Below are 288,358 nucleotides of genomic sequence, written 5' to 3'. Positions count from 1 at the left end.
ATCTAGAATTTTGGAACATTTTGTTTTCAATTCTTTTAAATGTTTGACCCAAGTAAGACGGCTATCAAAAAATAAACCTAAAAACTTGACGTAAGTAGAGATAGTAATAGTCTCACCGTTCAGAAAAATTTTCGAAATAGAAGGGTTTCGTAGCCGAGAAAAAACTACACATTTTGTTTTTTCGCATGAAAATGTGAAACCAGTAATCCTGGACCAAGCTTCAAGGTGAGATATAGTGTTCTGCAGTAGTCTCTCTGCTGTAGGTGCCGAACGGCTTGCAATGTAGATAGCAAAGTCGTCAGCAAATAGAGAGCATGAGACAGGAGCCTGAACACATTTGGTAATATCGTTTATGGCTACAGAAAATAAGGTGGCACTTAATACACTACCTTGGGGCACTCCATTCTCCAAGATGACACTATCCGAGAGCGAATCATCCACACGAACACGAGCCGTTCGGTGATTTAAGAATCCCCGGATAAAAGCAAGCATATTGCCCTTGATTCCCCATTTTTTGAGAGTGTTAAGAATACCACGTCGCCAGGCTGTGTCATACGCCTTTTTTATATCAAAGAAGATAGCGACGAGGTGTTGCCGATTTAGGAAAGCGTTTTGTATGGCTGTTTCCAGTGACACTAAATGGTCAATAGAAGATCGTCCTTGTCGAAAACCACATTGTTCTGGAGATAGAAAGCCATGTTTCTCCAAGTACCATGTAAGTCTGCGGTTTACCATTCTCTCCATTATTTTACACAAACGCTTGTTAATGAAATAGGGCGGTAGCATGAGGGGTTTGTTTGGTCTTTACCAGGTTTTAGTACTTGTATAATAAATGCTTCAGACCAGCCGGGTGGGAAGACTTGTTCGGAGAATAAACCGTTGAAAATATTGAAAAGTTGTTGTAGTGCCGAATTAGGACGGTGTGAAAGCATTGAAAGGCGAATGTTGTCCGGTCCAGGGGAAGTGTCCCGTGAATGTTTAAGTGCATGTAACAATTCTTTAAATACGAATGGAGTGTTTAATTCACCAACCGAATCACCAATGTTTAACGATAATACTTCTATTTGTATCTTGTACCGTTGAAAATCGTTATTATATGATGAGGTGAGAGACACCGAGCGGAAAGATTTTGCTAGACTATTTGCCACTTCCAAGGATGATGAAAGGAGTTCTCTTTCATCAATAAGACCGAGAATAGATTGTTTCGGTGATCCGAAAATTGCACGATTTTCTTTCATACAGTAGACGTGGGAGTAGTGCGTGAGATAGTGCTCACGTATTTCGTCCATGAATTTTTCTTAGCGTCCAAGAATACTCGACGGCACACCGCTCTAGCCCTGCGGTATAAATTTAGATGTTCTGTTGTAGGCCTACGATTAAATTTACGTAGTGCCTGTCGTCGATTCCTAATAGCATATTTGCAATCATCGTTCCACCATGGAATGAAAGGACGTCTAGGATTACCCGATGTTTGTGGGATATAACTGTTGGCATTCTCAAGTATCATGGACATAAAAGAAGAATATTGGTCGAGGATGTTCGCTTCATCGTCATACTGAGATTGGAATGCTTTATGGTATCCGTTCCAATCTGCCTTTTCAACAATCCATCTCCGTGGCCTTCTTTTAATCTCGCAGTCTACACCGAAACCAATAATAATTGGTCTATGATCACTGCCGTGAAAGTCATCACAAACAGACCAATTAAAATGAGGGAGCACATTCGGTGAGCATATGGTAACATCAAGATTAGATACAGTACCAGTTGATAAGGACATGAATGTGTGTGATCCATCATTCAGTAGGCAAAGGTCAAAGTCTTGTCTCAATCTGTTTATCATATTTCCTCGAGTGGAGCAGAAGGTTGAGCCCCAGGAAATATGATGGGCACTGAAGTCTCCTACTATTAACGATGGAGATGGTATTTGTGTGAGGAGATTTGAGACATCTAAAGCACTGATCTCAGTGTTCGGTGAGAGATACAGATTGCAGATATGCAATTTGAAGGGAATAGAGACCTTTACTGCAATAGCAGGAATGACAGTGGTTAGTTGAATTCTTGTAGCTGACACCCCACACTTCAGGAAAATCGCTACTCCACCACTCTCCCTACTGTCTACTAGGCAGTCGTATCTCTCACAGAAGTATCCTCTGAGTGTAATTGGGTCATGTTGTGGAAGGTGAGTTTCTTGGAAACACATGATTAGTGGATCATGTGCGTGCGCTAGTACTCTAATATCTTCAATGCGGGACCGAATACCTCTAACATTCCACTGAATAATGTTCATAAGTGTAAAAAAATAAATAAAAAAATTAAGTTTCGGAAATTACATAAAAATTAGTTGTAGGCGATTCGGTTTTTCTTTTTTGTATTTTTTATTTTAAAGAACTCCGATGCCCTAGGGTCGGGTGGTTCTTCAACCATATCCTCCAGTAAATGAGGTGATGGTGGAGGAGATTTATTTGAATGGGATGCTGCAGTTAACATCCCAGAGGTGGTGGTTATGTGGGTTCCCTTTACGGGGAGTTTATTAGGTGGCTTACTGCCAGCTGTGATAGTCGCTACTCGTGCCGGTACGACTTTAGGAGCAGGAACTTTCGTGTGTATCACACTGTTGGATTCACCAACTACGAAGAAAGACGTTTTCTTCATCTTTGTCAGCTCTGAGATAGTGGCTGTAAGTGAAGCTACTTGATCAGAAAGCATCTGAACAAGTTTTTTTAAGCTCATTGCAGGATCCGCACTGCTGATTATTGACATTTGTAGGAATTTGTTTAGATGTAGCGGTGGCAAAAGATACATCTGGTTTAACCAGGTTCCGTGAATTATTTAACTTTTTGTATTCTCTTCGTGCGGCCGGGAAAGATAGCTTTTGCTCCGTACAGATTTTGAGAATTGCCTTTTCTTCTTTAAAGATTGGGCAATCTCGGGAGCGGGCTGTATGTGGACCACTGCAGTTTGCGCATTTTTCACTTTCTTCGCAATTAGTGTCATTGTGACCTTCTTTAGCACATCGAGCACAGATCTCAGTTTTTGTACAAGACGTTGTAGTGTGACCAAAACCTTGGCATCTGAAACATCGCCGTGGGTTGGGTATGAATGGTCGTACCCGAACCGAGAGGTAACCCACTTTAATCTTTTATGGTGGAACAGGGAGATTAAATGTTAATATAAGTGATGGTGTCGGTTCTTCTGTTCCGTTCTGCCGTTTCGTAATACGTTTCACTTCAACAACATCTTGGTGGCAGAGCTCGTCAACTATTTGATTGATATGTACATCTAAAAGGTCTCGACAAAAAATTACACTCCTGCTCGTATATAAAGTTTTGTGGCTTTCAGCACTTATATTTATGCCACCCATATTACGGAGACGTAAGATTGATCGACTCTGTTCGTCGTTGAATGTTTCAACCAGAATCGATCCGTCGCGTAATTTCCTGATATTCTTCGGGGAGCCACTTGCACCTGTTACAGTTTTATTTATTAGGAAAGGTGAAACCTTTTGGAGGGAGCCACCTTCCTGACTGTTTCGGAGAACAACGAATCGAATATTTTTAGTGTTCAAGTCTAAAGATTTGTAGTTCTCTTCCATAGGACTTTTATCCTCGTCAGACAAAGCTGACCGAGGTCTCTTCGCAAGACTTAGTTTGGTGGTTTTTTCAGATGGACCACCAACCATCTTGGGATTAATTAGAGGATCAGAAATTTTGGTCCCACGAGTACCGGCGAAAACATGACACTGATATGGTTGGAACAATAAATCGTAGATGCAGAGGAAATCCCAAAACTGTTATCGATACAAAATTATACAAAGAAGTTTATGCCCAACAAAGTAATAATAAAGTAGTAGTTCTTATTGGAAGGATAAACGCGAATTGCATATGATGTCAACAAAACATGATAATGTAGTTGAAGTAAGTGCCAAAGGTGCTGTAGTCAAGAAACCCACCATGGTCGTACATTACAATAATGGTAAAGCATTCATTGATCGTAGTGATCAAATGGGTTCATATTTGAATCCTTTGCGACGTTCGTTGAAGTGGTATTGAATAATAGCTTTCAACTTACTTTTATCAGTATCTACTGTAAATGCTTTCTTTTATTCCAAACTGTTACAGGAAAGGCAATAACCATGACTTATAAGGAAAATATCTTGAAAATGTTTGTATTCAAACAATCTATTGAAGCACCTAGAATTCCAACGTTTAAGAATACTTCTGATAACATTCTAGTGAAATTTAAAAGAGGAAGATGTACTGCATGCTATAAAAAAATGGTTGAAACAGAAGGATGTAACATCGCACAGAGTAAATGCCCCAAGCCAAATACAAAGTGCACCAAATGCAATTTGAATTACTGTATGTTTTTTTTAAATGTCACAGTGCAAAATGAAATTATTTGTAAAACTTTTCAGTGTCGTGTTTTTTTTTCAGTAATTAAGTTCATTGTAGGTTAATGTGCTTTTTAGTAAACCACGTAAGATCAACGTAGTTATTGTAATAACTATAGTTATAACTAGTTAGGTTAGTTTTTGAAATGATAAGTGTATTGTGCCATAAGTGTAGTTACAAAACTTTTATTAGTGATAAGAAAGTTATTTGTAGAACCTTTTGATGTCAAATAAAGGTATGCCAAATGAGGTACAAATAAGTTACTCAACAGTTCATTTAGTAAAAACAGTATTTAAATTTGCTTGTCAACTCTTGAGACAGATATGTCCCATGCTTATGCATTGAAAAATTACTTTTATTTTACAATTACAGATATTTCACAATGTAAGATATAGCAGAAAGTACAAATTACAAAAACCTCAGAAAGTGGTTTAAAGTTCATTAGGCAAAACTTGTGACTTACAACAGAGACCGAGTGCATTCCAAGTTCACTAGTACCCTAAAGTGGGGGACTAATGTGACCCTCATGGTCATCAACCTGTTAAAAGGCAAAGTTTATTTTAAGGTTTATAACAATGAGAAACCCATAAAATGGGGGATAAAAATCTTTGTAATTTCAGATTCAAAAAATGGCTATATTTGTGGCCTAGATCCTTACTTAGGCAAGCATACAACAGAAAGCCTGACAAGACCAGATTTACTTGTAACAAGCAGAATCGTTTTACACTTAGTAAAAAAATTTGAAGACAATTACAGTAGTGTAGAAGGCTTTCATGCCTTTACAAACCATTTTTATACTAGCGCTGAATTAGCATCTGCCTTATATGACATGAAAGTGCACCTAACGAGTACAATTATGCGGAATCGAAAAGGCTTACCCATCCAAGTTAGGCCTGTAAAAAATAACCAAAAAAGTAAAAAACCCAAAGAAACAAGTTCCAACAATTAAACTAAAAAAAGGAAGAGACAAAGGCATTTTGAAAGTGTGATAAATTTTGTCTTGTCCTTTGGAAAGATAGCAATGAAGTTACAATGCTTACCTCATTGTACGATGCTTCAATGCAAACAGTTAGACGAGTCAAGAATGGGGGTCGTAGAAAGTATAAAGACACCTACTTCATTTTGCAAACACAAGTCAAAGGGGGGTGATCTATCAGATCAGTACACAACTTCCTACGCATTTATCCGAAAACCTATAAAATGGTGGAGAAAATTGGTTATTAGAAACTGCTACAGTAGATTCCTATATTTTGTTTACCATCAACAATCCGCAAATTGCAAGTCACACGAGTTTTTAAGAAACAGCTAGTTAAGCAATTAGTGGGAGACATAATAAATTATAACAAATGACGTAGCCAAATCAATATTGAACTGGAACAATGCTTAGATGGCAAACTACACTTACTGCTTCCCCTGGAAAACAGAGAATTAAACATGCTGTGTGCAGTGACCAACATAAAGGTGAATCAAGAAAACGAAGTAAATTTATATGCAATACCTGCGACAGTAAGCAAGGACTTTGCTTTAAAAAAATATCATACAGAAAATTTTTAAAAACTAGTTTGTGTTTAAAAAAATAACAAAAAAAAAATGTTTTGTACCGTGAAATTTTATTTCCTTTTTCGTTATCAATACTTATATTTTATAATTTCCCAAATAAAATCAAATAATTAAACAAGTAGATACCATATGTTATTAAACAAATTATAGAAATGGTATTTAAATTCCATTCAGGCGTTTTATTTATTAAAAACCCACACTAACTCACTATTGCAATAAATAAGCATAAGTAGATTCCAATCTCGCGTGGCAGAGTGGGTAGTTTGTATGACGAGTTGGCAGACGCAGCCATGGTCACCAGTGATGGCCGTTTTGACCTTGCAGGACAAATAGATTAGTATAATGACCAATCTGCTGCAGAAACAGCTTTGGGCAGCAGTGGTGGCCCATCCGACCTGAGAGGACAATCCTTAAAACACCCATCAGAGGGCAAAGGGTTAAGAACAAAGTGTTTTGGTTTGATTGTGTGTCTATTAGACACAACTGTAATACAGTTACAATCAAACCATAATAAGGAGGAAGAGGAATAAATAAGAATAGGATTATATAAATATATTTCTTTCATAGGATTATGAAATAACAAAATATTAGACGATTACCCGGAGTAGGAAAATAAGGGACTACTTCCCTCGGATATACCCACATGAACATGGTATGATATTCCACCTCCGAGCACTTTAGTCTGTTATTTTTCTACTCCACTCCTCCGACTAATATAAATACAAGATGAAATGCCATATGCAACCAGTGTTAGAGAAATGATCAACAGTGAAGTACTAGACTGTATCTACACGGCGATTGTGAACACGAGGAAAGAAGCTGTAATTGTATATATTGTGGCAATCAAGAGCAACAGTGTATAGGGTGGTTAACCAAAGTATCAGAAGATTATAAAAGGGCTTACATAGAAAACTTCTGGAAATCTGGAAAGAACAATTCATACGACGAATTCAACAACAGTCAATACAACAAATTCAAAGAAGAGCTGGAGGAACTGGACAGGCAAAGACTTTCAGAACAAAGTGGAGGAAATAATAGACGATGGACAGACTGACAGAACTAAATAAACCATGGGCATGGCCGAATCAAATGACAGAAAAAACACAATACCCTACGATTCAAAACAAATTGGGAACAATTGATCTATATTGCATGGAGACATTACGTGACACATCTGGAACTACAAAAAGGGCAACAGACGATGACGAACAAACAACTAAACGACATAAAACAGATAATAACGAACACCCACACATACATTTGCTCCAGATCCGCTGAACGAATTGGATTCCATTTTCCAACTGTTTGTAGCAGAGAATGGGAAAGGAATCTACTTGCTATTAGTGAATACGAGCTCTCAGACTATACGAAAGACGATATGGTCCAGCATATTAACAATATTAGATGCAAATTACAGACCAACGATGACATGGGTACAACAGGGACACAAGGGAGCAGAAATATTATGCTTCAAGACAACAACGGAAGACAAAACGATAACGGCGATAACAAAATCCAAGACTGAAACAATACAAACACTATAGACGGACAATGTGCCTCCACCATGGAGGTTCATATATAAAAAAATAATTACACATGTAATGACGAACAAGGACGAGGCAGTCCAACCGCCGGGCTGTTAGGTATTAGCAAAAAAAAAAGGAACTAAACGCAAGACAAAAAACAACTTTCTAAGTCTACTAACATACCTTCTGATGGTTTTGTGTCAACTATTATGCACTGGATTTTGATTTGGAATGGAAAGTTTGCCCCAGAAATAATGAAAGAAAGAATGGATTAAATATATTTACTAAGCACCATAGCATTTTACAATCAATTCATAACAAACCCCTCTATCTTCATTTTAAAAAGAAAATGTTTTTTATCGAGGTTACTTCCTCTAGATCCACTACATTCTGTTTCAAACAGGATCACCTCAAGTAGGATATGATTACTCATATGTAGTGGTCTTAGGAAATTGGATTTCTTCACATTCATTGTTTAGAACAACCAATTTTATAATGATACAAGAATTTTCAGTTCTTGTTTATCATTATCCCTGGAAGTATAAACCTCCTGGATCCCACAGAAACCTGAAATAAGAAATCATACATTTTTTTTAAAACTGAATTCAAACCACAAATAAACACCTTCATAGTAATTAGTCACTGGTAATCTGAAAACTGTAATTATCAAAACAGTAACCATCAAAGACTATGTTACGCGTAAACAGACATTCATAAAATTTAAAAATATAAAACAACTTATTCCAGTAGGGAAACATAATAAAGGACTCGGATTATGTTATTAATTACGAAAATTAATGTTTTATTTACAATTAATACTGTCTTGGTATGTAATAAAGGTTTAAATTATTAAAATAAAACATAAAAATACATTGAACAGCATGAAAAAATACGATTTTAATTTAAAAGTATAAGTTTATTTTTAAATTGCATAAAATTTTTTCTTTCAAGAGATTATTTATTATGAAATTCTTCCTCAGTACCACTTTCACTCCTTTAAGAGAGATTTTACAATCTGTCTGTTTTTCGAGGTTAATTGTTTAAAGCATTATTTCTACATTGGGTACAAATTTTTTGTCTTTTAATTTATTGACCTTTTAAATTTTCAAAAAAAAAATTCTTAATTACTTAAAACTTAAACCTAAACTTAAATACAAAACTCTTAGCTATTCTATCAAAAAATGAATTTTCTCGTTCATAACCAAATATACAATTTTATGAAAAAAAATAATTTAAAAATAATACATACATATATAGAAGGTAATTCACAAAGTTTGTAAAAGACTTTCAGGACATTTTACTGATGAAAATAATGAAAAACATTCATAATAGACATAAGTTCGGAGATCCTTCATAAAGTGTTGGCTGGCAAAAGATTTTGCCCTGACTTCTGCACCTTCAATAAAAATTAAGCCAGATTGTAATTCTTAGACCCAAATTAAGGGTTAAATTTAATGGTTTAACGTGATATCTGACCTGAAAAAAGATAGTTCCCAGAAATGTATTTTTACAAGTTATCAAGAAATCTGGGGGAAAAGACAAAAGACAAGTCAAAAATACAATATTATATATCTGGCGTAAAATAACTTTGTTAAATGAATAATAAACACATTAAACAAACCTTGTAGGGAATGAGATTCTGAGCAAAATTGTATTAATAAAGTACACAGAAACTAAATACAAATGTAAGAATTTGAAATTATTTAAAATAAAATGTGGTAATTTCAACTAGGTATTAAACTATCAAAATTTTAAGTATTAAAAAACAAAAAAAATATTTTAGAAAAATAAACTTTAATTTTTTTATATATATATATATATATATATATATATATATAATTTTTTTTCCAAATAATTTTTTATTAACTATAAATAAAATATCACTTACTGCTTATTCTTTTTGGTACTTAACGATTATATGGGACCCAATTAATACTGAAACCCAATTGTTTTCTGTTTTACTTGTTCTAGTAAATTTGCATCATTTATCTATTAGTTTATTATTTATGATATGAATTTAGAAGTATAAGATAATTAGACATACCTTTGGATGCAACTCAACAAATAAGTTATATATGTTTAACTTATTGTATATAATCTTTATTTTTAACGCTAATCAGACGTGGTTAAAAAGCAAAGAAAGCGTAGGTTATGTTTGATTAGATTATGATTTCTGTGTACTGACAAATCGACATATATCAACATAACCTACGCTCACTTCACTCGCTAACCTCGTCTAATTAACATTAAATATATAAATTATATATATTTTAGCTATTTAGGTGGCCAGTAGACACGAATTTCATGTAAGAATGCCTCAAAAGTATCAGTCCCACTTACATCACTATGTTGCCTCCATAAAAATCCCACTAGATACGTCTCCAAATGGTGTCTTGCCATATCCCTATGTTTCTTATTTTGCCACTTCTCTGAGCCCCATAACCACTCAATATTTTGCGTTTGGGTTCCATCTGTAGGATTTACAAAGTTGTATGTAAAAATGACGGTTTGGTGACCGAAACCTACTACAGCAAGCTGTTCTGTATTGTAAGCTCTCCAGCAGTCTGAATAAATTGTAAACCCAGGCTTAGAATAGTATTTGATTGCCTTAATCAGTGTTTTGATTGCACTTGAACAATGAATGCCACCTTCGTTTCTCTACATATTTCCCCCCAAATACCCACTGGTGCAGAAGCACACGGCCAACACTGTTCTTATATTTAGTGAATACTGTCTCGTCTGCCTCTACTATTTTATCAAGACAGCCAATTCTTTTATTCCATGGCTGATATACATATTTCTCAACAATACATTCACCTGTCAACCATAGTTTCATTACTCATATCGAGATGTTGTTGGCACAATTTCAAACTGGTCATCTGTTCCGTCCAACAATACAAAAAACAAAATGCTGTTAGGAACAGAAGGCAAATACCCTGAAACCATGTTCCGACTTGTGCAGATATTTTTTTGTCAATTTTTAATTGTGCACCTACTGTACACGTATGGTTCAAAATGCAAGTTACACTTGTGTTGGTTTTCCCATAATTTCACTCCCAGTAATAGGCCTTGTGATTCAAAAAATTGCACTGCTTGCTCAAAATACAGTAATTCCCAAATTTTCACTTTTATAGTGAAATTAATTTAAATTAATTAAAATAAATTTATTTTATAGTGTGCACAGCACACTATAAAATGATAAACTAAATCAATTGGTCCAGAAGCAAATATATATTGATATCAATATTGGGAATGTTGTGTCTAGATATAAACATGTCTAATTGTGTAAAAAGGTTGTGTAATATCTTATACTTCTAAATTTATATCATAAATAATAAACTAATAGATAAATTATGCAAATTTACTATAACAAGTAAAACGCAAAAATAATTTGACTTCAGTAGGGGTCCCAACAAGTACTGGTAAGTCAGTATAACTGATAAGTACCCCTTTTTTAAAAATTCACATTACCGCTTTGGCGATGCACACCACTACAAAATAAAAAAAGCTTGGAATTTTTTTTAACATGGCTAAGATGAGATAACATCCTTCTTTTTTGAATTTTTAAAGACTTTTAATACATCTGATGAAGCAGTGTGCAACACAAGTGCTAATGTGATTTTTTTTTTTAAAAGAACTAGCAGTAAATGATATCTTTATTTAATTTATTATTGATAATAATTATTATATGCTGCTAGGATGCCAAACTACAAATCCAAATTACATTTTACACACACACACAAACACATTATTTTTCTAAAATCAATCCTTTCAAGACCCATATCACCTCTACACTAATAATACAAATTTTTAAATAATTCAACCTAATCCACCCTAGTACAGATATAAGACCTTATTTGCATTTGTATAATTTTTTACGAAAGTAATTTTGTGGAATCCCACATCAACAGTAGTGTATAATATCTATAAAATTACATATTAAACATGAAGTTAAAGGATTAAAAAGTTAAAATTGCAGTTACATATACAAGAATATATGATGTCATCAATTAAATGAAATAAAACCAAACATTTAATAACATGTATACGACTAGCCAAATACTACGGTACTATACTACTTAAATAAACATTTTATGTAATATCTATGAAAGTGCTGCTATCTATTGCAGCTTTTATGAATGTGTCTCCTTCAAAATCTTTCTGCAAGTGGAATCTTGATTTATATTTATATATTTAATGCTTTCCTAAAATATCTAGATTTTTATTTGTTTTTTTTTTTTTTTTAATTTCTAGTATTTCTAAATTAGTATTAACATCAAAAATGCAATCTTTATTGTTTATAAGGTGAACCGCAACATTAGAGAACCCCAATTTATTTTTATAATGTCTAAAATGTTCATAAAATCTAGGTTTAAATGATCTATTGGTTTTACCTGTATAAATACCCACAATCACTACACTTTATCATATAAACCAAACATAAATCAGCATTTTTACTGTTTTTTAAATATTTCATTATGTGGTTGTTAAGTTTAAATTCAAACTTGTCCTACACTTTGATTACATTTTCAACAATACTGTTAGTGTATGAATATTTTAAGTAAATTTTATCAATCTTCTGTGTGTTGCGTATTGGTTTTAAAGTTATTGTACTATTAAGTTTCAATGTTTGTTTTTTACACATATCAATTAATAAAGCACTATATCCACTTTGAATTGCAATTTGTTTTATGATATTTATTTCTATATTTAATTTTTCTTTATTATTTTGTGTATAGTATATATTGCTCTAGTATCATATTTGTATATATATTAATTTTATGAGACCAAGGATGATTTGATTTTCTATAATTTGTTATTTTATTGGCTATAGGTTTCCTGTATACCGAACCTATAACTACTAGCTATGAATTACTCTAATTTGTTACATGAAATTTAATACTAGTTTGTTTTGAATAATTGAACTTTATTTTAGCTTATTCCTACAATAAAAATTGTGGATGAAATGACAGTTTTTTGTTATATTTGCTAACTATCTTTAAAAAAATATATATAAAACAAGGAAAATATACTTACATTTTTCCCACAAAGATTGTTGCAACTACCAGCAACTGAAGAAAACAAATTTAGTTTTATTCTATTACACGGTAACACTACAATCTTCAGTACTTCATATCACTACTGTGTAACAATTAAATGAATATTTGGTACTTGCCATGTACTAAAGAACCCACAACCTACAGTGTTGTGTTTTTCTTTAGAAAGAAAAATCTGGAAATAATCACATGATTTTGTTTAAAAATGAAGGCATCAATGGTGCAGCAATAAGTGAACATACCATACTGTTAATAGCATGCACATTGGTAACTGATTTAAGCAGTTCTAAACTTCTTGGATGATTGATTCATTTCATTTATTCATGGGCATATGATGACAAGCTTGAAATAGTGTGAGAAGAAAATTACTGACTAAATGTACTATTATAATTGGAATAATTATTTATAGGACGTGTTTATTACTTTCACTGAAGCAGAGGTAAACTAGGAAACAGACTGAATCAATAGAATTGTAGTTGATGAGATCTGTTTTTCAAGGAATAAGTCACACACTTACTACTCCATAACAATGGATACCCAGTGAAGTCTGCCAAGAAACAAACAAGTTTTAATGAACAAGTTCTAGACAGGTCGTTTCCTACTCTGCTGCAGGCTATAAAAAAAAAGTAGAATTAGTAATTACATTTATTATAATAGTTATAGAAATAGTTAACAGATAAAATTTATTTCTCTCAACATATTAAATCAAAATCTATTTAAAGTGAATTTCTTACAATACTTTCATAGTTACTTTGAAAGATCGCTGCATGTTTCAATGTTTTGTAATAATCCACTCCAAAGATATTAAAATTTATGCTAACATCTGCAAAGTCCAAAATTATGTGCTAATTAAGAATGACTGATACTCATTCTTTGAATCAATTATTTATAGGACGTGTTTATTACTTTCACTGAAGCAGAGGTAAACTAGGAAACAGACTGAATCAATAGAATTGTAGTTGATGAGATCTGTTTTTCAAGGAATAAGTCACACACTTACTACTCCATAACAATGGATACCCAGTGAAGTCTGCCAAGAAACAAACAAGTTTTAATGAACAAGTTCTAGACAGGTCGTTTCCTACTCTGCTGCAGGCTATAAAAAAAAAGTAGAATTAGTAATTACATTTATTATAATAGTTATAGAAATAGTTAACAGATAAAATTTATTTCTCTCAACATATTAAATCAAAATCTATTTAAAGTGAATTTCTTACAATACTTTCATAGTTACTTTGAAAGATCGCTGCATGTTTCAATGTTTTGTAATAATCCACTCCAAAGATATTAAAATTTATGCTAACATCTGCAAAGTCCAAAATTATGTGCTAATTAAGAATGACTGATACTCATTCTTTGAATCAATTATTTATAGGACGTGTTTATTACTTTCACTGAAACAGAGGTAAACTAGGAAACAGACTGAATCAATAGAATTGTAGTTGATGAGATCTGTTTTTCAAGGAATAAGTCACACACTTACTACTCCATAACAATGGATACCCAGTGAAGTCTGCCAAGAAACAAACAAGTTTTAATGAACAAGTTCTAGACAGGTCGTTTCCTACTCTGCTGCAGGCTATAAAAAAAAAGTAGAATTAGTAATTACATTTATTATAATAGTTATAGAAATAGTTAACAGATAAAATTTATTTCTCTCAACATATTAAATCAAAATCTATTTAAAGTGAATTTCTTACAATACTTTCATAGTTACTTTGAAAGATCGCTGCATGTTTCAATGTTTTGTAATAATCCACTCCAAAGATATTAAAATTTATGCTAACATCTGCAAAGTCCAAAATTATGTGCTAATTAAGAATGACTGATACTCACAACTGGACTGGAATAAAAATAAAAAAAAGACTTAATTTGGACAGCCAACCCATATATGGGAATAACATTAAAGTAAAACCAAAAATGATCAAGCAACCCTCATTCATATGGATTGACTTTTAAGCAGAAAAAATGTATCAAAGTGATGAATCTTCCCTTTCATACAGAAAAATTTGGTTTAAATCTTGATCAGGCTTCATATTTTTCATAATTATTAAATTCAAACTTAATAAAAATAATAAATTAAATGTAGTTGGATGAATATTATTAGTAAAAAGAAAGTACACACTGGTATAAATAAGATGATTTTTGGTAATTCTGAGCCATTACTCGATCAGCTTCAATTTAGTTCATAATTTAATATACCGTAGTAGATATGCTTAGAAACAGAAAGACACCAGATTTAAACGTCGGAAAGCAGGTTTGGACAGTGGATGACCACTAAGCAAGGTTATAGTTTGCACTACATTACCAGTTTTCTAGGCAATTCTTACCAGTTTTGTAAGTTATTGAGATCTGTTCAGATTGTTAATCCATACTGTAAAGAGAAATTATTATGATTAAGGTTAAAGTTAGATTTTTGTAAAGAGGAGATAGGGATAAACTAGTAGGATACTTGGCTAAATTTATGTTTTAACTGAAATATAGACACTATAGACTATACCACATCTTCCATGCTATTAGTCACGTGTATGACAATCACCTAACAAAGAGCACCATCAGTCAACTTCAACAGCAGACTCAAGAGTGGCAATTAAATTTAGTTTATGGTTTATTCCTTCCTCCAAAAAATTATAATCTTAACTCTAAATCTAATTCTAACCTTACAGCTAATCTCCCTCCATACAACAGATTAGCTGGTGAACAAGTCGCCGTAACTCACAAAACTGACTGCAAATTGAAAACAATACTAAAAACATGGCACTGATTTTAACCTTGCAGAGGTCACCTGCTGTCCAAACATGCTTCCTGAGATTTAAATCTTGTTTTTCCTAAATCTACTTACATCTGTGCTGGGGAACTACTTAGGATTTTTTTTGTAGAAATCATAAGCATTTCTGCTATGAAAACTTTAAGTAACTGCTCGGAAATTTTTTTAAAGATTTTCCTAAAAATCACAACTTTATAGTTCTTACATCTTAATTCTTCAAGAAAAAAATTAAACCCCACCAAAACAAACAATTTAAAGATTAACTAACAAACACCATTAAGCTAATTCTTAAAATCATGAAGCCTATTTTCAACAAGCAGTTTCTTCCATAAGCGATTCAATAACCAGTTTCAATAAACGGTTTCCAGTTTTGTTTAGTGGAAATTTATTTTATATTTATCTAGTTTATGAATCCGCAATTTCTTGAAAGTAATCAAATGAAATTACACTAAATCAAAAATTTAAAAACATTAACTTTCAGAAGATAAGTAAAAAGTGCTATTACAAATTGTACGCCAATCTTCTTGAACAGCACGAGTTCGTTTTGTTTAGATTATATTAAACGACTCGCTTTCAAAATATTGTAGCTTATTTTTTCACCGAATCTAATTTTAGCAGCAGACTTATTTCATTTAAAAAATCCTACAGATTAAAAGTTTTTCATATCATGAAAGCAATAAGTTTAATATTTTACCTGTTTTCTTCGTTGACGTTCCCTATATCCTAACACAAACTAGAAAAAATATTAAAATGCTTAAGCAATATACTTCCTTGCTATCCAAGAAATAAGAAAACATGTATACTACATTTGTTAACTCTAAATTATATTTAACAATACCTGCGTAGCTAACAACAGCACAAGTTCCACGTCATACAGTGTAATTAAATAGTAATAGAACACTGATGCCAAATCTTTTTCGGATTTTCTTCGTTTTCCTTAGTTTAAACTTTTAAGTTAACATGAAATCACCAAAACAGTATGTAAAAAATCCTTACTTAATAATAAAAAAATTAAATATACTTTAATAATCACATTTTTTCTCCTAATATTTATAATTAGTAATTATAATACTTTAAATTTGAAAGATATTCTCTGAAAGAAATTTTTTTTGAAATTAGAAGCAAGAAAAAACCTGTACTGTAACTTTCAAATCATAAAAATTTACAATTAAATTTCAAATTGGATGAGTACTCCAGTGCCTTAAGTGAAAAAGTTCATCAATGGACTGCTGTACATTGGCAACAACGCCACACGAATAACAAAATATATTAAAATAATATTACAAAAATGTTTAAAAATTTGCTTTATACTTTTTAATCATAATTTAATCAAATTATTATCATACATTTTATTAGTTAATTAATACGTTAATTTGGAGTTAAAAAGATTTTTTACACCCTCACTTTTAATTTCCCCCGTACGGGGGGATGTTTGCAAAAATAATGGTGCAATATTGTATTATCACCGGACCTTAGTAACTGCAAAATCTCATCAATAGGCAATGCCATGAAGTATGTTATTTGATTTGAGGGCAAACGTGAAAAAATTCCCTTCCGGCGGAGGGAGACGTAGGGGATGAAAAATATTTCCACCTTAAAGTTAAGAAAAACTTTAATTTACTCAAAACGACAACGGTTGCATGTGAAAAAAGTTTCACATGTTTAGCATACAAGCCCCATCTTCTTACAATTCCAGCAACATTTTGGTCATCCCTTGCCGTAAGGGTTGGTCATATAAAAAATTGTTTCAGGACAAAAGTTTTAGGTAATGTTTAGAGTACTAACGACCACTTTAAACCGATTCGATACTGTGTCTATTAATGGAGGTATTATTTTTTGTCTTCAAAACCCCATTTTTTCCACCCCCTAGCCCAACGATTGGGGTGATATCAAAAAACTTTACTTACACAAGTTTTATGCCCTTATCCAAACAACAGTAGGAGCCTTAAATGAATTAGATATTTTACTCAATAAGAAAGTTATAGCGATATTTTGTTTTTTTCAAAACAGCCCCCCACGGTCCGATTTTGGCCGTCAACGAACTCGACCGAGATTTTGGGACGAGTTATTTTTAAGAAACAATTGAAAGTGATTAGCGCAAAATTACAGCAGTTATTATGTGCACAAGAAAGTGAAATATATATATATATACAAACTTTTGAACTGTTTTTGGGGTCTGGGGGATGTGAAAAAAGAAGATACGTCAAAATTTTCTGGAAGTTGAATCATGGTACCCATTACAATAGGTAGCTTTCTTATGAAATTTACCTAACATTGGGAATTAAAATAAAGCAAGTAAAGAAGAATTAAAATGATTGTTTCTTACTGGGTCATTGTTAATTACTACTTTTCAACAAAATAATATTTGTATGCACACTTATTGTTATATAATGCCATACAGTACATTTAAAGGATATGTGTTCCTTAACATGCACAAACTTAAGATATTCTAACCACAAAACTAGACAATTTATTGCCACACACTACAGAAATAAATTCTTTTTATTACCAGTGAATAGATGCTGAAATAATAAAAATGACTAGGATTCATACACAGGAATGAGTCTTATATGTTGAATTGGAAAATTAAAAGATTTAGACATGTATGTTACTGTCAGAGTTAAATTCTTTAAGGAAAAAAGGACTTTGACCTCCTTTGAACTGAACTGACTCCAATGCTGTTGTTTATTCACCAATAATCATGAAATTTACAAACAATAAATTTGACAAAATCAAAACAAAACACTTGAAATATACTATTTGACCACAAACTAAACAGGTTGCCTGGACACTTAAGGGAAATGGCTTATAATGTAATGCAGTTGTTGCAACAACTGCATTACATTATCAACATTTTTATTATTACATTTCAACTGCAGATGAAATTATGATAGAAGACTGAAAAAAATTGGTCAATGTATGAAAAGCTAATAGGCAAAGATTTAAGAAATCAGTGATATATGATTAAAAACAATAATTATTCATTTTTTTCCAGGTAAGGAAGCAAAAGACTTTGACAATGATTAATGCAGTGTTTTAATTTAAGATGTGTAAGTTTAAAGAACCTAAAAGCTCTTACTTAGCACTGAATCTATAGAATTCAGTATTTTAACTCATATTTGGTTCCTGCCGAAAAATAATGTCATCAGCAAATTTTAACATCTCTATTTTTTCTCCTTAAATAGTTCTCTGCTCTCAAACCTTTCCTTCTAATAATGTGCTGCTTCTTCTATGTAAAATTTGACAAACAGTGAGTACAGACTCCATCCTAGTCACACTTCTTTCTCAATCAGAGTTCATCTTTCTTCATCTTCTACCTACATAACTGTTAAGTTGTAGAGGGAGTATGGACTCTATTTTGAAATGATGGTTGAGATGATGAAATGAGTTAAAACATATTCTTCTTGGTTAATCTGTCACATTAGACATTTTTTGAATATTGAGAAATATATGTCACATTAGAGTGATGAATAAATGACACATTAGTCAGCATAATACCATTGAACATTATCAATAAAAACTATAAGCCACATTAGACTTTAAACTACTAAATAAAACTAGTCACATTAGACTATGAATCAAATGTTACATTAAACAAATCATGATCACACTGAGAGGGATCCAGCTCTTAAATGGTCATATAAGACTAACTCGCCACCCAGCGCTAGTAGATGCTAGAGTGCAGCACCAACCGGCTCAACATGGAACAAAACAATAACTAATATTTGATTCTTGAAAAATTATAAATAACATTTCCCTCCCTTCATTTAATTCTGAATTTTTTTTAAATCTTGAAATTTTTTCTAAAACTCTACAAGTATAATGAAACAGGTGGCTTTATACTTTTTGGTCTTACAAATGAGTAGTTTTAGTTTTTTTTAAATGAATCTGAGGACCAAAATTCCTTCTCTTGTATTCATACAATTTCTGAAACTGAACTAGTCTGTTAATACAACTTTTATTCACCTGTATAGTATCCTACCAAGTATTTTTGGTGAACAGTACATTAAAGTAATAATAGTAAATGCAGTATGTAATTAATTTACATTTATACAAGAAATATCTTTCCTGACAGTTATAAATAAAAAATAATTTTTTTCTTTATTTTGACATGTAGAATGTCTTAAATGTGTTCATTTCATCATGGGACAACATAATTTTTTTTTTGTTTTTATTAAAGTAATTATATTTTCAAAGTTTAATTAAACAAATTTGAGAAAATATATTACATCTTAATAGTAAATTTGAGCCCAGCGATTGTACATTTTTCTTATAAAATCTGCAATGTGAGGGCTGTTTGCTGTCAAGTGTTTCGGTATGGTAAACGGAAATCATGATTGAATTATATAGATACAATTTCCTGGACTCCATCATCAGTTGCATGGAGAAAAGTTCAGGCCATATGCGGATCGGGACAATGTTCATTGCTAATTGGACTGAAAACAAACGGCAACTCCATCACTGCACCACTTGATGTAGCAAATATGTATGGAAACTTGTTTGTAAATAGCATGAATTCTGATACTACAGATGACATTAGACACAATAATTATGCTGGTTGTTCTTTTGTGGTTGGCAACAGAACATACATGTTGGCTTTCCCGGCATTGCTAGTGTTTTCGTCGCAGAGTTGTATGCTATCAACAAGGCCTTAAATATATTTAGCCCAACATTCCGAGATGTTCTTGTTTGTTCAGATTCAATGAGCAAGTGTCTTGCAGGCAATTAGTGACATGTACTCTAGACACCCCCCTTTTTCCTGTTTAGCCTCCAGTAATTACTATCTGGTATTATTTCAGAGGATGATATGTGTCATCCCCAGCCAATATGTTGAAACCCAGCCAACAAAGAACACCGGTATCCACAATCTAGTATTCAAATCCGCATAAAAGTAACTGTCCTTACTAGGACGAACACTGGAACTCTTGACTTCTGAATCAGCTGATTTAGAAGTCGAGAGTTCCTACCCTGTTGTCCATGAAGCACACACTGTTATCTCTGAAATGACTCAGTATAATACAAGTGTGAGCTTCTGCTAGATCCCCAACCACATTGGAATTTCAGGCAATGAGCGCGTTGATAGTGTGGGGTAAAGAGGTTTGTTTGCAACCTCCTTTTTCTAATTGTGTTGTTTCAGATGATCTTGTCTGTTGTCTGAAGAGGGTGGTTTATGATGAGTAGCAAAATGAATGGAATGCTACTATTGACAATAAACTTTGTCTAGTAAAGAACACTTTATCACCATGAGGCTCTTCATCCAGGAATTGCCGTTGAAAGTAGGTTATTATTTGCCTTTTGTGAATGCGCCACACTAGACTCACTCATGACTCAAACCATTGCACCTCAATGTTCGAGGTGCAACAAAATCGCAAGTATGTTTGCTGCGACAGCCATCTTATGTACACTACGTACTTGTAGATTGTATCTGTCACACGGCAGCCTTGGAAATTTAAATTAGGGACTAAAATCTGTAATATATTAGGGAAAAATAAGGTGATGTTATACAACATCTTGTTGTTTCTTAAGGCCATGCATCTAAATTCACATATTTGATTATTCTTATAATATGTTTTGCTCATATTTTGCGCATAATATGTTATGCGTGTTTTAATCAGTTTAGTTTTTAAGATAAATGTTAATTGTTAATTATTTACTATTGCAACTTTGTGTCCAGACCCTGATAATCACACCTTGTGCGCACAGGAAAAATATTTATACCTCTCTCCTGCTCTTCAGTATAAACATTTTATTTTTTAAAATTATTTTGTTCTGATACAGATAACAGGATTCTTGACAGTGTGATTAATTGAACCCAATATCAAAGTATACTGGTTTTAGAGACCATGATTTACAAGACAGTTTTGGCAATAATTATGTTCTGTAAGGTCTGCAATTTAAATGTGAACAATATAATCATCACTTGTGTTCCAGATGTAATGAAATACATTTGTCATTTATGCAAGTTAGTATACCATTCAAGAAAAATGTATTTTATAAAAGCAATCGGAACTCATAAACTGGCAATAAACAATCTTTTATTAATGTTAATATTTTTTTAATTAATCCATTAAACCGTAAAAATTTCATTTTTTCTTCCTTAAAAGTTTTGTTTCTTCATCCCTTCCTGAATAATATTTATTTAAATGCATACAAATGTTTTTCTAAAATTATGTATATACAGATATCATGGAGTTCGTTAGAACTTCGTTGCTAAAAGGCAACGAAGTCAATGAACTACGTTTACAACGCTAAACATGACCCAACCTAACAGTAAAATGAAAATAGTAAAAAAAAAAAATAAGCGTAAAAACATTATATTTCAGTTCAATTAGATTAGTAATAAAGAATATTTTCCAAAAATACCTTGAATTTTGTTAGACAATTTTTTTTTCATTTGATGAACTGCGGGACTCGAATGTCATTTTATTCATTTTTTATGGTGACTTTACGAATTGTGCCGCTAGATGGCAGTATTTGATAGCACTAGGTAATGCACAAAAAGCTGATAATATACTTCAATAAAATTTAAAAGAATTATTCTTTTTAAAAGACATTCTTTTAAATTTTCCTAAAAATGCTTCATTTGCAAGTTACAGCTAGTGAAAGATTTTGCTTGGATTTCAGCTACCCTGGTGAAGTAAGATTGTACTGAAATTTTTATAGTGTTAATTAAATGGCAAAATTCATGATTTCTTATGGTTTTTGACCTGAAAAATGAAATAATATAGGTTCCACCATATCTGCAGTAGTTTTGATAAATCCAAGGTGTAAACCAATAAACTGGGGTAAAAAACACTCTGTATTTTATGTTTGATACATAATAACTTGGTTAAATGGGTAATAAACACATAAAAATTTTAAACAAAACATGTAGAGAATTTATCTCTTAATGAAATTTTATAAGGTAAGTTAAATAATAAAAAGAAAAGTTTGAAAATTTTAAATTTTATTTAGAAATCGTACACATTACTATATTTGTCAGAAAAGTTTATTTAACGTAAAACAAAAACCAAATTCTTTTTTGGTGATGTGAAAAATTTGTTAAAAGAAAACTACCGTTAAAAAATTAAAAAACTGGGAATTAGACAATTGCAAAATAAAAATAAATAAATAAAGATTGCTTATATAATTTTTTTATTAGTGGCAGAAATACAATAATTTAAAAATTATTTTAAAATCGTCAATAAAGTAATTGCTTAACAATGTGCAATACTACATTAGTGTTTAAATCATTCATCAAGTATATCAGGTACTGTGAACTGTGCTGTCATTAAAAATTTTTTTCAAGAAAATGTACACAGTTTCTGTGAATTTTGGTTTGAATGTGGTCGATTTGCCATTGAAGTAATGCCATACTTATTTACATCAAAGGAATATATGGTATTCATATTATTACTTATTTGATATGGCATTCATTTCGGGTGTGTATAATGTAAATGATACAGCTACTGCAGTAGAATATGAAATATGTTTTCTGAATCACAGGATTCCAGATTCCAAAACAATCAGCGTGACGTTTTACAATCTTTGGGAAACAGGTTCACAACCTAGAATTTGTACAATCTATAAATGATTTACCCAATACACCTTTGTTGTTGATAAAATTATTATCGATGCAGTTCAGAGCAGTCCAGGCATAGGTACACGATGTCTTTCTAAGCAGATTGGAGTTTTGCATTCGATGGTTTGAAGAACTCTTAAATAAATAGGTTTTATTCTTATCATAAACAGGCACTTCCAACATCTACACCCAGGAATATATATATATATTGTGAACTGTCTGTCTGGAAGCAGACAGAGTCCACTTCGCTTGGAGTACTGCAACTGGTGGAATACAAATCAACAATTCAAAGTATGTTTTGTTTACAGACAATACGAATTTCACTTGAGATGGCGTCAAAAACTTACGCAATGAGTATACACGGGCAGAAGTAAATCCTCATCAAATGGTGGAAGGCAATTTTCAGCATCGATTTACTGTCAATGTATGGTGGAACCTTCTTTACAATCAGCTGTTTGGACTGTTCATATTACCTGGCTGCTTAAATGCTGAGATCTGCTTGCACTTTCTCCAAGAATTTCCATAGCTGCTTGAAGATGTTCCTCTAGCTCCGTAATGCAAATATATTTTCAGCACAATGGTGCCTTCCCTCTTCTCTTGTGCTGTTTCCACTCACTTAAATTATTATTTCCCTGAGCAATGGATTGTTCTTGGAGGTCTATATTCCTAGCCACCAAGATTGCCTGATGTAACACCTTAAGATTTTTGCGTCTGGGATGATGAAAAAATATTGTACAAAAAACATAATACATTATTGTGAGGAATTAATTATCTACATTATGGATGTGGCTTAGCAACTTAAAGATAGGCCTGAAGAACTAAAAATTACAACAGAAGCGTGCCAAAAACTGTTTTGAAAATGCAAGGCTCTTTTTTGAACATTTATTACAAAGTGGTACATATAATGCACTTTGGTTTAGTGTACGTTTCTAAATAAATTTCAAATTTTTCTAAATTTTCTGTTTTATTCAACTTACCTTGCACCTTTTTGCTCAGAATTAAATTTTATACAAGTTTTGTTTAAAAGTTCTATGTTTTTGTAACCCATTTAATAAAGTTAATGTACATCAAACATCATAAAAACACTGTTTTTACTCCAATTTATTGGTTTTCACTCTGGTTCTATTTTATTCAATTTTCAGGTCAAACCCCATAAGAAATCACTAATTCTGTCTCTAAATTAATGTCTTAAAAATCTCAGTATGACCTCATTTCGCCGGGATAGCTGAAATCCAAGCAATCTTTGACTAGCTCTAATTCGCAATTGAAGCATTTTAGGACATATATTTACATGTACTTTTCCAGTTATTTTCATGAGTACAGTCAGTTATAAAAGTCCTGGGAGAACCTCGCGATACACTCTGCATAATGTAAATATTAATATATTTATTTATTAAAATATTGCTAATAGTACATATTTTTTCAACTTAGTTTATACTTTTGATCTGTGGGGTTATTGCTTGTTTTGCCAATAGTTTTGTAATTAAAAATTATAATTTTATATATAAATCATGAATAAATAAATATTTTACAAATGTTTTAAATGTTAAAGATTATATGTCCAGTCATATAATCAACTTATGTGCAAATTAGTTTAAATTATAACATAGAGGATAATAATTCAAGAAAACTTGAATTAGAATTGAAATTTTATAAATAGTAATTAATTAAAGGTTACGCTTTTTACGTATACTTATTTTTAGTCTGAATTCTAATACACCATTATACTTTTATGTTCCTATTTTATTATTGACTAATTTAAATATTATAAATCTAAATATAATCAGTAGTAAAAAATAACATTTAAAATCATTTTTTGCCAAGCTGGATTTAAATTTGAATAATTACATAAATTGAAATGGTTAAATTTTTTGAAAAGAATGTATTTGTTGAATAGGTTTTATTTTTCAATAAAGATAAATAAATATTGATTGATTACTATACTTTTATTTGTAATAAAAATATCAAATATTTATAATATTAATATTTGTCAGATTTATTTATTATTTTTTTTATACAGTACTGTGTTAAATAAGTTGTTGCAGATGCATCATGAAAATATTTTGGACATCAGAATGATTTCAGGCTCTATATATATAATTATGCACATCAGTGCTGGATTATGTAATAATAGAAAAACATTATATATAAAAATAAAATAAAATCTCAAATGTTTATCTGAAAGGAACTTACTATGAAACTATCACAAGAACTTCCTCAATAAACTGAAAAAAGGGTCATCAAGATAAAATTGATCCACTTAGTGAAGAGTAAGAATTGAGAACCTCCCCCTTTTTTCACATCTGCTGAAAATATAAGAAATGTCAGAAACAAGAGATAAATATTAAAAAATATGACTGCCAAAATAAAACATTGCTCTTTAATGTAGGAAGGATAATTACTTCTACAGAATAATTAAACAGCATGTGGATGACAATGTTGTATACAGTGTTTGTATATAGTATAATTGTTTAAATTTATTTAAACATATACATATATATATTAATTATTATATATTATATATATAATATATATATATATATGTATTATATTATATAATATAATATTATATAATTATATATATAATATATATATTATATATATATTATATATTAATATAGCCTATAACACTCCCAGTAATGTAAGGATTCCAATGTGGGGTCATACATCTAAATCGGTTCAGCTGAGCTGCTATGATGGAAAAAACATACATCCTAAATACAATTACACTCCTTTTTGAGCACTCATGTAAAAATAAGCTCTTTTAGAAATTGAAGTTGGTAATAATGCATTGGGAGAAAAAGAATGCGCATTTAATAACTTTCATGCAAACTTTGTAAACCGGGTTAACACATGACTGTTAAAAAATCACACTTTTAAAATGAATACAATACCATAAAATAAATTTTTAAATTATTTTATTCTTGAACACAACAAAATACATATTATTTACTGTCATTCACAAATTTGATATTCTACATGTATACATGATAATTAGTATAAAATAACTTCAAATTATAATACAACTTTTAAACTGTACAGTTTTAAATTAAAAACTGTAAACAAAAGGCACAAATTTCATTCATCAAGACAATGCACATTAAAACACAGAAAAATGTTGAAAACTGTAAATACTCCATAAAAAAATGTGTTCATATAACACTTAGAATAATTATATGAATACACATAATATTCTCATAATACTGTGATGATTAAAATTTAAGGCACACAGTGTACTACATCTTCCAGTGACATACAACTAAGATAAACATAACACTGATATTAAAATACAAAAACTAAGTGTTCATAAACAATTGTTTGATATATATATAAATATTTATCCTTACATAAATATATATATATATATATATATATATATATATATATTTATGTGTGTGTGTGTATTATATATATTTATTTACAAAGCAAGGAATAATCTTTTATTTCTTTTAAATTATTTTGGTCTTATTATCTATCATACAAAGCAAATCTCCTTAAAGCAAAAACTTACAAAAAATGTTTAAGTAACTTAATGCAAAATTTGAAAATTTTATATAATTTTCTTTTCAAATAAGCTGTAATAGAATATAATTGTAAATAAAATCTGATAAATTGCTATAAATTACTAGCAGATGACGTATCATATAACACAATTAACAACTTACCACAAACATATAATACAACCATTTAAACAAATATTACCTTCAACAATAATGGAATTTTTTTTTAAACATGTAGTTTATAGTTAAAAAAAATTCGAGCTTAAAAAATATGTGGGTAAAAGCATGACCAAAGTAATACATAAAACAGTATAAAAAATTGGTAATTATGTTTCACAAAAATATAAAAATTATAACATAAATATACACTGCAATGTATAGTAATTACAGTTTATTAATAAAATAACTAGCAGGTGGAAGAGGTGTGAAACAGATTTAAAAATTTAAAAGTTAAACCTTCAGCAGACCTTAAATGTTATCTGCAATTAAGTAGTCTCATGTAAATTATTATAAATCTCTTATAAATTATTAACACAAAAACTTACAAATAAAATGAAAGGCACTTTACAAAAACATTACAATAAATTAATAATACTTAACTTTCTTCCATTACTAATTTAAATTATTTCTACTATTCATTACTTTACTTAGTCATTGACTAAGAAGAAAATGTTAATTTTAATATTCCACACTACATTTATAGAAGTTTCATTATAAATTTTTAATTTCAAAATTATTCATTTCTGCACTATTTTGTAAGTTTTTACTTGTCTGATTTTAAAAACATTATTTCTGTTGAATAGCTTAATTGTGACAAATAATAGCTAAATAAGCTTATATAAGCTATATAAGCTTAGCTAAAACTTCACTAATTTATCATGTAGAAAAATGTATACTTTTTATTACAGTAATGAAAATAACAATAATACGCACAAAAATAATATTAAGGCTCTTGCATAACAATATCTTCAAAAATTAATTAATTCCTTAGATAAAATTATTTTCTTTTATGTTTATTTCCAACAAAAGGCACAAGTAAATAAATAAAGCACATGCATTAGAAATGATTATTGTACTAAAAAGGCACACTGCAAAAATAACTGTGAAGCAGAAAACACATATGGATTTTATATATTATTAGTAATTAGCCTGTCTATGCAAAAATAGGATTGTTCATTTCATGTTTCTACAAGACACATACAGGAGTATTTCTATAAAAAGAAATTTTCCCACTAAGAAAAGTTTCTTATTGTGTTAATTTAAACAATAAAGTTTATTTATTTTTTAACACAAGGATATGTATGTGTTTCACTATACATTTTCGATCAAATCCTCTACCAACAATATGACCGAATTTTAGAATTTTTGCAAAGGATATGTTTCAATTCAATATGCGATGTCTCCTTAATCTAATTTTACAAAATAATTTGTGAATGATGCTATCAAAATACTTACAAAATGTCTTGTAAATAATTATATATCATTCACAAGTTATTTATTTATACATATTCTGGGCAACCAGACTTAACAAATGATTGCACGTGTAATTATTTCTTCAAATTCAATTTGATTATACTTATACCGATTTTAAGAATTCTAACTGATAAAATATGTTCTATCTGTTAATATGTTTTATCTTTACAGGAAGAAATGAAGAATGTTAAGAATCAGAATGAATGATCTCCGATTTCATTTATTGGATAAAAGCACATAGTTAAAACCTACAGGCATTTATGAACATGTAATATTAGAAACCAAATTCATGTTTCTTCTGAAAGTATTTTTTCATGACCTTCATTAGAAGCATAAGAAAACTGAACAAAATTTGACTTTCAAAAACAAAAAAAGCTTTAACACTGTTGTTTAAACAGATTTATTATACCTTTACGGCAAAAAAAATAAATAAAACTAAAAATAACATAAGAATTTATTCTTAGGTAAGTTAACAGAACTTTGGCCAAAATACATGAAAAACAGGAAAGCAATTAAGGAAAAGATAGGTACTTTTAAAAAGTGATGTGATAAGAGAATATTAAAAATTTGGATAAATAACTTTGAAGTACAAGGCTTAATTTTTCTATTTCAAGAACAAATTAAAAACAGTAAATTATCTCTAAACAGCTAAAAAAAGGAAAAGAAAATGTTTAAAACAAATGGGAAAAATCTTGAAAAATTAAAACTGGGTTGGTAGGCCACATACATCATAGGCTACTGAATGCAGCTTGAGAGGCAAGTAAAGCCGGTTAATCAAAAGGAAAGCAAAACATCAAGGATCTTTAAATGAATAAAAATTTCTTATTAAATGTTTGCAATGAAATGATCAATACAAAATGGAAAATTACTACAAAACAGATTTACTATTGTTGTAGACAACAATAGTAGATCATTGTAACAACTCAAGGAAAAGATTACTTGTATTCAGGTAATAAAAGAGATGAGAAAAAACAATTAACTGACCTTACTTAAAAATTAATTTAGCCAAAAATTATTTCAACAGGGAAAACAATCATACACAAAGTAAGGTATAAAGACAATTTAACACTGCACACCATTAAGTGGTAAAAGTCTTTCTCATTTTTAGATCAAAATTTTACAAGAGCAGTTGTGAATTCTAACTGAATATACTATAGTTATTAAAAATAACACAAAAGTCACTCAAAAAAATAAATACACCTACAAGTAGGTACTCAAGAAGTAAGGTTGCAGCATTGTTAAATATTAATTTATTCATGATCATAACTACAATCCAAAGTGATATAGTTGTTTTTGGATAAGAAGTATTTTGTAAGTGCCTATTGAAATAGAAAACTATGATTAATTCACCAACATAAAAATCTGAATAGAATATACATCAAGGCAAAAGTTAGTTGGAGTTTTTTTTTCTACAGTTTTCTGTTTTTGTTTGTTGAATTGAGAGTAAAAATCTTATATAACTGACAACAAAATGTGTTAAATTTTTATAGTGGAAAACATACAAAAATATGTTAAAATATTATCAGTACCAAAACAGAAGAATTTTTATATTATGCACATTTTCTATTTCCTGAGATGTACTTACACCAATCACCTAAAATTTACTAGTTTTTATTATTATTATTATTATTAGAAACTAATTTATTAACTGAACTGTAAGCTAGTCTTTTAGTTTTATTCCATGAATTTTTTTCTAGTAAGAACAACCAGTCAGACTGCTTTCTAGCTTAAAAAATAGAAAGCAATAGAATACCACTGTTTCTTAAATTATGAAAACCTTTCACAAAAGGATTTTTTTTGGAAAATACAAGATGTAATAAAAAAAATATTTGAAATTCATTATTAAAAAAATTAAAAACCACACAAATGAGAGAATTTCTGAATGTTATATGAACATAAAAGTAATTTTTATTTTCTGATTCCTTTCTATTTTGCTGAAAAATATTCTTCAGATTTAAAACTGTTTTATAACAGATCTGTAAAATAAATATGACACATCTTTTTCAAAAATCAAAAGAAAAATTCAAAAAAGAAAGAATCTGGTGGGTCAGATCTGCACCGAAAGTATAGGTAAATTCAATAAATTATCAAAAGGTATATAACTGACAAAAAGAGAAATTAAATGTTTTGACAATTTTTCTTTTCAAGAGTTTTATTTAAAACCAACAGTGACTGCGCCAATGATAACATAAATGTGAGCATAACCATGTTCCTAAATTAACAATGAAATCAAATAATATCAGAAATAATAAACAAATAACATAAGGAATGTTCATTTCCATCCTGCGTCTGTTGGTTGATGAAACTGAAGGGTATCCAGTTGCAGAGATATTCTGATCCCTTCTTTCCTAATCCATAAAAGCCAGACAAATGGGTATCAATTACAAAAAAGGTCTAGCTAACTATGTCAAAGAAATAAAACTCTCAAATACTGAAACAATCTAAAAAAAAATTAATTAAATATTAAATTTTGATTTACTGGTGATAAATTTCAAAAGGAATTTAGAACATTCCTTTATACTAACAATGCAAGCAGAATTTTTTAGGCCAGTACCTAATTCCTGATTTTCATTTATTCATGGAGAAAATCTTAAGACCAAAATAAAGGCAAACAAATTGATACCTGGGCTGCAATTAATTACATTGATTCCTAAAGAGCATTACAACAAAATGAACAGTAGTGGTTACTAGTGATTTCATCTGTAACTCGAATACAGAAACTGGCATTCCATTACCATAAACACTGTAATAATGAGGTTATATTAACAACATATGAAGTATGTGCTCTGACATAAATAAAACTTTTAAAAAATTTAATTACAAAATACCAAAAGCAATATGACAGTTCCTTTCCTTTTCTCATTTTATCTCATTCTGAATTAATAAATCCACAAAATAACTAACAATTTTAGGAAAAAATAGTTTAATACTAGAACCATTTTTAAAATAATACTATCCACTGATGACTGAGAATTGTATAGAAAAACTCTTAGGTCTATATTCACCATTTAAATATCTTCTTATATTTCTTGAAGGTTTACTACTTTAAAATTATAAATAGCTTCACTTCCAATAAATATTTCTTTAAGCAAGTTTTGAAAATCAAATCATTCCTTTATTTTATTAAAAAAAAGGTTTATTAATATTTCCTAAGATACATAAGTTACAACAATGCTAACAGTTTTGAGGATCATTTAAGACCCTTATTTTTAAAATATTATCATCTTCTGAGATTCCAGTAAATGTTAAACATTTAGGAAAATTTCTAAAAGACTGATTATCAATTGTTGAATTCTAGCTACTGCTATATATATTTAGTGACAGAAAAAAAAAACAAAATAAAAATGTGAACATAATACAAAACTGTTCCCTTCTTGATCTCTTCTATGATGATACTAATAATTTCCATTTGTAATAACACTTGCTATTTATAGAAAAATATCTATCGTAACAAATTATAATACTCAGTAGTAATAATGCGAGGGACGTTCAATAATTAACGTGACAAATTGATGTAGAGAAAAAATGGTTCATTCAATGACAATAAAACTTTTTGAGGGTCAAGTTGGCAACCTTGGGAACCTATTTAATCAGCTGTTTGATCATAATCAATCTAAATATAACCTTTTTTATTGATTTCAGAATGTCAGCTTTGCTTGAAACATGTACATTGGAAGAACAATGTGTTTAGTGATAAGATTTTTCCTATCAAAAGGTGTGAAACTGGCGGAAATTTACTCAAGAATGTTGAAACAGTATGGTGAAAAGTGTTTAAACCACAGTAATGTATAAGTGGGTGGAACAGTTTAATTCAAGCAGAACAAGTGTGACTGATCTCCATCGCTCTGGAAGAATGGTTGAAGTTTCTACTACTTCACTGCAAAATTGCACAAATGATCTTATTTGCACAGACAGGCAAGTCAAAACTTCCTAAATTGCTAGTTTATGTAATAATAGTGCTGAAACCATGCATTCAATCATTGATGACTTGCTGAATTATCACAACATGTGTTCAAGATGGGTTCCAAGACAGTTGAATCAAGCCCATAAAAACACCCGGATTAACATTTGTTCTGAGCTCAAGAACGGTTTGAAGCGGAAGGTAGATAATGACTTTCTAGAGCATATAATAACCTGTGATGAAATGTGGATATATCATTTTGAGCCCAAATCCAAATGGCAGTCTTGAGTGGAAACATATGGCCACCAAAAAAAATTCAAAACTCACGCATCAGCCAGTAAAGTGATATGAACAATCATCTGGGACTCACAAGACCCAACTGTTGATGACTATTTTGAAGAACATAACATGAATGTGAGTACTATTCCAACATGCTCCAACAGAAAGTGAGTCCTGTGATAAGGCGAAAACATCAGGGTCCCCTCTCAAAAGGTGTAATGCTCTTGCAGGTGTGAGGGCAACCTGTGCCCCCACATCCTTCAGAGACTGGAAGAAACACTCGAGAAGTTGGGTTGGGAGGTGTTGTCACATCCTCCTTACAGCCCATACTGTCCAATTTTCATTTGTTCGGCCCCTCAAAGACTTTTTACACAGCAAGTTTGACGACAATGAAAGTCAAAAAACTGCACGAATGATACAAACAGCAAGGTGAAGACTTCTACACTGCACTAGTAAGCTCACAAAATGGTGGACAAGTGTCTAAATATTGCCGGAAATTATTTTGAAAAGTATTGTAAGTTTCATTGTCATTGAATACATAGTTTTTCTCTACATCAATTTGTCTCATTAATTATTGAACGTCCCTCATAATTTGTAAAATCCTACAGAGATAAACAGTAAAGAAAAAATAAAAACAAGTTACAGAAAATTATGTATGATTTTTACTAAAATAAACAACAAAAAAAAAGATTCATTACACATTTTACAAAATAAAACATAATACAAATTTAAAAATTAAAACATTTCAATTTGCAAATGTAAACATAAAAGTATAACTGAGACTACCAGTATCAAAGTTGGCTATCTCCAATACTTTTCCAAATTGAGTTGTTTATATGAGAATTTTAATTATAAAAATCTCTGAATGTCAGCAAGTGGATTCAAACATGAATAAAACCTTATTAAATTGTAATTTAAAAATCAGTGTTCAGAACAAAGTCGGCTATGGACTCTATGGACTTTTGTACTCTCCAGTGGTGGAGACCAGTTTCAAACATGGCCACCTCCAAAACAGCCAATGAGTGAGCATTCTGAGGACATTTGACAACAACAGCTGAATGAGAACAGCTGGAATGTTGTTTTGTAGGGTTATGTTTTTTTTTGTTGTGAAGTTGGCTCAGAAAATATGTCTTCTGTTTTGATTAAAGCTTATAGTTTATTTTAAAGCTATTTGAATTGTAATATGAAAAAATCAGTAACAGCAGTTTCTCCAAAGAAAGCAGTAAGAGAATTCGTCAACCTGAGAAGTGGAAGAGAAATGTGGGAATGAGGTTAGCTAGGCTGTTATTTAATTTTTGTAAGTCTAATACTTCAAAAGTCACCATTGAGATGCAATTTTTAATTTTTTCCAATGGTCAAAATAAGCTGTGTTTATACAAAATGGCTTGATATACCATAAATAGGCCTTATTTTCTTTTTCTTTACAGGTACTCACCAGCATTCTTGCCTCTGTATCAGACGTGTAAACATGGAACCAATGCGTTCAAGTGTTCTAATTTAATTTTAAGTGTTCAACTGTTCTACTTTAATTTTATCATTTCATAACCGTTTTTATAGCAGTAAAGTAAAGACACATCAGAAAATTTGTTTAGTTAAATGTATTTGTCCACAAGGTGTTAAAAGGAGGGCAAAATACTTATCCTGGTTCCCTAAAAGTCTACAGTTGAAATTTTGTCAGAACGGTGAACAAAAAGCACATCCCTGTGTGCAAACCTACATTTCTTAATGTTGTCCAAATTACACGGGCTAGGATCGATTATGTTGCTAAAACATTTGTTGCAACGAGCAATATGGCCTCAGAAAAATGTGGAAATGATAGAAAAACAGCCATATATCGATCTAAAAGGGATGCCATTAAAAAGTTTATTGAGTCCCATTATTGCTGATGATGATCTGTAAGGAAATATTTATCATCAGATCTGAACACACACAAACTTTTTAAAATGTACATTGCGCAAGTATCTGAAGATTTAAAGACAACTTGACTTGTGCTTATTTTAGACACATATTTAATAGATGTTTTAAAGTCCCAGGTCTGATGTGTGTTCAACTTGTATTGTGCTCACTGAGCAAATGAAGATGGAAAAAGAGCCTAAGAAGCAAGAATTTATTATTACTAAAAGAGTCCATAAGCTTAGAGCCAAGACCTTTCACAATCTACTAAAGGATACTGATTGTGACCTTCTTATCTTGTGACCTACAAAAGAATCTTTGCCTCCCTAAAGTACTGGACCATCGTGTCAACTTTACCTTCACAATTTTATGATTGTGCAAGGTCATTCAAAAAGTGAATTAAATCCTGAAAATTGTACAAGCTATTGTTGTGTTGGATGGAGATATTTTAGCAAAAGGTTCAAACCAGATTGCATCTGTAGTATTTCAAAAACTAAAATCTATAGATATTAGTCCATACAAGCAAATAAGACTAGTAGCAGATACATGAGAGGGGAAGAACAAGAATCTGATAATTTTGTGTACGTGCTTCAAATGGCTTCATAATGCTCCACATTACACAGAAAATATTGAAACTGTTTTTCCTGTCAGGGGTCATTCATTTCTTCCCCTGTCTGCGTTCTTGGTAAAATTGAAAAAGAAATTAAAAAGAAGTAATTGATTCTCCATAGCAATATGAAAATATAATTGGCATTTTTTCTTCCCTTCAAAAGTTTGGTAAATTATATAGTAAATGACTGGAAGAGTGAGGCTGTACAAGTATTCAAGAACACTAGTTCGTGGCATTTTAAGATTTCCTTATGTAAATGATTTTTTCTGAAAAGGTCAAAGGTTTCATGTACAGTTTTATAACATACCATGTGGTCGGTACAAATTCAGACTTGTCAACTGATAATATTCAGCTTAATGAAATAACTATAGGAAATTTAGAGAACATAAAACCTGCAAAGATCAGACGTGAAGAATCTGTTGGAGATGCAGTACAGGGAAAATTGGGGAGAAATCGAAACACTTCAGTTCTATGTTGATGTTGAAAAATATTATCTACCTCCACAGGTCGACCCTCCTCCAGAACTGTGTGAATTGTATAATGAAGATGATGAATTAAATTGCCTTTTATGTTTAGATTCTTTACAATTAATTATCTCTCTTCCAGTATTAAGTTTTACGATTAGTTAGTTTCTTGGTTTGCTTTGAATAAAATAAAATGAATCTCTTGAATAAGTTGTTCCTGGTTTATTTTCTTGTGGTTTTATTTGACAATAATTCACACATTACAGAAAGTGGTGTAAATTGTTTTACTAGTTTTACTTTTTTGTTTTTAAACAAATTTACTTTTTCAAAGTAATAAATTTGATGAACAAACATTGATAAGGTATACTGATACTACATTTTGTTTTGTGAAGTATTTAGCGGCTGTTCTGGAGAATTTTTTCTACATTCCAAGAAAATAGCTGTTAAACTAATGAAATTAAGAAAAAACTCTTTATTTTGACCTTATGTAATATTTTACAACATATTTACTAAGTAAAGAATTAGTGTTGTTGAAGCCATATGATTGGAACAAAATTCAGATCAAACATGTTCATGAGTGAGAATCAAACATGACTATCTCCATAATTTAATCTGTATTCCTACAATAACCTTTCAATAATGCAGATGTAGGTGATATGATATCAGAGACCATAGGAAAAACTATGGATAAAATTTCATTGTTTTATATCACCTGCTTAATAGCTAAACAGTTTTCATGCTCTCGTGAAAAATTCACTTGGTTGGCAATAGCCAAGTTTGATACTAGAAGTCTCAACTAAAAATTATTATACTCCAAAATTAAAAAAAATAAAATAATTCAATTAATATTTATTATATACATCTTTAATAAGAGTTGAAAAATTATAAAAATGAATCCATTAAATGAAAAAAAAAAACAAAAAACATTTAAAATATAAAAAGAAAAACAATTTATAAAAGATTTGAAAATAGCTACTTTTACCAGAGATTAATGTGAATTCATTTATTAGAAACTAAAAATTATTTTAGTAGGAGGTATTTATTATAAATTAAACTAAAATAAATTTACCAGAAATCTCTGTTATCAAAAATATTATATTATTTACTTTTGTAAGCAAGATTACTTATTTTCTGTTTAAATATCATATTTATTCGTGTATTATCTGCATGTTATTTCCATTTGTTTGAAATTAAAATAATTGTGTTGACACAATTTTAACCTACAAATCATTATAATTGGAGTTTGTTAACGCAATGAATTTACATATTTGGTGTTAGAAAGAAACTGAAGATGAAGAAAATGGAGGGAGTCCAAAGAACACGGATAATCACTTTATATTAGTATCATGTAGATTTAGCCCACCGCTTAAAATATTAGTTTAGTTACAAATGTAGATACTGTACAACACCCTATCATTCCTTTCTACTACTCACGGTTATTTTAAGAAGATCTTTGAATAAATGTGTGACCAAACTTAACTAGTTTTTATTTTTTTTAATAGTTTATTTTAAAAACTGTGAAATGTAAATTGAGGTATAAAATGAGTGTTATTTTCTTTTTTAAATGGAAAAAGAATTTTTATTATTTATACTTTATTTTGCAATAGTATTCTGAAAGTTAATCGTTTACCCTCTAATTATGAAATCAAGTAATAACATTGGGTCTCCATTTTTTGATCACTAGTTCCCATCAGCTACTAATTAAATTTATGGATGGTTACCTTATGTATATGGTAAAATTGCTTATATCAAAAGAATTATATACAAAAACATTCATTTAATAAAAAAATAGGGCTTACACGTCAATTACAATAATTTAGGAAAAATTTAAGTCATTTGATAGATTCCACAATGGCTGAGAAACAGCACGAACATTAGGAGTAGGACTACCTTGGGGTTTATCTATTTTATCATCACTACCTTCAGTTTCACTATAATTGTCCAAGATAGCATTTTCTTGATTATTTTCTTCAAAATTATAATCAGCATATTCATTATTATTATCATTAAACTCATTTTCAATATCTGAATCGGTTAAAAAACTATGAGAACGACTGGTAGATCCCATGCCGACTAACGGAATACATAATCTCACATAAAGAACGTAATTAAGTGTACAATGATCTATTTTCAATTCTATAAATATTGAATGTCAATATCACATAGGTTTTACATCTTACAAACAGATGTCAGTTTGTTTCTGAATCTCTGTGCATAGCTAATGGTTAGTTTAAAAATGTCGAGCTATACTCAACAAAGGTGCTACGTGTAAATTTCATTGTCAATTTATACTCTACAAAGGAGTGGTACTGTTAAATTATGTGAAACTGTATAGGACAAAAGAGTTCAAAAAGTTAAGTTTGCAAAGTGAAGTAATTTAATAAAAATTAGGAAATGTAATAATTAAACGATATAATTCAAATTTATTCATGTGGTAAAAGAAAAGGCTAAGATTTGAAATCTTTTGGGCAGGAGTATATTTGTTGTGATTACGGATAACATTACTTTAACACGTACATTATCCATACTCCAATGAAATATTGTTTATTACTAGGATATAGTTTTTAAATTGATTAAAAAAAGGTCAGGCTGTGAACATTAAACAAGCAAATAAGTGTAGTAATACACAAATCAATTTTTAAACATATTATTTCACAATATCAAAATCTATTAGTATTTTAATTTTAAAATGAAGTTTAATATACACTGCCAGGACTATCATAACAGCATTTTTATGGCAAAATTGTCATATTGTGATCTTGACAGTTTTTCTTACTATAACTCTAATATATACTAGATTAATAAACCTAAAATAAATTTGTTCCCTTTTCTGAAAGTTATTGTAAACAATAAATATTTATTAATATATAATATTTTGCTGATAAAGTACAGAAATCATTAACTAAAAAAGTATTAATATATTATGCAATATTTTTTTTTAATAATCATAGTATAAATGAATTCAACAATTTCAATAAAAATCTTAAGAAATGTTCAAATGAAGTAATAACTACTGAATAAGGGGAATGAAAATGTTAGATGCACAATTCAAATACAATAAAAATGATTTTTTATTTTAGATAATAATAAATATATTTTCTTTTTGCATTATGAGATGGTTTTTTTTTTATTTTTAAGATTCGTTTTGTAATTGAATTTTTACATCTAATGACTCTGTAAGCATTTTTGGCAATACAATTCAAATCACAAGAGACCAAACTTCAATCATTAACTGTGTGGTAACAAAACATTTCTTTTATAATTTTAATTAATTATTGACTAGCACTTGATTTGTATACAAGCAAAGAAATTGAACGAATTTTCTTCAAAACATGAAAAATAATATTTTATATCCAAATCAGAAGTTAAAGAACAGTCACACACAAAAATTTATCTCACCTTTTAAATAATCTGACGTGAAGTCAAACAATTAATTTTGCTTTCTTTAAAAGATAATTGTACTCTACAACTTGAGCAAATGTAATTAACTGTATACAAATAAATCTTATTTTATATATATATATATATAAAATTGTGGTAACAAGAGATTTTAGGATACATCAATATCCAACTGTTACTATGAGAATGAATAAAAATAAAATAAACATGTAAATAAATACTGCAACTTAAGCTAACATTCTAATAAATACTGGAAATTTATTCAGGATAGTTTTTTACAATCCCAGAATTTATTTTGATTTTTAACATCGTTAACTGAATAAGTTTTCTGTTAACACCATACACAAGCTTGCACATTAATATACCTGGGCATGAATTTCTCTACAGAAAATTATTCATGATTGAGAATCTAAAAAAAAAATCCCTACTTAACACAAGAGTAATTTACACAAATATTTATTTTAAAATTTCATAAAAATGTATACGATAGACTGTAATTTCTTTGAAACATCTTGTTTCACAGTATGGATGAAGTAACAAAAATCTACAAAAAATTTGTTGTTTTATTTTTTCAACAGTACTTCAACATGGCAAGAATGTATTGAGAAATCCAGGTACTACAGACACAAAAATTTAAAAGTAATCTTAAAATGTATCGCTCTCTTATTAAGTTCAACAAATAAAATAATCTACTATAATTTATTGAGTTATTTAATTTCTAACTATCAGTTTTAAGGAATGTAATCTACAAAGAGTAGATATATTGTGATCGCATGTATACACATTGCTTCTTGCATGCATACAGGCTTTTTTATACCTAAAGTAAAACTGAAGTAAAATTGACAGGATGAACTTTTTAGCTTAATGCAAAATTCTAATCCATAAAGTAAGCATTATTGCTATGAATAAGCCTTTAAACCTTAGAAATTAATCTTACCATCGGTTGACAAAATTCTGACAACTTTCAGACTAATAAGTATTAATAAGAACAACACAAATCACTATATTAAAAGAAAATTCATTTTTGTAATTAATCTGAATTGAAGGTAATCATTTCTTTGAAATAGAACAAAATGTAGTACTCTAGTGGCATGGAAACAAAGAAGTTGGGTTACAATGATGTTGGACTTGGCTTTGAATTAAAATTTACATTAAGTTCTACTCGATAAGAATGTAACTGCAACACAGATATAGTTTAAAAAAAAAAGGTTATCGCTAACTCATTCATAAAAATTATCGACTGAAGAACAATTTTTTTTTTATCTTGTCCATTTCGGGCTGACCAGTTTTGAGACATTCTGTTAATTGCCAAGACCAACGTATACTTTTAAACCAGTCTTTTAGTTAAATTTTAATGGTTTTGAACCAGGTTTTCTGCAGCAACCCAAAACAGTTGTAGCAACAATTGTTGGTGACAATTCTATCCACGCATCCTAACAAGTGATTACAAACTTCTGCTATAATTATATAGCCTAGAACAAGAGAAACTGATAAATAATTTAATTTGTTTACTTAAAAAATACTGTTCAATGCTAAAAGGATTCGTTACGATTTTAAAACTGGTCTACACTAACTTAAACAGAAGATAGAAATATTATTTGCTGTTTTTTCAATTTTTTTTTTAATATATTACAAAACAAATAAGCTTCAAAGATGGGCAATGCAAAAACGAGTAATATAAATTTTTTAACATTAAATGAATAAATATTTACAATTATATTATATCACATTAAAAGTAAACATTATATAACTAATTACTGATCTTATAATATTAACATATACTGAGTAATATATCGAAATTTAAGTACTTGCTCCGATACACAAAACTTACAATTATTATTATCATCATCATTATCACCACCACCACCACACACCACTCCTTTTAAAAATAAGTGTTTATCTTTTTCATTGCAGTAAATACACCTAAACCACAACAGTTAAAAAAAAATGTATTTAGTAATTCATTTTATATATATATAAAACATCATTTATTAAGTAATTTAGTAAAAATTTAAAGATAAATTATTATCTGGTATAAATTATGTGAATAAACAAAACTAAATTATAATTTTAAATACTAGTAGTTATTTCACACACTTTTTAATTATACAGTATATAACCTTTGTACTAAGTCAGTCTTTATTAATGTATATGTAAATGTATGTGTATGTGAAAGTGTATAAATGTATGTAAATTAGTAAAATATAATAGAAATGTGATTAATGAGAATGAGTTAAAACGTGTCCTCTTTTAAGATACAAGTAATTTCTGTATGTAAATCCACTTTTAAAGCATGAATTGACTGAAACCACTCCTTGAATATGTAATGTGATAAATGTCAACATTACTCTTACAGTAAAAGAAATGAATTTGAAGTTCTTTCAATTTTTTCTACTTTTATTGCATAACACTTAGTGTAACGCACTGACAATAGTTGGTGAATGTAATCTACAACATTTAGAAAGTTTAAATCATCAAAAGCTGCAAAAGAAATGATTAACAGAGAAATGTTAAAATGTGTATCTGCTTAGATTAGGATTCGGGACTTACAAGAGAAAGAGAAAGAAAAAATACACTAGAAATGAGTTAAATTGAAATTTGCATAAAATCTGGAGATCACAATTAACATTCAAGTCCAAATGCATAAGGGCATCCATTACCAGAATCTCACGTAACTGTCAAAAATTACAGTGAAAACTATTTTAAGTCGCTGTCAAAATTTCTCTGATTATTTTGTTAATGATTATGAATGGATTAATTTGCAAACACAAAAATGTATATACTGTTGTCAAGAACTTGAATACTTATTTACTTTATATCTTATAATAATATTCTTTATAGAATAAGGAAATGATTTTCCTCATAAATAATAATGACTAATGATAAATTTTATAATTATTAACCGATCAACAGTTACGTACGTTGTTACCAATGTGACAAAAAAAATCACAAGATTGCATTTAAAAACTTTAAGGTCGATTAGTTACAAATATTAGCAAATTTATTGTGTAAGTTTAATTTTACAACAAATACTGCAATACTGCTTTATATCATAAAAAGCACAAGTACATAAACTTACCGGTCTATTGCATGAGAACTTTATCGAATCCATGGATTTATAGTCGCTTACAAAATACTGTTCCAGATGATGCACAACCATTCTTACATGTAAAAAAAGATTGTTATCATGATGAACTGAATTAAATATCGATTATAATTAAGCTACCTATAAAACAGATGTTTGTGTTTACCAGCTAATGGTAGTAAATCATTACCTGATGTAATATTTTATAATTGATGATAAATCTATGAATTCAAAAAAATTGTTATATACATCGGTAAGTTTATAATATGGAGGTATTTATTTTCTTATCTATGTACTATCTATTTTGTATATTTATTTAACAAAATTCACCTAAAATTTTGTTAATTAGATGCAACACAAAAAATATGTTTATTAAAAATATACACTATTGTATATACACAAATGTGTATATATTAAACTCTGTGTTCAAGATAGCCTGGTTTTGTATCTAATAAAATTTGAAATATAATAACAATAATAACTCTCGATGTGATATAATAAACAGAAATTTTAAGTCTAAGCTAGATAAAAGTATGTACTAGACATATAAATTTAACTTATATGTATATATACATACACTTTGAAACACAGCAGTAAATTTAGTGGTACTGGCCAAAATAATGGATTGCTTAACATAAATTAACAAACCAACACCATTTTCTAATAATAAAAACATAACATTGATAACAATAAAAATAAAAAATGAAAACAACAAAAAATTAATTGAACTTAAATAATGAACATAAACTAATAATAAACATTATTACAATACCAACATATCATATGTCAAAGTTCTGCAGAATAATTCCAGTGTAACTTAAAATATCAAATACAATCCAAACGTAATGATAAACTTTATTTTTAATATATATATAAATATATATAAAATAGAAAAATATATTTATTTATACAATACTAGGTTAACATCTTTAAAAAAAGTTTTATTAACTGTATCTAACACTCAACTCTCACTCTAAAGATGATTATAATTTTTGAATTGTTACTTATGCTGTTAATGTGAAGAAATACAAAATAGTTATGAAACTTTCAATTAACTAATTAATAAATTAGCACCATGAAAATATTCATAAATATTTAACAAATTTCAAGAATTTTTTTAGGTAACTAAAAATATAAAAAAGTGCTAATACAACAAACTTATTTAACAAAACCTGTTAAATAATAAAAAAATTACCAAAATGGACAATAAAATATGATGTTTCAATCCACTACTTGTGAGAGGGGCTAATGGACCTTCACTAGTGCAAAGATAATTAGATGATATTTAATATTTTCAACATCCACACGGTAATACTGCTGAGTGAACATCTGGCTAACTTGGATGTCATTATCCAACTTTGGTATTGCATAAACAATGATCTGAACGTAAAAAAAATGAATTTGTTACATCTGATGATTGAAGACCAAGAAATTGGTACAATCTGGAAATGTCAAACTCAATGTGATAAGAACAATGCTGGTCTAATAGTGAATGCTCCATTTGTTGTTGGATAACATTAATGTGTTTTACCTACAAATTATGTTCAGCTATTTCTGCTAATAAAACTTATAAATTAGACAGTAGTCAGAGAGATAATTTATCAATTCAGTATTTTTAAGCATCAATTATGTACAGTAATTGTAGGTGTTTTACTTCTACTGAAGTATTGTAAAAATTAATTACATGAAGAAATTTTTGAGAAATGTACACTAACAGGACAGGATTTAATGCTAATGTTAAATACCTCAGCAACAATGACACCAGGAGATGACAATAACTAAAATGTTTTTAAACATGATAATGAATTCTAAGAGAATAAATTTTATCTGGCTTAACACATTCACTGCTGGCTTTTCTTCAGTGTATTACATTGATAAAAAGCTTAATTATTTCAGTTTTTAAATCCTCCATGCTTAATTATTTTTTGTTTTGAACTCGCTTAGGTATACTACAGGTCAACATTTATATTCTTGGAATATAAAACATTTGAAAACCCAACTGTGCAAGAGCGCGTGGTGTGCACGGGAGATGTCTCTCCAGTAAGCACTGTATACTGTCTGCTGAACACTTACTCACTTGGTAGAGTGTATTTGTAAACTTTTTAATTGTTCATGCTGGCAATTTATGTTAACTAATTTTCTGATCTTTAATTAGCTAAAAATAATTTTTTTCTTCATTTTATGAATAAAGGAAGACCTCAGTTTGTGAATTTTATTTTTAATAAAGTCTGTGTTAAATTTATGAGCAATAAATTCTCAATATATTTCATATAACAGTAATTGATTTAGAGTTTTTTATTTTACTTTTGTATCTGTTAGATTAATTTACAGTTTATTTTCATCTGATTGCATGTATCATCTGATTTATATACGCCTGAAAATTATTTTTTATGTAAATTTCTTTGAACGTTTTAGAATAGATCTGATAAACAAGTAAAGTATCCATACTGTTTATGTTCTGAACACATAATGAAATAATACGTTATACAATAATATTTTAATTTAAAAAATAATAATAAAATGAAAAATATCAGAAATATATTTATTTCTGATAATAATTAAATATATTTAATAATTAAAATTAAAAATATGTATATGTACATTTTATTATAAAGAATGTAAGTTATCACCAAAAAGTATTAATTTAAAATGAAAATAATATTATCCACATATAATTATAAAAGTAAAACATAATTTTCTAATCAATATTAACAGAAATATAAGTAATTTATAAAATAAATCTATCCTATTTCAAGTGATGACTTCATGTAAATTTAAAATTTCAACAAAAAAGGCCAGTTCAATGCAACTATGAACAAACTGCTCAGAAATATATAATCCTTTATGATGCACTAAGTATGATATTAAGTCAAAAGTAACATGCTGACCCCCAACAGTAGAAATAGAAAAGTCACTGCACTTCCATATTAATGTTCATGGTCAGCAAGTTGCATGTATGCACAGACCACGCGCCTGCAAGTGCTAAGCACTGAATGATGTCTTAATATAATATTAGTGATAAAGAGTTCAGTTCTATTACTGAACTGACTAGTATCAAACAATTTCAAGAGTGCAAAACACAAAGGTTACGAATATTTTAAGCATTTTCTGTTCCTTCTATTGTATTCAGTTTATGATAAATATGTAAAAAAAAGCGTATTATTAAAATTTTTTTAACCTTTTAAGGACTAACATAATTTAAATTCTAGTTCATGCTCAGACTAGGTTATTTCAATAAAGTATCTCATCTTTATGTAATCATTCTCTGTGTGATTTACCACTTCACAATCACTAGGAATGAATATTATTTTAATTCATTTAAAATTTAAAACTATTTTTTTTCTAAACAAATTTTAAAACTATTTTTTGAAAAGGAACCAATTTGAGTCTTTTTTCAATTTATCTAATAATTCTTGAATTTGAAGGTGGAAGCCGGGAGGTTGATCTTTATTATTGGCAAAATGAAGCACACTAAGAACGTTCAAATATCTGTCTCTAGCCATTGTTTCAGAAAATATTGGGAAATGTAATAGCATATCTGTTGACCACTACTTTTTACAGAATTTTTTCTTATTTCTTGGCATAAGCAAGGTCCAACTCAAAAATGTATACAGTTCATCTATGTCAGTTGGTTTCCATTGTTTTAAATTTGAATGAGCAAGATCAGTTTTAGAGGCTTGGGTAAAATATGTTTGTTTCATTAATTGAAACAAATGTTTAATAATTTTGGGCGTTATTAGAGCTTTAAAGAGAAGAAATAAATCCTGGAAATGAATGCAACAAATTGGACATGATTACTAAGAGAGTTCAACAAAAGTTAGTTTTAGAACGTTGGTAATATGATTCTATTCTCTCTATTTCCAGCTGGTAGCTGCAACCTTTCAATAGTGCAAATAGTTCATTTTAAAGCCAATAATGTCAGTCACATAAATGCGATGCCTCTCCCAAAAAGGTTAAAGTGATCAGATTTAAAAAGGATTTAACTATTTTCTCAAGAGTCAAATTTAACTCCCTCAAAAATGAACATTATCATTCTATCAAGTCAGCAATTTTCATTCACTGAATCTACTAAAAAAGAAATTAAAAGCAGAAAATCTAGCAAAATTTTCATTACTAATATCCTCCTCAAACTGAATATAATGTGTTTTTGAGACTACAACAAAATTCATGTCTGCAAAGTTTTGAACTCACTAATTTTCTTTTAAAGTAATTTTTATTAGTAGGCTGAAAGTTCCATAACTTAATTTTCATGTAAATTAGAATAAAACTGTTATTATGTACAATTCATTGCTTACAACTCACAGCTGTCCAGCCAAGAAATTTATTTTAAAAAATATGGAAAAAAGAAAAGAATATCCAAAACTATACAAAATAATACTATTACCTATAATCAATACTGTCTCATTTTAATCATTATCTGATAATGTTGAGGTTAAATGATTACAAATTTTGTAGACAGAAAAAAGAAAAAGATACAGATCATCATTTCATAATACTAGATTATAATACTTTACAGCATAGTATTTTTATACATAATAACTAGTATAATGCTTAATAAAAATCATAATAATAATACACTGCAACTAATTACATGATTTTTAAAAAATATTGTTATCAGGATGTTACTTGACATTATCCAAATGTAAACGATAAATGAAATGATATTAATATAATACATTTCAAGTTAAGATTTTTATTTATTATTTAGTATCATCATCTTTTTTCATAAAGTTAACAACAAAAACATTCATATTTGAACATTACTTGTAACAGATAAATGTGGACAATTGTATGTCTGCTTATACATATTACTTCTGTTTAACTTCTTTTAACTGTTAAATTTTTAAATAAATTAACACTTTATATACATATGTTATATCAAAGTATGAATTCTGTTATTTCACAGAATAATGGAAACAATTCTACTAAAATGTTATGATGTCCAACACTAAACAATTTAACTAAATCTGGCAGTTTTATAACCGCAAATTTCACCTGTTTTTAAATATACTCCATGATATCTTGAGTAAATTTAAATATTCTTAATCATACTTTTTTTGGAATATTTCATCATTTTTATTTGTGCAGGCTATAATTCTGCTTTTCTCAGTCTGGCAAGTAAAATATAAAGAATCTTTTGTCTGTCGGGCATAATTAGTTGTACTATAGAATACCACCATTATTCCATGAAAAACACAATAATTAAATATTTTAATGGCAACACAAACTATTAATATAAATGATATCAGTAGAAACAGAAAAAATTAATAATAAAATAAATAAATATACAATTATTACGAAATAATGATGACAAAAGTATTGAGAAAAATAATTTTTACAAATTTCATCTTATGTTACAAGCATTTATCTAAACATTTTGCAATATATATATAAACACCTACATAAAAGCATATATTTACAAGTGGTGAATGACTAAACTTAATCAAAAGTACTTAAAGACAATCTACACTATTAGTAAAAATTATGCTGAAATAAGTAAAAAAAAAATGAATGAAAAATAAAAACGGTAAATAAAATATAAAATAATAACATTACGAAATAAATAAATAAATACTTTGGTCCCAGCAATATAAATATATACTAAAATTATCTAAAAACAAATCTCTGGGAATTTTTACAATTTTGTACCATAACTCAATACAATATACACTATTGCATAAAAATTATCCAACAGAATAAACTTCAATAAAATCAACAACAACAACAACAACAACAATAACAACATGATAATAATAATACTAATAATTTAGTACACTAGTAAAGTAATAATATTACCAAAAAGAAGAAGAAAAAGAAATACGTTGAGCGAAATTTCAATCTTTGGTCCTCGTGCCAGGAACTAGGAATATTATAATAAAATAAATACATATGCTTCAAAGTTAGAAAAAATAAACATATTATACTGTTCACTTAATGAAATAACATTTTACTAATATTTCACTGGCTATTAACCTTTGAAGTCTATGAAGATGATGAGTTTAAGGCATGTAGTGATGAGTCACACTAACGTATTTTCAATCGACATTCGTCATTTAAAAATAATCGATCTCCTTAAAAGTCTTAATAATAAATTAATGACTAAATTTCTTCCAGTGCAGATTAAAGTAAATTATGCTTGGGAAAACTTAAAAAACACAGAGTTGTTTCAACTTCCATCATCACTTTTACTATGGCTATATGATGTATTTGAAATCGCATCAGGAGTTGATGATGATGAAGGACGGTTCATCAAAGCAGGTGATGATGGTGGTGATGAAGACGATGAGGCAGAAGTAGGAGACAAACGTTCATTGTTAATTTTACTTTTCATCCCCCAAGGATTTTCCTGAAAAAATATTACCATTAACAATGGTTATTTTCATTCTAAAATAATTATAATTTAAATTAAATATTTAATGTTCAAAAACGTATTGCTAAATCTAGACAATTTATCATCTATGCTTGATCAATCTGTTACAATAAAAAAGTTTTATTTTGACTGCTTTTTAACATGGGCAAACAAACATTATCATCATAAAAATTGGCAATCACAATTGGCAACTACAATGCAAAGTAAATTTAAAAAAAAGAAGAATTTAACAAATGTAACGAAAGAACAAATCAATTTTTTTTAAGTGAAAAATGATTTCGCATTGTCATTGCTCGGGTCAAAATAATAACAAGAGCCTCCTTCTTGGATATTAAAATATTAGTAAAATAGTATTAAAACTATGATAAAAACTAAGATAATAATGGAAATAAGATTGAGATAGTAAAAGAAATGGAACAATTAGGATAATATATATAACATGAATGACAAAATAATATAAAAATGTATGACGGGTTAAATCTTATTAAATATATTAATTCTTCTTAAGAAGTAACAACACCTGGTCTAGTACATTCTTGTTATTTTCTAGAATATACTATTTGTCCCTCGGCAATTTAAATTTGTGACATAAGGCTGCATAACATATACAGTGGTGTGCTCTCCACTGACATCAGGTATCAGCGAGTAGCTCCAGTATGTCCTAATCACAATCAGCACAGGACCATTTCCTCTCGGTGAATCTTTCTGCATGAAGGGTCCTATGGTAACACTGTATCTTTGATGTGTCAGAGTTTATTATCTGCTGTAGCAGTCCAATCACTTTGCCACCTTGTTCGAAGTGTATGTTTAATGGAATTAATAAAATCAGTAGCTGTACTTGTATCAGTAATTGGTGAAAGATGGTTGGCTACATGCATCTTTAGCAGCAGAATCCACATGTTCATTACCCAGGATTCCCACATGGCTACGGATCCAGCAAAAATTCATCTGTGTTGTGACGATTTAATTCAGCAACTGTATTATTTATTTCAGTGACAATAAGATCTCTGGAATACAAATTCTTTAAAGCTTGGACAGTACTATATGAATCGCTACAGATAAGGATGTGACAATATTTTGGTTTAATGATATTAAAGGACATTTTGATGGCACAAAGTTCAGTATTGTAGGCACTTGTAATACCAGGTAGACCAAACACATAAGTTCTGTCATTTACAACAAATGTGCATCTAACAGTATGATTCTGCTTTGACCCATCTGTGTATACTACTGCATCTGGGTTTGTCTGTGTAGAAAATGGTGAAATGTTTGCTGGAAGATGACAGGAGTTGTTAATTTTTTATAATATTTTATGCAACATATATAAAATCCATAACATAATGGTAAAATGTTTGCTGAAAGATGACAGGAGTTGTTAATTTTTTATAATATTTTATGCAACTTATATAAAATCCAAAACATAATTTAGGGTCATAAATTCCCTCCCCCACAAAGGACATGTTTAAAGGAGTAGTACGGGGAGTCCATAAAGTCTTTCCATGATTACAAAAAAAACTATTGCAGTTACAGCTGTGCGGTTTATGGCAAAAGAAAAAAAAAATTATGAAGTTTTTTTATACTGGTTTGTTGCAGTGTACAATTACTGTTACTGTGTACAATTTTCATAAAATGGCGTCCATCCAAGAGAAAGCACAATGGTATCACAAGTAGAAATCACCGATTATTGTCCAGCAAAATTTTAGAAGGGAATAAAGATGGCCAGCTCCTGAGAGTAAGAGTATTGTTGCCTGGTAAGCAAAGTCTAAGAAAGTGGAAGTGTAGTCGACCTTCTGCAAACAGGATGGCCATCTGTTAGTAAGAGAAGGTTGAGGTTGTGCAGCAAGCATTTCTACATAGCCCTTCCAATTCTAACCGTTGTGTATCTTGTGAACTAGGGATTCCCTGGTCAAAAGTGCAAGAGTTTACACAAGAAACTAAGGTTGCATGCGTATAAAATTCAGATATTGCAACATCTACAGTCAGATGACTGCCCTCGTCATGCTGCCTTTGCATCCAAGATTTTGCAAAGGACAGATAACGACAATGAATACCTACAACATGTGTTTTTTCAGACTTTCCACACCTCAGGGAAAGTAAACAGGCATATGAGAACATGGGGCTCAGAAAAAAGTACTTTACCAGGGAAAAAATTAGGGAAGTGAATATGTGGTGCAGTTTGATGCACAACAGAATTGTTGAGCCCTTCTTTTTCATAGAGCAATCAATAACAGCAAACATTTATCTGGATATGCTGCAACACATTACTATACCTCAACTAAATGACTTGCAACCTAGGGTGGTTTTCCAGTAGGATGGCGCACCACACCACATTGGGGATTACTGGTTTGAGATTTTCTGAATGAATCATTTCATGGTAGATGGATTGGGTGTGATGGTTCCACACCCTGACCACCACGATCACCAGACATAATTCCCTTAGAGTTATTCCTCTGGGTTATGTTAAGGACAGAGTCTATGCAACACCTGTACCTGGTCTGGACATTGAGATGGAGAATAACTGTGGCTGTTGCTAAGTGTTACTAAAGAAACGTTGACCAACACATGGCGTGAAGTTTATTACTGGTAGGACATTCTACAAGTGACAAAAGAGGCACATTTTGAAGTTTATTGACATAATTATTAATAGATTAGAAGGAATCTCTAATTTTTAAGAAAAATATTTTTAATAGAAACAAGAGGTGATGCGCTCTTAGTAATTAGAGTAAATATTAGTAATACTGGCTTTAAAAAAAAAAAGTGGCTCAAGATGTAGGATACTTCATACAACAATTCATAAAAATTATCTAAATGATGAACTCTTAAAAGCTGTGAATGAAACAACTGACATCATTTCTTAGAAAGTGCTCACAATATGAATGCAGCAAAAGAAAAATGAAATGCTCAATTCAAAAGTTCCACAGTTATTAAAGCAATCGATTGCATTCATGTGAAAGTACAAGAATTAGGTGACTGTTACATAAACAAAAAAAAGAATATGTTAGCAATATCAATAACAAAAGCTGGTAAGGTTGGTATTAGTCTGTGCCTGTTTGCCTTTTTTAAATCCACTAAGAATAAAGGATAAATATTTAATACACAACATGCCAAAGAATAATTAAATTTTTGGTCAGTTGAAGAAAAAAATTTCTAATTTTGCACTAAAAAATTTAACATACACCAAATAACATAAACATATAAAATCGAAGAGCACTGCAAAAGTGGCTACTGAATAGTGGCTTCCTGTAAAAAATTGGAAGAATATTAAAAGAAAACTATTCTGATTTTATAATGACAGTTACCTTACTGATGACAGTAAATCGCTGTTAATGAGATTGAAAATGAAGCCACAGAACATATATTATAAAGAAAGATGACAAAAGTTCCATAAATTGAGCTAATTCTTGCATATACGGGTCTTTTAGCGACAATTAGTAGAAATAAGTTTTACATCTTAAATAAGACAAAGAAACAGTTGTTTATAATATTTATAAATGAATAAATTTTTATATAAATAATAAAATAAATGGAAAAATAAGTAATAAAAGTTAATTAGAATCTGAACATACCAGTATGACACAATGACACAATCTTTGTTTGATGTTGGACTAAGGACAGTGAATGCTATTCTAAAACAATTTAAAAATATTGGGTTCCTTTTCACATCAAAGGAAAGGCAAATGTGGCCGTAAAAGAAAAACTACTACAAAACAGGATCAGTTATTAGTGAGAAAAAGTAAATGTTATCCAAATTTATCTGCTGAGGACTTAAATTGAGAATTAGCAGCCAGCGGAACAAATTTAGTTAGGGCAACTGCTAGACGCCGACTTCTTGCAGCTGAACAGAAAAGCTCACCGGACAGCTAAAAAGCACCTTTTAACACCAGCAAAAAAATCTTGTGGACCAAAGCACATACTAACTAGACTAAGAAGAGAGGAAAATGTGAAGTTTTCCAACTTGTCATTTTTATGTTCTGGGGCAAAGGTTTCCGTACAAAAAAGCACCATATGAAAATATATCACCAGCTCATATCCAACAATCATCCCTAGAAAAAAATGTTTGGGGTTGTTTTACATCTGAAGATGTTTGTTCATTACTTCCAGTAGATGGTTTGTTAAAAAGTGATGAATATATCAAGATTCTGAAGGAAAGGGTTATGATACAAACTCAAAACAGATTCTCCCAAGATAACAGAATGTGATAAGATTTGGTGCAATGCAGTACTGCCAAAAAAATGGAAAAATATTTCAAAGAACAAAACATTTTTTAAAGTGTTTCTGTGATCAGGCAACTCACCATATTTAAACCCAATTGAAAATCATTGGGCAATAGTCAAAAAACGACTCACAAACTTGAGTTGTATCACAAAAATTACCCCATTAAACCAGTAATATTGGTATGGTTTTATGATGAAGAAAACAAAAAAATGTGTGGGCACTTGAATCAATGCCAAACTGTGTATGTGAAGTAATTAATAATAGAATACATATTAATTACTAGATATTAACAATTTTTACAGGAATAATTTGTTTTTCTAAATAAATTTATTATTATTTCTTAAATATCCGAACATCTGTGTTTGGATTAATTTGCATACTACTCTATTATATTAAATATAATATGACAATAAATAAAAATAAAATAAAATAAATAAATATAATAGAACAAACAATGAATCCCGGTCAGGCATGGCATTTTTCAAATACTAAAAATTTTCATTTTTATATGGCAAAATGATCAAAGCAGTCAATGCCCATCTCACCCCCCCCCCCAAAAAAAAATCTCGAGTTGTAAAACACTAATATTAAAATATAACATCGATAGTATGAAAAATATAGCTGTATGGATCAAAAGGACAGCATTTTGTTTAAACCATGTAATGTATAAACAAAAGGATATAGATCTATGACTAATCACTCTCACAAGTATATCAACTGTAGTGCATACTGCATGCTCATTTTATTAAATGAAAACAGTTTGTTACATTTCACTTCTGGTACACATATCACATGAAGTAGCATCAGATTATGCTTCTCACATTCCTGCATTTATGAATAAATTTAACATTATAAATTTTTTTATTTAAATTTAACATTCCCAATATGTTGAAAAATGTATACACATTTACATTCGAGTGAAACATTAATTACCTTCTAAATCTATACTGGCAATGCGATAATGAGGGTTATGTTAATCGCTATCATTAATGATTTTAATAATTAAATGGTAATTAATGATCACAATCATTATTTCTGCAGTTAGACAGCTTTAAAGGGGGTTCACACATTCTGAGAAAGTTTTGCATTTAAAGATTCCTAACTGGGTTTTAATCATATCAGGTGTACACAAGGAACCTTTACGACATATGTGGGTCATAAATGACCCACACACCATAAATATGGAAACTTACCCTGAGAACTCTCAGAAAGTCACCTCTTTCAAATTGAATACAGATGCTGCAGGAGCCTATAAATACCAGCAAGAACTGACGATACTCCTATCAATGGTACAGTTCTTAATGCAGCTCAAAAGGGGACGGTTAGAGAGCAAAACAATGCAAGGCCTCATCAGAACAAACTTGTATTAACCTCACCCAGTTCAGATGTAAATCAGAATGGGGATCGGCATCTAAATGTATTAAACATAAGGGAAAGATCATAAAAGAATTTGGTGCAGATAACATTTTGTAAAGCAAGTGCTTTGTATATAATGTATGTGTATAGTGTGGGCGGGACCTTAGCCTGTGCATAGCTTGAAGAAGGGTTGCAATTAGCTTGGATAAGCGGGGGCAACTGCTCCCCATACTTGAAAGATGAGTCTCTAAGCGGGGTTTGATTTAAAAAAACAAGCAAAGGTTTGTTTACTCCTAAAAAAAGTATTCTTAGCTGAAACATACAACATAATTAGCCAAAAATACAAAAATATTTCTGATAAGAGGCTATTAAAGCAGAGGAAGTATCAATCCAGAAGTGCCAGAGCTATAGCAATCTTCCCTTAAATTACACACATGTGGCAGTCACACTCCCATTATAGACCTTTGCTGCGTGCAGAACACTACTATTTTCATAACATTAATGTACTACTACACCGAACATTTTACTGTATTTATTCACATATACATAAGTAACCAAAGGAAAAATATACATACTGCAAGTACACACACATATAAAATTATATTAGATTAAAAAAAAAAACGGAAAATAACCTGTAAAGCCAACTGTAACGGTGAAGGATGATGGTAAAAATGAATGCAACCAGGCTGATTTGGTCTCCAGTCAAATGATTTTAATTCAGCTGGTGTCAATGGATACAGTCGTGGGCAGTCTCGGCCAGTGAAGTACCTATGCATGGCATGTATGGTACACCTTTGTAAAAGTTCAAGACGACGATGACTTCGACTCTGTATATGCATCGTATGCCTTGTTAAGGAAGAGAAACTACGCTGACATAACATGCAATGATGTAATTCTTGATGTGTCGGATGCAATGTGGCCTGATGATTTATAACTTCCTCCTTAACAAAAAGAAACATTAATTATTTGAATATACCTCAAACACAAATAACAGAAAAGATAAGTCATAAAGAACAGGAAGAAAAACAACACCATCCGATAATGACTAAATTGTTTTGTGATTTTATATTTTTACAATATAAAACTATATAATCCAAATGAGGTAAAAGAGTGAACAAAAAAAAAAAAAGTTACAACATTTACTAAAGCAGCATACAATTTTATTTGAATTAAAAGCACAAAAATAAATTACCTTAAATACAAATGAAATTTTTGAAAGAAAATGCTCATGATGACAAGCAGACACAGTAAAGTCACATAAAGGGACAAAAACTGTTCCTGTCACTTTGAAAAGTACTAAATTATTGCAGGATTTATAGATAAATACAAGTGTTTAAGTTTTTTTTTATTCATAAGCAGAAAAAAATCACTCATCATAATATGAAACTGGTAATAAAAAAAAAACGATGTTTACAGTTCATAAGTATTGTATATATAAATAAATAACTGAAACAATATATCTTTGGACTGAATTCAAATACTAGTCCTTTAAAAAAAAAAGAAAAGTTTGAGTTATTTTTTAAATTAAAACATCACCAGTATTGCACGCTACTTTTAAATAATAGAAATATACAGTGTAATAACTATGTATGTTAAACACCACAATTTTACCAATCATAGGTATAAAGAAACAGTAGCTACATCTACTTTTGAGGATATCACACTGAGGAAAGCAATATAAATTTTGATTCTTTGATTAGTAATATGTTGTAATGCATACTAGAGAACAATATGATGCTGTGCTGCTTCAAACTATGAAAAGTTTTAATAAAATTTTGAGGAAAGGCTGAAGGATACAAATAGCCCAAAAAATTCACAAAATATAATAAACAAACAACCTAAATTTTAAATACATAAGAATAATAAACCAGAGACACTCACACACATTTATCAAGAATAGTGCACTTTCAATAATGCAAGAGTTAAAAATAGACCTCTGGTAATAAGAAACTTTTAAAGCTAAAATCTAAATCTCTCACAAACTAAACAGCACTAGCATTTCTTTTGCGACTCATTAAACACAAATTAAATAATGAAATGAAATAAAAATAAAAACGTTTAATTAAAAAAATCTAATAATAATTAAGAGCAGCCTAATTCATAGAAATATAAAAATTTATATAAAGAACAATAATAGTTAGGACTAGTTTACATTATGAATGAAACTGATAGGTTTTTTGAAGGATGAAGAACGAAAAGATAGGGCCATCATATTCTGAGAATCATATAGTAAAAGGAGAAAAATAATTTAAAACTAAATACATTTATAATATACACACATCTTTGTGTTTCTGTAAGGATTTTATTTTTTAAGTTTATGATTCTAAATGTTACAAAATTAAACCAAATAATCTTTCATTAGTAACACAGATAGATCGTCACTAAAATGGAAAAAAGAAAACTGACAATTATAAATACTTACTTTTAATAAAATATTATTTTTAAACATAAAAAAACAAAATAATTTTTACAGTTGTGGGTAAAAATATAAACTGAACAAAGGGCAAGAGATCCCACTAAAAACAACAATAATAAAAGTTATAAAAAGTTGTAATGAGAAATCATATTTGATAATATACATAAGATTTAATAATCTAAATTAAAAAAAGATGTATCTCATTAAACAAGGTATTTCCAGTAAATAACAAAGAAAATTAAAATATAAATAAATCTATTGATAAAGAAATATAAAGATCATACCAAGCACATAAAAAGGGACCTGCCCTTTATACATAATAAAAATCATTCTTTAAGAAGAATTCAGATATTAGTAAAGAGATACAATACTTTGTTTTTAATTTTAGAGTATAAAAGATGAAATTGGAGTTACTTTATTTTTTTTAGTATTTAGAAATTTAATCAGTGAAAAAACCAAGAACCCAAAACCGAGAATGGAGGGGTAAAGGTAAAGATTAATCGAATCAGGTATTATAATATTTGATTATATTTTGTAGAAATCTAACAAAAAACAGAACTTTTCAAGCAGTAATATACAACAACAGAAAAAATATGCATTTAAGAGTCTAAAAGAGACTCCATCAAAAACTTAAAAAAAAAAGACAATTAGTTTAAAATGGATATAACAAATACAATTACGAGAAAGGTAATGTCTAATTATTAATAGACAAGGGTAAAATTGAAAGTGAGAACATATAGTACTTAAAATAAATAATTAATCTATGAACGTACAGCGCAACATTATCAAGGTAGGAAAGTAAAGGACCCTGGACCCCTGAATCGAAGAAAAATTGAAATTCAGTTGGCAACCAGTTTTCATAAATGCAAACATTTTATTTATTTTGACTACTCATTATCTAATATAAAATTAACTCCATGAACTCATTTGAATTTTTACTGTCATACAACATATAGAATCAAACATGTGATGTACTGTTAAACAATACTTTAAAATTATCACTAAAAACATCAACCAAAGTGATTTATTCAGTTGAAGATATTTATCATAAACAGATAAGGTTTTACATAAAATTTAGGTATAGCATCTATTATCATAACTTTAAAAAGCATCCAGTGTAATAGCCAACCATTCAGTGAGTTGATTATCATACTGGCTTCACGACTGACTAGTCATAGCTTTGACTCCTAACCATAGTTTTTTTTTTACTCTTCCTCTTATCATTGTTGTTAATGTCACTATAATTAGTACATACACAATTAATATAACAGGAAGAGACCTCCAACAATAATATATTACATCAATACAAAAATTTCAATATCATGTACAGATTAGATAAATGTTCATATAATGCATAGAAAACAATCATGTATCCTATATCATTAAAAAAAAAAAAAACACCCATACATCTATCTCCCTCTTTTATATAAACAATAACAAGGATTTTTAACTGTCATCGTAATAAAGAATTGTTCTACCAGGAAGTTAAGAAATCAAATGAAAAAAAATTTTTTTAAATTAAAATCCATTTTTTAATTTCAAATTTTGACACTGAAATTGAATTGGATTAAATACCAGTAAAAATTTTAAAGCAGTTTAGTAAATAACAATAACTAATAAAAATAAATAATTAAGCAACCTAATCTGAGATTGCCAAAATACTATTTGTGAATTAACACTATTTTGTAAATTTTGTTTAAATTTCAATCAGAATTTAAAAATAAAAGAATTAATATAAATGCTTGCATATATTTTTAAAACTAACAGCCATTTTTTCATAAAATTAAAAAAACATTTTTAGTAACAAAGTTATTTTAGAAATGTTAAGTTTTCATATTGATACATCAAAGTAGGGTTCTTAATACAAAATTCAGTAAAAACAATTCATTATAAGAAAAAAATTAACTGAATTGATCAAAAAATATTTATTGTAGAGTATTTATCCAAACTTATCGATACTGATTTACCCTAACAGTTTAAATGTATGAGGCTAAAGGCCTAATGAAAGAATTTTTCCAAATTGAACATTGGATTTTAAAATATTTTGTAGCAAACTTAATACACAAATCAATTAGCATTAATTAACTGTAGAGAACAAGCTATACAATTTAAAAAAAAATCTATAGCATCATGTTTAATCCAATCTTTATCAACATTCCCTAAATAATGATGTCAATGCGATATCAAATTGATCTCTTTAATGTAAATCATTGTCTAATTTTTGTATATATTATATACAAAAAAGAATACTTAAATTAAATCAACCGAACTCTGGGATGGAGTGGTAATGTTTCTACCTTTCATCTGAAGTTCCAGGATCAAGTCCAAGTCAGGCATATCACTTTAAACATGAAATTCATTATCATCCATCATAATAACTTACTGGGCACTGGATTATTGATACTAATGAATGAATTAATAAATATTTTTCATTTTTTAACATACCAATTAAGAAAACATCTATTCCAAACATACTCTATTCATCTTAAAAAAATTATTAAATAATCAATAACTAAAACAATTAAAACAAACTGAATTATTAACTCGGCCTTAGAGGAGTTTGTGCTCAAAGGCTGTTAGAGAGCCCACCTTTCACCACTTCTTCAAAAATTATTTTAATTGCACCTAATAATTAAAAACCTCCTCTTAATTATGGTTTCTGTTTTACTTCTTTTTTTTATACTGTTATCTTGACCATAAACAAGGGGTCAAATAATCATAACCATACTGATTTCTATTGAAAACAAACAATAGTTATGAAAAACTGAAATAACTGTAACAAATTTAAAAAAAAAGTCAACCATACTGATTTCTATTGAACACAAATAATAGTTATGAAAAACTGAAACACCTGTTAAAGATTTTTAAAAAAATTCCAAATGTTCTTTTGCAGATTTTTTGTCAATTGAAATAATGAAGAAAACTATTACTGTATAGTGCATTTCTATATGCATTATAGTCTACTTTTATATAGATAAAAATTTTAATTTAAGACATTTTTTCAGGTACTTAATAAAAATGTTTATAAATAAACTTGATTTTTTTTATAACACATAAGACATAAATCTTAAATTAATTTATTTCTTTAAAGGTTGATGGCCAATCAAGGATGGTGGAACAAAACAAACACAAAACTAACCTATGGATGGAGCTATCTTAGGTCGATTCAGAATTTTTCACTTTCAGTATCTAATATGACCCACGTTTAATTATGTGAAAGATATCTCAATAATAATTAAAAGACTTTTAAAACAGTTATGAATTTTTATATAAAAAAAAATATTATTATATGGAGTGACAGACTAGAAAATCAAAATGCCATCTCTCCAAACCTAGTGTTCAAGGCAAATTGATTTGCTAATTAATAAATACGAAAAAATATAAAATCAGAAATGATTTATTTTTTAATGATAAACAACCAGGAAGGTTGTCAATGTACCTAAAAAATGAGACTAATGCTCCACAGATTAAAGAACGAAATGTTTCATTTTTTAAAACAAATAACAGCTGTAATGGTATGAAAATTATTTTACAGCATCAGCATTTGAGAAACAACAATGTGTTAAAAAAAACTCCATGACAATAAAAGAAAAGATAGCAAAAGTGGTATAAATAAACCATTACTCAAACTACACAAATAAGAAATTCTCTTAAAGTTAATTTTATTAAGGTAATATGTAATTAAAAGTTAGAATATAATCAAAAATAGAAAAAAATTAATGGTAAAATTAAAAAAAAATGAATATACAATAATTTACTATATAAATGTATTAAAACTCAAGACAAAAGCCCAACTGACTTCAAAAATTTACAGTTTATCAATCTCAGTACATTATCATCAATTCTGTGTCATACTTTAAGAAGTATCAAGAATGTGACTCACCGTTAAACAATAGTAATCCAACATACACATAGTGTACATATTGAATGATCAAAAAATGACACGAGGTAACCATATTTTCCTGACTTGCCGTGACACACCAGGAGAGTATGTCTAATACAAGACTTCCATAACAATCCATTAACTTTAAAATGAAGCAGTAAACAACAATCAAACTGCCCATTTTGCCACGATGTCTGTAGTCAACTTATTAAAAAAAAATGAATAATCAGAATTGATAACATAATCCATTAAAAAAGGTGTAGAATTGTTGTAATTAACAAAAACATAGGCAATTTTTCAGGAAAATTAGTAAGTGTTACTGCATTGTTAAAATTATAGGCATTATTAAATGTAGCTATGTTAAAATTACTGTAGTCAAACATAAATTGATTACTAATGTAATTCTGTAATTTTAAAGTTTGGACTTATGGATCTTTATGCAGTACAGTATAAAAATTGAATAACACAAATCACAAAGAATACTAAACTTAGAAAATGTATTGAGATGTTCAAAAGATATATTTTAAAAAAATACACATACTATAATCAGTATATTCTTAAAAAGTTTAATTTAAAAAATTACAAATATTTTGTGTTTCAGTTTTGATAAGCGCTTCCCAGCTACATGATCTTGTTAACACTTTTAATGTTAAACAATTGTTTGATGATATGTCTTATTGTCTCTCAAAGTAGGTAACTAACTACTCCAACATTTCCACAACTTCAGAATAGTTTGTTCTACAATTTCAGCATCCGAGCAATCAATTTGGCTGATCTGCAAGGACGATGCCAAGCAAACCACCACCATAATTACTCAAGATCTCATGACCAATGTTATTATCGCACGTTATCCATGGAACAATGTCTTCATCTTTACTGCTGAACAGCTGTCCAGTTTTAAAATAACTGAACAAAGTTATAGTCAGTGTCACTGTCTTTATCGATGAAATTCGATGCAGAGTGATCCCTCCATTGGGACACCTACTAAAATACCTTTCCAGCTTTTAATTAGGGTCATCTTATCAACTTCATCCCAAGCTGTGACGCGCAAAAATAATTAAATTTTCTTACATTGATTGTTTTAGGAATTTCTAAAAGATTTATATGTTCTTCAGCAATCTCTTGTTCAAATACTGAGTTAATTTTTTTTTTCTATATTGCTTCTTCAAGCTTCTAAATAACTCCTTGATTGGGTGATTGTATGAGAGAATTTACATTTGCAGGCAGAAATTTGACAAAGACATTACCAGATCTCAGCTGTTCTGCTATATGACATCAAGTACTGTCAATGAACAAAACTGCCATTCCTCTAATCCTTTTTCTATCAAATACTTTATAACTAAGGGAACAAATGTGTTATGAAACCAATTTTTAAAAATATCTAAACTTATCCAAGCTGAATTTTGTTAATGCACTTAGCTGGAATAGCATTCATATTAGTGGGCGTGGTCTAGACTTCCTGATAAGTAACAATAGTAAATTTAATCTTCCCGGTGCATTAATGCAGAGCATTTGGTACTCTCCTTTACTAGATTTACAGCCTTTAGCAGAAGATTCAAGTTTTGAGGCCATTGTTTTTGTTGGTAACATTCTAAAAAATAAACTAGCCTCATCTGAGTTAAATATGTGATGCAGTTAAATTTTCTGCAGCAATTTTTTTAAACTCTTCTTTAGTTACACTGCCACTAGAAAAAGACTTTCACCACAGATTTTTAATAGATTTATAGAATGTTGTTTTAAGCACTTTCTTATCCAACTATCACTAATGGTAAATGATTCACCTCCTAATTCTTTATTGAGACTTACGATCTTTTGACTGTAGAACTGTCGCAGAGATTGGAACCCCTTCATCATGTTCCTGATTCCTGACAAAACCACACACACAAATCCTCATCAAAGTGCTCGTGTTTGGTAAAGATGAAAGTATGAAATCCATTTTATAAAAAGTTCACTATATTTACTTGCATTTTAAGAAACAATGATGAAAATTCAGTGTTTTTTTTTTTTAGTAAAAATGGATTATTTTTTTGTACTAATTAATTACATTTTTTCTTTACAGAAACTTTTACAAATAAATTTTAGGTAGTAAAATAATGTAATAGATTATAATCATCATAAGCTTTAAAATAATTATTAAGGAAAAAAAAGATCTTTTTACTGTAAAATAAAATTTATATTAATTTACAGTTATAATACTTTATTAAATGTTATTTTCTGTATTAATTTTTATTGTAAAGATTAGATTTAACCAAAGAGAAAGATAAAATTAAAATGAGCAACAATTAAAAAATATCATATGTTACAAATCAGTGAAACAAATCTTAGTAAAAAATTCATTCAAACTTCATGTGAATGGAACACATTAAAATATTTAATAATTTTTTAAGAAGCAGGATTGAAAATAAACTAATAATTTACACAAAAATCAGATAGATTTACTAACAAATTAGAAATGGTAAGACAACGCATAGACTAGCGAGGCAATGTTACAGTTTATTCTTACTAATTTAAAGTTACCTAATTTGAAGTTGGGAGGTTATCCTTTAATTTGAACAAATAAAACAGATTTGAGATCAAACAGAAGTAATCATCCAATAAAAACTTAAAGATTTGCCAATGATTATGACTTTTTTCTTTTTTGGCTGATATAATTCAGAAGAAATAGAAAATGTAAGAGAAATTCAATCTGTAAAACAAAAATAAAACAGAAGTAATGAAATATAACAAAAGAGTTAAAGATGAAAAGTACTTTAAGATAGAGAGAAAAATATACTATAAGCTTCTATTTAGCTCATAAAATTACAATGTGTGAACTTTAGAAAACATCAGAATGAAGTAACACAAATAATGGCAGTTTTTCTGCAGAAAACCATAATATTCCTAACACATAATGTGAACAAGATATAATTTGTTAAAAGAATAATTTTTCTTCTTTGAGTGAACAATGAAAATCAGGAAACAAGCTATAAGTATGAAACCGTGTTTATCAGTAATTACAATAACTTACATATAATACAATCAATAAGAGAATTAAATAAAAATTTAAAAAAATTATTTACAATTAAGCCTAATCAAAATTAATACATATTTTGACATCCTATTATTCTATTATAGTATTAAATTCTAAAACAAAACAAAAATAAAATACATTTTTATAATAATTAAAAATAGTAGAAAAAAATGGTTATTTATAAACAATGATAAGAGTTTTGTGTGTACTCTGTTTATTGTATTGCTTCTAGAACATTTTCAATTGGTTTTCTTAATACTGAAAAAGAGTTGCTAAACCACCAATTTGCTTCTTATCATCATCAATCATGTATGCAACTTATTCTTATTTCACTTCTCAATCTTCTTTTGTTAGTGTGATTTTAAACTCCTCAGTTCACGAACAATTTTGAAGATTGAATTCTTCATCTTTTGGTTTTTTGAATACATAATCTGCTAGATAAAATATCTTCTAGCAGCTTCTTTTTCTTATTTTGTTGATCTCCTCTCATCACCTGCTTCACTGCTTCTAGTTTCAATTTCAGAATAACCTGCTATGCTATTTTCTGGATAGTCCTGAGTTCAAGCATCCAACTGAAACAAAGTATTATTGTAAATCATGTTGCAACTATAATATAAATTTTCAAGTACATATCATATTAGTTTTAAATCCTAACATTTTACATCATTATTTATTACTTACAATACAAAATATCACTCGGTTCAGACAGAAAATATGTACGGTAAAAATACATTGCTTACTGTCAAATCCTTGCTTTTACTTGAATGAAGTAAATAATAACTACTAAAAATGAAAAAATAATTTGTGAAATTTGGATACCTCTACGTGAAATAAATTTATCAACACTGAAAAAGAAGTAATACTTCTTATTTGTACATTTAATCATACTATATTTTCAAAGCATATATTACTTCCTTGAAATGTAACTTATTTAAAATGTCTATTTTCTTATATCTGAAATTTAAGTTTGTGTTTAAGATGGAATTTATGATTTTTATAAGATTTCTTTGTAGTCAAACATAATCATATAAAATGTAGTAATAAAAATAAAAACCAACATACACTACACAATTATATAGATGTGTGATGGTAAAAATAACAATACATTAGGGAATAGTGAGCTCCTCCAACTGCACATGTGCAAATTTACAGATTTATTCCTGTTAGCCCACTGACAAGTTTTAAATTTATTCAATTATTTCAGGTATTAAATATTACGTTTTAATGTATTCTTAATTAAATAAACATTATACAAAGTGTATCATAAAGTTCTCTCTGGACTTTCATAGACTATTCTACTCGTGAAAATAATAGAAAAAGTTCATATAAACATATATCCTAAAATGCTTCGTTTGGGAGTAAGACTAGTGAAAGATTTCAGCTACTCCGGTGGAAAGTAGCTGAGGTTGTACTGAAATTTTTAGGATGTTAATGAAGAGGCAGAACAATTAGTGACTTATGGTTTTTGACTTGAAAAATAAAATAAAATAAGTCTCAGAACTATACCTGCAGTAGTTTTTGAGAAATCTGGGGTGAAAACCAATAAATTGAGGGGAAAACCCCTCAATCTTTGATGAAAAATCTTTTTCTTTATCTTTGATGTAAAATAACTTTGTTAAATGGATAATAAACACATAAAACTTTTAAACAAAACTTGTACAGAATTTAATTCTAAACAAAATGGTGTAAGGCAAGTTGAATAAAATAAAGAACAGTTAGAATTTTGTTTAGAAACAGTACATTACTACAGTTGTCAGAAAAGTACTTATTTAATGTAAACAAAAACCAGATTCTTATTTTGGTGATGTGAAAAATTTGTAAAAAAAACAACTGTTGTGTAATTGTAAAATAAAAATTACTTAGATAATAATTTTTTTATTAATGACAAAAATGCAATAAATTATTTACAGATAACAATTGAGAAACTATTACAATACAGACATAGTCACTTAGAATTAAAAACTTTAACTTTTGACAAATTTTAACAATATGATTATCAACTGTTATATTATATATATATATATATATATATATGTAAGATTACAGTTTTATATATGTTAATCATAATTCTCTTGAATATGGCAGAATAGCTGAAAGCACTCGAGGAAATCAAATTGAAATTTAGTAAGCCGTTTTAAAATGATATATAATAATAAATTATTTGAAAAATTATTACTTCAATGTAAAATAACAACAGCTGATCAACAGTGCATAATATTGTATTAGTATTTAAATAATTCTGTAAGGTATAATAAGTACATCAGATTCTGTGAATTTTAGTTTGAACGTCAATGGTTTGCACTGAATACTGTACTTACTTAAAACAGAGGAATACGTTGATAACATATTCATTTTGGGTGAGTGTAATAATGCTATGGTAGAATATGAAATATTCTACTTTCATTGATTGATTCAATTTATGAATCAAATGAATGCTCCCGACTGTTTAAACTATACACATATTTACAAAGCTTCTACTGAAATAATGGCAACCTGTGTATTTTTTTAATATAAATAAGTCTGTGTCATAATCAATATTTTGAGAAGAAAAAATGGTATGGAAACCATTCTGATGGGGGATATTTCAAAATTGTTACTTATATAAAGTTCCCTACATTTAAAGATTGATGAAACCAGACATTTTAAGACGTATCCTTTTCAGACTGAAATGAATAAAATTTTCAACTGCAAGTTGAGTAAGTATTGTTGCTATAATTGAAAATTATTTATTATCCTTCAGAACAAGTTCAGAGTTTCTCAAAAAAACCATAGAGTTACAGCAAGTTAAGATAACATACAATGTTCTATCAATCTGTAAACTGCACAACTTTTGAATTTGTATGGTAACAGCAATATTTATATAAGTTTATTTATCTACTTTTCATGTGAATTGTGAACATGAAGATTTACTTGTTTCTATTCTCTAGTTAAGCACACCAATGATGTGTTTATGTAAAATATAGGCAAAATAAAATTAAACATGAAATAAAATAACATCTTACCTGATTTTTGTAGGTTGTGAAGTTTCCTTTGAATTTCTTCTGAGATGGACTGGAAAATGTGACCAATTCCATTCTCTATTCTGATAATCTGAAAGACTGGTTTGCCTCAGCACTTTGTTTTTTCATATTTTAACATTAATAGCAAAACTTCATTGTCGTCCAACCTTTTTGCTCCATTATAATAAAAAGAATTTTATAAAAGACAAAACAAGAAAAAAATTATAAGTGATTTTGTGGTTATCAAAAATATAAATTTATAACCCCACCTGCATGGTACTGAAGGTAGCAGATGAGAGAAGCAATATAACTATTGAAAACGTGCAACTGCACAAAATTGAATGGAATCCCAAGAGTGACTATCTTTTTTTTTTGGTTTTATCTGGGTGAAAAACACTTTGGTGTTATCATCACTCAGATATGACACATTTGTTGCAATAAACAAACAGATATTATATTTTACATCTTAGTTCGAATAATAAAAATTCCAACTGCTACATACCAATTAGCATGAAGAACAAATACACACTACAGTAAGTTAAATATTTGAGCATAAATGGATGGTCTTAAAAAATAACAACACCCAGTCCAAAATTTCCTTATCGCTGCCCAGGATTCATCAAATGTTTCTGGACAATTTATATTTAAGACCCCTGGCCACCCTAATTTACACAATCTATAAGGATGTGGCGCATAGTCAAGTGTGACTATGCTGACATTAAAAAACTCACAAGCCCCAGTGGAAATCGGCAGAGGACACCTCCTCTCAGCGAACTTTTCTACATGAGGTGTTCCATAGCAACACAGTATCTTTGATAAATTGAAGTTTATCAACTGTAGCAGTCCAGTCAGTCACCTTCCCGCTTTGCATGAATAGTGTGTTTTACACATTTAATAAAGTCAGGTATAGTAATACGGGTGGTGAAGACTGGTTGACTACATGCATCTTTAGCAGCGGAATCTGCATATTCAATATCTGGAATTCCCATGTGCTAGGGATCCAGTAGAATCTCACTGTGTATTGCAGTGATTGTATTCTAGAAAATTCAGTGATTGTATTATAAATCTTGGTAATGAGAGGCTGTTTAGAATACAAATCTTCTAAAGCTTGGCGAGCACTGCAAATAAGGATAAGGCAGTATTGTGAGTTAAAGATATGTAAAGCCTTATTGATAGCATGCACTTCAGGTGACACTTCAAGTGTACATACAACAAGATTATATATTGCACATAATCATGATTGCTTTCACTAAACTAGAATTATAAATATATTATGCAGTACACCTCTTTATGTGAACTAAATCTTTTTGGAAAGTCCACGTTACATGAGTAAAAAACTTATAAGTAAATTGTTGAATATTTCAAAGAAAAATGCTAATATTTTTCTAAAACATTAGAAAAATATTTTTTTAAAATTAATAATCCACAACACTATTCTGTGAAAGAATTAATGGAGAAATACCTGGCTGTTTACAAAGCAGAATTTATTTAAATTTCGGTACAATTAAATACATTTAGATACATTTTATAAAATTTTACAAACTACATCAATTTTAAAGATTAATAGTTTTATTTTATACTTACTTTTTAGTTATATGTTTAAATGTGTAGTTTCAATGCAAATACAGTGTACTATTTCATTGTTTACTTGTGAACATAATCAGGCAAGGCAACAAATAATAATCATAAAATATATATATATTTTTTAAATTACCCACTTTGGATCAATTATTTTTTTGATATATTTAATTTTTTTACAATTATCTTTAAATAAAGGTTTTTATTGTATGTTAATTTTATTTCATTATTTTGAAATTTTGGGCCTAATAGTTCCATATTATTATTTTCTTTCTTTTTTAAGTTATCTAGAGTTGTTTTATTACTCAACATTAAGGTTTAAGCTGTGCATAGAGCTTCTGGTTTTATTACCATTTTACAGTGTCTAATAATCTTGCTTGAGTTCCATGATAGTGACTTGTGATATGTGCCCATTTGGATAATGTACTCCAGTTTATATGTTCTAGATTCTATTGTTTTCTTTCCTAATGCATTCCACCTGATTCATTCACCTGGATATTTAAAGTTTTCTACTCCTTTGATTTTTTTATTATTAATTTCCAAGTTTTTGGATAAGTTATTAATATATATTATTACGTATTTTTTTCTGAAAGAAATTGAGTCCAATTTTGTAATTCATTAATTCTTTAATATTATATTTCTTAAATTTGTATTTCTGCCTTCAATCAATCTTTAGTTACAATTGAGCAATATCATTTGCAAATGCTAGACAGTTACATTTTAGTTTTTTTATCTATTTTAATCCCATTATTTTCTTTAGGATTTGATTCCATTTTGTTTACTTTTTCTGGTGTGCAACTGAATAAAAGTGGTGATAATCCACCACTCTACCAAAACTCTTTTAGAGTTTTGGTTGGATTAGAAATGGTTCTGGTAATTCTCCCGTAAATTTTACTTTAGAATATTAGCCTATTAAGTAGACTTGATTATATTTGCAGTTTTGTTTTCTAGCCCAATTCTTTTAGTGTTGATAATTAGAGAAGTTCTATCGATGGAGTCATACGCTTTTTGAAAGTCAATGAATCCTATATTTTAAAGTTAATGAATGTTACACGTTTTATCTGTGAGTTTATAATTAAAAATTTTTTTTAAGGGTAATAAAAATCTGTTCAACAAATGATCAACTTTTTCTAAAACTACCTCGATATTCTCTAAGTTACGGATCTAGTTGTGGTTCTAGTCAATGTAGTAATGCTTATGAAAGTGAAGATTTTACGATGTGTGTTCAAAAAGTAACAAGAATTTTGAAATTTCACAGTTTATATTGGTCCGATTCTCAGGATTTTTTTGTTGTATTGGTAAACATGTCTGAAAAGTATCTGTACATTTTTAGCCGTACTGGATGTTTAGTCTGTTGTCATCTGTCAAAAGGATAACATGTGTTTTGGTATGACTGGCGATTTTTTATTTGTATAAATAATGGATCAGAGAATTAGTATTAAATTTCACAATAAGAATGTAATAAAGTGTAGCAATGTTTTAAAAATGTTAAATATTGCTTTTGGTGAGTCTGCTATGAGTAAAGCAAGGGTTTATGAATGGTATAAGCATTTCCAAGAAAGTTGTGAAGACGTTGGAAGATGACGAGTCACAGCACATCAACAATTGAAGAAAACATGAAAAAAGTAAAAGAAATGATTATGAATGATTGCTGAATCACAATTAGAGAAGTAGCTAATGATGTTGGGATATCAACTGGCTCATGCCGTGAAATTTTTAAGGATGTTTTGGGTATGAAACATGCGACAGAAAAATTTGTTCCAAAATTGTTGAATTTCAAACAAAAACAGTGGCAAATGTAAGTTGCTCAGGAGTCACTAAATGAAGTCAACAACGATGCAGAACTACTGATGTGTCATAACAGGGTTATGACACATTTCATAACTCACATTTCATTTTTTTGTGATGAAACATGGGTTTACAGATTGATGTCAAAACTAAGGCTCAATTGTCCCAGTGGAGGCATTCTGGATCACAAAGACTAAAAAAATATCAGTAAGTACGATCAAATGTGAAGGTTATGCTCACCGTGTTCTTTGATTTTAACAGCATAGTGCTTCATGAGTTCTTGCCACAAGGTCAAATGATCAATAAGGAGTATTACCTAAAAGTTCAATGCCATTTGTGTGAAGCAATCTGAAAATAACGCCTGGATTTATGATGAAACAATTCATGGCTTTTGCACCATGATAATGCGCCTGCTCACACTTCATTGCTTGTTTGTCAATTTTTGGTCAAAAACAACACTGTAATGATACCCCAGCTGCCACATTCGCCAGATATGAACCCACGTGACTTTTTTGTATTCCCAAAAATAAAGAGAACCTTACAGGGCCGTCGTTTTACAAGCATAGATGAGATTAAAAACGAATAGCTGAAAGAGCTAAACTCTATTTCAAAGTTCTAGTTCCAGAAGTGTTTTGGGGATTGGAAAAAGCACTGATGTAAGTGTATAATATCTAATGGGACTATTTTGAAGGGGCTAACATTAATGTACACGAATAAATAAAATTCTTTTCAAAAAACAAAAATTCTTGTTATGTTTTGAACACACCTTGTATAGGTTACGTTTAGCAGATAATTCTCAAAAAATTATTTGGGTCTGTTTTTTTTTTTTGGGAAGTGAATGTATTAAAGTTGTTTTCCAATCTGATGGTATATCTTCTTTTTCCAATATTTCTTTGAAAATATTAATTAGTGAATGATTAGCAATGAAGATGGCTTTTCTCCAAAGCTACTATTCTATTCTGTAAGTATTACATTTTCATCTGAAGCCTTATTTTTCTTTAAGTTCTGAAATTGGTGCTTGAATTTCTTTAATATCAGGTGGTGAATCTTCTTTGCCAGTATTGTTGATTTTGAACATAAGACTATCTTTGGATTCTTCACAATTCAGAAATTTTACATAATATTTGGCTTAATATTTTAAATTGTCAGTATTAATGTAAGCTAACAGTTGGGTGGGAAGTCCCTTTACACTATTCATTAAATTATTAGGATAGGTGCCAGCTTACCTTTTATAGATCTAAAACGTTTGTGTGGGTTCCATCATGTTCAAAGCATAGCTGTATGTGCCTTCATGTTCAATTGTTCATCCACAATAGCATATCAGGGGTAATAATTTCAAATGCTGACCAAACAGCGTCTTGACGCTGTTCGTTGTTACCATATCTGCACTTTCGGATCTCTTCTATTACAAAGCTCTAGAGTGCACTGTCAGGTGTGGTGAGGTCAGGGCTTCTTGCTGGTCAAGGCATTAGAGCCAGTAATTCTTCTGACCCATGTCCAATCCAGCAATTTAGAAAAATTTCATTGAGATGACTGCGAACATTCAAAGCAAAATGCACTGGAGCATCGTCTTGCTGAAACCTAATGATGTCAATGATCCCTTTTGTCGTTAATTCTGGAAGCAACCACTCATCGACCATTCTCAGATAACTGTGTTGATTAATTGCGCCATCAAAAAAATAAGGGCCAAGGAGATGTTCAGCTGAAATTCCAGCCCAGATCGTAACATGACACATAGTGTTTGAATAAATATTTTGGTTATGAAAACTTTGATAAATTGCACACTCATCTGAGAGCATGACATTCTTTTCATTGTTTATTCTCAGAGTGTTCAAGCAATAACTAACATGCATAAACATCGTGATTAAGGTCATTGTCTCTAAACTCACTAACTGTGGCTGAACGAAAAAAATAACTTTTCAAGTCCTTCCGCATATGGTCTCACACTGTCAATCTTGGAGTACCTATCTCTGCATAACGTTTGTGCATTGATTTCATTGGTGATCACTGAATCGATATCTCCACAGCAGCACACGTCTCATTTTGCGTGCTTGGCGCATCAAGAATTCTTCCTATTGCAAAAGCCTTCTTCTCTCGACAGTAACATTTGCCATGATGGCGATGATTTCCCAAAACACACAAAGAAGCATCCATAATGTTTTACCAGTGTTTGGACATTTTTGGACCCCACGCACAAGCTAACTTACATTCTGATATGAGTGAATGCACTCGTATTCGCCATCATTCAGCATTAGAAATGGTCACCATTAATATGCTAACTGCGAATGAATAACTGGACAGGAAGCGCATACAGCTGTACTTTGAACATGATAGAACCAACACAGACTTTTAAATCCACAGAAGATAAGCGGCATCTATCCTAATAATTTCACAACTAGCGTAAAGGGACTTCACACCCACCCTGTACTTTACAATCTTCATCACAGGTGAAGGACTTGAGGGATTATATTTTGTTAAAACATTTGAAGAAATATCTTGAATTACTTTTATTAAATTCTTGGTTTATCTGAGTTTATTTTTTTTGTTAACTTCTGGATTTGGTTGTTTTCTACATTTCTACCTGGCTTTTTATCTTTTGTGAATTTGCCACATTCATCATATCCCTATATATATTTTCTGATTTTCTTGAGTAAAGCAATATTTTCAGCTCTGTAAACAAATTCACTTTTAATCTTTTCACAATTTTTAAATAGATGAGAATTCATCTGAATTCTGAATTTTTTCCATGCCTAATCTTTTTGATTTTAGATTATTTTTTCTTCTTATTCATTTAGCAATTATTTTAAATTTTACTTTGCTTAAATAGTGGTCCGAATTTAGAATGGTACATTTTCACACTTTTACATTTTGAATTTCTTTGTGATACATTTTCTTTATGGCCACATGATCAAATTGAAATTCACCTGAGTTTGGATCGGGGGATTCCCACTCATTTACATGGTCATTTTTTGAAGGAGGTTGATCTTAATATTAAAGTGTGTGCTTTACATATTTTTATTAATCTTTGTTTTTATTTCTCCTTTTGTGAACTAGATAATTTCCTGCTATCTGTTAGTACTTTTTCTTTTCCTATTTGAGCATTAAAGATCCTACTAAGATAGTATTAGTTTACCTAGAATTCTTTTGAAGGATATCATCTAATCTAATTTTTCCCAAAATATTTCTACTATTTTCTTATTTCTTTTATTATTTTTGTTTACAGGGCATGTGAGTTTAATATTGTGTATATCATATTAATACTTTCAAAAGTTAAGAGTTATTAGTCATTCATTTGGGGACTTTAGACAATGACTGAGTCAAGCACATTTTTATTTATTATAAAGCCTGTTTGTAAGTATTGAATTCCATTCATTATTCTTTATTAAAAATTATTCTCTTCACAAAAATATCATTATTAATTTTATGAAGCAAATCTCAATAGCACGCAAACAGTATCTGGACATGGAGAAATTACCACACCACACTATATTGGTACCTGTGAGAAACAATATTAGTGAGGAATATGGATAGGAACAATGTCTTTTTTTTAAGACATTTTTTAAAAATAGCTTTTAATATACAACTGGAAATTTATTATATATATTTCAATAAATATAACAAAAAATTTAAATATCCACTGAAGAATTTCTTTCTGATGCCAATCATATGTTAAGAAGTAATAGGATTAGGTAAAGATTAGTTTAAATAACTTAACTCACCCTTTCCTCAAAACTGAGTTATCAGAAAATAGTATCAAATAAAAGTTGAAAGATAGTATACAATGATATTTATAAAGAACTTGCAAAAAATCAGAAAGAATATTATTTTCATGTAATGAAAATGTCATCTTTTTCATTTTTTTTTTCAAATTTGAATAAAGTGAAAATAAACAAAATAAAAATTAACAGCCAATTAAAATTTTAATGTTTTACATTATTCTTGCAGATAGATAGTCTATTTGCAAGAATAATCAAGTATTTTCTCTTATTTTTTATTAAATCAGTTTTGCAATTGTACAAAAAAAAAAAACAGCAAGTATCAATTTTTGGAAGTATCAAAAAATCTAGTTTGTAAATACCAAGATTTGGTATAAAACATAAGTATCACTGCTTTTTTGTATGTTATAGTACAACTATTCATGGCATTTTCAGAGAACGTAGACACTGTAAATAGCAAGGAATTACAGTATATAATTTAAATTTACTGATGGCATGCTTTCTATTTATTTTGTTGTTTCTGAAAAAGTATTATTTGAAACGATAATCTACAATTACTAAATAATTATCTATAATTTAGCTGTCTTTAACAGTAAATTATAATCTGAAACAGTATGCATAAATGGCACATTCTCTATAAGAATATAACACCATCCAATGTGGAGGAAAAACACAAAATTTCATTCAACAACGTTCATTATTTCCAAATATTAAAAAATTTTAGAACTATCCAAAAACAAAATAACACTAGGGAAGAAAAATATTTTTTTTTGTCTCAGGAAGAAAAATATGTGATTCTGATATTTTTTCTCCTGAATTCAAATATGATATCAGTTTTTCCTCATCAGGAAGGTTTCTGAGAGACAGGTATTTATAATTTCAAACATTTTAATACTTTCTTAACTACACAATATTCAAACATCTGACTCACCTAGAAAGTAAGAAATGACGATTTTCTGCAATGTTTAACCTGTGCAGCAACCCTCTTTATGGTCCAACAATAATCGACTAGCATATTAGAATTACATTTGCTGATGCCTCTTTCCTATAGTTCAAATCTCCTGATGAAAGTGTTTCCCATGCTCATCACTAAGTGCATCATGATTTTCCGGGAAGAAATCTAGGTGTGAGTGCAGGAAGTGTACTTTTAAGGACATATTACAACCCAAATTTTTATAAGATGTTATAAGGTCATTGACAATATCATGGTAATTTTCCGCCGTTCGATTTCCCAAAAATACTCATTAAATATATCATTTTTTAATGCTTGCCAAGCTGCTTCCTCCAGTGGATTCAATAGTTCCTCAATTTTTTCATCATGCATTAGTGATCGTATTTGTGGACCCACAAATATTCCTTCTTTAATTTTTGCATCACTAATTTTAGGAAACTTCTGTTTTAAGTACATGAAACCAGGATTATTGTCCATGGCCTTGACAAAACTCTTCATTACTCCTAGTTTGATACGTGACGGAAATAGATACACATTTTAGGATACACATCCTAAAATAGATCCACATCCTTTTAGGATTACACAATGGGTGGTTTCAATTTTTCTGTTTAGGAATGAGTGATTCACAATTAGGCTATTCTTTTCTAATGAAATTATTTTTTTCTGTCTCTACTAGCCCATCCACACAAAAAACAGAAGTACTTTGTGTAACCAGCTACAGACCAAGAGTAAGTGCTATTACCTTCAAATCACCACAAATATTCCTTTCATACACTGCACATTGAAGCGTTTCCAATATAAGTTTAAAGTTTTCATATGATTCTTTCATACTAGAAGAGTGAGTCACAAGTACTAATGGGAATTTATTGCCATTATGCAGAAGCACAGCTTTTAAACTAACTTTAGAGGAATCACTGAACAAGCACCATTGGGTTATGTTCATTACAAAGTGTCTCCATTATAGAAGAAATGTCATTACAAAACACTAAGTCATTTTCTTCAGAAAAATAGTCTTTAAATTCAGACTGACGATTATGATAAGTAAATATTTTTGTATTATTTTGAAGAAAGGAAGCCTTTTAGCTGCAATGCAAACATTTTAGACTGCTTTTTGGATAACTTTAAATCTCGTATGAGATCGTTAAGATTTTCTTGAGTCAGTAAATGAGGCTTACATGAACTGCTTTGTTAAAAGTAATATCAATAGAATCTGTTTCTTTTTCTTCCTTACTTCCATCACACTCCGAGCTCTCTTTATCTAATGTCACATGTTCTGGAGGATTTTATATGGGCACTTCTTTACAGTGTGGAACTGGTCTCATAGCAGATTACAAGTTAGGGTACACCACTGTATGTTTTAATTTTGACATAATCCCTTTAATGTTTGTTAAGCAGAAATAACAGTCAGACAAGTGATCTTTGGGTTCCCTTCAAATCCTAGGGATAGCAAATGGCATATGGTGTGTGCTATTTTTCCATGCAGTGAGAAGTCTACAACATGATAAACAACAGACATGTGGGGCCCAGGCCCTTGTTTGGTTCACGACTTTACACTCAAAATAAAGTTCATAACACTTTTTTACTAATGGAGTAAGGTTTCGCCTTTGGGACTTGAGCATCACTTCACCACATACATAACAAAAATTGATAGGATGATTAAACAAACAAAGCTCTCGGCAATTTGTAACTAACGACTAATTAAAAGAAATAAAGTTGTAAATAAGTAATACACAATAATTCAGACACACAAACCACTCACAACGATGTGTTTACTGGTTCACTACTATCTCACAGTTGGCACTGTTCTGATGAGTATGTGCTACACTAGATCACGTTTGTACATGTCTTTACATGTCTGAACCTGCACAACAGTAGCACAATGCTACCCTTTCTGTTAGCTTATTTGGTTCCATTATATTTACCAATGCTCTTGGAGCTTTTACTTGACAATGAACAAATGGACGAAAAAATACTTAAAAAATTAAAATAACAAAATAATTGTGGGTGATGGAGAAATTATGAATACATATTTGAAAACAGGATAAAAAACTGCATTTACACCTATTGGTACTCATGAGACAAAAATCATGTTGACTAGTTTAATCTTTATAGACAAAAGTTAAGTAATCTGTAATGTAATAAAAGATTTTTTTTCTTCTTTAATCAGACATGATACAACAATTAAACTGCCTGAAGAGTGCCTAAAAAATAGAGATTAAAATACTTTCTCAATAACAAAATAAAAATTTTTTAAATATTTTAATTAATGTTAGAATTTTTATTAGGAGGAACTAGATGAGCGATTTGAATAACTGAACTTTGTTTTAAGCATTAACAATTGTTAACAATATGAAACCATAAACAATGTTAAAAAATTTTCAAAATCATGATTAAGCAGAATAATTTTTTTTTCTTGTACATAAATATTTATCCTCTTAAACACTAAAAACTACATGAAGTATAATTTTTACGACATTCCAAACATACATGATTGTACACAAACAACAGCATATACAAATAAACACTCACATGCTACTAATGTAGTGGCTTACTACTGTTAAACGATATAAATAAAATAAATTCATACCTTGTTATTGAATACGAGCAAGCATCTTTGGCAATGGAACATGTAGTTGGAAACATTCTTAGATGTACGTTTTTTAGCCGATGAATTAATTCCAGATACTGATTGATCTGAATGTCGTTTGGTACCACGGCTGCTTACTCTGCCATTTCCTTTAACAGTTTCATCAACAGAATTATTACTAATGGAATAACTACTTAACGAATCACTTTCTTTCTTCTGAGAATTTATTCTTTCAACCTCACTGTCAAATTCATTACAGTTTATCATCAAATCCTGAGTATCATAATGTTTATTGATAGGATTTTCATAAATATTATTATTTTCTAACTTATTATCACAGGTACGGAATGTAGATTGTGATGGAGACTGAGATCGTGGAGTAGGTGAATATTTGTAAAAAAAATTGTCCCCTGATTTTATATTACAACTAGAAACTGAACCGTTTGTACCACTACAACTACCGTTATTACACTTGTTGTTATCACTAACATTCTTAAGTTTATTAAAACTATTTTCATTTGCAGTTAAATCAGAAATTTTTTTAGATTCTGTAGAATTCTCATGAATGTTTTCGATTGATTTGGATTGTTTCTGTTTGCTTTTCCTAAAACTCTCATTCATTATTTCGATATCATTTTTATTACATAGACTAATACTAGTTTTATTTTTTAAGGCAAGATCGTCGATTAAATTACACCTAATTAACTTAACTATTGGTTCATTAAATTTAAGCGGTAATTTTAAAAAACTTTTATATTCTGACTGCTTCATTTTTTTAATTAACACTTTAGGTACAGTTGTACTTTTACTGTGTTCAGACGATGATGCACATGATTTTTCCTCACACGATAATGTACAAGATTTTTCCTCATTTTTACCATCACTATTGTCTTCATCTGAACTAGAAATCAAAGATTCTTTGGAGGAGCTCACACTATCTTCAGAATAACTAGTTAATTCTGGATCTCGTTGTAAAATAAGTCGTTTTACCTTAACTACTGGAGATATACACTTATTTACAGTAACAGGTGAATTATCACCAATAACTTTCCACACAGCTTCTCCAGAAGATTTCTCAGTTCCACTTGCACCCATTCTGAGTTCTATTTTGGCAGGTCCCAATTCAATCCCATTCAACAGATTATTGCTAGTATTAGTTTTTCGTAAAACTTTTCGCTTTTTGCTGTGAGAAATGTTAAATACACGTTCCCAAGGTAAACTACACTTAATTATGGGCTTAGAAGAATCAGCATCATGTAATTGTGTGTTGTGATCATCGTCATTTATAGTAGGTGAAATACTTATAACATCAAAGTGTCTTTCATTTTCATTAGAGAATTTAAGCGCGCTTTCATCATTATTAATATTATTATTGTTATCGTTGTCTCCATTACAATTAAATATATTTTCACTTGTTGCAGCATCATTAACTGGCTTAAAAGTGACTGATGTATCTGTTTTACCCCCTTCTACAGCAACAGTTTCTAAAATGAATTCATTTCTACCTGGACTAGAATTACAGTTACTATTATTACCATCATCATCATAATCGATGCTATTTTCATTACCACCACCACTAATATAATCTTCACAATAAACAGATCTCTGCTGTTTAACACCATCACATAAATGATGATCATCATAGTAATCATCATCATCATCATTATCGGTATCATCACAGGCAATATCATTTTTTTTATTACAACCATTATTACTGTTAACATCACAAGGTTCATGTAAGCCTTGTTCCATGTCATTATTCTGGTAATTTATTCCAACTTCACCATTATAACCAACTTCAATTTCAGCAACAGAAAAATCATCCAATACAGTAGTAATGAACTGATTTTCTTCATCATTATGCACTTCATTACTTTTAAGCAATTTCTCATTAGAATTTTTACTGAAGCTAACAATCGTTTGCTCTTCACATTCTAGATTGTTACTGATCTGTCCTGGAGATTTATCTTTGCAATTGTTTTCATTACTGTCAGGTTTATCTTCTAAATTTAAATCAACTTTATCCTGTGAATTACACAATTCTTCAATAATGATAACAATTCTACTGGAATTATCCACATTAATAACAGGCATTTTACTATTATCATCATCATCATCATCATCGGTTACTTTGATATCATTACAGCTATTTTCACACTTCTCATTCATTATTATTAAATTATTACTCTTCATCTCGCTACTGTAATCTAAATATTCTGTTACCTCTGTGGATTCAGTTTCATTTAAATTTTTATTTTTTTCATCACAAGAAATTCTTTTCACACAAAAAGCTTCTTTATTGATTTCAATATTTTCTGATTTATTAACTACGTTTTGGTTATCTTTTAAAAATTCAACCTCATCTGTAGTTGTACTTATATTGTCATCGATCTCATCCGTGTTTTCAACATTATTACTTTTTATTCTTACACTGCTACTATTAGTGGATTCATTATTCAGCATTTCAAAACATGGCCGTTTAGCAACACTGTCTGTATAATTACTATTTGATGGATAACTATTTCTAAATGAAAAACTTTCCCGAGAAAAGAGTTCTGAATCGATTTCAGTACTTGAAGTGACATTATTATTCAGTTCTGAGACTTCTTCATAATGGTTAGTAAAACGTTGTATGAAATCTTGATTTTTTTTATCATTTTCATCCGATGTAATTAAACAAAGACGCTTATTAATACTTGATGCATATCTAACAGTATTTTCACATGTAGAGCAGTTGGTGTGGCTCACATGTTCTTCTGTTAATAGATTTTTACAAATAATACTTTCAATTTTTCCCTCTAATGATTCACTGACCTCTTGGTTAACCTGTGATGATTTATTTCCAATAATTAGGTCATTAAAATTAACAATTTTCTTATTATTCTGTTTTAAAAAATGTTTACTAAACTTTTTAAATTTTTTATTTGAGTCACGTTTTTCTGAATTCATTATTAGAGACCGTTTGTCACCATCATCATACTTTCTCTTTTTAGAAAATTCCCTTTTTACAACACAATTATCATCCATATTCTTAATCTGATTTTCTATTATAAAATTTTCATCACAGTTCCTTTCACTTGAATTGACAATATTGTCAATGTCTTCTACTTCATTTAAATCTGACTTAGATTCACTTATTTCATTTGACTGTAAAATCATTTTTTCAGAAACTGACAAAGAGGATTCATCTAAATTTAAACAATCATTTGATAAAGCAACATCGGTGGAATCATCCTTTTTTTCTTCATACAATTCTTTGATTGAGTCATCAAGAGAACTTTGTGTTATATGATTTCTGCTATTAAATTTTTCTGCAATATTGTTTGATTTAACACTGGATTCTATAATATTTACATTGCCAAATTTGTACAACTTTTTAAAAACTGTTTTTCTTTTTTTATTATTTTTAATAAATTTTAATTCTTGAGAAGATGAATTACACTGAGGAGCATTTTTCTTATGAAGTTTTCTCTTTACTAAAAATTTTTTATTAATTTTAGACTTTATTAAATTATTTTTATAACCTTTAACAAATACTTTATTGCAAGAATTTCTTAAACGAATTTTGTTTTTGTAAAACAAATGTTTTTTAAATAAAAATATTTTTGAATTTCTGCAGAATTTGATGCTTTCATCACTATTACTTTTGGATTTACGTGACTTTGTACATTTCAATGTATGATCAATGACAGCAGCACACTTCATTTGTGAACAATGCGATTCAAAAGAATCAGTGTTTACAGAGTTTATTTCAGACATCTCTTCGTTTACATCACCAAATTTTGTACAATTGCCACAGTCCAGTTTTGATGAATTAATATTTTCTGAAGAATATACTTTTTTTAATTCGTTTTGAAGTGTATTAACTTCATTAAAATCATCCTTCTCATTAATATCACAACTATTGTTTTTTTCAGTGACCTGTAAATTTTTTTCTTTGTCTACAATACTGTGATCATTACTCAAATATAACGTCTGTTCTTCTGATTCTAAAATATCAGAAGATTTTTTATTTTGATTAACTGTTTCATCAAGTGCTAATAAATTATCTTCTAAAATAGCTTCACAGCACCTCTGTGGAGAATTCAAAGAAGGGCTTTTTCTACTTTCTTCAGAAATTTTAATTTCTGTTGAATGTGGCTCATCATTTACATCTCTGATATCACAATCACTTTTATTATTTAATGTGATAGGTTTTAAAAAATCAAATTCCTCACTCTTTGGATTATTATTTTCATTGAAAATTTTACAATTATTATCTCTCAGATTCTTTTCAACATTTGCCTCTGTATTTTTATTATTAGTGTTAATCTTTTCATCGTCTAACTTATAAAAAATTAATTTTTTCTGATTTTCTGAAGTGTTTACTGACTCTTGTTCTCTGCATGTAACACTGTCTTTGATACAATGGTCAACAGTTTGATCAGATTTATTATTGTCTGTGTCTATGTATTGTGCCATATTTTTCATATTTCTGGTTTCAGGGTCGTCAAAATCTAATGTAGATTCAATTGGAGTAAATTCACACTGCACTCTAATTTCTGTAATATTCGGTGAAATCACCACACTATCACTTGTACAGGTGGTTGTTTTTAAAATATTTAAATCCTTACTGGTAGCAGGCTTTACCATATTTACATTATCATCATCAATCGATTCATCACCTTTCTTAATCACTTCAACAGACCCATCACATTCATTACTAGTAAATTTTTTATCATTATCAACAGAATCAGCTTGAAGTTTAGTATTACCTACTTCTTCGCTGTTAACTGTAAATGAGCTGCACAAAACAATTGATGAATCATTTTTTTCATTTTGTGCTACAGTCACTTCATTCTTAAGGCAAGTATTTTCTAATGTTAATGAGTCATCATTTTTAGATTTCAAACAGGTAATTTTATCATTACTTGTTTCCAATTTATTTCTGTCTACTAACTCCCTATTCATATCATGGCCTGCATCTATAGAATTACAAACTTCTGTTACCTTATCATCAACACAACAATCAATAACTTTGAATTTTGTTTTTGATAAATCACTATCATTTTTCACGTTATTATCACTTTGATTCATTTGTATAATCCCACGATTTAATTCATCACAGTTCATTTCTTCCCCGTTTTCACAGACTTCAGTACAAAATTCATGGTCTCTTTTGTTGACATTTTTAATAAAAGAATTGCTATTACTACAGTTATAAATCTTATTATCAAAAACTTTACCAGAATTAAAGCTCGATTTATCGCATTTACTTTGACAAGATTCATTAAAATTTATACACGCTTCAACTGAACTATTGCAATTATTTTTAACATGCTTAAAGTTCTCTGTCTTCAGTTCACTGAGAGAATTATTCTGACAACTCTTACTGTTTATGATTTCAGTTGCATCAGGATCTGTAGTGCTACTATCGATAATAACTGGAGCGTTTTCACACGTTTTATTTTCAATAGAGTGTCCGCATTCAATTTGGTTTTTATCTTCACTTTTATCAATGCAATGGATGCTGTTATCAAAGCTTTGCTTTTCAGAATCAGGATCGCCTGAACTATCTCTAATTATCTCACTACAAACATTTTCATCATTAGCAATGATAAGAGAGCAGTTATCATCAATAGCTTTTTCATCTTCAAGTTCTTTAGGTTTTATACCTACACTGCACATTTTATACAAAGTATCACAACATGGTTTTTCTGTAGTTTTGACTTTATGATTATCATTTTTGAGATTTAATAATTTTTCACTCTGGTCTAAAGTTAAAGTTTTATCATCAACATCGAAAGAGCTGCAGCTATCCTTAAGACTATCTTCGGCTGTTTTTGTAAAAGTTGATGGACTATTTACGCTAAAAGATTCATTACTACTTCTTATTTCTGTATTAAGGTATGGGTTATATTCATTACTTGTAATGCAAATGTTATTAGGCGATTCATCATGAATAACAGACTTTCTTGTTGTCGATTCAAAATCATTAACATTATCTTCATTACTTTTCAGTTTTTCTTCACAGATGTTTTTTAAACTTTTTGTTTTAGTATCAATTTTGGACAATTCAAAATTTTTCATTGTCTTATCCTCAATAGTTTCTACATCATTATTAGAAGATTTTACTGTTTCACATTCAACCAAACTGATATTTTTATTTAAATTTTCTCTCGATTCATGATTACTTGATAATTTTTCACAGATATCACTAATAAAATGATTTTGCTGGTCTTCTTTCATAGATTCCAATTTGACTTCTCTACTTTCAAAATTATCACAGTCACGTACTGAGCTACAAATATTGTTTTTATAAAGATCATTAATTTCATCACTAAACTTCAACAATTTGGTATCTGATTCTGGGGTAATTAATGAAGAATTTTTAACTTCATCAAGTTTTTTAACAGAAGTTTGTTTTAACTCTTTCTCTGCATCATAAAACTGTACAACTTTATCATTTCTTTCCTCTTTGTCTGTGGAGTAATCAATGGCCGAATGGCATCCTTTATAAACGACCGGGGATGAATTACTTTGATTAGCATCATAACTCAATGCAGAAGATTCTATTTTACATTTATCACACTGTGAACCTGATTCAGTATTTATTATATCACTCTTTACATCTTTTTCATTCCCAACAGTAATTGTTATATCATCAACTAAACTTGTTTGTTCTAACTGTTCTATTTCAGTTGTGTTTAATTCTTCATTTGCAATGTCTTCACTGGTTGTAACTGTAGCGCACTTAGTTTTATCATCAGAGTTATCATTATTTTTAAATCTACTTTCTTCATTCACTACTGGCTGTTTTCCTTCTTTACACATCTCACCCACAATATTTACACTACATGAAATATCATTAGATAAATTTATAGCTGTATTTAAATCATTCATGACAGTTTCTGGTTTTGCATTGGGCAAATCTTTTGAAAATTCAGTAGAAACATTAAAGGTATTGTCAGATAGAACCTTTTTTAAAGGTGATGTTTCTCTGGATAGATCAACTATGTTCTTCAAATTATCTGTAACTATTGACTGACAATCTGATGAAACATTTGAATAAATTACTTTATCATTACTATCAGTAAAACTTCTGCAGTTTTCATTGCAGTGAGATGAAGTTAAATTGTTTATATCACATAAATTTTCCATATATAAGTTATTTTCAATATTACAACGGTCTGATTCCACTGAATGTTTTACTATATTAGATGATTGAAAATTAAACTCTGTCTCTTTAGGGACACTCTCATTAACATTGGAAGATAATTTTAAATTTTGATTTTCATGGGCAATTAATGCATTAATGGTACTGTCTGATGCAGAGTCACTACAACTGTGTTTGCCAAAAACAATACCATCATCGCCAAGATTACTCTCAGCTGGTTTACTGATGTTTCCCTCATCAAAAGACACAGCTTTACCTGCAGTCAATAAATCTGGCTCGACTTCATCCTCATTAAATTGTGATGAACAGCTAACAGAATCATGAGCATTTGTACTGCAACACTGATGGTAAGAAAAAGTATCATTGCTACCATTATTATTATTATGAAGTTTTTCATTATTATGAGGCACCTGATGATGATGATTATGATGACTGTTATCATTTGATTTTGCTGAAGTACTTTTGATAACACTTTCTTGCTTATTTTTAATTAAACAATCGCTTTCAGTTAAATTGGGTTTAGACTGAAAATCCTCACTAACTAACTTTTCATTATTGGTATCAATTTTTAATTCAGAAGCAAAGTTAGATTTATTTAAATTATCAAGAGTAGTTTTATTAATATCTTCAAACAACTCTTCAACATTTGGAGACCCAGGTGTACATTCAACTGAAGATATCAATCGCTCTTCATCATAATCACAAACATCATCATCCTGATGATGATCTTTAAATGATTCATTACCACTTAATTTAAAATAAGCCATCGAGGGTGACTTACTGAACGGTATACTGCCAAGTCGTTCACCAAAACTTGAGCAGTGATATTCAGATGTAGAGTGATCACTACTGTTGTTAATCAGCACATGATCAACTGAGATTCTGGAATTAATATTCAATTTATTTGTTATTCTCACATCTAATGAACTAACAGATCCATTAACATTGTTATTATTATGGCAAGTATCTAATGAATTTTCTATACTGCTGACAATATTCAAATTGTCCTGTAAATCGCTAACACAATTCACATCATCTTCTTTACATGCCTTTTCAATTTCATTATGATTTTCAAGTACTTTCTTGCTTCTTTCATCATCGACAGTAGTTTGTTTTGTCAATGAATGAGTAAACTGCAAAACAGACAGAACATTAATATCTGAACCGGTATGAACATGATTAAGTTTGGTCTTTCTTTCATAAATCTCTTGGTTTAAAAGTTCTTTATGTTTTTCCATGGTATTAAAGTAACTTTTTCCATTACTGTCATTAATATCATTATCACTGTGTCTTGAATCACTTTGCACTGAAATCAGCTCTTCAATTTCATTATCTATTTCAGTATTACAATGATTACTTCCAAGAGAATTAGGACTGTCATCCAATGAAGGCATACTTAATACTCCAGTCATTTGCTTCTTTTCCTGAGATGTTAAATTTGTATCGATGTCAACACTACAACCGGATGAAACCTGGAGAGGCGATGGAGTTATAATGTTCCGGTTCTCCTTTTCTGTAAGAAAACTACCTTCTATATTAACATCAATTTTATACTCATTTCCTGATACGTAATTAATATTATTATTGTTTTTAGAATTAACTGCAGATGCGATTTTAACCCAATCCCTACTGTTTGGTACTCTTTTTAATTTTAAACTAGGTGTTAACTTTTTTTTAAGTCTTTTATTTAATTTCATTTTTATTATGCGGCTATTACTGTCTTTACATGTTATAGTAGGAGCAGGAGTAATAATAGGATTAGCACTACTAGTAGTAGAAGCAGTAGTAATAGCAGTTGCAGTAGCAGTTGTGATATTAGTGGAGATCGATGTTATACTTTCATTTAATCTATTATCAAGGTTGCCACTTTCCTTATTTCCATTTTTACAAAACATCTTTAGGTGGTTTTCATCAATATTTTCAGCAGAATTTGACTTCAGAATTTTATTTTCAAGTGACTGCTGCATATTTGAATACTGCTGGTCATATGGTGTGTATTTATTAACATCAAGGGGAGAGATATTCAGATCAGAAAAATTTTCACTAGCAGAATGCAATGTAATAGTTTCATCATTATTTTCATCTGTCTGATTGGTTTGCCCAGCACGATGATTATCTGACGTGTAAGTATTTAGAAGCGATTCATCATTTGAATGATTTCTATCGATAAAATACAAGGAGGCTGGATTTTTATTTACTTCCTCACTGCTGCCACCAGTACTATTCACTTTATCAATGGAAATCGGAGATGGAGTTGTCGCTGCCGAATCAACACTTCTCACAACCGGTTCAACAATATCTGGGCAACCATTCAAATTGTATTTGTTGCAAGTGTTAATTAAATTTACAGCAGCATTGTCTGACATGTGATCTTTATTTTTAAAATCCAGGCTTAAATTTTCAAGTGTATTATTTGATACAACATCTATATAATTACTAGTATCTGAATTTTTATTAGGAGCATGAATATTTTCATTTTTATCATTATTACTGATATTACTACTGGTAGTATCTCCAAAAGCATTTTCAAAATCTGTTCCAGATGGAATCAATGAGCTATTTTTTAATTCACTGCTTGAATCCAAATTTATTTCGACTTCATTACTCGGCCCTACAGTACTTTTTGAAATAAGTTCTTCTGATCGGTCTAACACAATATTATCATCAGTCTTTAAATTTGAGTTTATTAAGCATTTAGATGAATTATTGTTTTCACAAATAACGCCAGTTTGGCAGTTAAGATATGATCTCTCTTGGTCTGACTGTTGAGAATTACTTTTAATGACATCTCCAGTGGATGTGTAATCATTAACAGTATCTCTTTTAGTATTAGTTAAATCTATAAAACTACACGAATTATTGATAACAGACCTTTGCTGTATGTTTGCGATTGATGAATTGCTGTAAAAAGGTACTAAAGATTCACTGAGAGCAGGGAAGTGCTTTTTCCTGATGTCCATACTCTGATCACTTTGGAATATTGAAGTATTCCTAGCTGGAATAATGGGTTCAACAATATTAACATTACTTTTTTTCTCAAAGCAATCCTTCTGAACACCAGACATTATGGTGTTTGCCACACTCACAGAAGGTATGCGCAAATGATTATTGCAGTTATTGCTATGGTTAATATGATCCCAAGATGTGTAATTTTGTCTAATCGCATTGTAAGGGTGCTGAGACGTTGGTTCAGAGTATGGATTGTAAAATGCAGAAGCATTTTCTATGATGGATGCATCACTTTTCAATTTATCATCTCTCATCCTCCAATCACTGAAATTATTATAGAATGAAAAATGAGGTTTTTCTATCGGATGCACTCTATTTTCTAGAGACACTTTTTCTCCACCTTCAACTTTAGAAGCATCTTGAACAAAACTATTGACATAAGATACATGAGTTTTATCACCGTTCTGCAAATACGGCTTGGGTAAAAATGTTGGCTCATTGATATTACTGCTATCGTTTTTACTGTAACTATTTTCATTAAATATGATGTGATTGTTATTACTGCAATTACTGGTTACAGTAGCATCCATACTTACTGCTGCATCATTTTTAGACATCGACTGTTGGGTTGCATGTAAAAAACTATCATTATTCCAAGTGCTGCTTTTATCAACATTACCATTACTTTTATTATTAGTATCATTTGGTGTAGCTGTTGCAGTATGCCGTTCTTCATCACAATTACTTTTACTACGTTCAGCAGAAACATTTGTTGCCCCACCATTTTGTGACTCAGACAGCCTGGTATTATCTTCATCAGCATCATTCCAAGTAACCAGGAACTGTCTTACATCTAAATCAGGAGCTTTCTTTGTTCTGATTTGTTGGGAGCAATCATCATTACTGACACTCAATCGCTCGGTTGGAGGTGTGCAGTTATTCTGAGTATTTTGAAAAGATTTCAAATTAGCTTTTCTAGCTGAATTATTATAGATTTCATTACTAGTTATAGAATAATTAATGGGGTTACAATTTACAGTTTCATTTATCACAAAATTGCTATTATGTGGAGTAGAAGTCAACACATTAATACAATGAGTAGGTGATGCATTATTCTGTCCATTGATATCAGCACTGGCTATATCTAATTGCAGTTCAGATTGAACTATTTGTTGTTTATCACCACTCACTATTCGATAAGGAAGAGTATTCATCTGCGAATGAGATGGTGGTGTAGCAGGTAGGGGTGTGGTGATATTATTAATCGTTATTTTATTAGTGGAATTGTGAACGATTGGTGGATAACCAGAATTTATGAAAGATGTACCTAATTCAAAACAATCTGATCCGATTACAGATTTTTTTTGATGATAATCATTAACAGTTTTACTAACATTTCCTAAGATGTTACTACTATTATTGTTGTTATTACTATTACTACTACTACTGTTAATACTACTGACATTAGTGCTATTATTTGGTCCATTCATAATCACTCCTTTGCGTTCCTGATTTATATTCGGTGCAGTTGATATGTTGTGATCGATAGCTTGAAATGCTGTCGGACAATGCACAGAAGTCGTATCATGTTTCGTTTTGTACTGTGCCAACTTTACGGCTTGATGATATGTGGGTGGAGGTGGTATCCATCCTCTTGAAGCCCAATAAGAATTAAATCCTGGATAAACAGAGTAATGTGATTCTAAAGCAACAGGTTTTGTCGGTTGTTTCAACTCGTTTTGCCTGCTGCTGTTGGACTGATGCTGATGGTGATGGTGATGATGATGGTGATGACCATATTTTGGTAAAGAATGGAAATCGGAATGCACTGAAGAAAAACCTGAGTTTGATGATGTTGCAGATGAATTGGATTTATTCTTTTTATTTGCACATAAATACTGTTTTGCTGTAAAACCATTCGAGGAGGTGTGATGGTAATCACTGTATCTAGGTGGTTGCATATGATGCGGTGGGAACGATGGATGAAATGCTGTTGGATTTAGGTGCGAATACCTCGGAGGATCAGATAAATGTTGACAACATACTTCACTACATTTTACTGGTATCGGATGATGTATAGTACCACTGGTGTACTGTGCAGTATAATGATAATCTGGATGTATAGGATGGGGAGAAGGATGATATTTACTAGGATTAGATTTGTACTGATCAACCGTCGTATAAACTGACTGATGGTGGTTGCCTGTTGAATAACAGCTGTTCAAAAATCCATCTAATTGATGGGGTGTACCATAAGGTCCCCATGTTGGTGGTGCCGTAAGGTGAGCAGTGGCTGCAGCAGCAGGTGGCTGTTTAGATGTTTGCATCGAGTCGATAGTTTGAACGGCAGGCCGTTGAGGTAACACGGCAGCAGGCTCTTTGCTACTACTGTTATCTTGCACATTATTGTTACAATTTTTGTTACCATTATATGCTGTTGTAACTGTCTCACTAAAATTATTTAACATCATTGGGACATTCCACTATAGATATAATAATCACCTGGAAAAAAAAAAGAAAAAAATGTTAATTCTAAGTTAGATTAATAAAATAAAAAAACAGTGAGTGCATTTACTTGAATCACTGGATTATTAATGATTAAATCCTCAACCCCAAAGGCATTAACTAAATACAAAATATTCGGTAATTTGAATCAAATTCTACACACTCTGAATACTGTTTAATTTCTTAACTATTTCAAAGCTGTTTTTTAACTAATTTTCATTTAATAGGATAACCCTTTATTTATCTTTCGGTAACATAAAGTGATAACTAGTTAGTGAAAAATCACACATTTTCACAGATTAACAATTTTTTTCAAAATTAACAATTAATTCCTGTGGTATTATTGCTTATTACTAACAGGATTATAAGGAGCAGCAAGACTTTTTTCAAATGTATAAACTTTACAGTAAAGAAATGGGATTAAATTAAGTAATTTCATATCTCTGTTTTGTTTTCCGCAAAGCTGAAAATTGCAAATAACTTCATAATGGGTAGTATATTATAACAAGAAGACTAAAATCTTTTATTTCATCTGATCGACATTTTCAAAATTTATATAGCAAATATTTTTAGAAAAAAGAATTTTAAGATATAATTTTTCTTGTACGTATGATTACATACTCATAATACTTTAAAATTTCTAACTTTAATGTTTCAGTAGAATACGCTCAAAAAAATTAAACTACACTAATCTGCAGAAAGAGTTAATGAGAAGTGCTTGATTGTGAAAATAAATCTTTTTATAGTATTAATGATACTACTTATCATTAATATTTAAAATTATTTTTCAAGATGGCTGAATAATAATAATACATAACTCAGTTTTTTTTTTAAATGGTGTTGCGTTCATGACTTAAATAAAACTCCTCAAAATTCAGAATTGTCTATCCTATTATACAACATAAATGAAATTTAACGCTCTTTATTGTGCTCTCCCACAAACTGCCAAAATGATAAGTGGGCGGTATAAATGACCATTGTATGTCTTGTTTAATTATGTCAGATTTAAATTTATCTTATTTAAAGAGTTGATATAGATCGTACAGGATATTTCTAGCTCAGTGGAAGTTAGACACACTGTCAGAAAAAATTTGAGCAGGAATACATCTACAAGATATAAATCTCTTTAAGGCTGCAGTAAATGCTTGTGATATGAAATCAGTCACCAGTTCTAAGTGTATGGGCTTAGTAGCAAGGCAAATTAAAAGAGCGATATATGCCTTACCCAAGGACTTAGATCTCTGCTCGCCATAACATATTATAATTGGACCGCTATAATCTACTGCACAAACAAACAAAGGTCAACAGGGAGTCATTCTATAAGGTGATAGCTGACCAAGTTGTTGAATTTGTGTTGATGCAATAAACTTAAAGCTAAGGATATATTGTCGCGGACAATATAAAAAATATAATATAATTAAATACGTAAAAAGCAAAACAAGAACATTAAACAATCATTTAAAAAATGAATCAGTGCTGTTTATTTAACACAAAGATTACGTACGTGGATTACAGTATTTAGAATAGTGGGAATAATCGCAGATGCTATTTAACTCACACATTTGTGAACATCCTTTTACTTGTATAAAAAATATATACCAAAGAAAGTATTGTGTCTGTTATTAAATCAGATTTATACACTTTGACAGATTTCAAAATAGGGATTGCAGATTTCAAAGGAAGATGGTTTTCAGAAAAAGTTAATTCAACCTGCCGATTTTTGTCAACAGATTTGGCTGCCAACAAAGAAATGTAGAGTGAATGAAGTAAATATTATATAAAGTTTCAGTACTGATCATTACTTCACGTCAATTTCTTATAAGACAAGATTCAAATAAGCAGCATCAAATGTAAACAAAAATAATTTTTTTTTAATATAAAATAGTTCCATACTGATCAAGATTTTATCCACAAACAAAACAATTATAGTAAACTAGTAGTAATTTAAATGTTTCATTCAAATTATGTTGTACTCTAATGACTTGAAATCACAATTCTTAAATAATAAAAATAATAATTATTGGTTACAATATGATAATATGTTAAGCATACAAGATTCACAAAGAACACATGAACCGCTCCTCCACCCTACAAACACATAATACATGAACAGTGTGTTAATTTGCTAACTTCAGAAGTATTAAACTAATGTTAAAATATGTATCTTAAGTATAAGGGAGTTTTAAATGAAGATCTAATAGTAAGTAATGAGTACAAATTAAAAACTATATATTATTTATTTACAGTTATAAATAACTTTCAAAGCCTACTATAATTATTATTCAGAAGCAAATTTAGCATTGTAATGACCAACGAACAACAATTTACACCTCAATGTGAACAGTTATATAAACAGTATTTGTTTTAAAACAACTTTAACATAACTGTTATGACACCACAACAAATTTTGTTTAAAATTACTCTCAGATATAAATTGGTGCAAATTTATTTTTATGAGGGTTGCTCCCAAAACCAACTAAAAATGATGTACTAGCTTTGAAGATAGAAAATTTTATTCGTTGTAATTTTATAATTGTGATAATAATGAATGCCTTTTGCATCGTCGTTGGTGGCAGAGTACCAAATTGGGTTTAAAAGAAATAGATCAACCATCAATAAGTTGTTAATAGTCAAGCAACTACTTGAGAAAAGGATTGAAAATTGAAAGAAATCTCATTTATTGTTCATAGATTTTATGAAAGCATGTAACAGCTTGCAAAGAAATAAAACTATTAGGGTGTTGATTGGACTGAGAATTTCTGGTAAGTTAGTCAGGATGATTGGTGTGTGCCTGGTTGATACTGAAAACATAGTGAAGGTTGGAGATGAGCTAATGGAAAGTTTCAAGACTTGTACAGGTGTGAGACAGGGGGGGATAGCAGATCCCTCTTGATTTTTAATCCGGTATTGGAATGGGTTTACAGGAAGATGTGATGGAGAGAAACTGAATTGCTTGGAAGGAGATTGCACCCGCTGGCAGATGCTAATGATGTAGTGTGAACTGATGAAAACAAAATAGAGTTGCAGGAGATGTTGATAGTTTTTTGAGGAAAATGCAAAAGCAATGGGCCTAATATAAATGAGGGGAAGATGATGCACATGGTGATTACAAGTGGCAGAGAGGTTGGAGAGGATATGGTTGCATTTGGTCAGAAGGATAAATGAAGTGACTGAGATACTTGTCAGGTAAAACAATATTACTTCCACTCAATCTAAACCTAATCATGTATCTTATAAATGACAAACATTAGTCAAAATATATATTCCACATCAGAGGAGAAAACTGATAAAGATATTCAAAATATACTAATTTCACTTTCCATTTGACATAAATTAAAAATTTTCCTCCTATAGTTCAATAATATAGCTCAATAATAGATACTGTTTTATTTATTTTACTTCAAAAGATAGGAGAAAATTAGACAATTACTGACCATCTTCAATTAAACAAAAAAGTATTTAATATCTTAAATAAAGAAAATAAATTAAAAATTTTTTCTTTTAAAACTTTTTCTATTTTTCCTTAAATTTAAAATATTTCAGCACATACTGATCCTATACATAATAAATCTATGGTTCTTTTTTACTACCCAAAACAGATAACTCTTCAGACTCCAATCTTATAACACTTAGATTTAAGCAGGATAGAAGTTAACACTTATTCAAACTTATAACATTTTTAAAAAAAACCTGGTATTTTTAAAATTAGAATAAAATTCACTTTTCTTTAAAAGAAAAAAAGGAAAATCCCACTTTTAATTTCTAATAAGACACTTTACTACTATATTAATTCTAATCTCACTGTTCAGAAGTTTTAGCCTTTAACAGAGTGATTCAAGCCATTACAATATAATGCCCCAAATGCTCAGGTGCTTATTCTCTGTTAACATTAAGATTTTAGTACCCTGGATCTAATTTTTATAATAATGTGGTCCACTGTTGATTACTTTGCTACATGAAAGTAAAGTTAGTTTTTTAAAAAGTTTCTTTGATAATTTTATTTATTCTTTTCTATTATTATTATTATTACTACGTTTATTTTTGCTATTATTATTATTATTTATTCTTTTCTCCTACAACAACTTTTACTTATCTCTGTTTGATGTACAATATAATGTGAGTTAATTCAAACCATCAAAAATCCTGTTCAGCAGCTAGGCATAGAATATATATTTGCAGTTCATGTGCATTACAAACTAATAGGTTTCAAGATTTAAAGAAAGAAAAAAATAAATGAAATAAAAGAAGTTAATGTTTCATTCACAAAACACAAAAAAAAAGAAGAAATTATGATTGTTTTATGAATAAACTAATAATACTTCCTAACCGTTTATTTTGTTTAATAATTTACAAAATGCATAGAAAATATTGTGGCCTTTTTGCAGAGGAAACCCAAAGAAAAACTTATTGAAGGTGATCAGGTGCAAATATTTAATGAAATGATTAATCTCTTTAATTCAATTTCTAGATTTGAATATTGTAATGATGAAGATGTGAAAGAATGGTTAAAAGATTAAACTTACACAACAGGAATACCACCTTAAACACAGGAAAAAGTTGCAAATTTCATAAAATTAACTTATGCTAGTAGAAATGATTATAACAGAGTCAATAAGGCATATGGCACATCAATACTGAATCTACTTATGCTGAAGCTTTTTCTGCATTATAGAGTTCACAGAGCTTTTTAGGCCTGATCATTTTTACTACAAGAAAGTTGAAAAATTTTGTGGACATGAAGCTTTGTTCAAAAGCAGTGTAAAATAATTTATAATTTTCATTTTCATTTGCTTCAAAGAGATGAGACGCTCTTTTTTCATTAAAAAAAAATATCACACTTTAAAACATTTTTTTTTAGCCTACTGTACAGATTTTTCTAAACAATTTTACAAATTATTAGGAAATAGAACATAAGCTATATGGTCTTTTCTATCTAATAATAATGAAGTACAATTCTGTATATTTACTACTTTAATACAATTTTGATGTTTTATTACTTATTTTAATTGTGTATGTTAAAAAATGCAAACAAATAAAAATTTTAACTGATCAGGTCCCAATCAGTTTGAATTACTGACAATCAAATAAACAAATATATGTACACTGTGAATATTTATGTGCATAAGTATGTATTTTACACCTGAACGTGTATTTCACTCTTTGCAATATCTCCTCCTTTTTTTCTTCTATCAATGTTTTTCAGTTCTTTGTTTTAATTTTAGATTTCTTTAAATCTGTACCATTATTACTTATTTTTATAATGTAATAGTTAAAACAATTCAATAAAAAATAATCATATGAGTCTCATACATAAAAAAAATATAGTGCAGAATTAAAGGTTTGTAGTTTCTATAACAGGTTCAAAGAGGTTTAAATAATTTGTAAACACAGCATAGTACCCAACCCTACAGAAGATAGAAAGAAAAACAACATGACTGTGTGTTACAATACCTGTGACAGGAACAAACAATATGTTTTACTTAATTAGTTCCCATTTACACAAGCATCTTGGAACAAACATATATTTGTAAGGAGGCATTAAGAGGATGTTTTACTTGAGCAGCTCAGCACCAGTTGAATTTTTACACAACTGAATAGAAATCAATCCCATCTCACTGAGCACAAAAATAAAAAGACTGTAGTAACCAAAATATGTTGTGTGACACATCAGCATCCAGTGGGTTTCTAGGTAAATCTCACAGTATATTAGTGGCAAGCACAAGCGAAAGGTGTGAGACATCCAAAGAAGTGCTTCCAGGTTCTCTTCCATCTTCCAGTGACCAACTAGACTAAATGACTTATATTTCAATTCAATACTTTCACATCTCTGACTATAGGCAAGAAGATCCCTTCAGGAAGCCTGAGCTTTATAAGAAAGAGGAAGGGCATAGAGAAAGGGCAACTAAAGAAATTACATTATTAACTAAAAATGTCTCAGTTAAAGTGACTTTTAAAAGCGTTTTATAATTTTATTAGTCTCTATAAAGTTTTTGTATTAATCTGATGTGACATGATCACATCTCTGATCACATCACATCTCATGGTCACATCTCTGATGTGACATGGTCTTTCAGAATAAAGTTGTCTGTGCTATTTGAAGAGAATTTGCCATTTTTCTTTTTATATTGTGATCATGGAGATCTTTATTTAAAATACTTATAAAATGCTATAAAACTAGAATCTCTCTGATAGAATAAAAATTGCTGCTGAACAAAAATGTACAAAGTATCATTTTAAGCAATTAAAATTGAAAACATATTCACCTTATAATACAACCTATTAAATAGTGTACTTCTTAAAATACTTAACTATTCAGCAAATATATCAGTAAAAATTGCTAATTTTTTCTACAACTACATTATTTATTTATATATTCACATAGTTGCAGGACTACTCTTTTTAATTCACAAATTTTCTTCTTTGTAATAGTAATCTAATTAAGGTTTTCTATTGGATAAATGCTGGAGTTGTTTTTTTGCCAGTGGAATACCCCATCTACCATTACTAATTAATCCATATAACAAACAATTGTATTTGAATAAAGTATTTATTTATTTTTTTGTTACAACCTTACTAGTTAATAATTTTGTAATTCTGCAATATCACAAAAAAAAAAATTAATAGAAAATTATGTGAAAAAAATAATAAGTCGTACAACTTCAGTAATATCATTGTAAATTTAAAATTGTGCATTCAGTATGGCTATTAAAAATAAAAATCACAAAAAACATTTTATAATTGTATAAATATTGTAAATTAGTAGTTTTTTAAATTAAAAATATTTATAAAATCAGAATTGTGAAATTCAAAATGACATAACCTATATGGTAGGCTAAAACATAAAAATCATGCATAATTTAGTTTAACGAAAGTCTCTTGTAATCTGCATGTAAAGTCAAACAAATAAAACGAATAAATAATAAAGTATAGAATATATGCATACAAAGTGACTTCATGAGACTTTTTATTAATGACTTACAAATTAAAAGGAAAATTAATGTATATTATATAAAATATTAATTATGATTTAAGGAGAATTAATCAATATGCTCTGATCTGCAGCCAAAACAGAACCGGTAGTGACTTTCAGAACCACAGTACGGTTGTGCAACAGTACAGCAAAAAATCTGGTATTTTTTCATCTCATCTACCTTTCACATATGTCTGTATTTACAAAAATCATTCAGCATAATGTTTCATTGTACGGTATTATTCATTGATCAAAATTTCAAAACTTTATGTCAAAAAATTAACCTAACTCAAGCAGATGCAATAAAATAGATGTAATTTAATATTTTAACAAATTGACAAAAACATGACAAGTACAAGAAAACTTCTTATCACTGGTTTTGAAAGAGCAGAGTTTTAGTTAGAAGTTTTGGAAAATCTTAAAAAAATTTCTTAATACAGAAATATTTTCAGATTGTTTAGAGACAATTTAAAAGTAAATATTTGAAGCTTTAAAATTCGCACATAAAAATATCAATACCTTTTTTCCCCATCTTTTTGGACTGCATAGAATCACTTTAGTCAGTTCATTATGCAAGTCTCTTTGAAAGGACTGTTCGGGCCTTGTGGTCCACCCAGTACTTTTTCATACGTTCCAATCTCCATGCTCTTTCTGGGGTTCAAAATGTTCATGTGAGTTGTTTCTTTGTTGTGAGTGTGAAGCGAGTGTTTTTGTCCTTGATTTTTTCATTTAATTTTATCTTGTCTGTAGTGTCATCTGATGTAGGGCCAATTTCTTTCAGATCCTCTCTTACTTCTCTAATCATCTGCATCCTGTCTTGGTGTTTTTAGAGTTGATATTGTACTATATCAGCTATTTCAGAAGTCTTGCATCTTGCATACTCATGATGTATTCAAAGAATTCTAGTCTCCGAATGTACTTTAAAACCATACAAAATTTATTTTGTTACTCAAAAAAGGTTGACGAGTAATGAAGCCATCAATCCGCTAAAAACACTGTTCCTTCTAACCATGAACAATGTATCCAAAAAATACACAGCATGTATTTTTTCATAATAATGTAGGCATACTATACAAAATATTTTGATATGTCTATGATGAGATAGCTTATATTTAATTTGTTACTTTAAAGTATGACTCATACACACAAACTCATGTTTAAACATGAAAGTGAATAGACATGCATGAACATGAATGTTTGCATAATACTGAATGTAAACATTGTAGAAGGCTCAGTTACTGTTTTGATCTAAAATTGTATGTTGTATTGTTGCTAGTGTTAATACTGTGTGGTTAGGTGATGTACAGTTGTTTATAATTTTATTAGCGCAGTGAACTTCTCTTTTATGTGATAGCTTTTATTTTTAATTTTATTAATTAGAGAAGCTGGGGTAAGACAAAGTGAGGTGCAATTAGTATTTTTATAATTTATATTAACTATATTGTTAATGCAAGAACAAATTATAAAAACAAATATGGATTTAATAAAAACAAATTTGCATTTTATAAAAACAAATTATGGAGAGTTCAACTGGCATTCACAATGAAACAGTATCTCACAAATTGACTTACAATAAATCTTCAGTATTGCATGATATTTTAGAGTTTACTGAACAGCAAATAACACAGATATCTTTAAGAAGTGGATGTACTGAAAAAAAAAATCTGTACTTTTCATGAAACCAAATATTTAGATAAATATTTTCATATTAATGGGAAAAGTTGCTCTGACCCATTTAGTTGTCACAGTAAACCAATTAAGAAATCTCTTTAAGAAATATCTTGACACTTTCAACAAGCTATCCATACTTAAAATTAATTCCAGGCAGAGCACTGTGTACAAAAAGCTTAAACAAAATACAAAAACCATGATACAGAAAGCGAATCAGAATGTCAAGGTATATTTAAGCTTGATCAGCACTTCGCATTTCCTCCATTAAGGTTCAAAAATTACTGACAGTGCAAAGGAACCAATTTAAAAAAATCAAGTTACAAAAATAGCTGAGTCGGTTACCAGTAGTAAGTAAATTAAACGATTCCTTTAATTTAAATATTTCTACAGAAGAAACCAGTTTAGTACCATAAAATTATGCTAATTTAGGTAGGGAACATGAAGAATTAATCATTAAAATAAAGGATAAAATGAAAACGGTTACATCAACCCAGGAAAAAATTACTATTTTAAGTTTATTACCAAGCAGCTGGAACATTTAAAAACTGTAAAATCAGTTTTTAGTGTTAGTCAGTATTAAGCCCAATTCAAACAATTAGTTAAAACAAGTGGAATTTTGCCACAAATTGGCAAAAAGAAACCCAGTCACGTAATTGATGAAAATTATATTAAATTTGTCCAAGATTTTTATCAGAATGATTAGCACAGCTGAATGATGCCAAGCAGGAAGGATTGTGTTTCTGTAAGACAAGCTGACAATAAGAAAATTAATATTCAAAAAAAGGCTATATTAAGTAACTGAAAATAATTATACACAACCTTCAAAGAAAAACACAATTTTAAAATTGGATTTTCAAAATTGTCTGATTTAAGACCTAAATTTTGTGTTCTGGCTGGTGGGTCAGGTACTCACACACACACACACCTCTCTCTCTCTCTGTGTGTGTGTGTGTGTGTGTATGCGCGCAGACCACCACCAAAATGTAAAACTCATGTTATCTGCTCTAAAAATGAAATATAAAATTCTTTCAACCATGGTATGTAATATAGAAAATGAAATGTGGATGCTGTCACAGTGTGAAAAATGTCCAGGCACTAATGAAGAGCTCAGATTACTGCAAGAGAGCTGGGATGATGCTGATTCTGAATACATCTCAAACAGTGGGTGTCTGTTAACTGTTGTGAACTAACTAATTAAATTCTTCCACTTTAAGAGTACTTCGATAAACTTACTGAAAATTTAAATAATCTAAAAAGGCATCATTCTGTTGTAAAAAAACAAGCTAATTTCCTCAACATTAAAAAGGAAAACATGTTGGACAGTGAATGTATTGTAATGGGAGACTTCTCTTAAAATTTCCATTTTGAGATACAGAATGAAGTCCAGTCATATCACTGGTCAAAAACATATGCCACAGCACATCCATTACTCATATATTTTAAAAAATAAGGAAAATTACAAAGCCAAAGGTACTGTGTGATTACTAAGTACTTGAAACAGAATACTACATCGTTCTTCTGCTTCCAAAAGAGAATTAATTATAAATTTAATTATAAATAAAGTAAAAACACTGTTACCACAAGTTAAACAATTTTTTTTTCTGATGGCTCCTCAACCTAGAACAACATAAAAACAAAAAAACAATTTCATAAATTTATGTTAAAATTACGATTTTGAAATTGCCGCTGAATGGAATTTTTTGCCTCATACCATGGAAAAGGACCATGTGATGGTATTGATGGAACTGTAACAAGGACTGACTAAAACAAGCCTTCAAAGGACAGTCAACAATCAAATTGTTACACCTTCTAAAGTGTACAATTATTGCAAAGACAATATTAAAAATATAACATTTATTTTCTACTCTAATAAAGATGTTTATGTTCTGTCTAATAAAGATGAGAATAGGTCTGTTCTCATTATCAGGTAATCACAACAGTCCCAGAAACAAGAACCTTTCACAAGGACCAACAAGTCAGAAATGTATTCTGAAAGTCTGGGAGACCTCTGAATCAGAAACATTTATGTTAGTATCAGTATACAAGGAGATTAGTGTTTCTGATCGCTTTATAGATTTACCAAAACCAAAATGTAAAAATTATGTCTGCTGCGTATATGATGGCAAATGGTGGTTAGGCGAAGTCATTGGAGTCAAAATACATGAAAATGAAGAGGAATACATTGGTCTGGTCTTCATTCAAGAAATCATTGAGGGATAATCAAACATGGGTTCAACTGGAAAATATTTTAAAGATTCTCACACCTTCAGAGCTTTTTCTATCAACTACTAGATGAGGACACAACATTACACCAAAGATGAGTGAAGACTTATCAGTTCTATTCAATAAAAAAATGGCAGGAGCACTAAGTTATGTTAGTCAAGTTTGCTATCAAAAAGTGCAAGATTTATTCATAACTTTCATTAGCAGGACTAAAATACGGTAAAAGTGAATTGAAAAACTTGTTAATATATTTGAATTGTTTATCATTTTGTAATTATTATTTGTCATTCTGTAATTGACTGTTTATCATTTTGTAACTGATTATTTATTAATTTTTTTTTTGTCTTCAGTCATTTGACTGGTTTGATGCAGCTCTCCAAGATTCCTTATCTAGTGATTATTTATTAATTATCAATTTATTCATTCTAATGAGTTTAGTTGTAATTTTTATAATCAGAAGAAAATACATATCATTAGTATTTTTAGATACGTTAATTACGGTTAGAAGGAACAGTGTTTTTTAGCAGATGGATGGCTTCATTACTCGTCAACCTCTTAGAGTAACAAAATAAATTTTATATGGTTTTAAAGTAGATAAAAGGTACTTTAAAACCATATACAATTTATGTTTACTGCTGTAAACATTTCAGATTTTTGCCACTTGTCCCACATGAGGTTTTTGGGCCCCAAAATTGAGACATTTTCAAAATCTTATGATTTGGCGGCCATTTTTTTAATGAAGGACACTCAGTTAGTAACAGTTCAATTTTTTTTTATAAGTACTATTAGTTAAAAAGTAAAAAAACAGGCCTGTTACCCTAAGCGCTTCATTATTTATTTTGGGCCCAAATTTGAAAAAACAACAGTTTCTAAGCATAACTTCAGTAAACATTACAAGATTTGGTTATATAACAAAATGAATTTTGAGTACACTAAAATGAAGTTCCATCTTTACTCTTTCCAAAAAGCCCTTTTTAAACCTCTGTACGATGTAAAATAAGAATGCTACATCTCATGGAAAAGTGATGAAAATGACTGTTTTTGCCTGTTGGTGAATTAGAAAATAGTTTATTACTAAAGAAATTTTTTTTTTAAATATAAAAAAATATTTTTTGGCCACTACAAGGTGGAGTTACCATAAATGCCAAATATCACCAAAATTAAAAATAGTGATGCACTGATCATTTGTTGACTTAAAATGGAATACCCCAATTTAGAAGTTTATTGAAATATTTAAGTAGGATTTCCGCACTTGTCTTAACAATAAATACCAAAATGATGAAGGTTTGTAGTAGTCTCTCGACTGCGTTTTGTTGAATTCTTCTATTGATTTCATTGTGACTTTATGGTGATGTCTTTTTATTTTCCTAGGATTCAAGGGGTTTCTTTTCTTTTTTTTTCTAGATTTTGGAAGAAAGTTTCTGATTTTTGGAGTTTGTGTTAACCATGCTTGATGTCTCTTCTCCATTGTTTTGTTGCATTCAATGTTACACTATTGATACTTTTTTTTGAGGTTTTATTGGGGCCAAAATCTTCTGTAATTTGATTAAGGTTGTTGACTAGGTCTTCAAGTTTATCCGTGATTGTTATTTTTTCGATTACTTTTTGGTAATTTTCATTACCAAAAAGTAATTTTGGTAATCAAAATTTTTTGATTAGTTGGGTAGGGTCTGTTTTTGTTTTACTTTTAAGGGATTAGTTTTGTTGCTTCCTTTGGGGAGTGAATTTAGTTTTAATTTTAACTACGTAATGATCTCAAAGGCCTTTTAATTTTAACTAGTAATGATACTCCTTGGAGAACTTTTACATTGTAGATCTCTTTGTGGTGGTGTTTGTCCATGAAGATGTGATATAACTGCCATTCTCCTTTAATGTAGTTGAGATGTTTCTACGTTTTGAGTTGTTGAGATTTCCTCTAGAGATATGTGGATTTTAAGATTAGGTTGTGGTTTTTGCAGAGATCGATGAGTCTCTGTTTGTTTTCATTTGTTCTCTTTTAGGTGGGCCATTTTCTGCTATATGATAGCAGAAAATGATAGCATGATGTGCTATATTTTTGTTTCTCTGCCTAGTTGTGCGCTGAAGTCTCAGATTAGTTGTTTATACCTTATTTATAAATAATGTTGCAAATATCTGTTTTAAATTGTATGTACAAAGAATAAATTTGAAATATCAGTAAAATAACAAAATATAAAATAAATTTTTTCACTTTACGTCAACAAAACCATAGGTATTTATAATAGTATCAATTCTAAAATATGGAAAAATGAAGTACTAATTCTTGCCTCAAAAATGTTGTAACTATGTTCATGTAACACACTGCAGTAATTGCTGTAGCATTTCCTTGATTGTCTTGAAAAAGAATGGTCTGATAATGCCATATGATTGAACTGTACATCACAATGTGACCTTAGGACTATACAACAGTTTCTCATGTAACTGAAGTTGGTTTTCAGTGTTCCAATTATAGAGTTTTTTGCTTATTTACATAGCCATTCAGGTGAAAATGAACTTCATCTGACAGACGTATGCGGTGAATCCAATTTTGATTGATTCAGTGATTTTCTTGACAAAAATTTATGTGAGCTGCCAAATCAGAATCTTTTAATCCCTAAACAGTTTGAATTTTGTGGGGTGAAAAGTGAAGTCCTTATGTAAGATTTGACAGATCGATGGTTCACTAATATTCAGTGCTAATTAATGTTCCATTGCTGAATATTTTGGATTGCGTATTATGGCACTTCAAAACTCTATCAACATTTTCTATCTTCTAAGACTTTTTGCTTCTCCTTTTGTTTTAAATTTAATATAGACCCAGTTTCCTCAAATGCTTTAGTTCATAAATTAATTGCACGAACAGACAGTACCCAACAAGATGCAGAATATTAAATCAATTATGAAATAAACATAGTTGTTCTGGAGTCAATATTTTTACAAAACAATTTAACACAGAAAGCATGACGTGCACCTAATGACCTTTCTACGTTTATTAAATAGCATTAAATGATTGACAATATATCATCAAGTTCAGTGTCCCTCACTGAAATGTCAAATGAATATAACCAAGCTTTTTGATTTTCCTGCTTTAATGATGTGCCGTTATGTACACTCTAGTAAATGAGGAGGGTCTTAAGGCGAATAGTAGAAGAAATAAATTTGAGGCAGAATCTTGTAAAGATTGACTTGCTTGATTAGTCATACAAGTACATTTGATATAAATGAAGACTTCCAGGTTGATGTTAATATAGTAAAATAGGGATGTATATAGAAACACAAAGACCGGAATATATATAAATCCAATTATTATTATTATAATCATTACATGCTTATCTTACTGAGACAAATTCCTCGCACTTTATAAGTTTCCATTCGTTTTTATTATCAGCTAAAATTTAAGATGCTAATAGCTAATTTTATTTTTATAATCCACAACTCTTTCTTGGTCTCTTTCTTTTATAACTTCTACTGATCTTTCTATCATTGTTATAATTATTCCTTCTCTTCTCATATGCCCCAACCAGTTAGCTTTTCTATTGTAATCATTCTAATTAATCATTTATTCTTACTCCTTCTCCATCTGAGATTGTAGAATTTAATAATCATGTTGAGGTTAAAAGATTACTACTGAACAGAGGAATGGAGAATAGCATCAAATCCAGTAAAATGACTGATGACTCAAAGAGTTATCAATATATAAAGCAAATAAAGTCTTTTCTTCTGGGACTTAATTGTCCCTTTGGTAGTCTGTTGAACTCAATTAGAGGCACTTCCAATTAACCTCATACAAAATTCATTGGTTAACATTAAAAATGTTCATTTAAAACAGTTGTTACATGAAATATGCAAACACTTAAACATTTCCAAAAGCATAACTCTAAATATAAAGCATATTTTGTTTTATCTGAATAAATAACACAATTACAATGTGCAACACTAGCTAGTTACTGTATCCAACTTCATTCAAGCAATCATACTACTACATGATAATAAATTATACGGTTATAATTTAACATAATGTAAATTATATTATAATATATCCTTATTAATATTGATATGATCCTTGACACATTAAATAAAAAATATTCTCTTAAACTAACAGATGTTTACACGCAATTAAAATAATTAAAGTTCCTTTGTTATATTTTAATTTTTCAACATACTATGAAAAAAAAATGACGTCACAATAACATGGATTTAACTTTTAAAAATGAAAGATGGAACCCAGTGGTTAAGAATGTATAATTCACAGTTCTGAAAAGTAATTTTTTGAATGAGCTAAGCTTTTCTTCTGCCAGTTATAAACTCCTTAATAAAGATTTTGCTCTCATTTTCTAAATATTTTAATAAGGCTGAAAATCTTCTTTTTTGGGAGGGGGCGAAAAATGCTTTCATGTTATCATTGCCGGGAATAAAAGTTTTCATGAAGTATTAAAATAAGGGTAATAACATAAAACAAAAATAAACATACATAAAATTCAACAAAAAGTAAAACTTTACAAACTCCGAGAATGGGTGTAAGGGCCCCTTCTCGGATAACAGAAAGACTAACAAATAAAATACAAACTATAACTAAGCTAAAAATATGACTAACATAAAAATAAATAACTATATCTAATATAAAAACAAACATATTAAAAATGAAATAAAAACTTAAAACTAATATCACTAAAAACTTATATCTAATATCACTAAGGACTTTTATCTAATATCACAGTCAGAATTTTAAAATAAGATAAAATTTATCTTAAAAAAAATAAAAACAAAAAACAATATAAAATTTACACTTATATAGAATTTCAGAATACCCAAGAGGGTGTGAAGGACCCCTTCTCGGAAAACAGAATAAAAAAAAAATATATATATATATATATACATAAAACACAGAAACATAAAAATTAAAAATAAATCAGACATACTAAAAACTTTTATCAAAAACGAAACCTATACACCATAATATCAAATTTTAGATATAAGACCAGCATGATGCAAAAACAGAAACATCCAGTCTAAAACTTTGTTATCATTGCCCAAAAATTGATGGATATTTCTGGGCAATTTAAATTTACTATGCAAAGCCGCATAACGAATGCAATCCACAAGAATGTGGTGCACAGTCATGTGGCAATTGCATCATGCGCATAGTGGTGCATGTCCTGCTGACATCAGGTACTCGTGTGCGGCTCTAGTATGGCCTAATTAAAATTGACTGAGGACCACTTCGTAACGATGAATTTTCTGCATGAGGAGTCCCAAGGCAACATAGAATTTTTAATGTGCCAGAGTTTGTTATCAAAAGTGGCTGTCCAATCACCTTGCCACTTTGCTCGAAGAGACTTTACGTAATTACGTTTACGTTTTACGTAATTAATAAAGTCTGAAGTAGCAACACGAATGGTGAAGGGAGGTTGATTACAAGCCTCTTTAGCAGTGGAATCTGCACTTTCATTACCTGGAATTCCCAAGTGGCTAGGAATCCAACAGAAAGTCACTTCTGTGTTGTGATGATTCAACTCAGCGATTGCATTATATTCAGTGACCAACAGATGTCTAGAGTAAAAATCTTGTAAAGCTTGGAGGGCACTGCACAAGTCGCTACAAATAAGGATATAACAGTATTTTGGGTTAATGATATTCAATGCCTTATTAGTAGCGTACAATATACCTGTAATATTAGGCAGACCAAATATATAGTTTCTGCTATTAAGAATAAATGCACTTCCAACAGTATCATTCTGTTTTGAGCCATCTGTATATACTATTGCGTCTGGGTATATTTTGGAGAGTATATGGTGAAAAATTTGCTGAAAAACGATAGGTAGTGTTGCTTGTTTTCTTGTATGTGGTAAGATCAAAAATAAAATTTATAAGGTTGATTCTCCATGGAGAATATGAAAAGTGATACGTTGGAAAAATAGAAGGTATGTACACGTTAAAAAGCTGTAGTAACCACCGAGTACATACACCCATAGGCACAGTATGATGTGGATGGTCTTCGTATCTCTGTAAACTATTGCAAGAACTGTGGTAAAAGCCAGGTGATTCGGTTGCCCTTTAAGAAGGGCAAAGTAAGATGCTAGAAGTTGGTCACATCTATCCCAAAGAGATGGTTCACCACACTCCACAAGTATGCTAGTGACAGGGCTTGATCTAAAAGCACCTGCAGCAAGACAGAGAAAAGCATGGTGTACAGCATCTAACATCTTTAGCGTGTTATTACGCGCTGAAGAGTAAGCGATACAACCATAATCTAAATCTGAACGACTAGCAGATTCTAGGTATAAAACACTTAATAACAGATTAAATGCTACATTGTGCATCCACATATACAAAATGGTAGTACAGTGTCTGGTATGTTAAAAGGCTCTAGCAGGAAAACTGATCTCAAACAAATTTCACCATTAATTTCTGCTACATCAATAAGTTCATTAGAGCTTTGCCGGTAAGATTCCGCAGAACTGGAGAACACGCCGAAGTTAAAGAACAATGTTCACAATTCTAAACATGACTAAACATGAAAAATTAAAAATAAGTATGAAAACATTATATTTTAGTTCAATTACATTTGTAATATAGAATACTTTCAAAAAATCCCTTGAATTTTATTAGACAACTTTTTTCTTCCATTTGATGAACCGCGGAGCTCCAATATGTCACTTTTTCCTCAAAAAGGTGGGTTTACAAATCGCGCTACTAGGTAGCAGTACTTAATGGCGCCTTTGAATTTTTTTAATCCCATCACTTCATTAAAACAAAACACAAAAACACGAACAGTAAGAAAGTGTTGCAAACATGGCAACAAAGATTTGTTGCGTAAAACAGAAAAAAAAATTTGATTGGTAAAATTTTATTCTACAATTAGAGCTATTTGAAATAATTGATGGAGAAATAAAAACAATTTCATTTAATAATAATAAAAAACGTGTGATCACAGACCCGATTAACGAGTGTTACACTTACAAAGTAATAAATGCAATATTACACCACGGATCTTCGATTCGTCAAGGTACTAGTTTTATTAAAAAAGGAAGAATATGGTATGAAGTGAATGATGACTATCAACAAAAAAAATTGGCCGAGAAATAAAAAAAATGTATATTTGTTTGTTCTAGAAAGGCAATAAATTTTAATAATATCCATAAGATAACAATCAGTAATTCATAAAAAAAGATCAAAGAATAATCTAACAAAACACAACATTCAAAATAATTACTATGAAATTGTAAACCGTACGGTAAGAGTCTCGCAGATATTACTTTTATACGGATTTGAATACTAGATCGTGGATACCGATGTTATTTGGTGGTTGGGTTTCAATTAACCACACATCTCAGGAATGGTCGAACTGATACTGTATAAGACTTCACTTCATTTACATTAATACATATCCTCCTGAACGGTAATTCCCAGAGACTAAACAGGAAAAAAGAAAAGATATAATTTCTTCCGCTCAAAAAACAAAAATTTCTGTAATACAAATAAAACTGTTTTTAACAAAATTTTACTGATATCAAAAAAGTTAAGACCACTATATTTCTATAATCTAAATCTGTTATTAATCTAGAATTTTGTTTACAAAAAAATGCATGTTAAACATATGTAATAGACAACAGAAATAAAATAGCAGATAATAAACAATATTTAAATATTTAAGCATTCCGTATAATAAGTAAAAAAATAAGAAATAATTTGTTACAAAACTCTTACCGGCCCGATTTCATTTATTAAACAATGAATAATCATAAGAATTGTATTATTTCTGTAAATGTGATATGTATTACATATAAATGAAATCGGGCCAGTAAGAGTTTTGTAACAAATTTTTCTATTTTTTGCTTATTATATGGAACGCTTAAACACTGTTTATTATCTATTATTATTGTATATCTATTCTCTATTACATATATTTAACAGGTATCTTTTTTAAAAAAATTTCTAAATTAATAACGGATTTTGATGACAGAAATGTAGTATCTTACCTTTTTTGATATCAGTATTATTTTGTTTTATATATATTATTCTTTTTTGAGTGGAAGAAATATCTGCGACTCTTACCATACAGTTTACAATTTCATTGTAATTTTTTTGGATTTCATTACTAATGTTTCCAGGTATGCTTACTATTACTGTAGAATGAGACAGAAGCTTTTGTATAATATATTAAGTCAGCTCTACCAGTAAATCCTACTTCCATGATTACTTTTCTCAACCTGTAAGTATTATGATATGTGAGTTATTTAGCAGGCTGGAAAAGGGTGAAAAATAAAGTCCTTAATGCCCTAAAACAAGGGAATTTTGGCTAACCCCAAATGAAAGGTACCTAGTCCTCCAACTTCGGTGGTGACAATCTGCTGGACAAATGAGAAGGAATTCCAATAATCAACAGGACAGAACAGCCTAGGAGAGAAAACTCTGAATATAAATTCTGCAGGTTTGGAGGCAGTAGGTGACAGTCCTACCATCATCTTAATCTGTGAACAACCCATATTGCAGCAAGGGATTCTTTCCAAACTGCTACAAGACTAAGATCAAAATATAATACCAGAAAACAAAAAATGGAGATAAATAAATTTGAATGATCTGGGATTGCAGATAATTTAACTAGGGGAACCTTGGATGTAAGAGGTGTAGAAAAAAATGATGAAGTTTAAAGAGATCGACACCAAAAACAAATATAAGCATTTTAACTGAAATTAAGGAGAAGTAAGAAAATTCACAACCATAGTATGTTATATGGTGGAGTACTTCAGCAGAGAAGAGCACAGTTTGAAGTTGCTACTATTATAGATCCAAAATTAAGACCAAAAACTAATAAGTTATGATTAAGTCAATGAAAGAATAACTTGTAGGTTTAAGATTGTCAGGGCTCCTCCCCCTATCAGTCTACCTTAATGGGAGTATGCAAGTTCTGCAATTTACCTTCAAAATAATTGCTGCACTTGATAATGAATGAAGATAATATGAAATGGAAAACATTTCTTTTTGATCAAAGTGAATGATTGTTTAATGGTAGCAGGCAATTAAATTGAAAGATCTGTAGAGTGAACCAGTTCCTACTGTCACAGCCTCTACTGGTGAACCTACCATTATTAATTCATTCTAATTCTGGTTTGAAGCTATTATTTCCTAGTTAATGAAAGGTTATCAAATTTCAGTGCCGATGTCAAAGAGTGTGGGCATTAGCTCAGATTATTTTATCTTGATGGATGAATATGGCTTCTAAAATGATGGAAAACACCAGGACAGTCTAAAACAAACACCAATTCTGTAAATAAAGTATATTCACTTCAATACAAGTGTGTATGTGTGTGTGCTACCCCTTTCAAAGACATTTCGCTGAAAAGATGATAAATAAATCATTTTTGTTAAATGAAAAATGACAGAACATAATTTTTTTTTTGTGTATTGTATATGAAACTACACACAGAAAAAAGTCAGTAGGTAGAAAGGTCTGAAGATATGATATTAAGAAATAGGAATTGCAGTTAAAGAGAAACGTAGGTGTATCTTAAACAATCACAAAATAATAACATGGAAAATTTACTAGAAAGAAAAGAAGTTATATAGAAGTAATTAGGCAGACTAATTGGGATAGCTGGTATCCTTTTTTTAAGCCTGATGGAAGCAGACCTCTATGAATTAATAATATAAAACCCATATTTTTCAGCTTATCAAAATTAAAATATCTGAGTAAAACATAAGGATACACTGCAAACTACCTCTACAACAGATAAGAATTGGATACAACATTACAAATTAGTCATCTGATATTCAACGTAAGTGCTACAGGAAATGGAATTTTTAAATCAGTGGCAAGCGCATGAAATAACAGGCAAGGAGGAGATTATGGAGTTAAATTTACCAATTAAGAATAAGAAAGTTCCAACCAAATATAGATAGAATTAATTAGAATTTTTTAAATATGGTGGCCCTGATTACACTAAAATTTTTCTGAAAATTTATTAACCTTTGTTGGAGGAGGCTTTACACTGTTAGAGAATGGTAACAAGTAGTGGTTATTTTAATATTTAAAAAGGAGTTAGGGATAATTTTAAGTAATTATAGAGGTATTGGTTTGCTAAATGAAGGGTACAAAACATACGTAAAAATATGTACATTAACTAACACTTAAGGGAATAACTGATACAGTTCTTAATGAACAGAGAGGATTAAAGACAGGACATTTAGATTAAGGATTTCACTTGAGAAAAGTCAATAGTTTTACCAAAAGACCCACATAAACTTTCAAAATTTTTGACCAAGTTAGTAGAATACTGTGAAAAGCTTTGAGGACACTAGGTGTGTCAGCACGTCTGAAAAATGCAATTAAAAATACGTATTGTTCAACTGGTATATTCAAATGACAATGGAATGTATGTTGACAATGGATATAAAATTCCAGGTGAATATAAAATACATCAAGACATAACATAACAGATGAAATTCAGGCCATTTAACCTGTATTATTAATAAATGATACCTTCCAAATTATTACAATCTCATTCAATCAGGTCTTTGTTGAGTAATCCAAATACAACGTGTAAAGATCGTAAAGATCGATCTATCAGCTTTCTTTTTGATAAAAACATGTCATGCTGACAACACTCACTACTAAGACAAAGATTATAATTTTTTGTGGCAAGGTTATATGTATGATCTACAATAATTTAGGAAAATGACCAAGACCGTACTGTTTCTGAAATTGACCAATGTTGCATTACTGGTGATCAATAAAATTATGACACTATATTTGACACTGTATTTCTAATTGTCAGAAGAATGCACTTAAGGGTAAAACTGATAAATAACAGGACTCAATTTTTACACATATTTGTATTGTTGTAAAGACTTCACAACAGATTGTTCCAAAGTTATTAAGCTAATTTTACAAAAAAAAGTCCAATAATGAAATCTTTAAAAAATGATTCTTTAAAAAAATGTAGTTCTACAAGCAGTTTTGGTAGATTATTATCAATTTGGCTAAATTTAATACCTTCATTCCTGAGTTTTACAGCAAAGGCAAGTTAATGGGTAAAAACATTATAAATCATATCAAAGACGATTTTTAAAAAAATACTTTTCTTTTAACTTTTTTCTGTAAAACAGAAAGTTTGAAACATATCAATCTGTTTATGCCAAAAAGCAATTCATCACACTTGCAGTAATATGCTACTAAATTGTAACACAAGGAGGGTTTTATGATTGACTAACTTTAAAGAATAAGTAGGAAAGATTAAGAATGAAACGTTAGCTCACACTGTCATACTTTATAAGTAATATCTACTGTACATAGAATCTGAGGATATCTCTAATGATTTGGCCCAAATCATTTTTTTTTAAATTCAGTATTATTTCTGCTGTTATCTCTAGAATCCAATAATTGTTTTGAAAATAGTTTCTTAAGATTTAAATTAATGAATTTTTTTTGCTGGAAAATTCAGAACCTCTGCTGTAATAATCTGTCACATTCAGGACCAAAGGATAAAATGTGGTAAAAATTACAACAAACATTTGAAAAAAATGCCAATTTTAATAATATATTCTAATTATAAAACTTGGAGAAAATAAAATTACTGTGCAAATACATCACATGATTTTTTTTTCATTGGAAACAAAATGTACAGTCCACTATAAAAAGTTAAAAAAATAATAAAGGGTAAATCTGGCAAAGGCATTTAAAAATAACAAATAAAACAAAATAATATAACAATTAAATTCATGATAAATTTAAAGATGTTTTACTTTTCATTCTGTTTTTTTTTTATAATTTATTAGTCTATATATTTTGAAATTTGTTTTTCTTTTAACTTTTTATTTTCACTACTTCAAGTATTTTAACATGGAAGATGAGGAAGAATGAAATGATAAATGTCAGACCCTAATCAGGAACTGAACTCAAGGCCGAGCAACATACTAACCACTACACCGACTGACTGGCCATCTATCTCTATGGCATTGGTCATAATCTTATAATTTCATCAAATCAGTTACTTCTTGTTTCTTGTACCATCCTATGTCTTTCACACTCTTTCCTGAAAATTAAATCATTTCCTGGGTTAAGTTTTCACACTTCCCAGATAGCGAAGTCAATAAATGTATCTTTATTTTTAAAATAAAAGATCTTTTCCATTTCAAATTTCATATTCAGGATTAGTAACATCTTCTTTCATTCATTCTATTAGGTCTTGCTTCATCTGTTTTTAGAATATTTTGATACATTCTTTTAAATTCTGATAAGAAGAGGTTGTTTTCCCCAAAATATACATGCCTTTAAAAGTAGAAGTGTCTTTTTATCACAGAAGATTGTCTTTTACTTTCCCATCTAGAAAGCGCAACAGCTCTGTAAGGGAAAATATTGTAATTGGTCCAATTTGGGCACATGCCGTTTTCACCAGATCTTGACGTTTTGACACTTATGGAATCCAAAAAACCAAATGTAAATTTTCTGAATTTTAATATTCATAAGTACGTGTGTGTTTGGTGTTGGCCTCTAAATCACCTTATATCTTCAGAACTACCGAACCGATTTTGACCAAACTTGGTCATTTTACTTCTATAAATGGGCATTGATGCCATTCAATTTTCAACTTAAAAGATCAAGGGGTGAGGCTGCAGATCTAGGTCACCCTCAGTATCTCGAGGTTTCGCCTAATTAAGGTCATATTTTTCTTGGGAAAATTTGTTAACAATTAAAAATTAAAATAATTGCGAAAACATTTTTTTTTGTAAAATTGCACCCCATCCCAAAAAATGGACTAAACTACTGCTATGTTGCGACAACACAGGCGAGCGGTATAATGAAATAAATGAATAATATTACGTTCCCGTTTAAATTGTAAAAAAGTAACTCGGTCTGGCTGGGGGTCTCCAACTCGATCGCCCGGTTGACTCGGTACCTGGTGAGTTAAGACTACACCAGTCTGCCGACCGTACAAGCGAAATTTGTTCTATGTAAGTTGTGAAATTACATTAGTTTAGCTAGTGGCACCGTCGCCGCTATTACAGTCACACCTGCGCAAATTAAATACGATATGCACGCGTGTTTTTGTTAGAATCATTGAATTAAATAAACGAAAAACATATTATATTTAATTAAAATAATAAATATTTTAAATTAAGTTGTGTGTGTAAGCCGTGTATCAGACACAACTGAGTTGTCAGCTTTTTAAATATATATTCACGCAACCGGTTATGGAAAAAAAATCTGAATCATTCCAAAAACGTTTCAAAAAGAGGGAAGCAGCTCACTTTTGTAATTTTAACAAAGTTACTTGTAAATATAGTTTAAATTCTACGCGCTTTAATTTTCATCGTTTGCGATTTTTCGCTTAAATGTATCCAAACTAGTAAGCAAAGTGTTTTGCAGAAACGGAGTCCTCCGATCGAAATGAAAAAAGAATAAATAAATGTTCATCGGAAAATAATAATCAAATTATAATTCTCGTCCATCAATGTCTTTTTTATAAAAGATACAGGATGTAAAAAAGTAAATTAAAAAAAAAAAAACAGAATAGTTTCGTGGGAGAAGATCCGAAATAAAATAAGACCATGGCTGAAAATTTACCGTATTAGGAGAGTTATTTTAAGTTTCCAAGTCATCGGTATAGATATATTGCGGCTAGTATAAATTACTTCCACGGTAGTTTTATCTAAAATTATCATTCAATCATTTCTGTAATATCCACCTGCGTAATTTTAATTACGTACAACCTAATAAAATAAATATTTCATTGTACGCAAGCTTATTTCATCGTTTTTATGAATAATTTACGGATTAATTTCTTAAATAGAAAGTATTACTTTATACAGCAATTACGAGTAACTTTTTCTAAAATGTTTTAATTATCTTCAATCATAACGAGACTGAGATGAAGTCAAACTACCTACGAATTGAAAGAAGAGAGAAATGGGGTACATAGGTCATTTAAACTACAAAGTTTTGTTGCTTACTATTAGCCTACAACGACTTATTTTATCACCGTAAAACAGTAAATATATATATTATTATATCGAGCGCGCATGTGTGAGTGCGAGGGAAAATTGTGCGCGCGCGAGTACGTGCGTGTCCTTGGATATTTAATGTAGAAGTTAATTGCGTATTACGCGATAATATGCGATGTGTTAATTTAATTACATTAATTCATTTTCACTGTAAAAACGAAAAAAATCTAAACATTTTATTTTTTTTTACCAGTAAATACGAGTACAATATCATTTTCTTTCCATCACAAAATCAGAAAATATGACAGCGGAAATATTTTCCTTACAATCGTAAAACGTACAATTTTTCAGCTCTTTTAATAAATTAAATTGCTTAGATATTTCGCGAAGCAGAATCTGAAAAATCGTTTTATCAGAACGTTTATTACCGGTATGAAAGGTACAAAATGCTATCTATCTATCTATTCCAACAGAGACCGAAGACTGTTTCACTATTAGTTGCGTTACATCTTTTCTGATGATTTGAAGCTTGATAACTCACATCATAATTACCGATACACAAAAACCGAGTGCGATCTCATTTTTTCTATAAAACCATGAAAATTAATTTTTGTTATAAAAATATATTGAGAAAACCAAAATAATTAAAAAAAAAAATTGTTTTACTGTTGCTAACTAGATTTTTTGTAACATCCATGTAAAAAACTTAAAATACCAAAAAATAAAACCCAATGCACACAGATTAACCCTTTGGTGACCAGTGATCGATATATCGTCGATTGCAATATACGAGAAAAATAACATCGACGACAGTAAAACAAGGTTCCCACCGAAATTTAAGATTCGTTTTCCGTCTTTTCCCGACCAATTTAGTAAAAATTTCCTGACTCTCATAATGTTATGCTATTGCCGTTTACTCTGCAAAATATATATGTCACAGGGAAATGACGAAAACGGAGATTTGATCAAATCCCTAAGGTAGATGATCAATTCACGGAAGATGTTAAAATTACAATTTTGTGGGTGATTTCCCTAAAGAAAATAAGTGATTTGATCAAATCCCTTAAATGTTTTGGTGAAAAGATGAAATAAGTCGATTTTTAAACTTAACTTAAACTTTTAAACCGCTAGTTTTACCAGTTCCACGGACTAACCTAAGCCTGCGTGAGATTACAGGAAAATTATCCTTATTTGGAGGTCAAGGATTTAAGAAGTATTCCTGCGAACAATCCAAAATACAATGTAAAACAAAAAGATGTGCCTGAAAAAAAAGTAACGTATTCTGTCGAGATGCCACAAATCAACAACCTATTTTAATAAAAATTAATGAACATTATTATTTATAATTACATTCACTAAAAATGTTTAAAATTTCACTAAAAAAATCCTTTTTGTTTTTAAAAATATCAGCTTAAGTACCTATTTCTTTTGTTAATTAGTTTCGAATAAATAATTTGTGTTTCAATGACTGCTGTTGTTATTACCTACTCTACATTTAATAATGCATGATTTACTAAATAAATACTTTTAATATCTTGTTACGTTTTCACCCCCTCTTGCCGACGGGTGCTGAAACCTAGCGGTGGCTAGGGTGCCCACGGCAAACTTGGACGCCAGACCATCACGTCACTCTACGTAACAAGCTGCTCCCTGGAGCACTGTACGTAGCATCTTCTAACCAGTCTGCACTCATACCTGATCCAAGGCGGTCGCGTCCGGATGGACTCTCTCAATTCTTGTTCGGATGAAAATTACTTTAAATTTTATTTAGTTTATATTTGCTAGACTTTAACGCTAAGTTACAAGTGTCATGTTACAAAATTATTTTAAACCGCCAAGACGGCGTACAATTAAACAATCCTTCAGTAACCAACAAGGTGTTGTCTTTATTCATCACCTATGAACACATACAGTCCACCCTCGCTCTAAAATCTACCGCAACGCTGTTAGCCAAGGGCGTCCCGTCGACGTTGCAACATATCTAAACAATATTAATTCATATTTTCACTAAAACAGTTAATTTGATCACTTAGTTTCTATAGGGAAATCACCCCAAAGAGTTGTAATTTTAATCTTCCGTGAACTGATCATCTACCTTAGGGATTTGATCAAATCTCCGTTTTCATTTCCCTGCGATATATTGATATTTTATTTCTTATAGCCTCCACCATTCCCATAGTAGCCAAACTCATGCCTTTTTTATTATTTATTATTACATTTTTTAAGTTTATTTTTTAATAATTTTTTTACAAAACACATTTAAAATTAGGCTAATTTTTGTGATAAATTGTTTCAGTAAATTACATTGCAAAGTACAAAAAGAAAAAAACAATACTTAATAAGTTTATTGTATAAAAATGAATATCGTGGTAACTAAAACTAGCACAGATAAGAAATAAAAACTAACTAAAGCATTTTTTTAAGTAACTGGCTCGCACCTAAGACTGCTCATAAAAACTAGCCTACATTATTTTGCAAAGTAAGTAAAAACAATATTTCACAACTTGGTTTGCATAAAAATGCTAAGAAACACAGATTTCACTTTAACAAAGAATATATGTACGATCACAACTTACAGGAAAAATAGAATCGCTGACTAAAAGTAATACAGATAAGAAAACTAGAATACGAATCCTTAATTTGTACAAAAAACAAACGTTATTAAGATTTAGTTGAAAAATATTGTGAAACTATATTAAACTTACGACTATGTGTAAACATACAACTATCAGGAAACACAATTTTAAAAGTTGCGATAATATCGTCACATGAACTTAAAGATAATTTATTTTGTACAAAATTGAGAACCCACATAAAAATCTCCGCCTTAGAAACATTAAACATGGTCTTTAAAGCAAAAAGAAGTAACTATGTTGTCATTTTGCGTAAATAAAGTCGAGGATTGAAATGTATCATTTGCTGATCCAGGCAAAGAACACAAAATGCATCACAACCACCCCGTTCTCGCAACTGTTGATCAGTTTTAGTCTGCTGAGTTGAATCGCCGCTGGGAGATAAAAACGTTTTCAGTGAAGGCTGAGATTTCCTTACCTTAATTATTTCATTATTCTGCTTTCTTTTAATGTGCGAAGTCACAGCCTTCTGGCCCATATTGCCCAGTCCAAAATGTTCTTTTACACAAAAAGCATCTGTATCTCTTTTCAACCGACTGAATTCTGGGTGTAAGTTTATACTTAACCAATGGTCATTAAACAGTCTTTTTAGATGCCATTAAAAGTAATTAATTACCTAAAATACAAAAAAAAACCATAGTGGTTTGAGAGAAATTACAAGAAAACGGTTAACCATTAAATTTTTCAACGGTAACTTTTTGTTAAAATTTCACCCAGTGAAAAAATTAACAGCGATTTGGAATATTCCTTCTTTAATATAAAAGAATAATTGGGCAATGTAAGAACAGGAAATGCTTCCAGCATATGTGCTTCATTTCTCATAAAATTATTTCTCACGAACGGGTAAATCTACTAAATTAAATTAACTAAATGAAATTTGGCAAATCTAAAACTAGAATCTTGTTCTACAGAATAAAAATTTGAAAACACCATCTTTAAGAATTTCAAAATGGAGGCCATCTTAATTTTCTAATCTTCAATATCTTTAAAATTATTTCATTGATCAAACTTTTACTTCCACAAAATTTATTAAGCATTTTATTTTGAACAAAATGACAACTCATTTGTAAAATTTCGTTGACAAACAATCGAGTTATTATAGGCAATTAACCGGCAGTATGTCTGCGCACCGTAATCAAAGCTGATAATTTTTATTAATTTACTATTTTTTTTTTTTTTTTTTACTTTTAAGGCCGCAAAGGGCCACTTTAGTCAGAATAATTCAAGTCTTTTTTGCCGATCTTTTGGCCTTTACTTTTAGCTTTTACTTTCTCCCAATATTTAGTCATTCTTAATGATCTTGCTTACGATCCTCTTCTGAATAAACCCTTTTTGTATAATTAAAAGTTCTTACTTTAAAGTTCGTATTCGGATCTTTAATAAAAAATTTTAATTTTTCGGATTTATTAAGTAAATCTTCGATTAAAAAAGTCAAATTTAATTCTTGCATGTCTTCTTTAATTTCTTTGATCCATAATGGCGGATTTTTTAAAGACCAAAATTGATCGATAATTCTCTTAGTAATTCTATCCTGCGGTAATCTTAACAAGTGTGCGCAGAAAGAAATTCGCTTCTTTTTCATAATATCAATTAAGGATTCCAAGTTTTCGTACAAAAATTTATTAGGCAATAATCTGTACTGATTTTCGTGTTTATATATTTTGTTTATGCAGGTTCTAGGAATCCTGCGTTCAACTTTAAGCAAAGGTTCAGTCCTATTTTTCTGATTTAATCTAAATAAAGTCTCGCTCGCGTAAGTAATTACTGGTTTAACCACAGTTTTGTAATGACTAATTTTAGTGTTAATCGAGAGCGATTTTTGTTGTAAGTATTTTTGGTTACTTGTAGCACTTTAAATAGTTTATTAAGTCTTTCAGTCCAATTTTGTTTTTCGTTACAATTACAAGTAATGATCTCTCCAAGATATTTAAATTTTTCTACAAGTTCTACTTTGTTTCCATTAATATTCACAGAATTAATAACTAAAGGATCTATAGCCATCATTTTAGTTTTTTCGTAAGAAATTTTAAGTCCAATTTTATTCGCAAGTTCTTCTATACTTGTTATTTGTATTCTGGCTTCTGCGATACTATTAGCTAATAAAGTTAAGTCGTCGGCAAATCCTAGGCAATTTAAATTTAAGCTATCTCTTTTGTATCCTACGTGAATATTTTTTGGATTAATTTTAAACCGTTAGCGCATCAGAAATTCTAGCGCACAATTAAATAATAAAGGCGAAAGTCCGTCGCCTTGTCTCAGTCCGGATTTTATGTAAAAAGGTTCGGAAAAGTCGCCACGAAACTTCACTTTAGATTTTGTGTTTGTCAATGTTAAACCGATCATATTTACCGATTTAGGATCCGATCCGAGATTTCTCAGAATTTTTAACATCGAAGGCCTATGTATGCAATCGTACGCTTTTTTGAAATCAATAAAAGAAATAATCATCTGTTTTTGCTTTCTATTATAAATGTCTATAAGTAATTTCAATTATTATTTATTAATTTCACTATTATTATTTATTAATAATTTGTATTACATTTAGTGGAGGAAATAAAAACAGGCAAACAAATTATCATCAGCTTGCACTGCGGTGCACAAACGTATCGCCGGATTAATTGTCTACAACTCGATGTTTTATCAACGAATTTTTACAATTGAGGAGTCGTTTTGTTCAAACGAATAATTACAAAGATATTGAAGATTAAAAAAATAACATGCCGCCATTTTAAAATTTTTGAAGGTGACGTTTCAAAATTTTTTATTTTGTAGAACAAGACACTAGGCCTTAGATTTGCCATATTTAATTAAAATAGGCTCACCCGTTCCTGAGAAATTTTTTTGTTGTTGAAAATCACAAAATGACGTCCAGAAGGAAAACAAAGCAAAATTGGACTTATGTCGATATGAACGTTTTTGCTAACTGTCCTGAATCAGTTCCTGAAGTTCGGCGAATAAGTCCCGGAATACCCCTATATAGTCCAGGAGTAATTGTTTGATATTTTTTCGACAGCTTGGTCTCCAAAGGGTTAACTAATAATCCTTTCTCGTTTTTTTCGCCAAGTTTGACCGTTTTTCCGACAAACCGTTCTCCGGTTATACATCACTTTTAAAGTAATAACTACTTTCACCTAAAAAATAAAAATCCGATACATTCATTTAGATAATCTACATTAAACAATTCGTTTAATTAAAAACAATCTACGTCGAGATGATTTGATGTTTTAAATTAAACTGTAATTATAAACATTTCTTAGGGGGTGAGCGACGTACAGTAATAATAACCTTCGAAAGAAAATACTTTAACTACTCGATCGATTTACGGACCGGTACATTAATGCAATAATCAACAACGATTATTTTCCCATCATTTCATTTCATCCCCATCGTAATAAAGGACACTATGTTTAATTATTCTACAGGTTTTCTTATTTAACTTAATAAAAGAAATAAGATTCAATATTATTTTTTTTTAAATAATCTTGAAAAATGACCGGTAACTGAACCGCGTAATTGAGCAAGGACAATGAACGAAAGATAAAGTTACATTAAGTTGTTAATAGGATATTATATCTAAAGAATTTAATTTCCACGTTTATCACTGGCAAAATATTAATAATAATAATAATAATAATTCCTTATTGACATTCATGTATTAGAGATCGTTTAAAATAAACAACAGCAATGCTATTGTAAAAATAATGTTTTTAAAAACATGATGTGTTGTCATAATATAAATAAATTACTCACGCATACTATTATTACAGATTAGACATTACACATTGATTACATTTATAAATAAATAGAAATAATGAAATTAATGAGAATGTATAATGTGTATGTAAGAGTTGAAACTTAATATACAATTTTGTTTAAAAAAAAACAGTACAGAACTTCAGCTTTCCAATAAAAATGCCATTAATGAAATAAAACAGTAACGGGGTTAATATAAAAAAAAGATCGGTAAGAAAATAAACCGGCATCCACTTTTTTTATAATGAAGCAAGTTATTAAACCTTCGAATTCACCGGCATAACTAGATCGATCCTGTAGAGAATCACGTTTTTACTTTGTTCTTAAATCATCCATCTAAGTTTGTCTGTCTTGTTTTTAGTTAAAGTCACTCAAAACTTTACAAGAGGGATAAACAATTATTATAAATGCCCTTATTAAATAAGCCTCCGTGGCGCGACTGGTAGAGTCTCAATCCCGGTCAGGCATGACATTTTTCATCCGCCACAAAATTACATTTCCAATTCCCAAGCACAAGCTTTAGGCTTATTTACGATAAAAACGAAAAATACTGAAACGCAGAATCGGCCAAATAAAACCGGACCCAGGAAATAAACATTTTAAACTGAAAAGCAAAAAGTAATATTAAATTATTTATATTTATTGATTCTCGATTACAGTAGTTTTGAAAAAAAAATGTTTACAACATTGAAATGCAATTTTAAAGTCTCTGTTCAAAACGCTCACCACTGTACAAAGTTCAGCGCGGCGAATCGTGTTCAAAAACTACCTGCAGTTCTCAAACTGGATTCCTGGCAATCTCTTGTCGTACGTTGTCTTTCAAATCTTCCGATGTCCGTAGGTTGTTGTTGTAGACTATACCTTTCGGATAGATCCAGAGGTAAAAACAACGCGGCCGTAAGTCTGGAGATCGGGATAGCCACAAGTCCTTACTGATTGTTCTATCCTTCGTGAAATCTGGATGGATTCGAGGGAGACCGATCAGAAGTGAGGCAAGTCGCTCAGTCTTGTTAGAAGTATCAATACGAAAGTTCTACACTGGAGTCAAGTTACGCGTAAATTCTTTGTAGTCGTAAACAGAAGTCGGTATTAACAGTCTCCTCAAAAGAATATTGGTCCGATGATCCGGCTTCCACAAATTGCAAATTTTTAAATAACGGAATGGTTTCTGACTGGTTTCCTTTGGGTTTTATAAATGAAACCGCACTTCATCTGTAGAAATAAAGAGAAATGGATTAAGGAATCCTTCGCTAATATTCTGTAACAGCCGCTGTAGTAATTTACTTCTTTACCTTTATCATGCTGTTTTAATTCATGCACAACATTCACACGATAGGCTTTGATCGTAAACCGTGAAGAACATGCAGACACGATTTCGAGAAACACCTGTTCGTCGAAGTAATCATCTCGTGAGAACTCCTTCCAATACGGTTCATTATATCAGCGACAACTTCCAGAATACGAAAAAGTCGGTTGTTTCACTCTCTTCGCATCGGTAACAGAACCGGTTCTCCGCAACTTCTTCACTAAATCTTGAACTGTCGATTTCGCAAGATAATTACTTCTAGGATACGTCCCTAGAAACCTTTCACCAACCAAATTTACTGAAGCTGTGCAAATGTATTCCTTCAAAATGAAAACACGCTGCTCAATTGAATACGCCATGACGTACCAACACTACAGACTCGCTGAACGGGAGGGGAAGGCTTACGAGCGAGTCGATGATCTTCAACTAATACGCATAAACACAGCACCTTCTGACAAATTTTTCAGACGGCTGAGGCCGGTTTTATATGGTCCACTCGGTACCTCAATTAAAGGACATAAACAAACCTAATAATGTTCGTTAAATGGAAATGAAATCGCTCTAGTTACAAAATTAAATAAATAAACTTAAAGGTTTACCTACGTCAAGGATTTGTTTTATCAACTGTAAACAGAATTTTTCAATCAGGAAGTTCAAAGATGCAAGAGAAGGAATAAAGTCTCTTTCTTGAGTCGCACCAATTTTTATAATTAATGAACCTTAATCTCAAATAACCCAATAAAAAAATATCGATTAGTTTCGTAAAAAATCTCTGAAAGACAATCCGGGGATGTGTCATTAATTGAAACTTAAACAACCGAAGTACACCGTACAAAGTACATTTCTATTACTTTTATTCAGCCTACTAAATCAAAAGGCTGTGCATAGGGGCGATTCATTCAAAACGGACTTTATAATTTTGAAGGCTTTTTAATTATTCACAGTGCTTTTCATTTTAAATATATCATATTCTGATTAAAATCAACCCAAATTGTTCTATATGAACGCCATTGGAGATAGGGTAGACACCCCAACTGAAATAGATTTCTCGCCGGACCTGATTGAACACATCCGGAGTCACTTCTGCAATTCCAGCGATTATTCGATTTTTCTGTCAAGTAAAATCGGAACGTAATGGCCAAACCAACAAGTTTCTTTAATGAACTTCATAAAAAAACAAGATTTTCGTCAAATCCACGGAACAATGCGGGTCAACCGATTCGGAAAACGGTTATCAGTAAAATTACTGATACCTGTACTGTAATGAGACTGCACATCTAGCGGAAGTGAAAACGCTCTTGCGTACTTCTCGGTCGTACTCGTCTGACTGTGGAATGAGAGAATTTGCTAGCCTACTCAACACGAAAGCGATTGTTCTCTTAACTTGTTTCACAACATCAAAAATATACAAGTAACCTTTGTGTTTTATATCGAACAAACGATCGGTTTCAACAAAATTTTGGCGTCAAAAGCAAACTGTAGATCTGCTGGTCGATACTTAGCCGTACCGGATGCGAAAATTACGTTGAACTGTAGTTTCGGATTTCGTTTCATGAAATTAAAACACAGCAAACAACCTCTCTGCACCGATGAAAATAACGGTTTGCTAATTGAACTAAACGGACGCCGCTAGCGATGCGAGCAAAATGATGCGAGGCAAAATTTATACGTCTTGCTACAAAGTGACAACGGAAACGATGCGTAAGTATGCTGAATGAACTATTCAGTATGTCTTCAAAGTTATATAGTCCTTTTTGAATCGTTATGTATATTGAAATGTTTCTCGACAAAAAAAAACACGCAAGTCTGTCATCTCGGTCTTTCTTTGAGCGACGATTATAAAGATACGGAGGCATCGGTCTGTGTCACTGAAGGTGTCAACTGTTTATAACAGACACCTTCACTATATATACATTCAGTTCTATCTGAATTTATCATTTGCCCCTACGGATGTTTGGCGTGCTGATATCCCAACAGTAGTTTGTATTCGGCTAAGTGAAAAAGGAAAACTAATATATTCATTTTCTCTAATAACCGTGAATATTAAGCACGGAACAGTGGTTATTCTGGAAAAAAGCTTGTATTTGACCCCCCATATATCGACTTTGTGGATTAAAAAAAAAAAAATGGTTAACACCAATAATCTTTTTGGGGAAAATGTGGCCCTTAAAAAACAGGTAATTGTGATACACGAGGGTCTCACGGCAGATAATTTCAGAATATCCTTTACTTTACGTTCCATATTATTTGGATATCAAGGTAAAAAACCCATTAAAATAAATTTCGATGTGTTATTTAAAGTCCCGTGCCATTAGCGTTCATATAGGTTACAACAACTTCATATACACTGAACCCAAATATTAACGATGAAAATACATTCTCGATAGGGGTTTCGATATTTTATTTGTAACACAATAGCGAACATAAAACACGAACACAAATTTATATCAAAAAGAATATCGAAATGAAAACAAGCCGGGTAGAATCCGAAACGAATGTATTATAAGACTAAATATTTTGCAACTGATATACCGATTCAAAATAGACTAAACACTTAAAATGAATAACAGTTATAGTACGTCAGTTTTTCTATCGTGTAGCCCACAAGGTCTAGCGGTTAACTCGTCATCGAAAATCAGCTGATTTCGAAGTCGAGAGTTCTAAGGTTCAAATCCTCGTAAAGTACTTTTATACGAATTTGAATTCTAGATCGTGGATACCGATGTTCTTTGGTGGTCGAGTTTCAATTAACCATACATCAGGAACGGTCGACCTAAGACTGTACAAGACTACATTCATACATATCATCCTCATTCATCCTTACGGTGGTTCCGGAGGCTAAACAGAAAAAGAGAGAGTTATTCTAGTGTATCTTCTTGCGAATATCGATTCGATGGTGGGGGTTTTCTGCCCGCATCTAACAGGATGCTTGAAAATGAAAAGAAATTCCCGCAAACACTACTATTTAGTAACCAAGCGACTTTCTTTTTTTTCCTGTTTAGCCTTCGAGAATTACCGTTCAGGTATTACATCAGAGGATGAATGAGAATGATATGTACAAGTGTAACTGAAGTGTAGTCTTGTACAATCTCAGTTCGACCATTCCTGAGATGTGTGAGGTTAATTGAAACCCAACCATCAAAAAACACCGGTGTATCCACGATCTAGTATTCAAATCCGTATAAAAATAACAACTGCCTTTACTAGGACTTGAACGCTGGAACTCTCGACTTCCAAATCAGCCGATTTGGGAAGACGCGTTCATCATTAGACCAACCCGGTGGGTAATAACCAAGCGACTATGCACGCACAACTTTACGTTAAAGTAACCGTGACAAACTGTACACAACATGTGAGTCAAGCTGACAGTTCCGAGATAAGAGCCGTTAACCGACCTTCATTAACGAAGACATTAATACTGGATGGCACTGATAATTATATGAACTGAGATCTAGAAAGATCATAGAATGTTTGATATAACAGCCGATCAAAGATTATTAGTAACTTTTAATCAAATCCGTTGAAATTTAACAACAGTAACTTTATTTACTTACTTAATTTAATTGCATACCAAACTTTCCAAATATTTTTTTGTAAGCTAACGTTTGAAGATATGTACGACTGAACTATGAGGGTATACTTTTGCGGGTATTGTGAAGACTTTATACGTTAGTCGTGTACAGAACTAAAATCGAAGTAGCAGTGCAAAACTTCAGAACAGCCTACAAGTAACAGCGGCTTTTATACATATCACTTCAAAATTGTAAATGAAATAACTAGCACTACGTACTTCCATCAATATCCTAAGACGATTTATTTAATAAAATAAAAAACATATACGGAGGCAATTATAATAATATATGAAAATCGATCTCTAGTTAATGTAAAAAAAAAAATACATTAATAGTATTAACAATAATAGCACACTCTTCATCTATTGTAACTTTTACGGTACATTACGACAACGGCTTGCTTTACATCACAAAACGATTATTATACACTTAACTAATGTTACCTACAACAATTTTGACCGCAATATTTTAATAAAAGGTTCTACCGATGATACTAAATCATTATGTTAACCGGTTTCACCGAATGGAAGCCTAGTGTTAATTTCAAGTATTAACTTTAAAATTTTCCACTTCGAGCTCGACAGTATAAGCGGCATTCAACATTTAGAAATAACCAAGTGCTTTATTTATTCGTACACGTTAACTAGTAGAAATATACTCGTCGATACTTGACATTAATGTACGAATTAATTTATAATATTTACATTTTAACAGAAAAATGACCAAGAAATTTTTCCGACTTAACGCATTACTTAAATGAAAGTAAGATTTCTTTTTTACCTAAAAATTCTAGTCGACTTCAAAATAAATATTTTGTTTTATAAAACAAAAAATATGTTGTTTTGTAAAATATATCTTTATAAAAAATAGTAAAACGGGTATTACCTTTATAAAACGGGTTCCAGGTGTACCAGTAAAGATAAAATTGTCAATAATTTCATAATTTAACAAAATCTGATGTGGACACTACATGACCTCCTTGTACGCCTATTAAATTACATATACATATTTTTTTAAATGAAAAGTACATAAAATGTTATTTAACTAATAACTTCTGATTTTTTTTCATATATTTTTTTTATTGTTATTGAATTATCATTTACTGTAAAAAGTTTTTTACAATCAGAAGTTAATAATTATTATTGGTAATTATTTAATTGAGATACCTCACCCCGAAATCACAAAAAAAAAACATATCAAATTTATTCAAAATTAATATTTATTCATTGAATGATGTATTTAGGGAATCGGAAAAGAGAAAATTAGTAAAAATTTACATAGTGATACAAATAACAATGAAAATCGAAAAAAATACTTATATCATAGTGAAACATTATATTTAAAGATAAAAACAATTAATTAAACAGTTAATCTGAATCAGACTGCGATGATACTTCTGCAGAATCATCACGCACGCGATTTGCCGAATCAATATGTATATCACTTATAATTTGCCATAAATGGTAAAATCTTGTTTTATAATCACAATACTGCCTTTTAAATAAAAATTCGGCCGTATATCCGTGGAAATGGTGTTTGGAATTTCCATAACGCGGCACATTGCTTCTTACTTCCCTCCATTGACGTTCGATTGTCTGCGTATGTGCCGCAGTGTTCGGATCAATAAAATTGTATGTATGATTCACAATTAACTGTTGGAAGCCTCCTGTTTTTAAACGATCATAAGATTTCCAACAGTCACTAATAATTGTAGTACCTGGGTGCACATAGTCCTTTATAATGCGGAGCAAAGTTTCTTTATCACGTGTCGATACTGGAACCGTGAAAACTTCTTTTGCGTCTCGTTGTATTCCACCAAATATCCAATTTCCATTCATAATTCTGCTGCGATTATATCTTCGTTTACCGATTTTGGCTTCATCGATTTCTACAACTTTGCTTACTCCTCCAACCTTTATCAAATTAGTACACAAATATTCAAAACAAATTTCCAGAAAATAATTGCTCCAATCTACCGCAGTACTAGACGATAAATTTAGCTCACTAAACAACATTTCTTGCCGAGAGGGGCTTTATTTCACACCATATTATGGAGAAACGTAAAATAACAGGTAATTCTAACCTAGCGGTGGCTAACCATGTATCGGCGTATTGCGAATGGCTACGTTACACTGTTTACTTTCGTATTTCTTATGAAATATATTCAAATACCTACTTTTCCGACACTTCATTTCCATCATAAAATGAATTTCAAAACATTTTACAATTAAATAAATTTTTTTGTGATTTCGGGATGAAGAACCTCAACTAAATAATTACCTTATTAATAAATCAATATGTTTAAATTAAAAAAAAAAAAAAGCTTAAAAAAAGGAAGAAAATGTTGCAAACAAAGAAAGAATAAAAAGATTAAGAAAAGAAGATAGAAAATTTGAAAACTAGAGAACATGTACACAAATTAAGATCAGAAGAATTATATCAAACCACGATTAAATGATTGGCAACAAAAGCAAATAAACGAAATGATGATCAACTCCGACTTAGGGAGAATATTTTACGATAACATCAGAGTAATGAATAAAAAAAATAAGAATTTTTTGCAATTTGTGCAAGATCGGGCATGTATGCCCAGTGTAACTGTTGTTCTTGTGAGGGTCTATTTTTCAGTCACTCTGTAGTTAACTTTAATGTAGATAAAATTAAACAGAAATTCCATAATAATTAAATAAAATTAAACTAGAAAATCCAAAAATAATACGATTCTAAATTATAATTTTAAATTAATATTAAATAATCAGATGTTACACCAAATCTATAACATATAATCATATGAAATAATGCCTACTAAATTACATTTACACATTTTTAAAAGTACATAAAATTTTACGATAACATCAGAGTAATGAATAAAAAAAATAAGAATTTTTTGCAATTTGTACAAGATCGGGCATGTATGCCCAGTGTAACTGTTGTTCTTGTGAGGGTCTATTTTTCAGTCACTCTGTAGTTAACTTTAATGTAGATAAAATTAAACAGAAATTCCATAAATATCAGTAAATTCCATGTTACACCAAATCTATAACATATAATCATATGAAATAATGCCTACTAAATTACATTTACACATTTTTAAAAGTACATAAAATTTTATTTCACTAATAACTTCTGATTTTTTTCATATTTTTTTATTGTTATTATTGAATAATTATTATTGTAAAAATTCTTTTTAGGTTAATAATTATTTTTAAATTATTATATTTAAATTTAAAAAAAAAGTTAAAAAAAGAAAAGGAAATGAAGTCTGATTCGAACCAATATGTCTTGTCTTCCCTTGTAAGATCCAAATATTTCATTAATTAAAATTTTATTTGGCTGTAACTCTGGAACCAATGAAAACAGTACCACTAATGATACATCGATTTAAAGTTCTCAATGAGGACTTATTACTGCAGTTAGGAAAATGTCCAAAATCCAGATTTTTTTGGATTTTGGGTTTTTTGGACACTTTTGGTTCTGTCGACTGCAATCAAAAGGGAAGGTGCACAACTAGATGCTACAACAGTCCTAAATTCAAATTTTCAACATCCTACGGCTAATCGTTTTCTAGTTATGCAAGATACGTACGTAGGTACAGACGTTACGCCAAAACTAGTCAAAATGGATTCAGGGATGGTCAAAAGGGATATTTCCGCTGAAATCTGAAAACCGTAATTTTTCGCGATCACATACTTCCTTCAGGTTTTTTTACTTTTACTTCCTTTACAAGAAAATAAAAAAATGTAAAATTTGTTACTGCACTCAGAGATTTTTTTTCAAATATCACCACACTGATTTTATAATAAATTTCAAACTACTCCCCGTTCTTAAATGAAAGGTGAAAAAAAAAACGCTGAACACCGAAATCTGTTAACTTTCTTTTTAAAATTAAAATTTTAACTTTTCTTCTGAAAAAAGTAAAAATTTAATTTAATTCCGGTAAACGGTTTTTAAACAAAGACTACTTCATGGTTGATTTTCAATTTCTGATCCCAAAAATTACTACAAAATGCAATTTTTTTTTTTACTATTTTAAAATCATGTAAGTTAACCTTACAGAAATTTAAATTCTTCACGTATTTTGTAACTAAAACCTACGGAACCACACATTTTCAGGTCTTCCAAAAGTAAAAGCAACTTCTAACGATCGAGAACCACCAGTCAAGAGGATTTTTTAACGGCTTTTGAAAACAGCAGCATCAGAGGTAAGGACAATGAATTAATCATCTTCAAATTTGATTAGATAAGAAAACAAGAGCACAGCACACAGTCATAAATAAGTGCTTTATTTGATTCAAAGTTCCCAATGAAACCTGATTTTAACGAGCAAAGAATTATAAATGGTACTTTGCTTTAAACAAACATAATGTGTGTATGTATGTATGTGTGTGTGTGTGTGTGTGTGTGTGTGTGTGTGTGTGTGTGTGTGTGTGTGTGTGTGTGTGTGTGTGTGTGTGTCCAGACACACACACACACACACACACACGCACACACACACACACACACACACACACACACACACACACACACACACACACACACATTATGGGTTCCATCCATTTCCCACCAAAGCAACCCTGGCTTTGCTTTGTGCTCTAATTGAGAACGCACTAAAAGATTCATAGACGAAAAATAATGATTTCCTGAGAATAGAAGAGAAATTCGACAAACCCGGGTTACAAAACAAAGGACTCCGCAGAACCCGACGGATTTCCGTGCAGTAAGTCAAGCTGTTTTGAAAACTACCAAACATCCATAGAGCTTCAGGAATTTTCCGGGCTTCGATGCCCAAAGAATTTCCATACACTGGTCAAACAATGCCGAAACACGGTTCTCGAAAGTTTCTGGAGCGCTCTGAGAGCGGCGAAAAGAGGCGATCGGACCTCGACTAAGAGGTGCTGTAAAGGAATTATAGACAAACACCGTCGAGACATTTAATTACAATTATTAAAGTTAATGAATTCTAGATTAAATAGACCCTAAGAAAAAGGTTCCTTTTTGAATATACATTAATTCCATTAATGTAATTGAAAAAAACTTAAAACGTTTTCTTATCCGCAAATAAGATAAGGTCAAAATAATAAAAAGATTCTTGAATAAACACGTGGGATCAGATTTAAATAGCTCAGCAAGAAAATTCTCAGCTATTGCTCACTCTTATTTAGCACGAAAATCTGATAAAAATAAGGGGCTTTTCTGTCTTCCAACTTCCATAAAAATTACTTTTTTTCTTTTTTACTTAAAAAAGAAAAAATATTTCACATATTTTTTACAGAAATTCATTTTTCAATACATTTTCTTATACATTCATTTCCTTGCTAATACTTTTAAACCTCGGCTCACGTAAATGTTTTATTTACCCTTACAATAAGACATCAATAATTACATTCTACTGTGTATATTTTAAAGCGGTTAAACTTATCGAGAAACAATCGTAATAAATTCTGCACTCAGCCCATTAAAAAGTCGACAACATAAGGTCTTGGAACTAATAGAATCACTGGGCTCAACACGCACGCTCTCGTCCTGGATAAAAGTATTTTCATCTCTTGAGGGGCTTGTATCGTAATAATCGTTGTCCTTCCAAATAATCGCAATAAATTCGGCTTTTATAATCCCAAAACACCATTAAAATCAGTACCGGCTGACGACTAGCTTTTGAATTCTTTTCTGGTCGGCGAACTCGGATGGATCCATTCCATACTCTGGCATTTCGATTCCGCTCAAAATAACGAATCAAAGTTTAAGTTTCGTAAAAATGTGAATTCGAGTATATTTGAAATTACGAGTCGTCGATTTTTTCGCAACTCACCTCAAGCATGTTTTGTGGTAGTTCCAACTTATGGAATGGAATGGATTACTCGTACTAAAAATGTCAACAACTTTCCAAATTTTTATGCGTCTACCCTTGCGATAAAATCAAATCGATTAATATGACTATTATTAATACGAATTAGCATCAAACAAAACAGATTATAATAATGTAAATTCTTTTCCAGAAAATGATGTTTAGTATGTTAAAGCTGCCAACTTGAACGTCAGACAATTTCAGTTTATTCTATTACGTACTTTTTAGTTGTTGCTATTTTGTCTCTTTAAATATTGAACGATTGTCGTAAATTGATAAGATATCAATACCTTGCTACTTATACTATATCCACACAAATGGGACCGTTACAAACACTTTATTATCGGCTGATGGTTGGGTATTGAACTTTTCCAAACTGGAGAAAGGGTTGTAATTCCATGCGTTGGTGCTTGGCTTCAGATTTAATCGCAAGTCATAAATCTTTTAAAAAGTTTTTCTTCAACAAATAGAGACTTATAATTCTCTAAATTATTTTTATAATTTTGTTATGCTTTTCATAATAATAGATATATTCATACCTTACAATTCATTTTCCATGTTTTATTGTAGCTCAATTGTTATGAATTTGACTGAACTGTGCCGACGCTCACCGTACAATTTTCAGCAATTCTTTCAACTTCAACGTGCTTGTTTCTTGAATATGTTCATCGATGCGAAATTTCAGAACTACGAGGATTGTCTGAAACGATTTGAACCTCAACATGAAGATGGCAGCACTCGTCAACAAACGTTAGGGAATGTATTCGTGCATGCGTTGAAAGGTACTAACTAAAATTTCAACCATTTTGGACGCTAAGTTGTTGTTTAATAATCGTTTGAGTAAGTTACTGCGAGCGTTTTTGTGAAAATGGAAAAATCGAATATCGTGCCGCGATTAAATACTTCATTTCAAAGGCAATACGCCTTAAATAAATTAAAACCGGGTTGGACGCTATTTGCAGGGACTCTGTCCCATCATTTGCCACCGTGAAAAGATGGGAAGCTGAATTTAAAAAATTCAGCTTCGATTGATAATGAGCGCTCGGGACGCCTAAAAATGCAACCATCACCGATATCATAGAAATAGTTCACCAAATGGTATTGGACGACCGACGAATTAAGGTTAGAGAGATAGCAGAGGCTACGGGCATATCGAAAGAACGTGTTTGTCATATATTAACTGAAAAATTGGATATACGTAAGCTATCCGCGCGTTGGGTGCCGCGTTTTCTCACTTTGGACCAAAAACGCATTCGAATGAACATTTCCAAGGCCCTGCTAGCGCAGTTTAAGCAAAACGAGTAAGATTTTTTGAGTCGATTCATAACTGCAGATAAAACGTGGATTCACCACTACACTCCTGAGACGAAACAAGTCAAAACAGTGGACTGCAAAGGGTGAACCTGCTCCGAAAAGGCGAAGACTGTTCCATCGGCCGGGAAGGTGATGGCAACTGTTTTTTGGGATAGTAACGGAATTTTGTTTAGCGATTATCTTCAAAAAGGTAAAACAGTAACGGGACAGTATTATACATCATCAACTGACAAACTGAAGGCAGAAATTTAAAAAAAAAAGACCACATTTGAAGAAGAATACAGTGCTTTTCCATCAGGACAATACGCCTGCTCACACTTCGACGGTCGCCATGGCTAAAGTTCACGAATTGCACTTTGAATTCGTTGACCACTCACCGAATTCACAAGATCTGGCCCCAAGCGACTTTTTCTTGTTTTCTAATCTTAAAGTTTCGCTTGGAGGAAACAGATTTTCATCGGATGAGAAGGTTATCGCTAACGTAAACGCCTATTTTGCGGAGAAAGATGCCAGCTACTATTTGGAAAAGTTAAAGAGATTAGAGCATCGCTGGAAAAAGCGTATCGACTTGAAAGGAGACTTTGTTGAAAAATAAAACTATATTTGACAGAAAAAGTACCTCTTTCTATGTTAGGTTCAAAACGTTTCAGACAACCCTTGTAGAGATAAAATTTCTATCAGTCATCCCCTTACGTCGGTTACGTAAAACTTCTAATCTACCGGCTGAGCCCAGGGAAAATTTTCCCATACTTTTACACCTTCTGAAACCAGAAATCTTGTCGCTGAATGCTATTCCGCATTGTTAAATAGTAAGATGGTTATCGATCGGCTGTTTTAAATCAACTACAACCGATGAATTTAATCGTTATAGTATTCTTTTCAAATATTTAACTACCAAGGTTTTGTCTACTTATATAAAACCTCTTAACTATCATCGGTAGAACGTTTTCCTTTGTATTTGAAAATACATCGAGTAGTATTCTGTGTAACGCGTGTTAAAACGCAAGAATTAAGCATGAATTTTAGCATTCCCTAGAAAAACCGTTCAAAGACGTTAAGAATAAATTAAATCGAATTTAAAAATCGAACACACTGCTTACTGATGAAGAACACAGGACCCATCTGTAAGCGGGCTTAAATAAAAAAAAAAAACATGCTTCGTAAAAGATTTAACAAAACACGCAAAAATAAGCGTTATTTAATTTCACCGAATTGGCGCCCGACGATTCTATCTCGGCAAGCCATGAAAGAAAGATACGCGCTGTTTAAAAATATGTTTCTTAATATGCTAAAAATGATCGATTCAGAAAATTCAAACTTTTTTTTAACCTCCGGGACCACCGTTAGGTATTGCTTCAGAGGATGAGATAAATTATATGTAGCGTGTGGAAATCCATCCCTGAACGGGATTCGAACCCGGTTCCTCCGGATGAAAGGTCGAAACGCTACCATTTGGCCAAGGAGGCCGGCTAGAAAATTGGAACTTGAACTAGAAAAGGACTACTTGTAATTATGTGAAAAAATGTTTAATTTAAAAAAAAAGTTTTAAATTATAATTTAAAAATAATTTTGAACTTTAACGGCACTTAGTTAAAAAAAAAAAATATTATTGTTTCTATTCGTAAATCCAGCGGACATGTTTATTTCCATATCTACCGAGAATATACAATCAAAAAATTATTTGCAATTCAAATCTAAATAATATACTACTACTATTATTATTATTACATGATATTAATTAATACATTCGCCTGAGAGGCCTTGGGACCGCTATGCACGGTTTAAGACTGTGGTGCTAGTGAAGCGTGGGAACTCTTCACGTATGTCAAATCAATACATTTGCGCAAACACGCCCGCGAGCGCGCATACACAATGTGTATATATTTTTTAAAACCTACTTTTTTAAGTTTTCTACTAAAACGCGCGCACTCACATTACCAGACAAACATAAAAAAAAAAAGAAAAGAAAAGAAAAACAGTTGTGAGAAGGATAAAATCTACTAAAATATTCGTACACTGGGGGAGGGAACGTTGTAATTTGCTACATCGATTTCCTGTCAACTGCTAACAGGTACTTTATAGCATTTTGTCTAACCCTGCAAGAAAGTAGGTAAAAACAGACTACGGAGATAAAATTTAAGTAGTACATTCCTTCATCCGATTTGCACTACATTTTTTTTTTTTTTAATTTTAACCATAGCGAATCATAAAAACGCAGCTTTTAATTTAAAGAAGAGGAAATGAGATGACCTACGTATTGCGTTAGGAAATATGCTACATTCGCGATAAAAAGGTGAAATATGAAAGCAATATAAAAAGTTAATTCAGATAAGTATAGGAGCGGGCTCACACCAACCGACTAAATCAGTGTGCACGAACTAACTAGGTGGTGATAGCAGTAAACGCCTTTGTGAATAGAATCGGAGTCCGAACACATGTGTGGGTAGTCGAAATCGTCTTCGTATTGATTATAGTGTATTACTGGACGTTTATAAATTATTTATGAACCTCATTAATAAGTAGGCGATAAAAAGAATGAATCCGATCGCGGCGACTAATCTATATTACATTATAACATATCTATCCACTCATTTAAAACACAATTTTATCGTTGTTTATCCTACCATTTTAAACGCGTATTAAATTATATTTTAAATTCATAAATAAGTAAAACGTATTGGTGAAACGATAAAAAGATTTTCAACGTTTAAAACGATATAAAATTTAAAAGAGAAATTTATTTATGACGGTGACTTCATTAATTATTCTTTAGTTTTACAATTCATTTATTATAAACTCGTTAAAATAACTTCGCCTATATAACAGTTTAAATAAATGTTTACTTATTTATAATACAGCGTTCAGTAGACAGTCTAATACGATCGGAAATACAACAGGAATTAAAATACATAAAATTATTACGTAACGTCACAAATAAATAAATTAAAATTTAACTAAGCGCGCACGCGTGCGTGCGAGTTAAATGAACTAATTTTGCGCTAACAGTGTGAAGTACGCAATTTACATGAATACACATACACACACTGACGTTGTCAACAACCTGTACCATAATCACAACATAGTCGATGAGTTTGCTATCTGTCGGTGAAGGATAACCCTGAATACTTTATGGGAGAACTATAAATGTATAATTAAGTGAATATTATTTATAGAATAATAATTGTAGTTGATGACTTCTGGACGTAAGATTATAAATACGAGTAGATGATACAATTAATGCTAGAATACCGACGAGTTATAGAATGTTCTTTTTTCAAAACCGACGACAGAATTAATGTTAAAAGGTTTACTTCTAGTCTGCCGATTACAGTACAGTAGTCGCATGATTACATAAAATCATTTTATTATTATGTCGAACACGAACTGAAAAATATTATTTATTTCCTGTTATTCATAAAACAAATAGAATTTATAATAAAAATAACGACCTTCTTTTTAACGTAAATAATCGAGAGAATTTGACCGAACTTTTATTCTTCCAAATAACCGTCAACAACAAAAGTACATGGAACGGATCGTGGGGGGAATACAATGTATAATGATGATACATTCTAAACTTGCATTTCGTTTTGCCCGAAAAAAAAACTAAAACTGATTATGAAAGTATAATAACCTCAAATTATTCGACTAAAAATAATGATACGAATGAAGATTTGCGGTTTAACAGAGTGTCAAATAACTTGAAAGTTCACTATATTATACTACAAAACCATCCAACGCGAAATGAAGAAAAGGCCTCCTCCAAATTGAATGTCATAAACGGTATTCGAAGTTGATTTTTCAACACGAATGGATATCGTTTATTTATACACGCAATTGTATAGCGTTTACTTCATTTATGGGCTCCCCGCCTTGGTATGATATCGCATCGAGCTGCTGGAATTTGATAACATTGCACGAAACCATTGCAGCAGCGCATTTAAGATCGCCAATACCAAAAGAAAGTAATAAATACTTACATTTTTTAAGAACTATTTCCATCAGCTGAGCGGGCGACACATGGAAAGAGCTCGGTTTTTTTTTCAAGGTTAAAGAGACCGCACTGTTACCAAACGTTCCTCAAAAATCGGTAACCGCGCTAAAAATCTTTCAAAACTGAAATTAAAACTTATTAATCTAATGTTCATATCGCCGGTTTTTTTACTGAACATTTCGCCAGCGAAACACAGACGATCGGCTCGACGAAACTTTTCTATTGTCACTTTATGCGTACACAATCGAAAAATACAGCAGAAAGTAACTCGATGTGAAATATAATAAAAACGGAAAAATATCGCGTATAGGCAAAGGTAAATAGACATTCACGTCGTAAGTTTTTTTCTAAACAAATGTTGGTAGTCTTCCAATACATCATTCAATATCGAATTTATTTACACACTTCAGAATTATTATTATTATTATTATTACTGCAAAAAAATGATAACACGAATAAAAGCGCTGTTAAAAAATGCCATACATCCTGAGTTAAAATTAGTCAATGGTAAGTCTGCGTGTGTGATGGGCAATTTTCACGCGGTCTCTCGGAATACAGTGAACTCAAGGTTACAATAAAACAAATAAAAACACATAATAACAATGACGTACTATTATTATTATAAAAAATCTGAATTGGACACCGCATGACTTCCTTGTACTTATAAAAAAATATCAGAAGTTATCAATGGAATAAAGTTTTATGTACTTTTCATTTTAAAAATAATGAGTATATGTAATTTAATAGGCGTACAAGGAAGTCATGGTTGTCCACATCAATTTTTTTATTGTTATTATTGAATTATTAATTATAGTTCACATTTTTTTTAAAGAGGTTAATAATTATTAACAAATCAATGTATTTCAATTGAAGAAAAGTTAAAAAGAAGGATATTCTAAAAAAAAGGAGATCGTATTTATTTATTCTAAGAAATTAAAAAACTTTTTATGTCCTCCATTAAAAAAAAACCCCACACTTTTCTAGTATAGTATAAATCATTCTTTCTTCGGGTTCTGAAATGAGATTTTTTGTTTATAAAAATCGTTATTAATGAACAGTAAATGGAATCCCATTTGTTCCGATCACTTTCTCCTAACAGACCAGTATTATTTTCTGAGTTCCCTCAACGAAAAATCTAAAACCTGATGCTAGCCGTCAGTAAACGTATCGTAAAAAAATTAAAACGTAGTGTATTTTTCACGTGCAGGCAGTTACATATGAGAAAAATGTGTAAAAAATGAGGCACTTCTCCGATGACAAACCGAATCTCCGTTCGAGATTTGAATTTAAATTATTACAGGATATTCCATAAAAATTGAAAGCTATATTAACACTGCGAATTTTCTCATTAAAACAGCAAAAATTACTATATATGAGTACTACAAATCTGAAAATTTAGGATCCACAATTCAAATACAACTTTAAAAATAATACGGCAGCAACAAATGAATGGCTGAAAACGATTTAAAAGATAGGTATGAAAACGTTTTTCTCTAAAATCCAAGTAACAGATTGTCACTTCTTCCGCCGCCAACCTCCGGGTCATTTAACGACACACAACCTCCACAAGTAGTTAGTTAAACATCAGACACTTACTCCACTGTACCGTCCCTCTAAAAACACAAGATTCATCAGCGGCTAGGACAAACTTCTTTAAACTCGTGGAAAACGCCAACGACCTAACAGCTTGAATGAGAGTTGCTGTTACATAGACTTTCCATTCATATTATCCCCCGAATGCGGTGCGTATTCATTCACAAATCTTCCCTTAGTTGAAGCGTTCCATTGTAAACCCTGAACACAAAATTTGGAGGGCTTGAACCCTGTTGAGGGTAGTTCAGGGCGATCCAATGAAATTTGGAACGGGGGTAGGCTACATTTTCTTTAAGTTATATTCCACAGAAACCAACTTACCGAATTCCTCCGACTTCTTACTCCGTCACGTTTCACATTTTATAAAATCGGCCGAGTAACCGTATCAGATTCTACAACATCAAAAAAGAAGATTAAAGAGAATAATCTAAAACAATCCGCTTCTGCCGATTCCGACTGTTTTAATTACCGGCGGAAATGTTTAATTTTTAATGAATTTTCTGTTGAGGTTATTATGAAGTAGGTAGCATTTCAACTATGGGCGTAAGTAATCTTACTTTGCACAAATACTCCGTGTAGAAAAAACTTGGGAGTTTTATTTTGTAATATCAACGATGGAATAAAATGTATCAGACAAACCATAAAATAACAGTTTTCAAAGAAATTCGACCGATACGATTTTCCTTCATTCGACAACTCTTAAAATCTTAAATATTATCTTATGTCTCTAAAAAAGAAACCAAAGTAATATTTTTTTACAGGAAAACGTGCCCAAAAAATAAAACAATGAAGTTCCGATGGACTTCAGCCGATCCGATCGAGCATTTTCCCTGCTTTTATTTAGAAATAAACTAAATAAAAAGAGTTACGAAGAAAGAAATACGTTTTTCTATAAGAACCAAGGATAATTAAATGCTATTAGCTATATATATAATGCCTTCATTATAACGGTCACTGCAGTGAAAGCGGTGCATTACAACTTACATTGCATACGCAAATAATTAAACGCAATTATATTATCTATACATATGCAATTACCTATTTCAATACAATTATAGATTTATCCTCTAATAATTGTTTTCGTAAATAATAATCGCCACGTTCGGTGAAGCGAATAAAACCGAAGCTACGATTGGAATCGGTTGAAGCGCTGTTAAAAAAAACGAGTGAATAAACAAATTCTTAAACTACGAACCGTTCGCTTAGCGACTTTAATCTCATTCGGGTAAACCGAAGTAATCGCTTGACCGAGGAATCTCCTCCGATCAAAATCGTCTCCAGCCGTACGTGTTTCTACACGCCTGTCGGTTTTGTTTACTTCGTCAACGAGTGTTGAAAAAGAAGAGGATGTGCTGGACGATAAAAAAATAACACGAGTTTATAAAAAGTCATCGGCGTTTAATGTTGTCGAGTTAAATAAACCGAAATTACAATCAGTACTTTTCAAAAAAAAAAATAAGGGTGAAAAATAATTACCGATTAATATTCCAAAGAAAAACAACGGCATTTTACGATCGCTCGACTTATAAAAACTGCTGCGAAGAAGAAAACTAATGTCAAGATGTCTATCAGTATAAGGTGATAAAAATTAAAAAAATTATAAAAAATATTTCTTGAGCGCCATACGTAAAAAGGAAAATCAGTATTCTGTGAAGCGCCAGGCGGAGTTGCCGGTGGAATAAGGCAGGGTAGCGATGAAGAAAATGCAGGATAGTAATAACGATGATGATAAACCGGGAAAAAAAACAGAATCAACTTTAAAACTGAATATAAGGAAGAAAAGTGGCAAAAAAATAACGCCCAACTGCGTCGGCGTCGTGTGTAAAATATAAAAGGACAATATTAGCGTAGCTCTTTAGGTTTATTTATCCAACGGCAAAAGTGTAGATCTTCAAACCGAAAGTCTCTATTACTGAAGACTTTTAAAACGCATCCGCGACAAAATCTTCACCCAATTTAATTCTCTTTCGTGCACTTTATCCATTACTTAAGGCGTAGTTTTACAAACGGTTTATGACGGATGCCGATGTCCTCCGCAACTTCACTTTGAAATGTTGGCACACCCGCAAAACGTAAAAATATTTCTATTTTATTCACCATGTAAGAGCACTACCACTAGTTCACAACTTTCTGGCGAAAACTCGTTCGCCAAAAAAAAATCAATATTTTTTATTTTTAAGTTTTAATGTTCTTTACTTTTATTTATTTACCTTCGTTCGCTACACGCGTTCACGTTTCCAACATTCATAAATAATGATACCCTCCCCTCGATCCGGCTTAAAAAAAAATCCAAGCAATTTTCAATATGAACTAATATAACTTGATTTTATTCGCGTAGATTATTAGAAATAATTACACGTTATCCGGAAAAACCGAGAGAATTCTCAGCCTAGTAACATCTTCCGATTCTGTTCAATTTTTAAGACACTTTAAGCAAACCGTTCGTTTCATTTATGTCAACCGTTATCTAACAAAATTACTTTCTTTCTTGATCAAATTTTTTTCTTACCTATAAATAGTTTAGTTAAACAAAATGGTCCGATCAAAACTCTTTATAAATAGTAATGTTTAGATAAAACTTTAATAGTACATTCTTTTTCCTGTTTAGCCTCCGGTAATTACCGTTTAGATAATACTTCAGAAGATGAATGAGGATGATATGTATGAGTGTGAATGAAGTGTAGTCTTGTACATTCTCAGTTCGACCATTCTTGAGACGTGTGGTTAATTGAAACCCAACCACCAAAGAACACCGGTATCCACGATATAGTATTCAAATCCGTGTAAAAATAACTGACTTTACTAGGATTTGAACGCCAGAACTCTCGAATACCAAATCAGCTGATTTGGGAAGACGTGTTCACCACTAGACCAACCCGGTGGATTACTTTAATAGTACTGCAGAAAACAAAATGCCAATCCTCAAAAAAAATTAAACAGCTTCGTAATTAATGTTAAAAAATTTTAACGTTTCTTCCTTTCCACGCCAATAATAATTACACTACAGGTGCTAAAAACAGTTACAGTAAATTTGCGCTTAGATAACAGCAAATACCAGATTTTTTTTCGGACGAATTTTTTTTAAAGAAAGCTGCAGTAGTTTAAATACGCGTCAATTTTCGTAGTGCACCTTGTAAAAAGGTTTTATTGAGCGACGTTCGGTCAGTAGATGATTTCATCGCGCACTGTAACTAAACAGACCGTGCGATAACTGCGTACGTTACAAGTTTGAACACATAGGTATGAAAGGATTTAATCTAGTTTTATCATTTAAGACGAGATAAAACGTTTAAACATTTAAATGATAAACTTTTATCATTTATTTAAGTAAATACATTAAACTAAGTAAAATAGTGAATAAAAGAAAAACTGAAAATTGAAATTAAAACACAAATTTTATAAATAATTTTTACAACAGTTAAAAAATACATGATTCTTTACTAGACAATTACGCTAAGCGGAATCGTACAGTAGCTGTAATTCTCTGACCAGAAATACGCTACGTAGAGATAATCTTACGCTGTATATAAATTTGGCAGCGATTCATACGGAGATCAAACAATAAATCGTACGTGATTTTTACCCATCCATATCCTGTTGATCTCTGAATCCGTAAGGTATATTTTTCAAATCACCTCTCATGGAGTTTACACGGCAACATATTTCAGATAAAAGATTAATTCTTTTTTTTAAATCCCTTTCGGCACGCCGGAAGGCGGAGGCAGATTTCACTGGTGCTAAGTAAGGGATAAAAAAGATTTCCACTTTAAAGTTAAGAAAAAAATTCAAATTTTCTCAATAAGACAATGGTTGTATGTGAAAAAAGTTTCACATGTTTAGCATACGACAAGACCCATCTTCTTACAAATCCAGCAACATTTTGGTCATCCTTTGCCGTAACGGTTGGTCCCATCAAAAAAATTGTTTCAGACAAACATTTTAGGTAATAGAAGACTAATAACCACTTTAAGCCGATTCGATACTGTGCCTATTAAGGGAGGTATGATTCTTTTTTGTCTTCGAAACCCCACTTTTTCAATGCAGCTTTCCAAGATTCCCTATCTAGTGCTAGTCGTTTCATTTCGGTATACCCCCTACATCCTACATCCCTAACAATTTGTTTTACATATTCCAAACGTTGCCTGCCTAGACAAATTTTTCCTTCTACCTCTACCTCCAATATTAAAGCGACTATTCCAGGATGCCTTAATATGTGGCCTATAAGTCTGTCTCTTCTTTTAACTGTATTCTTCCAAATGCTTCTTTCTTCATCGATTTGCCGCAACACCTCTTCATTTGTCACTTTATTCACCCATCTGATTTTTAACATTCTCCTATAGCACCACATTTCAAAAGCTTCTAATCTTTTCTTCTCAGGTACTCCGATCGTCCAAGTTTCACTTCCATATAAAGCGACGCTCCAAACATATACTTTCAAAAATCTTTTTGCTGACATTTAAATTAATTTTTGATGCTAACAAATTATATTTCTGACTGAAGGCTTGTTTCGCCTGTGCTATTCGGCATTTTATATCGCTCCTGCTTCGTCCATCTTTAGTAATTCTACTTTCCAAATAACAAAATTCTTCTACCTCCGTAATCTTTTCTCCTCCTATTTTCACATTCAGTAGTCCATCTTCATTATTTCTACTACATTTCATTACTTTTGTTTTCTTCTTGTTTATTTTCATGCGGTAGTTCTTGCGTAGGACTTCATCCATGCCATTCATTGTTTCTTCTAAATCCTTTTTACTCTCAGCTAGAATTACTATATCATCAGCAAATCGTAACATCTTTAGCTTTTCATCTTGTACTGTTACTCCGAATCTAAATTGTTCTTTATCATCATTAACTGCTAGTTCTATGTAAAGATTGAAAAGTAACGGGGATAAGGAACGGCCTTGTCGGACTCCCTTTCTTATTACAGCTACTTTCTTATGTTCTTCAATTATTGCTGTTTGGTTCCTGTAAATGTTAGCAATTGTTCTTCTATCTCTGTATTTGAATCCTAATTCTCCCAAAATACTGAACATTCTATTCAATTCTAAGTTATCGAATGCCTTTTCTAGGTCTATAAATGCCAAGTATGCTGGTTTTGTTTTTCTTTAATCTTCCTTCTACTATTAATTTGAGGCCTAAAATTGCTAAAAGAAAGAAGATTATAGCGATACTTTTTTGTTTTGGTCATCCCTTGCCGTAGAGGATGGTCATATTAAAAATTGTTTCAGACAAAAATTTTAGGTAATGTTTAAAGGACTAATGACCAGTTTAAACCGATACGATACTGTGCCTACTAAGGGGGGTATGATTTTTTCTGTCTTTAAAACCCCATTTTTTCCATCCCCTGAGTAAAAATTTACTTACATGAATTCGATATTTTAGTTAATAAAAAAGTTATAGCGATATTTTGGTTTTTTTCTTCGTAAAAGCCCCCCATTTCCATCTTCATGGTCCGATTTTGACCGTTAACGAATTCGAACTAGATTTTGAAACGAGTTATTTTTAAAGAACAATTATATACATATATGTATAAATGTATAAACTCTTGAGCTGACGGTGGTTTCGGGGTCTGGTGGTTTTGAGAAGATATGTCGAAATTTTACGGAAGTCGAATCATTGTACCTATTACAATAGGTAGCTTTTTTATTAAATCCAGCTAAAAGGAAAGACCCCCATTCCCGGAAAGAAGACCTTCGTTATTTTCAAAACTAGTTTTAAGGAAGTAGTTTGAAATTCTACCCGCTTTAATTTTCACCGCTTGATATTTTTGCTTTAAAACGTATCTTAAACTCTTATTAAATCGTAAAAACATTTAGTTTAGAGAAAGTAATGTCGAAAAAACATTTTTGTTAAAAAGGATGAGGTCTAATCGTAAATATTTCATGTGAAGATCGCAGATTATTAATATTTCAGTAGAAATCAAGTCTAGCTTAAAGAATGATTTAGAAAGCTTTAAACTAATGATCTATCTTTTGCTTCCCAAAAATAGCATGAAAATAAAAAGCATCGTCCAATAAACGAAAAAAGGACAACTTTATCTGCCGAAAAGTATGCATACGTTCAAACGTGTAAGATAATTTCGACACGCATATTTTGTCAACAGTACAATAATCATACAAAACCTTTTATACCTCAGTTAAATTAATTACAAAATAAATATTCACGTTCTAACTATTACAATCATAAAAAAACGTTAGTTAATAGACAGGAGTATAAAATAATATTTTCAAACATAAATAAACTCGATAGAATTTCACAAAACCATCGGTCAAAATAACGAAAATGAAAGCAAGACAGATACTGCGGTAAGATTCTTCCATGGTACGCAAAAGTGTAATAAATAGTACAAAACTAAATGTTTTTCAGTAAAATTTTCTTAAACTTTATTTTATTTCTTATTTTGTTTGAGTGGGATTTCCAGTTTATAATTTCCGAGATGAAAACATTAAATTTAGGTGGGTTATTTTGCAGCACATCAAACAGTATCTTCATACCGCAACTGTCACAAAAATCGCCAAATTTTAAGTCGGTAAATTTATAAAACAAGTGTCATTCCGCCTGATCGAGGCTTAATCGAATGCCGAATCGTTCATAAATTCGGTAAATAACTAAGTATATTCCACTGATTTCTTAAGAAACTTCATTTTAATTCTGTCAAGTATTATCGAATATAGAATTACTGACGACTCAACACTTCAACGAAAGTAACATCAGACGACAGCACTGTTTTTACAGGTACATTTGAGGCTAACTCACCGGTTTCGTCTAGTGGTGAACGCGTCTTCCCAAATCAGCTGATTTGGAAGTCGAGAGTTCCACCGTTCAAGTACTAGTAAAGACAGTTACTTTTATACGAATTTGAATACAAGATCGTGGATATCGGTGTTATTTGGTGGCTGGGTTTCAATTAACCACACATCTCAGGAATGGTCAAACTGAGACTGTACAAGACTACACTTCATTTACACTCATACATATCCTTATTCATCCTCTGAAGTAATATCTGAACGGTAATTCCCGAAGGCTAAACAGGAAAAAGAAAAAAAAAGGTTCATTTGGGGCTGTATTACCATGATGAGCCGAGAAATAAAAAAAAAACTGCACTAGTGATTTTCCAACGATCACCATTAATTTCATTAAATAACGCCTATTACATTAAAAAACAACAAAAAAAACAAAAAAAAAACGGTGAATAAATTTTATTCAGGAGTGTATGTCCTTAAAAGTGCAATATCAAGTAAATCAGTATTATTCTTATCGACTAGATAACAAAAGTAAGTGCTACAAAAAACTCGAGATTCTGAATAAAAATTAAGTCATCCAAAATCGAAATATAATTACAATAAATTTCCTTTCTCGAGAAAAAATCTTTTTTTTTTTCGAAAATAGTTTTTTTAACAATTTAAGATTCAATTAAAATCTTAAATTAACACTGAAAAATATTTACGGATTATGTAATATTAGGAAAGGCGTGTTTAAGTCGGCCTCCCGCGAAAATGTTATATGGTTTACGTTAATCATTACACACGATTTTGTTAAGCCAATTGTTAGTAAATAACGTTCATAAATTTAGCGGACTAACAGCAACAAAAACGTTTACAAAGATAAGCTTGGCAAAATCCGAACAGTTTTATCCGTTTCTTGAGTTGACATTATTTAACACAGCTCTAATCCCAATGCTTTCTTTTTTACTCCCAACAATATATCTTTAGATAAATCCTTCGTATAAAGAGATATAAATCGTTCGTGCGCTGCGCGCAGCCGCCCGGCGCACAACAATTGGTCCGCTCTGCGCCAATAGCAGATAAATAAAAATGTGAGCGCATACAACAAACAAACGAACCATCCTTTTTTATAGGAAAGAATTAAGAAATTCCACATTGAAAGTTTTAAAGAACTTGAAGAAACAACACTGAAACAAAACTTGAAGATGAAGAAACAACATTTTAACAACTTATTTTTTACAGACCTGCACTGTTTTTAATTTACCTTCGTAATACTTTTTGCCTAGACAACAGAGACGCAGCGATGTATTCATTATGTTATGTTCTTCTATGTTTTAATCAGTTTTTAAAAAATCTTTACTTTTACTTTCAATTTTGTCCTTTGTATTTTAAAGTTGGTCGTTATCGTATATTAAACTTCTCCACTCATAATCCTCGATTAGATCGATTACTTTTCTTCGCGAAAAAACCGAAAAATCTGTATTAAATAAACTTACTTTCCTCATCACAAGAACTATTTAATTTTTTTTACTTAACGTTTCCACTTCAATATCGCAATCTAAATCAACGATCTCAGATCTCACTCCCATACAATAATTTTTTTCTCCTATCGCTTAAAATAAAACTATGTACTACTAATAATAAATAACGGGTGTTTCAAAAAGGACGCAACCTCTTTATTTGACAACGTGAATTTATTACAAAAAATATTAGTGTTAATAAAAATATTTATACAACAGTATTTAAATTACCTTTAAATAACTATAAATAGATGTTCAAAATCATTTCCTGTGTTCCCGATGCAGGTTCATACACGTTTCATAACATTTTCAGCCAACGTTTCGTAATGCTTGTTCAATAATATTTGAAATTTTACTTTCAATGTTAGCCTTCGATTCGTCTAATGCATGAGGATTGTTTTTAAAAACAATCAACAATTGTTTTTAAAAACAATTTGGGGTATTTAAAAAGGGTTTATTAAATTCCCCAAAGGAAAACGTCTGCCGGTGTAAGATCTTTTGATTTCAAACAATGGCCAAAAAATTCCCGTAACATGTCCAGCGTTTAATTAGCGGTAAGACAGGTTGCATTATACTGCTGGAACCGACATTCTCGTTCGTTATAAATCTAACGGGAGAATAAACTGTTCGATTAAGTTTCAATAAACCACACTTTCTACAGATTTCTCATAAAATAAAGAACCTATTACATGACACCTGGAGTTCGCACATCAAACACCGATTTTATGTGAGTGTAATGGTCGTTTCGTGAAACGCGTGAGGATTTTCAGCCCTCCACATTCGGCAGTTTTGGCTGTTAATGTAGTCAACCGTGACTCGTCGCTGAAATAAACACGATCCAAAATTTCAATACCGCTGACATCATCAGCAAGAGGAACCAAAACCGACGATGATACTGTAAACGTTTTTCGCGGTCTACTTCTTTCGGTTCTTGAGCGACACCGATGCGACTGTTAATTTTTTAGTAGCCCTGAAAGCTGCAGATAGTGAAGACCCGGCCTGTGAACATAATTTTCTGGGCGAGCAAGTCAAAAGTTCTTTCGCATCCTCCAGAACTTCTACTGAACAGCGACGGCCGACCTATGCTTTTCCGATCATGTACACTCCTGGCCTCACAAAATTTATAAATCAAACCCAATATTGTCGACTTAGAATCGGAAAATTTTATCCGAAACTCGTCTTTCATTCGTTTATACGCGCAATAAGCCTCAATAATAAACCCACGTTCGTCCTTAGAAAACGACATAGTTAACATAATAGAGACGAATTTATACTGACAGTAATAAGGACATTTCAACTGCTACACGCTGCTAACCTCGAATACAGTGTTGTCAACTGACATGTAGGGAGAAACAAAATTTACCTATGCAAGACCTTCTTAATCTTAGGGTTGCGTCCTTTTTGGAATGCCGTGCATTAGTGGGTATACAATGTAAACCCAATGTATAGGTATACATATTATACCCATACGTATGTGTATACATATGTTCCATACATATACTCATAATTTTTTAAAATCCAGATAAGCAAACAGATAAACGGTTAAAAATCAAAAATAAGTTTTATAAAATTAACAAATTTAAGCCTTAAGAGTAGAATTTTTAATTTAATGTCTGCTTTTCAACAACAATTTAAAACGTTTCTTACTATCGACTACTTTGCCTTACAGATATTATTTAAGTATTTCAAAACTTTAAACCGACGTTTCACTTTATTTAAAATTAATTTCAAGTACTTACTCTTAAATTAACACTGAAAAATAGTTACACGGATTATGTAATAATTAAGAAATTTCACGTTGAAATTTAAAAAAAAAAACGTTTTTAAGTTGAAATAACATTTCAACAAGTGATGTTTTACAGCCTGTTATGCTTTTAATGTACTTTCGTAATAGTTCTTGCCTAAACAACAGAGGCACAGCGATGTCTCTATTCTGTTATGCTCTTCTCTACTTTAATCAAGTTTTTAAAAATTTCTACTCTCAATTTTCTCCTTGTATTTTCAGGTTGGTCGTTATCGAACCTTAACTGTTATCCTCCTATAATCCTGGATTAGATCGATTGTTTTTCTTCGCGTAAAACTGTGTATCAAATAAACTTATCTAACTCATCTCCTCATCATAAACATTGTAAAACCCATCGTATAGGTATACATATTTATACCTATATGTATGGGTATACATACCCATACATATGGGTATACCACTTTCGTAAACTTAAAATCATTGTATATCATTGTATCATTATAGGACCGACACAAAATAACAGACTCATCACAACGCCTGATTTAATGAAGAAAGAAATTAACAAAAATTATTCACACGTGTAGATTTTACAAACGGATTCATGCGCTGCACCATTTTTTTAGAAACATCCAATAAACATCCGTTTGATGTTCTACGTATTCTTTCCCCCTTTGAATCCGACATAGCGGACACTTACTACAAAATTTATCGACCGAAGACCGCTTAAGTATATTCTGCCGTTAATACAATCACTACATTTTACTTAATTACTTTTTCTTTACGGTAAAAAAAATAAATAATGAAAACATTAACATCGCTTTAATGTTAAATTATAAACGACCGTGAAAATTATAAATGAAAGTCACAGGCAATTTTAAAATAAATCCACATTTCCAATGAAAATAACATATAACCTACAATTAAAGAGGAAAATAATCGATACAACTTTACTAAATAAATCACTGCGATAATTAAAATAAATTACTTTTAATTTATATGTTTAATTCAATGCGCCGATATACGTAAATTAGTTACAGTCAAATTACAATATATGCTAGAGCAAAGAAATAAAAATTACACACACGTGTGTGAGCGAGAGAGCGTTTGTTTACTTGCAAATGTAAATGTGGAACAACAATAAAACAAAAGTTTAATTAATATTTTATTAAAAGCAAGATGAAATAAAATTTATATTATAGGTAGTAACTTTTCAGCGTAAACTGAGTATTGTTCGCCAACCAAGTAAATAGACTGTATAAAATAAAAATAATTATTAATAAAGCGTGTTAAATTATTTTTTCTTTTATTAACTCAAGAGTAGCCTATCGTGTTTCATCGTATTACCTTACTGATAATAAGTACACGTAATAAATTATTATGCGCAGAAGCATTTCTTTCGATCTAAACGAGGTAACAAACCCCATTAACATACGTGAGAATAACATTCATTTTTTTTTTTTTATTAACTTCTGTTTTATAATTAAAACAATAATCGAAAGAAGTAATGTACATAATTTAAATAAAAACAAATCGTAGATAAATATCGTTTTTACAGAATTATATAACAAGCACCTAACATACGTCAGTATTTGTTAACGTATACTCGACTAGTTTTATGCGTCCGAGCGAGTGATTCGTTCAGAGACGTTTTCTTTCTGGCAATACAAATTGGGTGACAACGACAAACCCACCGGGTTGGTCTAGTGGTGAACGCATCTTCCCAAATCAGCCGATTTGGAAGTCGAGAGTTCCAGCAGTCGAGAGTTACCGGAGGCTAAAAAGTAAAAAGAAAAGAAAGGCGATAACGACAAAAAAAAAGCTGATAGAAACTAAGTGTCGATTATCTTTCTGTTCGCATTTGAAAAAAAAAATTGAATAAAAAATAAACGGGAATAAAATAGTAATCATTAACCCGAAGGATTACAATAAAAAACTAATTTATTATTTACTATGAAAAGTTTACTACTGTCGACGTAAATCGGATTTACACATAACATAATACCAGCCAAAATACATCCAGATCAGACAGCTGCGGTATTTTACCACAGAATAAACATTAAATCCTCAAAAATTTGCACCTGTTAAACTATGAAAGAATTCTGAATTGCGGAAATAGAAAACATTCAATTTTTAATAAGATTTTGATAAAAGGCGATATCAGCAGCAAAATATCAATAAACAATTTTCCAAGACGGGAACTGTTACAGTTTAAAAATTATATATTTTAAACGAATGTTATTGAAAATTGTGCGGGTATTTGTTTAGAATTTTTTTCGTATAAAGCTTTTTTTTGAACTACTAAAATAAATAAAAAATATATATATATAAGATTAAAGACAAATTACAATAATATAGGTATACCGGACCCGGTATACGTATATTACCTACTACACTGCGCAAATTAATTGGTACAAGCTGTTTTTTTTTCTCTCTAAATTGTCATGCGATTGCCAGTTACGTCTGAAACCGCCTTAAACCGGTTTTAACTGCCTTAAGGTGGTGTGACTGTTCGACCTTGACAAAAAGAAGGGAGTTTAATTGGTTTTAAAGTGGAAGTAGTCACCTTAGCTTCAGTTGTAGGCCTTTGAGTGCGGTAGGTGAATGTTAGTTTTTACGCTGTCTAACACGTGTAGCTTTTGTGTGTTTAAAAATGGATATTGCTCCGAGAAAGCCTGCAAAAATTATCGCTCTTATGGATCACACTTCTATGGCGAGAGATATCACTTCTGCAGTCGATGAAGGCAAATTAAGAATTCTAACAAGATTCAAAGAATCTGGATCACCGTCTTCAAAAAGGAGACGAAAATGCAGGCGCAAACGGAGAACTACTCCATGGGCTCGAAAAATTCTACTAAGAAATAATAAAATTAATCCAAGCTCAGACCTTAAAAGAGATTTATTGGCAGCAGGATTCGATGTTAGTAGTTCAACTGTACGCCGTAGGCTTTTGGAAGCCGGTCGGAAGCTGGTCATAATTCAAAATCGCTCACAACTTTCATGCTGGAAAAATCAAATTAATGAACCAGATTAGTTTGGAAATTCACCAGACTTAAATCCCACCGAGAACTTGTGGAATATTTTGAAATGACCTTTAGGTAAAATGATTGTATAATAAGAGTACGCATGATAACTAATGCTATAAAAGTGCGATTCCACGATGATTAAGTAAAGAATATGTGCACTAATCTAGTGGAGTCGATGCCAAGACGTATTCAAGAGGTCATTTCTGCTAAAGGACATACTTCATACTTCATACTAATACATATATTTATCAGTCTACATAAAGGCATAGAATGAATAAAAGCATATTTTTTGAAAGTTTTTTTTTACTTTGCATTCTTTAATTTCCATAGTTAGTGTACTATGGAAATTAATAATTATGGGAAGCTGAAATAGAAGTAACAACTATCATTCTTTCAGGTATTCACATTAAGTTCTGAATTGTGACACTATGTGAAGTTTTACAAAGATCAAAATAAGAGTTAATATGGGTTATAAGAATGAAAAATATAAACATTAGAATGAAATTCAAGTTAAAAATCACGCTAATTACAAAACTTACACGGTTAGAACAACAAAAATACTCTTATCATTCATAGACGATGAAATTATAAAGTTTAAGCTCTTTCATTCGTTTAAGATCAAAGATCAAACATATGTACAGCAGGAAAAGAATGAAACTCCTCTTTGTACTATACCCATAATAACTCGACCATAGTATAAAAGTTTTAAAAAATTAATATTTTACCGAGACAAAGGACTGCATAAATTCTTTTACGGGATTAATATTTATATACTCTACTTATAACTTATGGCAGACGACCATAAGGCCATACCTTTGAGTAGGGTATTGTTTTTAATTTTGTACTGGATAAAAATATATATATTATTACATATAATATATATTTTTAGATTAAAGGATAATTTTGAATTTTATATTAAATACAGTTTATCTTTTAAGAAGTGATTTTTAATTAATATTGCTTATAACTTATAGTTCTGTGTATTAATGTTATTTTCTGCAAAGAACATTTAATATTATACACGGTTTGATTTATTATATTTTTTGATGTAGAAACGTTGTTACCGTACTAGATTTAAAATCATTCTATTGTATACAACGTGTTCCTGTGTAATTATTATGAAATGAATATTTTATATATGTTTAATGATTTTGCTCACGTTACAATATTTATTATCAATAATACTAAATGAAAATAGCATGTCATCGTATATACACATGTATTTCATGCGATAAAGATTTTATTTTCTTTGCAATTAAGTTTGTTGCCTGTGCGATGTATAATAACGGTTAAGACAAAACTGTATAAATTCTGTAAAAGAAATTGTACGGGGCTTTTTAGACCACTATATAGGCTCTTAAACGACTGAATTAACGGTACTCCCTTATCTGTTTGTTACTTCTGCCACCAAATATAGAAAGGTGCTGAAGAAACAGAGATTCGATATACAAATTGATCGACAGTTCATACTCCCAACTTAAGAATAAAAATTTCTAAAACAATTTAATTTTTATATTCAATTTTTAATGCGGAAGATTTGAATTTTTTTTAAGTAGTTAATTATCATCATCGTCTTTTAAATTAGTATTTTATTACATTTTCCTTCTTTTCATTTATTTTGAATACTTAATTTTCTTTCTACAATATTTTTCTTGCAAAATAAAATAATTTTTTTTTTAAATCGTTAACATTTTTCTACAAAGTTTTGGTCAGTAAATATAAAAAGTGTAGCTGTTATTTTCTTCACAGTGAGGTCTCTCCCTCCGAACTCCAGAAGATGAGGATTATAAAAATACAGATAATTAAAAAAGAACCGCTTATAAAAATTAGAAAAAAATTGTTTTACTTCGTTAAAATTTTGTACGCCTATTCACGAAAACTTTACATTTTTGCCATCCAAAGATGTTCCACCGTTCGAAGAGAATTTCATATCTCAGATGTTAAAAATTAATTCTCCAACACCCCTACACAAACCCACCAGGTTGGTCTAGTGGTGAACTCGTCTTCCCAAATCAATTGATTTGGAAGTCGAGAGTTCCAGCATTCAAGTCCTAGGTAAAGGATATTTATACGGATTTGAATACTAGATCGTGGATACCGGTGTTCTTTGGTGGTTGAATTTCAATTAACCACACATCTCAGGAATGGTAGAACTGAGACTGTATAAGATTACACTTCATTTACACTCAAACATATCATCGTCATTCATATTATCTAAAAGATAATTACCGGAGGCTAAACAGGAAAAAGAAAGCACACCCTTAGACAGAGCCTGTGTTCTGAAAATAACGCTTTATGATGGATCGGATGCAAAACTTAGCCGTGGCAAATAAAATTTAAATAACAAATTAAGCTACCGTGCGGTAAAAGTTTCAACGCAAATCGAAAAGCAAAATTTTTTCCTAACTCATTTTTCCAAATACTTGCGAACTTATAATACTCAATACTTGCGAAGTTACAGGATGGAAAATTCTCCAATGGATTCACGGAGGAACACGTCTTAGTAATATTAATTGAATTATTCTTTGCGATGCTCCCGCTAGTTTTTAACTTAGGAAGTAAAGCCATAAAAATAAACCTAAAAACTTCTCACAACTGTGGGTTGTTTCTGATGCACAGCTTACACACACAACTTAATTAAAAATATTTATCATTTCATTTAAACATATATTTTTTTGTTTATTTAATTCAATGATTTTAACTTAAAGCGCGCGCGCATACCGTATTTAATTCGCGCGGGTTTAACGGTACTAGCGGTGACGGTTGGCACTAACTAAACTAATGTAATTTCACAACTACATAGAACAAATATCGCTTGTTCGGTCGGCAGACTGATGTAGCCGCGAGGCTTACCGCACCAGGTACCAAGTCGACCGGGCGATCGAGTTCGAGTCGCGGCCAGACCGAGTTACCTTTTTTATACATTAAACGGGATAATAAAATTACGAAATTCGTATGAACGTATAATTTTTGTTATAAATTTCGAGTGTTACATTAATTTCGTTTGAATTAAGGCGAAATTAAAAATCGGAAAAAATTAAGAACTTTCAAAATTTTATTCTCACATTGTCTACGGAAATAAACCTACCGGCAAAAGTCGATTGGATAATGGGAAGAGAATAAAAAATCTACTCGTATTACAAAATTTGATCCATAAAGGCTGATAATAAGTCAATAAAAAAATTCAAAAATACTAATTTTTCGAGGATAAATCTATAAATACGAAAAATGTTAAGTTTAGGTGTTATAGCATTATTCCAAAACGGCTTCTGAATGAATCCCGGTAGCTGATTTAGTTTTAGTTCTAATTCAAAGTTCTGGTTTGAAAAATCCGTGCTAAGTCCGAGAGTTGGCACTATTGTTGCGTATCGAAGGATTTTCAGTTAACAAAATCTTTTGGAAGAACACACACCAAAATTCAATCTGATCAGTTAATTTATCTGTGTTTGGCGTCCGTTTGAATCGAGAAAGTAAAGGAACTTCTAAAAAATGTATGAGTTTCGCATGTCAATTAAACATTATTTTATGAATAGCAAATGGCAAATGGCCTTAGGAGACTAAAGAAAAAATTGATAAATATTATGGCGAATTATGTTGGATTATAGTAGAGTGCAGATGCGTAAAATTGCTAGTGCCGAGGGCATCTCGACTGAACGGGAACATAATATTTTGCATCAACATCTTGAACATGAAAAAGCTGTCCCCAAGGCGGGTGCCGCGATCGTTCAAAGTCGGCCAAAAATGAAATCGTGTGAGATATTCCACGAACGGTCTGTAGCTGTTACAGCGAAATCCACAGGATTTTAAGCGTCGTTTCATCATTGCAAACAAAACATGGATACACCACTACGCGGCTAAGACCAAGGAACAATCCAAACAATGGATTGTCAGCGGGGAGTCCACACCAAAGGCGAAGGTCGTTCCTTCGGCCGGGAAGACATAGAGAATGTCTTTTGAAATTCGTAAAGGATAATCCTTATAGACTATTTAGGAAAAGATTGAACGATTATAGGCAAATACTATGCATCGTTATTGAACAGTCTGCAAATCGAGCTCTAAGAAAAACGTCCACGATCGGCCCAAAAAAAAGTCCTTTTCCAGTATAATAATCCACCTGTTCACTCCTCTGTAGTTGTGGTTGCAAAATTGATAGAGTTAGGGTTTAACTCGTTCCGTGTGCCCCTTATTCTCCAGATTTGGCTTGCTGGGACTGCTATTTGTTCCCCAACATGAAAAAATGGCTGACAGAAAGGATATTCTAGCAAAAACTCCTTGGAAGGGATTGAAGGAACAAATGCCTATTTTACAGAGTTGAAACAATGCTATATTTGGAAACGATCAACAAATTGAAGCAACGTTGGATGAAATGTATAAGCTTAAAAAGGAAAGTACGTTGAGAAATACCGAAGATTTATCTCGGGAAAATTAAGAGGTTTTTATTTTCAAACCCTCGCGCGGACTTTTAAAATACCCTTATACAGCTCTATTTCAGTCAGACATACGTAGGTGCTCTCCTCCTGACCAGAAACTGATTATTGGCATTTTATTTAATAAAATTAAAAATAAATAAATAAATAACAAAAAGCTAATAACAGACTAACATTTATAACATACTGATAAAGTTTTGTTAGTAAAACGTTTCTTCTACAAATTTTTATTCTGCTTACCCGTTATTAATGACAGAGCTTCAAGTTTTTCCCTCAAATCGGAGTGTATTCAGAGACACTAAAATAAGGATAACGTTTTTATACAAGAAAATTATTCTTTTTTTTTTAATTTTATAATATTAATTTTTTTTCTTTTCCTAAACAGTAGAAGCAATGTAAATAATGAACTATTTTACGTCAGAGAGACTAGTATATTATTTGTGCCTTCAGAATATTAATTGTTCTTTTTTTTTTAGACCCTATTAAAAAGTGTTCAGTCGAAATTGCTTTCTTTGAGAGAAACGATACTACAGTCAACCACTGAGAGGAGAGTAAAATTATTGCACCAGGGTAGAATGTCGATGAGTCACTGAGAAGGCAAAAAGTCTGTACTTCATACTCACTTTTCCTAGTATGTAGGATCCCAGATCGTCTACAACCTTACAATACCTGAGAAATAATATTATCTCAGACTAAATTTACTACTGTTATTTACTTTATAACTATTTCAGCAGATAGTTTTTATCGTTGACCTTTACCTCGGTATCAATTAAGAATTACTTTTTATTATAATTTCTAGTGTTTAATAGTTATTTTTTTAAATTTATTTTGTTTATTTATCTGCAGTGTGGAGGGTCACTATGGAATACTGTTAAGCGATGACATAATAAAACTCAAACGGGGTATTTGCTTGTAACATACAAATTCACTGAACCAAACCAGAGCAATGTTTTATTTCGGCAGTCGTGTTTTTTAATATTTATTTCCCACAATACTTTATACTGCTAGTAAGAAGGTAAATAAATAATCATATTTTCTTCGAATTTACGTCTAATGCTTACTTTAAAGTCGAGATTCTGATGAACTTCTCCTTACGTCGGTTAGCTGGTTAAACCTTTATAACTTTATTTCTTTTTTTTCCATTTGCGTTGTATCTGAAAGAATTCTCCACACAAAAAATAAAATTTATTAAATACAATTTCTTCAACAATAAATGAAGTCAAGTTTATTTGTATCAAAATTTAAGGAAATAAGTTCAGTGAGGATTTCAACAAAAATCTATTCTCGGTTTTTAATTAGTACAGAATCTCAACTTTAAAATAAGCATTAGAAAATTACGAAGAAAACATGATTATTTACCTTCTTACTGGCAGTATAAAGTATTATAAGAAATAAATATTAAAAATTAAAAAACACGATGCCGAAATAAAACATTGCTCTGGTTTGGTTCCAGTGAATTTATATTATACTATCAAACACCCCGTTTGAATTTTGAAAATCGAAAGATCGGCTGCAAAGATATAAAAAATTTCCGAATAAACATGATCTGTAAGATTGAGAGCGTATCTGACGCATGCAAAATTAACAAACAGATACAACCTACTAACAAATACCCCGTTTGAATTTTGAAAATCGGACGACTGTTTGCAGAGATATTATAAGAGCACCCTATTGCACCTCCCAAAACAGCGCCCCAGGGGCAACGCGTTTGTTACCAGTTAATGGTGATGATCGGTCTAGCCTCGCACGAGGTGCTCGCATCACCTCACTACTCTAGCCTCACATGCTAGATAATAATAATAATGGATTTCCCGTGGGGGACACTACTGTAGTCCCCCACGGGAAATCCATTATTATTAAACAGAGATCTATAAAACAAACATTTTTTTAATTCATTTAATATGTTGTTATTTTATTTAACGTAAATTTAATTCTATTATTTTTATAATATTATTCATTAGACCGATTCGAATCTTTCAGTTCAAACCCAGCTCACACAGTGATAACGGCTCACAGTTTACAATTCATTAAAGTTTGTGCTTCAACCAGCAAATCTCCACGATTACATATACATATATTTACGTATGTATGTATATATATATATACTACTGCGCAGTGCAGGTGAGGAAGCGATTGATATATTATACAAACTGGTGTGTAATATTTATGAAAAAGGGGAATTTCCGTCAGACTTCAAAAAAAGTGTTATAGTAATGATACCAAAGAAAGCAGGGGCAGATAAATGTGAAGAATACAGAACAATTAGTTTAACTAGTCATGCATCAAAAATCTTAACTAGAATTCTAGACAGAAGAATTGAGAGGAGAGTGGAGGAAGTGTTAGGAGAAGACCAATTTGGTTTCAGGAAAAGTATAGGGACAAGCGATGCAATTTTAGGCCTCAGATTAATAGTAGAAGGAAGATTAAAGAAAAATCAAACCAACATACTTGGCGTTTATAGACCTAGAAAAGGCATTCGATAACGTAGACTGGAATAAAATGTTCGGCATTTTAAAAAAATGAGGGTTCAAATACAGAGATAGAAGAACAATTGCTAACATGTACAGGAACCAAACAGCAACAGTAACAATTGAAGAACATAAGAAAGAAGCCGTAATAAGAAAGGGAGTCCGACAAAGATGTTCCCTGTCTCCATTACTTTTTAATCTTTACATGGATCTAGCAGTTAATGATGTTAAAGAACAATTTAGATCCGGAGTAACAGTACAAAGTGAAAAGATAAAGATGCTACGATTTGCTGATAATATAGTATTTATAGCTGAGAGTAAAAAGGATTTAGAAGAAACAATGAACGGCATGGATGAAGTCCTACGCAAGAACTACCATGAAAATAAACAAGAATATAACGAAAATAATGAAATGTAGTAGAAATAATGAACATGGACTACTAAATATGAAAATAGGAAGAGAAAAGATTATGGAGGTAGAAGAATTTTGTTATTTGGGAAGTAGAATTACTAAAGATGGACGAAACAGGAGCGATATAAAATGCCGAATAGCACAGGCGAAACGAGCCTTCAGTCAGAAATATAATTTGTTTACATCAAAAATTAATTTAAATGTCAGCAAAAAGATTTTTGAAAATATATGTTTGGAGCGTCGCTTTATATGGAAGTGAAACTTGGACGATCGGAGTACCGGAGAAGAAAAGATTAGAAGCTTTTGAAATGCGGTGTTGTAGGAGGTGTTGCGGCAAATCGATGAAAAAAGAAGCATTTGGAAGAATACAGTTAAAAGAAGAGACAGACTTATAAGCCACATATTAAGGCATCCTGGAATAGTCGATTTAATATTAGAGGGTCAGGTAGAAGGAAAAAATTGTGCAGGCAGGCAACGTTTGGAATACGGAAAACAAATTGTTAGGGATGTAGGATGTAGGGGGTATACCGAAATGAAACGACTAGCACTAGATAGGAAATCTTGGAGAGCTGCATCAAACCAGTCAAATGACTGAAGACAAAAAAAAAATAGCTACTAACTGCGTATGACAATTGCTGCTTTAAGGGTTAAAACAAAATTACCATCGAAGATGACTTTTTTAGTAAATTAAGCAATTTATAACCTTTTCTTTATTTAATACATATTAAATGTTTTATAATATACCGAGCAATAAGCAACCATTTCTGTATTATTAATATTACGAAAGAAACTAAATCAGGCGCGCAGTAGATGTCACGCACTTTTGTAAACACCCGGTTCAAACGCCGCGCTCGGTATCTGTTCTGTTTACTTCGGCCTCAACGTCAAGCAGACAGAGATTATTTTACTACTAAAATACATTAATACAATACTGAGATTAGTTATTTTTTTAGAGGCGACGAACTTGTAAATGTTATCATCGCCCTCGATAAAATGTATAAGTATATATACAATAAAAAATAAATAAATAATCAAGACCTTAGAACAAAATAACACTAAATAAAGCAACAACAATAACAACTACAATACAAATAAAATCTTAAAACAAAATAACAATCAGTGCGGGTGTAGAGACCCAACACTGTTATAAACCATAAACACTGAACAAGAATCACCGATTACAAAACAATAAACATAACAGTGCAAATGAAGGTGTAAAGAGCCAACATTTGCATAAACTGTATAAACAAAAACAACCAAATAAAAGATAAAACAAAAAATAAATAAATACATAAAATATGAATTAAACAACCACAATAAAAATAAAAAAGTACAATATTTAAAAGCAACTACGAGTTCATTCGAGCTTCCTTCCTGATTGGGTCAGAAAGTCGATAATTTGGAGGATCCGGAAAAAACGCAGGACGTTATCAAGGACATCTTCGTCGTTCATCAACATACCGCAAATAAACACAGACAGCATGAACTTAGGCAGTATGGTTTTTATAACGCACACAATCAACGAGGATGTGGGCGACGTGAGGCGGCAATTTACCATGTTGGAATTGGCAATTCCAACATGGGGTGTCGCTAAATTTCATCAGAACCCGTGTGTAACTTTCGTAAGCAAGACTCGTAAGCGACACGAAATGTAAATAAACATAAATCTGTAAACGAATTCATCCCGGCGATAAGTAACGACTGGAAAAACTCCAAGACAGTGTAAAATTTTTGACACGGCGGAGCTTATTATCGTCAGTAGTAGTCTGCTCGTATTGTTATCACACAGAAATCACTTAAATAAAAGGCTCTTTTTTATGTTTAGCCTCCGGAACCACCGTAAGGTATTACTAGGATGAAATGAATGAATGTAAATGAAGTGTAATCTTGTACAGTTTCAGGCCACCCGATCCTATCCCACCGGGTTGGTCTAGTGGTTAACGCGTCTTCCCAAATCAGCTGATTTGGAAGTCGAGAGTTACAGCGTTCAAGTCCTAGTAAAGCCAGTTATTTTTACACGGATTTGAATACTAGATCGTGGTTACCGGTGTCCTTTGGTGGTTGGGTTTCAATTAACCACACATCTCAGAAATGGTCGAACTGAGAATGTACAAGACTACACTTCATATACACTCATACATATCATCCTCATTCATCCTCTGAAGCATTATCTAAACGGTAGTTACCAGAGGCTAAACAGGAAAAAGAAAGAAAAAGGCCACCCGATCCTGAGATGTGTGTTAATTGAAACCCGACCACCAAAGAACACCATCCGAGCTAAGATTTATCCCGACACGGCTAGGAATCCATCAAAACGTCACACGTGTATTACGGCGGATCATTAAAGCCATAGCCAAATGAATTCTGAGATGATATGATGTCTTGGTTACAAGTCTCCTATCATCTGCCTATAGTGTGTTCATCGAATCTATGCAAACGAGAATGTGCTAATATCATGCGCTTAATGGAATTCAGCTCGACGATAAACTCACTACTTATGCGTTGCATTCGAAATATATCGTCCTCTCACCGATAACGAAAGCACAATCTACAGAATTTTCACAATTAAACCGTCAGTGTATATACGAGTAACTAATTGGATTTAAATCAGTAACGTTATTATAAAACTCTTGCAGCAAACAACCGGGTTTGCGCATTTCTTATTGCATTTACTAGAGGTAAAATTTATATTCATTAAACAGATATCTCAAAGTAGTGACAAATATTGATCGACAAAGAAGATTTGGTGTCAATCAGAAGAGGCTAAGTAAAAACAAAAAACATTCTGAAAAACTGTTTTGGAACTTTCGTAATCCTAAGTAAAATTTTTGTCAGTAACAAAACAACCACCTTTAATTTAGTTTTTCTGTAGTCAAAATAGCACCGTGTTCGAAGTATAATTATTACCAGTTATACAATAATCATATTTAGAAACGCAAAGATTTCAAAACAATATTTCTAACAATTCATAAATAGTTGGTAACGCGGTTGCGAAACTTTATCATTCGTACTTAGATCCACCTCATTCCCGACGGTTTCATTGTTATAATAATGGAGTCGATCATTCCAATCAACAAATTCGTAATTATTTATCATAAAATACATTCCCTTATCTGTAATGGAAAACAGAAATACTTGCAAGGCTAAAAAGTAGTAGAAACAAGAGCTTACGAAAAAATTTGAATACCCAGATGAAAGTTTCAACGATTCAGAGTGGGACCAACAACAAAAAAAAGATCTTTGCGGGTGAAGAAATTCATGAAATAAATACTAATAGACTTTCGTAATATAAGTGAATGGAACTTTGCACATTTTCTACTAATAATTCGACCGTGCTATTTTAAGGTCTCTTTTTAATATTCCAGGTGATTCAAAAAGGACTTCACAAATTTAAAAGCATATAAAAGTTTATTGAAACAACTTACAGATTCGATTGAGGTCTCATTTCATAGAAAATTTATCATCCAACATTCACTTTGGTTCGACATGACTTCCATTTGTAATGCGACGTACGTCCTACTGAAGTCGATTTCAATCCAGACTGTAGCCAGCAAGTTGGGCGTTACGTATGCAGCTGCGGCGTTAATTCGAAGTCTTAGCTCAACAAGATCAGGAAGCAAGGTGTAACATAAACCCATCTTTAAAAAAACCCCAAAAGAAAAACTTTAGCGGGGTCAAATCTGGGAAACGACGTAACCATGAATTGGATCTTCAAGACCGATCCACCGACCTGGGAATCGAGTATCAAGAAAATGTCGGAGTGTCCTCCGTCTTGATGATAGTAATGGCGACCATCTTCGTTATCATCGTCTGAGGAATTCGAAAATTTTGTAGCATGTCCAGATAAACGGTAACCATTTGCGGTTGCCTCCCAGAAGAATAACGGGCCGTACAGTATTTGTTTGCTTAGGGCACAAAAAACAATGACCTTACGGCTATCATGAATGTGCTAGAAAATTTCATGAGGGTTTTCGCTACCCCATATTCGGCAGTTACGGGTGTTCACCTTGCCGCTGATGCGAAACTCTGACTTATCACTAAAAATTACATCGTATAAAAATGTATCGTTGACTGTAATTCTATCCATAATTTCCACACAAAACTGCAGCCGAGCAACTTTGTCGTCATCTGTAATGCGTTGAACCACGGTTAGTTTGTATGGCTTCAAGTGCAATCGTTTACGTAATTTGCGCCAGAGTCGTTTGCGAATGCCAGTCTCACATTACACACGTCGAGTTGATTTCTTTGGACTACGTGCTTTCTCTGAATTGTTCCACAGCAGCTTCGGGGAAGCGCGGGCGTTCTGGTCATTTTATATGACTAACAGAACAACCTGTCTCAACAAAGGTGTGGTGCCAAGAGTAAATTGTACACCTACTAGGAGGTTCCCTACCTACTCTCTACGAAAATTTCGTTGAACAGCAGTTGCTGTCTGCAAATCATAAAACATAAAACGAGCACGTTCCGCACCAGTAAATGTATCTATTTTTATCAACACTGGTAGGAGTGTACCGAATTCGGTACTATTGAACTAAGCGAGCAAAAATTTTATGTATTCTCCTACGAAGTAAGACAACCGAATCTGTAAGTAATCGAAATAAATTTTCATACGCTTTTAAAGTTGTGAAGTCCTTTTTGAATCGCGCAGTACAATGATGTATTAAAAAATGAAGTTTTAAAAAATTATGTCTTACATTTTATTACATTAAAATTGCGGCTCTTTAATAAAAATAAAAAGTGAAAAAGTGATTGCGATTTCATGAAGTTAAATTTCAAGACGAGAAGAAATGAATACCTAAAATTTGAAAAAATTGCAACTATTTAAAATTGACTTGCCAAATTTTTTTTTACGGGCGAAAAACGGTTTGGCGTTATCATCGCCCGGAATAAAATGTTTTAAAAGAAAACAAATAGTAAAAAAAAAAAAATACTACCTTAGAAACTAAAATATTAAAAACGTACGACTAATAACACAGCTGAAAAAATTATTTTTAAAAACACTTAAAACTAAATCACAGCCGTAAAATATAAAATTAAACAAAAATAAAGAGTTTTTACAAAATCCAAGAGGGGTGTAAAGAGTCCCTGCTCGGATAAGAGAAAGACTAGAAAATTCAGATAAAAAATAAATCTTAGTTAAAAACTAAAATATTAAAAAGCTGAAACTTAACATTAACATAAAATATCACTAAAAAACTTAAAACTATTATCACTAAAAAATAAATTAAACTACTATCACAGATAAAAAACTAAAAACTACATAAATCAACTATGTATACGCATAAAAAAAAATTGAAATAAATATAACGAACTCAGAGAGGAGTGTAAAACGCTCCTTCTCGGATAACAAAAGAAAATAAAATTTAAAGTCACACACAACAGTAAGAAGAAAAAAAAACATAACACTATTAAAAAGCGTGTAACATATTAATAGTTCTAAGAAATAGAAACACCCGGTCTAAGATTACTTTATCGTTGCTCAGGATTTTACGAATATTTCTGGGCAATTTAAATTTACGACGCAATGCCGCATAACAAATGCAATCCACAAGGATGTGGCGCACAGTCAAGCGGCAGTTGCATCGTACGCATGCTGGTGCATCCACTTTTGACATTAGACATCCGTGTGTGACCCTAGTATGGCCTAACCGCAATCGACAAAGGACTACTTCCTCTCGACGAAGTTTTCTAAAAGAAGAGTCCCATGGCAACACAGTGGTTTTAATGTATCGAAGTTTATTATCCACTGCGGCAGTCCAGTCACCTTGCCACTTCATGATGCCATTTATTTCAAAACAGTCCAGGACACATAACTAACTGCTTTTATTTTTAAATCAGATTTACAAAAGAATAAATTTCTTATATAAAAATGTCACAAAATGTTTGCGATATAACACTTGACCCCTTTTCGTGCATTTAATCTCAATGAAAGGGGAAATAGAGAGAAAACAGATCAGACTTTGAATTTCAAAAGATGGGTACGGAATAAGTTTAAATTCTAAGAAGCTAGCCGCCGATTGATAATTTTTTCTTAAAATTTTTATACGTAAATTATTTTTATTAAGTAAATGAAAATTCCACTAATTCAAAGATTTACTTTAATAACAACCGTAATACTTTTCAAAGTTATTGAAGAACTTTTGTTTATTTTAGCACACATAACTATGTATATATTAACAGATATACACTATATTTACATCATGAGAAAATAAATAAATTTTAGAAATCAATTGTAGATTTAAAGATAAGAGAAAAAATCACAAAACGTCTGCAGTAGCTTTTTTTAAGATAACCCGTAATACCAAAAACGAGTAAAATTAAATGATAATTTTTACTTTACCCAACGAATTACCGTAAAACTGGTCCTGAAAAGTGTCTTTTCAAGATAGAAATTGAAAATAATGGTAACTAAAAACTTATAAAACTGTTGATGATTTAATTTTAAACAGTTTTCCTAACTAAAAAAAAAATATTTCTAACCCAAGCAGTCGTAATTATACTTTTATTAAATTCAGGATAATAGACAAAAAAAAAAGTAATTCACTCGGCTAATAGATTATACAGTATGATGTTTAATAAATATGATGTTTGCAGAATATTTAATGAATTAATATACGAAAAAAATTCCACACCTCCAAATTTGGATGAAATTCAAAACTTAATTAAAAAGAATTTAAAAATATTAAAGCTTCTGAGGAAAATTCAATTACATAGCAGAAAAGTGTAAAAACACCAACATAAATGCAAAAGAATAAATTCCCGAAGATTGGAATACTGCATTCATTCAACTACTTCAAAAAAAGATCGAAAACAGACCCGAATATCTACATACGAGTTTCGCTTTTGGAAGTTACATACAAGATTCAATTTAAAGTTTTTAATCATGCCGAAACTCAACTGGATCTACGACTGGGTGAATATAAGGGTAGATTTAGGAAAAATAGATCTTGCGCAGAGCAAATCTTTAATCTCAAAAATATTATGGAATATTGTAAATGTCAAAATAGAATATATGTTATAACTTTTACTGATTTTTAAAAAGCAACGATTCCGTAGATAGAACATAATTGTTTTCAACGTTAACAGAATTGCGTTTAGATAACAAAACGGCAAACTTAATTAAAGTAACATTAACTAACGCGTACTCTAAAATAAAATTTCTGGAAGAATTATCAGATCCTTTTCCCATCGAAACCGGACAAGGAGATGGACTTTCTCCACTATTCTTTAACTGTGCCCTTGAAAAGGTAGTTACAGAATGAAACAAAAATTTTGAAAAAAATAGTGGAATAAGACTGGGAACTAAAGGAATAAAGATTAACTGTTTTGCTTTCGCTGATGATAAGACATTATTAGCTAAAAACTGGAATGAAGCTGAACAGCAAATTAAAGAATTAGAAAACCAAGCTGCTAAAATGGGATTAAAAATCACGTTTCAGAAAACGAACATTTTGATTAATGATAAAAATTTGAGCCCGAATTTTCTTAGTATAAATAATAAAAAAATAGAGAAAGTGGATAATTTCAAATAATTCGGAAAACGGATCAGTCGTAATTTTTTAGGTAAAAAATCGTTAACAGTTAGAACCAATAAAATGGAATTAGCTTTCCATCTAACGAAAATAACATTACCAAACAGTTTTAATGGTGGAACTAAAGATTTCGACACTATGCGGCAGAAACCCTAAGACTGTACAACAAAGGCCTACTAGAAAATTCAGAAAAGAAAGGAGAATTATAAGAAAGATTTTAAATCCTAATTTCAAATAACAAACTTTATAAAACTGGTAAACTGTCAGACACGATGAGGAAAAGAAGAATTGCATTTTACTCCCATTTATTTAGAATGAATAACAGCAGTCCGATTAAAAAAAAATGAAGATTTCTTCCAAAGTAAAAAAACTAAAACCAAACGGTTCACACAAGTCCAAAAAACCACTCTCTCTTTTTCCTGTTTAACCTCCGGGAATTACCGGTCACGTATTACTTCAGAGGATGAATGAGTAAATGAAGTGTATCTTGTACAGTCTCAGTTCTACCATTCCTGAGATGTGTGATTAATTGAAACCCAACCACCAAAGAACACCGGTATCCACGATCTAGTATTTAAATCCGCGTAAAAATAACTGGCTTTACTAGGACTTGAACGCTGGAACCTCTCGACTTCCAAATCAGCTGATTTGGGAAGACGCGTTCACTACTAGACCAACCCGGTGGGTTAGTCCAAGAAGACCGCAAAGAACTGAAGAAATTATAAGAGAGAGAGAGAGAGAGAAATTTTAACGAGAATATTAAAAGATGAAAATAAAAAGTTCCAAGAAGCGGCAAAACGCAAAAACATCAGAGCTAAACTTTCTGAAGAACGAAGGAAAGAGATATCAGAAAAAATCAGAAAAGGTTCTGGGCAGAAAAAAGAAACAATCGCAAATAAATAAATGATCTAACATGTTACAAGGTGAACTATTCGGAGAAAAAAAAATACTAGAATACGAAAAATAATTTAAAAAAAATTTAATCCCAGCAAGCTGTGAAATAAATTAAAAACTAGGTAAGCGCAGTAAAGCTTTTGATATAATATACAAAGCCAAATTGTATTTGTGATCACAGGGATAAATATCAAATCATCAAACTGAATTCTTTGTTACTATATGTAAAACCCTTTTTTACATAAAACCCAAACGGAGGCCGTACACGTTTTTCGTTAGTATTTACTTTTGAAGCTTACAATATTACAAAATAACACAGTAAGAGTTAACTCCAGAAAAAGAGTTAAATAAATTATTAAAAAACTAAATCTACAAGTGTGTTTCTTGGCAATCACTATTTTATACGGTTCATAGGGTAGACGTTTAATAACATTCGAATTATCTATCAACAGGAAGACGATAATCTTCTCGTCATTACTTCAGTACAACGAAAGTAAGACCGAACTATTTAAAAACTGTAACCGAATTAAAAAATACACGCGTAATCGCATACGATTTAGAGATACGGTTAAAAGTACCAAACTAAAAGCAAAAAAATTCTTGCGCAGTTGTGTATAAAATAACTTTTCGTTATTTTATATAAATTTTTTGGCAAGAAATTTACTAAATATAAATTAAATGAGAACACAAAAACAAATATAATCTTTAATTTTATTTAATATTAAAATATATTTTTTGTTTATAAGAAAATTAAATTATAACCGTAATTTGATGAAATAATTAAAAATAACGAGGAGACCCTACACATAAACATTAAGTTTAAATTCGTTCACCACTGAGGTTCACTGCAAAAGCGCGTACGAAAAATTCACAAATACAACATAACCTCAATTTGAGGTTTGAGGTTTTTAACCTCATTTTGAGGCATGTTGTCGACCTTAAAAAGTGCGTAATTGAAGAACGCTTGACCAATCTTCGTCAAATTTTCAGAACTTCAGATACACTACTACAGCATACACAAAATGATATCGATGTATAAAAATTCTCAGAAATAAAAAAACAATTAAAAAATTACAGCCATTTAGATTTTTTAGCTTTGCAAGTTTACAAGTACTTTGTTACAGTTCAAAACTAGTTAATAAAATACACTACAAAATTAAATTAACATTATAACTAAATATAAATCACGGAACCGAAAGTGAATGTAGACTTGCAGTTAAAAAATAAAACATCCGTTGAGGTTTTATACTCGGACATTCAAAATATAGTAAACTGATGTTAAACGTTAATATTAAAACTTATTTTCAATTATTGTACTTCCGCATCGGCCACATTAAGGTGCAAATAAAATTTACCACTTTGGAATCAGATATCGCGGGAGGGGTTCATCGGCATTAGGCCTAACTGCCGGAGCGAACCGAGGTCACCCCAAATAATGATCGATGAAAAAATCATCCGAAAGTACAGGTTGATTACAAATGATTCAACGGATTTTTAAAATCTATATTTAAAAACGTAGTACACATAAAATTACGAATAATACATGAAAATATACAGAAACTGTCAAATTTACAGTTATACCTTCGTCAATGTTCGATATGGCCTCCATTCGTCACACGACACTCATCTATGCGGTAGTCCACTTCAGCCCACACACGCGTTAACACATCCCTATTGATGGTCATAAATGCGTTCCTGTACCTCAATCAAAATTAGAGGGTATGGTGGCACATAAACAATCTTTAACATACTCCCAAAGGAAAAAGATAAAAAACCGTGAATCAGGAAATCTAGGAGGCCATTTTAAGGGCGCTAAGTGATGATGATCTACACATCGCCCGATCCAGCGGCGCGGGAGTTCTTCGTTCAGGAAACCTCGTACTTCAGCATACCAGCGAGGCGGAGCCCCATCTTTTTGGAATGCAAAGTTATTGGAGTCTTCTTCCAATTAAGGAAACAACCACAACTGCATTCATATCCAGGTATAAAATAATACCCGTCACGGTGTTCTCAGAGAAGAAAAGGCTACGTACACCTTTGTTTTAGAAACTGCGTCAAAAACATTAATTTTTGGGGAATTACGTTCACGTTCAACAGAATTAGGTTGTTCAGTAACCCGTAACCTAACGTTAAGGCGATTCACCTTCCCATTCGTGAAATGACGCCTTGTCATTAAACACCAGACGGTCAGCAAAATCGTCATCATCCATAGCTTTCTGCATGTCATTACAAAAGTTTTACGGTTTGTTGAGGTCATTTGGTTGTATGTAACTATTGTAATAACTTTATACGGTACGGTTTCAGTCGTAATCGAGTTCGCAAAATCTTTCAGACAGTTGGCTGTGAAACATCGAATTCACTACTAGCGCGTCGAGTTGACTTCTTTGGGCTACGAACGAAACTTTTCCTGACTCTCTTCACTGTTTCATCCGAAACACTTGGGCGTCCGGTGCTTTTATCTTTGCACAAACAACCGGTGTTTTTAAACTGTCGATACCTTCTTAGAATACTTTAGTGGCCTGGTGGTTCTGTCTCAAACCGTCTCCAGAATAAACGCTGCAAGGTAACAACGGATAAAAATTTCTCATAATCCAAGATACAGAATGTTTTCTGTTGCATAGACGCCATTCTAGAAAATGAATTTGTGCTGCTACCTATCGGCGACCACTTTAAACCTAACCTGAAACTTGGATAGTTTCTGTTTATTTTCATGTATCACTCATAATCTGGTACTACTTTTTTTAAATACAGATTTTAAAATCCGATGAATCATTTGTAATCACTCTGTACATAACGCAACTTTTCATTTGTTTATCGACATCGAAACATTCGGTATCGGATTACGTAACGAATAAAAATTAATTTTTATTAAAATAATATCTTAATCCCTACATTAACTCTCAGAAGATAATTGCGATGTACTTTACCAAGAAAAAAAAATCAAATGGAAACGATACATCTTAGGTTGGATACACAGTTTCCAAATGAGATTAAACATCTTAAACCTGCCGCCAGAGGATCGGTATATTATGTTGTCGATCTTATTATGTCTATAATGTTGAAAATATTTTGATTTTTTTTTTCATAGTCTATATATTCACTTTCGTGTAAAGGATCAAGGATATCAGATTAACAGAAAACTTTTATTCGTTATTTTGATACTACGTATGAAAAACCACAGGGGAAAAGCTTGCGGACAAGGGAATGGCTGTTAAGGAAAAACGTATTTACTCGTATAAATCTGCTACTCCGCCTGAGGCCGTATGACTGCAGTGAAACCTGCACGCAATTACTTTACCTGAGAAGCTTTATTTTGTAATAAACTTGCCGACTCTCAGATCTGAAATTATTTAAGAAAACATGAGATTTTACGAGCGATCGGTGACGATGCCTTTCTTTTCAAATACATAAATCGGTTTGATACGGTTTTTATTTTCTTAGGAGCGAATGAAAAATATTTTCGTAGCGATTACTCTATCATTAAGGTAAACATATTAGCAACAATTCCTAGTTCTTATGGTCTCATTATATTTGAACTTTATTTTTATCAGCTCTTTTATTGATTGTTAAATGATTTTTATTTACTATTCTTTATATATGTGCCACAAATTAGCTGTCTAGCCATCCGAAAAAAATAATAATGATGTGCCAGCCAATGAGCGCTTTCCTACTGATAAATGCTTTTTGACAAAGTACGACGGTACTCTGCCAAAATATTAAAATACACACAGCAATTCCTGATTATAAATAATTTCGTAATGAGAAGGCAAAAAACAAAAGTTGTGCGATTGTGAAATACGTGTAAAGGAAAAACTGAGCGGAAACCGTGTTCTAACCGATATATTCTAAGACTTGATCAAGGTCGTAGCAAACAAAATTTATTATACGTATAATGAGCGTTTTAAAAACACTAGTGCATATATTAAATACGGGTATAAATTTTACGTTAATCCGTTTGTAAGATGTACCATATTCAACGTTAGTTTTATTTAGCGGTTGAAGAACCTTATCGTACAGGGTGTTGTTTCAATATCTGTTTATTCGTGTCGGATCAGTTATGTCGTTTTCTAATGTAAGCGCATATTTATTGTAGAAACTTTATCCTCATATAAATCTTCCAAACGCGTGAAAACCGAAATTCTAATGCGGTTTCCAAGCTGTATAACTAATATGTATTACGTAATTATCGATCAAATACTACCGCGTTTGCAGACATCGGTAGCGTAAAAATTAAAAGAGCCCGGGCCGACCGTCACTCTTAAGATACGGAAATAGAAGGGCGTTTGCTCGACCAACCCGAAGATCATAAAGTTATTCTCCCACATTAGTCGGTCATCAGCTACTGTTTACAGGGCTACAAAATATTTCAATATAGTACTATTAATAGTATTCGTGAACCGGAAGAATTATACTGTAATAAACGCCCTACCGTATTGTTAATGAAAACGGAATCGTGTTCATTGTAGCGGCGAGGCTTTGCTTCATCCTGACGGCTACATCAGGATAAGTCGAATAAGTAGCAGTGAAAATCCTCGCCCGTTTCACTAACAACCCGATCGGAATACAAAACAAAATTGTGTTCAGTGTGCAATTAACCAGTGTATTTACCGATGCAAATGTCTGCCGAGGCATTTATGTCGGTAGCATCCCGACCGAGGCGTGGCTGATGACTGAGATGTAATCAGTTAGAGGGTCTTCAGACGACCTCCGGTAAAGCCCCTCAGGGCTTGGAACGGAGGGGGTGGTGTGGCGACAGGTAACGTCGCAAGGTGAGTGTCTTGTCTTCCCTCAACGGGGTTGGGAAGTGCAATTAACGCCTCCTATTAATCGATCTTTTTTTTTTATAAAAAAAAAACTAGTAAGTCGTAAAGTGACCTAATCCTAAAATAGATAATCGCCTGCAGAGGAATTCGAACGAGGAGGTATTGTTCAGACGAAATTTCCGTATCATTCACTCGGCTCCATCTACATTACATAAGCCGGCTCCGCACTAAGATTCCGACAGTCTCTGACCATCATTCGAGTATTCGAATATTAATATTACTATTCAACAGTTATTATAATTTTCATTTTGATATTATAAAAATATCATCATATGATTTTGGCAGGCAGTTATGTTCAGACGCAAATTCGTACCATTCACTCAGCTCCTGACGATTCCTGGCGACAGCTCCTGGCGGTTCATTCGGCTCCATCTACATTATATAAGCTGGCCCTGCACTAGATTCTGGCAGTCCTTGACCATCATTCGAAGACTCATTTATATGTGTTACAGTTCTAATATTGTTTAGTCAAAATTTACACTTCATATAGTTAACATGTAAATTTCACATATTCACATATAATGATTATTATAAATTATTAAAATATATTCTTTAAACATAACTGAACAATGTATTTTATTTACCACGAAATATGAACCAGCAAGATTAATACACAGAATAAATATACCTAACCAAGGTACGGGCCCAAGGCGGTTTTATTCGACATATTTTTGGTCCTCCTACCGCGGATTGAAGGTTCTACATTTCAATACTTTAATCTACGATTAGTACCAGAGAAAGGAATTAGTGGAAGTACGGATAAACTGACATTATTCAACACTGATATTGGGTTCGCAACAATTCATATTACTATATCATTTTAATTTACTTATATTTAATTTATCTTTATTAATATTATTATCAAAGAGCAACTGCTAAACATAGAGGTACTAGTTTATAACAATATAGAACTAATACTACCATAAAAAAGATATTTTAAATTAACTGTCCTTTCTACAGTAATAATTTATGCCATCGAAATTATTGTCATGTCAGACATTGTAATTCAGAAACAAATATTTCTTGTTATAATCGCACCAACAGCGACTCAAAACAAACTTATTGAGACCGGTTTTCTTGTATGAAACAGAAAAGAGATCACATTAAAATAAAATCAGGTGTATTGAGAATTGACCTAATAGAAGATCCTCGGATATTATCTGCAAACAAGTTTTCTTCAGACAAGTTTATTCCTTCAAATATCCCATATTATAATCCTACACCTATTTGAGTATTAAAAACATAATTCAAACACGGTTTAAATAAAGAGAATAGTTTAGAATTTAAATATTTTGATCAAGATAGAAAAAATCAATCAAAGAGAAGAATCTAAAAATGTTAATGTTGATTCACTGATATACATATAAATTATCCAAACTGGGTAGTGAGAACAATCATATATTTGATGTTAATAGAAATGACATGAGTGGCTGAAATGACTTTATCGAATTCTTGATTTAAAGAAAAACTATTACGGAGATTTTAAATGTCTTTATTCATTATCAATAAATAAAAATTACATTTTTCTGTTGAAAACACAAAACAAAAATCGATTTTATTAAAATTACAAATACCATTTATGATGAAATATTATTTTGAATTCTTATATATTTACAATAATGTAACAAATATTAATGCAAGGTTTTTAATGAATTTACCATTTTATTTGAATCCACATCATTTTCAACCGATTATGAAGAACGATATAAACATTAAAGAAAATAACAGCTTTAAAATTTAATTTAAAGCGTAACAAGTTTCGGCTGTGATGATTAATGAATAATATGAAAAGCAGGAGTTTCATCAATATGTCTGCTTACTTGTTTAGATAACAATAAAGAAAAATATTCTTTGGAGGTTCAATATGGGCAAAAGAAAACAGTTATAATGAATTAACAATTAATGATAAAAGACCATTAAAACTAAAAATGAGTCTGAATAAGTATAATCCTGATCTAGTAATAAAATCTATTTATGATTTGCCTGAAAGCTATCATTTATACCACTAGTATACAGATAATCATTTATTAAAATCTGAATTATCATATTCACTGTATGGATTACAGGTCAAGGATCTAATAACAAATATACTAATGAATACTACAAGATTTTGTAAGGTTATTTTCAGTATTCATCAAAGATTTATAATAGCTTTATTGCTATTTTTCTGGATGTTTTCCTCCTTTTGGTATTTGTGGTGTGCAGTGTGGGCGTGTAGTGGTCTGGTATGGATGATGTTTGCTTGTGGAGACCGAATGTGTGTGTGGGCGCTCCCCCCCCCCTCCAGAAGTAATGCTTTATTAGCGGTTTCCCAGGAGGTGGGGTCGCCAGGGGTGGAGGTTTAGTCGGTAGGGCGCAGGAATACATAAGCTTTTTCTGTAACAGCTTGCGGAACCGATTAGAGATTCCCACACTGCTTCAGCGCCCATAAATGGGGTTCCTCCACCTCAATAAATAAAATAAAAATTTTTTATATTTGAAGATATGGCGATCTTCAAACCCACCTCAAATTGCAATTTACGGGAGTTTAAACGAGTTATATATTAAAACAACAGCTCTAAAACCAATGCTTCATTTTAAAACAAATAACATCATTAAATGAAAAATGGATGAAGTATAAATAAACAAAACAGGTATTTATAATACCGATAAAAATATACAAGATAATAGATTTATAAAGAATATTTGTCCATTTATTAAGCAGGTAAATTTACTATTCAAAAGAAATTGAGAGTAAATAAAAATTATGATTTTGAAATTGGCAATAAAGTAAATTATAGAAAATGCAAAGTTATTTAGATCTAAAAGAAAGTCGTCATTTTAATAAAAGGTTTTTATTTTAAATACCAGTAAAATATAAATCAAAATGCATCATTAGTTATCAGATATGAGAATCGGTCACATAATTTGACATAATCACATTTAATTTGTATAGATCATATTTAACTAACAACAAAAAAGTTATTCTTTTACGATAATAAAATATTTGTGAAATGAATTAAACAGAATCTCTTTGGGAAAATTATAATGGTACCTATAATAATAATAGCAATCAAAAGATTAAGCTGAATTACAAAAATAATACAGTAGAAACAACAGGTTGAATTTACATAGTAATCATTTGTACTACATTTTTAATGTTAATACTTAAAATAGATTTGTCAACAACATAAGCAGGATAAATAAACAAACTGGAATCATTAACAAAATTATTAGCTCAAAGACCGAGTGACTACATCGATCAATTTAAGTGTTTGACGTAGATTTAACTACTGAAGATGTCCAGTTGCAGTTTGATGAACATCAACAATTTCTTAATGCTACATCATTTACTATTATTGGCAATTACGATAAAATGAAACCCATCCTATTGTAATAAATGCTATCAAAGGATTTCTTAATATAACTGTAACATTTATTACAAGACGAAAGGGTTTTGTAATAATTCATGCTTATTAGAAATATTCAAGAAAGCTTATACCAGTTGTTTGTTCATTAAAATATCATTGATATCTACAAATAACATAAAAGAAGAATCATTTTTTCAAATATCACATTACACTTCTGTTCAGTTCACTCAAGACTTGTCTACAAATTGAAATTCGCTGAATAGCTTCCCTAATCTTCATGAACTACCTGATTGTCAACTCTTTCGGTGCTTCTAAAACTTGTACAACTACATCAGAAAATACAGAAACAAGAATCATTGCGATCGTGTTACAGATTCTTTGACTATATTAATAAGACATTAGATAATTGTAGACTTTAGATTAGAGTTAGTGATTGATGGTAAACAATTAAACTGCCAAAAATAATCAAATAATCTTTAATTGTATACAAATATAGAAAGTTTTATAACAAAACTGTCATTATAACATGTTATTATATATATTACTAAATTTCACTATAAGTTGCAGTATGATTCTCTTGTATTTAAAATAAAAGTAAATTAAATAAATAGTTATATTTTAGTAATTCTGAAAGTTTACTAGGCACTGACAATAATAAACCTATTAATGATTTTCCCATTTATAAATAGTATTGTAATTCAATCTGTCCAATTGTGATTCCTCATGGCATGCAGCGGTCTAGAACCCAGGTTCAACGACTTGGTCAGCTACCACCCTCTTGTAGTGATTCCCTTACTGAATATTTTCTTCGTGTGCAGTAGATCATGGCGGCTCAATTATAATTCATCATGGTGGGCAGAGATATAAAAACCATGAGTAAGGCTGGTCTCGCTCTTCGTATGTCTTGTTACAAGGCTATTCATATGGATTCAGTATCTGACTGACTTCAGTCATTTATCGCAACCTTTAAATGATTCATAACAATTAAGGGGTAAATCTATTCAAGTCTTTTCTTACAACATTTTTAATTTCCATTGCGACAAAATATCATTCATAATTTATATCGACTTTTAATTTTAGAATCTCTATCATCAGGACACTGTTTCATTGTATGAATATACAATGAAACAAAAGATCGTATATTCATACAGTGAAACAGAAGAAAACATCTCTACATGAACCCATTTATCAAAAAATTCCAATTAATCGCCTAAGCGGTTAATTGGAATTTTTTTGCGGTTTGCAACTATTTCAAAATATCGTGCGATCTATTTGCAGCAATGCTACTTATCACATAACCCTTTTGGTTGGAGATTTAGTGTTGATCACCGATGAGAATACTTCACCGTGCATTGCATGTAACATATACATCCACACTGTACAAATTATCCCCGACTACAGTTATCCTACAAAGTTATCTACATTGTGCAAGTAACATTCAGTTTCTGACAACCTAATAGAGTTGTTGATTTATATACTTTAATGGTCGATTTTGAAGACCTGAGTATAAATTTCTTACTATCAATCTCTAACGACTGAGTTTATTATTTGCATATTTTATTGTTGTTACAATTTCATTTAATTTGTATCTTATAATACGATTGATCTGAATTTATATACTATTGCTATTGTAATTTCATTGACCTGTTTTTTTTTTTTTTTTTCAAAAATATGATTATTGATAAGTTCATAAATTTTGTATAATTGTTGTAACTCAATCTGCATATTCATATTAACTGATTGTAATATGTTCTTATAGCTCTTACCATTAGATAGTCTACAGACTAGTTACTATACAACAAACATATACACACAACTATACGATTCGGTCTAGTTGCCAAACTTGTTTGATTCAATCTCTTACAGTGTCCCAAGATTTTACTAGAGACTATTTACTCATTTATTCAAGGCGTTTACAACACTAGAGATTATTTATTCAATCGTTCAATATATTGATTGAGATTTTTTACAAGTTAAGAAGATACAAATGAGCTATACGACCATTATGCATTATATAATTACATAATCATTATTCTACTATAAATGAACGAGCATGAATCCAATTTTAAGCCGAGTATAGATTCAATAATTTAATTGTAATATTAAATTTAACGGATATTCACATTCAAATTTTGTTTATTGTTCTGTAATATGGCATAATCTATGCAGCATTGTATGTTACTTACTCATTGACTACATTGTATAATACATTCATTTACAATTACATTGTTATTTAGGATATTATCATATTATCACAATTCAACAGTTATTATCATTTTCATTTTGATATTATAAAAATATCATCATATGATTTTGGCAGGCAGTTATGTTCAGACGCAAATTCGTACCATTCACTCAGCTCCTGATGATTCAGACAGCTCCTGGCGGTTCATTCGGCTCCATCTACATTATATAAGCTGGCTCTGCACTAGATTCTGGCAATCTCTGACCATCATTCGAAGACTCATTTGTGTGTTACGATTCTAATATTATTTGGTAAAAATTTACACTTCATACAGTTAACATGTAAATTACACATATCCTTAAACAATGTAACTTACACATTAAATTAAATCAAAAATATGTTAATATATAATGATTATTATAACTTATGAAAATATATTCTTTAAACATAACTGAACAATGTCTTTTATTTACCATAAAATATGAACGCAGAATAAATACACCTAATCAAGGTGATTTTTATTCAACAGTACATTTCAGCATTACTATATTATGTATACTGCTAACGGGAGGTAGCAATGTAACAAGGCGTTTTTGGTTACAGTTTGACATTAAGGCTGCCAAGATCTGCAGATCGCCAAAAATCACCACAAATGTTTTTTCTCTGTGTTTGTTCTCAGTGAACAACGGGAAGTTTTGTTCTGTTGTAGGGAATTTTCATTCTGTGGCAGACTGCTTGCTGTTTGGTGTTTCAGGTAAATTTGTTAGTTCACGTATAAACAGAATTAGTGGTTTTTGTGCTTTTATAATTCACTGTCAATTAGTTTTTGCTGACCTTGTGAGTTTCTGTTATAAGTTTGAATACAACGGATAAAAACTTTTCTGTTAATACAATGGATAAAAACCCCTGAAAGCAGTCAAATATTCTTGTTCTATCCCAACACATACAAATGACTCAAAGATAGATTGCCAGTGAGTGTAGTGGGGAGTTAGGTACTGTAAATGAAATCGTGAAAAGGATTAGGGAAACAGGTTCCATCTCTCCAAAGAGAAAAGGAAAATGTGGATGGAAAAAGAAAACCGTGCCTATACAGGATCGATTACTAATAAGAAAAAGCAAAATTAATCCACGATTGCCAGCTGTTGACCTTAATAGGGACATGACAGCCAGTGGGACTTATGTTTCTGATATGGCAGTTTGTAAAAGATTATTGGCAGTGGGTTTTGCTTGGAAACCTAAAAAGAAACAGTTACTGTCACATGTTAGACAGAACGATTTCAATGGGTTAAGGAACATAAAGAATGGACTACTGAGATGTGGAAAAAAGTTATTTTTTCAGACAATACTCATTTCTTTCTCCAAGGGGAGAGAGTAGCCTACATTCGTAAGTCGGCAGATGAGAAGGCTACTACGCCAGCACACCTGCAACAAGCTTCCAAACACCCACACAAAAAGATGTTTTACACAAGAAGCGCCAGCCAGGAGCACTTATGCTTGTGGATGGGATGATAAAATCGGACCGATATATTAACATATGCCAAAGAAAATTAGTGCCACTTATGCAGAGGAACTCAGAACTCATTTTCCAACAGGACCTTGCACCATGTCACACGTCAACGAAAGCAAAATATCTATAAACAATGTTAGACCGAGACCTATACTGTCAACAATTAGCGGTATTGCCCCTAGCGATTCAAAAGAAACGGCCTGAACCGGTCAATAGAAAGGATGTCGTATACCGCGCTGACAACGTCAGACCGCATACATCTTTAACGACCCGTCAGAGATTGATAGAACTTGACCGAGAGGTGTTCGGACCTGGCATCGTCAGAATATCATTTGTTTCGGTCTTGGCAAAACTCCCAGAACGGTAATTTTAAGTTAGTTTCAAAAAAGGCTTGTGAAAACCACGTGTCGCAACTGTTTGACGGGGATCCACTAAGTTCTACAGCGACGGGATTATGGTATTGTCGAAAAAATGGAAGAAAGTCATCGAAAAAACCGTGCATATGTGGTCTCATAATGTTATTTTACATTAACCATAAATGTGTTCTCAATTTTGTCCTCCAAAGGCTCAATACTTTTTAGAATATATATCGTAGGTGTACCTCATGGGGAAACGTGTCTCATGAACACTGATAATTTGGTATTAGGAAATTTACTATTTTTATCGATGGCGAAAAGAAAAGAGAATTATTTTAAAATATTCATTTCTGTAAATAAACGGAACCAAATTTTATTAAAAAAAAAAAAAAAAAAAAAAAAAAAAAACTTAGCATTTGATACGATTTGCCGCATTAAATAAGTTGAATTTTTAAATAAAAAAATTAATCCATATAATTATATAAATACGTTAATAAATAGAACATATGCGTTACTAAAGTTAACACTTGTGTTTGATGTATTGTATATCCTGAAAAAAAAAATCGTATTAAAACACGATAGGAATCCGTAATATTATTTCCGAATAAAACATATTCGATTACCTTTTTAAATTATCTTCTTTTTAATACCGGTAATATAAAAATTAAAAAGTCGCTATTATTAAGTTTTTAAGAACGACAACTTTTGAACAACTATAAGACAAAAAGACGAAAAAAACTATTCGTGTTTCAAATCGATTCACAGCTTTGCAAAAAAAAGCTGTGTGCTAATTTCGGTTACCGAAATCATAATTTACAGGTTATTAACAAAACAACTATTATTCTTTCAGTCTGTATTTTAAGAGGAAGCATCATAAAATCGTTTACTAAAATCAATATAATCGCGGCATTGTCATAGGACAGGAATCCTGCACGCTGACATTTCAGCACAACTACAATCAACCGTAATAATTTTTATGTCTCGCTAATCAATAAGTAACTTCAAAAATATAATCGGAAAATATTTACACGTTAATTCACAATTTTTAATCTTAACTCTAATTTCATTGTTGTGTAATACTGTCTTTAACGTTTAATAAAGACCAAAAAAAAATAATAATTTGAAAATAAAAACATGAATTTAAAGAGAAAAATTTAATAAATTATAAATAATAATAAAATAAAATCGGTTTACAAAAATTTTGTTTATTGTAATTTATAAAACAAACCGTACTAAATATATAAATAATAGAAAAATACAGGTAATCAATTATATTACATTTTACTTAGAACCACGTGGTCGACATGACTTCTCTACGTATCATCTCTTCTGATATCAGCAATTGCCGGCAACAATAACAAAGTACGATGTTAACGTACCGGTAACTAAATGACGGTTATAATTTGTTACATATATCTGAATGATATCGGGATGCTTCAGGCTAATCTTTATCAGCGTATTCAAGAGACAGCACCATCGACAGGGTTCAATATTTGTTTATGACCGATTCCGATCATAAAAAGAATAGACTTAAGCGATTGGATAAATACTATAAGAAATTCACAATGTACTTTGCCAGTTAACAAGAGTATTTTCTGCTATACTGCAAGCGAACAAAACAAATTTATTTTAACCGATAAACATTTGGTTACATTACAATCGCTACCAAGCGAATACCGCAGTTAAATCATATCGATTAAGATTTAAACGATGTTACTCTTTTCGCTAAAGGTTCATTACACAAGAAATGCGATTAAAAAAATTGGATAATCTTTAAATCATTTTTTCAAGCTGAGCACCCCGTGTCGTAAATGATGCTTTCATAAACAAAAATGTAAAATTTCACATTTTTATCTCGATCCGTTTTTGCTTGAAAGTATTTAATGTTAATATTTTTCTAAAATTCGTAATTTTTTTCCCGTTTCAGTAACATTGAACAATAAAAAACACTAAGTCACTTAGTATAGCACAAAAATAATTGCAAACTCTAGGAGATACCTTTAATATTTTTCGTGCGTTTTTGTTTAAAGATACAACACCACCGCCTTCAGATACACATAACATCTTTAGCGGCACAAACTATAATAGTAAAATTAGCGCCTACTGAACCCTACTCCATTTCATATCGTGCGTCAAGGTACGAGGAGACGAACAACATTAAACAACTGAATCGATGTTAACCGTATGTTCAAACTACAACAAATGTAAATGAGCAACGCAATCTCTGTTTCATCTTTTACGTAAACAACGTTAAAGTAACAAGGTATTTACGTAACATTTTTATTTTTATTTTACTACTCGATTAGAAAATAATAATAATTCAGAACAAACACGGCTTAAAAGATACGTTCGTTGTGTTTTAAAAATATTACACGACGAAATCTCTAGCGATGATAAACCGTATGGAAACCGGCACAGGTAATCTGAAGTTAACAGGAATGCCGTGCTAAACTTACTAAGGAAAGCGAAAAACAAGAATTTCTTAAAAGCAAGTTTATTTTTAACAAGGTTTTTAAATAGATTTTCAGAATTACGGAAACAGTTTTATGAAGATCGCAGGTTTAACTGATACGTGTTAAATTAATAAGTTATTATAATCATTATTAACTACAGCGTTTAAAAGTGATGCGACCTTATGGGAAAATGAGTAAGTTACAACAGTAGTTGAAAGTGGCCTCCATTATGCGATTCACATAATCGAATACGACGATGCATATGCTCTTAATAAACTCATGTAACGTTTGTTGAGGAATTCCAGCCACAAATCGTTCAATTTCGCTCTGCAATTCGGGAACGGTGTGAGGATGTTTTGTAAGCAACATTCTTAAGGTACCCCGTAAGTAAAAATCAGGAGGGGATAAATCAGGAAACCAAGGAGGCCACAGCCCCTTCGAAATCACATGTCCACGAAAACATTGATCCGAGAAAATCATAGTATTGATAACTGTATGAGCCGCAGTATTGTCCTGCTGAAATCACGTGTGCTCTAGTGTTTACAAATTATTGCACCATCTGTATGTAAACGCTCACTGTTCAGTATTCATGAAAGAATGTCATGAAGATTCGCCTGCGTGATCATCGCACACCAAACACCCACTTTGTGTCCGTATAGCTGAAGTAGATTTTCCGTACACCAAATGCGTGAATTCTATATGCATTGATGTATCATCAAGGTGGAACCGTACCTCATCAGACCGAAACCCGTCATAGAGTTATTCCCCATCTGACGTTACAGATTTCATGAACCGCTGACAGAAAGCTACACGTTTTCCAGTGTCCGCAAGTACTCGTGAACAACACGATTATGTACGGATGCATATTTAAACACTTACGCGATGCCGTATGGGCATTACCGACAGAGACCAGACCGGATAAATAGACATCGCATAAACTTCTTGGGACTTAAAGAATATGCAGCTTGCAAGTCGACCAACTTTTCTGGTGTTTGTTCTTTCGATCGACCGCTTTTGGCTCATCTGCCGCACTCACTGTCTCTTGGAACTTGTCGTACAGTCGCTTGATGGAGGTCTTGTTTGGTGCATCCACATCACAGTTTCCTGTGAAGGCATTCTGGATCTGGGCATAACTGGAACATTTAATGTATCGGGAGGCAATGAATGTTCTCTTATGCACTGTGCAACCCATTTTTTCTCAATTAAACCAGTTACAAAAGAAGAAAGCATTCTTCCATAAGGTTGCGTCACTTTTTGAACACCATATACTACCAGCGTCAGTTTCGGGCGTGAACCTACACTCGTGTAAGGACATCTATAACCGATACAGTTATGATATTTAAAATATTTAATTACCACTATACATATAAACAAACAAAAAAGTTAAATCGAGAAAACCCTATAACGGTTTCAGAGCTTTCGGAATTCAAAATGTTTCTTCACATCAAGAACAAAACAGGTCAATGTAGTAAAACGTCTACTGAAATTACAAACAAAAAAAAAAACATTATGTATGTAAAACTTGGAAAATGTAGGTACATAATCATTTCGGATGATGTGTAGGATGTTTTGCCACAACCAAAAAGGTTGTAGGCGACCTGACATTAAACCGATATAGAAGCCGGCATAGCTAGTTTCAAGTTAGATTCAACCAGCGTTCGATTTAATAAGGAAATCGAAACGGTTCTCATGTCCTATTCACCGAAATAAACGTACTATTTGGTTCATGATAAAGACAGAAAAACAGAAAAATCGAAAGTAGTCCAGCATTTCCTGGAAACTCGTTATAAAATTAGTTTATTAGAAACGAGTTTTAAAAAATGTACTTAATAAACAAGCAATTAGATGGCGGGGTAAACTTATTTTATCAACGATCCAAACGCTTCATCGTTAAACAATATAAGGGACCAATATCAAACAATATAGTAAAATTTTTAATTTATTAGTAATTTTTTCGGGAAAATTTTCAATGGAAATAAAATCGTTGTCCATTCCTTAAATTTTATTCACGGGAGAAGATATACCTTTCATCGATTTAACTTTCACAATATTTCTTATTTCTTGAAATAAATGTTCTTTTATCCAACCTATACAATCGGCGTACGTAGGGTCGCGGTGAGGAATCTGAGTCGGAGATTTTTACGGTTTATAGATGTTTTTAACTTAATTTTTTTTGCTTTCGATTGGGAATATCTAACACGACAACAGCTGTTTAAATCTTTCAGTCGTACTCTATAAACACTGCTCTATAAACAAAATTCGTCTCTTTGTATCACGATTGAATATACAGCGAACATTTATAATTAACTGAGAAAAAGTAACTGTGATCGATCACTTATATATATCTCGTACGTGTACACAGTCATATTTAAAAATTATGAAACTGCAGATTTATAATTTGCAACTTTCTGTTGATAATGCGTGTATTTATACGGTAATAATATACGGTATTTTCGACAATTAAATCTTAATTTAGAGGAAATCATGCACAGCGCTGACAATCGCATATAAAAGTAACACTTTTGCGTAACGAAATGATCTTCGTGGAGATTACCATTATCAGCCCTGTATTTTCATTTCACAAACGGGCTCTATTTTTACTTTCCCGGCTCTAGCTCTATTACTATGCAGCAGCATTGCGATTAAGGGAATGTATAGCGATCGCCCGAAATTTTGGCTATCAGGGTTTTTGTAAATGTCGATGTTTCAAGATCCCTTTACAAAAACACAAATAAAATTACAAAAATTTCTGAAGTATGTACTCCTATGTTTTGGCCATATGTTTGATTATGGTATGTCTGTTTTGATTATTTAAAAATGGTTAAAAAAAAAATTCTAAACGTTGACTTAATATTAAATTTTGAACAAAATTAAAAAGGGGGAAGGGGCAGTTTTTGAAAATTAATTTTTTTTTTTTTAACAGTCGTAGGAAATTATTACAGTTGGGTTTATTATGATGAGATTAATCTAAATTATTTAAAATTAAAAAATGTTAAGTCTATGGATTTAGAAACGAGGGAAGTTCACCGTTATTTCTGAACACATTTTCAAAAGTATGAAATTTGTTACAAATTACATATGCTAGCTTTATAAAGAGCCGATTATACAGAAGAAGAGGTTGTCCGCAATATGCTTCCAGCTCATTTTCCGCTTTTTCGGCCAGATAATCCGTAGGCCCGACAAAAATCTTGACAAGCTATTTGTAAAAGGAAATATCGAGGACAGAACGTCACGCGGAATACCACCCAAAAGAGAGCCGGACCGAATCCAACAGGCGACTGGAGAAAAGGTAAGACACGTCGATTCGAACGACAGACTACTGGGAGCTACGTCGGGAAATTCTCAGCGAGATATGAATCGGGTCACCGGCTGTCAGACATGAGAGAAGGTTCACTGTTGACGGCTTGATTTTTTAAATAACCCAGAACTGCTTAATTAACTTTATCTAGTAAATCTGAAACAAATCTATCCGTTGAAACGTAATTTGAAAACTGATAAAAAATTATTTCTTTAAGCCTAGTAATTTTTACTTTCTCGTACGAAGTAAAGGAAATATTGTGATCGCACGCAAAAAATTTCGGTTTACATATTTCAACGGAAATATCCATTTTGACTAGTTTCGGCGTGACGTCTGTACGTCGTAAGTATGTGTGTACATATGTATCTCGTATAACTCGAAAACGATTAACCGTAGGATGTTGAAATTTTGCATTTAGGACTGTTGTAACATCTAGTTGTGCACCTTCCTTTCTGATTGCAATAGACTGGACCAAAAGTGTGCAAAAAAGCCGAAAATCCAAAACAAATTTGGATTTTGGTCTTTTTTTAACTGCAGTACTAAGCCCTCATTGAGAGCTTAGCTTTTCAACGAAATATCATAAGTGGTACTTATTAACATTGGTTCCAGAGTTATAGCCAAATAAAACTTTAATTAATGAAATATTTGGATCTTACAAGGGGAAGGCACATCGGTTCGAATCCCACTTCATTTCCGACTTTTTTTTTAAATTTAAATATATTGATTTATTAATAATTATTAACCCCTGATTGTAAAAAAAAAACTTTTACAATAAATAATAATTCAATAATAGCTATAAAAAAATATGAAAATCTGAAGAAAAAATTATATAATCTGAAGTTATTAGTAAAATAAAATTTTATGTACTTTTAAAAATGTGTATATTTAATTTAATAAGAATACAAGGAAGTCATGTAGTCTCCACATCAGATTTGGTAAAACATCTTATTATTTTATTTAATTGAAAATTATAATTTAGAATGGTATTATTTATATTTGTGCAATTGTTTCAGTCTACTTGATAATAAATATCGCTATAAAATTTAGTGACCTTCTCCTGTTTCGTTTTTGTTTTCATTTTGTTGATTACATCATAATAATTTAAAAAACATAGTACTAGATACATTTAAAAAACATAGTATTACATACTTACATTTATTTAAAGAGTAATAGAAAGACTTTTACTCAAACCTAATATTTCAGGCAAGACTGTTGAATTAATAATTGTATAAATATTTGATATTAATAAAAACTAATATTTTAGCAATTGTGTAACTGTCCACTTTATCAGAGAATTGGAGGATGGTATCTCACTTTCAAATGAAATAATTTTAAATGAAGTGCGGCAAAAAATGTGTATATGTAATGTAATAGGCGTACAAGGAAGTCATGTGGTGTCCACATAAGATTTTTTATTTTAATCCACATTACTAGCAAATCGTAAAAGAATCGTTCAATTTGCAAAAGTCGAAAGTTGTTAAGATTCAAATCTTAGTAAAGGCAATTACTTTAATACGGATTTGAATACTAGATCGTGGATACCGGTGTTCTTTGGTGGTTGGGTTTCAATTACCACACATCTCAGGAGTGATCGAACTGAGACTGTATAAGACTACACTTACACTCATACATATCATCCTCTGATGTAATACCAGACGGTGATTCCCACAGGCTAAACAGGCAAAATAATAGATTGCAATCAAACGGGGAGGTGCACAACTAGATGTTATAACAGTCCTCCTACAGCTAATCATTTATCAGTTATGCGAGAATACATACGTACGTACAGACGTCACGCCGAAACTAGTCAAAATGGATTCGGGGATGGCCAAAATGGGTATTTCCGTTGAAATCCCGATATGTTTCGCGATCATAATACTTCCTTTACTTAGTACAAGTAAAAAAAATGTAACCATTTTTGGGGGGGGAGGTAAACAATAATTTTTTTTTGTAATTTGTGATCTGAAAAAAAGAAGTTTTGTAAAAAAAAAAAAATTTTACTAAAGTGTCCCGTAAAGATTTGAAATTTTACTTCGGCCAAAACAACCCTACCACTTTTTCCAATTTTTGAAAAAATTTAATTCATTCCCTGAAGGTAGTACCTATCTACCAAGTTTGAAGAAAATCAGACATAGTTTTACGACCAAACACAGGCAACATACATCGCACAAACGTCCGTCTGACAAAAGTAAGTTTTTCTGGACTTCGGAGCATTGGAATAAAAAGTTTTTTTCGTAAATTATTTAGTTTATTTTAATCTCTTTTTCGTTAAAAAGATTTTTTAAATATGTCCTTAAAGAACAATCTTTTAAAATATTTTTTTCCCCGTTATACATTTGTAGGTATACATTCCCGTTACAGCTATAACTGTTGTAGAATCATATATCGCTATAGGCGGGAAAGTAAAACCTACTTTTTTGTCTCAAGTTTTAATAATTACTTTCCCACGAATTAGTCAAACCTTCACTGGACTTAAATTACTTCACGATTTATTTATTAAAATCTTAAGAGAATCTTTCCGTTAGTTTGGACGACATAAATTTGAAAACTCTTGTCCTAATTATTTTGGTTCAGATTTTGTATGTTTTTCAGGAAAGTTAGCGTACATATTATCTAAAAATGTTATCGAGAATCTCTTACTCTATATGAAAATTTTATTTTATTAACAACTCATTACAGATCGACTTTAAAAAATAATTCAAAAGACAAAAAAAGATTTACAAAATTACAATTTTTACAAAACGTTTCGATTAATTTTGGAACTATACTTTCTCGATCGATCAGGGTATGCTGAAATTTGAGTTATGAAAAATCCAAATATTTTTAACCGCTTTGGTGAAATTTTTATATTTAAAAAATGTATTAAAACATTACAACCTTTTTATTACGATATATTATTTATTTTACTTTTTTTTTACTGTGGGTACTTGGCGAGGAGTCCACAAACTAGCTACAAACATTAAAGAATGTCATTTTAATTCAATTTTATTGACATAGCTGTCGGTAAAAGATTACCACCTGGGTTTCCCTAAGTCGTTGAAGAAATGCGATCTGAACTAGAGGTCATTGACAATTTGCTTCAATGAAATACTGCAATCAATTTATTAAATTCAACAGCAAATAACTGGAGTTAAAAACTAAATAAGTAAAAAATTAAGTAATTAATAAAATTTAAAGAAAATTACAAGCACAAAAAATTTAACAAGTTTATTACGAAAACAGAGTTCAATATACATAATTAATTTTTCATATCAAAACTGTAGCTTACATAATAAATAACGATGGTAAATTTTCTCATAGTGGCTAAAAAAAACGTGAGAAATTATCAATTGTTTTTAACAAGCGCCTCATTTACCAGGAGCTGCCCAAGAGACTTGCTTTCATGTAATAAGCAACTTCTGTTGCCGATCGGTGCGTACTTGCGATCACAGTAAAATTTATTTTTTCTTATATCATTTAATATTCTTTTGCTGTGTTTTCATCGTACTACAAAATACGGTAAGAAAACAACGTTTTAATAACTTTGCGGGTAAAGATATAACGGAAACTTTGAAATAAATCTTCGGAAAACTATTCTTCAGAAACGAATACGTTTTTCCAGGCACACTCGATTGAATATACCATAAACGAGCCAAATTATTTCTTCCGACTCTCCTCCGCAAGCGATTAATTTTCATCGATTTCGACTAACATATTTTCAAACTATTATTGTATGAATATATTTAAATTCAATAATTAATTTTATAGTATTTACAGTCGATCCTTTTGTTGTTATAGAAATAAGATATTTCAAAATCTAGGACACTAACACGAACGATACAGTTTTGGGAGGTGAACCTTTACCCTAAAAAAAATCTAGTTTCGTTTTTTTTTCTGATTTCGCCCTTTCTTGCTCCACATGTAACCCTCAAGTTTCGTCCATTTCTTAAATTAATTCGCGCACTTCGTTCCAACGATTTTGGAACGAAACCCCGTTCTTCGATGTAATTTCGTAATCCCCTCTTTTAAATGAAATACAGCAAATCATTAATTCTTTTAAATTCCACGTTAAGCGAGCTAAACGAAAAAGTCTAAGGAATATATGTCGACAAATAAATAGTAAATGTCGTTTAGACCACTAGCCGAGTCCACATCTATTCTTCCGATTAACCAGATCCAGCAAATCTTTAACCACCACGATGTCATTCGAACGGTATTAAAATTACCTTTCTTACCGTAACCACCAGGTGCAGAAAAGTGGATTCATCTAATACCCGTAAACCAGCTTTTCTTAACCGGCGTTACGTATTACGGAAGTGTAACATAATCGGTTAAAATTACAATCAAACTATTTTCTTTGTCCTTAAGATTATATTTAAAAAATAATCTCAGACATAATATCCTACACAAAATAATTTAACGAAGATCAAGATGGACTAAAAAAACGGTGAAAACTACATCATTTCGAGAAATGGAACCCCGGACAAGCCGATCTAGAAGCCAACAAGCTAGCTACAACGTACAGATTCCAGAACGCATTCACGATTGTGTAAGCTGTTGTACCTTCCCGATTTTTATTCATAATAATTCATAATCATTAACAACAAAAATCAGAAAATACAAATGCTACCGCACGAATAAGAAAAACATTAATGAATAAGATTACACAAACGGTAGTCATCTTCTTGTTACACCAGTAAAACAAAGTAAAGCTGACACGTTGAAAATATTTATTAGCTAACTGAATATTCATACCGACAAACAGATGACAAGACACAAAAAGAATATTGCGATCGTACTATCGATAGCATAAAAACATTAAAAAGCAACTAATTACCACCGCAAACACCTGAAATTAATAACTGCAATTTCAATAAATAATAAATACTCATTTTTTCTTAAGTTTTCATTACGGTAATGTACAACAGGAAATACCTCAAACTAAACGCATCTCGACAGGTCGTTTTGTTCAGACTCATCCGATTTCCAAATCTGTACAGTTTACTGAACACATAACCGAATTACAAATGAAAGCACTTATTGCTTCACTTGAACATGAATCTCGATACTCTCTCTCTCTCTCTCTCTTTTTTTTTCCTGTTTAGCCTCCGGTAACAACCGTTTAGATAATTCTTCAGAGGATGATATGAGGATGAGGGTTAACCACGCCCGACTACGTCATTCCTGTCCCCCCCCCCCACCCCCAAGGACCAGGACTCTGTCTACATTTTCTCGCCTGCATATAACTACTAGGAAGGGGGAACCGGGCTCGATTACGTCGTTCTCAGGTCCCACCCAGCAGCCGGGACTCGGTCTCTTGATTCCCCAGCCTACAGACCCCAGTAGTCCCCGGCTGATCAACGGAGCCGACAAACCTCGGCATGTCGGCCCTCCCAGCCGGAGATGTCCGCCCTGCCTAAACTAAAATCCCCTTCGACGTCCTTCGTCATCTTTTCCCTCAAACTCGTCCCCACCAAACCGTCGACGGCTCTCTAGTTTGCCGCTGAAGCCGACATATAATCTTCAAGTTCTTCTGGTATTAGGTCAGCGACTCCTGCCCTGACCCGAGACTTTTACCATTTCTGGCAATGGAACACGGTGTGCTTCACCGAGTCTTGCTCGTAACAGTATATACACGTTGGCAACTCCCTTCTGCCTATTCTATACAATTACCCCCTCGAAATACAGGTACCCCCTCGAAATTGCCATGTCCAGAAACAGATGGTAATGACCTGGGGAAATGGCCCGCTAACACGGTGTAGCGGGCCATTTCTCCAGTTCAGGGATAAGTCTTCTCATCCAGCTTGCTTTAACAGCAGCACTCCCGTTCTCACTCCATCCTCGAATAACAGACAATCTGGCGTCCGCCTTATTCACTCCCGCAAACCGCTCCGTTCTCTCTGAGAGAGCAAGTCAACCGGAGGAACCCCAGAAAGAACAAGCGCAGCATCGTATGAAAGTGTCCTATAACCCGTAACATCTCCTAGTAATGCTTTCCGGTGGACCCTCCGAAGCTTGTCAAGATTTCGCTGGATGTTAGTTGACCTGCCCGAGGCCGACGCCGCACACAGAAGAACTGACGCTACGGCCGACATGATTACCTTTCGTTTGGCCGAGCCAGGAGCAGCCCGCGAAGACATAAGTTTATTTAAGGCGTTTACTGACCTTTCCGCCTTATTGCAGACTTCTGTGACGTGTTCACCGAATTTTCATGCTCTATCTAAATGACTTCATAATAGATCCCCACGGTATGGAGCCGTATGCATTCTTTACATCTAGCAAAACCATCGTCGACATATTCCTCGTTCATGTGCCTTCTCTTTCTCTTGCAATTGGTTTAGGTGAATACCCGCCCCGGCTTTTAGTTCATCAATTATTCTTATGTCAGCATCCTTTCCACCGCTTTAGCCATGGTATTTAACAGGCAAATAGAACGATGCTCCGCTGGCCGATTAGCTGGTCCACCCTTGGCAAGGAAGACCACCCGTGCCTCCTTCCAGCAAACCGAGAAGAACCATTCTCCAACCCCTATTAACCACATCCATGATCTCTCACGGGATCCGTCTCACAAGGCTTTTGAGAATCAGTGCAGAAATCCCATCAGGTCCAAGACTGATAAGTAATACTGCCTTTGTATACATTATTATAATGACTTGGAAATATTAAAATAATTTTGTAAAATATAACGTACGCAACACGGAAAGCAAATAATAATAATAATATGTAGTTGTACAGAACAATCCAATGAGAAAACTTTAATAGGTAAAGAGACAAGAAAGTCCATCTCTCTGAAAATAGATTTCACAGGATTTTTTGTAATAGGATCGCACTGGATTTAACAATTTTATTAAAAAATACAGGCACTAAAAAAATGAATAAATCACAAATATGAATGCGATTTCCCTTGATCGTTCGATTAGCAGCAGGTTTGATTTCAAGCAAAAGTTTGAATTTCTATAACACTAAAGCCACTTTTCAAAGGCTCCACGTCAAGTCATAACTTAAAAAAAAAATGAATGTTTATTTCCTGCATACAAGAATATAACATTTTACACAAATACGATAATAGAGTTAAACGTACTAACTGCAGCACATTAAACACAGATACCACAAAACAAATGAACTGATTTAAAATGCACGCAAACAGATACTAACAGAGGAACACAAGCAAAAAAGACAACATGAAAAAATAAAGTAACATTAAGAGGAAAGCAAGAAAAATTAAATTTGTCAGATAACTAATATTCTATTAACATGAAAAAAGTCTTTGTTGGCTTGTTGTTCGTCGAACAATATATATATATATATATATATATATATATATATATATGTATATGTAACACAACCTAATGGCAATTGTGTTATGGTGCCATGATTTCTTGACACCTTAATTCCAACATAAAAATACAAGTAATGTTACATTAATACCAAGATAACACTCAATATCATACACACTTATTACTATTTTTATCAATTAAATAAGTAATCTACAGGTAATTTAAAAAAATATATAGCAAAAAATTACAATTTTACATCGCTTGATTTAATCCTCATTAAATAACAAATAAGATTAACAAATTTTATACGGTGAGCATTATTTCTGACATGATATATATATATTTTTCTTTTATAAAATGATATAAGACATTACACATAAACCAGAATGAATTATTTTTATACGGGCGATGTCTGCTTATGTGGATAATGGCATACATAGTAAGTTATGAAAAGACATCACAGTTGTAAAAAATCCTAAAATCAAAATGATTTACCTATATTAAATCAAACAGCTGCTCTACTCACAACTGTTCCAAGAAATGACAAGCTGTTTCCTGTATTAAAAGATATTCCAGACAACTTAACTGTCTGGCCTAGGGTCTTCTGCTGCAGGATATGGTAAACGGGTCTGGCTGATAGCGGTGTAAGTTGGAGGCCCCCATCGACAATGTCAAACTTATGACATTGTGAGTGGTGGACTCAACTCGCACCACTATAGTCTGACACGAAGGAGCCAAGGAGAGAATGAGTGGAAACTGCTCCAAGTCTGAAAAGTTTAACTTTCCTGCCTGCCCTAAGAGATTAGGGCCATTGTAATCCCTACAACCTCAATCAGCCGATCGACATGGAAAACATTCATTGTATTCACACCACTGGCAGCAATCAGCTGCCTTTGGCACAGCCATTAGTTATAAGAAAAATAGAATCTCTGTTTTCTTGCACAGACCTGCAGCCAGTCAACATTGAGTGGTTGAGTGACATGCTCCCCAAATTTAGTCTTCTGAATGGGATACGGCTCATATGGGTGAAACAATAACAAAATTATCAATTCTACACAATTAAGAGTACTCATTTTATAACATCAGATTCAGAATACTTATGACTTTTATTTCATAATATGGCCATATGATTACAATTTTTTGTTTTTGAGTCGAAATAAATAATCATCAATATAGTAAGTAATAACATCTGCCATAAAAAATTATTAAATGTCCTTTAAAAGTATTTTACCGATATGTACAATTTTAAATACAATTATAATCCCATGATATAACATACGACAGTTTACGTAATAACATACTTGTACTAATAATGCACCATATTTCAATGTAATACCTGCAAAAAGCCATTTAAGCACCCTTAAAAGCTGAAAATTAAAAATTTTAATTTTCACAATATTTTACTAAGCTCTATTAAATCTTTTACATGATATCTAAGACTTAATTTTTTTTGGATGTTGCACAGAGGTAAAAATTTTAAGTGTAAACTTTAAGGCATGTGACATTTTTTAAATCCTTTTTGAAAAAAAGAAATGGTGCAAACTTAAGATAAATTAAAGATAACTTATGACCAATTAATAATAAATTGAACCATTAAAAAAATTATAGCCAGTCAAAGTCAAATTGTAGCACTATTTAACTGTTGTTTTAAAAAAGAAAAGAAAAACAAGCAAGTTGTACCACAAATAAGTGAGGATTCATCAGTTAAAAAAAGATAAAACGTTTTTATGAATACTGATATAACTGAAATCAGAATTAATTTTTATTAAACAAAAATGAACAGAATGAAAAGCTAATGAAATATTTTTTTTTAAATGTATATCTCTTAAAATATAATAATAAATTATCTAATGAACAACTTAGTATTAATTCCACTGTTGTAGTCGAGACCATTCATTCTCGTCTTCATTTTATCATAATAATCTCTCTTGTAATCTCGTATACATTTTCTTAAGATAAAATAACAAATCGCTCTGATGAAGAGAAGGAAGAAATGATCTTACTGTACAGCCAAGCTCTTACAAATTATTCTCTAACAGTCAGATGATTTGTTCAATGAAACATTCTACATAGATCAATACCAGTCGCTTACTTGCCACAATTATTTAAGAGATTTAAGTTATAGATGTTCCTCAAAGTGGTAGGTACATTCTTGACAATGTGGTCTATGTTCCTGAATAAATTAAAATACAAACAATCATTTCTTCAGACTGCAGTTAAAAGTGGTAATATCTGACATGTCAAAAAAAAAGTCTACACATATAAGGTGCAGCCACTTAAACAGCTAGGTGACGATGATCCAAATAGAAATACAATTTAGAAAATTGCTAAATGTGATTGATTGGAAATGCAATCTTTAACAGTCATTGCATATGTTTTAGCAATGAGTATATGTTTTACCGGTTTATAGGTTCAGTTAATCATTACAACAGCCAGTATTGGACAAATAGAAATTAAACAGAAGTCCAGTACTGGACTTTTGTTTAATTGTAAGTTCAGTCAGTACTGGGGATCTGCTTTCATCGAGATCAAACTCAGAATCCCCAAATCTAAACATTTGGGTATAAATTTCCAGAGATCATATTATTCAACAACCATTTTTAACAATCGAAAAAAAAAAGATAAAGTAAGGATATAGATTACATACATTACAGAGAAAAAATCTACAAAAAAATTCTTGTAAAACATCTAGAAAAGTAAATGATTTTACCAAAATATGTTTTTTCTTCAATGTAAAAAAAAAAATATTTTTTGTTCTGTATTCTTTTATAAATCAAATGAATCAAAAATCTGAATAGGAGTTTGTAATGTAAGACAGATTTACTATTTAATTTATTTATTTAACAATAAACATAAACTTCATCTTCATTCATAAAATATTGGCTTAAATAAATATTCATACCCTGTCTGGCCATGTACCTACCTACCTATCTACAGATACAGATGCGTGTGTAAACATGTACATAAAAACCCAAAAATATACTTTTACAAATACATAACGCAATATAATACAATCAGATGAAAATCTAGAATTGAAAGACTTATGAAGAATTATTTGAATGTACCACATGTCAAACAAGAAAACTAATAAAACATTTTATAATCAAAAACAGATGGATCTTTTGACATTTGTAGAAGGAAAGCTATTTATAAACTTTTATTTCATTTTCATTCCTGTTTACAAAAACAGACGATTAATATTTTGACAAAACAATAATGTATATGAAATATCAAGCCTGCAGAGTACATTTAACAACAGACAGTTAACATTTGATATTTGCTACTGAATTTAAGAAAAATATTTTGATTCTAACTTTTAATAATTTTTGACAATAAAATTTGGTAAGTACAGTGAAAATAAATGATGAAAGGAAGTGACATGTGTTTTATTAATGAACCACAAATTAATCCATTCCTCAACTAGACAACCAGATCTTCTGAATTTCTGTTGTTACAAACAACATTATTTTTATGCTATTAGTGCATAACTGTTCAGATCAAGCACAAACTGCAAAAGTAAACAGGTTTTCTAAGTTATACACCACTGCATTATCATCTACCTGTTAAGAGGGTCTTTCTAGTTCACTTTTAGCTGATCATAATTTTAACAGTACTTTTTTACAAAATTTTATTTTCATAAATTACTATGACCTGTAACAAAGTTTTCTTACTCAATAATTTTGTATTTGTACTTGCTGCTCTAATAAAATTTTTTCCTGCTTTTCTTGATCCGGACATATGCCAATGGAATTTTGTTTTACACCCACAAAGTATTATATCTTACTACCTCAATCCTTCTTATTTCTGATGATATACCTATTCTTGATAACATAATTATGAACTTATCTCGCTAAAATATTGATCTTTTAGTAAACTTTACTGAACATTTCTAAACAATTTCGCTACCAGTCAGACCTATCTGAACTGTTAATTCATTCTCAATCGGTAAAACTGATTTTAAAAATTATTAATCAAAATTTTTATTTAATTTATTCTTAGAATAAATTTTTACTGTTTTTTTTTTTCAATAAAAAAACAACAATTATAATTAAATAAAAAATGTAATTAGTAATTAAAAAAAATATCTGCATTGACCACTGAAAAAAATATAAAACATTTAGGTAACTAATTAAACTAATTAACACCCTACTGAATACTTTACTCTTTATTGATTCTATAAGTTATCACACCAGTGTTTCTGAACTGGATTTTACACGAACTAATATTGGTTTTACTAGAGTTCATCAACATAAAAAAAAAACGTGTTAGTCTCATGTCATTAGAATTTGTGATGAAAGACTGGAAATTTCTGCCCACAAATATTGCAGTAGCAAGGAAAATTATTCATCATACTAAGTTGAAAGATTAGAAAAAAATATTCTTCATGGATGAAAGAATGAGAAAAAGAATATTTTGTTGCCATATAATATGAATAGAATGGTAAACAAATATGATATTCTTTAATAATATATATATATATATATATATATATATATATATATATATATATATACCTTTCCAGAAACATTTGAGTAATAAACAACTTTAAAATTATTTTTGCATAATTGAGGCAACTTTTATCATAATTATTAAATTTAAATGGAGATAACCATACAAGAGGTTAACAATGGAAAGTCATACAGAGAAAAACCTGTTATTAAATTAAAAATATGGAAATAAAATGTATTAACATTTTTTTTATTATTACAACTGTAATTACTATTTATTTAATATAGATTTTATCTATATTTCCCATAATTATCAGGTATAATATAAACATGAATAGATGATTTTTTCCCCCATTTTTAATTAGAATATTATTTTTAATTAAATTAATTTTTCTGGAAGGAAACTTCAATATGATTCTGAAAGTAAAGTTAATGTTATTTTATATTTGCTTTCACGAATTTATTAATAATATTAATTTGCATACATCAGTGAAGGGAGTCAACCTGCATTTCTATCTATAACAGGGACCAGAACATTCGTGAGTCAAAAAAATTCAGTGGTCAGTTGAGTAAAGAATCAATGGTAGATAAATAACTAAACCAGATTTAGTTTCAGAATTCATGTGAAAAATTAAGTTTGAATTTAAATGCACATGTAAAGTATGTGTGTCCCCCAGTATTATCTAATCATTTCTTTTTAAGTCATCCGACTCCAATCCTTAATACATATTATCTTAAACTTTTTATATTACATTCTACAAGCAATCATTACTAAACTGTTATTGATATCATTTTATGACGTCCTGTGGTCAGAAATTACATTATCTGTTATTCACCTAAGTATTCTTACTAATTATAGAAATTACTGTCCAATTTTTTTCAATCTTTTTGAATTAATAACTGTATATCAATTTAAACCATATAAAAAGTAATTATATATGTATATGCATGCACCTTCCCCAACACACATAATAAGTGAACACACCAACAAAAGTAATTTTCAGTTTTTGTTTTATTTCAATTTATACATTTAATGATAGTAACAAGGTATGCTTTATTACAACAGTGACCATAAAAATTTCACACACATTTTGGTTATGTTTTTAGATTTAGATTTTTTATACATAAAGTGTTTAAATTAAATATTAACTTGTAAATTTACTCAGTCATTTTATTATTTACATACGATGTTAAAATAAACTCTGATACTACTTGCTTTTAATTATCCAAATTTACATTTAAGCAGGCAATACATAACCAAGTGAACAAAAATATTGACTATTAAACACATCCTCCTCTAATGTTGAAAATTTTGGCTCACGTAATCTATAACTTATACATATTAACAGAAAAATGTCTCATCTAACAAAAGTGGTTGTGAAACCTTAAAATATACAAATATTCACAGAGTAAATCGTTTAATCTAAGTTATCTTATCACTATTAATTGCTACAGGCAAATATGTACATTTTTCTTGATGAAATATCTGATAATCTTGATAATATACTATTTAACATTAAAAGTTGCATAACATAATCGAAGAACGATACACCATAAAATTTTAATTAACTGTACAGAATGAGCTAGTAATTAATATGAACAATATTAATCATTTACAACAAATCCAAATTGTAAACAAGAGTAGAAAGAGTAAATTTAAGTACAATATATTGATAAAATGTTACAGAACTGATTATTATTAACCGCGCTGATTTAATGCTATTGCATCAAAACATAACATAAAAATCGGATCATTCCTCACAACCTGATGGTATTAAAACAACCAAAACTATAGTTTCAGGAATAGTATCCAGAAAACATAAATGTTTAAATAAAGAAGAAAAATGCTACCAGCTGAAGTCATATTAAATAAACTAGTTTCAACAGAAATCAAAAGTTGACAACACTGAAAATTAGTTAGAAAAAACCATTTAACGTGTAAATTACAACAGAAATTATAATAGAGCAAATGAAAATAAGAGTAGTTTCACAGAAGTAGTAGTTTTAATAAAATATTAACACTTTCTGATTAAGTATTTTCCTTTCCATACTCAATAGAAATAATGGATTGTGTTCTATGATAACTTTTTGATTTATAAAATCCATCCCAAGCTTCTTATGGCTTTGAGTTTGACACATGTACAACACCTAATGAACAACTGGCACTAACTAATTCTTACTAGTGTGTAATGTTCATTATAGCATCAACTTTTCAGTGAACAGAGTGAACATGTTACTTGACTGAATATTCTTTCATTTACTAGACTTGGCTGACTTTTTTTAAATTTGTATGGTGAAACAACTGATGAGGTTATCATTACCTAAAAAAATTACCATTTCTACTAGTATAAACACTTTCAGACCTAAACTAAAAACTGTCACCATCTATGTTTCTTTCAAATTTCATAAAAATTAAAAATATCAACAGCGCACAGTACTAGTCAATAACCATACAAAATTCTTGTAATCATTACACATTATGACATTTTATACTGTCTAAAAGATAAAATTTCACACTTTCTAATAATAAAAATTCAAAAATTTATAATAAATGTATCCAGCACTTTTTCACACAAATAATCAATCATAAAATAAATTAATGAAAGAAATGTTACCTTAATATTTATTATTCATTTAATTTTACAAGCATAGTTTACTGACATAGTTTCTAAACATTTACAATAGTTTTGTTAAGTTTTTTTTTACATACAGTAATTAGCGCTAGTACGGTACAATTTAAAGCAAGTAAGTAAGCACAATGGAACTGAACAGTCAGAGCACCACCAACTTGTTTCTTTTCTGCCAGCTTGCCTGTAGAGTTTTTACAATAAACACACACTCTACACACAATATAAAATGTTAAAATAAAAATAAACCAACAGAAACAAAACCAGAAATCACAAATCAAAACAAGTAAACAACGCCAAGTAATTGTACGTTTTATAACCTAAAATGCCTTTGAACACGAACAGCTGTTTTTATTGTTAACTACAACATCAACTAGATAGTAATGAAATTCATACTGAATCTTGATAATGGACTACTGAAAGAGTCTACATGGCCTAGCAACGAGTATAAGCCCATCACTGTTTACTATGCATTTAAATATAGTAGCCCAACATATACTTGGACTCCAGTCTTACGAACAAAATAACCTGTTGGCTATACTCGGGCTAAGGCCAGAAAGTGTTAAATAATTTCATTAAAAATTCCTGAAAATAAAAACTAAAAAGAATTTAATTTATAAGAACGAAAAATAGATACGAAGCAGAAAGGCTGTAGGACTCCAAAACCATAAACACACAGTGGATGTAAAATATTCACAAAGTCTAAAAAATGGATTTACAAAATAGTCACAGAAAAGCTAAATAATTGTTATGATAGACACGCAGCTGTAGCAAATCAGCAACCAAATTTGTTATTCTCCTGAGAATGACTGTGCCATTTCCAGGAGATACTGTTTTCTTGTCCTACTGCCAACAAATTAGCACTTAACACATATATACTAGCTTTAAAAGAAAAATTTTGAATTTTAATAAACACTAGGAAATTTATGACGACCATTAAAACAAAAACCAGTCCTGAATGATATTAACATCAGCACTATAACAATATCTCATAACCTATCACTTTTGCAGAACCTAACAAACACTCAATCTAGTAATCATTTGAACCAATTAATCAACACATGGTGAAAAATAATTAAATGTTTACACCTTGTACAAAGCAGTCAGCAACACTGATAACATTAATAACCATGAATGAATAAACATACTGGATGGTAATTATATTGAATAGTATAAAAATTACATTTACTTAAAAACACAAAAGCTTAATATTAAAACTGGCCTACTACAAAGAGTACACTAATAAAAATGGATCATTACAAACTTCTAAAATCATTTAAAATTTACACAAATAAATAAGTGTAAAAAAACGTTCACTGCATTAAAATGATTATATCAGCAAGAGCATCATATAACTAATTTGAAAAAAAAGCTGAATACTGACCATAAATACGAAACACAATGTATATGCACCAGTTTTATTTTTATCATCAATAAATAATCACTCCAAAATAACACCATAATTACTCAAAATTAAAAATTGAATTTAATTAAATATTTATTCAATAAAAATTCATTGATAAGATTCTAATACTGAAAATTTTAACATGAAAGTTAAATTTTTAATGCAATTTTGCAACTAAGGTGTAAAATATATGACTAATTTCTAAATAATACCTGAATTAGCATAAAGTACTGAACTCTAATTAGCATATGAACCAAACATTTAATGTTATCAAAGTCCATTACTACTATCACAATGTCTGAAAAATTCTGATACGAAAAAAATACTTTAAAAAATGCACTAGGAAAATTCATAACACCTTTAAAATGACAAGAATAAATTCGTCTATAGTTACAAAAATACGACAGTTCATACATAATTTATCTACAAGTAAACAACCACATTTTCATACGTGAATAGCAACATTACATTATGAAAATAAAAACTGTAATTTTTAATCTAACTAGAAATCTATACGTGAAATTCTCAGAAAGGAAGAGGGTTATCCTAACAGAAATTTAATATAACTACGAAATTATAATAAACTAACTGTTGGATAGATTTCAAGAAGACATAAGCCTAGGTTAAAACAGTTAAATATCCGACAGCATTAAAGTACGGTAAAGAAAAATATAAACTAATACCTTCAATTATTATTATATTGCACTAGATATTTTCTGTTACATTTGGAAATAATAATTCGCTTAAAATAGTACGTAAATACTCACATTTTGATTGAACTGCTTTCGTATAACACTACCACGCCATTTTCCATCGGTAAATAAACACAATGCCACTGTTATACCGTCAACGTACACAGACTTAGAGTAAACATAGGTCCAGTTTCTACTTGCAACGTGAAAATTCAATTTTTCGTAATTAAGTAAAGAATAAAAAATTTTATTAAAAAAAAAACTATTTCTATTACCTAAATATTCGAATCGAATATACTTTAAAGCTAAAATCGGAGCCGTCAATTTGGTTAAATATAAATGCTTAAAATTATATTTGATTTATATTCAAACGTACAACTATTCCTGCGAACTTCGCTCGTAAATTAAATACTGGAGATGTAACCAGTAGAGATGAGATAAGATAGCCAATATCTAAACGTACACTTTTTTATTGTAACGCTATCTTTGGAGGAAATGGACAAACTACTACAATGATTGGGATAGATAGAGAAATCACCAAACAACTCTCCGTGGATATGCAATTTTTTAATCATTATGAGTGTGTCAGTGGTAGGAGATAATCAGTTTTTAAGGATCTAGAATATACAATATGCAGTGTGACTCAAACTGTTAATAATTTAAAAAATTAAAGTATGCTAAAATACAATTGCATGAATTACTGTAGTAAGTTTTTACAAGAATGTCAAAACATTATAAAGACTATTAAAACATTTGACTCTTCGGTGTAATTATCTTTTAAAAGTAAGCATGATATGATAGCTCTTGCAGTGAACATACTGGGTATGACATGAAATAAAAATCTATGGGTACCAATGTCAATACTGACCAAAAACTGAACTAAATGCTTGCATTGAATTAGACACCGGAAGGTTTCATTAAGCATGAAAACTACATTTTTAATTAAAATCATCATCAAAATACTTATCGTTTAATTTGTTTTTATGCAAAAATTTTTCCAACACTTGTTTTTCTTACTAAGTTCCCAGGTTTTGTGTTTCCATCTTTATAGTAGCAGATAACGTAAATGTTAAAGTTCTATACATTACAAACATTTTCAGGCACACATCCTTTCACTACGTTTGGTTTGCCATTAGGACAATAGAAGCACTGGCACAAGGAGCCTGAAATACACCTTAAAATACAGAGAATTTAATATGTAAACCAGCTTTAGGTATTTTCAGGTTTGGATTTCAATACTAGTCATTAAATACTTAAAAGCTGTTTAAAAATAATATTATTAATCTTTTTTTTTTTATAGGGAATCCTAGAGACTTTTAAGAACATTAGAAAGAAAATAATGTAATCCTATCATTCAATTTTAAGAACTAATGTCCAGATTCAAGACTAACAAGGTCATCTTTAGTTTATTCTACAAATAGAATTGACAACCAAATCAGTTATAATCATCTTTCCAAATTTGATTACAATTTTTTATCAAGGGAAGACTTATTTTCTTTCTTTTTCCTGTTTAGTCTCGAGGAATTACCATTCAGGTATTATTTCAGAGGATGATATGTATGAGTAAATAAATTGTAGTCTAAGTTCAACCACTCCTGAGATGTGTGCTTAATTGAAATCCAACCAAAGAACACCGGTATCCATGATCTAGTATTCAAATCCATATAAAAGTAACCGCCTTTACTAGGACTTGAACACTGGACTCTCAACTTCCAAATCAGCTGATTTGCGAAGACGCATTCACCACTAAATCAACCCGATGGGTTGTCAAGGGATGACTGGAACGCTAAATACCAACACTTGGGATTCAACTTATCTCTTCAACAGAGCAGAATTAAAGTAATGTATAACAATATCAATTATTAATTTTTGTCCTCTGATGAACCAAGTATTAATCAACAGAAAAAGACAAGATTTCTGATTTGTTGGACATTTTATTTACAACGAACTCAAAAATTTTGTATTGACACTGAAAGCTGCATTAACAGCAAATAAGACTATAATCCTTTCATGGTTACTGTTGTAACAGTGAAAAAAAATCACTTTCTTTACAAATCTACAACAGCCATAATACCCGAAAAGAATTTCAGGCAATAGTAGAAGGTAAACATATCTATCAATCAGGAAAACATAAATGATCAGTAGAGTATTCATTTTCCTAGTCTACTGGGTAGCAGCAATAATCAATATCTGAAATTAAACATGCTGATCCTTGCAGAACTAATTATCCAAGAAAATAAGAGGAGAAGGATATCTCTTAAGAACCGTTACACAATTAGAAATACAGTTGATGAAATTAGATATCTGTTTTTAATATAGCTGTGGTTAAGTTAAATGTTCTGCTTGATAAAATAAAAAATGACACAGTGCAGGTGTATTTTGATGGTTCTCTAAATTTTAGCAGAAAGATTTCTTTGCTTCTAATTATGATGCTGATTCCCTCTCAAAAGCTATCAGTTAAAATAGCTCCTCTTATAAAAAATGAGAATAAAAAATTTGGGCAAACAGAAAAGTCAAAAATATTCTATCAGTATCTATTTTGCCTTACAAATTTGGAGCTAGCTGCAGGTAATAGAATACATTCCCAAAGGGAAAGGACTATTATGATGGTTATCTGCAAATCCTAATAATTAGTTCCAGTCAGGCAGTGACAGTAACTGAGATGTAATGGGAAACTGTCAAAGGAAGGGTTGAAAGAACACTTAAAAATGTACCATAAAGCTGATAAGGATATTGCACTGCATGTATCAGCCAGTTATAAGTAAGCTAACCCATCGCTGGTTGGTCTAGTGGTTAAACTCATCATCGCAAATCAGCTGATTTCGAAGTCAACAGTTCTAAGGTTCAAATCCTAGTAAAGGCAGTTACTTTTATACAGATTTGAATACTAGATTTGGATACTGATATTCTTTGGTGGTTGGGTTTCAATTAACTCACATCTCAGGAATAGTCAAACTGAGACTGTTCAAGACTGCACGTCATTTACATTCATACACATCATCCTCATTCATTCTCTAAAGTAATACCTTATGGTGGTTCTGAAGGCTAAACAGAAAAAAGTTATAAGTAAGCTGTTACTTCCTTTGTACAGAAACTTGTATGACCTTGAAAAGCAAATAGTTGTTCATAACATAGGTCCTGCAATAATGGATATGTAAATCTGGATAGCTGAGACTAAAGGATGATAAATTTTAAATAATAGCGCTAATTAACCTTAATTTACAAATATTTCATTTTATTAGTACTTGAAGACATACTCAATGATTTTGCAATTAACTCCTTTAAAATTATTTTGTTATTGTTTACTTATTCTATTTATACAGCAATACTTATTTTTACAGCATAAATATTATTTCATAAAATATTTACTTTTTTCTACCATAATCACTTTTTACTTTCTTGTATGACGTAAAGGAAGTACTGTGATCATGAAAAATCTTTGTTTTCAGATTTCAACAGAAATATCCATTTGACCATCCCTGAATCCATTTTGACTAGTTTCAGCATACGTCTGCACTTACATATGTATGTATTTCGCATAAATCAAAAACAATTAGCTATAGGATGTTGAAATTTTAGATCTAGGACTGTTATAACATCTAGTTGTGCATCTCTCCTTTTGATTGCAATCGACTGAACCAAAAGTGTCCAAAAAGCCCAAAAATCAAAAAATTTAGATTTTGGACTTTTTCTTAACTGTAGTAATAAGCCCTCATTGAGAATTTTTCAACAGTACACCATAAGTGGTATTATTTTCATTGGTTCCAGAGTTATAGCCAAATAAAACTTTAATTAATGAAATATTTTCTTCTTACAAGAGGAAGGCACATTGGTTCAAATCAGACTATATCTCTTTTTTTAATTTTTTTTTTTAATTTTTTTTTTTAATTTAAATATATTGATTTATTAATAATTATTAACCTTTGTAAAAAAACATTTTTGATAAATAATAACTCAATAATAATAATAATAAAATATGAAAAAGTCTCAGAAGTTATTAATGAAATAAAATTTTATGTACGTTTCATTTAAAAAATATATATGTATATTTGAATGTAATTTAATAGGCATACAAGGAAGTCATGTAGTGTCCACATCAGATTTTTTAATTTATTCATATTTTGTACAAAGTAATGATCCACTGTTCATAGTTTTTCCATGATTTTCTTAGTCCTTCCAGACAAATACCGAAGCAGCTTTTTTTTTAATGTATGGAATAGCAAACCCATCATCCCTACATGATATGATACAATTATAATTATTGAATGACCTCAATAAAGTATTTAATTATTTATAATAATTCTTGAAAGAAAGCTACATTCCTTTCAGTACTTGTAGTTTCTGAGGTAACCAAACTAACTGGTAGTTGATGTGACTAGAAAATCAACTTGAATTTAACTTACTTTGGGTTTTGAATGCTGTATCATTGTAAGCAATGGAAAACTACAGCTGTATTTTTTGAAAAAAATTTTTTCCTTGCTTCTTTTATTTTTAAGCAATAGATAAAATTTTGTGTAAAATATTCCAGAGGTAGTGTATTCTCACAATTAATACAATTTGTTATCGTTTTAATTACTATGTTAATAATAATAATATTACTTATTTTTCATTGCTATTTATCAACTCAAATAGATTATAGTTAATTAATTTAGCAATCACTGCAATAAATAAAATAAATAAATAGTATGTTGTACTTGTGTTGTTCATGCACATGTACTTGCTGAAAAATAGGAAGAGCAATTAAAAAAACTGATAAGGAAATTCATACTTCATATTTGAAATCAGCACTCAAAACTACATAAGATTCTGCAAACACCAATCATGTAACAAAATCTTTGTTGACCAGCTATATTAAATGCTCATTAAAAAAAGTTAACTAGTTAAAAGATGAACTGGATTATGTTTAGTTGTGAAATTTAAGATGGGGATGTAAAATCATATTCAAAAACATAAAATTGATAGCCTATTATAACAATAAAAATCACCTTGCCAATGAATTCAGTTAAAACAAAAATTAAGTAAAATAAAAATAAAAATAGTATTTTATTTAGTTTTAATTTATCTTTATTTATTTTGAAAGAAACAAAAATAATATTCAAACTAGATTGTCTTTGCAGTAAATAATTTTTATAATTTACACTTTATTTCTGCATATATAACTACAAATTTTTTATGCATTTTTAATAATCATGAAAAATAAATTTATTTTTAATTTTTGTTGCACTGTATGTGGATGAATTTCTCTGAATAAATGTAGATATCGTTGAATTACAATATTAACAAAAAAGTAACAAAAACCATAAAAAAAAAAAAACAACTGCCATGAGCTTTACCCTCACTTAAGCCCTTAGCTTCATTGACTTCACCATCCAATATACTGTGTACCAAAATAGGTTTTTCTCTTTTGACACAATTAAATATCTGCAATATGTTCCTTCAGAACAATGAATAGGTTGTTGAAAGTCTATAATTGACCTGAAGGAAAAGTATTTTTTGGTTAGCTGGCATTTCTCTCACCACCACCCCATTCGGTCGCCCTAGAGCATAGACCAAAAGTTCAGTGCCAAAAAACGGCATAGCGACCTCAATCCTATCTGCTCCTAATGAGCTACCTAACCTGCGTGAGCGAATTAAGCAGGGTGCCGTACAGCACCCGCTTAAGTGTCCCAGTCGCTCACTTGTCAACAATAAAACTAAATCGGGGAGGCACACCCCTTGTTACAATTAAAACTATTGAAGTCCTTATATCTAAAAGGCAGCAATTTAGGCTGCCACGCCTCGGTCGCTGTATGCCAGCTAGTACCTGTCCACCATTTAACAGCGCTTGGAGCTAGTTTGGCTGGTGGCCAGCCATTACCTCAAGGAAGGATTCCTAAACAGAGCTTAGGAGTCATAATTACATTACACAACCCTTAAAATTAATGATGAACATAGCAACCTCATCGAGGAACTCCCACACGGTCCGACAATCCGGCTCTCGCCAAATTGACTCGCCGTTTGTGAGCGGCCAAGTTTCCCCCCGACCTCTAAGTTCCAGGGTGGCTCGATCTCTGGCCCCCCCAAGAGCAGGGCAGTCGAACATCATACGCACGTTCGACTGGACCTCCACGCAGACACACAACTCATCAGCCACCAGGCGAAACCGAAACAGATATTGGTTCAGGTTTACATGGTTGGTGACCACCCGGGCACCCGACGCCCTTAAAAACGAACTCGAGGCATACCATTCCCCCAGATATAAAACTATACAAGGATCTTCCTAAGGGAAGATCCTCGTCGTGGTGTGCCATTCAAGCTGCCATGTCTCCATCGCGAGACTCCATAGCCTCTTCCGCAGACGGGAGATGGGCAACTGTACGAAATTTTGTTCCGGTGCATTGTGATCACCGTTCCGCTCCGGTTCTGGTCCGGCTCGAAACCGCATCCCAAATGCCTCGGCCTCCCGACCTCATCGCAACTTCCACATGACTGCTCGAACTTTCACCACTAAATCTATTGGGAGACCCTTTCCCAATACAGTAGTAGCCTCGTAGGAGGTTGTTTTAAATACACCAGTGCATACTATCATGGCTCTGCGCTGGGCACTCCTTAAATTTTGAAGCAGTGCTCTATTTCTTTCCAACCTATGCGCCCAAACTGGCGCCGCGTATGCGATCATACTTTCGAAAACACCTCGGTACACCGAGTACATTTGGCGGCCCGACAGCCCGTAATCCTTCCGAGCTATCCTCCTGTGATAGCTTGTGCATCACAGAGACAGCGTCCGCCGCAACTTGCTTAATATGGTTACTAAAAAGCAATTTATCATCAAACAAAACACCTAGGTACTTATGAACCCTCACTCGGCTGATTACACAGCCTTTATATTTAATATGGGGGTTTCGACTGCATGATAATTTGTTTGCACCCTTCAGAAGCATAAACATCGTCTTGGGCACAGAAATCTTTAAATTTTGAATGTCCATCCAGCCCTCGGCGGTTGACAAAGCCGCCTGCGCTCTACTTTCTAGCTGCGGTCGTGAATTGCCACGAACTAAAAGGAGACAGTCATCGGCGAAAGCCTGGGCCGTGACCCCTTCTGGGAATGTCAACCCCAGAAATCCGTCAAACACCAGGTTCCTCAGCAGGGGGCCGAGAACGGAACCCTGCGGGCCTCCCCTGGTGACGGACTTTTCCACAGCTAGGTGCGCATCTTTAAACAGAGCTGTACGGTTAGACAAATAGTCTCTTACCACGGCCTGCAGGGCTTCGGGAATATTGCGGCGTTCCAAAGCATAGAGGACAGAACTCCAACACAAGGAAGGAAATGCTGTCTCTATATCAATAAAAATAGCCAAAACATATTTGCAGTCGGCACTTTCCACCTCGGCAAGAGCATTTAAGATGCAATCCTTGCTGCCAACCCCTTTAATGAAACCATATTGGCCTCGATTTAGAAAACAGCTCATATCGATGCTTTCCTCGAGCCGTCCACAACCAGCCTTTCAAGCAACTTGCCGAGAACCGGCAAGAGGCTGATGGGTCGATAACTGCTGACCTCACCAGGATCCTTTCCTGGTTTCAGGAGTACCCTCACCAAGGCCAACTTCCAGCAAACAGCCCCAGCTTAGGCACCCCGTGAACAGTCTGCCAAGTGGCTCCCTTATGACTGGCAATAGATGGTGAAAAATATCCGGGTCAAGTTGGTCAATCCCCGGTGCCTTCTTCAATGCCATTCGACAAACCACTCGGTCTATATCTTCGGGTTCCACGGTCCGAACGTCAGGGAATGGTGTTTCACCCGCCCTAACGCCGATTTCCGCTTCACCCTCCGGAGCATCTGGAAACAGAGCATCCAGGAACGCCCGTTAAGTCGCCACAGATGTTACAGTGTGGTCACGACCACCTAACCCGCACCGAACACTGGGCAAAGACCTGAAGGAAAGAAAGAACTCCTCTATATTCCATTTTTTCTCGCTGGCATCCTGTATCAGCTGCCAATGAATGATAATGAAATTAATTTTTTGTAGCATGTGAAAAAACCCCTGACTGGGTCTACAGCTCGAACCTCTGATGAAAGGCAGAGACTCCACCACGAAGATCAGCTACTTATATAAATAATGCTGTTTATTTGCCATAAATATAAACAGAATTAGTATATATTGAATCCACTTGACCAGTTGTGATCAAAATTAAATGGTATCAATGCCATACACAGAATCACTGTGTCAAATTTCATCCAAATCGGTGCATCCAATCTGGAGATATCAAATTAAACACAGCCCAACATATATACATATTGTATTTATATGTTGGATACATACATACACATACTTTTGGGATTTTTCAATGTTAAAATCCTGGTCAGGCATAGCATTTTTCATATGCTACAAAATTCCATTTCCAAGTTTCAAGCTTATGTGTAGATATCATTAAGCAAAAAGAAAGCAAAAGTTTAATTGGATTAGCATATTTTTCTTTATACAGTAAACTGTATAATTCTATACAGTAAAGCAATATAGCAGGGATTGTATCAGTTCTTTAAATATTTTGATCTCATCGCCAAATCAAAAACAAACTATAGTTTTATTAACCTTTCACTTGATGTAGAATTCAAATCGTTGATATTTAAAGAAAATTGAATAATTTGTGTTTTGAAGACAGTTTTTTTTTAAATCTTACTTAAAATATGGGTTAGCCTAAAACAAAAAAAATCCATGCGAAAAAACGTTCTCAAGAAAGCAAATGGCAGGAAACCTGCTTCTTGATAAAAATAAGAAAAGGTCTGCAGATAAAGGACGTTAATTACCATAGAACGTGTGATGGGGTGTTTGGACTTCGGCCAGCTACTTCCTTTTAACTTCAAAGTTCTCCGACTAATTTTTTTTTCGGTTTGGCTTGAAAATACTTTGATAAAGATTCACTGAAATCGGTGCATCTGGTTGTAAGGCTTGAATGCAATAAAAAAATGTTAAATTTATAACCTCCACCTTTATTTGAAGTTAAATTAAAATATTACCGACAACAATTTACTAAAATAACGTCACTAATTAAATATTTTTACTACAAAGCCGTATGAAAAAAAGTAAATTTTTAACACAAGTCATGAAGCTTTTTTTTGTTTTACTTTTTATTGATAAAAAGTAATATGTTTTTATAAAGTTATAATTGTTCACTTATTTATTTTTATTAACTGACTAATAGTCTATCTTCATATTTAAATTTACAAATAAACAATATCAGCAATGACAATGAAAAGGAAATTATTGACGTAGACTTTTTTATTTTTCATATCTTTCGATTAAAGATAACGTTGAATGTCTATTATGTGATAGGTACTTGAAAAAAAAAAATTTATCGGGTGTGTAATACGTTCATTAGTTAAAATAATAGTGCTACAATTCTGAATAACATTATTGATCCGTTACAACTGTACTGTTAATAAAAGTTAATTTTTAATTATAGCGCCAATTTTAATAATAATGTATTGTTTTTTAATAATAATTGCATTTATTTTTAGTACTTCGTTTTCATACGGACAGTCGAAGGTACTTTTAAAAGATTCCAATGACGATCCCACGTATGTAATCACAGGAGCTGGAAAAATCAGAAGCGAAAACTCGTTAATTGCTGGTTTAAACAAACTGTAAGTAATTTCATAGAATTTCAATTATTTATATGTCAATGTACAAAAACTTTAATTTTTTTCTTTGTTGAGATTTATTTTAAAGTTATAATTGGCAGTTAGGCTATTTAATTGCCCCAAACTTTTTACTAAGAAATTTATATCTGAAAAGACGCAGAGATCTTAGCTTCTTATTAAAATTTATACACTTTTTATAACTATATGAAACTTTTTCTCCCCCTTTAATCACAATACATATTTTATTCTAAAGTAGTAAGATAATGCTTCTCGGATCTATGTTTCTGTAACAAATGCTATTTAAGTTTTGAATATTGCAAAAACTGTTTACTTTCATAGCAGAAATGTCCTCTGTAAAACGCATACAGTTGATCCCAAAAATCTCCTCGTCAGATTTAGAATGTATTACTTTACGGTTCTGTGCTAGCTAAACATAACTTACGTATTAGTTATTTTATAAATTTAGACGTTACGTATTATTTGATAACTACTCGAAATTTATGGTGATAACTTCACATTCTAATATACGAGTATATAAATAAGTATTCACATTCTTTCTATGTTCTATGTCCGCGGTTAATATTAATTTACACTTTTGCTACGTCACACCAAATCAAATTATACAATAAAACGTCTTTATAGGTTTAAAGGGTAGTCTGAGTCCGTTACTTTGCGACTACCCTCAGTAACACACGTGAAAACGTTATCAAAATATTGTTTACTTATGTTACTGCTGGCGAGTTTTACTTTCCCGTCTAGATAGAGCTGTAGTAGAGCCATAGCTCTAGAAAGTAATGGTCCAATTTGGGCATATGAGGTTTTTACCAAATCTTGACGTTTTGTCACCTAAGGAACCCAAAAAACCGGATGGAAATTTTCCAGATGTTAATGTTCGGTGTTGGCCTATAAATCATCTTATGTCTCCAGAACTACTGGACTGAATTTAACAGAACTTGGTCAGATTACTTCTTTATATGGGAAATTGGTGTCATTAAATTTTTTAATTAAAAGATCAAAGGGGTGAGGCTGTAGAGCAAGGTCACTCTCAATATCTTGAGATTTTGCTTAATTTTTTGTTAGGTGCATTTGTTAACAATTAAAAATAACAATAGTTGCAAAAAAAAGTCTGCAAAATCGCACCCCCGCCCAAAAAAATGGTGGGTAGTCTTCTGCTATGTTGTGATGTCAAGGGGGACGGGAGAATTAAGTAAATGAATAATATTAAAAGTGTAAAAAAGTAATTGCATCAGAAACAAGTACATGAACATAAAGTGTTTGATAAAGTGTTCCAGTGGCGGCTTGCGTATACATACTGTGGAACTGCAGCACTCCCTATTTCCACTCGATATTATCAATAACATTTAATATAATGAGTTCTTTTTTCTTTAATTCTTTCTTTATACTTGTACAATATATAATCCTTAAGCTAAATAGCAGTAGCCATTAACTAATTCATGAAAAAGATACAAACATCTTTGTATGGAACTATGCACTTCACAGTTCCAGCAGTATGGTGTTTGACTGTTGTGCACATAGGAAACTGTACGTGAGGCTGCAAGGGAGAGAGAGTACTATCATTCCGACAGTGCCAATCCTGGCATGCTGGTGGAAGGTAGTTTTTTTTTTACTCCGCATGTGTATGGAGTGTTCCTTGTTCGTCCCTTTTCTAGTCTAGTTGGTGGAAGGAATGTGACAGCAGTTTAGTTGTTTTTCAGTAGTGGTCAGAAGATTGCAGAAAGCAAGGGCTCTTTGACTGCTAAATCTGTTCAAAAACACGCTGGAAGGGCGAAAGAGAAGGTAATTAGTAAAAACTAATTATGTATTTGTTTCTGTGCACATAGAAATTTAAATTAAGCACCATGGGACTATAGTATTTTTATGCATACATTTTAAGTTATTATGTAATAATAATAAAAAAATACTATCTGTATTTTCATTTTATCATTTATTTGGTTAAACCAAATACGGTTTTTAAGCACAATGTGCTTAAAAATCGTGTACCATATTCTTTAATGTGATAAAGTGTGGAATTAGATTACTATCCTGATTCCAACTATTTTACATGATTCATTTTTTCTTTGTTTCTTTTATTTTACAGAAAACCATGGCCTTGAAAAAGCCCAGAAAAAGTATTTTTCTGGAGCAGCATCATCACTAATTTTAGTTACAAGCCACCACTGAAGTGATCTATCTCAGTTATAAGTTCCTCAAATAACAAATCATGTTTAATTTTGTCTTCTAAGTGCATATGCATAATATTCATTCCCATCACAAGATTGATGGGAAAGTCCTACAACAGTGTTGTCAACTTTTTTTTTTTAAATTTTCCATCACATTCTACATACATGTCTGCCTAAAAAAATATCTGCCAACAATAACAACTAACAACAGTATAAGAAGAGAAGTACCAGTCACTGAAAATGGTTGGCAAATATGTTTGAGAATATTTTAAAGTAGTCATTAAACATTTTTGTTGTAAAGTTTACCTCAATTTATCACCCCAAAAGCTTATATTTTTAAATAAGTAACTTCATTCCTTGGCACAAACCTTACTGGGTACATGTTTTTTCAAGCTATAAAAACATGAGAATATTAAGTGATTTATTCAGATTGCTTTAAGAATGCACAAATCACCACTAAATTATTTTTGGTGATTCATATACCTTTATATGTAAAAAAATAAACATCAAGTTCTTTACAACTGTTACCGGCAATTAAAATTAACAACTCATATGGTTTCAATAGGACTAACCTATTCTAACTTATACTTTTCACTGCCTACCCTACATAACACTCTCTTTTTAGTTCATGTGGATTTTTTTAATATCAATCCATCTGTACCCATTTTTATCTGTTAAAACATCAGTCACTTGTTGAAAATCTAAGCTTTTTTGGGATAAAACCAAACGGTCTGCATGGCCTAGAACACATGTCATATTTGTAACACATACTTTTACAAATGACTATTGAAAAGTAAATAATGACATTTTTAGGTCGTAACTGCCCACCCACCGGGTTGGTCTAGTGGTGAACACATCTTCCCAAATCAGCCGATTTGGAAGTCGAGAGTTCCAGCGTTCAAGTCCTAGTAAAGCCAGTTATTTTTACACGGATCTGAATACTAGATCATGGATACCGGTGTTCTTTGGTGGTTGGGTTTCAATTAACCGCACATCTCAGGAATGGTCAAACTGAGAATGTACAAGACTACACTTCATTTACACTCATACATATCATCCTCATTCATCCTCTGAAGTATTACCTGAATGGTAGTTACCGGAGGCTAAAGAGGGGGAAAAAAAGAAAGAAGGTTATAACTGCCCGAAGATCTGCAGTAACTGAATTATGCAGTAATTTTTTATTCAATCATTTCTTGTTTTCAACTCAAAAAACATGATTTTGGTTATGCTCCCATATAAAAGAGCTATTATTTGAACATTAACTACAATTACATGTATTTAAAAGCATTTGTTATTGTATTGATAATGATGGCAGTTTATCAAATTACAGAGTATACATTTATTCTACAATGCACTACATGAAATGTTAATATAATATAGGTGCATTCAAATGAGTTATTTTTCAGTGGTAAGATTGTTACTGAAAAACCTGTTCAGTAATATTATTTTTCATTTTCAGATCCACTTACCATAATTTAAATGCAAGTTTAAATGAATATGTAGATAGGACATGCCGCCTAATGAATAATAATACGGATGTAGAATTAATCAATTTACCAAACAAATTAAGACATTTTTTAATGGTAAGACACATTTATTAGTATATATTTAATTCTCTTTTTTCCACTTTGCATTATTTTAATTGTAATTAAAAAAATTAAAACCTGATACACCGTAATTTAATCAGGGTACTTGATCATTGAAACATGTACCCCAATTAAGGCATTCGTACATACAAAAATAAACATTATATTTTGTGTCTATCATGTCCGATTTGGAGTTGATTTAAATTACACCATTACAGGTTAAACTTGTTACCACACTCGAAAACTGAACAAAAATTATATCAAGCAAAGAATAATGGAATCTATAAATTCAAGAATAGTCTGAGATAATTTTTTGTAATGATATTGAATATCTGATCAGTTACCTGGATTTCTTGATTAAACACAGCCCGATACTGTGATGATGTGACATAAGAATGGTTGTCATCACCCATCAATGTACGAACTTCCATTTACCATTTTTGCTTTATCTGTTCATTACTGCCATCACCACTATTCCTTAATGGAGGGGGCCAAAAGGTTTAGCTAAACTTTACTTGAATGTTTTCAGTTAAATTATTTTTGATAGTAATGTACAGTATTAATTAAAATAATACAATGTGAAAAAAGAGAATTAGATTATTAAATTGAAAACTAATGAAAACTTTAATTGCAGAACTAAATGTTGTAAAATGTACAAAATAATGAAAAATCTTCATCTACACTTCTCTTATCAGTATAATTGGCCTCGTTATCACACCATATAATCATTATTAAGAACATTGAATTTGAGAATGTCATTTATTTTAAGAAATCTTTTTTCAAGAATTGCTCTGTTTTTGGAGTGATTAAAAATGTATGCCAGGAGCAGCTTATCAAAAGTCACTTAGTTAAATGATTTTTGATAACCTACCTAAAATGCATTTCCATTGATGGTGTAGATTCACACTGATCAGCTAATTAAGTTTATTTGATACTGAGTTTATATAAGTAGTATACAAAATCCAGTGAAATACAGGAACAGTTATGAATTAGCTGCTTAATAGAATATAGTATCATCAGTAGAGAGGCTTTGTTTCTAAATGGCAACTTAATTCACAGGGAATTTTCAATAATTGTCATTTACATTAAGAACTTTCAAAAAATATTTTGTTTATAAATTTTTGTTAGTTCAAGGATATAAAATTAGAAAAATAAACCTCACTTGTTTGTTTATACTGTTAGCAGCTGTTTCTTAAAAACTATTCAATTAATTTTATGAAAAAATTATTGATGCAATTAAAAAAATTATCAGTTTTTGCAGTATCAAAATGACATTTTGAAACTATATTTTATTATTATTATTTTTTTTTTAATAAAAATAGTAAATTTTTATTAGAAAATTTGCTGCTTCAAATGAGTAAACACTGACAAAAATTAAACCACAAAATCTTTTTATGGAATTTTAATTTATTTTATAAAGTAGTCATGATTAATAATTACAGTTTACAAAACAAAAATAACTAAGAACTTAAAATTATAATAATAAATATAAGGTTTTATCATTTACATAACCCAAGGAAATGTAAATGATATAACATTTACCTAGCCAGATAGTGGGAATTCCTATTCACTATATCTGGATTTGGCCATTAAAAACTTGTTTGCTTTTTTTTGTACTTAGGTTTTATTCCTACCTACCAAAAAACATTCTGAAGGAGATTATGTAGAAACTGATGTGAACTAATTGTGTGAATGTCCGTGCGAGACAAGAACCGCACAAAAATTATTATTGTAATTTTATAAATTTTGTGGTCCTTAGAGTAATTAAACAATTCTGTATTCTCAGATAGTATCAGTAAGTATCATTTGTAATTTTAAATTTAAAATATTAAAAAAAAATTATGAATTAATATTGAATAATTTTTCATTGACAGTTTAAGATCAACACTTATGACAGACAATTAAGAGGTCTATCAACAATATCAAGAAAAGGAATATGCTATGTAAACTATGAAGTAAAGCTACTGCTATTAATTACAAAGTTTAATTTTAAGCAACTACAGGTAAGAAAATCTTATAAAAGTATAACTATAACTATGGGCTGGCTTATAAGTTACATCCAACTGCAATTAGATGATTTCTCTACACCTATTCTAAAAAAATCTGTAAATAGTATGATAAATAACAAAATCTAAAAGGAGAAACAATGAAAAGCCAAAGCCACATTTAATAAATTAGATTCCTAATATAATTGATATTACTGGGTACACTATTTTCCACTATAATAGATGAAATCACTAGCTGATATTTAGTAGTAAATAACTTTTATATTTTGGCTCATTGTTTTCAGTGATTTCAAAATATTAAATTGCCAAAATAATGTGTTTTATTTTAACAACATATTAATATTTTCACTAGAACTTCGAACTGGAATCATTCATGTTTGTTAAACCATCAGGACTTTTTTATAGGCTATATAAATTCTGTTCCTGCAGTAAAGTTGTACAGAATTACTATATGTACAGGATGGAGATTGAAAAACCATTGTCAAAACATAAACAATAATTCCTAAACATTTTTTTTTTCAGTTTTAGGGGTTTTAAATTTTATTTCTTGAAATTATTTGTAAGAATAAGCAGAAAAAAATTTTCCCTCAAGAATAAGGTTAATAATAATAATCTTACACTACATTCAACCTGCATAATCAAATAACAAAAATAAACTGTATGCCAAATAACTTTGTTCATAACCTTAAAAAATTTTCCCAATAGATTTTTTTTCCACAAATTTCATGCAGTTCAATAATTGCTACCTAAAATTTTGTTTAATGTTCTGAGACGTAAGATGGAATAAACTTGCATTAATAGAAATGGGGCTGTTCATAAATATTTACCATTCAGTCAGTCACTGCCTATAAATCAACAGAAAAATAATTATTACAACATATTTATTCTTCACATCTTTAATTCCTGGGATGATTAACATTACAGAAAGGGAAATTTACTTCACTTATATACCAAACTGATAAAAAAAATACATTCTTAGTAATTTGAAGTTAAAACCCTTTCTATTTTGTAAATATAGAATATTATCCTCCATCTTAAGATTTTTAAGGGTGCCTGAATTCACCTATAGCAATATACACCATGTATATACTGTATACTTATAAAAATACTTCTTAAAAATCTGTTGTTATATGGACAACTGATGGTAAATATTTCATATGGTATCATTCAGATGAATGATATTAGCAGTGGTGTGTTGGTATTGTAGAAGCATTGATGGACGAGTAGACTAAGTTGGAAAAAAGCTGATAAACAATGTGTTACATAACTTTGCCGGCTGCACCAGTCAAAATTATGGAATTCATTTTTAATTCAATCACTTTAAGCCCTATTTATATCTTATGATAAAGTAATTCCTTTTTAAAAAAAAAAAAACATCCAAAATTATGAATTCTTTTTTACACATTTTTATGTAAAAATATTTATTTATAACTTGTGAAGGGCTTATGAAAGTTGAACAGTGGGACTATGGTTTTGTGTTCTTACTTTTTCAAACATATAAAATATAATAACTAAAAGTACAGCAAGAATGAGTTTTATTGATATGTCAATTGGTGGTTGTGCCCTGTGCTTCACAACTACTTCTATTAACTCTTGCTGTAATTCGTCTAAGGATTTTCCCAGATTTGTCATTTCTTCAGAATTATTTTTTTCTTTTTGTCCGTGTAAAATTCAAGCTATCCAATTGTTTGAGCTGTTACATTTTTATTTACTTCACGTTATAGAGATACTATACCACTTTTTAAGTCTGTAAAAGTTTCGTCATTTGATAATGTTTTGCTTCTAAGAACTGAGCTTGGCATTCTGCATTTAATTTCTAAAACTTTTGAGGTGCTGTTGAGAAAAGACATTTGTTATTATTTATTTCTTATATAAGTATTTGTTTTAATAATTTTTTAAAACATGTTTGGTCTGTCTGTATGGTCATTGAAAAAATAAGTTCACATTTATCACTTTTTTGTGAATTTTTTGTCACAAATTCAATCATTTTTCTATTTCAAAAAACTCTTTAAATTAATTTACAATAATTTCAAAAATCTGATGTGGACATCACATCACTTCCTTGTACGCCTATTAAATTAAATACACACATTTTTTTAAAATGAAAAGTACATAGAATTTTATTTCATTAATAACTTCTGATATTTTTTCATATGTTTTTTTAAAATTATTATTGAATTATTATTTATTGTAATTTTTTTGCAATAATTATTAATAAATCAATATATTTAAATTAAAAAAAGGAAATGAAGTCTGATTCAAACCAATTTGCCTTCCTCTTGTAAGATCCAAATATTTCATTAATTTAAGTTTTATTTGGCTATAACTCTGGAACCAATGAAAATAAGTACCGCCTATGATACATCGTTGAAAAGCTCTCAATCAGAGTTTATTTTCTGCAGTTAAGAAAAATTCTAAAATCAGAATATTTTTGGGTTTGGGTTTGGACACTTTTGGTTCAGTTGATTGCAATCAAAAGGGGAGGTGCACAACTAGATGTTTCAGCAGTCTTAAATCCAAAATTCCAACATCCTACGGCTAATTGTTTTTGGGTTATGCGAAATACATATGTACGTCCAGATGTCACGCTGAAACTAGTCAAAATGGAATCAGGGATGGTCAAAATGTATATTTCCATTGAAATCTGAAATTTTTCTTAATCACAATACTTCCTTTACTTCATACAAGTAAGTAAAAAGAAATTTTTTAAAATTGTTTATGGAATACAAAGATATAGCCATAATTCTAAATAAACAAAATTATAATTGTAAGAGGATTAAAACTTTTAGCTAATTTTTTTCCAAGAAATACTAAAGAGTATGGGCTGTCAAGAAATTAACATTTTAAATACAATGGGTAACTTGTGATATGGATGGATTTAAATTCAAAATAATTTTTTTTTAATGTTTAAAAAATTACAAAAATATTTTTTTATTTCTACAGACCAATGGAGTGGGATGGGCAAAATGTAGAAAATATAGATGCAATAAACTCCCAATAATGTTTTTTTTTTTTTAAGAAAAAGCAAGCTAAAAAAAAGAAAAATACTGGTTTTTTTTGGAGAGGGGAGTGAACATTAAATAAAAAAATTTTGGTAATTTGTGATTTTGATAAAAAAATACTTCAACTACTGTAAGAAACTTTTTTTGCTATAGTGTCCCAGTAATGATTTGAAATTCTATTTCAGCCAAAACACCCCCACTCTTCTTTCCAATTTTTGCAAAAATGTAATATATTCTTTCCCCTCATAGGTAGTACCTGCCTTCCAAGTTTGAAGAAAATCAGTTCAGACCACAAAGGTGGATCTTGGATACACCAAAAAGCTTATTCTCCTCTATGAGCCCCTAAACGCGATATAATATAATACAGGCATATATAGAGAATCAGAATGCTATTTATGGGCTTGTTAGTTGTGCCTGGAATGGCCAATTCTTTGATATAATATATATGGCGCTATGCCATGAATAATGGCAAATGTGGTTTTGAAAATATACTATTTCCATGACATACACAGTAGGAAAATTTTGATGCCAGTTTTCTACTGTATAGATTACAGCATCTTTGGTAATATTTTTCTATGCTTTCAGTTGTGGGTTAAGTATTTTGGTGTGAGAAATATATCAGTTTAAAATATTCAGAACAGAAAATGTAACTAATATAATTATAGTAACATGTAGATTTCAAACACCAGAAAAATTAATTTATTTTATTCCTAGTTCACTTATATTTATTGATTTATCTGTTCATTCATCTATTGTTAAAAACCAAATACCTAATTACAGACTTTTTGTTATATTATGTTTCTTGTGTCTTTTTATAATACCGCATTTCGGTTTTTTTGAAAATTAAAATTTCAACCCATAACTTTGATGGAAATATAATAATCATTTTCAACGGCAGAGTTAGCTATGAAAAATCAATACTATTTTTTCTTTCCTGCAAGAAATGTTTTTTACCTGCCTTTGAATAAAGTGCTGAGTAATGTTGAGTAAATAGCAACTGTTATAAACTGGCAGTATATGAAGTGACTGACTGCATGTAATATTTTATATCTATGTCAACTGATGTAGTAAGTTTTATTAATTACAATTTATGCTTAAGGAAGCCAAGTCAATAGAACTCAAGTTTAATACTTATCCTTCCTCAATTAGCTATTTTTGGGTTTGTTACTATTTACAACAAAATTGAAACTATCAACAAAGTCTTTTCTGTTTATTTTTATTAAAATATGTGATGACCAGTTTATTTTCAATTAAAAGATGGAATTATTATTAAAGGAAAGTAAGAATGTTTTTTATTATTACAGGTATCTTATCAATTACTACTCCATTATTCTTTATTTAAACAGCACTTCAAGTTCAATATGATAATGAATAATGTTGATGTAGAAACAGCAATACTTGTTGATGCAACTAATGCTAGCATAACAATGGATAGATTAGTAATTCCAAATGTTCAGTAAGTAACTACATTTTCTAAAAGTTAATTATATTAACTATATTTTCCCTAAAGTTTCATAAAATTTACAAACTTATTATTTTTTAAGTTATAACTCATAAATACACAGTACTGGGAGAAATCTTCTAATTATATTTCTCTTGGCCAGTGCAAATAAAAATAGACAAGGGAAAGAATGCAACAAAAGCAACTAGGGATTGACAAAGTACAGGACATTTTAATTTCATGGCTGCCTTTTCTTATAAAACTGCTAAAAACTGAAGTTGTACGAGAATATTGAATATTAGAATATTCAAACACAATAAACTTAAGTATTTTTAAACAGTTGTGATGCTTTTGATAGATCAATAATAATTATTTTAAAAATTTCAACAAAAAAGTTTATGATTTTTTATTGTAGGACTACATTTTTATTCAGATCAATAAATCTGAAATTAAAAGACCACAAATGTAAAACAAATTTTATCCAGGATTCAAGATTGGTAACATATTTACCACCTGGTTATCCTTACTCTTATGGATGGTGTGTAAATTCACTTTAGGCAAGTCATAATAAAAATGCAACTAATAGCTTATTCAATGGATTTGGAATTCATTGTAAATATTTGATTTTTTTTTCACTTTTAAGACCATAATGGATCACTTTAGTTCATTTTTTTTTGGCAAGTTCTTTCTTTTCTTGCTGATTTGTTGTTTTTCAGCTTTTCTTTTTTGCCAGTAATTTCTAAGGGTTTCAGATCTTCTTGCCCTTTCTTGTTCAGAGTACACCTGGCTTATTGTTTTCTTGGGTTTTGATAGGAATCTTGTTTCTTTATTTTTTAATTTCTCATAGTTTCCGGTTTTCACGGGTTATGTCTAATTCCTTCATGTCTTTCGGTACTTCGTATAACCAGTTCGGTCTGCTTTTCTTATTCCAGAAAAGTTTGATCATCCGTCTGATAAATCTGGCCTCTTCCATTCTGAAAATATGTCCTAGAAAGGAAATTCTCTTCTTTCTAAATTTATTAGTTATCGGGATGATCATTTTGTAAATCTCTTCGTTTGGAATAATTCTCCAAATTCCGTCCTTTTTCCCGATGCATCGTCGTAGAATCTGTCTTTCAATCTTTTCCAGTTTGTCGGTAAACCTTGTCTGGTACGGTCCAAATATGGTTTCACATCTGTAAAGTATTTCTGGTTGGATAACTGAGTTATAATGTCTTATTTTTGTGTTTATGGACACGCATTTTTTGTTATAGTATAATACATACTTTTAATACAAATATTTGATTTGTATTAAAAGTCTCAAACAATAATATTTAATACAAATATTTGATTTGTATTAAAAGTCTTAAATAATTCTAAAAAAAAACAGTAGTCCATTTCTGAATGTAACCAAAATGTGATTTTTTTTCATACTTTTACATAGAACTAAAAAAAACTGAAGGAAATTTTCTACAATTTTATTTTAATAAGTTTTCATTGTCCCAATTCTTATAAGTTGGCTATAAAAAAAAACAATTAAATTTGTTAAATATAACAACTAGAAATGAATAAGTTTTAATATTTAACCTGTTTGCCTAATTGGAAGGATCTTACCCAAACTCCAATATGTTAAAAAAAGTCTATTTGCCAAAAAAAATAATGATTCATTAAAAAACCTTTTGAAATCAACTTTAACTTTGTACAGTGTGAATGACATATAGGGAAACTCAAAAAGTAAAATGATCAGCCAAGAAGATAAGCCTGGAAAATATTATTTTCCAAACAAAACCATCTAAAAGAATACATATTTTTTTTTAACTGCTAGTAAACTAATCAGTTTATATAAAAATCACTTTTTGAATCCATGCATTATCAGTAGTTATTAAAATATTGTCTCAGGCAGTCTTTATCACACTTATGTTAAAAGTGATAGTTAGGAACAACTAATTAAATTAATTAAGCCAGGTTTCAAAACAAGGGTATCAATTTAAACAATTTATTATTTCTTTTAAATTTGCCTATTTACTTGCATTTAAATTATTTTGTAAATATAATATTTTTCTAATAATTTTATTTTGTTATTATTTTTAATATTTATAGATTATTTCTATGCTAAGTTATAAATCTACTGTAATGAGAAAATTAATCTGAACACAGGGAGTATTTTGTTTATTTCTATGTTGTGGCTGCAGTGCTTGACCTCACCCATTTTTAGTTGTCTGTAATGCAAGATTATTGTTCTTTGGTTATTTAGAAATTTTCATGTTATAGATAGTGTTTTGTGAAAGTTTATTTTATTTTTTATTACAAAATCATATTTTTTGTTGTGTGTGCTTGAATCTGTAATAATGGTCATAACTCCAAGAAAGTGTTAGAAAATTGTTTCTCTTAATGAGCATACCAGTATGACACAACAACAAATAACTTCTGAGCGTGGTGTTGGACTAGGGACAGTGAATACTACTTTAAAAAAAATTAAAGAAACTGGTTCCTTTTCAGTTCAAAGAAAGTCAAATGTGTCTGTAAAAGAAAAATTACTCCAACAGAAGATCAGTTATTAGTGTGAAAAAGTAAACTTAATCCAAAATTATCTGCTATGGACTTAAATCAAAAATTAGTAGCCACTGGAACAGATTTACACGTGACAGCTGTTAGACACTGACTTCTTGCAGCTGGATGGAAAGCTAGTCGTCCAGCTAAAAAGCACTTTTTAACACCAGAAATGTGTAAAAAAAAGGCTCGTGTGGGCTAAAGCACATGCTAACTGTGCCAAAGAAGACTGGAAATATGGTACATTTTTATATTCAGGAGCAAAGGATTCTGTATATTAGAAAAGCAACAGATGAATATACATCACCAGCTCATGTACAACAATCATGTTTAAACATCTTCAGAAAAAAATTTTTGGGGTTGTTTCACATTGGAAGGCACTTTCATTGATTCTAGTGATGGTATGTTGAAAAGTGATGGATATATTAAGATTAATTCAGAAAGGCTTGTGACAACTTCAAAACAAATTCCCACAAGGCAATGGAGTGTTCGAACAAGATTTGGCACTATGCCATAGTGTCAAAAAAGTGGAAAACTTTTTTGAAGAACAAAAACATTAAAGAGCTCCCATGGTCAGACAACTCCCCAGACTTAAACCCAATTGAAAATCATTGGGCAATAGTAAAAAAAGACCCTTAAAAATGAATTGTATCAGCAAAATTGACTTCATTAAAGCAATAATATTGATATGGTTTCATGATGAAGTAATAAAAAAAAGTGTAGTACACTTGTTGAATGGATGCCAAATAGTGTACATGAAATGATTAAGAATAAAGGAGGACATGAGATATTCACAAATTGTACAGGTATGATTTTTTTCTAAATAAAGTTACGTTTTATTAAATAACATCTCTGTTTGGATTAATTTACACACTATTGAATATATGGCAACAAGCAACACCTGAATATTTCTTTATTTTTATTTTTGCATTCTCTCTCAAATGTTATAAAGATCTGTGTCTAAAGAACCTATTAATTTTACCTATATATATTTTCTTTACAATTAATTTTATACAAGCTATTTTTGTTAGATTTATCTAGTTTTGGTAACATTTAAATATTTTGTTAAATTCCTTACTGGTTTAAAAGATATACTATAATTTTTGTTATTATAGATATTAACATGTTTCATTTTTATGTCTCTTGTCTTTTTTCAAATGGAATTAATGAGGAATATTTTTTTATATTGTTTTTGTGTAACATGGGCAGGTAGATTTTGTTGGTGGTTGTTGAGGACAATGCACTGGATAACTTGTTTAATAAAATTTTATATATTTTAATAAATTCTGATGAATAATATTAAAAAAAATATATTTCTTTTCTATTACAAGAGTGATGAGTACACTCTGAAATTTTCTCAAAACATTTTAAGAACCTATTATGATAAAAGAAAATTGGCACCAACAGTTAGAATACTGGCTGGTAGTTAATATTGATGATGTGTTGGAATATTCAAGAATCTTATTGAAGCCAAGAATAACAAATGAGATGTATACAATGTAATATATTTTTGTTTTGGTAATGGTGAATCTGTTGAGAGCAGGTAGGTCTAACCTAATCCCTTATGGACTTCTACCACTGCAAATTAACACTACTAAAAATGATTTTGTTCCATAAAACTGATGTTACTTTTGTTAAATGAGGTTGTCAGCAGATGACATAAAATGTTCAGCACTGTTTGAAAATGCATGTAAGGGTGCTAACTGTGATGGAAAGTAGATAATAATTTTAAAGATGGGAATACCAACATCCAAGATCTATCATGAACTAGTCTTCAAACTACCCATGTCTGAACACAGAAAATGTTGACAAAGTTCATAATGTGTGATAAATCCAAATTAATTGTATTTACTAAATTGAAATCTAGTAATTTAGTAACACCTAATTTAATTTTAATGCTTATTTTTATTAAGAATAAAAAATGATAAATAACAATTCTCCTATTGCTGTTTACAGGGATATGACATTTCATATATCAGGAGAAGGGGCGATAGGATGGATAATAAACAAAATAGTTGCAGTTATAAATTACCTATTTCAGACCCCCTTAATACGTCATATTGAAGATGTTGTAGCAGATGAAATACAAGAAGCATTCAACAATTTACCATACTTCAATAGGAATGAAAGAATACCAGTCTCACCATATTGTGAAAATTAATTCAAGAACAAATAAATCTAATAAAATTATTGTATAAAAATAAAATAAGTGTTTTGAATATAATTATACAACAAATTATAATAAAAAATCTGAATATTCTGGTTTTTACAGCATTACTGGATGCTTTTTTTGTTAACAAAAATTGTTAAACTAGCAGAAAGGGATGAACAATGACAATCCAAGATGTACTCACAAATGTGAATATATATTTTTATAATGTACTGGGATTTAAACTATAATAGTAATATATTGCAAAATACTCATTCATATTATTACACTGTATTAGCATTATTATTTTATTTTTAGTTGAAAAAAAAGAAATATTTACAAACATGAATAGGATAAGATAAATAATTTTTCATACATAACCTTGACTCAAAACGATCTTGTTTTGAATACTTTTATTTTTAATTATTTTTTAAACAACAAATCATGTTAATTTATTTGTAACTGTAGAGCTGTCAATACAAATTTTATGTGAACAAAATATTTCAATCTCTCAGAAAGTAATAAATAATCATTACGTTGACACTGTGACAAAATATACACTTTATAAAAGCACTTTTGTTATTACCTTTAAAAATAGACATTTGAGTCAATAAATCAATCTATCTAACATTTGAAACAATGGTTGCAGTATTATACACTGGATGTTTCCTGTATATAAATGTTGGGCAGGTAACTGTCAACATGTATCATTCAATTGCTTAGGATTTATGAGGTTCAGTAGACTCCAAGTCATATGACCTTCTTTCTTTCTTTTTCTGTTTAGCCTTTGGAACCACCATAAGGCATTACTACAGAGGATGATATGTATGAATCTAAATGAAGTGTAATCTGTACAGACTCAGGTTTACCATTCGGAGATATGAGGTTAGTTGAAACCCAACCGCCAAAGAATACTGGCATTCACACTGTATAAAAGTAACTGAAACTTCGAAATCAAATAATTTGCGATGACGAGTTCAGCACTTGAACAACCTGGAGGGTTAGTCATACGATCTACTGTTGTTCAACTTTTCCTTCTCCTGATGTTTAAGAAGATCATTAAATTAATATTATCTTTAAAATAATGAACTTTTATCTTTACTTTTAAAAGATTTATTTGTCACAGAGGTGACAAACATCCTGAAAAACTGTTTAATTCCTTATTTTTACTTTAATGATCAATATATGATGACTAAGCAAAAACATGGTGCTCAGGGAGCAAATGATGGCTATTTTAAATGAACTGAAAGTAGGTGCAGAGATCAAGTAAATTTTGAAAAAATGAAATGCAGTCAGGCAAAATCTTCTTTTTTTGTGGACGAATAACAAGGTGATTATCACCGGAAAAATTTAAGCAAGGGAATGTTACAAAACTTTTAGAAGTGATGATGCATTGAATTAATAATTAATTACATAATATTACCAGGTTCTGGGAGAAATAACTACTGGATTTCCCACTTATGCTATTAAAACAATTGGAGTTTGAGGTGTGATGGACCTATATCATGTTGTAGATAATACTGTTTGGGTTTTAATTGTAACTTAAGATTAGTTTGAAATTCTATGATTTCTGACAGAAAGACCATATTGTTATGGATATCAAATTTTAGAATTACGGCTTTGAATCTGAAGAATAAACTGCCTCGTAGGCTCAATGCTGTCGAATACCCAAAATGAGATATACACAATCTCCACAGGGTTAAGCTCTTAAACATGCTGCTGCTTGGGACTGTCAGAATGGAATATGAAAGAATTTTATACACAGACATGAAGTTTAATCTATATAAGTGTTGGCCGTGCAGCAGCTAAATCGAATTTTGCCAGGTTATTATACAAAATATACTACTGAACTCTATTGTGCTTAGATCATTTTCATTTATTTTTTTGGGTTGTGATGGAACAAATTGAATTTTCAGAAGTGGACAGAATATAATCCTTGGCAGTTCCACAAGTATCCTCTCCACTGCGAACATGTTACTGTTTGGTTTGCCAATCACGATAATGGAGTGATAAGCTTATATTTTTCTTAGGGAACAAAAGCCATAACTTTCAATCTATATATTGATATGATATGCAATTTTCTAAGATCTCTTAAATGAACTCTGAAATCAGGCTGTGTAGTTTCAACAAGATAGTGTCATGGCTCACACAGCATGATCTGCGAATATTCTAAGAGATGTTTCCACAGCATCAGATTTAATGAGGTAACATCCTATGGTCTTCATGTTCATCTAGCTAAAAGTGCATGATTTTTTCTGGTGGGTATCTTAAGTATGAAGTCTTCAAACATAAGCTTGAGCAATTGATATCAGACAAGAAATTATTATGATACTACTGAAAATAACCAGTAGTAATGCAAACTTTAGTGAAGTTGCAAACTTGTATAAATAATAGAAGCACGTAGACAATATAATTTTTTAAAACAAAAAAAAAAAAAGGTAAATATTGTTCTTTGCAATTATTAAATACAATATTTTATATCTTCTGTATATTTTGTACTGATGTATTTATCAGTATCTTCAATACTTTTGTTTTCCTAACATTAATTCTCAAATTATATTCTGTTATAATGTCTTTAAAGTACAAAACCATGTAATGGATATTATCATTTGTAACAATATATCACCCGTGAAGCTGACTTATTTTTCTTCCTTCTATGCTGATGACTTCATCTTCTTCTAAAACACTTTTTATCATTTTTTTGACATGTATATAAAGTTTGGGATTAACAGCACCTGTTTTTACTTTTCTTCCAAATTCAAACCACTCATTTTGTATAATAACATTTAATTTCATAGCCATTTTTCTTTTTTCAGGTACAATTCTTTATCTTTCCAACCTAATTTTAGTTTTTTTAATATTTCTATTAGATTATCTTGTTTGATACAGTCAAATTTTTTGTATGTATGAAAAATAATTTATTTATTACTTAACCTATTCTTTATATCAGTGTTTCTCAATCTGAGGGTTGCAAAATTAGCCAACTTTACTCGTAAACAATAATGAAATCATTTATTATAAACATTTTACTTACAATTTTAAGTATTCAAGTAAACAAAATAAATTAATGAGTTTATTGTGTTTGTTTTTCATTTATAAGTTTCTCCATATGTGGAGAAATAAATCTATGTTAGAAACATACAAAAGCAAGTTGTTTTCAAATAATCAAAGGTGATTCCTATATTTAGTTTTTAGTGCAAACATAGACATAAAACCCTTTTTACAGTGATAAGACGTGGTGAAAGGAATTAATATTTTCAATGCTTTTGTGACTAAATTTCCATATTTACTTTGATGAGCAAGCCTAAACATATCTAAATCTTCAGATGTGAATTGTAGTAGTAAAGTTTTATCGACAGACAACTTCGATGAGTCAGTTGTGAATCTAAACCATTAACTTAGCAGCTGCAACAATGTATTCACTAAATGGATTCAGTACCTATCTGTCTGAGAAATCATTTTTATCATCCAGGAAATACTCCGCCAACTGGATTTTTAGCTCCTGCAAATGCATCTTCATACTATCCAAACTGTGGTGAATAATAGTGTCTTCTTCATCCAAATTTTTCTCAATATAATCAGAAATGAACATAAAAAAATTTTTGCTTTGAAGGTGAATAATCCAGAAATAAAGCTTCTTAATGAACTTTGTCTGTCATTAATAAAATGGTTTTATTATGTCCTTGTAAATTCACAATCAAGTCATTTAAATGCGAAAATAATCAACTAATGTCAATAGCAACGTTATTCATTATTCTGTAAAAAAATTGAGAATAGTGTTTGTTTATCCTGAAAAAATATTATTAATTCATCTTCCAATTCAATTCCAATAACCATGTTAAAACTTTCCTCCCTTGTGATAACCATCTGACTTCTGTATGGAAAAGAAGAGATTTTTTTTTTGCCCAATTCATCACATAGCTTAGCTAACAGCCTACTCTATAATGGTCAACTTTTAATAAAATTAACCATTTTTACAGTTTTACAAAGAATTTGTTTGAGATTTTCCGGCATATTTATTGTGGCAAAAGCATGTCTGTGACAGAAGCAGTGTGTCCATTCCACACTTGGTATATGACGATTTATTAATTTTATCCAGAAATCCACTGTTCTCTCTTGTTTGATTGCTTTTGCATAATCACTACATATTGTAATACATTTTATTCAATCTATGTTATAGGTTTCAGTAGTATAAAAAACATCAAAAAGACATTGTTTTGTTTGGCATGACATGGTATTGATTTGCAAAACAACATATTTTCTTTGAAGATCTGTCCCTATCGCATTCACATCTCACAAAACATAACTGAAAAATGTTTGCCACATCTGTTGATTCATGAAACTGAATACTAAAAAATTCACATGCCGAATTATCTGATTGTGAACATCTGCAGCTATGTCATAGATTCACTTTGATACTGTGTTTATCAAATTTTTTTCAATTTTTTTTCCTTAGTAAAACATTGACCATATCAACTGCAGTAGGTAATATGGTTTTCTGCTATTGCATGATGGGGTTTGGAAATCTTAGCTACTCTTAATGCTATGACACAAGATGCTTCAAGTGTACTTTAATAAGTATGGCTTCATTTACAAATAGAAGCTTGTTGAATTCTCAGAGAATATAATTTTCTTTTGAAAAATTTCAAAGGTTTGCTTTTATGATTTGCTTATTTTCCAAGTGTCAAATTAATTTTGATGGCTTCATGCTTTCATCGGAAAGGACTTGAAAGTAAAAACGCGCTGTGGCTTTCCATCTGATGAGGTGGAACCTTATAATTTAAATAAATATCATCGTACAATTTCGTCTATTTATCAATCAATGCATTTGATGTAGATAGCTCACTTCATTTTTTCACAAATTTATCAATTTTGATTAAGAATCTAATTGAAAAAAAACAACACTTATACTGTTTGACCGCAAACTAAAACCTCAATTATTATTATTATTATTTTCAATGAACTATGCTTTCAGAAACTTAAAGAAAGGCACCAGATGCACGCTTCACACTGGAAATTAAACTGACTTTCTGAAATCCCTTACACCTCTTTTATACTATTGAGAGTACAACATGTTCAAGCATATCATATGCAGTTCTAACATGATGCTCTCACAGTGAATATTCTGTGATCATACATAATTACAAGGAGCACATAGACATCAAGTTGGAACCTGTAAATTGCTCATGTTTGTACATTTCATACACGCATGCTCATACCCATCGCTATCAAGGCAGCTAAATAATAGTTTTAACTAGGTTTCACTGGGGATCACAAAATATTCATTATATATATTTTTTTGCTTTTTGGGGTTTGTGGAGCTAAAACAGTTGTGAATCACTGCTTTATATCTTTCACCACTTATTCTTATTAGTTTAATTTCATCAAGTAAGCCTCTTCCTTTCCTGAATGTTTAACCATTCTAAATTTCTGAATTTTCTCCATTTTAACTTATTTTTCTATTCAGAATTCAGAGAAAAAATGAGAGAGAGAGAGAGAGAGAGAGAGTGAGAGAGAGAGAGAGAGAGAGAGAGAGAGAGAGAGAGAGAGAGAGTGAGAGATTTACAGATATGTGTGACAACATTTGATCAATCAGTGAAGACAATCATGTTACTGACTATTTCATTATCACAAAACAGACACCTTGGATTCAAAAAACGTTTGTGGAAGGTGGGTTTCAAAAGAAAATTTGCTAAAGATTCCTGAATTGATTTCTATAAGATGGAAATAATTTTTTGTATCCAACACTTCACTCCTGGAAAGAAATCAAGTATGTAGTAGCATAGGCATAAAGTACGTACCTTGCCCTGAAAGATCAGAAGTGCATCCAACAGCTGGAAAAGTCCTCTCAATTACCTTTTGGGACTAAGAAGGTACATTGCTAGCTGATTTTCTCTACAAATTTTGCACTGTGAATACTCTGTACTACTGCCAGCTCTTTTATTCAAAATGAAAGCTGCCTACAGGAACAAAAGAATCCATCAATTAGTTAGCAATGTGATTATCCTTCACAACAATAGATGTATCAGCAGATATGTTGGCAGTGGAACTGAAAGGCTAAGTATTAGCATTTTGAATGCATTGGTTTCTGTTACAAACAAATTAAAAACATTGTCATTTTCTATTGTCTTTTATGGTACGGTAATATATAAAAAACAGATTTCATAAACTTGCTGTAGCATAATTGTTAAGTTATATTCTAGGCCTACTTCCAGTTTATAGCAACTAATAATAGTAGAATCATATGTGATTATCTGCTATTTAGGAATTGTTTTAAACACAACAAGCAATTCTAAGAATTTCATTCACTTATTTGTAATCATTGCGCTGTGAAGAATTATATATCACACATCGCTTGTAATTATATCCTAAAAATGGTTATTGTAGAAACATTTATTACGGTGTATATTTTACTTAATGAAGTAAATAGTTGTTAGCGATTTATTTTTACTATTTGTTGTGCTGTTTTCATTTAAGGCTTTATCATAAATTCAATAATGTAAATTTTTAATATTTTAATAGTTATTTTCTTTTCTTTGGGGTGCACACCCCACCCAGCACTGTGTGCAATTTAGATTCGTTTGACACAGATCTTTTGAAATCTTTGATAAATAAATTTTATGTAACCAAAAAATGCGTTCCTACTATGAAGAAAATTATGTAAAAAGCCCACAAAAGTGATATTAATTTCAAAGGGAATGAAACATCTTTAAGAAGATTATGTAAAATGGGATTTAGATGGTGAAAAAACAGAAGACAACTGGAAAATACTGATAGAACAGCATGACATTAAAATGCAAAGAATGAAATTCCTCTGACAAATTTTCCTGTTTTGTGAAGAAGGAAGACTGTATGCACAGGTGAAACCTACATTCACAGTAGTCATGTGACGCCAAAATTGTGGTTAGATACAACAAACTTTCATGAGGGACTGAAAATACCAGTAACCAAGGGATCACTATTAACAATTGTTCATACAGGCTGTAATAAAGGATTCATTAACAATGCTTTAATTATGTATCAGTCAAGTAAGAAAGGATATTATCACAACTCAATGGATTCTGAAAAGTACACGAAATGGTTACAGGAGAAATTTATTCCCAACTTGCCACCTCAGTCGGTCATTGTACTAAATAACACATCATATCACAAAATTCTGCTACAAAAGACTTTCTAATAGAGAACATTTTTGAAAATTATGGTCACACAGTTCTACGGTCTTTTAACATGTTAATTGTTCTTAAGTTAGCTGAAGAGGAATTTTATCAAGTATCTGAAGCTGAATGGAGCAATGTCTGTGAACATGTTGTCAACGTTGAAACACACACATTGAAGATGAACATTTATATGAAGTGCACATTGACAATTTTGCGAAAAATGTGAATTCAGAATTGGACACGAACTCTTTAAAATCTATTGACAACAGCAACTTCAGAATTTGCAAGCTACAGCAATAAGGCGAGTAGAAAAAATAATTACTTTAAAATAATAATATTAATTGGGATACTAAACCAGGTTTAATTAAATAGCATTGTACGTATTTATAAATATCATCTATATTAAACTGACAATGTCTTCAGTCAGTCTAGTACCATGCCAAATGTTGCTGAATGCTAGTAGTTTTTAGTGCCAACTTACATGCTGATAGTTCTACCAGGTTTCACAGAACTTGTTAGCAATCAGGATAAACTGGATAAAACTTACTGGGAACCTTATAACATTCCCATTCAGTCCAGATCTATTCCCTTGAGATTTATTTTTGTTTAGGCTATTGAAGGCACTGAGAGGACATCGGTTCCAGAACGCCAAAGAAATAAAGGAATTCATGCGCAAATTGGCTTGTCACAAGTCCTCAAAATGTTTTTATGAAGAATAGATCCACAAACTTCCCAAATATTGGGTACAAAAGTATGTACAACTTCATGGAGACTATATAGAAAAGCAATAAACATGTTTTGTATTTTTATTCTGTACTAATAATAAATGTCTGTAACGTATTGGAAATTAAACAATGTTTTGAGGAGGGAAACACAGAAAGTTAGAGATGGTTGATTGAAGAATGCAATAATGTTTTGGTTCTAGAAAAGAAAGGGGAAGGGAAAGAGGAAGAGAGAAACCTGAAGAATTAAAGATAAAAAAGGAATGGGAGGTAGTTGAAGAGGATAAAGGACCATCAATATTAAAATATGAAGAAATTAACAAAAAAAATTAAAACAAATGAAAAATAAAAATTCAACTGGAATAGATGAACTTCCCATACAATTATATTAAAATACTTAAAGCAGGAAGGAGTGGAAAAATGGTTGAAGTATGTAATAAGATACCCAGAGAGATTTTCAGATGAATGATCTGAAGATTTTGTGAAAATGGCAATGATATAAATTTCAACAAGAGAACAGAATACAAAACAAGTTTAAGCCCATACTGCTAAAATATTGTTAAGAATCCTAAACTGGGGGTTGGTAAGAATAATGGAAGAGAATGCAGCAGAGGAACAGTTTGGTTTCAGGAAAGAGTCCAACAAAGATGCCATCAATCTACTAAGGATGATTAGAAGGAGATATTTAGAAAGAGGAAGAAGAATGAGACTGTGTTTCATGGATTTAGAGAAGCTGTTTGATAAAAGTCAAATGGGAGAAAATGAAGATTCTTAAAGAAAAATATGTAAAATGGAAAGACAGATGGTTAATTGATGCATTATATAGGAGACAAACAGCAGCAAATAAAGTAAATAAGAATGTGTCTGATTGGGTGTGTCTAGGTCGAGGTATTGGGCAAGGATGCTGACTTTCTTTGAAACTGTTTTAACATTTACATTGAAGATCTGATAAGAAATATATTAGAAGAAAAAGAAGAAATAAGTATAGAATGAAAAATAGATGCATAAGGTTTGTTTGTTGATGATACTCATGTGCTTCAAAAATTGTTAACAGCCCTAGAGGATAAAACTAAAGTAATGGATTTAAACAACAAAGAGGATTTAGTGGTAAGGACGAATGAAAGAACAGAAAAAGTAAAAAATGACAGATATTGGGTGCTATGGTGACAGAGGACTAGAAGAGCACAATGGAAATAAAAGGAAGGTTAGCGATGGCAAAGGAAGCCTTCAGTAAGAAGAGTGAATTACTATGTAGTAAAAGTCTGGACTTAGGAAGAGATTAGCCAAATTTTATGTATGGAATGTCATGTATGGAAGAGAATCATGGATGATAAGGAAAAGGGAGAGGGGCTGGATTAAGGCTTTTGAGATGTGGATATGATGAAGGATAGAGAAAATAAGATGAATCAATAAAGAAGTAATAAACAAAATTTAAGAAGAGAGTACTTATATGGAAAGAACACTAAAGAAAATGAAACTGGTTAGGACATATGGTTAGAGGAAGTGGAATCTTGACAACTGCAATGGAATGTTTAGTAGAAGGAGAAAGGAAGCAAGAAAGGTAGATGAGTTAAAGATTGGAAACTACAAGAAGGCTTGGGGCAGAAATGGATGGAAACAGCAATGTCATAAGGAACCTGCTGCCAGACAGAACACCAATTGATGAATAAAATTTAAAAACCAAAATCTAGTTTATATTTGACTGATCCTCATATATAGATGTGAATATTAAAAAAAAATTAAAGCAAATGTTGAACATAATTTCATACATTTCTCAAGATGAAGAAGAATCACACATATCATCATTTTTTTAACTGCTACATATTATGAGGAGACATTAAAATAAACAAATATATATTTTTTAAATTTATATTTAGATACACAAAAAATTGGTTTAAAACTTTTACAGCAAAATTAAAGATTTTTTGATCAGTACAGTTGTTTCCTAGAATAATTTGCTTAATTTTTTCATTCTTTCATAAACATTCAACTGATGTGAGAGGCCTACTGACTGATTATGGAAAAATAACAGGTTTACTTTTAAAATCTAGGTGGAATCTTTGGCTAATAGTATACATATACAGTTTGGTTAAGAAAAGAATCAGTATGATTAATTCAAAAATAAAATTTTTTTTTAACCCTAGAACACTAGTACATTTTAAGAGGTGCTTAATACTAGCGATACGTAAAATTTACGTGGTTAATAAAAGCAGCACAGTAAATGAAAATAAGTTCATTTAATAATAAAATTGCACTATTATAATGAAACATCAGTAAAAATAATACACATACCAGTAATTAAATTAAATGTATACACTTCATAATATAACAGTAAAAAATTATCATAGTATTTATTTTACGCTGCATTTTGTTCTTTTTTTTCACCATTTCACAATCCATAAAATACTTTAAAATAAAAACAGATGTTAATTAATAAAAAAATTAAAGAATTATTAAAAAGTAAATCAACATTATAAAAACTATAAATTAGTCTAACATTTGTTATTTCCTTATAAATAAAAAATTTACAATAAGAACAACTATTAAATAGGAACAAATCACAAATAGAACAAAAGACACTGTTTGAAAAATAAGTCCATTTAGCAGCACTCAGGGTATTTTTTTGTTTGATATTCACTACATACTATATTACCACAGTTTCGTCGTTACCACTGGTACTTACTTGCATTATCAGTACATCATAGTCATCATTCTTTTTTACTTTGTCACAAAAACTGCAATATTTTCATAAGACCCTTGTTGCTCTTCAGCTTCAACCAGATTTTTCTGAATCTTCAAAACTTTATGTAGACTTTTCTTCAGTTCAGAAGAAAAATTACAATTTTCTTTTCAGCCACCATAATGACAGTTGTTCGTGTAATTTTACACGAATTCTAGCCATGTTAGATGTTAGCATATATCATTGACACTAGCAGCAATTCTACAAAAGTTGCGTAAATATATTATGTAAGCATTTACACAAACTACACTTCTATGATATGGCCCATATCATAAAACAAAGACAGCAGCCACAGTTTAGTTTTTCACCTGCAGTTCATATTCTGACATAATTATTTCTGGTTTTTTCATCTGATCGTTCACTACAATATTCTGATACATTGTTGATATCAACATGACTGACTAATTTATTGCTTTTAGCTTTCTAAGATAAAACTGTAACATCACCATGAAATAAAAACATGCAGTTTCCAACTTCACGATTCTTGTATTTCATGTTCACAGGCAGTTCGTGTTTATTTTGTTTTTTTATTGTTCCAAAAATTGTCAGATGGCATTCTTGCAGAAGAAACTTTGCCACTAGTACACTTATGAACCAATTATCCACTGTAATGTTCCTATTTGAGCCTGGTACTGTCTCTACACTAGCTTTTTGAAGAAATAATGGGCAACCATGGTTAAGAAATAAAACTGGCTTACTTTTTGGGAACAGTACCTTTTACCAAGTACAGCATTGCATTTATCATTTACTTGGAACTGTTGTGGCAAGTCATTATGATTTTGTTCCATACTTATTCAGCTTCATTATATACATATGGGATGACATTTTCCCTAAAAACCCACAAACTGCTCATCAATTGTCAAAGAAGAACTAGGTTTGTAGGTCACTTTGCAATTGTCAATAAAAATGTTCCACATTTCAGAGATTGTGGCAAGCTTGTTTTCTCTTTACATTCCTCTTTCGTTCTTTGTCATCAAACTTCAGATATTCAATTTGAAATTTAAATCACCTCTGACATTGCTATCCAAAACTTTTTCCAGTAAAACTTTAACAAACATTAACTTAGAATGAAAGTGATTATTTTTTAGAGTATAAACAAACCCGATAATATAAACAAACCAAAAAAGGCATTTATTTTGTCCGTATCTACATTTCTCAGTGAACCATCATTAGGATTTTTGTAAGCCATTTGCTTCACAGAAATTTCTTCATTAGTGTGGTTAATAATCTTTTGCATAATATTGCCATTAAATAAAAGTCTAAACATTCATCAGGTTCAATCAACAATTGGGCTCCTAAAGTCAGTCCTAGTGTAATATAGACAACATTTCTGGCTGGAACTTTCCCAGTGGTTTGGTATTTTTGGGTCTGCCACACATAATTACCCATGCCAGTCATGATAGGAGTATCAGATTTGATAATGAAAGATTCAACAACTTTGTTGGGTTCATTACTTTTATTCATCCTTTAATTGTTTGATGTTCTGGTTGAAGATTCATTGAAATCGTTTCCTCTTGTTTTTGTGATCTGAATTTTTTCATTTTTTAAATTGCGCTCGATGTCATTTATCAGTTGTATTATTTATATGTCTTCATCAAGGTCTGAATCATAAGATGGGTGTCTTGTCATTATCATATTCATCCTTGTCAAAAAAATCTTCAAATTCTAAAGCACCTTTATCACTTTCTTCTAATTCCTCTTCTATTATAACTGAATTATCGTCAGGCAGTAGACATTTTTGTTTATACATTTGATTACTAGACTACATAATAATTACATGTGAAAAACTGCACATTTTCATAGTGTACAAAAGCATGACTTAAAAAATACGGTACACTATCACTATCGATAAGTAAAATTGATATGTAGAACTTTTCTACAGTTACTAGACACGTAAATTTTATGTAAAGAGACATAGAAAGAGAATCAAAGAAACTAACACAAGCACATGAATATCATGTACGATCACAGTGTCTTAACTGCAACTGACAGGGGAAAGCACTGCCAGAAGTGGGGGTCTCTAGCACCTGGGAAGAGAGCAGGATTGGAGTTAAAACAAAAGCCTACGTAAAATTTATGTGCTCTAGTGGTCTACATTTAATAATCTATTAGCAGAAATTAAAGGAAGCGATATAACATAAAATTTATGAGCAGCCACTAAATAGAAAATTGTTAGTGCTAAAGATGCTAATCAGAGATGTATGAAAATTTAATAATAAATACATGTTGCAGATGCAGCAACTGAGAATCTTCACTGCACTACTGGTTGTAATATTTCATAATGGATTGTAGATAAAAAAAAAAAAAATGTTAACTTTTAATAAATCAAATTTATATATTCACAAAATATAACTAATAGAATTTATTAATAAATTACAATATATTAAATAATTAAGGTCTTTTAAGTATAATACATCACACATATATACACACACACTTAACACAAAACTTTATAATTCTCATCAGAGTTCAGTATGAACATGAGCATGTTTCTTTGGATCAATATCACTTTTAAGGATAAACAATCCTTCCATCGCCTTCCAGTGAACTTGATTGCCATTTGGCCAATCTACACCCACAATCTCATGCTGCCCATTGATAGGACGTCCATATGTTTGACCAGTAGCAGACAGATACCTACACAAAAATGTTACAAAAAAAAGAGTTAATGAATAATGCATAAAAACTAATCTATTCAAATAACATAACAAATGTTAGTAAAATAACCTATCAATTAAATTCCCACAAATCTCCAAGCTTACTAGCTACTAGCTGTGATGTCTTATTTGATATTAAGTCCTCCAGGCTATTAAATCGAGTCACTTTCTAATTGCATTTTTAACTTTGGGAAATACAAAAAATCACAGGAAGCATATCTGGTAAGGAGCCTGGCGAACAGCCTGAGGAATTCTGTGTTTGACCAAGAAATCCCAAATTAGATGTGATAAATCGGTGGAAATGCCTTGTGATGTAACGGCCACTTACATGACTGCCATGGGTCTGTCTCTTGTGCCGAATTGCATTAAGCTGATGCAGAACTTCTAGACAGTATTGTTTGAGTGAACTATGTGCCTTTGATATCATGCATTCTACAAGAATGGTGATACAAAGTTATTCAATACCAATGGAATCATGAGGAGCCATCAGACTATGCCATGAAAATGTGGGTGCAGAATTTAGAAGAAAAGATTCAGAATACTGGTAAAGAAAAGAAAACATACACCTGAAAACACAGATGCCGTAAGATGTACAGTGATACAACGCCCCAAATGGTTTGTCTACTGTTATTAAGTTTCACTTGTCAGACACCAGCGTTCAATTCTTCAAAAGAATTTACATGTATCCATATTTATTTATACAGCAGAAACAACAGGTTTACAGTTACAGTTACTGATGAATGATAATGAATTTTTATAAATATAAAAATGCCTTTCCTGACCGGGATCCAAATTCTGTTTTTCAAAATGAAAGGCCAAGACATTACCACTCTGCCACAAAGATTGACAGATTATATTAGATTGAATTAATTGAATCATACTGGATCAGTAATGATTCAATTAAGGCAAACAAGCAATGCTGATCCAAGGTAATTGTACGATATTTTGTCTTTTGAATCTTATACATGTTAACAAAGGATGTTATGGTTAAAACATTGTTATTTTCACCATTTTGCTATGTGCTTTGGGAATAGGAATAACGTTTTTTAAAGACTTCTTAAACTCCCAAAATCCTTGCACAACATGGCTGAAACTTAATACAATGTTTTTAAAAAATTGGAGAATATCTATTCCTAATTGTTTACAATGAAAATTGCATGAAGAGCATGGTCTCAAGTCAACCATTATAATTTTACTCTCTTTTAAATTAAGAGTATTAATTATTATGTAATTAAGTGTATTATTACTATGTATACATAGTAATTGATTAAGAAAACAACAAGCTTTAAAATGACCTGGAATTAAACTTTTGAAACTTCCCATGAGATGTATAGCTTCAAATGTCAACATTATTTTGAATTCATTTTATTCTTTGCTTGAATCACACCAAAAATATTTTTCTTCCACTGCAGCTAGTATGAACACTACCTAAACCATTACTACTACAGAAGCCTATTCTTATTACCGCCAAGCTTTCTATAAGTAACCTGTACATTTCTCTCGCTCTGTTGTAATCTGAGTTATGAAAAGGCAGTTGAAGTGTGCTACAGTAGTTATTCATTATCATTTTTATTTTAATATGTAACAATTTATTAAATATTTACTTCTATTATTTATTACTTTTACAACTGAATTAACTAATAAATCACTGTGTTATTCAATTATTTTATTTGTCATAAATTCTGAATCAAGCATTTTGGTAAGATATGCAAGTATGAGGGCCATCCTGGAATGTTTATACATATTGCTCACACAGGTGAACAGCTGTCAATCAATTAAACTTGGTTAGTTACATTTTTATTAACTAAGCATGAACCAAGTTTAATGAATGTAAGTACGTTCTTATAGCATTCTTGAGTAAAATTCAGGGTCAGACGTAAAATTTAAAATGTGATTCACATTTAAAGTGGAACAAAAGTTTTTCATTTAGAAATGTTTAGGCAAATAAGGGATGTTATGTTAGGTTAATCAATTGAGAGAAAACTCAATGATTTTCAATAATGAAAGATCAAATTTCCATGATGAAGTTTGGTCTGGATGACCTTTCCTTATGACTGAAGAACTTTTTTCTTTTCCTTTTCTTTTTTGTGGGTGAAAAACGCTTTGGCGTTATCATCAGAAATAAAATTTTATAGAAGAAAAAAACGAGCAAAAAAAGATAGAATTACCTTAAAAAATAAATAAAAACTTACAACTAATATCACAGCTAAAATCTCTTTTTAAAAACACTTAAAATCAATACCACAGCTGTAAAACTAAAAACGAACAACATAAACTTTAACTAAAAACAAAAAGAATTTAATAGAGTCCAAGAGAGTTGTAAAGGGGCCCCAACTCTGGTAATGGGACACATAAAAACTAAACCTAGGTTAAAAACTAATGTTACTAAAAAATGTATAACTAATATCACAGAGGGAAACTTAATAAAGCAAAATTTATTAAAAAATAAAAAAGTAAAAAAATAAAAATAAAAACAAAATTTAAATAAACAACAATAAATCTAACAAAGTCTGAGAGGGGTGTAAAAAGCCTCTTCTTGGATACAGAATAAAAAAATATAACATTAAATGAAAAGAAAAACAAATACATTAAATAATTCTTCAGTGCTAGAATAAAAAAAAAAATACCACAATTTTAAATTTTGTGAAAAATATTAACACTAAAAATAGCAACATTCTGTCTAAAACTTCTTTATTATTGCCCAGAATTTGGTGAATGTTGCTATGTAATTTAAATTTACGACGCAATGCTGCATAACATATGCAATCCACAGGTATGTGGCGCACAGTCATGCATGCAGCAGTTGCATCATGTGTGCAGTGGTGCATGTCCTGCTGACATCAGGTACTCATGTGTGACTCTAGTATGTCCTAATTGCTATGAACAGAGAACCTCATGATGAATTTTTCTGCATAAGGAGTCCTATGGCAACACTGAATCTTTAATGCGCTGGGGAGTTTGTTATCAATGGTAGCCATCCAGTCACTTTGCTACTTTGCTCAAAGGGACTTTTTTATACAATTAAAGTCAGAAGTTGCAACATGAGTGGTAAAGGGAAGTTGATTACATGCGTCTTTAGCAGAAGAATCTGCACATTCATTACCTGGAATTCCCATTTTGCTAGGAATCCAACAGAAACTCACTTGTGTGTTGCGATATTCAACTTGGGGATTGCAATATAGATTTAATGACCAAAGGATGTCTACAATAAAAATCTTACAAATAAGGATATGATAGTATTTTAGGAAAAAGATATTCAATGCCTTATTGACAGCATACAGTTCTACAGTAAATATACCTGTAATGCAGACCAAACATGTAGATTCTGCTCTTAAGAATAAATGCACATCCAACGGTATCATTGTGTTTCAATCCATCTGTATATACTATTACATCTGGGTTTATTTTGGAGAGAATATTGTGAAAACTTTGCTGAAAGACGACAGGTTGTGTTGACTGTTCCTTGTTTCTTGAACAGGGATAAGCTGGGAAAATAGAAGGTATATCAATGTTTAAAAGTTGTAGTAGCTGCTGCGTATGTACACCCATAGGTCTGGAACCATGTGGATGGTCTTCATATCTTTGTGAATTAGGATTCGCAAGAACAGTGGAAATAGCCGGGTGATTCGGTTGTCCTTTAAGACGCGCCAAGTAAGATGCTAGAAATTGGTCACGTCTATCCCAAAGTGACAGTTCAACACACTCAAGTGTACTAGTGAAAGGACTTGATCTAAAAGTACCTGTAGCAAGACGGAGAAAAACGTGATGTGCAGCATCTAACATCTTCAGCGCAGTATTACATGCTGAAAAGCAAACCAAACTTTAAGAACTTGTTAAGTAACATTAGTGTTTTTTTTTTTTTTTGGGGATTCGGTGACATTTTTTGGTGGTTGATGGAAAAACTATGACTTCAAAGGCTTGCCGAAGAACACTTACTGATTCTGTTGTGTAATACAAAACAAACAATGTATCCTACTGTCATGCAGCACTGTTATATTTTATAATAACTCTTCCACATTTAGCCGCAACAAATTCAAGTTCTGCTTTAAAAATTTGTCAGGGAAGTTTTTTAGCACCTACCACAAACATTACCTAGCTTCTTACGATTTGTTTTCTAAACTAAAAGAGTTTTAAGACAGCAATCATTTTAGAAATGACAATAAAATTAAACAAGGTCTGTCAGTGAATGGCTGCCAAGACCAGTGACAAATTTCTCCAATAACGGAATAGAAAAACTTAGACATGTTTTATAAGTGTCTAACATTTAAATGACTGCAGATAAATAAACAAAGTTTTACAGAAAACAAGGGGAAAAAACAGAATCATTTTTAATTATTACAACCAAATAATCTTTATTTTTGAATAAAAAAAAATCCTTAAAAAGAAGACAATTGAGAGAAACTCACAGGGAATCCAGATGACTCAAAAAAAGAATGAAATATAATTAATTTAAATTAAAAGTAGGGAAAACTTAAAATTAAACCTACAAGGAAAGCAATACAAAAGATGATCACTTCAAATTGGACGACAAATACAGAACACTGATAGCTGAGCTGCTCATTTTTTTTATAAAATAAAATGGTAACAACTCTTAACCTTTAAATACAAGTTTATTTCAATGTTTAATATTTAGAATAATCTAATTAATCATAATGATTTCAAACAAAGATTTAATAAAATTGAACAGTGATCCACCTGCCAAATCATCCATACATGAGCTCATAAAGAAGTTTGAACGAACTGGAGCTATATTTGGTAAGAAACATCAATACCCACCGTGAAAAGGACAGAGGCTCAGAAGGAAGGTATTTACCAGTGAACAACAAGCCACCACATCCTAAAGAACTGAACCTGAAGACATACAAGATTATTGCTTTACAAGAGTTAAAGCCTGCAGACCATGATAAATGTATACAGTATTGAACATGGCTACTGTATGAAACTGAAAGTGATTTACTCAATTTAAATCTCTACTTTATGGCAGACAAGGCATGATTCCACCTCAGTGGCTTGTTAATTCGCAAAATTGGTCTGTCAAAAACCATTGACAAATACTTAAGCTACATGATGTAAAGATTGGAGTGTGGTGCTCTTTATCAGGGTTGAGAATCATTGGCCCTATTTTCTTCAGAGACACAGTGAATTCAGAGTGTTACATTTCTGATATCTTCCAGCCCTTTGTAGAGCAACTGACCCCAGATGAATGATGTTTTACTTATTACCAGCAGGACAGCATGGCAACACATGCTTCCTTGGAAGCAATGCACTAAGTTTTCACACCTGTGATTCTGAATGAATGTGATTCATCGGACCAAATTGCGCCTGTAAAATGACAGTCAACATTTCCAGCAGTACCTGTAGTGACGGAGGAACCTACATAAGCAGGTTTTTCTCTTTCATTTACTTGTATAATATCGTGTTACAGCTGCTCTTCTGTTCTTCGCTTACTGTGGGTTCAGTTTATCTAAGGCACCTGTATAATTGAAATGGATAATATTTGAAGTTATCATAGCTTGAAATTTGAAAAATCCATCCTAAACATTTAAGAAAGTTTTTATCAAAAATGAAGCAGGTTAATTTCTTGAAAAGAATTGTTCATTCTAAGCAATTAAATGCCAAAAATATATCTCTTATTGATAGGAACTGTCCTCTGATAAATATTTCGTTACTTAATGGGATATATCACTGTGATCTCAATTGTATAAATTGCAATGTCCAGTTAAAATAAATTCATTCTTCAAGATTAATTAAAACAGGCTATGCCATTCATGAGTAATAATGTACAAACATAATCTGAGATAATGAGTGTAAATTAATATAAAGTCACTGAAACAAAAGACCCTTTGTTTTAGTTTTGTATGAAATGCAAAGACAACACGAAAATAACATACATCTTAGTGATTACTGAGATTTAACTTTAATTACAATTACAATAAGGGTATATATATACCCTTATTGTAATGTATGTATATATATATATATATATATATATATATACAGCAAATGCTAAGAAAAATTACATATTTTTGTAAATGTAAAAATCATTTTACAATAAAATTTAAATTAATTCACTGTTTTTTACAACAATTAATCCTGTTTTGATAAATATAATACCAAATAATAATCACGATTTTACTAAATTACACTTGTAACAACCATACAGGTACACATTACAGAATAGAAATCTAGTCTACAACTCAAAATACTACTTAAAAAATGATGCTGAATAATACAATACAGAATTTCTGTTTAGGCTTTTCTGTTCACCCAATAACAGTTATAAGGTTAGATTTAGGTCCAAAACCATAAAAAGCTACAAGAATCATTTGCACCAGCCAACTTGAGTTGGAGTTAAACATTAGTATAAACATAAACACAGACATTCTGAAAAAGGTTATTAGATAAATAAAAATGCTAACAAAAAATAAGCTTATAAATATAAAAAAGATGCATGACTGACTGTAAATGATATAATGAGTGTGGAATGAAAAAAACTTACACATTGGTGTCATCATGTTTTAACATAATCTCTTCATCCCTCTCCCAGAAATCATTATCGCATACAACAATCCAATGGTCACCTGAGTCACCTTCACCTGAAAGAAGACAAATCACAGAACTTAATTCTACATAACAATTACTCAAAACACTAACACATTATTCTGATTTATAAAGCCTCTGATTTCAGTTTTAGTATTAAAAGATTTTTCTTCTTCAAAATTATTTTCACATATTATTTAGAAATCATCAAAAATACTAATAAAATTGTTAAAACATTTACGTAATTACATTCACAATAATCAACTGCATCAGTAAAATTAACAGTTTTCCATTTGTCTTATTCGGGATCTGCTCCAAAAGTTCTCTTTTGGAATGATTACCAGCTGTACTATTGCATTTGAGATTATTACTAAGCTACTGAATCTGAAAAGCTTGGCATTTTCACCTTCGGAAACAAACAGAAAAAACAAGAGTCATATCTAGAGATTTTCAGAGAATGAAATGCTGAACTTCAGGAATTCTGTGCTTGACCAAGAATTCTTGATTAGACATGATAAACGGGTGGGTGTGTTAATCATAATGCAACTGCCACTTGCACGATTCCTGTAGTTCTGATCCGCATCATGAAGACAATCCAAGGCCTCCAAACTCTGCAGTAATTAAAAAAAAGTCAGCAATTCTTTCATAATGCTCCTCACTTGTCTTGCTTTCTTTAGTCTTGGGAAGACCTCCAGTGTGATGACCGAGCTTTAGTTTCTGGGGGCATATCTGTACAGGAATGATTCATTTTGTTATCAAATCTTAAAGAAGTTAGAATTGCAAACGGTGCATTCCAGTTGTCCTGTGCTAAGTCAAAACAATATTTTTTGTTCAAATGAAAGCAGCTTTAGAACCTTTTTAGCTATTCTATACATGCCAAAATTGTCTATTAAGTTATGTGCGTGTAACAACCAATAATCCTAATATCATATATAATCTCTGAATGTTTAATTAATGATTTTCCATTATCAAAATTTGCATACTGTTAAAGACATTTTGATTTCAGCTTGTTGTGACCAATACTCTGGTCACTTTCAAATGAAGTTTGACCATTTTGAAAATGGTCACTTTCAAATGAAGTTTGACCATTTTGAAAATGGTTATATTACTCTTTTAATATGAATAATAATCCCCATAGTTTTGTTTTTGAGGGTTAGCTTAATATTATGAACTGTTTTGCTTTGGCTATGATGAAACATTTTCCATAACTTGATGTAGTAATATTGTTTAATATGTTTAGCATTATGTACAAAATAAAGAAGTAACAATTTCCCATTGCACTAATATTCACAATGACTACTGAATAACAACTAATATGTTCTATGAGGTTACAAAAACAACACAGAGCACAAATGTGCTGCATTCTATCAAGCATACAAGTAGTTTTTGAGAATATGGTAGGATACATTTTGAATAAATTTTGTATACTAATACTAATAATAATAATGTTATATCCATTTTATTCTCTTACCATACAGTGCTCAAAAGACCTTTTTCAAAAAAAAATGTTAAACATAAAGATAGCGTCTAAGAACTACTTACTGTAGCTTTAGAAAGTAAAAAGTAAACTAGTAAATTAGGGCAAATAACACAAGGTCCATCCAGCATTGTATGAAACATTTTCAAAAAAATCTGTCTATACAAACATTTTTTTTTAAACTCACGGATCAAGGATAAATAACATCAAAATCCCTAAAAGCAGATTATTGTACATTTTTTAATCACTCTTAAAATAATAAATTGATTTAAAAAATACATGATATTTTTATTAAGAGTACATGTTCAAATTGTGCACTCATACTTCCTCTCGGTAATAGAGGTGTCATTGAAAAATTCTGCTAGCATTACAAAGAATCAGTGATGAAATAGCGCAAATGTCAACACTGTATAATTCTGTCTCTGTTCAAGTTTTAAATTAAAGGCTTATATATCTACAAATACCCTTAAAATAAAAAAAAAAAATTAATAGGATGAACAAATCCAGTGAACCCATTCAATATTTCGTTTGTATACTGATTTTCCTTTAAAACTGAGTAGAGACTATTCAAACCCTTTAACAGGAGATAATGTAGCAGAGCTCCAACTTTTTGGAAAATTTCTTCAGCTTGGACATGACTAACATCAATAATTGCAGAAACAACATCTTCCCTTAACATGTCAGTGTTTAAGTACATTTAGTGATTCCCTAATGATCCAATGGTACAATCCCTGTAAATTCCTGCTTGAACATTTAGATTTATGGATACAGAGTGTGACGTTTACAAAACCAATGTGGATATATACTAGATATACTTGTCAAAACTGATTGACGATTAACTGGACCTTACATAGAAAATATATATTAATCACTAAAATACATGATCCAGTTACCAATAACCTCAATCAATCACATTTAGCACAGTTTCCCAAAATTATAGCCTTTAGTCTGGGTCAACTTCATTGAGGTCTTAGTAATTGTACTTTAATAGGTGAAATTTATTTGAATGTTTTGTATAATAATTCTTGACAGACATACAACTTTCAACTGTGATCTAACAGATTGACTTCTGTGCATATATATTACAACTTTTCTAAGAATATACGCTTGATTTAGCTGTCTGATTACTACTACTGAGGATCTCCTATTTCAAAGAGCATCTGTAACACTTAAATTTCTTCACTAAGGGCGGTTTCTACCTTGTCGGACAAAAAAGTAAATTTATTTTTACATTTTCTGAAAGTATACACTTACAAAAAAATCTCATAAATTTTAAGTTGAAAATTATAATATTTGTGACGTTATAATAAGTCAGAAGTAGTACACACTTGAGTAGAATTTCAAAGCATGATGAGTGACCTGGTATCTGTCCCCTATTTTTCAGATTTGCAGCTGTCCTATCCTTTCAAAAACCTTCTTCTATTAAGAAACAGTATATATTGAAGAATGCAGTAGGGATAATCCAATGGCTTGAGACAAACATTTCAAATTTTATTTCATTATGTTTTGAAACATTCTTCTCAAAGTTTAATCATGTTTGTTAGTGTTACAGAAAGAGAAGTAATTCATGTCTGAGACATAAAAATAAAAACAGTTTTACAGAAACAAGATGTGAAAACCAGCTGTCATTGGACAAGTACTTTGTTAAAAAAATTAAAAACTAATGAAAGATTTTGAGGTTACCGTCTGTAACTTGTATGCGGTGTCAGATTATAACTTTGTACTTGTTTTTAATAAAAGTTTAACAGGAAAATTTTGTACAAAAGCAGAACAAGGGTTTGGATTCACTATCGGTGATACTTGTGAACACACATTTTTCTCAAAACCACTTTTTCTGAACTGGTCGAAGTCCTCAGAATCTTCCAAATTATCCAAATGGCATGGTTCTGGGCTTAAAAATGTTCAGAAACATCATCTGCATATTAGACTATCATAATAAAAAACAGTATTAGAAATGCTTTTATACAATAAAAAAATGGACCAACAATTTTGAGAAAAAACAATATTTTGTTGAACTCGCCAAGCTCACCAGATGTACCTCGGCCAAAAATTAAATTTTAATCTCATTCTTGAGTTATGCAGTGATGTTTATTAATTAAAAAACTGTTGATTTTTTAATTTCAGATAATTCCTTCAATAATTACCATATCATTTCACCATTTACCACCACATTTAGCACCCTGAGACTGGCCAGCTCTCCTTACCTTTGCATTGATTAAAAAACTTTGTTAATTTTTTTTTTTAAATTACATACACAATAGCTTATTTATCTAATTTTATTGGTTTTTGTTTATAATTTTTTGTAAATGACTTATTTTTGTAGCCTAAAAGGTAGAAATTGTCATTAAGCATTGCAAATAAGCAACTTATGTCTATTTGTCTGGATTTGATCCAAACTGGATGAGATTAATGTCTAAAAGCCTGTTCATAGGGATCATTCCTAACTTATTCTTTGCAAACAAAAGTATATTACTATTCTTTGCATATAAAAAATATTAGTTAAAAGAGACTAAGCTAAAATATAGTCAAAGTAAAAGGAATTAATACTAAATCAAACATTACCTAATAAAAAATTGTTAAAATTACATTTATAGGATATTTTGATGCTAGCAATTGTTTCAATTTTGTCAGTATTTATTACCTGATTTTAGTTATCAGTGAATTTTTAGTGATACTTTTGTGTCAGCTTTTTAATAAAATGTCCCTAGCAATGTTGGAAACCTCAGGAAGTTTGCCAATAACTTACTAACTTTTCTTTTTATTATTTTTTTGAACCATGGTAAATAGTTTTATTTCAAACGTTGACCAGCCACAATTTTTCAACAGATTAATTTACTGAAATACATTTTTTTCTTTTTAAGTAGGCCTTAAAAATCTATGCCATGTATTCTATCTTTACATTTAATATTTTTGAATCCCAAAAATGTTGGGAGGTAGATATTGAGTAACAGAATAATTACGGCTGTGCAAGTGCTATGCAAATTTAAAATTTTACATTTGATTGTTAAATGTTAGGGAGATTAAATGAATAAATGTTACATTACATTATATCATAAGACATAGTCACATTTTTACTATGCAGGATAACTGAACAAACCACAGCTAGAAAAACTAAAACACCATAAAAATTAAGCTTAATTCAAGAGCCAGCTACTTTTTATATGTTCCCAATCTTTCTATCCAAAATAAGAATTAAAAAAAATACCAATAGTAAACTTCAAAACTTAATTTTAATGACAATTAATCTTATTAAAAAAGTTTTATTACTAAATTTTTAAATACAGTACTTAGAATTGGCCTTTCAGGTCTTTTTTGGATAAATTTCTTTATTTGGTAGTATTTCAAGTAGTGCCATCATAAAGTGGTTAAAAACTCCACAAGTAAGTGGTATATTGTTATGCAAGGTATTTTCTAGTACCCTTTATTAAATTTGAAATTGTTAAAGCAAGTTTTTCAATTTTTAATAATATCTTATTACTAGAAAATTATTTTTTTTGTGTACTTAAAAAGGATAATAATTAGTACATCTGTGTGTTATGAATTAAACAATCATCTTAATTTTCAAATCAATTTAAAATGAGACCAGCAACTGCTACAATTTTTTATCAATGAAAAGATATTACTTATGGTATTTTTCATAGAATTTGGAAAATTATGTTTTAATAACTAATTCCATTTTATCTTTAATTTAATGTTTATCTATCACTTCAAAGAGACTATTCATTTCCTTTTTTGAAGTATAAGTAACCCATATATATATGGGTTACTTGAATTATTAATATTTAATATATATATATATATATAAAAACATGTCATAAATGATTCATAATAAACACCCAGCAAAAACTACTAAGATAAACTGATGAAAATACACCTTCTTATGGTGTAAATCCTAAAAAAGGATTTTTTAACTCTTGAGTTTAAAGGGGTTAAAATGGGGTAATAACCATATAGCATGGGCAAAGCTGAAAAAGGGTTGCTAGTGTGTATATATGTATATATACAGAGACAGAGAGAGATTTAATATTATATGAAATATAAATGACTAAAAATGGTAATTAGATAAGTTAAACTTACCATTAATCTCCAATAATTGATTTTCACAATAACCTCCATCTTCAATTTGGTATTGAATTCTAGAACTACATTAAAACATAATCTTTTAATAATTTTTCATTTTATTCTAAATTGTTCATTCCAGTACTGGACAGCAAAATTTCATATACGTTCATAGTACAATTAAAAATTTCAAAACAGAAAAAAATTTAGAATACAATGACAAATTATTAACAGAATATATTTTAATGTAGTGATAGAATTTAATTCCAACTGAAGATGCGGGATACCATGAAAATCTACTACTGGAAATGAATATAGTAAGTTTAATTTATCTAATTATTGTGTTTTGGTGGTTTATATTTCATATAATATTAAATTTTATTAACACAGTGGTCAATGTGTTAAGACTCGCTGGCACATATGATAGCGCAGGAACTGAAAGTCTATGTACTAGCATTTTACATGCATTGGCTTTTGTTACAAGCAAACTAAAAACACTGTCAATTTCTATATGTCTTTTATGGTGTGGTAATATATAAAAAACAGATTTCGTAAACTTGCTGTAGTGTATGTAATTGTTTTATTCTAGGTCTATTGATGTGATCTAGGCCTACTTCCTGTTGTATAGCAACTAATAATAGTACAATCATATATGACTAATGTGCTATTTATGAACTGTTTTAAACACAACAAGCAATTCTAAGAATTTCATTTATTTATTTGTAATCTACTCTAAATCATTGCGCTGTGAAGAATCATATATCACACATCGCTTGTAATTATGTCCTAGAAATGGTTATTAGAACATTTAATGAAACATTTAATGAAGTAAATAGCTGTTGGTGATTTATTTTTAATATTTGTTTTGCTGTTTTCATTTAAAGCTTTGTCATAAATTCAATAATGTAAATTTTTAATATTTCAAGTTATTTTCTTTCACAATGCCCAAGTTAGAGGAAAAGGTACAGTAGTTCAAAGTCAGGAGAGGGAAATTGTATTCAATGTTTACAATTTCTTTTTACAAAACAGTGTCGGAACTGGAATAGTGAGGAAAACTGAAGTGCTAAATACAGTTGTTCAACTGGTAAAAGTATCAAAATGAACAGTCCTAGAAATTATAGAAGAAGGGAAATCAAAGGAAACTGAGAAGTCATCAGTGTGTGTTTCACTGAGAAAATGTGCAAATCACCCCACCCAGCACTGTGTTCAATTTCGATTCATTTGACACAGATGTTTTGAGGCGTTTGATAAATAAATTTTATGTAACCGAAAAATGCTTCCTATTGTGAAGAAAATTATGCAAAAAGCCTGCGAAAGTGATATTTATTTCAAAGGGAGTGAAAGATCTTTAAGGGGATCATGTAAAGTAGGATTTAGATGGAAAAAACAGAAGACAACCGGAAAATACTGATGGAGTGGCACGACATTAAAATGCAAAGAATGAAATTTCTATAACAAATTTATCTATTTAATGAAGAAGGAAGGCTGATTGTTTACGCCGTTGGCGTAAAATTGTTTTATTCTAATGAATTCAAGGTTATGGTAGAGTCTTGTAGTTTACAGGCTTGGTTATTTATTTTGCTTTTTTGTAAGGCTTATGTAAGTGTATTTTTAAATAGGTTATTTGGATTTATTTTCGATATCAATTTCTCTCAGGCTCCAGCTTGTCTGACTATTGCATCATCGTATTGGTGTTAGCTAATTTATATCACGCATTATTTTCATTGCTGTTTAGTCTTAGTGTTTTTTTTTATTCTCAACCAATTTCAATGTTGTCATAGTTCCTAGAAGTCTATTTCTCTTTGTCTGCCCTGATGTCATTTCTTCAACTTGCGTATTCAGAAATTATTTTTATCAGTCTTACGTAATTCTTTAGTGGACTGCTCGCTTAAATTATTTTTGTTATGTCTTCGTTCCCGAATTCCACACCGTTTCTCTAATCGTTATCATACTAACACTTAGACACTACTCTTGTTGTCAACACACACACACACACAAAATTTGTGGAACATTCAGTTCATCATACCTATGCCTTTCAAGTTTTCAATTTCACTTAAGTACAGTCACGACAGGTTACTTACATAAGGTTGTGATTGTTCAGCTGCAACCTATTTCATGTGCTTATTAATTTCAATTCTGTAGTTATGATAATTAACTCTAATTTCAATGCGATTATATTGCAATTAACTCTTTATTTTTATGTTTACTTTAATGTTTATCTACTTTTATGTTTACTGATTATTGTTATTAACTCTTTTTGTACTAGAATATTATTGTGGCCTTTTTTCTACACTAAAGTAGAATTTCATGTATTAATTATTTAACATTAAGTTTGTTGATGTTCTTAATTCAGGAAAGGCCAGTGCCAATTAAGATTTACTGTAATTCATTTTTCTAAGTTAATGACATTTGTTCATTCCTAATTTTCAATATTACTGCATTTGTCAGCAAGGCAATAGTTTTTCAGACACACTATGTTTATTGATGTTATGTTTTTCTAAATTTATAATTAAAATTAAGGTGTTTCATGTTCTTTTGTTTGCAGGCTTTGTTAAAAATGTGTATTTAAAAGTGTATATTCATGTATTTTTTCATTTAATATTATTGCTATGCTGATTTCATTTGATATTCTTATGTATCATTAAATTATGTTATTTTCATAATTTCTTTTTAGTTTTTAAGGTTATGATTTAACATAAGTTCAGTTGTTTTTCTTTCTCATTAAAGTCCAATTTCTTTTGGCAAATACGAGCTGTGTTTTTTTAGTTAACTTTACCCAACACTTTTTTAGATTATATACACAGATGAAACCTTCATTCACAGTAATCTTGTGATGCCAAAATTGTGGGTAGATACAACAAACCATGAGGGACTGAAAACACCAGTATCTAAGGGCTCATTATTAATAATTGTTCATGCTGGCTTATTCATTAAAAATGCTTTAATTATGTATGAGTCAATTAAGAAAGGAGATTATCACAACTTGATAGATTCCAAAAATTATAGGAAATTGTTATGGGAGAAATGTATTCCCAACTTGCCACCTCGGTTGGTCATTGTACTAGATAAACATTGTATAACATTCTGCCACAAAAGTAGTCAAATTCTAACTCCTTAAAAAGTAATATGATAAAATGGTAAGCTGAACAATGAATTAACTGTTCTACTGCTATGATGAAGATTGAATTACATGATAATATAAAATTACAAAAAGAGAATCAAAAGAAATTTCTAATAATGACTTTTTGAAAATTATGGTCACATTTCTACGGCTGCCACCTTATCACCCTGACTTGCCACTTAAATGATTTGGAGTCAAATGAAAGGGCAAGTAGCTAAAAGAAAGACAACTTTTAACATGTCAAATGTTCTTAAGTTAGCTGAAGAGGAATTTCATCAAGTGTCTGAAGCTGAGTGAAGCAATGTCTGTGAGCATGTTGTCAACGTTGAAAGAATACATTGAAGATGAACATTTATATGATGTGCATATTGACAATTTTGTGATAAATGTGAATTCTGAATCGGACATGAGCTCTTTAGAATCTACCGACAAGAGCAACTCCGGAATTTGCGAGCTACAGCAATAAAGTGAGTAGAAAAAATAATTATTTCAAGTATTTAAAAATAATAATATTAATTGGGATACTAAACTAGTTTTAATTAAATAGCATCGTATGAATTTTTGGTGATAAATATCATATACATTAAACTGACGTGTACAGTTGGCCTAGTACTGTGCCTAATGTTTGCTAATGCTAGTAGTTTTTTGTGCCGATTTACGTGCCAATAGTTATAATGAACATTTTGAACTTTCAGAATATATATACATAATACAGAAGACAAAATGTTACACAAACTGAGCCAAAAGATATGCAACCCAATATTTATAAAGTACATTTTAATATTAAATAATATACGCTATTATATTTTATGAACAAAAACTATTTATATTTATTTGTCTCACAAGAGATGCTGGAAATGTTCTCAATCTACTGCTACTGCTACAACTGCCTCAAGAAGTTTCTTCATGTTAGTTGCTACTTTTTGGATGGCTGCTGCACTTATGTAGATATTTTATGTCTTTTATGTTGTGTTTGAGTTGGTTGATTGTGTGAGGGTTGTTCTTATAGACATTATCCTTCAGATGTCCCTAAAGAAAAAGATCAGGAGGGTGAGTTAAATCTGGTTATCTAGGTGGCCAAAGTCCATGAGAAATTATGTGTTCCCCAAAGAACTCATGCAACATTATCATTGTGCTAATCGCTGTGTGCGCAACTGCATCGACTTGCGACAGCCAGTAGCTTCGTTCATCCACCTTTAACACTGCTAAGAATTGCATGATGATGTCCTGGTAACGTTCAAATTTTATAGTTTCGATGAAAAAGATTGGGCCTACAATTCTTTTCCACGAAGCTGCACACCAAACTCCAATCTTCTGTGAATGTAACGGCGTCTCATGGAAAGTTTGAGGGTTTTCTGAACTCCAGCATCTATTGTTCTGGCTGTTTATGTAACTATTTAGGTGAAACCAAGCTTCATCAGAATAAAACATAATCCCATCCAAGTGTTGCAAATAAAATGCAAAAACCATTGACAGTAATGTACCCTATCAAGTTCTTGAAGCTCATGCATTATGTGAATGCAATGGAGTTTAAGCTTCTTTGTGGCTCTGCAAACACTCCCGTAAGATATTCCAGTTTGTTGACACAGTTTTCCTATCGACTTTCTTGGAGAACATACCAAGGATACATGGATACTTTCCAAGGATGAATACTAAAATACTGTAGGTGGCCGGACTATTTACATTCATCTACACTACTAGTGTTTCTAAAACAGCGACTGCACATAAAATAGTATTAGGCACCCGAGATTCAGAAAAAGCTAGCCTACATCTTCCTGATACTTTAAGAATGATTGTGATTTAAAGTAACTTTCAACACTAAATTGGAGAAGCGCATATGTGTCTGCTCATACCTTACTCACCAGTGTCTTCAAATGGAGGGAAATTGCTTGGCTATCATGTACTATTATTCTACTACAAGGTCACCCATTGTTAACACACATTCCTGCCAGCAAAAAACTAAATTTCCCTCTGCAATATGTTTTCGAATTTAAAGTTGCATATCTTTTGTCTCATTCTATAATTTGTTTTCATAAAAATGTTAACATTTCTACATTAAACTATAACTATGAAATTGCACATACTCATGTTTTAAACAAATATCTATGCCTACACATAAATTCAAAGAAAGTTTACTTAATTTTACATTCATAAGCCTAGCAACCAGAGGCTGGTGTCACAATCACTATGCTAATAATTTCATGAACCTAAGAAGTAAAACATTTCCCCTAACAAAATAGTATACTTTGGATAGTAGTAAAATTCTACTTGAAAGATGTTCAACATGGGCTATAAAGAAGATATATTTACAAGTGACAAACAAAATAATCATTACATGTGACCTATGTTGAAAAACAAATTCTATAAAGTAAAAATTTTTAGACAATATAAACTATAAAGTGAAATAAAGGTGAATCTACTAGGTTAGTTATATAAACAAAAATTGCATGTACAGAAAGAATTTTACAGATTCGTTCTATAAAAAAATATTGCAGACGAAAGACTGAAGGTCTGATTCAACCAAAAACCAGTGATATAATAACTTACCATCATTACCATATGCAGATATTTCTTGATTTCCAGATAATGGTGATGGAAAATGATGAGAATGAAGATTTTTTGATGTGACTAGATGTTGAAGGCGAATTACACTATTGCATTTAATAGGTTCCCTGTATGGAGAAACATACACACTTAAAACAAAAATATAGTACAATCAATCATGGACTATGAAAAATACATTTTAAGAATCATTCATATACTTTTTCCAGCTTTATGAGGGGGCTGTTTTTGTTTTTTCTCTGCTAAAAACACTTCCACATTATCATTCTCTGGACACGATATATTTGTTGTAATAAACAAATTTATATCACACTTTGTTTCTCAATTAAAATTTCTAACTGTTATATGGCAATTGGGATGAACAGCTGAAACACACTACAGTAATTTAAATATATGAGTATAAACAGACTACCTTAAGAAACCATAAAAGACATCAAAATACATTTAGAGCACACTAATAAATAACATGTAGGCTATATATCACTGTTACCTTTGATTTTGAGAACTATGTAGTACTCATTGAGTTGTCAAAATACAAAACACTAACTTCTACAGAAAAGGTAACAATGTTTAACATGGCAGAAAAGAAAATAAGATGGAAAGAGATTTTGATTTTTCATCAAACATATTACAATTTATCTGTTTTATATATATATATATAAAATAATAATCTATCTCCCACTCCCCCGCTAATATAACATTTACAGGATAAAAATAAATTAATAACGCTGTTGAATTAAATTATTACTATTGAATCAGATTCTAATATTTTGATGTCCCAGTAATGAAAAATTTGACCGTTTGATGTTTTTGGCAATTAAAATTATTTTAAATTTTGAACTAATCATGTGTCCACAGAATTTGTTTTTCTTTTTATACTTGTCAGCAAGATCCAAGCACTTAAATCTGATGGTCAACTTAAAATTCTTATAAATCATATACTACTGCACTGACAAAATGTTGCAGAACAATTGTCTAATTAGACACGTAAGTATTTCCAATATACGGCTTAATCTGGACCAAAAATAATTACTATCCCATTAAACAAAATATATAAATAGTTTACTAATGCATTATGAGCCAATTTAAAAATCATATTCAGGTCTATTTCAATTCAGTGGAAACTTGCTGCAGAAATAAAACTGTTTTGCTCAATAATTAATAGAAACATAAGATTAAATTTTCAAAAACTGCAGTAATCGCAAATTAATGTGAACAAGAAGTATTTTTTAGTTAGTTATGTTGTATTACTTATTCCAGAAGTAGTAAAACTGTTTCCTTCCATTTCAAATATTTCCTGAAAATATCTTGTTTGTTTTTAGAGGGTACGTATATTGCTTACCTATTTCAATTTAGTTTCTTCTAGTGTAAGTGATCTTGTGATTTTGTTAATAAATTTAGAAAAATAGCAATGTGGATCTGACTTCTAAGAAAAGAAATAAGATAATAACATTCAATGAACATACTTTTGTAGCAAAGTCAGATAGCAGCGAAGTGTAAAGTTAGTCTAGGTGTAGTTAATAAGATAATTGAAAAAATCTTGAGACGGTAAAATTTCACCCCAATGAAAAGGTTACTGTGGAAGAAAGCATAAAACCACCTTAAAAGATGATGTTACTTGACGTAAAACAAGTAAACTTAATCCTCAGAAAAACATTTTGAGTTACAAAAAGACTTAGAATCAGCCGGTGTGAAAATTCACAATTCTACTGAACACAGAAGACTTCTGGAAAGTGGTCGCAAGGCACGAAGACCTATAAGTTATGGCGTACATAACTTTTATGTACGCCACAAAGAAGAAAAGGCTTCTCTGGGCCAAAAAATACAAAAACTGGAGTGCTGAGACTTGGAGAAAAGTCCTTTTCTCAAGTCATTTTCTAGTTCAGGGCATAAGCATATCACATGTGCAATAAAGCGATGGATGATAAGCAGGTTTTGCCAAAACACATCAGACATTGTAAAGCATCCTTTAAAGATGTTTTGGGAAAGTTTCAGCTACTTTGGATCTAAAACTTTAGTATCAATCTGTGGAATGGCAAACAGTGAAAAGTACATCCCATTGCTGGAAAGTAGGGCTCTACCAGAACTTCACAAATTTGCAGATTTACTTGGAGTTGAAAATTCTGTTTTTACACAAGATTTGATCCCTGCCACTCTTCAAAGAAAGTTAAGCTTTTCTCGTCTCAAAAAGGGATTCACTGTTTGGACTGGACTGGAAATTCACCAGTCCTGATCTCAATTGAAAATTTGTGAGCAACTGTGAAGAAAAGGGAGAAAAATTGATTGCACTACCAAAGAGATGATTTGTGCTGTGATAAAGGTGTGTGGTTTTAAAATCAAGAAATTAAAGAAATATGTCAAAAAACTTGTAGATTCAATGCCTAAAAGAATTGAAATTGTTATTAAAGAGTGAGGAGGGCATATTAAATACTGTATTCTTTATATGAAATAAATTTGATTATTTTTGAAAATATACTCTTGTTTACATTAATTTGCACAAGACTGTATATGTTTTATATATATTTAAAAAAAGTAACTATTGGTTAGTAGTTCTATACTTTACACTACTTTTTTTTAAAATCTTTAGATTACTCCATAATACAATTTCAATCCAAATGTCTGTGAAATGTCTGTCAGAGTAACATTTCTACCTCTTGTTTAGAAGAATATGTATTCAAAACCACTGATCATGCTTGATATTTTTCACATGCAACAAAATTAAATTTCTTGACCAGCACAAAAAAAGGAAAATTAATATCTGATAAAAAATGCATGAACAAACAAAAAAAATATTACCCTCTGACACAGTGTTTCTTTGTTTCAGACTTAATGACCCAATGCGAATTTACATCTTCTTGAACTTCAGTGCCGGTGACCGACTGCTGACCACTACCAGTTCCATATTTAACATCATGTGAGTGTAATCTAACTTTGTAACCGGTATTGAATAATTTTAACACAGATCCACATGTTACATACTTATTATATTCACCTGAAAACAACAAGTATAGTTTATAATATGAACACAACTTGTTTCAGATGCACATACTGATTTTATAAGGAGTTCAAAAATCAGTATATGTCTTCTTCTGTTATCCCATAAAAAGCTATTATTAGAAACACATCTTTCCACAATATTTTGTTGTTTCATTTTCTGAAATTCACAAAAAGTATCATAGTCATGTTTGAAGAGTCTGAAGAAGACTCAACACCAGACAATACAGAATACAAACAATGGGTGACAAGACAGAAATGAAATGATGACAATTGTAAAATCATGAGAAGAATTCCTTGAAAAGTGATTCTTAAACTAGAAAATTTAAAGATTCACATTTTATTGCAAAATCCCAAAAATTTTTTAAAGTCAAAAACAAATCATGACAGATGATGAATGCATGTTCTGGCTGACTTTCAGAAAATTATTCCTTTCCTGTATAAAATGAAGCACAAGAGGACCAATGGGTAAAGAAACAGGCTACACAGTTTATCCATTTGTGTTTTATAATAAAGATCAGAAGAAAGTAAAGAGCCTTAGCTTTTGTCACAAGTGATTATGTAGAACATAATAACAATCCACGAAATAGTCCATGAATGGACATCAATTAACAAATTAAAAAATTAACTTCAATTAAAAAACACCATCCTTTTATAAAAAAAAAAATTGATATCTGTAACGGGGCTGCAAGCCAAAATAAAAATGAAAAAAAAATTACAAACATGTGCTATTATAAAGTAGATTTTGGACTTTACAAATAATGAATTTTTGCATCATGTCATGGGAAAAATGTCTGTGATGACATAAGGTAATATGAAACGATTCATGACAAAGTCTAGTTTACAGCGAGTGGCCTTATAAGGATCAATTTTGACAGCTCAGAAAATTTTTAAATTTTACAAAGAAAATGATAAGGAAATTATATGTTTTTGTGAAAACTGAGGAAATCCAAGAACTCAGTTCCAATACCTTACAGGAAAGGTACAACTCTTGTCAAAAAATTAAAGGCACTAGGTTATTTCATTGTTTTATACCGCAATCAGAAAGTTGGCTAAAATGTTAGTACACATCATCAACAACACCATCTGATAGTGAACTTAATCAGGTTACAAAAATAGTGCCATTGACACTTCAAAATAAAGACACAAATACATGTATTTATGATGGCCAGTGGTGGATTTCGGAAGTGAACAACACACATGATCAAAACAAAGATGTGGATGTTATATTTTGTCATCCACCAAGACCAGGAACTTCATTCCAAAAAAATTAAAAGGGCCAAGTTTTGGTTCTAATCAAAAATATATTTAAGAAGCTAATTCTTCCCTGGAATTCACCACTGTGTCTGGCACACTTTTAACATCATATCCAAACTTTGTGAAGAAATCTCACGGCTGTTAAATCAATATTAAAGTAAAAACTGAGTGAGAAAACATTATATAGTTGTTGGTTTATTACATTTTACCTGATTGCTGTTTTAATTCTGTTTTTGAATATTTTGTATTTCATTACAGCCTTTAAATCTAATATTATATAATATTGCAAGCATATTTACCAAACATAATTTAATACATATGCGATATTACTGTCAAAATAGTTATCTTAGTTATAGGTTTAAATAATTGAATTATTATATGCTTATGCCCACTTATCCTGGATGTGGAAATCAAGCATTTTTTATCGATTCACAATTCTTTTATACTTTCAGTTGAATCTCAAGTTGAAATTTATAATGAGGTTTGATACCATAGAGACCTTTTCTGTGTGCAATTTTCTGATTTTTATCTGGTGGTCCAAAAAAGATATTGCAACTGAAAAAAATTCAATCTTTAAAAGGGTAAGCTACTCAACATTGATATTTTATATAAAGCAACCATACTCTTATATAAAAAGTTGAGGCTGAGAAACTATTCCTTCTTTGAGGAATTACCCTATGAAAACATAATTTTTTTCATTCGCATTTGATAACTTTGGGCTACAAAGCATATAGGAACAAAAACATATTAAATAGGTAAACAGAATTTGTAGGCCAGAATGTACTGAACATAACGCAGTTTCATTTTTTGAACAAAGCACCATTTGGTATAATAACCATTATATAATTTTAAAAAAAAGCTTATCAAATTCCAGTTTAATTAACTTGAGCGCTTTTGTCTATTCTGCCATCCTTAAGAGAAATATAATTATGATTAAAATTACAAAACTACCAAATTGGACATAAATAAATATAGGAAGCCAACCCAACAAGATACCATAATACACTGTAATTCTTTTCATCCATGGAACCAGAAAATTTACAGAGCAATTAAATATCTCAAACATAATCCAATAAAATTAAATACATTGTCACATTGAATGGATATAATAATAATTTAATAGATAAATTTTACTTAAAATTAAAAAATAAATGATGTATAAGAGAAAAACTAAAACTAAAACACAATAACTTGGGAAACAATTAGTAAAAATAAAATATAATTTAAATTATAGAAAATTTAATAGAATATAAAAATCATTTAATCGAAAAATAGCAAATACAACTAATAATAAAATCATAAATTACATTAATAGTAGAGATCCAACTAAAACTCAAATAAATGGTAATAAATATAATTTGAATGGACAGGGAGTATCTAGCCTCAAATGTGAAGATTGTGAATTACAATATATTGGTATTGGTATACCAATCAATCATTTTTAATTAGAACTAAGGAACACATTAACTGTATAACAAAGAAATATAAAAACCGTTCAAATTTTGCTAAACATGTATTGGAAAATAAGCATAAATATGATCCAAATAAATTTATGGAAGTATTGGATTTTTCTAATAATAATTATTATAACACTTTTAATCTTGAAAAATTCCATTTATACAATAATAATAACAAATTAATAAATGAACAAGTTAAGTTCGATGATAATATTTTGTATAAGCAGATAATGGACAATAATAATTAAGTTGGCTAAACTGATTTCACAATTTTACACAGCTCATAACAACTGAGAAACTAGTACAATGTGGACGTACTCACTTAGACTTAAACTCTAAATTTTGAAGAATAATAAAATGATGATCAAGTGTTACATATATAATTCAATTATAGTAATTTGTAATTTTAATCATAATTATATTCCTCTTGAAGATGGCAGAATAGCTGAAAGCGCTTGAGGAAATTAAACTGGAATTGGTAAGCTGTTTTTTTAAAATTATCTATTACAATGCAGTTTATTTGAAAAGCCTTGGACAACCCAGTGCTGAGTAACTTAGAAAACTGTAGATGCCTGCCATCGTAAAAAAACAGTGTGAGGCTTAAAACATAAAGGCTGCCTTTTTTCAATTGGATACAAAAAAAAAATAATAGTTTTGAACTACCAACACATAATGGAAGGCACCACAAAATATGAATTTTTTCTCAGATGGTGTGGTAACCAGTACTGGACCATTTGGAATGGATTGACCCCATAACTTACACAAAACCTTTTATTAATAGTAGTTTGATATGAAGGGAAAAAACTAACTTTTTAATTTCTATACATATTTTGACTATGCTTTCTATATTTCAATAACAGTTTTCATAACATCACATATTTCTTTCATAGTCACAACAGATTGGTACAGCAGGATATTTATTAGTATTGTGAAGCAAAACTACTTATAGGCTATACTTGGAGGAATCAATAAAATGGTGCCACTTCTCAGAACTTAACCTTAATTATAACAAAACCTCATATTTGTACAGTAGACTAAGTAATGTTCTTCAACAAAGTATGAGAAAAATCTTTGTGTCTACTTGACAGCGCAATTGTTTTGTATTTTTTAAACTAAATTCCAGCTTGCAATGTTGAGCCTAAAAGTTCAGTTTGATATTTTGATAAGCTTAAATCTCTTAGTCATTTAATTCACCTTGTGATATAAGATGAAGCTCACTGGATTGTAATTCAGAATTTGGATCATGATTGTCTTCTTCCATTGTGATTTTCTGGTTTGTGCCAAACCATAGCAACAACAACAAATGTCAAGGCCGTAAGTGTGCCTTTTGGCCATCCGCTTAATTTAACCACACAGTTACATGTTATATGAGGAGCCCATATTTTCCTGATCACTGATTTTACAATCAAAGTACAGTTTATAAGCTTTTTTTAATTAAAGGTTTAATATTTTTCATATGTGATTTTATAGTGAACTCATTACACACATAATAAAAACTGTCTGAACCATTTACACACTTACAAGGCATAGGAGATTTTACTGTTATATACTTATTTAATACAATCATACTGACTGAAGAGATTATACAATTAAAAGCAGTAGGTTAACAAAGTTGATATGTTTTGAATTGTATAGACATAAGAATCTTCTTCATGTACACTTCAATAAAGAAGTATGATGTCATGAAATGTGATGTTTGTATTATAAAAGTTATTTTTTATATTAACAATTGGTTAATAGAGTTAAAAATAAATATACAATGAGCACTGAGCTAAATATAAAACAATCATAAAATATATAATACAAACAATTCTCAGAATCTAAATATTGCAATTTTTCACACAGGGTGAAGAAAAAATTTGGACTTCAGATTAATTTACAGCGATGAAAAAAAGATGGTTTCATGTATTTTTGTAGGAACAAAAATGGCGTATGACAATCTAATCGTTCAGTTTGTTGCATAAAAAGTTAATAGCTAGAATAATTTTTACAACTGACCAACACGGGCGAAAATATAACAAATTTTATGAATTTCTAACAAACTCATTACAATACTCACTTTCTGAACATCCATTTTTGTTACAATTTAAGTCAGTGTTATTTTCTAACTGATGATTTTTTTTATAAAATATTTTAATGTTCTAAAAATTTATTTCTACTCAACTTCTCTAGATGAAGTCAGTTCAGTAGATTCAGAAAGTAAAATTGTTCACAACACAACATTTAGTTGAATTTAACACAATAACTGATGTTTTGCACTAAGGTACAGGAATATAAATAGTTCAATTTAAAACAGAAACTGAATTAAAAATGTTTAGTGTAAGAACGAAATTTTGCATTATTAATCTAGACTGCGAAATTTAACAAAATTAATCTTCCAACTCGCCATCACCCACAAATACAATTAATCCAACGTAATGAAATATAGTTTAATAGAAACAATTTATTTATTTTGATATATGTTTCATGCTTTTCATTTTCGTTTTGAAATCAAAATATAAAACATTTAAAGATAATAATAGCCCGATTTACCTCTAAACAAAAAAATAACCTAAAAATGAAATTTACCAACTACATAGGCATTTATTTACTTTAGAAACTTGTTCTCGTGATAATATAACTACTTACCTTTCACTAGTAATGAACACTCTAAAATAAATATTAAAAGCAAAATATTAATTAACCAACAACCAGAACTATCACCCATAATCATTGCTTACGCATTCGGCTTTCGGTTCAATTGCTTACATCCAATAGTATTAGACCAAGTAATTCAAACTGCAGTTAAGGAACAGAATTAGATAGACTGATCTTGATTCAATTAAGAATACCAACTGAAAAATTAAGAATAATACTAAACATACTGACAAATTAGGTAATGAGCAATTGCAGTTAATCGCAATTACAAAAATATATCTACTATATTTAATTGTTATTATTAATGTAATCGTTAGCTGTGTTGTGGATGATTTTAAGTATTTGCATCCTTATTTTACCTATGCTATCTCTTTTATATAAAATATACAGGCATTTATTAGCTTAAGATTTGTAAAAAAATAAATATTATATTGGAAGTTTCGTTTCCTTAAGAGAAATAGTGGAAATCAACTAACTACGATATGTGTTTATTATGCATCCGTGTAGGAAAAGATAGTGAATAATTTGTCCTTAGATTAAAAGTAACCAGCTATCTTTATCTAATTCAATAGTTTTTGCAAGTTTAAATGAAGAATACATATTAATGCCTGTAGAGTGAGTTGTGTATCACCGGCAGCGATCTACATGTTATAAGTCTATGATTACTGTCTTTGTTAAGTTTGCCAGCATTGAATATACTATAACTACATATATATTTCCTTTATCGAAAGCTGCGGCGAATAAAAATTAAATTGGAAGAAATCATAACTTTACAGCATTTTACGTTGTGTAGTTACCGTAGTTCAGCTACTGCTACGAAATTACGAGATGGTAGCATTAGAGTAGCTCGAATAGCATTATTCGGATATTACGTGTTATAATGCGTTTTTCGGAGTTGGCATTACTGACCAGCTGACTATTTGCGCGCAGTTTTCTACAGTATGTAATTGTTTCTAGCTTCGTGTATCTAGTAATTTTGAGTTTGGAACAGACATAAAAATTAATTTTTATTAGGAACTGTTTATTAAAACGCATAAATTTTTTGCTGCCATAATTTTAGCTTGAATACGAGTATGACTTTGATCTAATAATATAAAAGTTTTTAGTTAGCCGACTATGCTGCAGATTGATTTCTTTTTCATAAAAGGTTTAATTTTTTCCTCCATGTTTAATACTTTCACAGAAATCACTACAATTTTGAAAACTAATATTACCAGAAACTTAATTACTAATGTAAATCTATTCAACCAAAAATTAGAAACCCCACATACTCTAATTGAGATTATGTGGGGATTGAGATCCCACATACATTCATATAGAAGATAAATTTGATTTAAATTAAGAATCTAATTTTGCATATACAGTATACTAATGAAAGTTATTATAATATGGGGATCACTAATAAATTAAGTCAATTTAAATGTTACAATATAATAAATATATGTACAATATTACTACTAAAAAAAAAATGTATTTTTTATATTCTTCAAATTCTATTAGAAACATGTGTAAATATTTTGAAAAACATTTTGTATTTAGTATCTTAATGTCTTCATCTCAACATTATTTTGCACGTTTGTATTTCAAATGGTTTATGTAGACCCTAATGACATCTATTTTGAATTTTATATCTAATTGTGTATTTTGTTATCCTGTTCTGATCAAGCTTTTACTATCATGGTTTCCCTTGATCCATTTAGGTAAATATTGGGCAGTTAATTTTTTTTAAATCCATGTTATAGCATATTTACCCACTAATGATGTGGTTAATATAATGTATTATTTTTTTATCAATTATAATAAATGATTTAATTAAGGTTATTTATTTAAAATTAACAAAAAAAAAATTTGATAAAGTTATTAATTTTTTTTTTGTCATCAGTCATTTGACTGGTTTGATGCAGCTCTCCAAGATTCCCTATCTAGTGCTAGTCGCTTCATTTCAGTATACCCTCTACATCCTACATCCCTAACGATTTGTTTTACATATTCCAAACATGGCCTGCCTACACAATTTTTCCTTCTACCTGTCCTTCCGATATTAAAGCGACTATTCCAGGATGCCTTAATATGTGGCCTATAAGTCTGTCTCTTCTTTTAACTGTATTCTTCCAAATGCTTCTTTCTTCATCGATTTGCCGCAACACCTCTTCATTTGTCACTTTATTCACCCATCTGATTTTTAACATTCTCCTACAGCACCGCATTTCAAAAGCTTCTAATCTTTTCTTCTCCGGTACTCCGATCGTCCAAGTTTCACTTCCATATAAAGCGACACTCCAAACATATACTTTCAAAAATCTTTTCCTGACATTTAAATTAATTTTTGATGTAAACAAATTATATTTCTTACTGAAGGCTCGTTTAGCTTGTGCTATTCGGCATTTTATATCGCTCCTGCTTCGTCCATCTTTAGTAATTCTACTTCCCAAATAACAAAATTCTTCTACCTCCGTAATCTTTTCTCCTCCTATTTTCACATTCAGTGGTCCATCTTTGTTATTTCTACTACATTTCATTACTTTTGTTTTGTTCTTGTTTATTTTCATGCGATAGTTCTTGCGTAGGACTTCCTCTATGCCGTTCATTGTTTCTTCTAAATCCTTTTTACTCTCGGCTAGAATTACTATATCATCAGCAAATCGTAGCATCTTTATCTTTTCACCTTGTACTGTTACTCCGAATCTAAATTGTTCTTTAACATCATTAACTGCTAGTTCCATGTAAAGATTAAAAAGTAACGGAGATAGGGAACATCCTTGTCGGACTCCCTTGCTTATTACGGCTTCTTTCTTATGTTCTTCAATTATTACTGTTGCTGTTTGGTTCCTGTACATGTTAGCAATTGCTCTTCTATCTCTGTATTTGAACCCTAATTTTTTTAAAATGCTGAACATTTTATTCCAGTCTACGTTATCGAATGCCTTTTGTAGGTCTATAAACGCCAAGTATGTTGGTTTGTTTTTCTTTAATCTTCCTTCTACTATTAATGTGAGGCCTAAAATTGCTTCCCTTGTCCCTATACTTTTCCTGAAACCAAATTGGTCTTCTCCTAACACTTCTTCCACTCTCCTCTCAATTCTTCTGTATAGAATTCTAGTTAAGATTTTTGATGCATGACTAGTTAAATTAATTGTTCTGTATTCTTCACATTTATCTGCCCCTGCTTTCTTTGGTATCATGACTATAACACTTTTTTTGAAGTCTGACGGAAATTCCCCTTTTTCATAAATATTACACACCAGTTTGTATAATCTATCAATCGCTTCCTCACCTGCACTGCGCAGTAATTCTACAGTTATTCCGTCTCTTCCAGGAGCCTTTCTGCCATTCAAATCTTTTAATGCTCTCTTAAATTCAGATCTCAGTATTGTTTCTCCCATTTCATCCTTCTCAACTTCCTCTTCTTCCTCTATAACACCATTTTCTAATTCATTTCCTCTGTATAACTCTTCAATATATTCCACCCATCTATCGACTTTACCTTTTGTATTATATATTGGTGTACCATCTTTGTTTAACACATTATTAGATTTTAATTTATGTACCCCAAAATTTTCCTTAACTTTCCTGTATGCTCCGTCTATTTTACCAATGTTCATTTCTCTTTCCACTTCTGAACACTTTTCTTTAATCCACTCTTCTTTCGCCAGTTTGCACTTCCTGTTTATAGCATTTCTTAATTGCCGATAGTTCCTTTTACTTTCTTCATCACTAGCATTCTTATATTTCCTACGTTCATACATCAGCTGCAATATATTGTCTGAAACCCAAGGTTTTCTACCAGTTCTCTTTATTCCGCTTAAGTTTGCTTCTGCTGATTTAAGAATCTCCTTTTTAACATTCTCCCATTCTTCGTCTACATTTTCTACCTTATCTTTTTTACTCAGACCTCTTGCGATGTCCTCCTCAAAAATCTTCTTTACCTCCTCTTCCTCAAGCTTCTCTAAATTCCACCGATTCATCTGACACCTTTTCTTCAGATTTTTAAACCCCAATCTACATTTCATTATCACCAAATTATGGTCGCTATCAATGTCTGCTCCAGGGTAAGTTTTGCAGTCAACGAGTTGATTTCTAAATCTTTGCTTAACCATGATATAATCTATCTGATACCTTGCAGTATCGTCTGGCTTTTTCCAAGTGTATATTCTTCTATTATGATTTTTAAATTGGGTGTTGGCAATTACTAAATTATATTTCGTGCAAAACTCTATAAGTCGGTCCCCTCTTTCATTCCTTTTGCCAAGCCCGTATTCACCCACTATATTTCCTTCTTTGCCTTTTCCAATGCTTGCATTCCAATCTCCAACCATTATTAAATTTTCATCTCCTTTTACGTGTTTAATTGCTTCATCAATCTCTTCGTATACACACTCTACCTCATCATCATCATGGGCGCTAACTATCGTTGTCGGTTTAGGTTTTGATTTTATCCTTATTACAATGATTCTATCGCTATGCGTTTTGAAATACTCTACTCTCTTCCCTATCTTCTTGTTCATTATGAAACCTACTCCTGCCTGCCCATTATTTGAAGCCGAGTTAATTATTCTAAAATGACCTGACCAAAAGTCGCCTTCCTGTTCCCACCGAACCTCACTAATTCCTACTATATCCACATTTGTCCTACCCATTTCCCTTTTTAAATTTTCTAGCCTACCAACCTTTTTTAAACTTCTAACATTCCACGCTCAGACTCGTAGAATGTTATTTTTTAATTTTCTGGTGACCCCTTTCTTAGTAGTCCCCACCCGAAGATCCGAACGGGGGACTATTTTACCTCTGGAATATTTTACCAAGGAAGGCGCCTCCATCATTGCTATATGAAAATGCAGAGAGCCACATTTTCTTGGAAAAAAGCAGCTGTAGTTTTCCATTGCTTTCAGCTGCGCAGTACTCAGAGGACTGAGTGATGTTGATATGGCCGTTTAAGTCATTCTGACTTACGCCCCTAACAACTACTGAAAGAGCTGCTGCCCTCTTTCAGGAATCATTGCTTAGTCTGGCTCTCATATACCTCTCCGATATGGTTGCACCTTCGGTCCAGCTACTCTGTATCCCTGAGCACTCAAGCCCCCTCACCAACGGCAAGGTCTCATGATTCATAGAGGAAAAAAGTTATTAATAACAAATCTAAATATTAATTATTATTTAAGCAACAGGTATTTTGATTCAATTAAATTATTGAGGTGAGAGTGAATATCTATGATTATCAAAAAATGCCAAGTCTGATCGGGATTTGGACCTGGAATCTTCAGAAATGCTACCAAAAATATTATTATTTACTGTAATATTAATAAGAATGCAGTCATTTATAAAATTGAATATAAATAGAAAAAAAATTACAGGAATGACAAACAAATAAAAAGATAATTTTAATAACATGTTCTAGTATTAAAATGTAATAAACAGAAATCTAATTATCCTGATCATATTTAGGACAATAATCATACATTTTCAACTAGAAATAAACAAATAATAACAAATTTAAATCTTTTGATATAGAGAAACATTTCATAATAAAAAACAACAATGAGAAAACAATTAATTAATGAACCACTACAATTTGAACATTATCAGTAATTCAGATGGTAAATGTACCTCTACTTAATTTTTAATTTATTATATTTTCTGGTTAATTGTGATACATGCTGCAACAGCTTAAGTATACTGATCAGTAAAAAAAAAAATTGGTCTCTTAAGTTTCCTATCTTCAGGAGGGCATTCAAAAAAGACTTTAACAAAAAAAAAGGAGATTTAAATAAATTGTACAAATTAACTGAGAAATTAATTGTCCGCACTCAAAAAATTTATTGTATTTCTGACAATAATAAAAAGAAATTATTTATTTTTATTTTACAATGAATGCTAAGATGATGATCTAAGAATGCTAGTGATGAAGAAAGTAAAACGAACTATCGGAAATTAAGAAATGCTATAAACAGGAAGTGCAAACTGGTGAAAGAAGAGTGGATTAAAGAAAAGTGTTCAGAAGCGGAAAGAGAAATGAACATTGGTAAAATAGATGGAGCATACAGGAAAGTTAAGGAAAATTTTGGGGTACATAAATTAAAATCTAATAATGTGTTAAACAAAGATGGTACACCTATATATAATACGAAAGGTAAAGTCGATAGATGGGTGGAATATATTGAAGAGTTATACGGAGGAAATGAATTAGAAAATGGTTTTATAGAGGAAGAAGAGGAAGTAGAGGAGGATGAAATGGGAGAAACAATACTGAGATCTGAATTTAAGAGAGCATTAAAAGATTTAAATGGCAGAAAGGCTCCTGGAATAGATGGAATACCTGTAGAATTACTGCGCAGTGCAGGGGAGGAGGCGATTGATAGATTATACAAACTGGTGTGTAATATTTATGAAAAAGGGGAATTTCCGTCAGACTTCAAAAAAAGTGTTATAGTAATGATACCAAAGAAATCAGGGGCAGATAAGTGTGAAGAATACAGAACAATTAGTTTAACTAGTCATGCATCAAAAATCTTAACTAGAATTCTATACAGAAGAATTGAGAGGAGAGTGGAGGAAGTGTTAGGAGAAGACCAATTTGGTTTCAGGAAAAGTATAGGGACAAGGGAAGCAATTTTAGGCCTCAGATTAATAGTAAAAGGAAGATTAAAGAAAAACAAACCGACATACTTGGCGTTTATAAACCTAGAAAAGGCATTCGATAACGTAGACTGGAATAAAATGTTCAGCATTTTAAAAAAGTTAGGATTCAAATACAGAGATAGAAGAACAATTGCTAACATGTACAGGAACCAAACAGCAACAGTAGCAATTGAAGAACATAAGAAAGAAGCCATAATAAGAAAGGGAGTCCGATAACGGAGTCTATCTCCGTTACTTTTTAATCTTTACATGGAACTAGCAGTTAATGATGTTAAAGAACAATTTCGATTCGGAGTAACAGTACAAGGTGAAAAGATAAAGATGCTACGATTTGCTGATGATATAGTAATTCTAGCCGAGAGTAAAAAGGATTTAGAAGAAACAATGAACGGCATAGATGAAGTCCTACGCAAGAACTATCGCATGAAAATAAACAAGAACAAAACAAAAGTAATGAAATGTAGTAGAAATAACAAAGATGGGCCACTGAATGTGAAAATAGGAGGAGAAAAGATTATGGAGGTAGAAGAATTTTGTTATTTGGGAAGTAAAATTACTAAAGATGGACGAAGCAGGAGCGATATAAAATGCCGAATAGCACAAGCTAAACGAGCCTTCAGTAAGAAATATAATTTGTTTACATCAAAAATTAATTTAAATGTCAGGAAAAGATTTTTGAAAGTGTATGTTTGGAGTGTCGCTTTATATGGAAGTGAAACTTGGACGATCGGAGTATCTGAGAAGAAAAGATTAGAAGCTTTTGAAATGTGGTGCTATAGGAGAATATTAAAAATCAGATGGGTGGATAAAGTGACAAATGAAGAGGTATTGCGGCAAATAGATGAAGAAAGAAGCATTTGGAAAAATATAGTTAAAAGAAGAGACAGACTTATAGGCCACATACTAAGGCATCCTGGAATAGTCGCTTTAATATTGGAAGGACAGGTAGATGGGAAAAATTGTGTAGGCAGGCCACGTTTGGAGTATGTAAAACAAATTGTTGGGGATGTAGGATGTAGAGGGTATACTGATATGAAACGACTAGCACTAGATAGGGAATCTTGGAGAGCTGCATCAAACCAGTCAAATGACTGAAGAAAAAAAAAAAAAAATTTACAATATTGTAGTGTAATTTCCAGTTTTTTTTTTAATTTTTAACAGTAAATTTTGTTTTTACATATTTCTCACATCACCAAAAAAGAATTTGTTTTTTTGTTTACATTAAATAAGTACTTTTCTGATAAATATAGTAATGTAGTTAGTTTTTAAATAAAATTTGAATTTTTCTAACTTTTCTTTGTTTTATTCAAATTATCTTACATCATTTTGTTCAGAATTAATTTCTCTACAAGTTTTATTTATACATTTTCTGTGTTTATTACCCATTTAACAAAGTTATTATAGGTCAAACGTAAAAAACACTGGTTTTTTTTTTACCTTAATTTATTGGTTTTTACCCCAGATTTCTCAAAAACTGCTGCAAATACGATTCTGGTTTTATTTTATTCAATTTTTGGGTCAAAAACCATTAGAAAACATTAATTTTGCTCCTTAATTAACATCCTAAAAATCTCAGTACAACCCCAGACTTCAGCTGGGGTAGCTGAAATCTGAGCAAAATCTTTCACTAGCTGTACTTTGCCAACGAAGAATTTTAGAACATCAGAAAAGGACGATCAGAAAGTAAGTTACACCGCCTCTATGAAACAAACACATATTTATAAGGCAATTTTTTTTTTTTTATTGAACAAATACCATATATTTTTGACTATTTTTCGACATAATCACCAAGTTTTTCTAAACACTTTTCATACCTTGTGACAAGTTTTTAAATTTTATTCTCATAAAAATTTCGTCCAATTTTTTCAACCATTTAAGGATCACTTCCTTAAGTTCATCATCATTAGCAAAATGCTCCCCTCCCAGATCTCGCTTGAGGACTGCACAGGTGATAGTCGCAGGGTGCTAGGTCAGGGCTGTAAGGCGGATGAGACCACACTTTCCACTTGAATTTTTGCAGTAACTCCTTTGTCACATGAGGCTGAATGAGGAGTAGTGTTGTCATGAAGAAAAACAACCCCATCACTCAATATTTCGAGTCTCTTCAATGTTTAATGGCTTTACACAATTTTTTTAAAGTCTCACGTAATATTCGCCATTGATTGTTGCTCCTTGGGGCATAAATTCACTGTAAACAACACCCTAAGATTAGAAAAAGACTGAAAAAACCTTAGCATAACCTTTTGAACATGGGATGTTTTCACTTTTTTTGGCTGCGGCAAATTTTTATATCTCCATTCATGTGATGCTCATTTAGTCTCAGGAGTGTAATGAAGCAACCAGCTCTCATCCCCTGTGATGATTTGTTTCATAACTGTGGACTAGTCCTGGAATAAAGTTAAAGAAAAGAAAGAGCAGACGTAAACCATCCATGTTTGTGGTTGTCAGTCAATAGATGTGGCACCCATTGTGCACACATCTTACGGTAACCAAGGTGATCATGAATAATCACAAACACATTACCGTAACTGATGTTACGTTCACTTGAAATCTGTAATTTTAGTGCGCCAGTTTCTCAAAATCATTTCACTCTCGTGTTCCACGTTACCTGTTGTGTTTGCAGTTGAAGATTACCTAGCATGCAGTTTGTCACTCACATTTGTTCTTCCGTTTCTGAACGTTTGGCACTATTTTGTGATCATTCGGTGTGACACTGCATTCTCACTGTATACCTCAACAATTTGGCGTTGAACTTTACAACAATTGTAATTTTTGCCCACAAAAATCAGATTATTGAATGCACTTCTATGCTGGATGAAATCTCTAAAGGATAAGCCATATTGACAATGATACTACACATGTATTGAATGTCATACAGAACTGCTGCTGGGGGAATGTGAAGACAACAAAACAACCAGTACTGCCGCCACAAAACAATAATATACCTGTTTCAGTTCAAGAACACAGCAAGGGTGAAACTAACTTTTTGATCCACCTCTCGTATTTAAAAGAACTTTTTCCATTATTTTCATGAGTAGAGTAGGTTATGAATGTCCCGGAAAACTTCGTGACACACTCTGTACTTTTTATTTTTTAACTTTATTTATTTCAGAATAGGAGTTAATGGAGTTTTTTGCATCTACATTTTCTACATCAAAAGGCCTTCGAACCACTATAAAAATTTGTTGCCTATCCCACTTCAGTAGTCTGTAGAAAAAAAAATATTTAAAAAATTACTATTTAAAAAAAAATTAATTTAAAACCATCACCCAAATTACCCATTGCTTTTAAAATGTAAAATCTTAATTTTTTGGTAACCCTTTTCCTCTGGTATTTCTTGAAAAAAAAAACATTTGCCACATATTTTCATTCCCTTCTTAGAAAATTACAATTTTGTTTATTTAGAATTATGGCAGTATTTTGTATTTTTTTTTAAAATTTAAAGTTTGTTTTTTCAATTTATTTTTATCACTTAAAGATTATTTTCTTAAAAATTAATTTTATCTGAATGCTCCTTGAGAACAGAAGCCCCAAATGAAAATAAACTTTTCTTGTAATTTTACATTTTTAATGCTCAAATGATATTTTGTACAATATAATTCCACTAAAATAACTTAATACCTCAACCCTGATGACAGAGATCCCAAATTAAAAAAAATTGTAAATTTAATTCTAGTTTATTTAAAATCAATTTTAGTGAATATTTTAATCAATATGATAAATCCCCTCCTAATGCATGAGCTCCCAAATTTTCAAAAAGTAAAAACATTTTTCACTGCGATGAAAAATCAAAATTTTGATGCTAATATACTAATACTAAAATTTTTGGTAATTGCTTTATTTTGTTGTGTATCTTGGTTTCAAAAATCAAAATTTAAATTAAAAATTTTAAATATAATCAAACAACTAGTTTTTTAAAATTTAATTAAAAAAATTTCAATCAACAACATTTAAGTTTATTACTATACATGATTTTTTTAAATATCTAAGTGAAAAAATAACTGAAGCTGGCTGGCTAATTGAAAATTTTTGAATTATTTTATCATAAAAAAAAAATAGAGCTCAAAAATGAATTGCATAACTTGATTGGTGTAGCTGGGAAAGTTATGCAATTCACTGCTGGCCTTTTCTGACAAAGTATCTTGATAAAGCAGAAATCTCAGCTAAAGTAATAAACATGGAGGATAGGAAAACAAATTCTGCAAGTGTAAAAATTAATTTTTATAAGTAGTACTATGTAAAACAAGATTTTATTTTTAATAAAAGACTTTAGCTGATATTGTCAGGTTAATTCCTTTCAACCCTATCAACTATTCCTTTTTGTGTCTAAAACAAACAATTCTTTCTAAAGGTTGGTAAGGAGGTTTCCATTTATGTAGTAAGATATAAAGCATGAAAAAACATTAAGTATATATTATGTCCTTATTTCATATTTTTCTCACCGCAATCAAGAATTTTGGAGATTTTTGACCATGCCATTTTTGTGATTTTATCCCATTAATCTATGTAAAAAAAAATTCAAAAATTGTAAGAATGTTTTCGCACTATTATTTAGTTGCTTAATTATTTTTTAAACAATTCACTAAAAACCAAATATTTGCCTTTTCATAATATTGTTTTAATTTTATATGAAGCAAGTTTCTATTAGAATCATTATTTTTTTAAACAATTTCACAATTATCAGTATGCACATAAATACTTAAAATCTGAATTGCTGGTAGATAATTAAAGAAACCGAATTAAGGTAAGGCACACCATGTTCTGTTTTTATTTATTTATTTTTACATTTGTCATACCATATGGGATCTTGAGATCCATCAAAAAAATAAGACTGCAAAAGCTGTAAATTGTTCTCATGAACAGTTTACAAATTTTGCCATTAATGGGATATACAGTAAATTTCTTTTTTTAAATATCTAATAAGAGAGTTGATTGCAACTTTACTGAAAATCTCAGTTGGTAGAAACTTTTCAAATAATTACACCCTCTGAACTGGATATATTATTGGCATTGTTGTTTGTAATTATATTGAACCCAACAGGATTGATAGAAATCATGTTGAACCCTGTTTATCATGTTGAAACGTGTTCCAATCACCCTTTACTTTCCCATCTGGATAGCGCTGTAGCTCTAGAAGGGAAAGTATTGTAATCGGCCCAATTTCGGTATATGCGGTTTTCACTGGATCTTGAAGTCTTGAAACCCAAAAAAACTGGATGGAAATTTTCCAGATGATAATGTTCATATGTATGTGCAGGTGTGTGTGTGTTCGGTATTGGTCTCTAAATCACCATATATATTCAGAACTACTGGACCGATTGTAACCAAACATGGTGAGATTACTTCTATATATGAGGTATTGATGCCATTAAATTTTCAACTTAAAAGGTAAAGGAGATGAGGCTGTAGAGCAAGATCAACCTCAGTATCTTGAGGTTTCAACTAACTGCGGCCATATTTTTCTTAGGCACAATTTTAAAAAAAATTTATTGGTAAAAAAAGTTTTTGAAAGTTGCACCCCCCTACAAAAAATACTGTTGTAATCGTCTGCTATGTTGTGACGTCACAGGTGAATGGTAGAATTAAATAAATTAATAATATTTTAAGTGTAAAAAAAGTAACTCGGTCTAGCTGAGTCTCAAACTCAGTTGATTTTATACCTAGTGCATTAAGCATCGCGACTACATCATTCTGCTAACAGTACGAGCGAAATTTGTTCTATGTAAATTGTAACATTACATTAGATTAGTTAGTGTCGACCGTGACTGGTTAGTACCACCAAACCCGCATGAATTAAGTACGGTATATGTGCACACTTTTGTTAGAATAATTCAAAAAAATATTCTATTTAAATAAAATGATAAATATTTTAAATTAAGTTGTGCGTCAAGAACAACTGCATTGTCAGCTTTTTTAAAAATCATCATGACTTTAAATTTTAAGTTTATAAGATTTTTTGTTGAAAAATCTAAGTTTCATCAGAAGAAACTAGGCATTATCTCCAGTATTTCACATATCAGTGCTAAAGCTATAAAGATCAAAAGATTTTGATGATTTCATAGACTTACAACACATTTAACCTGATTTATTGGTGAGCCTTTTCATAGAATATTCAAGTTCAATTCTTTTTCTTCAGCAATATTCCAACTTTTAAATTCTGTTCTAAACCGGTTACAATTTGAAAGAAAACAAAAATAAATTAATCAATAAGGATTTTTGTTTAAAAGTAGATTGTAACATCGTTGTGATCTTGGTTAACAGTGATTAAAATAATAATAGGATTTATAAAATTTTAAGACACTAAGGATCTAAAGATTAATATAACACTGAAATAGTCAATGAAATGGAAAAGAAACCCCTTTCTAATTTCATTTGAGAGACCAAGTGCAAGCTAATAAATTTTTTTTTTGATTGACATATGTAAATGGTATACTATTTTTGATCCTTCTCATCTCAAAATTTCTTTAAGAAACTAAATCATATTAAAAAAGATATAAATTTATCAATTAAATTAATTGATAATTATAATCAATTAAACTAATTATAATTAGTTGTTATTGTTTTTGAATTTAAAACTGCTTAGTGAAAAAAATAAAATCAGATTTGATTTTTAACAAAAAAAATCCATATATTGATGACAGTTTTCAACGCTATGGTTTTCAGAATAAATCAGGTGTCTATTTTTCATTGTCTTATCATAGGGAAATGGATTGTATTGAGTGAGGATACTGCTAAATTCGATGGCTTTAAAAAGAAACCACTGACAGCATACACAAAAGAATTAATGAAAAAAATTTGAAAGACAGTAAAAAGACTTTAGAATAACTGAAAGGATTGATTAAAGCATGTATAAAAATTGCACATTCCTTTTAATATAGCATAAGTTAAAAAAAATTTGAAATAGAAAACTTAATATAAAACTTTGCTGTAGTTTTATAAAGAAAGTTTGCTTTTGCCCTTGGAAACAATTCATACAAAATTAAACCAGAAAAAAAAATTCCATAAATTAATTTATAGAGAATCTAGGATTTGTAAGGCTAACAGTACGAAAAACTGAAACTATAATAAAGGAGTATACTTAGCTGTCTATAAGTACAGAAGACACTCTGTTCATTCCAATAAGATATCAGCCCAGCGGGTTGGTCTAGTGGTGAACGCGTCTTCTCAAATCTACTTATTTGGAAACTCGGAAGTTCCAGCGTTCAAGTCCTAGTAAAGCAAATTTGAAAACTAGATCGTGTATACCGGTGTTCTTTGGTGGTTGGGTTTCAATTAACCACACATCTCAGGAATGGTCGAATTGTGAGAATGTACAAGACTACACTTCATTTACACTCATACATATCACCCTCATTCATCCTCTGAAGTAATACTTCAACCGTACTTTCTGTAGGCTAAACAGGAATAAGAAAAAAGGAGATAACGCATAAACAAACTGCAGACGACAGAACGCTGTGGAACAGTATGCCTAAAAAATACTTAACTTACAAGTTTCTTCCTCACAAAATTTAATAATCATTTTACAATTAATTTAATTATAATTATCTATTTAATTTATACTTAATTGTATATTGAACTTATAACTTTTTAATTCCTCACAAAATTTTTAATATAATAAAACCTACGAAAACAATATATTCAAAACAATAATTACCATACTATTAAAAATAATTTAATAGGTAAAATATATAACTTGAACAAAACCTTACCACTTTGAAACGCTAAGAAAATTGCTTACCTTATTCTGAAAGTGTTCGACAAACCCTGGATTCCCTCCATTATATCCGATTCTTCATCATTCCCAGAAGTTGGCGTTGACGACAAATCATCTCTAACTTTAATTATTAGTTCATCAACAACAACATCAAGAAAATGATGTAAGTATTACATTAGAGTATTATTTATTTATTTATTTAAGTATTATTATTTAGAGTATTATTTAAGTACCATATTTTCATTTCTTCTGTAACATGTTTCACGCACTGTTTCCACTAATCAGTTGATACCTCGTTCATACTTTTTTTCAAGCAGAATTTTAACGTCTTACATTTTATACGTTTATACATTTCTTCCACGAACTGTTTGGAATATTTTCCAGTTTTACGCAATGGTACATTGTCCATTACGTTAATACTATTTTCGGGCAATAACGACAATACATTTTCGAACTACTTCCTAAAAATATTTCCGTTGATGTCATCGTGGTAGTCTCCAGATTTTTTGGATTCAGAAAGTATCCACCCTCTAAAAATCCATTTTCATTGCCAATAAGTACCGTAATTAATAGCTTTCGTTTATTTTTTTGGAGGTTGCAGGCACCTGTTTAAACCTGACAGAAATGCTGTTTTTACCGATGTAACTGTCATGTAACATCAAATTCTTGAAGTGGTGTGGCTTCATTTTACGTTTCATCCAAATAAAATATATTTGTATCTGTTTTTCTATAATTTGCTATTTTTTAAAAAATAATTATGCCATCAAATTATGATCTCTTCTTGAAACAATTACACTTTTTTTATTTCTTAAAATCCATAGACAACAGTACAAGCTAGTGTATCTAATCTTTGGTAAACTCTTGTGACAGTCTATCACAGCCAGCAATTTTTTAAAGTTGGTATTTTATTTAAAAAAAAGAAATTATGTACACTTTTTCAAATTCATCTCATTTTCCTAGTACAGGTTTTTCATGTTTTCTGTTTTTACCAGGAGTTTCTACCTTTCCTTTCCTATTTATTTTAGTTTGTAATCTATTAATACTATTAACCGACACACCAGTTAATTCAGAAGTAAGTTTCACTACTTCCTTTTAACCAACGTAGGATTCTTCTCCAGCAGTTGATTGAATTTGAATAAAACTATTTCTTTTCATCACTTTACAATTGTTTCCCTTTTCTGTGGTTATTAAAAGATGTCCCTGAATCATCAGCCAAATTGATAAACTATTTGAATACACACACATAAAGGCTGATTACACTATCAAATCTCACAATAATTAGTAATAATCGCACATTAAATAAATTGCACAATAAATTAGAATAATCATACCATAACCGAATATACACACACAGTCACACGTACCAAAAAAAGTACTGAAACACAGAATTACAATTCACATGGAGGGTGTCTTTCCCTATGGGGTCAGGACATGTCAATTCTGGCCTAATGTTGCTTCAAAGTTAGACATACAATAAATTTATTAGAAACTAACATTTAAAAAAAATGTTTATAATTAATATTATAATAGGATTGGATAACTAGTAAACTTAAACGGAAAAATAATTATTGTATTGTTGAACAATGTATATTATTTTTAATTGAATGAACAATTAAAAAAAAATTTTTATTCCGAAATACGTAAAACAGTAGTTTTTGATAGTTAATTAAAAATTAAAAAAAAATACAAGAACAAAGAAGTTGTTAGGTAATAATGGAAATACACCTTTGGGATCCAATAATTGAAGTTCTTTAAGTTAAATACAAAATTTTCGCTGTGATTAAGATCTACATAATTGCAGTAGGGTATTAATTAAAAGTTTTGTAAAGGTTTGGGAAAAGGATTTTTGCAGTTATGTGTGAAACAAAGTATTTTTGGACTGAAATATGCTTACAAAAAATTTTGCTCTATTTTGACATGTTGTTTTTAGTTTTATTTTATAAATTCAGGAATTTAAAAAAAGTATTAATTTATGGCTGTTGGTATTTATTTTGTTTGGTAATTTGTTTTTGTTTTACTCATTTATTTTATTTTATTTTTACGCTTGTTTATAGTATTTATATTTGACTGAGGATGATTGTTTAACAGTTGAAATTCACATATGGTTACAGATTTTTATTTTTTTATTAGCAATTCTTAAGTTTTTATTATATGAAGCAAGGCAAATTATATGAAGTACTAAATATAAAAATATAAATAGAAAAAAAAATTCACAATTTGGAGGACATTAATGAAAATTGTTTCATTACATATTTATATAAATGTTGAATGGGATGCAGAGAATTCAGGGTTTTTTAATAGTTAAAAATTCATTGATAGGGTAATATTAATGTAAAAGAAACTTATTTTAGTCTTTTAAATAAATTTGTAGAGAAACTTTATAAACAGGTGGTTAAGTTAACATTTAACATTTTTTAAATATCTGTCTACATGATTCATACTCCTTATGGGCAGCAAACAATGATGTGACAGCCCATTTTTTTCTTGAAAACTTGTTCTGATTTTTTGAGGGAGTCTCTAGTGATGATATTCTTCAGATGAGAATAATCATAAGCATAATAAATATTTAATAATAATGACAAGCACAATATTTTATTAAGACATGTCAAAGCAAGATGGTATGATTCAGTGAATAATTTTTTGAACTGCTAACACAAAATTTTTAAGCCATTTTGAAATGTTATTTTAAAGTTAATACTTAAATTTAAAAGTATAACATTTGGTAATAGCCAAACATATAGTTATGTTGAAAGAACTTTGATAAATAAAAACAAGATATATTTTCTTTTATTAGAATATGTTTATTACATCCATTAATTTAATATTATGCAATTGAAGTATAGAATCATTTAGTTAATATTCACATAGAAAAATATACAGTATGAAAAGTAGTAAATGACGATAATAATTGTGAATTTTCGGTATTTTGAATTTGGAGTCACTTCACCCTCTTTTCCATATCTTTTAACACTGTTGGGAACTGTAATAATAATACCAATAACTTCACTGTACTTGTCAAAAACTGAAAAAATAAAATCAACAGTTATAGACATTGTGAAATTATGACTTCTCAGTAGAACTAAAGTTTAACTATATTTTCTTTGTATAAGAGTGTGAAAAAAATAAAGAGAGGAAAGAGAAAGTGAGTGAGTATGTACATGTGTTAAACTGATTTTATTAAATTGTTTGGAATAAAATTATATAAAACAATTTTCATGCAGTCAAGTGCAGTTTTATTATATTTATACATACAATAAAATACAAAATTGTGTTACATAGAGATAATGAAAAATGGATCATAATCTTCTATCATTGTAATCTACCATAATAAAGTAGAACTATTATTTTTGACAAGATTGTAAACTACCTTTATCAGTAACAGCACTCCTCCGGGTGGATTGTGCCTTCCACCGCACACCTCCATATATTTTACCTGTTCTTCCTTGAGCAGGAATCATGGGAATTATTTCAATTGGTCTGCTGGCATCATCTATAATGCTGTGTTAGGTAGATAATAGGGGCAACTGCTTATTTACTAGAGTATAGTAGGTGAATCTGCCTTTGGGACTGTCTTGGACTTTCTTATTAAGGGATTACACAAAAATTAATAGCTGAGGCATATCGAGTAGTTGGACTTCCTGTTACATCCGCAGTTTAAAAAATAAAAATATAATATATCAATAATTAGATTATTGAGCATAAAAATGTTTTATTTTATCATGATGATGATGAGAATGAACATTTCTTAATGTATCTTGAGTCATCTTCCTTTTCATTTTCTGTTCTCACCTTATTTCTTCCTTTCTATGTTGGATATGATGAAAATATTTTGTCCTGATCTTAAAATATTACTGTCATCCTAATCTTAGTCATATCTTTCTTTTTTCATTGCTTTTTGGATTAAACAACTCCTTCATTACCCAGCTTTAGTTTATATTATGCAACCAAAGTCATCTAGGATTTTTTTACTTTATCTCTTTTTTAAATCCTTATCTTTATACAGCCTCTCTGATCCTATTATTTTTTCATCTACCTCTTCTTGTTCTTCTGCTTATTTTCCTTAGATATCTTGTCACTTTTACTGTTAATTTACAGGTGTACCTTTTTATGAACTGTGCAGAACACTTTTGTAACTGCACAATAATATTGGTGCAGACAGATTTGAATATCCTTATTTTTGTGTCTCTGATAATTCTGCTTTCCAACCATTTTTATTCAGCAGATGATACAATGGCATTGTCTTCTTCATTGTGTTCTGAAATTTCATGTCTACCCTTTCAGTATTAATGATTTGCTCTGTAAGATTAAATAATTGATTTAATTTTAATTCAATGGGGTATTTTTTGTTCTTATTCATATAATAATAAAAAAAAAATGTAGAGATCTCTTAGTTAGTATTCTTACTGTAACATATGTCCCAACTATCTCTAAATATACTTTGCTCTTCTTCCATCTTGACTTCCTCCCTGTTATCATAGTCTTCTTTTCATTATTTTAGAATGTATTTTTCTAACATTAGTGATGAAAGACAAACTGCTCTATGATTAATTGATCCGGTCTACTCCATACTTCTTCACATTCATCAGGAGTGATGTGGTCACTTGTCGGTGCCTTTCACATTATTATCATAAATTTATATCTTTTTAGATCTCATATATAGTTGCTCCAACTTTATCATTGCCCTCCATATTCTTCTTACATATTTCTTTTTCCTTTTCAAATTTCTTTTATTACTTTCTGCTACTTTCAATATTTTCTTAAGATCAATTTTTTCCTTTCATTTATGATATTCTTTACTTTTTTCTTTCTTTGTATTTCATATAATATATTAGAAAATATTGTTTATTATTTTTAAACTACTAATCTCTCAAATTTTTTCCATTTCTCAATTTGAGCCTTTTCACTAATTTGTTAGCTTTATTTCTTTTATTATTACATGTTCTTGTTTCTTTGTACTTAAACTGATATATTTATGTCTATACTAACTTTCTTCTTTTTTTATATTTGTCTTTAATTCTTTATTCCATCAATTTCCTGGTAACAATCTTACATTAAACGTGACATAATGATAACATAACATTACACAAAGAAAGTAAGGGCCAAATATGCAATCTCATATTATGAGGGATATCTCTAAAGTAAACACCACAGGAAATTTCTCTCCTTAAGATTAGCGAACCTGTGTCATTCATGGCCATGCTAGTAATGTACACACTGCATTGTTATCTGTAAGTTGTCGCATTGTGATATCTTTGATTACATGTGAATTATTACCTTGAATTATTTATTACCTTGTAAAATGAATAGGAAAATCGATGCCACTGCCGACTGTGAAATACGTGTTCATACATTTTTTAAATCTTCAAAACATTAGGCTGGCTGAAATTCATAGGCAGTTGGTTACTGTGTACAGTGATAATGTAATGAATGAAAAAAACGTCCGAAAATGGTATGAAAGATTTAGAAATAACAGAATAAATGAGCATGATGAACGTTCGGGGATAATCTAATAAAGGACTTGTTGAAACGCGTCAAGATGAAATCAGAAAAGATCTCTCAGTGATTTCCGACCCGGCCCATCTTTTTCCTAATATTTCGAGAGCTGTTATTGGTCGCATTGTTGACGACCATTTAGGCTTCAGAAAGGTTCATGCATGTTGGGTGCCTTAACTGAATGTCACAAAAAAATCCGAATGGAATCTGCTTTGAAATTTTTTATGCGCTACACAGAAAAGTGGTGATTTCCTTAATTCAACTGTTATCGGCGATGAAACATGTATTTTGTGTTACACGCCACAGAGAAAATGGCAGTCAAGTAAATGGTGTCATCCTCAATCACCAACCAGACCAATAAAGGTCAAGCCACAGCCATTTGGACGCAAACTGTTGGCCACAGTCTTTTGGAATCGGTTTGGTATACTGCTGGGTCTATTTCATGCCATGTGTAACGACTATAAATGCAGAAGCCTACGAAACTCTACGTAAGTTACGGCGAGCCATTCAAAATCGGCGATGTGGGCGGCTGACCCGATGACGCCGTGCTGCTGCATGGTAATGTACGTCCACATGTTGCGGGACACGTGATTTTCTGAGAACATTTGTATGGGAAAATTACGATCACCCACCATATAGTATGGACTTAGCTTCTTCTGATTACCACATGTTGGGAAATTGAAAGAACTTTTGAGTGGTAAGCAGTTCGCGGGTGATGATGAGTTTATAAATGCTGTTAATCAGTGGCTAAATGGACTAGCGGCAGAAGAATACGACGACTCTTGTTGAAGCGATACACCAGCTTCAATATACCCTATATTGAAGCTGGTGTATCACTACGAAAAATGTCTTAATTCATGTGACGATTATATAGAGAAGTAATGTGAGGTACAGATTTAATTTACTAAGCATTTGACACCATTGGTATTAATACAATTGTATAAGTTAAGTTTCTACTTGCTAACAATTTAAAAAGTGTAAATCCTAGTACTTATGGAGCTGTTACTCCAGCTTCAGGGATTTTCTAAAAGATGTTAATTTGAATTCAAATCAATAATCATTTTTAAATTAAACTTTTATGTTCATAATAGTCTGTAGTCAAGAGTAAAATTAATTCATGTCAGTAAGACAGTAACATCATGTTTGTGACTATTATTAGATATTAGTTAATACTATTATTAGATAATAGTCACAAACATATTACAAACGTGACGTTTCTGTCTTATTGACGTACGGATTAATTTTATTCTAGGTGACCGTCTAGCTATTATGAACGTATCAGTTTAATTTAAAAACGATTATTGATTTGAATTTAAATTAACATCTTTCAGAAAATCCCTGAAGATGAAGTAACAGCTCCGAAAGTATTAGGATTTACACTTTTTAAATTGGAAATTAATTTATACAATATAAGGTATGTAGTTTGAGAGAAATAAAGAATATATTTTAAATTTTCAGAATAAATGTTTTTACAATGAAATGGTCTTTACTTTAGAGATAACTTCTCAAATGTTTATATCTGATACCAGAGAAAATAGAAATGAACAAAAACACTTAACTCAACAATATCTTAACATAAATAACACACAACCAAAATAAAACAATATTCTGGGTAATACTATAATATAATGTTAATACTATAATATAATTTTAAATAAAATCACAATTTAAATAAAATTTACAAACTGATCGCTACTGTTTTAATCCAACAGACCTATTTATCTGTGTATTCTGTACATACATAGACAAATTTTTTATATTTACAAACTGATGTATGTCATTTTCACCTTTTGCCTTTCCTTTCTGAAGGACTGAAATTATAGTATTATTTTTCCATTGTTAAGGTATTATATTGATCTCTGATTTATTTTGATGTATGTACATCTGACAGATTGGAACGAGATTAAAAAACAAATACATCTTTCTAGGTGTGTAAAAACTGCATTTTAATGACAGTTAAAATTTCTATTTAGATCTGATATCTAGTAATTTTATACTACAACCAAATTACAGTGCAGCTGTTAATGTAACCCCAGCTATATAATTTTCACTATTAATAAAGACATTTAAATTCAAATTAAATTTTTACTCGGATTTAAATAATTGTTCTTCTGCAGCACAAAACAGTTGTCATAATTGCTGATCAGCAGTGATACTGTTTAATCATTAGAAGTTTTGTTCATTAACATCTTTATAAACGATTATTTATAAAAGATGCATTTTGTTAATTAAATAATTTGCATATGAACATGTATAAACACAAACTTAGATAAATGTTTATTTTAATGCATATTCTACATTAAGGTGATGAACTTAACAAAAGATTTTACTATAAAAAATCTCTGCTGTTTATCATTGCTAAATTAAGGTAACACATCTATTGACAGTATAAATAATTTTTTTTTATGGTGGAAGATGAGGAAAAGGTTTCTGAAGTGGAATTCCTGTTTCCAAGAAATGGCTGTACAGTCTTTAGAAATACTAAATAAAGGTTAAAAAAGTTTTTCTTTGATCTGGTCCAACATTTTATTTTAATATCGCTCATAAGACATACTGATGAAAATTCAAAATTTATTAAACAAACATTCAAATTATGTTATATGTACATCCTTTTAAATGTTTGGTCGTTTGTTTTTCTTTGTTTTTTAATCCAGATTCCAACCTATTAAAAGGATATTTAACAGTGATTCAGTTTAAAGCAATTTAACATATTTATTTTAATCTTTATAACTGATTATTTTCATAGTACTGTTATGGGACCATACAATTCATTTATTTATAAAATTAATTTTCTTTTATTAATTATAGAGTAGACTGATTAGTTACATTTAAGAAAAAAAAACCGTCTGTAATGAAACTTGCATTTTAAACTCTTTCACATGTTTGAAACAAGTCATTTGGTCCCTTTCTTTCATTAAAACTGCTGCAGTTGTTTTGATATTACTGGAACATAAACAAGCAAACATACCAGCTTATATTTATTTCTCTTCTTGATGATCACATGCTCTTCTTGGATCAGTCCGATAAAGATATTCCAAAACTATGCAATATTTAAATAAAGTACATTCTACCTCAGAAAGCAGTTACTGATCATATGAGGTCACATCACTTCTAACCCCATAAATTAAAAATCTACTATGAATGTCCTGCTTTGTTGTTCCTTGAACCACTTTTTTAAAAGGAAGGATAATGGTGTTCTTGGGTAAAATATTCTGGAAATAAGAGTAACCTGATTCCGTTTCTTGGTAGGGGTACTCAAGAGGAGGGAAAAGTATAAAAATCATGATGTTCTTTTAGTCAAATAGTGAAGTTGATTAATATCAAATCTTTAAATACTGTACAAGTGAAAGTTTAGACAAATTAGTGAAGCAAGGTGGTAAGATAAGAAGGATTTTTGATCAGGGAGTTAAAGAATTATAACACAAAGTAAAAATAAGGGGCAAAGAAGAAGCAACAGAATACAGTAGAACCGAGAGTATAATACCAAGTGATTCATAAAGAACTTTACAACTTTAAAAGCATAGAAAAATTTATTGAGATAATTCACCAATTCAGTTGAGGTCTCATTTCATAGCAAAATACATCAAATTTTGACTCACATAATTTATTAGTACTGAATTCGACCACCAGCGCTGTCAACAGTGCTGTTAAAAATTGAAACATTTACTATAGCAGAATGTACTCGTGTGTTTTGGTTTCACAATATGTAGTCAGCAA

The 288,358-nt window shown here is 30.7% G+C and overlaps 3 protein-coding genes and 1 long non-coding RNA gene across 4 annotated transcripts; 1 reads left to right on the top strand and 3 right to left on the bottom strand.

The window, feature by feature from the left end:
- Positions 1-8,726: 8,726 nt before the first annotated feature.
- On the bottom strand, positions 8,727-16,149 carry LOC142320852 (uncharacterized). Its single transcript, XR_012755491.1, has 3 exons — positions 15,996-16,149; positions 12,515-14,113; positions 8,727-8,953 (listed from the first exon to the last, which is right to left on the bottom strand). It is a non-coding gene; the product is annotated as an uncharacterized LOC142320852 (long non-coding RNA).
- A 30,971-nt stretch (positions 16,150-47,120) lies between these two features.
- LOC142320799 (uncharacterized) lies at positions 47,121-201,436 on the bottom strand. Its single transcript, XM_075358777.1, has 4 exons — positions 200,979-201,436; positions 76,337-88,943; positions 54,040-54,348; positions 47,121-47,812 (listed from the first exon to the last, which is right to left on the bottom strand). Exons 2-4 carry the CDS (start codon positions 88,910-88,912, stop codon positions 47,633-47,635), a joined length of 13,065 nt encoding a protein of 4,354 aa, XP_075214892.1. The 5' UTR covers positions 88,913-88,943; positions 200,979-201,436; the 3' UTR covers positions 47,121-47,632.
- An 8,794-nt stretch (positions 201,437-210,230) lies between these two features.
- On the top strand, positions 210,231-225,546 carry LOC142321398 (uncharacterized). The gene is made up of 5 exons (XM_075359440.1): positions 210,231-210,528; positions 214,165-214,288; positions 216,166-216,294; positions 220,604-220,755; positions 225,226-225,546. Exons 1-5 carry the CDS (start codon positions 210,365-210,367, stop codon positions 225,428-225,430), a joined length of 774 nt encoding a protein of 257 aa, XP_075215555.1. The 5' UTR covers positions 210,231-210,364; the 3' UTR covers positions 225,431-225,546.
- A 12,801-nt stretch (positions 225,547-238,347) lies between these two features.
- On the bottom strand, positions 238,348-264,946 carry LOC142321397 (stromal cell-derived factor 2). Its single transcript, XM_075359439.1, has 5 exons — positions 264,790-264,946; positions 259,250-259,445; positions 256,439-256,563; positions 245,194-245,290; positions 238,348-238,674 (listed from the first exon to the last, which is right to left on the bottom strand). Exons 1-5 carry the CDS (start codon positions 264,872-264,874, stop codon positions 238,500-238,502), a joined length of 678 nt encoding a protein of 225 aa, XP_075215554.1. The 5' UTR covers positions 264,875-264,946; the 3' UTR covers positions 238,348-238,499.
- Positions 264,947-288,358: the final 23,412 nt, after the last annotated feature.

This window comes from Lycorma delicatula, chromosome 3 (genome assembly GCF_047948215.1).
Source record: "Lycorma delicatula isolate Av1 chromosome 3, ASM4794821v1, whole genome shotgun sequence".
NCBI classification, from domain to species: Eukaryota; Metazoa; Arthropoda; class Insecta; order Hemiptera; family Fulgoridae; genus Lycorma; species Lycorma delicatula.
The sequence above is the reverse complement of the archived record's forward strand: the minus strand, read 5'-3'. Positions and strand labels throughout refer to the sequence as shown.

Bases quoted from the DNA above. Each gene is read 5' to 3' on its own strand.
- LOC142320799 (XM_075358777.1), bottom strand. From the start codon at position 88,912: ATGATGTTAAATAATTTTAGTGAGACAGTTACAACAGCATATAATGGT. The intron at 54,349-76,336 runs GTATGAATTTAT...CTTTTTGTTAAG, and splicing joins TGCTCGTATTCAATAACAAG to GAGGAAGTTATAAATCATCA. The intron at 47,813-54,039 runs GTTATTTTCCGT...ATATTTTTTCAG, and splicing joins CGTTACAGTTGGCTTTACAG to GAAAATCCTTGGGGGATGAA.
- LOC142321398 (XM_075359440.1), top strand. From the start codon at position 210,365: ATGTATTGTTTTTTAATAATAATTGCATTTATTTTTAGTACTTCGTTT. The intron at 216,295-220,603 runs GTAAGAAAATCT...TTATTATTACAG, and splicing joins TTAATTTTAAGCAACTACAG to GTATCTTATCAATTACTACT. The intron at 220,756-225,225 runs GTAAGTAACTAC...TGCTGTTTACAG, and splicing joins TTAGTAATTCCAAATGTTCA to GGATATGACATTTCATATAT.
- LOC142321397 (XM_075359439.1), bottom strand. From the start codon at position 264,874: ATGATTATGGGTGATAGTTCTGGTTGTTGGTTAATTAATATTTTGCTT. The intron at 259,446-264,789 runs GTAAGTAGTTAT...TGTTGTTTTCAG, and splicing joins GTGTTCATTACTAGTGAAAG to GTGAATATAATAAGTATGTA. The intron at 245,291-256,438 runs GTAAGTTATTAT...GTCTTCTTTCAG, and splicing joins ATCTGCATATGGTAATGATG to GTGAAGGTGACTCAGGTGAC.